Consider the following 255,329-nt stretch of genomic DNA (forward strand, 5'->3'; position numbering starts at 1 on the left):
ACCTACACCTAAAATAGCCCAGAAATTCAGACCAAGTTTTCATTCCAAAATTTTTTATTTTGTAGAAAATAGAAAGCATATCCTTTGTTCAAAGAGACAGCAAAGGAACAACACAGGACTTCAATGAAAAACATGTTGTTTATGTGTATAGTTACTAGTCAGTACGCCCCACCTAGCCACAAATTAGTGTGGTTACTCTAAATTGCTAACATGAAAATCTTAACCTCCTACTTCTGAAGTTATTTGGTTTTAGCTACTCAATTTTTTTTTTCTAGGCTTCCAAGGTTGCTGTTTTGGGCATGATTTTAGAAGTATAATTATAAGTTTGATTTCAAACTTTTGGACCATGTAATCAAACACCGGCTGGTCATAGTGGAAGATATACAATTTTTAGCTCTGCCTACATTGACAAAAAAAAAAAAAGTGGCTGGATCCACATCAATTGAACTTGAGTGCCATGTGTTTACAGTGACAGCTTTTCCCCAAAAACACCAAAAAAAAAAAAAAAAAAAAAAGAGAAAAGAAAAAAAGAGAAGATCCATAGGCGTGTTTGAAGCCAGCCCCTCCAGCAGCACCTCACCAACCATGCCTGGGCTTTTACTTATCCAATAAAATGACTTAAATATCTAACTCTTTTTCCTGGTAAATTTTTTATTATGTGCAACGCACTGTTAAACAGGTGAAGAATGAACAAGTTTAGAAAAACAAACAAAAAGCCTAACATGAAAAATTATCCGCATGGTGTCCACTTTTCCTGCTTGGTTGCAATACCCAATGGATTATTTATTTATTTAGATTTGTGCTGTCCCTGATTCCAAACAGCAGCCTCTTTAGAGTAACATCTGCTCCAGACATTGCTCCAGGAATATAAATCCCGACTAAGGGGTGGGTATTTAAAACTGTAAATGATTTTTTATTTTTACAATAGCTTTGCAAAAGGAATGGAGGTGTCATCATCAGAGTTTTCTTAACAGGATTTAATCTTAATGCCAAACTAAATCCTTTGTCTAAAGCATCAGCAGAGTTGTATTTTATTTTCCCCATAGTATTACAGAGGAGGGCTGGTGCAGGCACAGCCACATGACATTGCCTTATCTGTTTTGTCTGTTTGTTTTCTGGAAGAATCTAGGAACGTGCATAAATGCAATTAAGGACAGTTATCTACAAATTGGAAGAAAGCATTTCTATTCTCTTAAATCTCTGAATCAAAGCACTTAATGTTCTGATTTCCAGCAAGACCTTTCAAGAAATGAAAACCCAACCCTTGGGTTTGTGATTGGACTCTTGATACAGTTATGAAAGATGCATCAGGAGATCGCAAGTGGCTGCCAATACTTCCTTTTGTTCTGGAATATTCTCTAATTCTTGGTGCATCAAGATGGAAACTGGAAGGCTTGGAATAGATGTCCCTTTAAAAGGCTCCAGTAACAATACAAGAATATTTTTTCCATACGCAGTGACGTGGGTGGGTCATGGGTGTCTCAATGACAGTAACGTTCCCCAACCCCAGACCTTAGCTGTCATTTCACCTGCGTCGTCCCGGACGCCATTTGGCTGTTGACGTGGTTCCGAGCCAATAAATAACGCCAGCAGCCCTCCCAAATCCACGCCAGCCCGTCTCGCTCTCCGCCGGCCCCCTCCTCGCAGTGGTTTCTCCTGCAGCTCCCCTGGGCTCCGCGGCCAGTAGTGCAGCCCGCGGAGCCGCGGCTTCGCCCCTCTCCTCTGGGTGGCCCCAGTGCGCGGGCTGACACTCATTCAACCCGGGAAGGTGAGGCGAGTGGAGGCTGGTGAGGAACTTGCCGCCGCCCCCAGCAGCGCCGGCCGGCTAAGCCCAGGTCCGGGCAGACAAAAGAGGCCGCCCGCGTAGGAAGGCACGGCCGGCGGCGGCGGAGCGCAGCGATGGCCGGGCGAGGGGGCCGCGCGCTGCTGGCTCTGTGCGGGGCACTGGCTGCCTGCGGGTGGCTCCTGGGCGCCGAAGCCCAGGAGCCCGGGGCTCCCGCGGCCGGCATGAGGCGGCGCCGGCGGCTGCAGCAGGAGGACGGCATCTCCTTCGAGTACCACCGCTACCCCGAGCTGCGCGAGGCACTCGTGTCCGTGTGGCTGCAGTGCACGGCCATCAGCAGGATTTACACGGTGGGGCGCAGCTTCGAGGGCCGGGAGCTCCTGGTCATCGAGCTATCCGACAACCCTGGCGTCCATGAGCCTGGTAAGGGTGCTGCCCCCTGACAGCCTTGGGGGCATCCCGGAGGGCGGGCGACAGAGGGTGGGACTGCTGGTGGTGGGGGAAGGAGGGAGGGATGGGCCCGGGGGGGCTTCTTGGTAAAAGGTAGCTAAGGTGGAAGGTGGGAAGTGGAGGGAGGGTTGGAAATGGAGAAGAACCCGACTTAGAGTGCCAGGGGCCCAATTTCTGCTTTTCCGTCCCATCCGCTCAACCCCAAGCCCATCTTCCCAGACCTTAGCCCACCCTCTAGTGAGTATAGGCTTTGGGAGGCTGGGGTGGCGGGGGTGGGGGGTAGCAATACGGAAAAAACAAATCCTGACGCACGCAACCCCAGCGGTTGTTCTCACTTTGCTGTGTGAGAAAACCAAAGGAATGATTGCGAGTCCCCAGCAAGGAGGGGTGGTCTTCCGTGCTGACATGAGTAGAAAGATAAGGTGCAGAAGGCAGTGATTTAGAGGCAAGGAGAACGAGTCGTTTATCATTTTTTCTCTAATTTCCAGAGGACCAGTTTATTGGCTCTGTGTACCCATCTCTACCTGTGTGTGCATAAGTATTAGGTAGACTCGCTGCTGTGGATGATCGGGGAATCTTAGGGATATTGCCAGTCTGGAGTGGTGGTGTATGCAGACACGTCGGCCCCCCTCCTCCTACCAGGGTGAAAAGTGGTTTCTGACTGACGTTCAGATTTTGAAACTGCACAAGGCCTTTCCAAGGGAAAAGGAGTATTCTATTTTCTATGCTGTAACCATTTGAGATGAATAGTTTGTGATGGGGTCTTTATTCCAACTGATGTTCCCAAATAACCATCTGTATTCATCTTTCCTAGGAGTATGTTAAAGCACATTTTGATTTATGTTAATTGTGATGCATTTAGTATTAATAAAGAGGTATTTAAAAATGTTGTTGGGACTTTTTTTCATTATGTTTCTGCTTAGGAAATAATTTGGGCCTGGTCTTCTGATAATCAAGGTATGGCTAAAGTAATCTGTGCTAATGATATCAGCATGGGATGCTTAGTTTTTGTTTAATGACAAAGCAAGCAAGAAAAGTAGGCTAAAAATTCTCATTGAAGGGCCAGAGTAGTTTTATAATGATACATAAGAACCAAACTGAGAAAGGATTAAAATAGGCGATCAATAGACATTTTGATCTTCAAATGTATAGTAGATAGGTTGATCAAGAATAAATCTTCAGGAAATATTTCTTACCTTCAAATAATATAAGAAAAAAAGGTTTGTGTCAGTTTGCTGTCAAAATTCTAAGATCAGATCCTAGAAAACATTTAATATTAACTACTCTATCTGGCAGGATTCAGCATGTAGGATTGGACATTTTGAAACTTAGTTTCATACTGTTATCTGAAGATAGGGAAAAATTTTAAATGTGATAACTGATTTTCAGCTAAATCCAATAACCAAAGCCAAGACATCCTAGGCACAGTTAAAGCTAATGTAAGTATTTGTGACTCTCCTGCTGCCTTCTTAATGAAAACCCTTTGTTACTCTATTTTGTAGATTGATCCCAGAGTTTTCTGCATTGTTACTTCAGAGAGATTATATGAAAGCTAATGTTTAACTTTTTGTTGTTTCAAATTTGGAAATAAAATTTTAAAGTGGTATTACTCTTAGAATGCGATATGCTTTAGAAAATGAAAACAATGATTCCTTTGCTTAAGTATCTGGAATATATAGTTCATCAAGGTTTGCAAATCCTTCTTTTAGATTGCAAGCTTTGTGAAGTGGGGACCCTGACTCCAGAACCCAGCTCATGTTTGGCACACAGCGGGCTTGTATCTACATTATGAAATAATCTACATTATGGAAAAATACTGAATATGCAGTATGGAAAAAATGAATCCATCAATAGCTGCATAACACAGTGAATTAAAATAAAATGTTTTATTCCTCATACATACAAAATACATTGATTGAATTCCTCTCACAGAGACAAACTTGGAAGTGTTGTACAATATGTACTTTACAATTCCTTTTTAAATGAAGGAGACTCTAAGTCTACGGTATTACTAATAGAATACAAAATGTCTATGTCCCTTGTATTTTTAAAAGTAGAAATAAACTGTTATAAACCAACGCTAACAAAACTACAAGGGTGATATCCCCCTCCATCACCTTTTATGAGGGTCATATAGATTAGAAATCTTCAGGAAACTAGTAAATGTAGAGATCTGATCAGTGTACAAGTTTGATGGTGCTTGTGTGAATTAACTTCAGGTAAATGTGGATAAAGGAAAATGTTCACCATTTTTAGATGGCCTTTCAGTTTCTTTTAGATTAAACTATTTTAAGAAGTAAAAAGGAATATTATACTTATTCTGAGGTACAAGTAGGTTCATTCGGTGTTCTTTTTTTTTTTTGAGCACCTGTGTACTCAAGGTGGACCAGGCCTCTATGAGTTGTGCCTCTGCACAGCCCATAGAAGATAACACAGAAGATAGTCCCTTGCCCTGAGGGGAATAGAGAATTGGAAGGTTGAAGAACAGCATAAAGGTATGTGAGGCTGCAAGATTGGCTTTAGGAGGACTGGAGAAAAAGACAGTAGGGTCAACAGGTCAGGGAAACTGGATTATTGAAGAATGGATGACAAAAGACAGGAACTGTACAGTTTATTGACATTGACAAATTCCAAAATAGCTGGTATAGATATCTGTCTTCACTAGGACCCCTGCTTTTGAAAAAGGGCCAACTGCCTTAACTATTTTCACCTTTTAAGAACCTTATTTTTTGGTTTGAAATAACATTTCTGATTCAGCTTTAGGAAATAATATTGAATTTAACAAATGTGTTTACTTGACTGAAATTTTGAGGTGAAGTGGCTCACGTTCGTTTTATTTTCCAGCAAGAGAGGTGTCAGATTTGTTGATAAGTTTTCTTAATCTAGATTCTTTTTCTGAACATTAAAAAAAAAATAGTGGATTTCTAAGGATTTAGTTGTCGTAACAGAAGAACTCCAACAAAATAAAACATAACAGAAGAACTCCAACGAAATAAAACACAATACCCACATAAAGCCCTTTCTTGTGGTGGAATCGGCAAGCTAGACGTTTACTTAGTTAGACTAGCAGTTTTTGGACAGAAATGTTTGTTGATACAATTAGCTCTCTTCCTGAGCAGAAAGAAGTGATCTTTATACATGCTTAGTACAGGACATGGGGTGTAGTTGAGCTTATCTTCTGAAAATGGCTCTCTTTGCAAGATGTTCCACATTTGAATTCATCAAATGGCAAAGCAAATTGCATTTTGAATTGGTCATCGAGGAATAGCCAAACCTATTCTGTGATGACATCTTAGGAACCAGCTTGATTGCTGACCAGGTGAATGTTGGATCTCAGTCATCATTTTGTATCACTTCCGAGGTCTGCAAGAATCTGTTGAAAGAGGTTGGCGAGTAGCAGCCGATTTCAATGAGCAGAATCGGGCCAAATGGTCCTGTCATTGGTCTCATCTCCTCAGACATTGTTAAGTCTGGACCCCAGATGGATTTCCTCTACACTGGGAGTTAGTGTTTGTGGCCCATTTGGAACTGGGATGAAGAATGAGCTTAGACTAGGCTAGGGGCTGATTCTAAGTGCTCAGATATGTCCCCATTAGATATCATACCTGCTAGGCATGGTCATTTTCCCATTTTTTCTTTCGTTTTACTTATATTTTATAATTTTTTCTTATTTCCGTGCTTAAGGACTCATGTATTCAAACCCAAACATATGCTTTCCCAGGCATATATATCCATCATCGAAATACAGTACTCATAAAAGAAACCTTTGTTAACTTAAGTCTAAGTAATGGATTCTGTGTTCCCAGACCACTCCACCCAGAGTTAAACATGAGTTAAGATTAATTTGCTTAAAACACTATTTCTTTTACATGTAGTTCAAGATTGCTTTTGGGAAGTAAATCTGATTTATATCTAAAAGGCTATCTCAAAAACATTCTTTAGAGCAGGATTTTCTTTCTCAAAGGCTGGAATGATTATTTTGGACGTATTCCTCTCTGAATCTGTTAAAATTTAAAGTGTATAAATGCCAGTATGCATCTGCCAAATATTGTGATGGAACGTTTAATGCTGGCAAAGTTTCCACACAACTTGAAAAAGAGAAGTGGGGGTTTTTATGATTTGTCTGGCCTCTCTTTATAGCAGATTAGTATGTATTAGTGGCAAATGATTACAACTAAATAACACCTTAAAATTCGTGAAGATACATGTTAGATCCTAGAGAAGAATCTAGACCTACCACACATGGTCAAGAGTTATTTTTAGATCTGAGTGAGTCAACACAGCTTTTGCCAGAAGTGATGTTCTTGATTGACTTGTGATTGGTTAATGGAAGAGAAGGCAAGTTGGGCTTGCCCCTACATGATAGCCTTGGCTCAGACAAAAGAGGCAGCTTTCTATGACAACGGATTTGAGAGGTGGCAGATGACTCATTTGCTAGTAACTCCCTTACCGGCTTGCCATAAGGGTGAAATCCTATTTCTAAATGTTAAGAAATACGAAATAGCTCTTGTAAGGGGTGACACATTAACCCAGCTTTTCTCAAAGTGTATTTCATAGAACATATATTCAGCATGGTTGGATAGGTATTATGTAAACAAAGATAAGCAGGTTTGTTTATTGAAAGACTTAACAGAGCTCTTAATAGGCTAATGTATGTTTCAAATCTCCAAGGTAGATGCGTACTATATAAGATTTCCCAGCCTTTTACCATGGGATTTCCTTCTCTCCTGCTTCTTCTTTTTTTTTTTTTTTTTTGGTAAAAAAAGGAGGTCTGGTATGGTGGCTCACACCTGGTTGAGGTGGGAGGAATGCTTAAGGCTAGGAGTTCGAGTTCTGCCTAGGCAACATCATGAGATCCTGTCTCCACAAAAAAAATAGAATTAGCTGGGCATGGTGGCATTTGCCTGTAGTCCCAGCTACTTGGGAGCCTTGGGAGGGTGACTGAGCCCAGGAGTTTGAGGTTACAGTTAGCCATGATCATACCACTGCACTCCAGCCTGGGCGACAGAACGAGACCCTATCTCAGAAACAAAATAACAACAACGACAACAACAACAACGACAACAACAACGACGACAACAACAACGACAGCAACAATAAAAAAGGCAGCCTATCTTGGAACTAGTGTTACACTAGCATGAGAAACACAGCATTAGCCCATTATCATTCTTTATCATAGTGTTAAAGATTCATTTGTCACATGAGACTGGATGTAGAACAGAGAAAAAAATGATTCATTTGGCAATTCTTCAGCAGAGGGCCTCATACAGGGAGCTCTTCAGGGGTAGGGAACATATGTTTTCCATTTTTTTCCTCCATAAACAGCTAGTATAGTGGTTTATGTAGAGTAGGCTTTTAAGTTATGCTTAGAATCAGAGCATGATTCTGAGGCAATGAGGCAGAGGAGAAATAATTTTGTTTGTTTGCTTTTTTCTCTCCCTGTCTTATGGAGCTGAAAAGGACAAATCATTTTGATGAAAATGATTAAAGTTACACAAATACCTCACAATTCTTTTATTGTTAAATAGCTTCATGCTTTTAACTTTTGTTCACCTCTTTTCCTTGTGTATGAAATGGGAATAGGTTAAGAACTCAGAACTCACAGGATCGCTGTGAGGCCAAAGTAGTGTAGTATATAGAAACACATTTCATGGAGCTGCTTACATCTAGTTATGAAGAAGAAACGCTAATTTGTAAATATTCTTTTTTTACTTTCAGTTGGTCTGGAAACTGTGCTCCATCCTCTTTACAGTCATTTAGAGTAGGCACTCTTGGCTGCGTTGCCATGTGAGATCTGCCTCCACCAATCCTGCCGCATGCTTTCCTGTTAGGATGCTGTTGCACAGGCCTAGTTGATAGCCCTGAAGGACTTTTTCCCTCTTCTCACGGTTTTTTGTGTACAAATGTTTGCTTTTTTTTTTTTGAGATGGAGTCTTGCTGTGTCACCCAGGCTGGAGTGAAGTGGCACGATCATGGCTCATTGCAGCCTTCAACTTTAGGGCTCAAGGTGTGTCCCTTCTCACCCTCCTGAATAGCTGAGACTACAGGTGTGAGCCACTACACCCTGCCTGTTTGCCTTTTATCAATTTTAAAATGTGGGACATTCTTGCTTTTCTTCAGTTTGACATGATGATGAACGATAAGCAAGCTTGAATCAAGCAAGCGTCACTCAATAGGAACAAAGTGTGCGACAGTATTTGAGTGTGTCTTTAAGGTTGTTTCTTTAGGTAGCCAAATAAATCTAGGGCAATATCAACATTTTCATTGGCAATCTGACTTATTTTCCTAAAGAATTTATGATGAAACTGCTCAGGTCCTGACTAACTTAGTCTTTTACAGTCTCAGCAGAAGCAAAAGCTCTTTGAAACCTCCTTTCTCCCGGCTCCCTAACTCTCTTGCCCCTACTGGGGCTCTTTCTTTATGCTTCTATTTTTCTTTGGAGAGCTGTCATGTAAAGAATTACAGTGTGGACTTTGATGTCAGGGGACTTGAGCTCAAATCCCGAGGCTTCTTATTTTTAGCTGAGTGTCCCTGGGCAAGTACATTAACTTCTCTCTACCTCCCAAATTCATCACCTATGAAACGACAATAACGTCATGATTAAATGAGTTGGTAAATATAAAGTTCTTAATTCAATATGTGGCAACAATTATTATTACCTCATTATGGCATTTTCCATTGTTGGTCTACATGGGATAAATATATAGACAAAATACAATCCCGGACTACAAGAAGCTCCTATAGCTCCTGTAGCTTCTTGTGCTCTGGGATTGTATTTTGTTTATATATACATATTTTAATCCCAAGTGTCTAGTATTACGCTTGGGACATAGTGGCCACTCAGTGAATATTTTTGAATAAATGAAGTTTCTCAAATAGGCAAAAATGCATATCATAAAACAAAGCCATGTTGGTCGATGTTGACATCATGCACATTAGCATGCCAGAAGTGTGATAACAAGAAAGGATAGAAATGGTACTTCTCTTTTGCATATGCTTATTTTTTGTGTGCGCTGAATCCAGTTTTGCATAATGGAGAAATACACCAACGTGAATAACATGTCTTTTCAAGTTTCAGTGCTGAACTTGCTGTGTTTGTTGTCTCATGTAACTGGACTAGTAAGGGGCTCTCTTCCTTTTGGAAGAGAAGAGTCTTCAGACATTTTAGAAAGTTAAACTGCTTTTTAAGTGTTAAATAAACATTTTAAAGATAATTGGTAAGCATCGATTTAGTAAAATTTTGACCTTTAAAAACTCTGCATGAGACCCGAGTGTTGCAAACTAAGAACTGTGTGCTTGTTTTTAACACAGAAGATAGGCATCTCCAGGTTTTCATTTTCCTTTTACTCGTGAAATGGTATTCAAATTGTGCACTCTGAAATGCCAAGAGGAGGAGGTTTATCCGAGCTAGTTGATGGTTCAAATGAACTTAAATTTGAAACATATTTAAATTTGCCCTTTTCTTCCCTTCTCATTAATTACTGGGATTGCCATGAATCCATTGCTCTGTGAAGGTTTCTCTTTCTTTGAACATTCAGGGTACGGTGTTTTGTAGGTGATCTAACTGCCAGCTCTTTCTAATAAAACACGGCCCAAGAGAAGAGCCTGTTCGTGTTACTAGTGTCTTTTATGATTTTCAAATGTTTTACTCACCTCTTTAACTGTCCCCAGATGAGTAATCTTTGAAGGGTAGGGTGGCACATGTGGAGTATTAAAGAGATGGCTCTTAAAGATAAATGAATTACTTATGATAATACACCATGGAACAACTTTCCACTACTGGTAAATATTTTGTTTTCTACAGAAATCTATTTACTATCAACCTCATTGCTAAACATCATAGTTCTATAATAAAAAAAATCCCCTCATTTGAAGACATTTCATTTCAAACAAAGGCTGATTATTTTAAAAATGGATGCAAATTGTTTATTTTCTAAATAAGCCTGAATATAACTTTTAAATTCAGGTTACTAAGAAACCTCTTGCTGGCTGGGCGTGGTGTCTCACACCTGTGATCCAAGCACTTTGGGAGGCCAAGGCAGGAGGATCACGAGGTCGGGAGTTCGAGACCAGCCTGACCAATATGGTGAAACCCCGTCTCTACTAAAAATACAAAAATTAGCCAGCTGTGGTGGCGCATGCCTGTAATCCCAGCTACTCAGGAGGCTGAGACAGGAGAATCGCTTGAACCTGGAGGTGGAGGTTGTGGTGAGCTGAGATCGCACCACTGTACTCCAGCCTGGGTGACAAGCGAGACTCTTTCAAAACAAAAAACAAAAAACGAAAAACCTCCATGTTGGTCAGGCTGGTCTTGAACTTCCGACCTCAGGTGATCTGCCCACCCTGGCCTCCCAAAGTCCTGGGATTACAGGCATGAGCCACTGCTCCTGGCCCCCCAAAATTTCTTGCGGTAGTTATGTATGTCAAGGTAATTGGAAGGAACAGTAATTATCGCATTTATTTGCTCAATGCAGGTAACTCCTTATATGTTCAGATCCCAAAGTGATGCTGACTGATTGGACCTATCCAATTTCTCTTCTTATATAGGAGAAAGTATTTAAAATCATAAAATCTTTCCTTCACTATGCAGCTGCTATTCACTACCATTGTGCAATGTTTCTCCAAGAAATAGTTTATTTCTAGAACTCTGCTCAAAACGTGCACAAATCACAACTTTTAGCCTTGAGTTTAGCATAGTGAAACTTCAGTATAAAGATTGTATTGTCACCTTCCTGACCCATGTCCTGAATACCCTTTTTCCTTTTCTTTTTTTAGCCAAGTGGTAATTTCTAAAATAACCTTTCTTCATAACTATTGTAAAATATTACTGTGTGTCATTCCACACTGAAATTAACTTTCCGAGATGAAAATATAGGCCTTTTTAAATAGAACTAATAATTTTAATGTAATTTAGGGAGTATTTAATGAACACCTACTATGTCCATGCCATTTTACTTTACCTGCTGGTCACCCTTTGAGGCAACGCCATTGTATTTCTTGAAATGTGCTATTTCATTTTTTGCTTTGGATTCACTCTTTCACGCACATCGAGCTTTTACTGCATGCTGTCTAACCAGTGGATACATGACTTGATTCTGCAAAATGCCTGCTGCATATGATGCAGGGGTTGAAGGCTTCTCTATTCTATTCTTAATGTAGCAAACACAAAGGCAATATCTGTAGCGGAAACTATTGAAAATGTTAAAGACATTTGCAAAATGCAATACTTTTTGTTCTTTTTATGTTTTAGGTGCAGTGCTGGACATCTGATTTTAAAGTACAACAGTCCTACTCAAACATTTTTACTTGTCTCAGATCTTGACATTGTTCAGTACAGATTTTTTTTCTTTAAGTTTACTAGAGGAAGCCAGTCTTATTCATTGTGGGAACTCAGTAAATGTTAAGCCAGATTTTCAACATAACCAGCATCAGGGGAATTAAGTTAATGCACTTTTGGAAACTGCATTAACTCCACAAAATCAACAAGACCTTTATACAGCTCACACAAAGAGAAATCAGCTGCTGCATGTATTTTCTCAAGAGTCAAATTCAGTTTTGGGAAAATGCTAAAGCCATAACAATATATATGTAGATAAATCTCATGTGAATACTATTACATAGATATATAATGAATGATACTATGTAGCTAAATAGACTAAAATACTATCTAGACATATAGGTTTTATCTAGGGTTTGATGATGGCAAGATAATTGTGAATGTAGAAGTCATCTTTGCTTTAAATTTCAAATTGGTTTAACTATTTATATTTATAGACTTCACTCCTATCTATACAATAGCCCTTGTTTTTCTTGTTTTTACTTCTACTCATAGCTATTTTCAGGAATTGAGAGTTTTTTCTTTAATCTGAGTGGTTGGTTCTTGTAAAAATATCATTTCTGAATAATTTTTTTTTCTGGAACTTTTCTTGGGCTATTGTTGTTCTTTGGGTTTTTAAACAGTTGGGCTGACTTTGCCTTTGCTTTCAACAGAATGCTAACCAGATACCTTCTGAGATAGGTTACAACTTCATGGCTTAAAGTATTGCTTGTGCTGGAGTTGTCTTTCTCCCTGGAGAACAGTCCTTGAGAAATAATTTCATAGCCAAACATGCTAAAACTGTTAGAAGGTTGAGGTGACTTAATGGCCATTTATAAATTAAACTCTGTAAAAGTATTTGGCAAATAAATATTATTAAATGCACTAACATAATAAATGAAGAAGTCCAAACATCTAGTGAAAATTATAATTTCATTTAGATTTAGGACATATTTTATAATGTCAGAGCTTAGTTTTCACAGTTGCCAAATTATAAAGTGAAATGTCTTCTCATTTTCTTAAGGAGACATTTTCAAACTTGTCTGTCTTCTGGAATCAAGATAGTGACCGCACATTTCAGCGTGGACCATCTGCTGCATCTGTCAGGTCTATAGTAGGTTCTCAATGTGTTGTTGAAAGTGATGAGTGAGTGAACACTTCAGAATGAATGACACACATGTTAGATCTAGTTATACACACTTTGCCAAACCATTAACATGCATGCAAGCACACCTGCTTCTCAACCTGCAAGGCAAATAGTTATATCAATACATAATTCTGCCTTCCTTCTAGAACCGTGACCTTGAGGAGAGGTGGCTATCTTTGGCAGATTAATTATTGTATCCACAGTGCTTGGCATGTATATTTTGTCACCAACTGGGTCTTATGTTAATGTTCCATCCTAGGCTGGTCGTGTTTCTTGTTCTGGTTTTTTCTGTATTGAGCCCTGGTTCTGTGTTGCCTTCAATCTCCTCAGTGAGATGCGGGTCCTCATTCTGTTCTTGCATTTAACATTAATTTCTCCATACAATGGGTCAAACTCAGTACTTAAAATAGGGAGGCTTCCTCCTCTGGAAGAATTTTTGCTGCCATTGCTTGATTCCAAATGCATGAGCTGCAGAAAACTTTAGAGGTGTTGAACATGTGCAAAATACCTGATAAAAATGCTTCTATGTGTTAATGCATAGGAAGAATTCTATAAGCTTTCCTCAAATTGGCCTTCTTCAAATTAGAATAACCTCTAGGTTGAATGTTATTAAATACTTAGAATGGTCTCCCCAATGTCCATAACAGGTTAGTTTCAGTATTCCACTGGTCAGTGTAGCATTGGGATTAGTAGCGTTTTTATATTTTCATATGTATGAGTAACACACATTTTTACTGTACTTGTCAAACCTATTTCAATTTCTAATTTCGTCTCCACTAGTTAACTATGGAGTGAACATGAGAAACTTCATTAAAAGAGTATATTCATTTTACTCGTGTGTCTAAATTGTTAGGTTGTCTGTTGAGGACAACTCTAGATTTCTCTCCAGCAGTGAAAAACATGAACTATGTGATATTTTTAATGTTTTTGAGATCCTTTTCTATTGTTTCTAGACTTCTGAGTATGCTTTTTTTAAATAGGAGATTCAGATTACTGGATAGATGGGAGAGCTATTTTAACAAACATTTTCCCTTCTCCTTTGAGTCTATTTCAATTTGCACAAACTGTATCTTAAAAAATTACACCTAATTTTCAGGGACATCAATTCAGTACGAGGTATTTTTCCTGAAAAGTTTTAAAATTCTTATTCTCTTTGCTGTTACTATTTTAACATTGAAGCTGCATTCATTGGATACTATAATTCTGTGACCTCTGTGTACGGGGAAAGTGAATCAATGAGAATGCGTTTCTTAAAGGAATGTACAGAAGATTGAGACTTGTTAATATTTTTTCAAAAATTCACTGGACAAAGGTAACGCATTCATGGACTCCATAAAGACAGTAGTATAAGGAAAACATTCATACCTCTGCCAACATTTCCAAAAGGCCAAGAAGGCTCTCATTCATGGAATACGTTACATTTTCCATAATGTTCTCAGCCCCTCAGACCAAGGTAGTAAGAATGCTTTATTATCAAAAAGGCCCTACTAACAACCTGCAGTATAAATCATCCTAATTGGACAGGTCACCGAGAAAAAATAAAGACATTCATTCACCAGGCATTTGGAAATTCCAGGTAGAAATGCTTTCAAACCAGGTCACATTTGGAAATCAAACTCTGAGTAGTAGAGTGCTGTAAACGAAATACTGCATCTTTCATTTTTTTATGTGTTATTATATTTGTAGCACAACTGTACTTATTTAACAGTAATAACTAAATGCCTCCTATATGAGTGACATTCTGCAAATTGAAGAGATATTTCAAAAGGGAGCAAGAAACAACAGCATTTCACCAAGTACTTGGTATGAAGGTATTGACTCTAATTCTTCAGGGAGTTATAAGAGAGTCGTCTGCAATGGAGGGCTTTCAGAAGGAGGTGGGGATTTGAGCAGGACTTAAAAGATGCATAAGATATGGAAAGACAAAGAGAGGACTTTATTCTAAGCTAGTAAATCGTTCACACTTCTTGTGTCTTTTTCTTCATTGTTCTGAATGTGGTGATATATAAGCATTCAAGATACATTGTGCCAGATAATTATGTTCCATTAACATGTGAAATTTTCATCTACAGAAAATTTTTGTTTAGAGAATGCAGTTTTGTTTAGAGAATGCAGTTTTGGCGGTGCTCTCCTTTGGGGCTGATTTCCCTCATCAAGATGGTAAAACTATTTGGGATGTAGCATATACTAATATACTAATAAATACAGTATATATACTTAGTATACTAAGTATATATACCATTATTCCATATACTAGTATATATGCTAATTATATATACTAATATATAGTATATATACACTAATATATAATATTATATATACTAATATATAGTGTATATATAAGTATACAATATATATTTATATATATTACATATTATAGTATGTATATATAATACAATGTATAATATATAGTAAATATATGATATATTATATACACTGTATTATATATTATATAAAATATGTAATATATCATATATTTACAATATAAAATTATATATTTACAATATATATTTATAATATATGTATATATTATATGAAATATATTACATATGTATATATTATAATGGAGCTTATACTTATATATTATATTTATATTCCATTATTCCATTACTATAGTATAAATATTATACTATTACAGTATTATAAATAGATAATGAAATATTATAAATATTTTATATTTATATATAATATAATAGAGCTTAACCTAGTATAAGCTCCATCCTAAATAGTTTTAATGTCTTAATGAGGGAAATCAGCCTCAAAGGACAACACCCCCAAAATTGCGTTCTCTAAAATGAAAATTTTCTTTAGGTGAAAATTTTGCATGTTAATGGAACATAATTATCTGGCACATATATAGTCTGTTATAATATATCACGTATATAAATAATACATATAAACAAACATATAATACAGTTATATAGTATATAAGTAGAAGTATATTAAGCATATAGTAGATTATACTGTACTTAGCAACAATTGATTACTGATACTTTTCCTCCCTAGGTAGCTATTATTGAGCTCTCTCTAGTAAGCCATGGAGTATAAAGATGCTATGTAATTTTGATCTTGTTAGGCTAATTTCCAGCAATTAAGTATAGCTCAATTAGTGTTCTGTTTTGACTATGTAATTCAAAAACTATGTTTTGTAAAAACCCACAAAAATAAGAACAAGAACAAAAAAAGCAATGCCGTCTGAGTTATTGAAGGAGAATTCAGCCCATAGATTTTCTCCATGCTTTGGCAGCTGTTTTAGAGCATTCATCCAGCTGCATTTGTCTAACACTTGAATAATGATCATGCAGTTTGTCAGATGCTTTTGGGAGAGAAATTCACTTTGCAGAAATATTTAGTATTTAACTAATTTTTCCAATTATAGGTTTTTGATTAGGGTAAATTTATTTTGAATTACTCCTGATGTTAAACCCAATCTTCATTAGTGTTCCATAGAATTGTGAAACATTACAATTATAGTTTTTTCCTAGCTAGAAGGAGCACTCTCATTTTATAGATGATTAAGTTGAGCTTCAGAGAGAGATTAAACAACCTGCCCAACGTTCTGAAGCCCAGGAGGCTTGGAACTCATTTTCTGATACACAGTTGGACACTCTTCTTAAATCATTTCCCATAGCAATGTCCACGGATGGAGAAATAAACATAACTATTTCTTATTGGACATGGAAGGTCATGAGCTGCTTATGTGAACTGAAGTCTGTGAGGGCGTTACTGGAATGTAACTTATCAGTATGTTTTCAAATCCTTAGAGCAGAGCTTCTTGACCTGTGTGCTGTAAATGGGTATGGGTGTGCCGGAGGTGGATGAACAGGGCCTAGGGTGGCAAAAAATCAGGAAAGCATTGAATAAATCATTCCAGCACACTGTAAGTACATACAGAAAATGTTATTTTTCTTGGCAGTAGAATCCACTCTCTAGGAAGAAACAAGCTTTTGTTGGAAGACTGCTCTGATAAACTTTTTGGAGGGCTGGGCCTTCAGGAAGGCTGAGGACCTAAGCTGGATAAGAAGGAGAGGGACATATTCAGAGGGTGTGTAGAGAGTCAGAGAGAGAGAAGAGAAAGACTTAAGGGCTGGTGGCTCAAGAGAAACTTTGGGGAAACAGAAATAACGGATGGGGACATCAGCAGATCTACAGTGCTCCATAATGATTCGTGGAGTAAATTACTTTGGGAGATGGGATGAAGTGCTTAATCTTGCTTTGAGTTAGGGAGTGGTAAAATCCAAGATGGCCCCAGGAAGGACCGTTCCATATAAGTTACAATACAATTATGAAAACTTATTAGCAAAGATCAGATACCTACTATACCACAGTGCTTCTGCGAATAGATTCAAGTAATTTTTTGAATTTAAGGCTGACATCTCCCACATGACTGACATTTAGGAATCCTGGTCCTAAGAGAATATGGTAATTGGGAGTGGGCCTCTGGGAAGGGTGCTGTGGTGTGCAAGGGCAACCCTCGGTTATGTGCACCACGCAGAATGAATCATGTGTTGTGTCGCTGGACGTTGAGGCTGAATGATATAAATAACTAAAACTGGGTGAGGTTTCCTTCTAAAAAATCACACTCGTGTTGATCTGTTCATGTGTCTGCATTAAATTTTAATGTGATTGAGAGGGCAGAATTGCTTGGGCCCAGTAGTTTGAGACCAGCCTGGGCAAAATAGCAAGACTCTGCCCCTATTAAAAATTTTTTTTTAATGTGAAAAATGTTATTTGTGCTGAAGGGGATCACACATTTGTTGAGAATGTTTTCCAAACCCACAATCATCACACAATTTCTCAAAGGACTTTATTTCCATATTTGTGAAAGTTTTATGAAACATATTAAAATAAGAGTCATTGATAATGTATTGTGTGTTTAATGAACGGCCTTTATTAAAAAGAAATATATAGAGGAACTGTATCTGGAATGAAGAGCCTCCTTAAATGATTGGACAGAAAAGAGTGGTATGCATTACTGAATTTAAGAACATATGATATATGTGTGAATGACGTTTTTTTGTTTTGATTTTTGTCCTATGAGAAACTCTACCAAAATGATTAGTTGATGAATTCTGATGGTAGTTTATAGTCAGGATATTAGCAAGCAAAATATTCCAAAGTCTTCTGGCTGATGTTTGTGTGAAAGGGTGTGTTCTCATATTAGCAGGAAATGGGCTAATAATGCAATGAAAAGACTGGAGATAATTTCATGGTTAATTTGGGGTGAAATTTATTTTGATTATAATAATATTTCTGGCGAAAGTATTAAGTCTGAATTATTCAGACAATTGCTTTAATTCTCCATTTGACACTTGACCTGTGCATAGAGCTAACCTTTGGGTGTTAATGAGAGTGGAAGTCCAGAGCCTAGTTAAGTAAGAGATTAGGAAGAAAGGATGGAAAGAAAGTTCTACCTATGCCAAGGGTCAATATACAGTACTGGTAATGATTTGATTGGGCAGTTTTATTAGCAGCCATTTCTTTGACAGACTAATAAAAATGACTTAAGGATTCTTTTCCAAGTTATCTTATATAAATGGATTATGATGAAAAAATTGTGAACCACATTTCATCTCCTTTCTTGCCTTCTGTTAAATATGTATTCTGCTTAGAAATTAAATTGCATAGGATCGAACTTGAAATCATAAATTCCGTGCATTATGTGTAGTTCAAAGGTATTACATGATAATGCACATGTAGAGAATTGTACAGGATGGTTGGGAAATGATTCTTAACCCTCAGAGAGTGCTCACTGGGCACACGCATAACACGTAGACGCCCAAAGCATTTCAGAAGTAGAATTACAAAAAAACCTCCAAAACACTTGTCATGAAAGGTTTGTGAACCTAATCTCACCTGTATGGACTGGGCTAATCCTGATATTAAGAGGAGTTCTCCCTTCTCTTAAGTAAACAAAAACTAGATTGCCTTTCATCCAATCAGTTATTCTAAGACCACTGCAACTTTTTTTCTGTCACAAAAAGGAGTTGCCCTAAAGAAGTTTCATTTGCTTTACCCTCTTTTTTTTTTCTCCCTCCTCGAAAGGAAAAAAGGTATGTGTGTTTTGAAATCTAAAATAGAGCAAAGTTTCCATTTAAAAATACTTTTTAGATAATCAGATTTGCTCTTCGCACAATGAGGTCTGTGGTCCCTGGGAGATATGTTATATCATATTCCTGAATTCGTTCCTGGAGTCATCTTTCACTAGGGCTAGGGAATTTACTGGGCGCTGTAACGACTGTTGGTATGACCCTCTGTTGGTATGACCCTCCGTGCTCTCTCTGTCTCTGTGTAACTCCCACAACTTGACTTTGAGATAGATCTAAAGAAGTGAGCCATCAAATGTTGGAAATATCAGGTAAGAAGTTAAGATAGGCTGGTCATGGTGGCTCACACCTGTAATCCCAGCACTTTGGAAGGCCAAGGCAGGCAGATCACTTGAGACCAGGACCTCAAGACCAGAAGTCTGAGACCAACCTGGCTAACATGGCGAAACCCCATCTCTACTAAAATACAAAAATTAGCAGGGTGTGATGGTGGGCACCTGTAATCCCAGCTACTCTGGAGGCTGAGGCAGGAGAATCGCTTGAACCCGGGAGGTGGAGGTTGCAGTGAGATGAGATTGTGCCACTGAACTCCAGCCTGAGCAACAGAGCCACACTCTGTCTCAAAAAAAAAAAAAAAAAAAAAGGAGATTATTAAAAATAATAAAATAGACAGAAATATAATATTTAAGATTAAAGAAGAAGGCTGGGTGTGGTGGCTCACACCTGTAATCCCAGCACTTTGGGAGGCTGAGGCAGGACAATCACTTGAGCTGGGGAGTTTGAGACCACTCAGACTCACTTGAGACCAGCCTGAGCAACATGGTGAAACCCTGTCTCCACGAAAAAAAAAAAAAGAAAAAAGAAAAAAAATTACAAAATATTAGCCAGGTGTAGTGGTATGCTCCGGTAGTCCCAGCTACTCAGGAGGCTGAGGTGGGAGGGTGGCTTGAGCCCAGGAGGTTGAGGCTGCAGTGACTGGTGATCACATCACTGAACTCCAGCCTGGGTGATAGAATGAGACCTTGTCTCCACAAATAATAAAAATTAAAATAAAAATAAGAAAGTGAAGCCAACTGAAAACAAAAAGCATCAAAACACAGAGAAAGTTAGAAAATAAAGCTTAAAGATGAAATAGAAAGGCTAAGAAAAAATGTTTAAATGTGGTGAAGAGAATATGAACTTAGTTTATATTATTGCTCACACTTAAATAATGCTTGATATATGCCAAGTGATGTTTAAAGGCACAGCTTGCCCACATATCCCTTGTGGGCTTGGTACTATAATTATCCCCATTCTGTAAATTAGGAAACTGAGGCCCAGAGAGATTAAGTGATTTGTTTAACATCACAGGTTTGTAAGTGGCAAAACCAAGGTTAGAATATGTATGTATATATAGCTACATTCTTAAATAAATACACAATTCCGTATATTAGACACCTGTTTATTTTGTCTTCCTCCCTTCTGATATTAGCTCCTCTTTTCCCTTTTTTGGGGAAATGTTCCTTCTTACCGTGTGACTTGAGTGGAAGCTGCAGCCATGTTCTTAGATACTCTTTCCATGCTTTCAAAGTAAGCATCCTTTCTACCATCGTATCTTGATTATACAGTGTATTTCCAAATATTATTTTAGATTCTCTGCATCTTCATCAGATAAAACAGGATTATCTCCCTTTTATAGGACAAATAATCATTTCCACTTAAAAATGGAGCTGTATTAAAAGCAAGCTTTTGGCCAGGCATAGTGGCTCATGCTTGAAATTTCAGCACTTTTGGAGGCCAGCGTGGGAGGATTGCTTGAGGCCAGAAGTTTGAGACCAGTCTGGGTGACATAGCAAGAGCCCATCTCTACCAGAAAAAAAAAAAAAAAAAAGAAAAGAAAAATTAGCTGGGCATGGTGGTGCATGCCTATAGTCCTGGCTCCTCCAGAGGCTGAGGTAGGAGGATTGCTTGAGCCCAGGAGTTGGAGGCTACAGTGGGCTATGATTGCACTACTGTACATAGCCTGAGTGACACAGCAAGTCCCCATTTCTCAAAAAAAAAATAACAACCCCCCACTAAGGTTTTAATAATTTAATAACTAAATAATTTAGAGGCTGGTAGCAAAAAGAATATTATTCTGATCTCAATTAATTAATTATTCTAATTAATACATAAACTTATTTTATTAATTGCTTATTTACATCAGATGCAATTTTTTTTTACTAAGATTGATAAGAGCATGTACCAGTGACAATTTTCTGAAACGTTAAGATTTGTATTTATATTTAGGACTATTCGCCTACAGGTGCATTTATAAACATATATACATATATGTATATATATTGTATAACACAATATATACATATATGTATATATGTGTATAAATACATATATACATATAGGTACATGAATACAAATGTGCATGTGTATACATATGCCTACACACACATTTAAATGGAGTATGTTTATCTAGAAAATTCGGAAAGTTAGAAACTGAGAGTAAATAAACATTTAAAAATGGAAAGGCAAATGGCTTTTCAAGATAGCCCTGATTTTAGGTCAATGGAAAAAATCTAAGCAGTTATTTTAACTAAAGTATCTGGTGATCATAGCTTGGAGGATCTGGAATTTTAAGGTGGGTGGCTCACTTGACTTGAAAATCCAATATTTTTTCTGAAGTAGGTGTTGCCATGGTGACAGAACGGCTTAGCAACTGAAGACTGATTTCATTGGCTGGCTGTCTGCAGACTTGCTTGTTGAGTGGCATTAATATGTTGCCTCCTGCTGTTTTTTTTATTGAGGAGACCATCTGGCATTAGCTGTATTTAAAGGTACAGTTGTGTTAAACAAAGAACAGCAGGTGATATACACTGAGGTGTTAAAAATAGGTTTTGCAGGCATTACTTAGTTTAATCAATCAATGACTAAGAAGTTCCACTTCAAATCACAACCTATTATAATCAATTAATTCACAATTCTAGGCTTTGACAGTAGGCATTAAAGGGTTTTGCTGTTGTACTTACTTATATTATAAAAATTTAATTGCCTAAATATACTCTACTAAATGATCATATTAATCTTGATGTGCCTAAAAATTAATCGACTTGATAAACTGTTCTGTCAAATTATATGTTCATAAACCAGAGATATAGTTTTAAAATAATGACTACTGAGGATGTTTAATATATCAGAGCATAAATAGCTGTCAGTTTTTCTTTTACTTTTGAGGGTGATTAAAATAATGGATTTTCAAGTAAGATGTATTAAGATGTCAAATGCATCTATTCTACTAATTATAACTATCGATTCTAAACAGTAAATACCTGTTGTACATCTGTGAAAAGACATACTCTCTTTTTTTTTTTTTTTTGTTTTTTGTTTTGAGAAAGAGTCTCACTCTTTCACCCAGGCTGGAGTACAGTGGCACGATCCCAGTTCACTGCAACCTCCGCCTCCCAAGTTCAAGCGATTCCCCTGCCTCAGCCTCCTGAGTAGCTGGGGTTACAGGTGCATGCCACCACACCCAGCTAATTTTTGTATTTTTAGTAGAGACGGGGTTTCACCATATTGGCTAGGCTGGTCTCGAACTCTTGACCTCAGGTGATCCACACGCCTTGGCCTCCCAAAGTTCTGGATTACAGGCATGAACCACTGTGCCTGGTCACATATCCTCTTTTAAAGGAGTTCCCAATATACTAGGGAGGATAAGACACATGCACATGTTATGATAAGACAGAAAATGACAAGTACCTTAAGAGTAATACAAAGCAAAATTTGAGACTGAAGAATGGAGGACACATTTAATAAGGATGCTCACCAAGATTTCTGATTAGCTTAATCTTGACCAGTGTAGAGGAGAGAAGAGAATTCTAGGAGAAACAGTAGCATTCATTGGTGTTATAATCCCAGCCTCTCTAAGAGTGGGTTCCAAGGTAATGTTCAGAGGATAATAACAGAGCACTTTGTGCTTAGACCTTGCTGTACATGTAGAGGAAGCAAAATCTTTACAAGTAGTCTTTTGGTCATATCATGAATATCCTTAAATGCTAGGCTGAGGATTTAGACTTCATTTTTTCAGGAGTTAATAGAAATAGACCATTTGTGAGCTGCTAATTTAAGAAAAAGATATTATATGCTTTTGACATATTTAGGGAGGTGTTGTGGCCCCACTACCTGGAGAGCGATATATGGTCATCAGTTTGAAATGAAAATCATTTCATTGCAGAATTTGAGGACAGAGAAAAAGATTTAGGTGTCATTTGCATGACTGGTGAGGGTGAAAACGGTGATTATGGATGAGATAACTGAGGGAGGGAGAATAGACAAAGGAGAGAAAGTGTATCAGGCAGAAACTTAGAACACACCAACATTTTTAAGATTAAATGAGCAAGAAGAGAGCAGAGAGATGGAGAGAAAGTGTATCAGGCCGAAACTTAGAACACACCAACATTTTTAAGATTAAATGAGCAAAAGAGAGCAGAGAGATGTAGTCAGAGAAAGAGAGACAGTGGGTATGATTCAGAGCTGTAGTCTCAAGATAGGACTGGGGGCATATGACGATGCCAAATGCTGTGGAAGTTAATGAAGCAGAGGATACAGTAAAGGTCACTCACTCCCAGCACTGGTTGGAAGTCATTGGGGACATTTGGGGAAGTAGTTTCAGTAGAGTCAAGAGGAAGAAGTCAAACAAATGGATAAGGAGTAAGTGAAGGGCAGTTTCACCTCTAACACTCACCTTTTCTCTCACCCATTCATCACACCAAGCCTTTCTTTTTCTAAAGGCTAGTCAAGTGAAGCAGTGGGAGTAAAGAAGGAATAAACTAAGTTTTTTGAAAGATTACATGCTATTTTCAACACACATTCATTCCTGAACTCACATCATTGTGGCAGTCACTGCATGACTCTCTTCATATGGTTCTCACAAAGGGCCACTACTGACTTCTTAATAGGGTGACCTTATGTCTTGGTTTCCACCATATTCAGTGTTGCTGTGGTATTTGTTAATAGAGCCCTCTTTCACCCTCAAAACTGTCCTGGTTTGGATAATAAGTTATGAGTTATCCCAGCTCTTCACCACCAGTTCTAATGAGCAGTTTTCAATCTTTATCTTACTTGACCTTATTTGATTTTTTTTTCTTTATACAGCTGACTACTCCCCTTTATTGTGACTTGAAACCCCACTTTTGATTTGTACTGGATAGCTCTTCTGGTTCTCCTGACACCTTCTCAGTCTTTTCTGGGGCCTTCTCTTCTGTCCACCCTGAAAGTGGTGCCATTGTTTAGAGTTCTGTTCTTGGTTTCTTCTCTTCGTTACACACCTTTTCTGTAGACAAGCTCACTCATAACAACAGGTGCAGTTACCTAGAAGCCAGTGATGGAAAAATATAACTCTTGTTTCTCCCACTGAGCTTCAGATTTGCACATCCACCTGCCTAATACACCTTTATTATAAGTGCTGCTCAACATGTGGACAAGAACTTGAGCACTGGAGTGAGACATAAGGCTGCCGGCTCTGCCATTTAATAGCTTAACGGCCTTAAAGAAGAAAGTCTCCGTGTGGCTCAGCTTCCACTCCGTAAAATCATGAAACCTGTCACGTAAGGTTTATGTGTGGGTAAAATGAAATAGCACATGTAATGTGCTAGGCACAATTCATGGCACACAACATACACTTAATGAATAACAGAAAGTATTATTATTTCCCAAACCATATTCTCCTCCCATTATTTCTTGTCTTGTGGAACATCTGCCTTCCTGAGTGGAGGAGGGTTTATGTGCGGGGGAACATGAAATACTTTTGGAAAGATTGGGTGATACCATAATATATGAGGCCCTGAAAGCTGGACAGAGGAATTTAGACACAATGGTGGGTTACAGGGCTTCTGCAGTCTTGTAAGCGTAGAATGATTCTGTGGAAAGTGGTGTTGTAGTAAAATTAGTTATTTTAATATTAAGCCAGATGTTTTCAAAGTAGGGGCTGGGAGCCTGGGCAAAAGGCTGATAGAGTAATACTGGCGTAATTTGATAAGGACCTGGAAGAGTGTGGTGACAATGGAATGAAGAGGAAAGGCTAATTAGGGAAAGGTGATAAATGGACAGATTATTTTATTTTTATGTCAGTTCTTTCTTGAGAAGGTTATAAAATATTTCCATCAAAAGATAGATTTAATAAAGATGTAATAACGCTTCTTTGTGGATCAAGAAGCCACTACTGTTTTGTACGATTTTTATTTGTGAAAGAGAAGGAAAATGTGCTAATAATAATAGTGGCCAACATTTTCAGCCTGATTCTCTCAGTATTTGCTTAGATGATCATTTACCTCTTCAGATCTTTGAATGAATTTTGTAAATGACTGGTCCCATTTATAACCTATATTATTCTTATAGTTACATAGACTTATTGAGATGCATAATTCAGTCTTAAAGGATGTTGGTGTTTCTAGAGATTCTGGCGTGTTACATGACACCTTGTGAAATAGTTTGGATATCTGTCCCTGAACAAATCTCATGTTAACATGTAATGCCCAGTGTTGGAGATGGGTCCTGTTGGGAGGTGTGTGGATCATGGGGGCAGATTCCTCATGAATGACTTGATGCCATTCCCTGGTGTGAGTTCTCACGAGATCTGATTAAGTGTGTGGCACCTCCCCCGCCTTACTACCTTTCTCTCCATGTAACGTGCATGCTCCAGCTTCCACCATGAGTGAGAGCTCCCTGAGGCCTCCCCAGAAGCCGAGTAGGTGCCAGCATCGTTCTTGTACAGCCTGCAGAACCGTGAGCCAATTAAACTTCTTTTCTTTGTAAATTACTCAGTCGCTGATATTTCTTTATAGTAATGTAAAAATGGCCTAATGCACCATGTAAATTAAAATATACACTTTTTGTGACAAATATGTCACAAATATGTCACAAAAAGATTTACTCTCCCCTTAAGAGGAGTCAATACGAAAACCTGAAGAATGTGGCAAGTAGAAAAACAGAAGTGAGAAAACTACCTTTGTTTTTAAAAAATATTTTAAGATATTTTTTCTTTGGAAATAGTTGTTTTGAAATATGGAATGTAAAATGCCAGACTCTTCTTCTCTTTTTCTGAATTTGAAACAATCGAACCCTGGGAAATATCTGGCCCTGAATTAAAATGCAGGCACACCAAATTTGAACTCAGATTGAAAAAGTTAACACTGGGAATCAACTAGAAATTAATGATGATTATGAAGAATATTTTGATTGCTATTTGATTCTTTCATAGCTCTGTAAAACTTATGTAAGCAAGCTATTAAAAAACAAAAGCTGAAGGCGACTGTTTTATGATGTGTGTATCACAAAGGAAAGCATCACTACCTCTCATTGAAACAAAGAAAGGCTCATGTTAACTAAATGTGAAAAGACAGTGTAAGAAACTTTTTAAAAAATCATATTTTTGAGGCTGAAACACATGTTCCAGAAAACAGTTTATTAGAATTACGTTAAGCAAAAATTAACGTCTGCACACTGATGGGGAAGCTGTGTGGTGTTGTATGAAAAATGTTAGAGCAGTCTATTTTTGTAAAATCTGGAAGTTGGAATAGATAATCATTGGGGCCCCAGCTCTAAAATCCTACTACCACTATTAATATGACAATGATTTAATTCTTGAACGAAATTTAAATTGTAACATATGCCATGGGGAATGTGTTTTCTGGCTTGCTAACAACATAAAAAGAGGATGTTGAAAGCCTCTTGTAATTCATGTTTTTAATTTCATTCTTTTTTTTTTTTTTTTTTTTTTTTTAACAGAGTTTGGTTTTTATTGTTATATGTTTGGCTGGGTACAGAATTGCCCTCACCACCCCTGGCCACCCTGGCTTCCTGGGAGGAACAGGGAGACAGATGGCTCCAGACGGCTCTTGGCTGCCACTCTAGGCCTCAGGGCTTATACAATGAGCATGGGGGCTTCCACCTTCCAATAGGAAGTGCTAACTCTAATTCACAGTCAGACTTCACCAGGAGGGAGAGATGATCTTGGCTGAAGGCACTTTAATCAGGGAGCAAACCCAATGCTGGAGTTTGTCTTCTTTCTCGTAACTCTGATAAATCTAGACGCCACTCTGTTGGAGAACCAGCACTGCCGGCAGCTGGGGTTAGTGCACTGACTGAGTGAGGCATGAGGCCTGCTCACTGGTAACACTTCTTGTTAGGGCTGTTAGTGTGGTCAACGAGCAGCTGGCATGGGGTGAACTCTTTTCCATAGGCAGCTTCATACCTCTTGAGCCCGTCCACTATCTTCTGGGTGCCATACAGATGCACAAAGCGGAAAGGCCCTCCAAGACAAGGTGGCAAACTGAGCCCAAAGATGGCTCCAGTGTCTCCCTCTGCAGGTGTGGCCAAGGTCCCCTCTTGCAGGCACATGACTGCCTCACTCACTAATCTTGTCACTAGGCAGAACTGGATGTCTTCATCTGAGGAGACTTCAGACTTAGGAGGCATCTTCAGACTTGCTAAAATACTGTCCATGTCAGAATTCAAATTCTTACTCTTCACACCCTCCTGACAGATGGAAAAGCCCTACCCAGACTTGTGACCTAGAAAGCCCTTGGACACCATCTGTGTCAGCAGTTCTGGGTTTCCACCTCCAGATTGCTCCCCAAAGGCTTTGCCCAGATCTTTTGCCACACGTTTTGCTACATCCACACCAACTTCATCCACCAGTGTGGCGGCACCCATAGGAAAGCCAAGGTTTGTGGTCAGGGAATCCAGCTTCTTCGGGTCAACTCCTTCCTGGAGGATTCGGATGACTTCAGACATCATGGGTGCAAGACACCTGGTGGTATAGAAGCCAGGTCCATCCTTAACCACAATGATGACCTTCCCCTGCTTGAGACGGACTGCTACAGCTGAGGCACTGGTGTCTTTGGAAGTCTTCTCAGTTGTGATCATCTCCAGCAGCAGCTGCCTCTTGTCCACAGGAGAGAAGTAGTGCCTGCCAATCACCTTCTCAGGTCTTTTGCTGATAGCGGTAATTTCACTGATTGGGAGAGCAGATATGTTACTGGCAAAGACACAGTGATCTAGAGTCACCGCTTCTACTTCCTGTAGCACTCTGTGCTTAAAACTAAGGTCCTCAAACACAGTGTCCATCACCGTGTTGGTCTTTTTAAAACCCGTGGTAATCAAACTGCCCAGTCAAGTTGCTGAAGATGGAATCCCTTTCAAATGATGTTAGAGCTTTCTTCTTCACTTTGTCAGTCAGTCCTTTGAACACTTGTTGCTGTCCTCGGCCTAGCCCAGTGAGTGTGGCATCTTTAAGTATAGTCTTTAGCCCCTTATCCATGGAGACTTGGGTGATGCCTGCTTCCATCATCCCTACACCAAGAATAGCCAGATGCTTAACTTCCTTCTGTGGAGCTCCAGATGTATTCTTCTTGCACAGGACCTGACCATGGTAGAGTCCCATCAAGGCCTTTGATTCTTTGGTCATTACAAGCTCTCCAAATTTCTGAGATTCAGAGAGATAACCAGCATCACTTCCTTGCTCAATTCTAGTCTTTACCATATCAATTATTTTCAGAGGTGCAGGATAAAGCCCTTTAGTCTGCTTTCACACGTTTTCTTCCACTTGTTTTGTAAATTTGCTGCCTGACAAATGGAATAGTTATGGCATACACTGTCAATTTTTCCACCAATCCTTTGTCTCTCTTTGGAGAGATCTTATCAGCTAGTCCTTTGGCAAAAGTAATTGTGACTTCTTCTAGGTGTTTGATTTTCTGTTCCTCTGGAAGTTTTAGTCCTGGTCCCAGGGATTCCACCAATTGGTCAACAAGTCCCATTTTCTTTGCCTTGTCTGCATGAATGTTTCTACCAGTCAGCATCATGTCAAAAGCAGCAGGCACACCCACCATTTTGGGCAGCCTTTGTGCACCTCCTGCTCCTGGTAAGATCCCCAGCAAGACTTCAGGAGCACCTAATACTGTTTTTCTGTCTTTTGTTGCTATTCTGTATTGGCATAAAATGGCAAACTCAAGTCCTCCTCCCAGGCAGGATCCACTGATGGCAGTCACAACAGGCTTTGTGGACTTTTCAATTTCTCAAATGTTCTCGGTACTTCTTGTGATATCTGTGTTACTTCTTGAGGGGTCTTGCAAGAGGCTAACATGTCGATATCAGCACCTACAGTAAAGCAGCCTGGCTTTGATGAGATAAGGATGACACTTCTGATTTGATCACTAGCCCAGATTTCATCCATAACTTCTGTGAACTCTGAATGCAGCTCTTTGTTTATTCAGTGTTTTTACCTTTGAATGGGGAGAGTTAATTCAAATAACTGCCACATCCCCTTTGACTCCATAGTTAATATGGATTGTGGTCATCAAAGCAGAGGACCCTGTAAAATTGCAGCATACATAACCTCGGGAGCGGGGGATCCTGAAGGCAGAGAAGCGGCTAAGGCTGCCAGTCGCCTAGTAGGCCACCATGTTGAGCTGAAGAGAACAGCAGTGGAGAGCGCTTCTCTTTAATTTCATTCTTACCTTCTGTATTGGCTTTTTTGATTTATCATAACCAAGGAGAATACAAATGAACTGACTTCAGAGTTTTTTCCTCAGATTTCAGGGTTGTACTGTTCTTAAGCTCCCTCCTAAAACTTGCCTTTTTAATTAAATATTTTAATATTTAATGGCTGAAAATCTTTGTGGTCATTTTATTTTGTTGCAGCTTTATTGAGACAGAATTCACATACCAAATAGTTCACACAATTAAAAGTAAAATTCAATGGTTTATAGTATATCCACAGTGTTGTGCAGCCATCACCACAATTGTAGAACATTTATATCATCACCTCAAAAAGAACCCCATACCCGTTAGCAGTTACTCCTCATTTTCCCATTTCCTCCCAATCCTGCTCCAACCACTCTAGGCAACCAGACTAATCTACTTTTTGTCTCCATAGATTTGCTTATTCTAGACATTTCATATACATCAAATTGTGCAGTATGTGGTCTTTTGTGGCTGACTCCTTTAACTTAGCATAGTGTTTTCAAGGTTCACCTATGTTGTAGCATGTATTAGTACTCCTTTATGTGGATTTACCATATTTTGTTTTTCCATTCATCCGTTGATAGCCATCTGGGTTGTTTCCATTTTTTTTTGTTGTTGTTGGGATATGACCTTTATTGAGCTTATCCACCAGAGTGGAAATAATGTCTGTACAAAACCAAACGTTTGTTACTATAACTTCTGCATCACAATTAAAATCCAAACAGTTTTTTAAAAACAGTCAACTCAATCAAAACCCACTACTTCAGAATCAATAGCTTCTTTGAAGCCACAGTAACACTTAAATATGGTTAAGACTCGAATGAAGAAATTTGGTTGGTTGGAAAGCTAATTAAACTTCCAACTTGCTCACATAGAATTACAAAAAGGCAAAATTGTGTTTTTCACAGAGATCCAGTCCACTGGAATCAGCAACACTGGACAGCTGTTAGAGTATTTAGAGTCCTGAGATAACACGGAATCCAGGCATCCTTTAGACAGTCTTCTGTTGTCCTTTCTTCCCAATCAGAGATTTGTGGATGTGTGGAATGACACCACCACCAGCAATTGTAGCCTTGATGAGCGAATCCAATTCTTCATCTCCAGGAATAGCAAGTTGCAAGTGACCAGGGGTAATACGCTTTACCTTTAAGTCTTTTGATGCATTTCCTGCCAGTTCAAGTACCTCTGCGGTGAGGTACTCCAGGATGGCTGCGCTGTACACAGCGGCAGTCGCGCCCACACGTCCATGACTGGTCGTCCTAGATTTCAGGTGTCAATGAATACGGCCCACTGGGAACTGCAAGCCGGCTCTCTGCGAGCGGGAAACCGCCTTTGTCTTGGCCTTTCCGGAGTCCTTTCTAGCCTTACCGCCAGCCATTTCGAATTCTGCTGAAGCTCAAGCAAGCAAGGCAGAGAAAAGGCTAATCGGACCCACGGTGAGATCCCACCACCTACTCCTTCGTCGCACCGCGATTCAAACTGCTGTTTCCATTTTTTTTGACTATCATGAACAAGGCTGCTATGGCACTCATGTGCAAGTTTTTGTGTGGATATGTGTTTTTATTTCTTTTGGGTATGTACCTAGCAGTGGAATTGCTGGGTCATATTGCAATTCTTTGTTTAATATTTTCAGGGACTGCCAGACTGTTTTCCAGAATGGCTGCACCATTTACATTCCCATCGGCAGTGTACAAAGGCTCCAATTTCTCTATATCCTCGCCAACTTGTTTTTTGCTGTCGTTTTGATTATAGCCATTCTACTGGGTGTGAGGTGATATTTTAATGTTGTTTTGATTTGCATTTCCCTGATGGCTAATGATATTAAGCATCTTTTCATGTGCTTATTGACCATATGTATATCTTCTTTAGAGAAACTTCCAGTCTTTTTTTTTTTTTTTGAGATGGGGTCTGGCTATGTTGCCCAGGCTGGTCTCAAATTCCCAGGCTCAAGGGATTCTCCCACTTCAGCCTCCCAAGTAACTCAAGTGGATTGCTGGGATTACAAGCATCATGCCAGGCTCCAATTTTTTCTTTTCTTTTTTTTTTTTTTTTGAGATGGAGTCTCACTCTGTTGCCCAGGCTGGAGTGCAGTGGCGTGATCTTGGCTCACTGCAACCTCCACCTCTCAGTTTCAAGCAGTTCTCTGCCTCAGCCTCCTGAGTAGCTGGGATTACAGGTACCTGCCACCATGCCTGGCTAATTTTTTATTTTTAAATTTTTTAGTAGAGATGGGGTTTTGCCATGTTGGCCAGCCTGGTCTTGAACTCCTGACCTCAGGTGATCCACCCGCCTCAGCCTCCCAAAATGTTGGGATTACAGGCGTGAGCCACTGTGCCCAACCCAACTTTTTTTAATATTTAAGAGACAGAGTTCTGCTGTGTCTCAAACTCCTGGGCTCCGGGGATCTTCTCACCTCAGCCTCCCAAGTAGCTGAGACAACAGGCATGTGGCACTGCACCTGGGGCTGTCTATTCATTTTAAATTGGGCAATTTGTCTTATTATTGTTGAGGTGTAAGAGCTCCCTATGTATCCTGGAACCAGGTCCCTTATCAGATATACGATTTGCAAAAATGTTCTCCCATTCTGTGGATTGTCTTCTTACTTTCTTGATAGTATCCTTTCAAGTACAGAAGTTTTACATTTTAATGTGGTCCAATTTATGTATTTTTCTTGTGTTTCTTGTGCTCTTTGTGTCATATCTAAAAAAACGTTGCCTAATTTAAGGTCACAAAGATTTACACCTACATTTTCTTCTAAGAGTGTTATAACTTTAACTCTCACATTTAAATCTTTGATCCATTTTGAGTTAACTTTTTTATTGGATAGGTAGAGTTATCCAATATCCACTTTCCTTCTTTTGCAGGTGGATATCCCGTTGCCCCAGCACAACTTATTGAAAAGACTATTATTTAAAAAAGCATCCACCCCTCAGCATATTTTCACAAGTCATGAATTTCATAAGTGAGTAGAGGCAACTCAAAGATAGCAAACTACTTGATTAATGTCATTGGCTAATAAGGGGCACAGTAGGAATTTAAAAGCCTTAGGTTATCTGCTTCCAAAACCCGTACTTATTTCAGTATACCAGTGGTTCTCAATTTTGAGCTTGTGTCGGGATCACCTGTAGGGCTTGTTAAAACACTGGTTGCTGGGGTCCCACCCCTAGAGTTTAATTCAGTAGGTCTGAGGCAGGGCCTGAAATTTTGGTTTTCTGACAAGTTTTCAGGGATTCTGATGCCACTGGTTCAGGGGCCACACTTTGAGAGCCATCGTAATGCACTGTGATGGTTCCCCTATGTTCCTGATACTCGAAGAGTCTTCATTTGGGGTGGGGGGAGACAGAGAGAGAATAATATAAAGTCAATAGTAGTGACAAAGGGCTAAGTGTGCATAGAGGAAGACAACAGTAATTCTGATTAGAATATTGAAAAAAGTTTCTGCAGGAGACATTATGGAATGGATTCGTTTATGGATAATCTCAAGCATTTACCTCTGTCTGGTGAAATCAGACAGCAACTGTCTCTCTTAACATTTGTTTGGTCACAAGTATGCCTAGAGCAGCTAAGCTCTCGAGCACATAAGCAAGTATATAGTGGAGTGGGTGGTGGTTCCAGAATGGTTGATGTGGGACATGCAGAGGGAGCATTTAAGTGTCGGATTATGACACTGAATGCAGGAAAGTAATGGGAGTGAGGCTGGTTAAAATTTTTCACCCACGCAGTCTCCCTGTGTTGCCCAGCTGGAGTGCAATGGTGCGATCTCGGCTCACTGCAAGCTCTGCCTCCAGGGTTCAAGTGATTCTTGTGTCTCAGTCTCCCCAGTAGCTAGGATTATAGGTGTGCGCTACTATGCCTGGCTAACTTTTGTATTTAGCCAGGGTTTCACCATGTTGGCCTGGCTGGTCTCGAACTCTTGGCCTCAAGTGATCCACCCGCCTCAGCCTCCTGAAGTGCTGGGATTACAGGCTGAGCCACGGCGCCTGTTCTCCACTCATGCTTATATCCCACAGTCAGGGTTCAGTAAATCGATGCCACTTGTGAGAGAGACTAAAATAAATAATGGATTTAACTTGATGACTTTTTTTTTAAAACTCTGAATCTTTCAGTGTACAAATGAAATCTTGATAAAGAAAAGATCAATAATAGCAGTATATCAACGCTTTTCTAAGAAACTGTGAAATACTGTGGTGACCTTATCCTGGAACAAACTAGGATGAGCCAGTCTTTATTAAATTATTTTATACTATACTTTATTTATACTTACATTGTGTTCATTCAGGAGGACCCTTCATCTTGTTGAATTCTGTAACATTTCCTTGCAGGCCTAGTGTTGACGGGGTTTGCAGGCTCTCAGGATTGTGTGCCAGTCGCCCTCTTTCTGAAGTAGTTTTATTTATAAACCATACAGGTTTAAAAAAAAAAAAAAAAAACCACAAACAAACAAACAAAAAAACAGAGGCCAGGTGCAGTGGCTCACACCTATGATCCCAGCACTTTGGGAGGCCAAGGTGGGTGGATCACCTGAGGTCAAGAGTTTGAGACCAGCATGGCCAACGTGGTGAAACCCCTTTCTCTACTAAAAATACAAAAATTAGCTGGGTGTGGTAGCAGGTGCCTGTAGTCCCAGCTACTTGGGAGGCTGAGGCAGGAGAATCGATGGAACCCGGGAGGCACAGTTTGCAGTGAGTCAAGATCAGGCCACTGCCCTGTAACCTGGGTGACAGAGGGAGACTGAAAAAAAATCAGAGATTTTAATAGGTCAATCTTCAGCTATGTGAACAACTCACTCAGAACAACTTCGATTTGTAAAAGGTTAAAAAAATGATTGAATTACAGAGCTATGAACTGACTCCTTTTGATGAAGCCTGATTATTAATAGTCTTGTTCACAGCTGTGCCCAAAGTAGAAAATCACACTGGCACTGGGTAAGTAAACAAAACAGGCCAGTAACTCTGCCAAAGACCTAGCTATTAATGGCAATTTATTTTTATTACATATTTGGAATCTTGTCATCCCAGAAGGTGCCGAAATAGAAATTTAGTAATACTTGATTTAAAAGGCAGAAGTCCTGTAAGTTTGCAGCTATTAAAAAATGGAAAGAAAAGAAAGGTTACAAAGGGAAGGGGACCATATTTGTGTTTACATTTGTTGCTTTCCTCAAATGGAAGGTAGAGTAATGTATTCGGAGATATTTTAAATATTAATATCTAACTGAAACCTGATATTAGATTAGAGAATGAGAAAATTTTGCTCAAAATTAATTTTCTTTTCTTTTAATTTATGGTGCTGCTATACCTTTTAGATTTAGGAAGGCAGAAAGGCTGTGTGTGTGTGTGTGGGGGGTGTGTGTGTATTTGTGTGTGTGTGGGTGTGTTTGTGTGTGCGTGGGTGTGTGTGCACTTGCACTTTGGGGTTCCCTTTCTATGGATGTTTCAGGATCTGAGGATGAAGGATGACAATCTAGCAGAAAGCCAGGTTTCAGGGGATGTCAAAGGTAATTTCATGACTATATTAGTAGATAAATCCAAGACCAGAGAGCATGCTGAATGGAGGACATTTACATAGTCTTTCCAGTGCTAAAGGAAATAGGGAAGTGATTATTTCAAAATTATCTAGAGGGTCTTGAGCACAGTATGACTTAAGATAAAAATCTAGCTCATTGTTTCTGATAGTTGGCCTCCTTCTCCTCTCCAGAGGGAATATTTTTTCCTTTTTTTCTCCTCTGTGGAAAGATTAATTAAAACAAAAAGGCATTGTTGGAAAGGGAGCTTTTTTAGTCGCATAAGAGAGGTGCTATTAGTACTTGTTTATTTAGAAATTGACTTTTGGTCAAACTAAGCTATACAACTTTTTCTTTTCCAATCCTCCTGCCCTCCATCCCTCTTCCTTTCTTTCTCCCTCCTACTCGTTGCCCTTCCTCCTTCCCTGATCCCTTGTTTTGTTTAGTTTATGTCATTCTACAGAGCTCACAGTTACCACCTGGTAGGTACACTTGACATTCTAGACAGTTGGTAAATCAGTGTCATACCAGTTGCTAAATAATTGGCCAGGAATAGCCTTTATCAATGAATGCTCCTTCTCCTTTTCACTCTCCATTGAATAAAGATGGAAACCAGCTTTGCCTCCTTTTTAAGTATGGCCACTTGATTTCTAATTTGTCATAGCTCACATGGAAACCCTGTGATGCGCTTGAGGGAGTTTTCTCATGGAGACCTCAATACCTGTAGAATGTAGGGCACATGGCAAACAGATCTGCTTTATCTGATCAAATGATTAATGCAATAAAAAAATATAAAAATTCAAAGGTGAAAAGTATGCTTTTGTTACTGTGTATGGTAAGTCGTTCAGTGGATTCTGGTTCTGCCCATTGAAGCACTGCGCCTGCGGCTGGTGATGGAGGAGAAAACCTTTTGCTGGAAGGAATGGGGAGAAGGGTAGTGGGGGCCAGAGAGTCTCTACATTCCTCCAGGAGGAGGAAACCATCTCTTTAAAATGACAGTGTTTTCCTTCCACGAGAGAACCATAATTTTTGTAACCATTGGTAACTATTTTGGTCTTTCAAATGTGCCAAGCTATACCCAAGCACAACTTGTACACTGGAACAGCCTCTGTCTACGGGCAGAGCAGGATTCAGTGATGTTTAGAAGGCATTTGGGCCCCAGCCAGCCTGAAAGTTGGGGTTTACAAATGTGTTAAACAGAAGAGGTTTTGTTTGAAAGGATAAAGCACATCATGGAAAAGTTGAGGAAGAAACAAAAGAGAAAGTTGCAAACTTACCTTCATGTTTATAAGAACAGATATGTTCTTGAGGGATTGTGGATTTTTAAAAATATGATTTTTTTTTTGGTGGTGGGAAAATTGTAGACGTTAAATACCTTTTTTAGTTATGTTGACACCTTACAATTACATAATCCTTTATACTTTTCAAATAAATACTAATATTAGTAAGCATTTACTACATACCAAGAAAAATTCTAGATGCTGGAAATAAGACAATAAATAAAACAGGCATTATTTTATTAAGTCCTCTCAATAAAGACTATGAATCAGCTACCATTATTATCTCTATTTTACAGATTAGGAAACTGAGGCACAGAAGAGTTGTGTTACTTGCTCAGAGTTTTCATGGTCAGGAATGGGGGAGTAAGGTTTGAAATCCAGACTCTCATTCCAGAGCCTGTGCTCTTAGCACCACACAGTCCTGTCTCAGACAGGCGGCATTGCCACTGTGCACCTTATCTTAGAAGCTAACCCTCTGAGGGAGGTGGGAAAGGTATGTTTATTCACATTTAAAAAATATGAACATGTTCAAAAATTAAACAGTGACCTATTTAAATTCGTATGCTGGGAAGAAGTTCTAGAGTCATAGTCTTCACCTCTTCAATGCTTCAATCATTGGCTTCCCAGCCTCTAATCAGCCATGCACTCCATTTCTTTTTGCACCGTTGTAACCAGTGATTTTCTCAAACACAAGGTCTGTAATGTTCCTCTGCTTAACTCGGTGCAGTTGCTCACTGTTCCACCTAGGATCAAACCTAGACTTCTCAGCATGCGCTGCAGGTTCTTCTGGCCGGGTCCCTGCATACCTCTGCAGCATCACGCTTGCACTCTCTGAGCCCTAGCTCTACAGGCTTTTCTCATTTTAACAAAACATGCTCTTTCTTGTCTCTCACATGTTGTATATGCCGGTTCACCGGCCTCAACATTCTTTTCTTCCCCTCTTTCCTCTTACTCTAACCTTCTTAAGTGGCTATTCTTGTCCCTTCTTTTTAATCTCTACCTTGATGCCATGTCTCTACAGTGTGTTGTAATTGCATGTCCACCACCACTTTCCCTGAGTCCACGGGCCTGGAAACCATGTGATGCTGGGTCTGAAGCGAAGAATTGGGAAAGAGAGAACGGGAATCTTGTTCGCACAGTTCTCTCCAGTACCCAGCATGGTGACCCAGAACATGTACATGTAAGGCATTCGTACATGTAAGGCATTCACGCATGTAGTCAATTAGCAGGCATGTTTTGGACACCAGCTTCATTAGGAGTGATGCCATATTTGAGGCAGAAACATAGTATGATGGAGAATTCGAGGGGCTTTGGACTCAGATAGCTCTTAGTTGAATTCTGGCTTTATCACGTACTACCTTTGAGGCTTCAGGCAAGTTACTTAACTTTTCTGAGCTTACTTTCTCAAATAAAAAGTAAGGATCACTAAAGTGCTTTGGAAACTTTTGTGTGAGAAACTGATGTGTAAATAGATAATTAAGGCACATGCTAGGAGTTATGTTACAGGCATGAACAGGAACACAGAGGAGGGGACAACCAACACAGCTCAAGAGGTCACAAAAGATGTCACGTAAGCCTTTTCTTTTTCTCAGAGCCTCTGGCATCGACGTACCTGGAGATACCTGATAATTGGGCAGCTGTTTATCTTTCTGGAAATGCTTAGTCAAAGGTCTTCTGAGCATGGGGATAGAGGAAGTGATCTTCCATTCATGCATATTTATGATTCTATTCTAAGTTAAATTATTAATAGCATTTGAGAAGTATTCTATTTTAATATGGACAAGAAAAATCGTTCACTTTGAAACATTTACTGAGCTCACTTATAGCATACTGGGGAAAAAAGTCTTGGTTTTGTCATTTTTCTCAAAAGATTTATATGTATTTTCCTGCAATAATATACCAAAAATAAAATCCATGAAGGGTCTAGAACTTTTAAGGCTTTTAAGCCTTTACTGTTTCATAAATTATTTAAATAATTTGAGGAATAACTATTGAAAAGAGTCTTAATCTGTCAGATTGATCAGATTGGATTTATCTTGAAAACAGTTCTGCCTCTTTGAATAAAAATCTATTTTATTCCAAAGAAAGATTTTTTATGACATATAAAAACAAAGGTATACATTTTTAATAATCTTATGATGAATAGGATGGTCTGCTTTAAAGAAGGGTAAGTTTATAGAGTCGGAGTATACTTGTACACATCTTAAATTCAAATGTTTGAAAAATAAAATTTGTTAGGATTTCTAAGCATGTAAGAAAAAATTAAAACAGTGATGCAATCAGGAAGCTTAGAATATTCTCTTGCATAAATTGTATGTGTTAACAGCCTTAGCAGTATTCTCTTGTAGGCCACTTGGCTCCATCTTTAAGGTAGTTTGATGAATATTCACTGGCCTACACAATTTGACTTAAGAAATGTTGTGCCAAAGTATCCTGGATAATGTAGATATAGAGATAAAGTAATATATACACACACACACACACACACACATATATTTACATATATACATATATGTACTTATTTACAGAATATATATAAAATAATTTAGAGGAATGCATCCAGAAACCAAATTGAGCTTGAGAAGTACCACCTCACATGACTGCAGGGGCAGCTGGTTATTGTCTTAGGATATATTTGCATTTTGAAGTGAACTTTAGTGATATTACAAAATGCCAGATTGGAAAAACAGCCATTATTTTTTTTTAAAAAAATATAATTAGCACTAGATGAATGAGTTTTCTCATAATCACCTCATTATTATAAATTAATTCCAAATGAGTAAGTTTGAATAAGACATTGGTTTTGAATCTTTAATTTATCTCATCCTTAGCCTTGCTGCTGACAAATCATAAATAGTTATAATTAATGAAAATGTTAATAGTGCCGGTCCCCAAAATATCTCTAGATCACTGACCTTCTGATTGGTGGAAAAGCCTTTGGAGAATGATCTTTACAGGATTCCATGGCATTGAGTTCATCTGTTTCTCTCTATATGGGGGCAGCAGATGAGGTGAGTTTCTTCCTCTGTCATTTGTAAGATCTACTGTTATTCTCTGGAGAGCTACTGTGTCAGAACGGATTTGGTTTGTTTTTTAAAACTACTGCTACCTAGAGGGTAATTTTATTAAATTTTTATCATTTGAATTAAATACAACAAAATGAAAGCAGCTCCTCCTGCTCAGAGGAGGTGCCACCACAATCTTTAATATTTTCTTAGTATTATTTTCCTTTAAAATATGCTTTGGGACAATTAATAATGACTAATACTTAAATTTTCACTATGAGTAAAAGCTTTTTGGTAAACACTTATTATATATTCCATGTCTCCCTTTTATTCTCTAATTATTTCACCTATTCACCTAATTATTTCGTAGCTCAAGTGTATAATTTAAATGATGTAGAAATATAGAGATCAAAATTAATACAAATACATTTATATAGTGAAGTGTTACGTTATGTTTGTCACATATATAGCATATATTTATGTTTGTCTAGTACATATATAGTATATACAGTACATATCTTACATACATACATACAGTACATATTTGTGTAGTACACAGTTATAGTGCATATATATATTTGTCACATATATATAGAAGTCCTGTGTCTTCTTTTTAGGTAATACGGGAGAATGAATGTATGTTTTTGTGTGCAGTCCAAGAATGACACAGATTTTTTTGTTTGTTTAGTTTAGTTTTCTTTAGGATCTAGATCCCCCAGAGGTAAACACTAACTATAAAACAGGGAATTAGAAGCTGGCCTTGGGTTCTGCAGTTCTAGGCATGGCATTAACTTTTTTTTAAAAACTTAAGACCCAGACTACACAAGTAATCTTCCCACCTGCACTCCCCTGCCAGCTCAGCTACTTCCCTACTCCTGTGCCAACTCAACCCTAACAGTAACCGAGACAAAGGCATTGCCCTGAAGTAAGGTGTAGGGAAGCTTTGTGGCCTCCTTAATAAAGTTACGCCCGATCTTCTAAGCTTGGCGATGGAGGGAGAAGGCACATGGGAGGGTCTTCACCGAGCCTCTGGTCCTGTTTCTGCCTACCCTTAATTCATTCACCCGCCCCTCTAGGGGTTCTGGGCGGTGACCACTGCCACTATTGGGCTAGCTAAGGGTGGGGGCACTGCTCCCCTTAATGCTCTGGCCCCTAGGGGAGACACAAAATATTGTTTTAAATTTCCAGTAGTGTAGCTCATGGCAGGCTGAGGCACTTACACAAAAGGGTGCTGAAGGCTTTAGGATAATGCAGTAGAAATCAGCAAAGGGAGAATATGCAGTAGACAGTTCAGGCTCTTCAACATGACTTGCTTGATCTCCAGAGCCCCCAAACTCTGCTCATGCCAGGTTTTGCACGTGCCGTTTCCTCTGCTTGGACTGGTTATCTTGGCAATCCCCTTCATTGCCTGGTTATCTTCTTCTCAATTACTAGATTTCACAGTAGGGGCTCCGCCTTCTTGATTCACCCGGCCTGGGTTATATAGATTTGTCCTAGATGGTACAGTGGCCCCACATATGCCTCCTCATCAACCTGTTTTGCAGTTGTTTATCCTGTTATGCCATAAGCTCAGTGGCAACAGGGACCTTCTCTGTCTCTCTCAGCTCTGTATTCTCATCAGCTTGGACGGTGCCTGGCACACAGTGGGGACTCAGAAAATATTTTCGAATGTGTGAATGAGTCCGTGAATGAATGGAATTCAGAAAAAAAGAGAATTCTGACCTCCAGCTTCTCTTTATCCTATGAGATACTTTCTTCACTGTAATCTCGCAGGACTGGGGTTAGGTTTTATTTAGAAAGCTGGAAGGTTTGTTTACAAAAGATGCAAATAAACCACTGGGCTTAGGGGAAGAAAGAAAGAGCCATTTTCTTAGACTAGAAAATAATATGGAAAGGATTAGGGGGCGGAAGAAGGAATGGGTGAGTGGGGTGGAGGAATGCCAGCAGACAGGATGGTGATGGTTATAAAAATTGGAAAACTGTCCAATTATCCTTATTTTAGACTTAAAAAAATGAGTAAATTTCCTAGAAGTCCAGTGTAGCCATGTAAAAATATTTGGACTAAGTTAAATATAATTCCCTTGATATTATTGAATTGCCTTTGACTTGGAGACAGAGCTATTCATTATAGAGCAGTTTCTAAGAGTCCAGGCTTCACAGAGATGATCTCTTTTCATTCAACAATGTAATGAAGTAGGAATTATACTTCTATTTTACAGATGAGGAAATAGGCTCAGAGAGTTATAATTGACTTTAGGATTGTAAAACTACAAACAGTAGAACTGGCAGCCATTCATTCATTCATTCATTCATTCTACAAATATTTATTAGTAGTAAATTTTTGTTATCATTAACTTTGTCTTTTTTGATGGTAAAGAATGCATTTCATTTAGAATCATGATTTTAGCCCAGAGAAAGCGATGTAGAAAAAAGCACTTAAGTTAACTAGATCATATCAGAATAAATGTGAAGCCTTACCATTTTACTCATCCAAAGTGTCTAGGGCCTTAAGTTCAGTTCCTTTTATTACAACTTTAATATTTTGTCTGTCTTAAAAAAAGAAAAAAAAAACATTAAATCTCCAGCCCCTGGAATCATGCCTGGAACATGGTGGGTACTTAATAAATAATTCACAGTGAATGAGAAAATTGAGAATCATTAGTCATTTTCTGTTCAGTATTAACAAAGTCTGACTTACTTTTTTTGTTTTTGTTCTGTGTGGGCGCATTTCACTGAGTGCAACTTATGAAGGACCTCAAGATCAAATTCATGTCGTACTCTTGGAATTGATTTCTGACAGGAGGACTGAGAGTTTTTTGTCCTGTAAGTCTTTATTCTAAGACAGATGACACGAATGTAGGTAGTTATTCAGAATAATGGACTCAGGAATTTAATTAGGGTGTTGTTTAAAACGCAAATGTCACCAGCCAGTGGTAAAGCAAACACATTCTGGGTGAATGAGAACGGCCCACTGATTGACATTCAAGACCCATTGGAAAAATCAGGAGACACAAGAGTGGGAAGAGTGCAGATTGGAGCAGCTATCCAAAAATACAGAAGGCCGGAAGGTGGTGAGAAAAATGTCAGACAACAGATTGTGGAGAAAAATAAACAAGCCAAGAAAAGTCCTATTTGGCCTTAAAAGAGGCAGATGGTGACAGGAAGTGTTCAGTGAGGAGTGATTATGCTAAAAATCACAAAGTCTATAAAATTATCCATCTGTAGTTTGAGGTTTTGGGGGAAAATTAAAACTCTTCACTAGTATTACAGGGAAGGGTGATCGTACAGAAACAGAATATTAAGTAAGTGTGTATTTGTGTCAGGATAATAGAAATGAGAGATGCGTTATTCCATTAGAAGAGAAGTTTTGTTTACTTAGAGATTGTGACCAAAATTATAAAAAGTGTTTTGTTTTGCATAAAGGCAGTTGAATTTGTATTAAATCTGTTCTTTCCACATTTTTGATGTAAGAAAGAATTCTCCCAAGGATGTTAATAGGTTGCTAAGGTAGCAATGATAATTTTCTAACTGAATGAATGTGCTAAACATTTTTTTCCATTGGAGAGTTTTTTTGGAATGGGATATAGAAAATGACAAATCACAATGCTAACTTTAAAGCAAAGAATTTTAATTTGAAAGTTGAGAAAATATAGCAGAGAAAACTAATCATTTGGAATGGTATGAGAGAATTTGAAAAAAAAATTATAAATATTTTAAAATAGATGTGGTTGAACATTTAGAATTGGGAATCATTTTTTGATAGTTTGGGACCTAGTTTTCTGTGCTTAAATTTTAATTCAGAACTACTTACTCCGTGGTCTTCTGGTGGTGTGCCACTTGAGTAATCAAATAAGCCAGGGTTTTTACAACCCTTTTCTAGGTCACTAAAGCATTTCTTCTATGTGCCTGAATATGTCTTGATTTCATGCATAAGAAATATTCGATGCTCCATTCTCCTTCTTTGGAAGAAATAGTGACTGAATATGTTGGATTCTTCTCTATTTTTTTGTTTCTCTCTTAGGTTTTTAGCCACACTTGCTCAAGACTAAGTTTTGCATTTTAAGTTTAAATATGTAAAGTAAAAGGCTGGGAGCTGAGTGTGTGGTGTTGCTTCCTCCTTTTCCCTTGAGAACTGAAGACAAAAAATTAAATTTATTATAGAAGTTTGTTTTACTTTTAAAGATGTGATTTTCCAGACAGGGAAACAAACTCATGTATCGGTGTATTTTTTAATGAATTAAAATCATGAAATCTAGGTACTTTATGTAAGTCATTTTATTTAATCCTCAAAATAACATTTTAAAATAGTTATTATTTTCATTCTCATAATTGGGAAAATGTAAGATCATCAAAACTAAGTTTCAGTTTCCTAAAGTCACACACCTAATAGCAGAGTCAGGATTTGAACTCAATTCTGTGTCTTTCAGTGGCAGAAGGGGTTTTGCACATTGTCCATTAGACTCCTATTCTTTTCACTTGTCCAAGAATGGTCCCCAGGCACATACATGCACCTGAAGAAAGCTCTAGAGGAGATTCTGATTCAAATCTCCAGTTGGGAACTACTACATCAAACATTTCAAAAATCAATCAACCAACCAGTCAACCCAATCTTTATTGTATGGTGGTAGTTAAAAATCTAAACACTATTTTCTGCAAGTTGCTAGCCAATTGTTTTGTTTTTTGAGAGGGAATCTCTCTCTGTCACCCAGGCTGGAGTGCAGTGGTGCGCTCTCCGCTCACTGCAAGCTCCGCCTTCTGGGTTCACGTCATTCTCCTGCCTCAGCCTCCCGAGTAGCTGGCACTACAGGCACCCGCCACCATGCCCAGCTAATTTTTTTGCGTTTTTAGTAGAGACGGGGTTTCACCGTGTTAGCCAGGATGGTCTCGATCTGCTGACCTCTTGATCCACCCGCCTCGGCCTCCCAAAGTGCTGGGATTACAGGCGTGAGCCACCGTGCCCAGCGTTGCTAGCCAACTGAACCAAACTTCTTCACTGGGTAATATTTTTAAACATAGATTTAGAATGTCTTTTCATCAAATATGAAAATAAAAAATATAATAACTTATTTCTGGGATATATGCATACATAATTGTTTGCCACCTAATTTTTTTTTCAGTTTTGTAGCCTTATATGTGTGATTACGTCTTAATATCTCAAAGGGCTAGCGTTATCCTCACCCTTATTCTTAGATTTTATCTCTTTAATGATTTTCTTTGCTTTGTTATTCCCACCAGTTTGTCTTCTAGATGGTCTTCATATCATGTTATCACTTAATAAACATTCTCTTTTTTATTCTGAATGAAAATGCACCAAAGTACAAATCTGAAAAAAAGTGAATATTTTATATCTTTTGTTTCTCAGGAAATTATAGCAGTTATGTTAATATTGGTGATATATTTCTCATTATAGTCATTCCTATGCAAACAACATTTTATTGCACCTGTGGATAAATTATTTCATTATATTTTTAACTTGTTATTGTTGGAGTAAAACAACTATTTATTTTTCATGTAAGTGTTTTGTTTTTGGCCTTTTAGCTGAACTCTGATTTTTAATGACTGTCCAGTTTGTTTGTTTATTTATTTATTTATTTATTTTATCATCTCCATTTTACTGGTGATGTCTAGTTTATTTTTTCATTTTTTTTTCTGAGTGTACTATATAATTTGTATATAGTGTTAGTACTTTACATTTTTAAGTTTGTATATCATAGTTTATTCATATGCAGAATTGAATAGTACAGAATTTCTGGTGCACTGTTACATAGTATGTCTTTTTCCCTGATTTTAATGAGAATGACACTTCTGTGACCATATGCATATTCAAGCATTCAAATAACCATTCTTCTGAAGTTGCAGATTAGGTACTTTAAGCATTTGGAATAATTAGTTTTATTAAATGTCATTTTGATTTAAGATAATTTTTTGTTTATAGGATACTAAAAGTAAACTTTTGGAGCAGATTTTTAAAAAATACATTTCTATTTTCTGACATTTTATTTAGGTTTTCATATGTATATTCATAAGGGAAATTGGCCTGTACTTCTCTATTTTATATAATTTTTATCACACTTAGAGTTGTAATTTATTTTTAGGAAATAATTTCATTATGATCTACATATTTGTTAACGTCGTGAGAAAACCCAATTTGGGTCTGCATTATAGCGGAAAATTATACTTCTTAACGCTCTGCCTAATTATTAGTTACTTCCTTTTAACTACCTAAGGCTGATCCAATTAGCAAGGCACAAACCTACTGAGTGTGCAGTAGTAAGTTTCTCATCTTCTGTAGTAGGATTTGGAGTCTTCATTGCTGTGCTCTATAGGTAAAAAATAGCACATGTATTGAAAGGTATACTTTTAGGACCTACATGCGGCCATAGCCTGGTCATAGCTCCTGGTCCTCCAGTGGGCAGAGAAGGGGCCACATCTTGGTATCTCTCCTACGTTTGGTCAGCACATAACCTCTGCCTCTATTCCACCTCCTGAACTTGACATTTGTCACTTTTGTCTTCTGTGTCTTACTGACAGAGATAGGGCTCACTCCCAGATTGGTGAATTGCTTGTTCTCCTCCAAGTTTGTCCAAAAAATCCCTCACATTTGCCTCACAACCCCCCATCCTTCCTACTCCTACAGTAAGGATGTTTCCTTGCCACCTTCGCATAGTATACATTTTCACCCGGGAGAGGACAATTGGAATTGTAGTTATAGAATGCTTACTTAAAGTTTGATTTAGGTTAAACAGGGTGCTTACAATTTCGTCCATCTTATAATGCTACTTAATATCATATCCTGATTTAGAACACAAATTGCACAAACAGAAAGGCATATCTGGATAGCTCGTGCTCTTATATGATGTTCTTCCATTTTTAAACTAATGTTAATGGTGCATAGCATTCCATTTTAATGCCTTTTCCTCTATTGTTTCAATTTTATTGTTTTTAACCTAATTAATTATTTCAGTTTTTTAAAAATAGTTTTGTAAGAAGTTAGTCTAGGTCAGCATTTTGCAAGCTGTTCTCAGAACACTAAAAAAGGGCAAATAAGCTTGGGAAATTGTACTAATACTCTCCTTGAGGATTCAAAGTACATATTAACATAAGAAAAGATCTGAGAAGTTTTAAAATAACAGGGAAAACTTTTGAAGTTTATTCAATGATTAAAAGAACTTAAAAATAAAGAACTTATTTGTGTAGAGGAAGGCTTTTTTCTTGGCACAGTTATTAAAATTCTCTGGAATAGATTTTAATTTTTTTCTTAATACCAATTTAAGAAGTGCTAGTCTATTTCATCATGATCATTGTTACTTTAAATAAGGAGCTCTGGAATTTACTTACTCAATTCATAGTTTTTTCTTTCATCTCATTATTTTTTACGTATATTTTAATTATTATTTTTTATCTATTTAAGGAATCTTCTCTTTACAATAAAAATTGTTTGGTTCATTTATTTTTATATTTAAACAGGAAAGCAGGAAAAGAATTAAAATTATGGCATTATCTCTGAGTATATCTTTGAACAATCCTAAAGGTTTTTATATTTAGCAATCTCATTATTGCTATTGTAAACCAGAGTATCTGAGATAAGTCTCAGTTAATTTAGGAAGTTTATTTTGCCAAGGTTAAGGATGTATCTGTGACACAGCCTTAGGGGGTCCCAATGACATGTGCACAAAGTGGTCAGGGCACAGCTTGGCTTTATGCATTTTGGGAAGAAATGAGACGTCAATCAGTATGTATAAGATGTACACTGGGTTGGTCCAGAATGGTGGGACAACTGGAAGAAGGGAGGGGTGTTCCAGATAAGAGACAAACAAACATTCTTTTGAGTTTCTGGTAAGTCTTTCCAAAGGAAGCAATCAAATGTGCATTTCTCTCAGTGAGCAGAGGGATCACTTTGAGTTCTGTTTGTCCTTTGTCCACAAGAAATGTCCTTGTGGACAAATTGTGAGGGAGCTATGTAGCTTTTTTATCTTAGTAGCTATCGTTTTTAGGAATAGAATGGGAAGCAAGTTTGCCCTAAGCAGTTCCCAGGTTGACTTTTCCTTTTAGCTTAGTGATTTTGGGGTCCTTTAGCAATGTTTTATAAATAAACTATTTTTAATTTTCTTCTTTGATCTCATTTATTTTTTAAAAAAGTTTTATACCTCTTTACAAAGTATTATAATTCCCAGCTTCATCATATGGTTATTAGAGAATGTGATCTATAGTCTTTCTTATTTATAAATGTATAAAATTTATAAATTTTGTTTCTAAAATTTATCAGAATTTCCCTATGACAAATTATGTAATTAACCATTGTATTTCATGGATATGCCAGAAGGTGAATTCCCTGTTACTAGATTACCAAGATAAATACATGTAATTCATTTTATTTTTAAAAAAAATCTCTACTGTCCTTATTATGTCCACTTGACCTGTTGTTAGCAGGTGGAGGTGGGTTGCTCTTTTCTGTAATTGTATTTATTTCCTACTTAGACTTCCAAAGGTTTTTGCAGTATATATTTTCTTGCTGCATTATTTTTAGTTATTTACTCACTAGACATTTTGCCTTTTCAAATTGTGAAGTGGTCCTTTCACCTAAACACTGCTTTAAAAAATATTAAAGTCAATTTTGCATAATTAGTTTACCTTACTTGGTTTTTATTTTGGGGTTTGTTTGATATGCATGTATTTACTCTAGTTTCTTTTTTAAAAGTCTTTCCGTGTCATTTTATTTTAAGTATATTTATCAGACGTTGTAGAATTAGTTATTTTCTCATAATGTCTTAGGCTTTTTTCTTTTGATAGGAAAATATAAATGATTTGTATTGATTACCATAATATCATGTTTGATCTTATTTTTATGTCTTTATTTTTTATCAGTTTGTTTTCTATTCTGTATTTTGCAATAAAGTCCATTTTTTAAAACTTTATTTATTTTTAATTATTTATTTTATTTTGTATTTATTTATTTGGGCTGCAGAGTCTGGCTCTGTCGCCCAGGCTGGAGTGCAGTGGCGCGATCTCGGCTCACTGCAAGCTCCGCCTCCTGGGTCACGCCATTCTCCTGCTTCAGCCTTCCGAGTAGCTGCGACTACAGGCACACGCCACCATGCCTGGCTAATTTTTTTGTATTTTTAGTAGAGACGGGGTATCACCGTGTTAGCCAGGATGGTCTTGATCTCCTGACCTCGTGATCCGCCTGCCTCGGCCTCCCAAAGTGCTGGGATTACAGGCGTGAGCCACCGCGCCTGGCCCATGTTTTTTACTTTGAGTTTCTGTAACGATTTAAAAGGTAGAAACTTTTTTTTTTTTTTTTTTTTTGAGACGGAATCTAGCTCTGTCGCCCAGGCTAGCGTACAGTGCTGCGATCTTGGCTCACTGCAACCTCCACCTCCCGGGTTCAAGTGATTCTCCCACCTCAGGAGAGATTAATCCTAGAGGGATTACAGATGTGCGCCACCATGCCTAGCTAATTTTTGTATTTTTAGTAGAGATGGGTGTCATCATGTTGGCCAGGGTGATCTGGAGCTCCTAACCTCAAGTGATCTGCCTGCCTTGACCTACCAAAGTGTTGAGATTACCAGTGGGAGCCACTGTGCCAGGCCGAAACTTCTTTTTAATTCCACTGTTGCTTACTATAAAGATAATATAGACTTAAAACCTCTTTATTATTATGAAAATGTAAATATTCTTTTAATATTTGTTGTTTTTTTTATCTAAATAGAAGTTTTTACTCTGACTTTTAAGCTAGAATATTTTTATCTTGTTAAAAAAACACTACTATTTCTTCTTCGCTACATCTTCTAGTTTCTTGAATTAATTTCTTGAGTCTAATGAATTTATAGAACTTTGCTCAAGCAATATTTTGGACCAGTATTTCCATTATATGCTTACAGTTAGAAGACAGGATGAAACCAGCTTTGCCTGCTTCCTGTTTAGGAAAACAGAAGATTCTACCTGCCCAATTTTTAGTTGGATAAAAGGGGCAAGAAGTAAAAAAACAGTTTGCCAGATTTACTAGATAATCACAATAAAGTCAAATCATCCAAAGATTGATTAAAATCAAATATTTAAAAGCAAATGTTTCCTCAAAAAAACACTTAATTCCAATAGAGGCTGAGAAGAAGTTTTAGAAGTAGTTTTCAAATAGGTGAGGTCTTGCTAGGTAGGGGACATTTGCCTTGTCTGGAAACATTTTTGGTAGTCACAGCTCTGAGGAGAGTAGGGATAGAAGGGCAGGGAGGAGGTGGGTGATCCTGACATCTGGTGGAGGCCATAGATGCTGCTAAATATCCTACAGTGCACCAGGCAGCCTCTCACAGCAAAGAATGATCTGATCCCACATGTCAATCGTGCCATGGTTATACCTGTGTAGCTTATGTGATACCTATTGGTGCCTGAGTGAATTACTTACTTAAAGACTTCAGCTATACAGTTTTCTATATTGCTTTCTCTATTTTGAATTTCAGGGCTCTCACAAGCTATGATCAAGAATCTTCAGCCAAATTAAAATAATGGATCATTTTCCCACACTGAAAAAATTCTCTAGGGGAATGTCTTTCGACTCTAGAATTTTAAGCTCTATTCTTAGTGGTTTCATATCTATAAATACTGTTCCTTCAAGAAGGATATGAAGCAAGCTTTATTTCTGTATTTCTAAAAAGTAAAATTGAAGGTTAGATTACTGGAACAATTATTTTTACTGAATTATACTTTAAGGTTAGCCTTTGTTATATATAATGATTTATTCTGTTTAAACAGGAAAAATGTTAAGTCCAGCCTCCAGCCGTGGTGATTAAGTCATCTCAGTCGCTGTGTGACATCTACTTCTAGTTTCTTTCCTTGCTATTTAATACTTAAAGTGTGGTGCCCTACTCGTTTGCCAGGAGCAGTATCACATCAGAATCTGCTGTTAACAAGGTCCCCAGGTGATTCATATGCACATTAAAGTTTGATATGCACCTCTTTTGGTGTTGACTTTACTTTCAGTTTCAGTGGCCTAGTTTATGTAATGTAAAATTGTGTAGGCTGCCTCAAATTCTTTTAGAAGTAGGAAAAGGCAAATGTCTTTTGTGTCTGTCTGAAGTAGGCTATTTCTGGATTTATTAAAGAAATACACATACACACTCATAGATTTGAGAAAATTCAGAAAAGCACAAATAACACAGTTAACCTTTTGTTACAGTCTCACCAATGCACTACAATGTAGTAGTCTCTTGTGAGGTATCAGCCAGAGTTCTTTGTCTCACAACCGAGAGAATTAAGGAGCATGGACACAAAGGTTGCAGTTGGAGCAAAAGTTTAATAAGCAAAAGAAGAAAGCTCTCTGAGGCAGAGAGGGGGCCTGGAAGAGAGTTGCTGTTTTTACAGTTGAATGCAAAGGCTTTTATAGTAAACAAATGAGGGCTGGGAGTCTCATTTGCATAAGGTACACATTTCTGGTTGCTCCACCCGTCATCCTAGTGTGCATGCAGGCCCTTAGCTTGAGTTACTCCATATTGCTTTCTTCCCTTTACTGTGCACGTGTCAGGGGATGGAATTGTGGGCATATCTGGGAAGTCACTTGTGTAGGCTTTCTTATCTGTGTGGCTGCGGGCATGTCTTAGGCAAGCGCCCCTGTACAAGTTCCTTTATCTGTGCCTGCAGCTTGATTTCTCAGGCTGTTCTTTTGTTTGAAAGAATTCAACTGAGGACCTATCCTAATTGGCTGCCTGACCAGTTTCTTCCTTTCTCTTCTCTCGCTTTGGCAATTACCTTTTTGTTTTTTTCCTGTGCATATGTCTTTGTATAAATAATAGTGTTGTCCAATCTTTTTTAAACATTTTGTCATAAACATTTTCTCAACCATTTTCTATAGGTATTTGTAGATAGTATCAATGGTTGCATTATACTGCATTTTATGGACATGGCATAATTTGTTAGAGCATTTTGTAGGGTTTAATTTCTGAATTAAAAAGAAAATTAATATGGGCATTGGGTAAGAAGCTACACATATTTTGTGTTTTTTTCCTAAATATTAGATCCTCTAAAGGAGATTGTCTTCCATAGCAAGCACAAAACTCCCTGTCTATGATGCTTTATCCCCCAAGGCTCTGACAGAAGTATTCCATTGTACCAGTCACACAAAACAAAAGTGGATATAAAATACTCCTCAATGTTTTCCATTGGATCTCCTCTAGCAATAGGGAAGGGTGATTTAGAATCTTTGTGAATCTCAGGGTGTAGTCCAAAGCACCCATACATTCCACATTTGATATTTAATTTAGATGTAATTTTCTTCTTGAAAAAAATGTGAATTTGTATTGCATTCTATAATATATAAATAATGCTGTTTATTACTTATGAGTTAAATGGACACTATCTTTAAGTTCTATTTCAGATTATGCATTTTATGCTATATTTTTATCTCTCTCTTTCTCTCTCTTTCTTCTTTTATTTCTTTTTTATAGACAAGGTTTCACTCTGTCACCCAGTCTGGAGTGGAGTGTTGAGAGCATAGCTCACTGCAGCCTGAAACTCCTAGGCTCAAGCCATCCGCCTGCCTTAGCCTCCTGAGTAGCTGGGACTATATAGGCACATGCTGCTATGCCTGGCTAATTTTATTTTTTTAAATGTTAGTTTTTAAATGTTTTTCATTTTTTGTAGGCATCTCACTTTGCTGACTGGTATCAAACTCCTAGGCTCAAGCAATCCTCCACATCCCAAAGTGTTGGGATTACAGGCATAAGCCATTGTGCCTGGCTATCCTGTATTTTCTTAAACTCCTTGTCAAGGTTTAAGTACTCCAATAGAGAAGCAACCAAAGAATCGAATTGTTGCTCAAAGAAAAAAGACTTATCTGTAATGGGAGATAATTTTCCCTTTGACATCACAGCATAAAGACAACTTGGTCTTCCATATACGTGTATTACCCATGGTATTAGTTTCCTGTGGATTCTGTAACAAATTACCATAACTTTGTTGTTTAAAACAACGGAAATTTATTCTCTACAATTCTAGAGGCTGGAAGTTTGAAATTAGTATCACTGGACTGAAATAAAAGAGTTGTCAGGGCTGCTGTTCCATCAGAGTCTCTAAGGGAGAATTCCTTCCTTTCCTCTTCCAGCTTCTGGTGGTGCCAGCATTCCTTGACTTGTGGCTCCTTCGCTCCAATTTATGCCTTTGTGGACACATTGTATTCTCTTTTTCTGTGTGTGTAATCTCCCTCTTACAAGGATAGGTGTGATTGCATTTAGAGCTCACCCAGATAATCCAGAATAACCTCCCTATTGCAAGATCATTCATTTAATCACATCTGCGAAGATTCTATTGTTTCTGCCATATCAGGTAACATTCACAGGATTCAGGGATTAGGGCATGGATATCTGTTGAGAGGCCATTTTTCAGCCTAACACACTCATCATTACTCTTTCTCTTAATCAATTCTGTCATTCTCCTGTCCTATGTTACTTATCTATTGCCACATATTTAACCACCCCTGCAACTCAGCAGCTTAATAACAATCATCATTTGATTTTTTTCATAATTCTGTTGGTTAGCAATTTGGGTTGGGCTCAGCTGGAAAGTTCTTCAGCAAGTCTTTTCTGAGTTCACTTAGAAGCTGCCTGGTTCAAGCAGGAGCTTCACTTATGCCTGACTGTTGGTGCTAGTTGTCAGCCAGGCCTTGTGGACTCAGGGAGTTATGATTCTTTGGGTGCAATTAGGTTAACAATTTTCTGTGTCTCCTATTTTTAATAATTTTGGACATCCAAGTTTATGCAAAAACATTCCCACTTATTGGAAACATTCTTTGCTTTTATAAACATACTTTAAAAATTATTTCTGGGTGCAGTGGCTCACACCTGTGATCCCAGCACTTTGGGAGGCCAACACAAGTAGATCGCTTGAGCCCAGGAGTTTGAGACCAGCATAGGCACCATAGCAAAACCCTGTCTCTACAAAAATACAAAAATTAGGCAGGCATGGTGGCAGGCACCTGTAGTCCCAACGACTCCAGAGGCTGAAATGGGAGAATTGCTTGAGCCCGGGAAGTGGAGGTTGCAATGAATCAAGATTGTGCTACTGCACTCCAGCTTGGGTGACAGAGTGAGACCCACTCTGTCTTTTAAAAGTAAAAGAATAACTTAAAAAAAAAAGTTATTAAGCTTCTGTCATGTTACAAACACTTCACGTTTATAGGAAAGATGAATTACACATGTACATACGTAAAAATAGTAATAAGCAACCAAGACTGATTATAAGAAATTATGTTATTGTTTATGCTGTGTTTGTGCTTTTGGGTTTTTAAAAATGCCGTATAGATGACTAACAGTTAGGTAAGAAACATCTTATTCTTAATACCTAATCCCTAAGGAAATCATAACCTCATTTGGCACGAGGCCAGCCCTAATCATATTGGAAGAAATTCTGCAGGTAATTTTCATGTACCTAGAGAATTTCTGATTATTTGAAAGCTGAATGGAGATATCAAAAAATAAAAATAAAAAGGATGCCCTTATTATTATTGTGCTCTTTAAAATGAATTGATTATAGTCTTTTTGAAAATCAGTTTTTAGTAGCTGCAGAAATCATATAGCCTAGAGGCAGTTTTCATTTTTAAAAAAATATTGCTTGTAAGTAACCATATGTGGCCAAATTGATTGCATGTGTTGACTCAATTTTTGGAAGAAGCAATCTTAGTCATACGTACTACAAGACCTTCTTGTTCTCTGAGGAAAATGTCACTTTGGGAAATTTGCACAAAAAATTTTCAAAGTAGTGCAAAACAACATGTGACAAAATAACATAACATTTTTGGGTTGAGTTTCCAAATGTAAGTGCTTGTGTGGGATTTCAGAATGATGTTTATACATATATTCTGCAAGATCCCATTTCACTGACATTTTGAAGGTAATAGATGAAAATTTGAGTTTTACCATATCTGACATGAATCCCAAAAAGAAGATAATAAGAACTTTCAAAAATTATAATATAATTGATTGTTAAAACTGTGTGGTGGTAAAATATAGTTTGCACTTCATGTTGGAATTTGAAAAAATATAAATATGAAATTGATTTTTATTATGCTTAATATATGCCTCATAAAAGAAATGTAAAAAGAGAATTATTTAAGGGTATACATTTCAGACCTACTAAAAGAGAGTGAAATTTAGGGTGACGAAGTTGTATTTCAGAAAAAGAAAAAAAAATGAGAAAATGATTTAAGTTAAATGTTTGGATTTAGTCTGAAGACACCAAGGTTGAAGAATGCTGACACAGTCCAAAGGAAATTAATGATGGGATGGGACTCTGGACAAGGCCTGTACCACCACCTCAGTATTACTGACCTTACCTTTCCAGGAGAAGCTCTGACCTCGGTGGTTGCTCATGACCAGATTTCTGCTCTTGCCTTTTCCAATAAACTCGTCTCACCTGGATGGAGACTTTGTGATCATACCGAAGACAGCTCTTCAGCAGCCTGAGCCCCATTCCTAGGGACTTTCCAATGTGTCCTCTGCCTTTTGCCTTTCTTATCGTAGATCTCCTGATACTGACCTATAAGCTGCATTTTACTAAGGTTCAGGAGCTGTGTGGTTTGACTTACCTTCACACCTATCACTTCCTGTGCTGGTAAGGCTTCCCGTCTTAATGTGATACCTCCATTTTCCACTGTCCACACGTACGTGATGCCACCTGGGTTAGCCTGGCATTTGTTTTTACATCTGATTTCTCCCACTCCAGCTATAGGTTAGGTGTGTTAGTACAAAATTGATCTTGCAAAAAAGGTGAAAGGGCCAATAGAACTGACGTCCTTTTGTGCATGAGAGGAAAGGAGAAAGGGAGAGAGGGCAGAATCTATGTTTAGGGCACTAGGCCAGGTAGTTTCCACTCTCACTTTAACTTCTGTAACTCTCTAGGAAGCAGGTGTGAACAGCTCCCTTAAGGACACATAGTTAATAATAGGGGGAGATTTTCTGAAAAAGACCAGGCGTTTTCCACCACAACATGCTGCTTCCTGACGAGTTTGGAACATCTGAAGTGGACAGATTCTGTTTTTTTTCTGTACATATTATATAATCATGGTAATTGAAATTAAGTGCGGAGAACTTTTGGAAATTTTTGGCAAAGATATTTGAAAGCTGATTCGATTTTTGTTGGAGTATGATGACAGTAAAATATGGTAAAGTGTGATAAGGAGCCATAGAGTAATAAAAATAGCTAAATGTATGAGAAAAGATCTGAAGGCAAGGAAAAATATTAAAGGCTTTACAGAATAAAGCAGGCATTCTTATGTGTGTTAATAGAGAACATAGGTAAAAAGACAAGAGAGATGAGTGTACTAGATGGGAAAACAAAAACATCTCTTTCTTTTCCTCTTAACCCCACCCTACACCCCAATTAAAAAAAAAAAAAAACAACACCACCAAATGAAACAATCCGTGTAAGACAAGCAACATTAAGACTATCAGTATGATGCCAGAGAAAAAGAAGGTCGGGGAAGACAAAGACACTCCCAAAACATATTCAAGTACTCAGAAAATGAAAAGCTGACTGGTGAAGCAAGACCTATTCACCCTTGTCTCTCTTTATACCATGTTTTGTGAACATAGCTACATTCTAATCATTGTGTTGGGCACTGATGACAGATGTGCTAGGCAGGAAGACACCACACAAAGAGCTGAAAAGAATTGCAGAATTTTTAAATCATTTGTGTGTGTGTGTGAGAGAGACAGGACAGGGTCTTGCTCTGTTGCCCAGGCTGGAGTGCAGTGGCACAAATCTTGGCTCACTGCAGCCTCCACCTCCCAGGCTCAAGTGATCCTCCCACCTCAGCCTCCCTAGTAGCTGGGACTACAGGTGTGCACCACCACACCTGGCTAAGTTTTTTAATTTTTTTGTAGAGATGGGGTTTCGCTATTGCCCGGGCTGGTCTCAAACTCCTGGGCTCAAGCAATTCTCCTGCCTTGGCCTCCCAATGTGCTGGGATTATAGGCATGAGCCACCATGCCTGGTGAATTGAAGAATTTTTAATAAAACTTTTCAATAGAACAATTTCAGAGAGTAGGATAAGAATGTGAGTATCCTCCTTCCCCCCCAGTAATTCATATGTTTCAGATGGATTATTCATATTCATCTCAAAGTTCAGGACCCATTCCTGATCTGTCCCCACTCTCCCTGTTCATCTTTGTTTCTATGCTGCCTAAGTGGCACAACCCGCCCCCAGCTACTCCTACCAGAAACCTGGGAGTTATTCCAGGTGCCTCCTTATCCTTCCCTCCAGCACTCACCAAGCACTGTCAATTCCACGCCTTCATTGTTCTCGAATCTGTCCACTGCTTACCATGACCTCCACCGCCAGCCTAGTCCAAGCCAATAGCCTCTCTTGGATTTGTCCAAAGACAAAATTACCTGGATTTTTGCCTCTGGATTTGTCCAAAGACAAAATTACAACAAATTTGGTTTAAAGCTCTCAATTGGCTTTATTGCAATTCTAGAATCAGGTAACACTTCATCCCATAAAATAGAATAGGTGTTTCAGTGACTCAAGCAGAGGAGGCTGGCTCTAGAGACAGAAAAAGGGCTGAAGAAAGAAAAAAAGTGAACTGGTTATTTCAAAGTTACTTTCCTTGTTAGGCAGGGACAGGGAGACAGAGGAATAGAAAGATAATGGATTGGTTAAGGATTAAAAGTGAGGGAACTTCATTTTCGTGGTTACTGGCCTGATTGGAAAATTGGCTGTTATCTCTCTCCTGATTTCTGGGAAGGTCAGATGAGTTAGTTTTAGTCTGGTGACCTGGAACTCAGAACAAATGACTCCATTTTGAATTTTAGCCTGGTCTCTTGGAGCTCAATGCAGGAACTTAGTCCAAAATAATGTCTTCCTATAGTGATTATTTAACAGACTACCACAATATCCTCTGACTTCTTTTTCTTATTATCCTCTCAGCCCCTCCAATTCATTCTTCACACCAGACATGGGCAAACTTTTTCAGTCATACAGCCATACAGTCTCTGTGTCAACTACTCAATGCTGCCATTTATAGGAGAAAGCAGTCATAGCCAGTGCATAAACAAACAAGTGTGGCGGTGTGCCTGTAAAACCTTATTTATCCGGCAGACCACAGCAGGATTTGGTGTTCCCATCACAGTTTGCTGAGGGTCCTTTTTCTACACTGAAGCTAGGGATCCTTCTTAAATGTGAAGGATATCCTGTCAGGCCATTCCTGATGTTATTTAATTGACTTGCTGCTGCTCAAGGACATGCATTCACAATGTCTTGCTTCTTAACCTTGCTTATTTTGAGACCCTTCCTTCTTGCTCATTTTGTACCTGTTCTTTGGCTTTCTTGCATTCAGATCCTTGAAAGTTCCTTCCTGAGCTAGGACCTTTGCACAAACTGTTTTACTACTCCCTGTAAATCTTGACTGTCCTAACCCCTGCTCAACCTTCTGTCTTTAGCGTAATGTTACCTTCTCAGGGAAACCTTCCTTGTCTTTCCAGACTGATTTAGGTTTTTTTCTACTAGATTCATGCTTTTTTTTCATAACATTTATCTCAATTTTTAAAAATTAAATAAAAATCTTTGTGTGACTATCTAGCATTTAGCTCCTTGCTAAACTGTCAGCTCTCAGGGTCAGAGAACATGTGGGAGTTTTCAACTCCGAATTCTCAATATTTTGTCTAGTGTTTTGAATAGTGGGCACTTAGCAAATATTTGCTAAATAAATCCATTTAAATCTATAAGTTTCATCTATAATGTGAACATTGATATTGGAGAAATGGGTCCAAGTTGACAAGCCAAGGTGAAATAGAGATGTTATAGTGTTCATCTATCAGCTACAGAGAGCACACAGATTTTGCAAGAAAAGCTTTTAGGTTGAACCATATGAAACTACCTGTATGTGACTACTCTTGACCTATAAAAAAGGTCGTTTCATGTGCCTTAATGTAATACTAAATATTACATACACTCTTTCTTTTGGCATCTTACTTTCAGCACCTAAATAATTCAGTGGAACGATGAGCACTAATATGGCACCTGGCACATGTTGCATTGAGCACTGTATTTAATAAGCATTTGATGGAGATGAGGTTCTGGAAGTAAGAAAGAAGGAACCTGCCAGTGTGAAGGGTATATGCAGGAAGAGGAGCTACCACAATACTTGGTAGTTGAGTGCATGATGACACAACATCTGCCATAGCTTGGTTTGTTTGACCCCTCCAAATCTCATGTTGAAATTTGATCCTCAGTGTTGGAGATGGGGCCTAATGGGAGGTGTTTATATCATGGGGGCAGATCCCTCGTGAATGTCTTAGTGCCATCCTCACTGTAATGAGTGTCTTAGTGCCGTCCTCACTGTAATGAGTGAGTTTTGCTCAATTAGTCCCCTCAAAACCGGTTGTTTAAAAAAAGCCTGGCACCTCCCTTCTTTGGCTCTTGCTTTCTCTCTCACCATGTGATCTCTGCACACGCTGGCTCCCCTCACCTTCTGCCACGAGTGGAAGCAGCCTGAAGCCCTCACCAGAAGCAGATGCTGGTGGCATGCTTCTTGAACAGCCTGCAAAACCATGAGCCAAATAAACCTCTTGTCTTTATGAATTACCCAGCCTTGAGTATTCCTTTATAGCAACACAAATGGACTAAGACAACATCTTTGAAGCCAGTTTGCCAAAGTTATAGGAAAAAAGATGGAAAGGCAAGAGTCTCAAATACTTCATACAGCCTCAATGAAATGAAAAAGGACCATGACTTTGCATATAATGGCCTTCTGAGAAAGTTGAAATGCTAATGCCTTTCAGGCTACAGGAAAAGAAAAACTGACTTTGGAAAAGAATTCAGAGTAGCAAGAGAAGAAAACATGAAAGCTTGAGTTTGTGTTTATAAGTTTGTGTAACTAATTTATTAGTGGAACATATTATGGGTTAATATAGCATAGGATTATAAATATGATGTAAAATATTAATCCCTGAAAGTTTAGGAAAGTAAAATAGATTTTTTTCTGTTTAATAACTTAGTATATAAATTCTTAGCCAGGGTATGAGGACTATGATCTCTTATGTGCTTGTGTAGTTCTGTGATTTCTGTAAAAGATGTAGAAGAGAAGCAAAAAACAATATTACACATAAATTTGAACATGTTTTGTATACATATATAGTAATATGTGTGCTGACATTTATTCACTTTGTTTCTTATACATTTTAAATATCAATCCATGCCATTTTACAGCAAAATCTTTGTCTTTGATTCTTCATTTCCTGTTGTGAATCAATTCCACGAAGGCTTTACCCTATCACTCCATTTAAGACTGTAATCTTCATCACTGTTTAGATCACCAGTGGCCACCTTCTGGCTAAATACTATAGTAATTGAACAAACAGTTGAACCTACTGATCATGCTTTCCTTCATAGAACACTTTTTAACCTGGTTGCCAGGACTTGTTTCTTGGTTCTCTTCCTACCTCTGGACTGATTCTTCTTTGCCATCTTTGATAGTTTCTCCTCAATTTCCCAATCTCAAATATTTAGAGACCTTAACACTCTGTTCTTGACCTTCCTCTCTTCTTTGCATACATTTATTAGGCTTATGACTTTCAAATGTATTTTCATCCCTCCATGTAAAATATATATTTTGCAGCATTTCCCAGCACACACACACACACACACACACACACACACACACACACACACGCACGTGCACAGAATCCAAGTTCTCTTTTCTATATCATTAAAAATTCCTCTTTATACCCACTAACTTGATTTTACTACCCACTTAGTGAATCATGACTTGCAGTTGGAAAAACATTTTTCTAGGTGATGTCATACACTCTCATGGCTTTAGATGCCACATTTATGCTGATGGTACTAAATATATAGGCATGACAGTGTGGGATTGTAAAAATGACTGTGCATTGCATAAAAACCATACAGAATGATATATGTAATCAATGGGGAAAATTATGATTTTTTCTTGATCTTTACAACTAGAAAAAATATTAAAAACTCATACTATTGAATGGCTGTGTTTCAATAAAACTTTATTTACAAAAAAAACAGGTGGCCAGCCCATACACTGCAGTTTGTTGAACCATGATCTTGACTATTCCAAAGACTTTTTGGAAGAATCATTTCTGGATCATCTTAGACAGAAAAATCTTATTTATTTATTTAGAGATGGGGTCTTGCTTTATTGCCCATGTTTGTCTTAAACTCCTGGGCTCAAGTGATACTCCTGCCTCAGCCTCCTGAGTAGCTGGGACTATAGGCATGTGCCAACGTACCTAACTGAGAAAAAATAGTTTTAAAATAAATCTTAGCATTAAGGAAAAAGCTTTTGTAGAGTTGAAGAGGAAAAGCTTCTACTTTGCCCTCTAAAGGTTTACTGAAAATCACTTAACAAAAGGCAGATTACTAAGAAAAAAAGGCATGCAAAATGTATTTAATGTGCATAAGTACAGGAGACTTGGAGGAGGAGGATTACCCAGTGAAGTCTAGGTGCTTATATATCCTTCTTCATAGGGAAGTGTGAAAGTGAGATCCTGGGGACTTGGTCATGAGGACTGCTGTTCTCTATGTTGTCTCCTTTCTCAGACAGGTCCTTCTCTCAGAAGGATAAATTCCCACAAAAGTCCTTAACTGAGTGTTATTTGTCTGGATAGGGTCACATGCTATCTGAAACAGTTGCTGAGGTCAGAGATGAAGAATAGTGATTCTAAGCCTTGGGTCAGATGGACTGAGAGTGAAGAAAATCATGGTGCTGTGCCTCAACACAAGGAGAAATTAATTCTGGTCCAGCAAAAACTTCACATGTCCCCTCTGGACACCATTTAAGTGATATTTTCAGTATATTTTTTCAGAGCCTGCATCCTGTATTAAATCAGCTCTGTTCTGTCATTGTCCCAGATCCTGTATCTGCACCTGAGTTTCTTGTTGTCTAAGGTAACGGAAGTTGAAAGTGAAACCCTTTGGGTCAAACACTTATAAAACAGCAGCTCAGGCAGTCTGCCAGATCCTGAAGATATAAAGAAGAAGAGGGAAGTCACAGTTGTGGCTCTTGAGATCATTATATCTAATGACCTCAATTAGAGATAATGAAATGAGGTCATATAAATATGCAAATTAGGACAATATAATATTTGCTATGATATCCTCATGCATTGGGTATGATGGGAGGAAAGACAGTCAGCCAATCTGGGAGCAATCTGGGAGCAATCTGGGAGCAGAGCGTGGGGTATGGAGAGAATTCAGGGAAGGTGTTCTAGAGGAGCTAACATCTGAGCTGAATCTGGAAGTATGAGTAAGAGTTTTTGGATGTAGAAGGAGAGGTATCTAGGCAGAAGGAACAGAACGAGCGCACATATGGAGAGGAGACAGAGCATGGTGTGTGATGAGCTGCTGATAATTTAACATTGCTTCAGGGTGAGGTGTGAATCAGAAAGTGGCTGGAGGGGTGGATGAGACTAGATGTTGGCACTCAACATAAGCTGCCTAGTGTTTATATTAAGTTCAGATACAAAAGAATTTAGACTTCATCCTGTGTGAAGTAAGGAGATCTTGAAGGGGCTTACTTAGGGGAAGCACATCTACGGATGAGTATTTTAGAAAAATCACTCTGGCGATTGTGTGGAGGAGGCAGGATCAGTTCTGGAGGTGGGAGGACAGACAGGTTAGGAGACCCTTTTAACAGACCCAGTGGGAGATGATGAGGGTAGTGGATGGGAGGATGTTCAGAAGGGAATGAGTATGAGAAATATTGGCAAAGTTTAATAAATGGAGTTATGTGAGGGAGTTGTTTTGCAGCACAGGGCTTTCCTAGATATGAGTCCTCAGGTTAGGAAGGCCATTTTGGTCTAGAGAAAGTGACAGGTGTATTTTGGTAGTACAAAAAAGCCTTTGAGGAAGGAGTAGGGGAAACAATTGGTCATCTGTCCTTCTTTATTTGAGGCACAATTTCCCCCTCCATTGGTGTATTTTATCAACATGTATTCATTGAGAATCTTCTATGTGATTGTCACTGTGCTGAGATTCTAACTATGAACAAAGCGATCATAACCCCTGCTCCTGCATCCTACAGTTTAGTGGGGAAGACAAATGGATAATTTGAATGAGTCATTTCAAACATGATAAATGTTACAAAGTCACTAAAATTAACATGGTTTTAAAAAGATGAAATAGGTCTAATGCAGTGGAAGAGTTCATCGTGACTTCCAGGCTAGTGGGTAGTAAGGATTGTAAAGGCTAATGTCAGCTGCTTTGACTGGGGCAATACTTTATATGGACTGATTTTGGATTTCTTGGCACTTATGGACTATAGAGTTTGTAGTAGTTTCTAGAGTGCTTGCTCAAAGGATGTGCATGGATGGCAAAAAAATCAGAGGTAGAGATGCATAGTTCACCTCTAGTTCTAAGGCTGGCCTCTTTAATGTTGGGCAGGCCAGCAGAAATGCAGATTTGGGGGAAAGCTCCATATCTGTCCTGGTGTTTTAAAAGAGTAAGTGTTTCCAAAGGTGTCTGATTTGCAGTCAGGAAGAAGCTTAAACCTTCAGAGAATCTGTCTCTTTTAATTCTGACTTAGAAAAAAGGGAATGATGAGAAACACTTCATTTGCCTCGTTCATTGAAGATGCTTTTGGATAAATGATCTAGCATCATGTTTGAGAAACCGACCAACCAACCAACCAACCAACCAACCAACCCAATGTTAACAAGAATAATAGCAAAACAAGAATAACGTAAAAAACAGTTGTCTAATAATTCCCAAAAGGTGGCCTTGGATTGAGCCAACTTTAAAATTTAGTAAGGCAGCAAAAAGATCATGTGAAAGAGAAGTGGATAAGGTAGAAGATTGGGGGGAGGGAAGTAGAATTAACTGTGAAAGGAGAGTAGACTGTCTTTGTTGTTTGTCATTCTGATTTATAAGTCAACAGGAATTCTTTTCCTAGTTAAATTGTTAGAAATGGAAGAGCCATCTGTGTTCTCTATTGCCAATTTCTCCACATAAAATGAACAATGTGTTGTGGCAGAAGTCAGCTGAAGCTTTTTTTTTTTTTTTTTAATGTGACTCATATCACTTTCAAGATTTACTTTACTTTCAAACTTATATCTCAGTTCTCAGTGTGACAGGAGGTTCATGTTACATTTCTTCCTCTTACAAAAAATCCAGAGAGACTTCTAATCAAAGAAGGATATTGACACTAATGAGAGAACATATATTTACATTTGCTGCTAGACATTTCTATATATAAAAGCTAGGGGCAGCAGTCTGATTGAAAGAAGGGAGCAGTTTACAACAAGTAGAGCAAATGTCAACGTTCTGGATAAAATGTTGAGGCAATCAAAGAACCGATGGCAAAATGAGAGGGCTAAAGCACTCCCCAGATCAGCTCATGAGCCCATTAAATGAACAAAATGCAATTCCCTTGTTTATGAAGTTTATTTCTCTGCTTTCTATAATTTTTTGTTTAGCTTTTAATACCTTATCTCAAAGACCATCATTTGCATAATACAATTTTATTGTTACATAGCTTTGCATTAGATGTCCACATCAGCCTTTCTTGCCTTCTTCAATTTTTCCTGCTATAAACATTGTGGATGTGTGTGTGTTTTTCTGTTTTTACTCTCTGTGTATCCTTTCCAGGTTCCCAACATGCCACTCCTGTATGAAGGCTTCAACCAGAAAAACTCCTAGTGTTCTTCTGCCAGGGATAAATCAGTGGGAGGCAGGAAGAATGGTGGTTTTAAAGTTAATCTTCATTATGATAGAAAATAACATTGTCTCTTTACTTATGTAGAAGTCAGATCAGTTTGAACTGAGCCCCTTGTAATATAGATGTTGGCAATATGGAAGTGTACCAAAGTATTCATTTGCAGCAGAAATTAATCAAAGATAAGTTTCAGAATCCCCTCAGCTGCTGTCACAACCCCCCCACCCCCCGCCACCCGCCCCAAGCTATGGTTTCTGGAACAGTGGACTGGTTTGCAAGATTTGGAAAAATGCCACTGATTTCATGATTCATATGCATACCATGGAAATAAACAAGAGCAAACTTCTGTCATAATTTATGTTCTTTAAGCCTTATCCACTTTGTGGGATTTTTTTCCTCGTACCTTCCCAACTGAGTTCCTGTAGCCCTTTATAAACATTAGCATCATTGCTGAGAGAATTCCAAGGAGTGAGTCAGAAAATGCCACCTCTGCCCCTGTGTCACCGATTTGGAAATATTTGCCTTGAGGGGTTGTCCTCAGTGACTTCTGAGTCCTTGATAGACACTAACTAATTAGCACTTGAAAATTGGCTCCGAGACCTGGAACTTGTTGGTTGCCAGAGAGGCTGGTGTGCTCCTTCTTTCATGTGAGGAATTAGCAAATGCCGGTGTGGTATAAATCTTAAAAATTCCACTCTGACAATCTAATCTCAATCATAAAAGTATAAAAATGCTGTTGCATCAATGGAAATGCAGATGTCGCTGGATGGCAAATGCATCAGTACAAAGACACATCCAAAGGGAGGCAAAGTCGGGGAGGCACAGGTGCTGAGTTAGATATCTTGACTGCACACCTGGACCTTTACAGCAGTATTCCCAGGGGGTGACCACATATTTGGGTTTGCTCAGGATGGCCCCATTTATGACTGTTTCCCTGGCAGAATTAATCGTCGAGACCCCGTTCACTCTTGAGAATCCTGATTTGATTGTTAATCTGATGAATATTGAAAGTGTTTTCTATGACTCAAATAGCATAAAGAAACCCAGAGTATTTGGAGAATCGAAGCGATTTGAGGAGGTGGCTCCTATAGATCCTGAACTCCTTAACAGGCCAGATTAGTAGCACTTGGTGCACTTCAGCTTTCCTGTGACACAGTATGTCCCAGTGACTCAATTTGCTACAGAGTGGAGCCATCATTTGAATTTCCATGACAGCCTGTCTCTGGAGCAGACCACTGTGGTACTGGAGTTTTTGGGGATCTCTCAAGCCAGCTTCATAGACTTGCTAACCTTATTTTCCAAGTAGCATTCTGGAACCAGTAATTATAACTTTCAGGGTGGGCATTTTCCATGAGAATGAGATCCTGGTTCCAATTACTCCTAATTATTTGTTATGTCCTATTTGGGCTTTCTTTTTACAGATCTTTAAAAAGTTTTCCTTTGGCTCTGAGTTGAGTCAAAATGTTGAGTTCAACTTTCATCCTAAGCAAGATAGAGGGCATGAATTATGGTTGAGGACATATGCATATTTTGACCAAATGAGAATGACCACTGTTGCTCCAGCCCAATTGCTGCTACTCTAGATTGTGAATGCAGATACAATCAGAGTGACTTTTGTAAATGCTTCTAATCATGACTGATCATATTTTTGACTGGTAGAGGAAGTAGGAATGCATTCATATTTTGTATGAAAGATAGCATTCTTTTTGTAAATTCTTGCTATTTAAATAGCTTTTCTGGTTTGTCGAAACCTTTTCAAATTTTTCCAGTTAAAGTTTCTTCCTACAGCAAGACAGTGAGTTTGCTTTTTTGTTTTGTGTTTGGTTTTGGTTTTTTTTTTTGAGACAGTGTCTCGCTCTGTCACCCAGGCTGGAGTGTAGGAGTGTGATCATGGCACACTGCAGCCTCGAACTGCTGGGCTCAAGGCCTTCTGAGTAGCTGGGACTACAGGTGGATGCTACCACACCCAGCTAATTTTTTAATTCTTTTGTAGAGACAGAGTCTTGCGATGTTGCCCAGGCTAGTCTTGAACTCCTCAGCTCAAGTGATCCTCCTGCCTCAGTCTCTCAAAGTGTTGGGATTATAGGCGTGAACCACTGCACTCAGCCTAGCAAAACATTGAGTTTTCATACAAAAAGTATACAGCAGCTCATGCTAGTGTATCAACAGTATTGCTTCCATATTTCCTTCTGATATTCCTCAAGCTTATCTTCTTGAGATGGAAATAAACTCAACATACAGGGAGTTCATACAAAAGTGCTAAATTCAGTTTTCAGATTGTCACAAAGCCCCATAAACATCAGAACATCAGAGGTTGCTCTGTGCTGTTCAATATGCTACCCACATATTGCTATTTAAATGTAAATTAATTAAAATTAAGTATAAATAAAAATCCAGTTCCTCAGTTGCACTAGCCACATTTCAGGCGCTCGAAGGTTGTTTCCCATGACAGTACAGAGAGAGAAAATTGCCATCACTGCAGAAAGTTCTACTGGAGAGTGATGGTGTAGGAATAGACAGACCTTATAAAAAACAATCCTTTTATTTTCTGGTGAAAATGGAATTGAGCCAACCTTTTGTGCATTCTTAGTTCTGATTCTGTGCTATTAAGTCAGAGCACTATGAGAATCCCTGTATTACCTTGAGGAAGAACAGTGAAAATTTATAGTGGTGCAACTGTCCCAGAATTCAGAACCCATGACCTAGGAGACTTTAGGTTTCATGAAAGTAAGGTCTAAGCCTACTTTGTTTTTCACTGCAATCCCTGGGTCTGGCACATAGTAGAACTTCAATAAACACTTGTGTAATGAATAGTTGAGGGAACCCAGCAAGGACCCATTAAAAGGGCCTACCTACAAAAACATGGGCATCTCTTGGGGTTTGGATCATTTTTGAGGGTTCCCTGGGAATCATGAGAAGGGGCAGGCAGTAGCCATTGGAGATGTCTACTATGCAGAAGCCACAGCACAGGATAGGGCAAATGGCATTCGCTGAGTGGCTTCTCCTTTTTCTTCTCTTCCTTCTGTCTCCTCTCCTTCTCATCTCCCTACTTCAGCATCATATCAAGTTGCTAATTCTGTGGAGCATTTATTAAATGCCAGCCACTGTTCTAAGGTCTTTTAATAGATTATTTCATCTTCCCAGTGATTCTATTATATTACTTTGCTAAGGCTACCATAACAAAATACCACAGACTGGGTAGCTTCAACCACAAACATTTATTTTTTTTCACAGTTCTGGAGACTGGAAGTCTGAGATCAAAGGCAGGCAGGTTTGTTTTCTCCTGAAGCCTCTCCTCGGCTTGCAGATGGCCACCTCCTCACCGTGTCCTCACATGGCCCTTTCTCTGTGCATCTGCATCACTCGTGTCTCTTTCTGTGTCCAATTTTCTCTTATCAGGACACCAGTCAGGTTGGATTAGGATGCATCCCAACAGCCTCATTTTAACTTAACCGCCTGTGTAAAGGCCTTGTCTTTGAATCCAGTCACATGCTGAGGCAATGGGGTGTAAGGCTTTGCTATGGTCTGAATGTTTCTGTTCTCCCAAAAGTAATTTGTTGAAAACCTAATTGCCAATGTGATGGCAAGAGGGGAAGAGCCTTTGGGAGGTGACTGGTTCATGATGGCAGAATCTTTAAGAATGGGATTAGTGCCCTTACAATGAGATCCCAGAGTTACCTTTTCCATCACATAAGGACACAGCCAGAAGGTGTCATCTGTGAACCAGAAAGGGGGCCTTTAGCAAACGCCGGCTCTACCAGTGCCTTGACTTTGGACATCCTAACATTCTGAACTGTGAGAAATTCATTTCTCTTATTTAGAAGTTACCCAGTTTATGGTGTTTATTATAACAGCCTGAACGGACCAAGACAGGCATCAACATATGAATTTTAAGGAGGTACAATTTAGCCCGTAACACCTATAAAGTCGGTATTATGATTAGTCCCACATTATATAGTAGAGGCAACTGAGGCACAGAGTAACTTGCCCAAAGTTTAACAGCTGGTAAATGATGTAACACAGATAGGCATCTCACCAGTCTGACTTCAAAGCTTGCATTTTTAGCCACTAGAAGGGGTACTGCAATTTCTTAAATTGGGAACACATTTGGGTTTGAAACTAATTAGAGAAAGATATCATCGACTAGGCGCAGTGGCTCACGCCTGTAATCCTAACACTTTGGGAGGCCAAGGCAGGCGAATTGCCTGAGCTCAGGCATTTGAGACCACCCTGGGCAACATGATGAAACCACGTCTCTACTGGAAAAAAAAAAAAAAAAAAAAATTAAAAAAGAAAAGAAAAAGATACCACCATGGAGTGGTAGATCATTGCAGCATTGGAGGTGATCTGCCTCCCCAGGTGGGGAGACTGGGTACAGCTATTGCTGCCCCCAGCTTCTGCCGTTCTTCATATGCTTGTCAACTGCAGTGTCTCCAAAGTTCATACCAGCTCAGCCGTATTCTTCCTTCCTGCCCTCATTGCGTCTTCCTCAGTTTTATCTGCGAGGGAAACTTGTGGTGGGTCCAGAGATTCATCTTGGGCTGTGGCAATCTTCAGTTGCACAAACCACGTGAATTACAGGATGGCTAGAGCAACTGAAGGGCCAGATCCTTAGTCATTGCAAGTCGGATAGCTTTCTCTCTACTTTGTTTTGTAATACTAATAAGAATAAAAATTATTTTAACTTCTTCCATATGTATTGTTCCATTCTCTTTCTTTTTTTTTTTTTTTTAACTTTTTTTTGAGATAGAGTCTTGCTCTGTCACCCAAGCTGGAGTGCAGTGGCATCATCTCGGCTCACTGCAACCTCTGCCTCCTGGGTTCAAGCCATTCTCCCGCCTCAGCCTCCCAGGTAGCTGCGATTACAGGCATGTACCACCATGCTTGGCTAATTTTTGTATTTTTAGTAGAGACGAGGTTTTGCCCTGTTGGACATGCTGGTCTCGAACTCCTGACGTCACGTGATCTGCCCGCCTGGAACTTCCAAAGTGCTGGGTGTACATGTGTGAGCTATTCTCTTTCTTCTAAGAATATGTAAATTTATTTTCCCTTTCTTTTTTTCCTCTTAGGCACAAAAGAAGTTATTCTACTTTATTGGTATTTTTTGTTTTATTGGTGACATTTATCCTTTATACTGCATCTTGAATTGTTTTTGAAAATACTGATTTTGCTTTTAGCTTTTAAAGTCTCTACTCCTACCTTCTTTTGGCTGGTTTTGGTATTTTCTTTGGATTTGAGAAAATGAAAGAAATGACAAACAAAGTTAACAGCTTTTAAAAATAATGGCAATAACAAGTTAGATACAGAAGTAGAAAAATGTTCATTTCACAATTTTATAGCCAGGAATAGATTTAACAAAAAAGGTACAACTCCCACATGAAGAAAGATGTACATATTGACAGGACTTGAATAAATACAAATTGAATTCACAAGAAGATATAAAATCATGAAAATTACAGTTCTTCCAAAATTAATATTTGATTTAATAAAATTCCAACCAGAATTTTATTTTTTTAAGTAAAAAAATTATTTTCAGGTTCATTTGAAATAATAAATGTATTCAAATTCCAGAAAATATTTTAGAAAAGAGACTTATATTGGAGCAGTAGTCCTACTGCCTATTAATACATGGTTCTAAGATTTCTTTAGAAAAACAGCTTGATATAAAATCTGGAAAAAAGGAGCTATTATAATAGAATAAGGTCCAGCATAGATTAAAGTATAGATGGAAACCTGATTTATGATAAAGGTAGAATTTAAATTCAGAGGGAAAACGATATTGGCGTAATTGGCGTCTAGCTAGAATAAGGTAAAATGAAACCACAACTTCACACCATATATATATAAAATATACGTGTGAGGTGGAATAAATATTGAAATGTCAAAATCAGAATGTAAAATAATAGAAGTAAAAGTTTGATTATATTTAGCTTTTCTTTAAAAACAGGAAAAATCCATAAGCCATTTAGAAAAGAGTTGGATAGTTTTCCCTAACAAAACTATGAATTTCTGTGTTGAAAAATGCACAACATAAAGTAAGAAATACACTTTTGTTTGTAATGCAAGTTTACAATGAGACTTAACAAAGCATTAAGAAACATAGAAACAATAGGCAAAGCATAAGATTCGGCAAGTTACATTGAATGGAATGCAGGTGGCCAATAAATGTATGAAAAAATGTTTAACATTTTAAATAAAAGAAATACAAATTAGAGTTTTTGTTTTGCTTTGTTTTGTTTGTTTTGAGACAGGGTCTTGCTCTGTCACCCAGGCTGGAGGGCAGTGGTGTGATTGCAACTTATTGCAGCCTTGCCCTTGTGGGCTCAGGTGACCCTCCCCTCAACCTCCCAGGTAGCTGGGACCACAGGTGCCCACCACCACACCCGGCTAATTTTTGTATTTTTTGTAGAGGTGGGGATTCACCATGTTGCCCAGGCTGGTCTGGATCTCCTGAGCTCAAGTGATCCACCTGCTTCAGCCTCCCAAAGTGCTGGGATTACAGGCATGAGCCACTGTGCCCAACCTAGAGTTATTTTCTAATAGTTTGGAAAAAATAATAATCTTTGTCACTGGCCTTAGAATGAGTAAACAAACCCCTTCACACATTACTAATGGGGTGTGTGAATTGCTACAACTCTTTTGGGAGAAGCTATTGAAATATAAAAAGGATATTCTCCTCAAATCAACAACACTGCTGTTAGAAATCTTACCTACTGAAATGAAAGCACAAGTATGTATTGATAAACAAATTATGCAACACTTAACAATGGAGATATGTTTTGAGAAATTAGTTGTTAGATGATTTTGGTCACTAAATAAACATCAGACTATATGGTAGAGCCTACTACACACGTAGGTTATGTGGTAGAGCCTATTGCTCCCAGGCTACAAACCTGTGTGGCGTATTACTGTACTGAACACTGTAATACACTGGGAAGCATTTGTATCTCTAACTATAGAAAAGGTACAATAAAAATACAGTGTGAAAGATTAAAAATGGCACACCTGTATAGGGCACTTACCATGAGTGGAACTGTAGGACCAAAAGTTGGTCTGGGTGAGTGAGTGAGTGCTGAATGAATGTGACGACCTGGGACATGACCATATAAAACTGTAAACCTTGTTAGCACTGGATACTTTGGTTACACAAAATTTATTAAGAAATATTTTTATGGCAGCAGTGGTGGCTCACGCCTGTAATTCCAGCACTTTGGGAGACCGAGGTGGGTGGATTACCTAAGGTCGGGATTTCGAGACCAGCCTGGCCAACATGGCGAAACCCCATCTCTACTAAAAATACAAAAATTAGCCGGGCGTGGTGGCGGGCGCCTGTAATCCCAGCTACTTGGGAGGCTGAGGCAGGAGAATCGCTTGAACCCAGGAGGCAGAGGTTGTAGTGAGCTGAGATCACGCCACTGCACTCCAGCCTGGGCGACAGAGCAAGACTCTGTCTCAAAAAAAAGAAAAATTTTTATTTTTTCAGTAACAAATTAATCTTAGCTTACAGTAACTTTTTTTACATTATAAACTTAAAAATTTTTAAAAATCTTTTTGACTCTTTTGTAATAACACAGCTTAAAACAGAGAACCATTGTATAGCTGTACAAAAATCGTTTCTATCTCTTATATCCTATTGTATAAGCCTTTTTGTATTTTAAAAATTTTTATATTTTTCTACTTTTTAAATTCTTTGTTTTTAAAAAACAAGGACACAAACACACACATTAGCCTAGGCCTACACAGGGTCAGGAACACCAAAACACAAGCCCTAGGCAATGGGAAATCTTCAGATCCATTATAATCTTATGGGATTGCAGTCATATATGGGGTTAATCATTGACCAAAATGTATGGCCTATGACTGTATGTTCATTTTGTTGAATATATGCATGTATATATTCATATATACATATGCATGCACAAGGATGTTTATTGCCTTTTCAGAAGGTTCATCTATAGGACAGAGGTAAAAATTATTGTGTATTTATAAAAGGAATTGTTACCTACTATTATAAAGAATAAGATCTAAATGTATTGACCTGTAGAGGGATAGAGAGAGGAAAGGAGATTATTAACTTTTCAAAAATAAAACTTCAGATGATTTTATTTGTCACAGGAGAATGCATTACTTTTGATATTAATTATAATAATGGTTACCATTTATTGACCCTTACTATGGATCAAGTGTAGCGGGAATTTACATATATTATTTATAATTCTCACAACAACATGCAAGAACAATGTCTTCAGTTTCCTGTGGGGAATTGAGGCTCAGATTGGCGGTCAGTGGTGGAGCCGGGATTCAGCCCCTAGCCCATCTGCTGAGAAAGTCTTTGATTTTGCTTCCAGTTCCTCCATGGCTGCATCGTCTTCTGTGTGGGCCCTAAAGGGGAGCAGGAAATGCCTCACTTGTCTCTGGGCAAGGGAGCCATAAGAAGGAGGTCCCTAGCATGTACAACCAGTGCTGGTTTTGGTTCTATTGAGAACTAATAAAGAATAAAGAAAAAAAAAAAAAAGAAAAAGAAAGAAAGAAAAAATAAAGCCGCCTTTTATCATTGGATGCATTGTCACCAGTCCTAACTGACCACTCCACTCTACCACACCCATAGCAATGGGCTGCTTTACTGAGTCATTTTTGATCATCAGTCCACTATCCAGTGAATTATTGCATATTCATAAGCTAGAATGTGGACAGTCCGGGAAGGACAGCATGGAAGAGGTAAGTACCTGAAACCTGATTAGGGAGACGGAGTCAGAGGGTAGTGATGTTCTTTGGTTGTGGTGCTACATCATGGGTTTTTGAGTTCCAGTCCTGCTGTGAATAAGCTCTGTGGTATAGGGGAAGGTATTTAAACTCTGAGTGCCCTAGGTTTTCTCATCTGTAAAATGTAGATGAAAATAGTTCATACTTCTTAGTGTGTGTACATGAGTGTGTATTAAATGAATTAATACACAGAGAGCCCTTGGCAAAGTCCCCACCACAGGGTAAGCCCAAAGTACATGCAGGCCATTATTATTATTATCAAGACCAATCCTTGGATTCTAGGTCTAATAAGATAGTTTACTTTTGGCGTGATTAGCCTATGGTTATCAATGTCATAATGCTAATGCCTACATTTATAGCATGAGTTTAAAGAAGGATAAGATCAGATAGAGGTTAATAACCATTTGAATCCTGAAATGTTTGTGACACAATAATGATCACGGGTGACACCAAAAATGTTGACTTATCATTTGCTTTCTTGAATACTAGTTTATTTTAGGAGAGGCCTAATTTTTTGTGTGGCTCCTGTTAATTTTCATGACTGTCCTTGTTGCTTTATTGTCTGTGTCTTTTCCTCTCTTGGATGTTGGGGAAATGAGCAATACGTAGATAGGAGAGGTGGGTGTGAAAGCAGAAGTGTGGTTGGTGAGTGTTGAAAAGAGAGTAAGAGACCCATATAGAAAACCACAGTATTTCCTATCCTCGACGCTGAGATATGTGATGAATATATCTATCTGTTGATAGAGCTGTTTAGGTTTTTGTTTATTTGTTTGGGTTTCATGCAATTTCATATAACATTTTTCTGTTAATTTTTTGTTATTTAATTATCTTCCCAGAAAAGAAATTCTTTTTTTTCTGTGCTGGGAGCACATTTATTTATCTTTTTCTGAATTGTTAAGCAGTTAGAAAATTATTTTAAGTATATATTTTTTGATACACAGGATGATTTTTATCAGTAAACTTGAAAACAGCTGTTTATTTTGGTCGCAAAAAAAATTTTAATAATGCTTTTGACAAGATATCTCAAACCATCCGAATAGAGAATCTTAAATCGTTGTAAAAGAATCATGAACTTATTAGCAAAAATAATGAAGTTCAATATAACATTTGACATTTTGAGATGGTAGATAATGTTTACTTGGGGCACACATGAAATTAAAGGTGATTCACTAGTATTTAGTAACTGTCTTTATTTCTTCATTTAAGCCAGATGTTTTATATTTTATTTAGCAAAACATCTTAATATTATTTTTAGTTTGGAGTGTTTGTAGAATATTTAAATTAACATTAAAAAATTCCTAAGGGAAGGGACAGGTGAAATACTAATACAAACAAAAACTGTTATAAAATCAGAAATGTCAAGATTTTGGGGGGGCTACTGTGTATGTGTTTAATTATCTACTTGATCTTATCTGCAATTTTGTCTTTGGTTTTATTACTCCTCTTCATTGGGAAGAAAAAAATTCTCTAAAAGTCCTATCTCAGTCCCTGAAGAAATAAATATGAAAGAGTAGCAGAAGATGGATGAGATTGAGTGGGAGATAAAATTAGAACAGTTGCAATCAGTAAAAATCTTGAAAGTACTTTAGTGAGAGAACCATAAGCAAAATATGATAGTGCATATCCTATAAGATCCATGATTACTCATAATTTATTTACAAGTACATTAAAAATGTAAAACCATGCATAATTATTTAATGCATAATTAAAATTTAAATATTGAATTTGAAACTGGGACAAGCAATACACTTTCCTGCCATCTGAACAGTTCTGGAGTATCGTAGGATTATTTCAGGTCTGATAATATTCCATCGTCTTCCTGTGTCTAACATCAGATTTAATACACACAGTAGATACTTTTTGATCATACAGTTTAGTATTTATAATGAGTCTTAGAGCTGAAGCCACATAGCAGCCTTGAAAATTATGCTGTATGCCTTTGAATGGGTGGGCACTCAAGTAGGTTGGAGTAAGAAAAAGCACTCAAGTTTTTGTTGTTGTTGTTGTTTTTAATTACTTTAAAAGTCAGTCTCATTTGCTCTCTCTTTCTTTCCCTTATTCTTGATTTTGGAGGTTCCAAATGGCCTTTCTCCACTCAAAGAGTGGTTCCTAGGCCTGCAGGATAGCATGGTCCACTGACTAGCCGCATGGCATCCCTGGGGAGCTTATTACAGCTACAGGCTCTCAGGCCCCACTCCAGATCTGCCCAATTGGAATCTGCATTTTAATAGGATCTTCAGTTGCTTCACATGACATCCAAGTTTGAGAAGCCCTGCCATATGGGATAGGTCTGAATCAGGCCGATATTATTGTGTATATTCCCGGAAAGGATTGCTTAATTTTTCAAACTTGTTTGGGTTCTGTAGTTTTTTGAATGATCCCAGGGGCTCCTGATATTCCTGTTGGAAGTTTCTAGGTCTCCAACAGGGAAGATCATCTATATTATTGTTACCAGTATGAGTAACAATAATGGGTGATATGATTTCCATTTATTAGCTACCCACTAGTGGGGCATGATGTAAAATGTCTCATCTGTGTATTTCACCCATAATCCTCTCAACAACTCAACAGAAGAGGTTTTACTTATTTATTTATTTATTTACTTGATATGGAGTCTTGCTCTGTCACCCAGGGCTGGAGTGCAGTGGTGCGATCTCTGCTCACTGCAACCTCCACCTCCCAGGTTCAAGTGATTCTCCTGCCTCAGCCTCTTGAGTAGCTGGGATTACAGGCACATGCCACCACACCTGGCCAATTTTTGAATTTTTAGTAGAGATGGGGTTTTGCCATGTTGGTCAGGCTGGTCTTGAACTCCTGACCTCTCCCAAAGTGCTGGGATTACAGGCGTGAGCCACCATGCCCAGCCCAGAAGAGGTTTTAATAAGACAGTTTACAGAAAAGAAAACTGAGGCTAGGGGTTATTTGTTCAAGGTTAAATATACAATGTTAGTTCTGAAATGAAACCTAAGTTTGTCTCCCCTAAGCCACGTACCGCCCCCCAGCCCCTGTTTTTGTTTTTTTTAAACAATACTATATTGCTGCCATGTCACTTTGGTCCTCTTGCAGTAAGGAAGGGCATATAAAAGTGCCCTGTTTGTCTGGGATCAGAAAACAAGTCTGTGTAGGCCCAGAGAGACAAATATGGCATGTTCTCACATGTATGCAAGAGCTAAAGTGGATCTCACAGGAGAGAGCAGAATGATAGATACTAGAGGTTGGGAAGGGAAGGCGGCAATGAGGAGAAGTTAGTCAATGAACACAGTTAGCTAGAAGAAATAAGTTCTAATATTCAACACTACCGTAGGTAAATTATTTTTAATAATTTATTGTGCATTTCAAAATAGCTAGAAGAGAAGAATTACAACGTTTCCAGCACAAAGAAAAGATAAATGTTTGAGGTGATGAATATCCTGGTTACCCAAATTCGATCATTGCATATTGTATACATGTATCAAAATATCACATGTATGTATAATTATATATTTATATACAACTATGATATACTAATAAAAAAGAAAAGAAACCTGTGTATAGACATATGCTGATATTTATTGTGGCTCTTATTTCTGTTTTCAGATTCTGACTTATAAATGTCTAGAATAAGGCTCCTTAAATTTGTAAAATCTTTGTACATTTTTGTGATTTGTTTCTTGTGTTTTTTTTCTTTTCCCCCAAATGTGGGGGAAGACCATTCATTGTTTTGTTTAAATTGAATTTTCAAAAAAGGCCATGACCCACAAATTGTTAAGAGCCATCCCCCAACACCCTGTACCTTCACGACCCTCAGCTGTTGAAATTCCCACCAGTCTGCTGGCATCATTGCATCCCTCCCAATTACTAGATTTTCCCAGTGCCTTCTTCCCAAATCATTCCTTCTCAATCCTGCCCCTGGCATCAGAATCACCTCTAGACCCTGTACAGAATACAGCTGCTCAGGCCCCTTCTCAAACCTTCTGAAGTATGACCTTGGGAATGGGGCTCAGAAAGCTGTATGTTTAAGAAGCTCCACAAATGATTCTGACCCAGAGTGCTATAAGTCAGCACAACTTCCTTTCTTCCTTCCTTCCTTCTTTGCTTCCTTCCTTCCTTCCTTTCTCTTTTCCTTCCTTCCTTCCTCTTTTCCTTCCTTCCTTCCTCTCTCTTTTCCTTCCTTCCTTCCTTCCTCTCTCTTTTCTTTCCTTCCTTCCTTCCTCTCTCTTTCCTTCCTTCTTCCTTCCTTCCTTCCTTCCTTCCTTCCTTCCTTCCTTCCTCTCTTTCTTTTCCTTCCCTTTCTCCCCTTCCTCTCTCTTTTCCTTCCTTCTTTCCTCTCTCTTTTCCTTCCTTCCTTCCTTCCTCTCTCTTTTCTTTCCTTCCTTCCTTCCTTCCTTCCTCTCTTCCTTCCCTTCCTCCTTCCTTCCCTTCCTCCCTCCATCCCTCCCTCTTTTCCTTCCTTCCTTCCTTCCTTCCTTCCTTCCTTCCTTCCTTCCTTCCTTCCTTCCTTCCTTCCTTCCTTCCTTCCTTCTTTCCTTCTTCCTCTCTTCTTCTCTTTCTTTCTTTGTTTTTTGATGGAGTCTCACTCTGTCACCCAGGCTGGAGTGCAGTGGCTCCATCTCAGCTCACCACAACCTCCACCTCCTGGGTTCAAGTGGTTCTCCTGCCTCAGCCTCCTGAGTAGCTGGGACTACAAGCATGTGCCACCACACCTGGCTAATTTTTTGTATTTTTAGTAGACACAGGATTTCACCATGTTAGTCAGGAGACCAGCATGACCTTGTGATCTGCCCACCTCGGCCTCCCAAAGTGCTAGGATTACAGGCATGAGCCACCGCGCCTGGCCAATTTTCTTTCCTTCCTTCCTTCCTTCCTTCCTTCCTTCCTTCCTTCCTTCCTTCCTTCCTTCCTTCCTTCCTTCCTTCCTTCTTTCTCTCTCTCTCTCTCTCTCTCTCTCTCTCTCTCTCTCTCTCTCTCTCTCTCTCTCTTTCTCTCTTTCTTTCCTGTCACTCTGTAACCCAGGCTGACTGCAGTGGCATCATCATGTCTCACTACAGTCTCAACCTCCCAGGCTCAAGTGATCCTCCCACCTCAGGCTGTTGAGTAGTTGGAACCACAGGCATGCACCACTATGCCCAGCTAATTTTTAAATTTTTTGTAGAGACAAGGTTTCACCATGTTGCCCAGGTTGGTCTCAAACTCCTAGGTTCAAGTGATCCTCCCACCTTGGTTTCCCAAAGTGCTGAGATTACAGGCATGAGCCACCACACTCAGTTTCAATTTTCTTTACAAACTTTGAACAAAAGGAGATTCTTCATGAATGTCTTCTTGTGGCATGATCTCCTGGAGGGAGACCCAGAGTAGCCCAGTCCTCCCATAAGGGACTCATCATCATCTAGATCTGGCTTTCCTGGTAAGATCCTAATTAAAGAAAGAGAGGTGAGCAAAGGAAAAGAAGGTATTTCCACCTTCACTAGTTTATAAAAAATAATATCAGAGTTTCAATATTTATAGAAATCCCCTCACTTTTTGAAATGTAAGTAGTTGATGCCTTCACAAAAGTAAGCTAGAAATTTTATACAAATACCCCATACATAGTGGTGGTGCTGGTAAATGTTTTACAATCAGCTCTGATTTGTAGCGTTGCCTATTTCCATGGTGTAAATACTCCCACCCTGGTTAATCTGAAGCTTCTAACTTGGCTCACAAATTTCCTGAAAATTGAAAAAGAATCTCATAAGCCAGTAGAAGCCTACTCCATCCCACCACTGCATATGGAGAGTGATTATCTGGGAGAGATGGCTTCTGGATTTCTCCATAGGCTCAGGCATGCAGAATGATTCAGAGAGCTCCATTTGCTTCTTTATTCTCCTTCAAACGATTCTATTGTGTGGCCTACTCCTTCTGAAATCAGTGTTCAACACCACAAGTCTTTCATGATGATGTTGAAAAAAATAACATCCTGAAGATGTTTTGACAAATTAATTTGACTTTTGAATTATTTTCCTTTTGAGAGAATAGTAAAATGTTCCAAAGGTCTCCTGGGAAGAGATTGTTCAAATAAGTTTTTATATTGTTGATTTAGTTTTAGGTAGTTAATGCTACTACCTCTTTATCTGAGGGTTAGTAAATTGGCGTTTTCCTCCTTCATTTATCTGTGTCTGCTAGAACTGTTTGACATTCTCCACCTACACGGGTTCTGATGACATTACTTTTACTCATTGCGTATTTACCTTTGAAAGGATGAGCTATTCATTCATGGGCATAAAGAGCAATGACTGCGGAAATGGACTAGTGTTTTTCCATTGATTTTTGTAATCATGTCTTAGTTCACTATGATGATCTACAGTTTTCTCTTTGTTCCAGAGAACTATCAGAATTGTCACTGACATTTATTGACAACCGTGATTTGTATAGGAGAGTTTTAGAAACTTGAATACCAGTAGTTTGTCAAGCAAGATACAGCTCCTGCTTCTCTAGAATCAGGGGATGTTTAAGCAGTTATCTAGTCCAGCCATCACAGCTTGTCTCTGAGGTATCTTTCTGCTTCTGTGGGAATTAATGACTTCTACGACTGTAGATTTGTCTGGAGTTTTGCAGAACAAACCAAATCCTTCCCCACATAAGAACCTTGGAAAACGTGGAGAACTTTCAATCTTTGGAAACTTGATGCTGCCCCCTAAACTTTTCTTCTCAACCTATGAAATGAACTTCTCATGGAAATTATTTTCCAAAGTAGATATACAAAGCACAATAAAATGCATTAATGAGAGAATCAGCTAAATTGATTCACTTGAATCATAGTCGCTGCCACAAGCCAGGTACATTCCTGTTTTCTTTCCACTGCTTCTAGGGTCACTTCATTTACCTCTGTTTTGTGCTTAACTTCTTAGACAAATTTATCTTCCCAATTTATCTTATTTTATTTGATAAGAATATTAGTGAAAGACAGCAGAATCTTTTAAGAGAGTTATCTAAGATAACTAGAAGCTAATAGTTCTAAAAGATGCTTCAAGGTCCAAAAGCCCTCTTCAGTAAATAAATGCGCAAAGGCATTTTGATAAGCATTTGCTGTAGCCAATAACTATTATAGCACTTTAAAAAATAATTACTGATCTTTTTGGTGATTAATATCTACAGAAAGATTTCAAATCATGAAACTAAATCGTTAAAACGATCTCTACCTCATCTGATTTGTATATTAAAACTTCTCTGTGCTCACTTAACAATGTTCTTAAACAAGTCAAAGGTTTTTATTTTTTCATTTTTTTTTTGAGACGGAGTCTTGCTCTGTTACCCAGGCTGGAGTGGAGTGGCATGATCTCAGCTCACTGCAACCTCTGCCTCCTCGTTTCAAGCGATTCTCCTGCCTCAGCCTCTCAAGTAGCTGGGATTACAGGCACCTGCCACCACACCTAGCTAATTTTTGTATTTTTAGTAGAGACGGGGTTTCGCTATGTTGGCCAGGCTGGTCTGGAACTCCTGACCTCAGGTGATCCACCTGCTTTGGCCTCCCAAAGTGCTGGGATTACAGGCATGAGCCAACGTGCCTGGCCACAAGTCAAAGGTTTTTCTGCATCTGAAGGTTTTCATAGGTAGCTTCTTCTTGGATGGTAATAGTAAGGTGTTTTGTGATACTAATTTTAAATTATTAATTTTTGTGAATTTTAAGTGATGAATTTCTATTAATGGGAATGGAAATTAATTGCCTTTTTTATTGTGAAGGTAGTCTTGTAGGATAGGACTGTAGAGAGAGCAGAAGGAATTTTGAATATCTGATATTATTGCTGACAAATATTTTAGAAAAACTATGTAATAGGTTAAAGTAACTTTTCTTCATTGATTTATTATGGCTAACATTTAGGGCAAAGGGTGATATACTCTTGTGAGTCAGTAACTGCTAGGATAACTTATTCAGTCAAAAAAATTTCCCTAGGCCCCTTTTCCTTTCCTTCCCCCTAAGTTGAATTCATAATAATGCAGTGCTTTGGGAAACAGTTCTATATTAATACATGCTAAAAAAGCCCCCACAAAATAAAAGCTTCTTTTAATTATCCTAGCATGAAATGAAACAAAAAGAAAAGTAACAGGATAGATGCTAATTTATTCCTTCTTCTCTCTCTCTCTTTCTCTCTCTCTCTTTTTTCCTTCCTTCCTTCCTTCCTTCCTTCCTTCCTTCCTTCCTTCCTTCCTTCCTTCCTTCCTTCCTTCTTCCCTCCCTCCTTCTCTTCTCTTCTCTTCTCTTCTCTTCTCTTCTCTTCTCTTCTCTTCTCTTCTCTTCTCTTCTCTTCTCTTCTCTTCTCTTCCTCTTCTTCTTATTTTTATTTTTATTTCTTTTTTGACGGAGTCTTACTCTGTCGCCCAGGCTGGAGTGCAGTGGTGCGATCTCGGCTCACTGCATGCTCCGCCTCCCAGGTTCAAGGGATTTTCCTGTCTCAGCCTCCCCAGTAGCCGGGACTACAGGCGCGGACCACCACGCCCAGCAACTTTTTTCTTTTTCTTTCTTTCTTTTTTTTTTTTTTTGAGACGGAGTCTCACTCTGTCGCCCAGGCTGGAGTGCAGTGGTGCGATCTCGGCTCACTGCAACCTCCACCTCCCGGGTTTAAGCAATTCTCTGCCTCAGCCTCCCGAGTAGCTGGGATTACAGGCACCCACCACCATGCCCGGCTAATCTTTGTATTTTTAATAGAGACAGGGTTTCACCATCTTGACCATGCAACCCTTGAACTCCTGACCTCATGATCCACCCGCCACGGCCTCCCAAAGTACTGGGATTGCAGGCGTGAGCCACTGTTCCAGGCTGTAGCTTCTTATAATGTGTTTCAAAATTCTTCAGATTTCTTAGACCTCAGTTTCCCCTTTTGGAGAATCTTTGGAGAAACCAAAAGCCATCTGTCCCAAATAATTGCTTTCCACATGCAATGGTGGGCTGGAGTAGGCTTTTACTGGCATATGGGAGCCTTTTTTAATTTTCAGGAAATTTGTGAGCCAAGTTGGTAACTTCAAATTGGCCAGGGTGGGAGTATTTACACCATGGAAATAGGCAATGCTACAAATTAGAGCTGAGTGTGAGACATTTATCAGCACACCACTGTGTATGGGGTATTTGTAAAAAGTTTGTAGCTTTCTTTTGTGAAGGCATCAAATACTTTCATTTCAGAAAGTTAAGGCATTGCTGCTAATATTTTAACTCTGACATTATTTTATAAACTTGTGAAACTGGAAATACCTTCTGTTCTTTTGCTCACCTCTCTTTCTTCAATTAGAATCTTAGTAGGAATATTTTAGATGTCATATGTAAGATAACTTTAAAATCATATTAATAGCAAATGCATAATTAATATTACAAAATGATTCTCTAATATGTCTCTGCAGAATAATTCTGTAATATATTCCATCTTGACTGCCCATTAAAAACCAGATGAAATGAGATTTAACTTTTTTCTTTTTTTTTCTTGAGACAGAGTCTCGCTCTGCCACCCAGGCTGGAGTGCAGTGGCGGGATCTCGGCTCACTGCAAGCTCCACCTCCTGGGTTCACGCCTTTCTCCTGCCTCGGCTTCCCGAGTAGCTGGGACTACAGGCGTCCATCACCTCGCCCGGCTAGTTTTTTTGTATTTTTGTGGTAGAGACGGCGTTTCACTGTGTTAGCCAGGATGGTCTCGATCTCCTGACCTCGTGATCCGCCCGTCTCAGCCTCCCAAAGTGCTGGAATTACAGGGTTGAGCCACCGCGCCCGGCCGAGATTTAACTTTTAAGATATCATGTTGATTTGATTGTTTTCTAAATTTCACTCTGAAGGAAGGAAGAAGCAAGAGAGAATATAACGCTTCTATACTCTGTCATTTCTTTTGCAATCATTTTTTGTTCCTTTGCCTTTTCTTGGTTTCGTTTCCCCCCTTCTTTCTTTACTTTTTCCTCATTTCTTCTGTAAAGGAGTAATCTGTTTTTATAACCATACTACCCCCTTGTGTTGTTTATTGGACCCCTGGAGACTTGCATTTCCGTTAGGAATATGCCCAGCATTTTCAGGCTGCTAAAATGTGCTAAAACATGAGCTAATTAATGATGTTCTTATTGACCAGGTCTAGGAAACTTCTAGGATCCAGTTTCTGCAAGAATGATTTACTGGCTATAATAGGTTAGAATGTCAAACAAGGGGAAACAATTAGTAGCACTAATGTTTTAACCCCAGGTTTATCACTAAGGGAGGATCATTGATGAAATGGCCCATCTGTTCCAAAGATGTTTCCAACTTGGTTGCATAGCAGTTTGTAAATCAAATCAGTGCAGTGATTGTGAGGCTTATATAGCCATTTGTTTGTCTGTTTTTCAAAATCACTGCTTTTGTGTACATTTTATCATGATATCTTTGAAAAATGGGGTTTTACCTGTGGAAATTACACTATCGTTATTCAGCATTATGTTCAGTTTATTACATGTACCAGGAACACATATTTTGAAATTGTCACCAGCTCCAAGAATTATGTAATCAGTGAGTTAAATATGTAACTTCCAAATGAATTAGTGGACCTATATTTTGGCAAAAATTTGTTGTTGGAGGAAGAATAGATTCATCCCAGAGTGAGTTTCTTCTCTATTTTCAGGGTAAAAGATGGAGAATTCTGTTACTATAATCAGCTTCTTTCTTAAAATACCCTTAACCTACTTTTTTTCCCTCTAAATAATGATGCTCCACTTCTTACGTAAATTTCACAATTTACAACCCACATTCACATTTGTTATTTCATTTCCCATTGGGTATTTTCCCTCTGCTGTTTCCTTCCTGTAGAAAGGCCATTGAATAATTGGCTCTAAGATTTGAAAGGGGTCTTCAGATTATCTGTTCAATGACTGTGCCTAGTGATCAGCCTGTTATTTCCAAAAGGAGAAGAAAACATTAGATAGGTAGACAGACTGATCATGGGGTCAAATAACATAGTGAAAGTAAATTTTCTTTTCGTAGGAATGGAAGACAATATTATTTTTTACTTTTGTCTTTGTATTTGATCATTTATTTCATGCTCACCCTACTGACCTGTGGTCTTCTGTTTCAGTGGCTCTCTGGTCACTTTAAGGCGTAAATTCCTTTTACCATTTGGGAACATTGCTAACTTGCCTCCAGCTTCAAATTTCACCCACATCGATATAGTTTCTGGGGTGTAAAAGAGTAACATTTTATTGTTGAGGCAAGAGACTTCTTTAAAGCTGCCTTTTTGCTGATTTAGTTATTTCAAATCATATTAATACAAATTGGGGCAAATTAAGAGTTACAAGTCTGGACTTCAAATCATCTGCCTGCTCTGGTTTGGAAATTTATGCAGCTATTTCTGCCTTAATTAAAACTGTGGATATTTTTAAAGCTTAGAATTTATTCTTATCTTATTCTGACGACAATGCAAATCCAACCAGGTACATTAATTGTTCTGTGATACAGATGGAAAAAGATAGAAACTCGGCCTAGCCAGGCTGGATTTGGTTTGTGAGTTGATCGTCTTTTAATAATGGCTTGATTGATGATTGTGTGCCGTGTGAAGTAACTGGAATGCTGGATGGTTACATGAAATTGTGGGAAAACTGGCACAATGGGGAAAAGGTGCTTGCTGAGCCTATGAACTGCAACCTGTGCAAATATGATGATTCCTCAATTGCAACTTCAGGAACTCAGGATTACTGTGTAAAAAGGAAAATGAATTAGTGAAGAAAGTAAGATGAATGTAAAAACTACCATCCCCAATGTCCTGAGGGTAGTGCTTCTCCCCGTCTTCTCCGCTCCCCTACCCCGTTGCTAGGAGAAAGATGAGTTAACTCACAGGGACGTGTACATTACCAGCCGGATCCACGTACCTGGCAGCTGCAACGTGTTAAACCTGTAGTTTGTTCTTCTGTGTATACACTATAAACAGGAAGGCAAACGTCATCCATTTACACAGAAAAGAAAATTGATGATGAAAAACTCACTGCTTTGCTTAAAAAAACGTCTAAGGTAAAGAATGTGTTGGCTCAGAGAGGGCCATTCAAAATTGAAAGTCTTCAATTTTATTGTTATTTCTGTATTAAGGATTCTGAAAGCAAAATTTCCTCAGAATCTGTTGTTTAGACTTTACCACAAAAATAGCCTTGGGGAGCTGCTCGCCTGGAGACATTTTGTGGTGACCATGGAGATTAATCTTCTTGATGGGAAATCGGCTGTTCACAATACTGCTTCCTTCATTCCCAAAGAAGAGTTTCCATTCCTACCAGGGGATGTTGGCTAGAGCAACGAGCCATTGAGGCCTCCTGATATTCCACCCTCCACCTTGAAGCCTCCTTGAAGCTGCCTCAAGCCCCCTTCAGTTACTCCTTTATCCCCTTCACTGTTCCAGAGGGTTTTCAAGCGTCTGCAGCTGCACCTCTGTCTCGAGGGCCAGGTCTACTGTCAGCCGCGCTGCTGCAAGGATGGGATTGAAAAGCAAGACCATTCATTTACACATTCGTTCACAAATTTATTGAACTGATATTTAAGCTTAGAATTTATTCTTACCTCATTCTCACAAGAATGCAAATCCCTACTATGTTCCAGACTCTAGGTGGGGGCACAAGTGACACACTAGTGAGCTGAAATAGATCCCATCCCAGGACTAATAGACCTTACAGTCTGGGCGAGAGAGGGGTTAATCAAATAACTACATTGATGAATGTATATTTTCAAACTGAGGTATTAAAAATAACAAACCCAACCTGGGCAACATGACAAAACCTCATCTCTACAAAACAATTAGTTGGGCATGGTGGTGCACACCCATAGTCCTAGCTACTCCGGACGCTGATGTGGGAGGATCACCTGAGCCTGGGGGTTCAAGGCTGCAGTGAGCCATGATTGTGCCACTGCACTCTAGCCTGTTTGACAGAGTGAGTCTCTGCCTCAAAAAAAAAAAAAAAAAAAAAAAAAAAAAAAAAAAAAAAAAGAAAAATAACAAAGGAACTGGACCTAGACTAAAGATACTCCAAGGAAGCCGTATTTAGCCATACTTAGAAGGCTTTGCAGATAAAATGTGTGAATATGTGAAGCAGAGAGCATTATAGGCATGAGTCCCGTGGCTGAAAGAAGGATGGCTGAAACACAGGAGGGAAAGGCTGGTGCCTCAGGAGGCGAGAGGCACCACGCCAAACCACGTGGAGGTTCAAGATCTTGTAAAGAATTTCGGTCTTTATCATGAAAGCAAAGGGTAAGTTACTGATGCGTTCTTAGGTGGAGGTGACCTGAGGAGGGTTGTGTTTTAAAAAGACAGCTTTGGCTTTGGTAGGGAAAAGAGCTGGAGAGAGGCCAGAGGAGTGGGAGGAACATCCCGGTTTGGAACCTCGAAGCAGTTTAGTTACATATCCAGCATTCCTTCACCGTTGCCTCACTCCTGAACATTGTCCATTGCATGTCTGAGTCTTCCTCCAGACTCTACATTCCTTCAGTTTAGGAATGCTGACATATTTGCTTTTGGATCCCATGTAGTGTCTGACCCTGGGATTTGCACGTATGTCCAGCAAATGCTGTATTTAAACAATGCGGCTCTTTGCCATCTCACAAGTCATGTCAGTTGGCGTAAAGCAACATAGCTCTTCTGTATTCCAGTGATAACGTTATATAGTGATCTAATTTATTCCTGAGGACAGACGGGGTTAGAGATACACTTGCCTTTTCTTTTGCTGTCATCTGTGTCTTGCATTTTATTTCCATACATTAATATCTTCAATATAATGATCTTTGTTGTCCTGTCTTCATGTCAACCTAAAGCATTGTTATTGTCATTATCGTTACTACTTCCTCACAAATGTATAGATATATTGGGGGAGGTTTTTGCTGAGAGAAATCTGCAGATTTGAAAAGAAACCATGTCGTACATTTCTGAGTCTGAAAATCAGGAGTTGCAAAGTAAAGCAGCAGTAGGGAATGGCGCGGCCTGTGGCAGAACTAGGGGGAGCATGCTCTATCCCAAAGCATTCACATTCGAACACAAATATACTGTGATAGCTAAACCAGACATCTGGGGGCAAATGTGGCTTAGTAACTATGGGTTTGTTGTTTCTTCTTTAATTGATTAAAAAAAAGATTTAAATACAGAGAATTTATAAAAATTTTCAGTGTAATTAGGGGTTGTGGGCCAAGCTTTATTGAGTGACGTGAAGCTTCAAAGTTGTTTTGGGGAAGGGAGCAGGACCAAAATGCCTCCTTAGTGCAACTTTTTCAAAAAACCTTGTGAAGCCAGCTTCTAATATTCCTCTGGCTACTTGCTCTCTCTCTCTCTAATGGGCTGCTGCAGTTTCTCCTGTGCCTCAATCAAATGAATACATCGCATAAATGAAAGTATAGACTGCATAAGTTTACAGAAAGGAAGAAGGTTATTATTACCTTTGAAATCAGAAGCCAAGAAAACATCTCTTCTCACATATTCTCATCGCTTCTCTTACTTTCTGGGCAAGTCCCTAGGGGTAATTTTATTAGAGACTCTCTCTCAAAGTAAAAACTGAGGGGGTATAAATAGCCCTGATCCTGCTCCCACCTGATCCTTAGATTAAGATTAGTGGAAGCTCAGGCTGAGAGGTCACCATAAGGATGTAGTTTTCTGGGGTGAACAGTCACTTAAATCAGACACTCAGGAATCTCATGGAAAGAATGTTTAGTTAACATATTTCCAAGAGAAAAATAATTCCAACTTCTTATACCAAGAACCAACAGCCTTAGTGATTTTGTAGAAGGGAGAATCCTTTCCACTGCAGAAATTGGGCCCGTGGGATGGATGAAGCAGAAATGAGCAGAACAACAGGATTAATTGAGATCACTTTGCTGCTACGTTCGGCAATTTTATTACTCCTCCTAAAATGCAATGGAGAGTCTCTCAAACTGGCAACGGTGACTTTTGTTAGTATTCTGAGCCCTTCAGCAAAATATATCCTCTTTGGGCTGATTTATACCATGAGGATAATAAAAATATATGCCTTATACATTTTAGTGGGCTGTTGTGAAAAGAAAATTAGATTATGTATGGCAAGGAACTGCACAATGACAAGATAATGTGTTGTAATAATAATATTAAAGATAATTATAGGAAACACATAGCACTTGCTATTTGCCAGGCACTGTTCTAAGCATTTACATTCATTATTTTATTTAGTTCTGATAATAACCTTCCATTTGGGCTAGAATCTATTGTTATCTCTAATTTTTAGATGGAAAAACAGAGCCACAGAGAACTGAAGTAACTTGCCCAATCCCAGACAGTAAGAATTGGTGCTAGGATTTGCACCCATGCAGTCTGGCTCCTCTTAACCACTATGATTTAGGAATAAAAACAAAAAAACAAAAACATAGACTGTTAAGTAAACCAGAAGACTAGCATTTGAATCCTGGCTTCACAGGCCATAGAACTATGGAGACAGTCTTCTTAAGCAGTCTGAACTTCAGGTTGTTCATCTGCAAAATGAAGTTGGATAATAATACTTATTTTTAGATGTTTGGTCAGGATTAAATGAGAAAACATGCAAAGCACAGTGTTTAATAGGAGGCACATAGTGTATTATTATTATTAGTTATTGTGGGTGAGATGGTATATTAGTCTTGTCAGACTGCCATAGCAAAATATCCACAGACTGACTGGCTTAAACAACAGAAATTTATTTTCTCACAGTCCTGTAGGCTAGAAGTTCAAGACCAAGGTGGCAGCAGGGTTGGTTTCTGGTGAGGCCTCTCTTCCTGACTTGCAGACGGCAGCCTTCTTACTGTGCTCTCATATGGTCTTTCCTCTGTGCAGAGGAGAGAAAGAGGGTTCTGATGTCTCTTCCTCTTTTTATAAAGATGACAGTCCTATTGGATTAGAGCTCCACCCTTATAACTTAATTTAACCCTAATTACCTCCTTAATACAGTCACATTGGATGTTAGACCTTCAACATATTATTAATTTTGGATGAATACAATTCAGTCCATAACAGGTGGGTAGCTGGGAGGAGAGGAATAGAAGGATAGAAGGGGTATTTTAATGTCTAAGGTAGATTTTTTTTTTTTAAAGGCATCGCTGCTGGAGGAAAAAAACCATCTGGTATTCATAATACATTTGTAGGTATACAATGTATTTGGCACTGTATGTCATAGAAAACATCTCCAAACTATCTATTGTTAATCTTTTAGGTGAGCCTGAATTTAAATACATTGGGAATATGCATGGGAATGAGGCTGTTGGACGGGAACTGCTCATTTTCTTGGCACAGTACCTATGCAATGAATACCAGAAGGGGAACGAGACAATTGTCAACCTGATCCACAGTACCCGCATTCACATCATGCCTTCCCTGAACCCAGATGGCTTTGAGAAGGCAGCGTCTCAGGTGAGTGCCAGGCAGCTCAGATCAGGCGTGCTTTCTTCATTTTCTGTATGTTTGTACATACATGTTTATCTAAAAATTATGCCCTCGCACAAAGCTTAAGGATGGTGCAGTGGAGGGCATAAGTGATGCATTCATTATTCAACTCACTGGTAAGAAAACAACTCAGAATGAAAGGGGTGATGGGCGAGTTTTTCCAGTAAAGACTGCAAATCAGAAATTGTGTTAAGAAGTTAATGTTCAAATAGTGTTCTGTTTTATGTTTTTCAATAAATTATTCATCCAATTTTGTGACTAAGTTTTCTTTTAAAAATCTACAAATATGAAAAATACTGCGGTTTGTTGAGTAACGCCATGGGTGTATGTGGGTGAGCTAGTGTCACAGCGCCCTCTACTGAATTTAAGTAAGAAATACTTTTGACCAGAATAATGTTTTACTGATGTTTACTTGGTTTTTACATATGCTCAGTAAAGTTAAAAAACAAACAAGCGAAAACCCTACCTCTTAACTAAAAATAATTTAATATATCTTCGCTGTTAGATGAACTGGAAAGTAATGCCTTTTTAAGAGAAGATATATGGTATTTGTTCCTATTTTATTGGACAGGGGTGGGGAACATTATATATCCTGTTTTTTACAGTTTAAAATACTCTTCTTAGTCTATGGGAACATGAGAACACATTCAAGTTAATATTTAGTATGTTTATCTACAGTTAAAAATATCCAATGACATAGTTTGACATTGTAAGAAACCCAGCGAATTTCTGTAAATAGATATAAAATTGATATGATTTCTAAAGTTATGAGAGAAAAATTCTAGTAATATATAAAATTAAATTATTTAGTATTTTAAGGTAATATTCAGAAGTTTTAGACATATAGGCAACAGATTATCATTGCTATTTTCTGTCTTATAGATTTTTATTCCTCGCAGTCTAAGATATCTAAGCTTCCATGACTTAAAAAATGTGGAAATGTGTCTGTATCATGTGATATAATTTAACAATAAAACAAGAAAATTCACATTATAAAATAAAACAAATATTTTGGAATAATTTTCCAGATTGTACCATTAGATAAATGAAGGGTTTAAACTGAAGAGAAATTCCTCAAACCATAAAGCCCTGGAACTTTTGCTCTAGGCTCATATTTTTTCATGAAGACTATAAGAGGGAGACATGTTATTAGTCCATAATGCATGTTAAATTCATTTTAAGCTTCTAATCTTTAGTTATTTATTCTTCTAAATATTTAAAAAATAGGTTGCTGTGATTTACAGAGGCAATGAATATTTTACTTAAATCTAATTATAGAATGATGTGCTTTGAAATAGGTCATTTATAACTAGTGAATATATATTGTGAAATTTGATGATAAATATCTCTTTATTATTATTAACATTTAAAATATTATTCATCGAACATATTTTCAAAATACCTATAACAAGTACAGTGATGCATCTCTCAGTAATGGGGAAGTGTTCTGAGAAATGCAATGTTAGGTGATTTTGTCGTTTTGTGAACATTCTAGAGTGCATCTACGTAAACCTGCATGGTGTAGCCTACTACACACCTAGGCTATGTGATATAGCCCACAGTTCCTAGGCTACAAGTCTGTACAGCATGTTACTGTACTGAATACTGTAGACAACCGCAACACACTAGTAACTATTTGTATATCTAAACATAGAAAAGGTACAGTGAAAGTACGGCATAAAAGATAAAAACAGTACCCTTGGATAGGGCTCTTACCATAAATGGAGCTGGAAGTTGCTCTGGGTGAGTCAGTGAGTGAGTGGTGAGTGAATGTGAAGGCCTAGGACATTACTGTACACTACTATAGAATTTATAAACACTGTACACTCAGGCTACACTAAATTTATAAAAAATATTTTTCTTCCTTCAATGATAAATTAAACTTATCTTACTGTAACTTTTATTTTGTTTGTTTTTTTTGAGATGGAGTCTCACTCTGTCACCAGGTTGGAGTGCAATGGCATGATCTCGGCTCACTGCGCCCTCCGACTCCCTGGTTCAAGCTATTCTCCTGCCTCAGCATTGTATTTTTAGTAGAGACGGGGTTTCACCATGTTGGCCAGGATGGTCTTAATCTCCTGACCTCGTGATCCACCCGCCTTGGCCTCCCAAAGTGCTGGTATTACAGCCATGAGCCACCGCGCCTGGCCACCTTACTGAAACTTTTTTACTTTATAAACTTTTAAACTTTAAAAACCTTTTGGACTCTTTGTAATAACACTTAGCTTGAAACACACAACACATTGCAGAGCTGTCCAAAAATCTTTTCTGTCTTTGTATTCTTGTTCTACAAGCTTTTTTTCTATTTTAAAAACTTTTAATGGTTTCTTAGTTTTTCAACTGTTTTGTTAAAAATAAGACACAGGCTGTGTGCAGTGGCTTCTATCTGTAATCCCAGTGCTTTGGGAGGCCCAGAGGAGAGGATTGCTTAAGGCCAGGAGTTTGAGACTATCCTGAGCAACATAGCGAGACCCTGTCTTTAGCAAAAATAAAAAATAAAAACTTAGCCTAGCATGGTTGTGCACACCTGTAGTCCCAGTGCTTTGGGAGGCCAACGAAGGAGGATCACTTGAACCCAGGAGTTTGAGGTTACAGTTAGCTGTGATTATGCCACTGCACCCAAGCCTGGGCAACAGAGTGAGACCCTGTCTCTTGGGGAAAAAAAAAAAGAAACGAAGACACAAACACGCATATCAGACTAGGCCTACATACAGGGTCAGGATCATTAAAATGTCACTAGGCAATAGGAATTTTTCACCTCCATTATAATCTTATGGGATCACTGTTATAGTCTGTCAGTCATGGTAAGAAATGTCATGATGCGGCCCATCACTGTACTTTAAATTTGATATCTTCATGTTTATATAAGTAAAGTAGTAAAAATGCTGATATGGGGGGGCATTGTTGAAATAAATAATCTTAACAGTTATTTTAAAGAGCATTGATAGAGACCTTAAATAGAAAGTGACAATAATAATAAGCAACTGATGATTTTTTCTCTTTGACTTTTTTTTTAGCCTGGTGAACTCAAAGACTGGTTTGTGGGTCGAAGCAATGCCCAGGGAATAGATCTGAACCGGAACTTTCCAGACCTGGATAGGATAGTGTACGTGAATGAGAAAGAAGGTGGTCCAAATAATCATCTGTTGAAAAATATGAAGAAAATTGTGGATCAAAACACAAAGGTAGTGACCACGGGATAGTCTTCTTGGGTTCATCTCTAGCCTAAGGAAATATGTTCCAATATCTTCATCATCATGAAGGACAGAGGAGTAACATCACAGCTCGTATGGAGTGGTTAACTGTGGCTTTGAAAGTCAAGGCTGGAAGGGTTGGTGCCATGAGACTAGTCCTGGCCCCTAGAATTGGGCCATAGGTGGAGAGGAGTTGGAGGTGCAGATATAGGGAGGAACCCAGTTGTAGGTTTCTTAGAAAGTCACCATGGCCTTCTCAGAGACCCTTTATTAGCTCATCTGATCAGCTCCTCCTGCCAAATTTACCCTGTTGCTCTTTTTCTCTTTTCCAGAACTTTCTCCTCCCTTGCTTTACAAAACTCTACTTTCTCCTACCTCTTCTACTGCCTTTCAAATCACTACTCAGCTTTTTTCCCTCCTTCTTCTACCTGGGCTTAAATGCTGGCCATCCTCTTTGGGGTCTCATCTGATACCTTTATCTGCTTCCCTGGGCTTCCCTCCTTACCTGAACTTTCAGCGTCGTCTGTTACACAAGGTCTCCCAGATCCGTGCCTGTAACTCCAGACTTTCCACAGAGCTTTATGTCTCTGTTTTAGTAGCTAACTTGGGTTCCTTTAACTGGTGGAACTTGAAACCTCAAGCTCAGGTTGTCCAGAAACAAATATTTTCCCTCGGAACCACTTTTCTTTCATTTATCCCAATCATCAAAGCTTTTGATTTTTCCATCTCTGTCACTCCTCACCAGTTACCACCGCTCAGTGGTTTGATCTCTCTGATACCTCTTCCATTTCCCTTCCTCTGCAAACTCATTCCCCTGCCTCAGCTCAGGCCCCCATGGTCTCCTGCTGTGACTGGCTCAGTGGCCTGGTACTCGTGTTTCATGTCCAGCCTCTCCCAACTCTATTCTGTCTTCTCAAATTCTCAATCTTCCAGAGTGACGTTCACACACAAATTATTGCTCTTTTGCTTGAAAAACCTTACCAGCTCTCCACTGCCCAGAAGATAAAGTGAAAACTCTAGAGGTAGCCGCTCTAGAGGTAAATCATGGCTTCATTCTTGTTGTGTGAACTTTGTAAAGTTATTTGACTTCTCTGTGCTTCAAATTCTTCATCTGTAATATGGAAGTGATAATATCTACTTAATAGGATAAGGATTGAATGAGTTAATACATATAAAATACTTGAGGCCAGGACCTGGAACTTTTATTAACATTTCAGTGTAATTTTTTGGTACTCTCTGTTATGTAGCTCAGGGCTAGATGGACACATTTACATATGCACTCAACATTTGGTGCATCTTTGAACCAATATTGTTGTTAATTACTTGGAGGAGAAATCGAGCCCATCTTGGAGGAAAGGTGAAGAACTGCTGTCAGCAGCCCTCTGTTCCTTCTCTATTGTTCTGGGTATTTCTGCTTTCATGTGTCCACGACGTCTAGTGTCTTTCCTAAGTCAGAGCTCACAAAGTACAATTTCTCCACTTTATTCTAGTTGCTGGGTCATTCCAGCGCACCTTGGTCCCTGGAAGCTGCCAGCTGGTTTATTCCTTAACCTGGCTTCGATTCCCTGTAGACTTCACTCACACCAACTCTTTTGTGCTCCTAAACATACCATTTTCTAACAATTTTATGTCTTCAGATGAGTTGCTCCTCCAACTATCTAGAATTCTCTTCTCTTTCCTCCCATGCCAATCCCTCTGTGAAGTCATCCTCTACTCTTCAAGACAGATTCCTTTTTTTAATATGTTCTTTATCTATACTTCCAGTATGGGCTTATTGTTACATCCAGCTTTATATATGTTATTAGTTTATACAGCTGTTTTCTCCTTTGATTCTAGACTTTGATCACTTGATTGTAAGAATTATGATTAATATTTGATTATGACATGCAGTAGGCTAGGGCCTGTTGTGAATAAACACAATCCAGCTCAGCAAACAAATCATAATATTTGAAAAAGAGGGCCACTGCAAGTAAGCAGCTAGGGATCCAGACAAGTGTTCATCATGGGATTGGGATGATGGATAAAGGATCCAGGAGACAGGGAGTCTTAGATTATTGGTCTAAACTTTTAAAAACTCCCCAGTCTATATATAGAATTCATTCCAGAAACATGGGCTGAGCCTACAGGTGGGGGCTGGCCTTCTTAGTGGTGGCAAATTCATACAGGTCTGCAGCAACCTCAATTCTTGCCTCCTCAGAAGAATTCGACCAAGAAGCATAAGGCAGAGTGAGAGACTAAAGCAAGTTTTAGAGCAGGAGTGAAAGTTTACTAAAAAGTTAACAGCATGAATGAAAGGAGGTACACTTGGAAAAGGGCCAAGCAAGGCAACTTGAGAGATCAAGTGCACTGTTTCTTGTTTGGTTTTTTTTTTTTTTTTTTTTTTGCTTTATTAAAATACTGAGTTTTATTTCACATGTATATTTTTGTCTCCCCACCATTTCCATGTCTGACCACTGCTACTACTGTGTCCTATCATAACATTCCATACATACTTAAAACCAAGCAAAGGGTTAAGTTCCATCTTTAAAAACTAAACAGGCATTTTGGACAACACATTCTTGGCAATGGAACCTGGACAACATTTATCAAACACGGTAGGGAAAGTTCTCACTCTGCATTATAAAAAGGACAGCCAGATATCAACTGTTACAGAAATGAAATAAGACGGAAAATTTTTAACAAATTGTTTAAACTATTTTCTTAAAGAGACTTCCTCCACTGCCAGAGATCTTGAATAGCCTCTTGGTCAGTCATCCGGAAGCAATTCTTCACATAATTGATGAACTTAGCTTACACTTTGGGAAGACAACCACCTTTTTCTATACTTGCTTATATTTTTGCTTTAATGTCTTCTAAGAACTAGGTCCTTTTGGTGTTTTAGGAGTCCTTTCCTGTTTTTTGAAGGATTCTTGTCCTTTTCATCTTGGTGTTGATGATGGTTTTGAGTCTTTTCCATTCTGATTTGACTTTTGTGCATTTTTGGCTGGAGTATCTCGTATAGATTTCTTCACTGGTGCTTTTTCTTCAGCTTCCTCATCATCTTCATCATCATCATCATCATCTTCATCATCATCATCATCATCATCTTCATCAGCAGCAAGTTTTACTTTTTTCTGTGGAACCTTGCTACCATCTCAAAGGGCAGACCGCTTTCCAGATATACTTAAGAGTTTCACATCCTCCTCCTCTTCATCTTCTGACTCCTCATCTTCCTCCACAGCTACTAAATGCTGTCCACTGATATGCACTGGCCCTGAACCACACTTCAACCTTAAGACCACTGGTGGTGTTATTTCAAAGCCCCCAAGGGAAACCGTTGGCTGTACAGACATTTTCAAAGTTGCCAGTGTTACTTTAATTGGACTGCCTTTGTAATTCATTGCCTCTGCTTCAACAATGTGCAATTCATCGTTTGCACCAGCCCCTAAACTGACCACTCTTAAAGATAACTGGTGCTCATTTGCATCATTATCCACCTTAAAGTGATCATCTTTGTCGGCCTTTAGTTCACAACCGAAAAGATAGTTCTGGGGCCTCAAGGGGGTCATGTCCATGTCCATCGAATCTCCCATCAGGTGGCGGCACACTCTTAGGTGGGAGAGAAGGCGGGCGGAGATAAACGAATGCTGCTCCAGAAAACAGCCACGCAGGATGGAATCACACCAGGGCTCAAGTGCACTGTTTGACCTTTGACTTGGGATTTTATACATTGGCATGTTTCCAGGGGAGTGGGGGGTTGTGTCTCTTTCCCTCTGATTCTCCTCTTGGGCTGGGCTGTTCACATGCATGGTGGCCTCCCAGCACTTGGTAGGCAGTATATTCACAGTGTGATTACTGAAGTTGTATGCATGCCCACTTGAGTTGTTCTTCCCTTACCAGTTGAGTGTTCCTACAAAGTCACATACCAGTTAATTCCTGCCATTTTGCCTCTTAGTATGCTTGAGCCCACTTGCCCAATTCCCGCCATCTTATCAGGAAGCTGATCACCAGTTTTAGGCTTTTCTGTCTGTTGGGGCACTGCCTTTCCCTGGCACCTGCTGCAACCAATTATTATGTTACAGAGGCAGTTTAACAACTGCCTGACCATCACCTGATGGTTGACTGACATTCCTGGTGGTCAGAGGGCCCTCTCTTGCCCTGCTCATGTCTGACTACCTACCTACCACAACACTTCCCCCCTCAAGAGTCCAAGTCCTCAATTACTTGGGGAGAATGGATAAACATCAGTCTTCTGTAACTGCTTCCTGCTGATGGAGGGGTGGTGGTGGTTGTTTTGTGGTTCTTCACCTCTTGCTAGCTGTCAGGGTAGGATGACTCCATGGATTGGTGAAAACAGTATCCAGCCAGGCCTGAGGGAGACAGGGGTGGGATGTTGCCTCTGTCATGTCTCATTGATGGGAAGTCTAGGGGCCTTCTGTAGAAGGGTGACTCTTGAATACTGACAGGATGGTATCTTTCACTGAGGATCATCTGGAGCTTGATGGCCTGAAGGCAAGAGGAGACAAATCAGTTTATTAGATTTAGAAGAATGTCAAAATGAGATAAGGGGGTGAGGACAACTCCAAAAAATCCCAAGGCTGCCAACATGCTCAGGTAACTGGTGGCTGTTGTCATGCCTGCTAAGACTTGAGTGGATGGGCTTACTAGCCAATTCCAATGTGTTCCTAGAATTAGAATATTTATCCAGAGTTTTACATTACCTATTCCTCTTGTTTCTTCTGAGCTGCGGCCAGAGATCACTGGTTGGTTCACAGGAATAAGCAGGATTAGTCTAAATTGCAGATAAAAACTCAAAAACAACTGCTGAGAATATAATCTAATACCAAGTTATTAGATTATAATCTGTTATGTTCTTGAAATATAACTTTTCTCTCTCCGGTCCTCATTTTTATTAAAAACAAATCATGATAGGACCGATTTGTTTGCAAAATAAGCTTTGGTCTTATCATACTTGATCTGATTATTTGCATAAAGCACAGCAAGAATAATTATTTGCCATATAAGCTCCTTTTAAAATTGGCTTTGATGAAACTTCATTCCATAAGGAATCTCAGATAAGACTTCTTAAATGCCTTGAGCCCAGCCATGGGTTTCTGCCATCAAATACCGGGATGAGTTGGGTAAATTCTTCTCCTCTTGAGGTCCCAAGATAACCTAGGGCTCCTAGGCCTTTCAGAAAGTGACATTCTTTACTCCCCATGGATCAGGAACACTGTACAGGGACTGTGTAGACAAGGTATGAGGCCAGTTTTCCCAAGGGGTTTTTATTGGCTCTATAAGTCAAATTTGATTCCTTAAAGTAGAGCATGCCTTTCCAGTCATACCCTTGGTAAAATAACCAGTTTCTCCAATTGTGCCCTTTTGCAAAAGAAAACAGATTACTATTGTATTTATGCAAATAACTGTATTGCCAAAAGTTAAGAATACTCACAAATAGTTTCCAAATTCTAGAGAAATCAGGTGGAGAGAAATAGGCTCCAAATTTTGTTTACAGGAGTACTTATTTTTAAAAGCTGTAAATAGCTCAAAAGAAAGTTTTCTTGACTGAAAAACAAAGGATCAGCAATGTTTTAAGCAAAAAGTCACAAAAGGATTATTTTAGTCTTCTTAATTAGTTCACTCCATGCAGTTAACTCCTGTTCTGCTTGATATTCATGAACACTTCAGCCCTCTATGAGAGTCCTGAAAGTTCTTTCTATATTCTTTAAAGTTATCAGCAACCTACATTCAAGAGTGCCTGTCAGAGTCCTATAGCTGATTATAAAGGCCACCTTTTAAAGAGGATTAAAACAAGACAACAATTGTCTGTGAATGAGAAAAAGTCTTAGGGCAGCCATAGTCAAAGACACAGATGCCAAGAAAATTTGTTATCTCTGTGGCACACAATTGTGTAGCATAACAATTATAATTATTACTGTTAATATATTCTAAGTTATATCAGAATTATAGGAGTTTTGCATAATTTTGGAACACATATAAATAACACATTTATGAAGAGTAGATCAATGCTTTACTAAAACTCTTGTGCTTTTCAATTTGTGGAAAAATGGAATAATATTCTTTTAACTTAGCCAATGTGATTATGCACAGACTTTCTTTACAAGATTAATCTTTCACAAACTTTCCACAACTTGCTCAAACCTTCAGTTTTATCCTGTCTAACTTAAAAAAATCCTTTAACTCTCTAAACTGGGCCAAAACAATCCACATTTCCGTGCCTTCTTATAATCTTTTACTAAAACCACATTCTACTTTCCTTACATACCTTGCATGTAAAACTTTTCCAGTATTCTCAAGAATATGCTACACTGTTAACTCTTAGCAACTTTTACTTTTTGTGAAAAACCTACTAAGTAAGTGATTCTGACTATGTACTAGGTTTGGAGCTTAGGACGCTAGACAGAAATGCAGAAAAGGTTTGACCCTTTCCAGCATCTAGGGGACATGGCTAACTCTGTATGTCCCCAGGCCTTATGTAGCTTTAAAGGCAGCAAGTTGTTCAGTTAAGAGTCAGAGTAGCAGTTTATGAAGCATTTAGTAGGCCTAATAACCTTTAAAACTGTATAACTTTTTAAAAATAAATTCCCTTTCACAAATCTTTTCACAACTCACACAGACTATCTATGACATGCTTGGACTTTCGGATTTGTCCTAAACATCCCTCTTGTTAACAACCAGTCATTTTACTTTAGGACAAGAATTTACTGTACAAGATCCTTTCTCATATAAAACTTCTGTTCTTTATAATCTTCCTTACCAAAAATACCTTTTTCTCTTTATAACCTTTGAATTAGATTGAAGTCATTTTCCTTCTGTTAGGAAGTTAAGGTCTGTACTGCATGTTGCTGTGTGAGGATTGTGAAGGAGGAGCAGAGAAGAAGGAGGTTATCTGCATATTGTAGAAGTTATCCCCCGTCAAGAGATTGCTCAGTTAGATTTTTGCTGGGGCTTGTCTGAGTAAATGTGGGTTAGTTCTTTATCTTTGAGGTAGGACTGGCTAGGGTGAAGTTATTTAAGATTTAGGTAGCTTTCTAGGAGAAATAGAGTTATTAGAGGAAAAGATGAATTTAGAGGTTGGGTAAATATTAATCAGGCACCCATCTTGGAAGGCATATTTTTGCCCAGAAGGGAGTGAATCTTTTCTTTTGGAGGGAGGAGGTGCCATTTGCCCCCATTACCTGGCAGAATTTGGAGGAGAGTTGCTCACATAAGGAGATTAGCATAGAGTAGGCAGCTCTTAAACCCCAAAGGGAAATTTATAATTTTACTCCTCCAGGAGTTACTCTTGGCTTTGTCTTGTCGATGACTTGGAAGCCAGCCAGAGCAGAGAACCCCTTCAGCTCAAGGCCATTAGGTGTTGGGATCTTGTCCCAGAACCTTTGGCCCTCAGGGCATCCAATTTCCAGTAGCTAAGCTTGTGACAGAGGGGGCAAGCTATGCTTGGCTTCTTCTCATTTGTCCCATTGGGGCAGTTTGCCTTTCAGTGGCCTGGCTCCCCACTCCAATGGCAGTTACCTGAAGGAGTGTTTTTAGGGCAACCTGGATGGGGGTTGGAGAGCTTATAAAAAGCAGCCAATAGTTGAGCATCCCTCTTGTTTCTACATTTTTCCTTCTCCTTATCTCTATCCTTCTTATTCTGCTCTCAGCTATAAAATACTGAGGAGGCTGATTTGAGGATTTCCTGCACAAAGGCACTGGGTTCCAAGGCTGACTTTTGTATTTTCTCCCAGTTCAATTTTAGGCCAAGCCATATGACAAAGGAAAAATAGTGTTTGTTTTGTTGTGTTGTGTTTTGTTTTATTTAAAGGTTTGGGGGAGTCACATGTTTCCCAGGTTTTGGGAATGCATCTGAGGGGCATATCCCGTGGTATAGAGACATGGTTGCCCACCTGCAAAGAGCGAACAGAGGAGAAAAATAGGAAAAAGGAAAACAAAGGCATCCCCTCTTACTTTCCTGTTATCCTGAATAGGCATCTCCCATTTGTCGTTAGGGTTCTGGAATGAACCAGTCTTACTATGTACCCATTACCTTGGTTCCATCTCATACAATTACCCACTTGAGAACAGAAGAGATGCTGGAGTAAACAGTCTCCATCATCTTATGGTGACTCTTGTAGCAACAATGTTCTTTAAGTAGATAAGAAGCCTGTTTTTCAGCTAACTGCCACAAGGTGGCTGGATTTCCCTCCCTTCCAATATGACCTTGAAAGTCTTGATGCATGTTAAGAAGGGTGTGGAAATGATTAGAGAAATGGAGGCAATGGGAGGAAGTGAGATAAAACTCACTGAAAGCCTTCAGATGCTAGTGAAACGTCAATGTTTATTTGCCCTCTTGACATAAAGTAGTAACCTCTGGAGGACTTGGGGCTTGAGGTAAGAACTCACAAATGGCAAAGGAAGAATTTTCCCTCCTTTCAAAGGGGCACTAACTCAAAAAAAGCAAGGAAGTGAGACCCTTAAAGGGCTACAGTGAGGCCCTATGCAGGCAGACAAAGTGCTTCAAAAGCCACTGGAAAACCTAGCCCTGGAGCCTAACAGGAACAAAAAGTATATGGTAAGTCATAAGGACTGGGATTCTAATTTGTATCTATCCTGGCAATATGCCACCAGACAGGGGATGAGTTGGAGGTCATCTGAGCTGGTAGGGTAAGAACAAGTATAAATCTCAGGGGATATCTGCAAGGGAGCCTATGTCTTTGCTGCTGCACAAATGCAGCAAGAGCCGTGGGCACACAAATAACAATGATTGTGTGTTTAAGAAGTTATATGGCATGTGACATGAAAGCAAACAAGAAGCAGACTTGCCTCTGAGGCAGATGGTCTAGCTGGTGCACAATGTCATTTGAGAATACAAAGGTGAATAGGAAGTGAATAGGTGGAGAAAAAAGGAGAATAGGTTGTGGTTTTGGGGAAACAGCCAACTTTAGTTGAAAAACCAGAGGAAACCCCAAACATTGCACAGTAGGCTTTAGTTCTACCACTCTTGTGAGCCTCCTGTCCAGGAGGGCCATTAGTGTCTCAGTTCTACTTGATGTGAACTCCAAGTTCCTTCCACCCTTACGAGCCACCCATTAGTGTGAACTGAGTGATCAGCTTGTGGGGAGCAGAGCCACTGTGGCTGAGAAGAATTGTTCTAGGGGTTGGTCAGTAAGCAGGAGGCAAAAAGAGAGAAGGAAACTGCATACAGGGGTTGAACGCCTCCAGCCAAAGGACGGTGAGGCATAGAGGTCTTTTACCACTGGGAAACATATCCAAGTCATGTGGCACCAAAGTATGTTACCAGTGATGAATCCATATGGGTTTGCAGCAACCTCAATTCTTGCTTCCTCAGAAGAAAGAATTAAACTGAGAAACATAAGGCAGAGCGAGAGACTGAGGCAGGTTTTAGAGCAGGAGTGAAAGTTTATTAAAAAGCTTTAGAGCAGGAATAAAAGGAAGTAAAGTACACTTGGAAGTGGGCCAAGTGGGCAACTTGAGAGATCAAGTGCCCTGTTTGACTTTTTGACTTGGGGCTTTATAGGTTGGTATGCTTATTCTTCTTGGGGGGGTTGTGTCCCTTTTCCCCTAATTCCTCCGTTGGGTGGGCTGTCTGCATGTGCAGTGGCCTGGCAACACTTGGGAGGGGCGCATGCACAGTGTGTTTACTGAAGTTGTGCACATGCTCACTTGAGGCGCTCGTCCCTTACCAGTCCAGTGTTCCTAGAGGAAGGTCGTATACCAGTTGAACTCTGCCGTTTTGCCTCTCAGTGCACATGCATGAGCCCATTTGCCCAGCTCCTGAGATCTTATTGGGAAGCTGCTGATCACTAGTTTCAGGTTTTTTAATCTGTTGGGAGACTGCCTTTCCCTGGCGCCTGCTGCAACCAATTATTATTTTAGAAAGGCAGTTTAACAACCTCCTGCTCATTACCTAATGTTTGCCTGACATTCCTGGTGTTGGGGGAGGGCCCTCTCCTGCCCTGCTCATGTCTGACTAGCTACCTACTGCAACAGTCTGAGACAAAGGCTACCAAAGGCTGAGGACCCTGGCAGAACCTGATAAGTGAGTGACTTAGGCTTTCCTGCTTCTGAGTCATGGATACACATCACTGTCTCAGCCTGAAAATTGTCTTTCATGGGAGAGAGAGTGCCGGAAAGGCGGCAGACTGGGGTAACCCCAGGTGAAAGAGGGCAGTCCTGTGTAATAAACCATGGGGGCTGAGACAGAAATGGAAAACTTCTGGAAGCGGAGGCCCCATATTAGCCTACAAGCTTTCCCCATTGCTTGCATTGACTTGCCTGTGCTGTCTCTGTTAAATCTGAGAAATGAAGAAAATAATTCCTTCCACCTATCATAGAAAAATGGTGAAATCAACTCATGTTGACAGGATATTTGATTGTCAACTTTGTGCAAGCACCGTTACTTCTAGCCAGCACTACCTTCTCCTTCCCCAGCTGAACCTGAATATTTGCATAATCCCTATATTAGATGTTTTTGTATTTCTAGCCTAAGCAACACTTGTTTAAAAGAGGCATGTTCATGGTACTATCTTTTAATAAGAGCTTTTATTTAAAACAAACTCAATGTGACTTCTTTTCATAAAGGTAAATTAAAGAGAAATACATGAAAATTAAGGACTAGTCCCTTTTTGTAACATAAGCAAGGTTAGTTTACACTAAGTCTTTAGTAAACTTACTTCATCATCATGGGGTGATATTGCCTGTGTCTGGTTCATCACCTTTTTCCATTTTTGTCCATAAGTGTGAGACAGTGTTTTGATCCAGCATGGTACAAAAGATATAGTAGGCATTTCATTACTGTTATTATACATTCCTCTACCCTCTTCCCCTTCTCAGCCTATTATCTGTATTTGTATCCCTTATAGAGGTTCTTAAATGTCAAGATATATTCTTCTGTTTGGTGGAACAGGGAATCAGCGCTTAGAAATGCAGATTCCTCCTCCTTTGTATAGTTGTGAGAAAAAAAAAGAAATTCATATTTCCATGTGAGCTGATCCAGGCCTGGGGTGTGTGTGCTTCAGGAGGTGGTGGTGGGAAGGAACTTCATTCTTATAAAGCCCTCTAGATGCTGGAGGTACCTGAGACACGTCCACTTGCTCGAGATCCGTGCTCTCCTGGTTCTTCTGAACCTCTCTGAATAAAAGCTCTCTCTTGCTCTCCCAGAATTCTTTCTCTAAGTCGTTTGTCATCTGCTCTTGAGCCCTTCAGCCTGGCCACCTCCAGTGTTATCTGGGCTCAGCATATGAGCCTTGGCCTGAAAGCAGAGTCAATTAAAATATACCCAGCCATTTATTGTTTACTCTGACTTTAATAGCTAGAGTTGTGAAGAAAACTGAATAGCGCTTCATCATAATTTAAGAACCAAAGACATCTAATTATAGAGCATCATATTTGAGCTGTATTTATAATCTTTGAATGGAAAGTTTAAAGAAAGGCCACAGTTGTTTCTAGCTTCTATTAAAGACTCAATTTTATTTTTTATTTTTTAAATTTATTTATTATTATTAAACTTCAAGTTGTAGGGTACATGTGCACAATGTGCAGGTTTGCTACATATGTATATTTGTGCCATGTTGGTGTGCTGCACCCATCAACTCGTCATTTACATCAGGTATAACTCCCAGTGCAATCCCTCCCCCCTCCCCCCTCCCCATAATAGGCCCCGGTGTGTGATGTTCCCCTTCCCGAGTCCAAGTGATCCCATTGTTCAGTTCCCGCCTATGAGTGAGAACATGCGGTGTTTGGTTTTCCGTTCTTGTGATAGTTTGCTGAGAATGATGGTTTCCAGCTGTATCCATGTCCCTACAAAGGACACAAACTCATCCTTTTTTATGGCTGCATAGTATTCCATGGTGTATATGTGCCACATTTTCTTAATCCAATCTGTCACTGATGGACATTTGGGTTGATTCCAAGTCTTTGCTATTGTGAATAGTGCTGCAATAAACATACGTGTGCATGTGTCTTTATAGCAGCATAATTTATAATCCTTTGGGTATATACCTAGTAATGGGATGGCTGGGTCATATGGTACATCTAGTTCTAGATCCTTGAGGAATCGCCAGACTGTTTTCCATAATGGTTGAACTAGTTTACAATCCCACCAACAGTGTAAAAGTGTTCCTATTTCTCCACATCCTCTCCAGCACCTGTTGTTTCCTGACTTTTTAATGATCGCCATTCTAACTGGTGTGAGATGGTATCTCATTGTGGTTTTGATTTGCATTTCTCTGACGGCCAGTGATGATGAGCATTTTTTCATGTGTCTGTTGGCTGTATGAATGTAAAGACTCAATTTTAAAGGTACTCCGAAGTCTTCTCTGTGGGTCAGTTAAATATATAATTGTAGTACACAGGGGTCTCAGGATTTAGTCAGCCTAAAAGATTCTGTTAATAGTCAAAGGGAAACTTAGTTGAATTTATCAAATTGTAGAAGTTACTTGCTTGCTTTTGAATATACTGGTAACATGCATATAAGCAATAGTGTATGATGTAGGAACTAGTAATAGGCTAAACCTGATAGCTTCACACAATTTTGTGTATTTAGGACTGTATCTTTCAATTTGTTTCAAGAACAGTTTCTTTTAAAAGGTTTTTATTGCAAAATTCATTTTTATTACAAAAATTAAAATATACAAATAAGCAGAAAGAAGAATCCATTACCCTACAATCTTCAGTGAGCACCATTAACATTTTGATATTTATTTTTCAATACTATTTTTATGGCTGTATCAACCTGTAAATATATGGTGCACACTGTGCAAGCCATTCTGAACACTTTTAGGTGGATAATAAACACAGGAATACAGTCTGCCTTGGCATGGCTTTGCCTCCTAACTCCCAGTAAAACCAACCCTCCCTCCCAAAGAGTATTTTCCTTACCCCCAACAGATGGGCCACGGGTACTCCCAACTTCTTTATTTTTACGAATCATTTCTCTCTATTCGTCCCTAGACTTGGTGAGGTTCCACCTCCTTCCTGAAGTCCTCAGTGATTCTCCAAACCACACCTTGCCCCTTCTGAACTTATTGAAATATGAATATCTCTCAATATCTGTCATTGGGTTAAAGAAAATAGAGGGAATGAGAGATGTACAAAGAAGAAGAGGACTGAAAATAAATTTAGTAGTAAAAGAAAAACTTTTGTACAGAATAATATTATATGTTAAACTCATCTCATTTAATATTAATGTCATCTTAGCAATTGGGTGTAAAAACATAAATTCGCTTAAAATGTATATGCATTATAGAATATTTTGATGTCATCTCCCATATTATTTTTAGGTTGATTTAAATCAACATATAATAAGAGTGTATTTCAGATCCCTGTGGAAAGAATGCATTATTGAATAAATGGAATCGAGACAAATCCATCTCATAAATATCAGCATAGATCAAAATAAATTCTAGACACTACAATTTAAGTTTAAAAAGTATGAAACTAGAAAACTTTGGTATATAATATTTAGAGGGGGATAGAACTTTCTAAATTTTTTGTATAGACACTAGTACATAGTGGACACTTAATATTTATTGAATGAATGAATGAAATGAAAAAGCAAAGAGACCATAAAGAAAAGATCAATAGGTTTGCCATTATGTGCTTAACATAAATATCTTAATGTTCTGTATTTTAATTACAAAATTTGAAAGGCACATGACACACTTGGAAAATATTTATAGTGTGTAATAGAGAGCTAATTTTTTTTCTAAACAACTCTTGCAAGTCACTAAGAAAAGCTATGCATTTCAATAGAAACATTAGTTAAACCGTACAAATATGTCACAGAAGAATAAATAGAAATAATCACTAAACATAAAAGACTGTTCTAGTTTTATTAGTTAATTAAAATAATGCAAACTTAAAAAATTCCATTTGTCATTAATCAAAGTGACACACTTTAAAACACGTAATAATTCCATTGTTCTTAAAACAATTAGAAATGGAAAGTTTATGATACTGTTGCTGGTTATATTCCTGTACCTTACAGGAATGCAGTTTGGAATACATTTTTAAATGTAGACAGTTTTAGCTAATACAAATTTTAACTTAAACATTTTTAGCTAAAAATGTGCTTAACTTGTGGTCAAGTCATTCAGCTTCTAGAGATTTCTCTAAGGAACGTACAGATTTGCACAAATGGTAGCTACAAAGGTGTCCACAGTATTTTTACTTTTTAAAATATAAATGACCAAGTATCACCACTTGGAGATTACTGGTACTAGTGTAGTGGCTGTGGAGCTGGCCTGGCTGGGCTTGAGTCCAGCCTCTGACACTCCCAGCTGAGTGGCCTCATGCTGTTCTCTAACTTCTCTACATCTCAGTTTATTCATCTGTAAGATGGGGGAAAATGTAGTCCCTATTTCATAGAGTGAATGGGAGAATTCTATGCCTGACACAGAAAGTGTTCAATAAGTATTAGCTATCATTTTATTAGTATTTAAAAATGTTACATCCAGACATTGGCTACCACTCAGCCATTAAAATATCATTTTAGAAGGGTATTTAATAACATGAAAAGGTGTTCATTATCTGTTGTCAAGCAAAAAAAGCAGTACATAAAATGGTATATAAATGATCACATTTAAAAATTATATAAATACATTGGGAAAAGAATGGAAAAGAGATCTATACAAATGTTAGTAGCAGGTGTCTTTAGGTGGTAAAATGAAGGGTAATTTAAATTTTCTTCTTTGTTCTTGTCTGTCTCCTCTACATTTTCTACAATGAATTTTTTTTAAGCAAAAATAAGATCTACCAACCAAATGAAAAATAATAAAAACAACCTCCTACTCTAAATCACACTTTTACGCAGTTAAGAGTAGCTTATGTGAAAATAGGATAATTTTAATAGACTAAAGCTGATACACTAAAAACAGCATGAGCCTTATGGTTTCACTGACTGGATGTGAACTCCTAGCTGTGTGAACTTAGATATGCTATTTAACACGCCCAGCTCTCAGATTCCTCCTTGTGAAATGGGTATGAATATCTTTGCATATCCAATGCAAATGTTGAAATGCAGTAAAATAGTTCATGTGAGAGCTATTCATAAACTGAGCACAGCTATACAAATATGAGATCTTATAACCATCAAACCCTACTGATGTCATTAGATTTTCTGTCCCAAAGAACAGCATGGATCATGTCGCCAGTAAAATCTTTTCTTTTCATTAGAGAAGCACTCGGGGTTTGAGAGTCTTCCTAGTTGCTATTAAAAACTCATTGCATAAAAGTATCAAGCTTTTGGCTCCACATTATTTCTTTGGTATACATTTCTTTTTTCCTTTGTTTTGCTTCCAAGATACGAGGGGCAGTGAATCATTCTAAAGACTTAACATGAATTCTTGAAACTTGCCTTTATTTAAAAATTTAAGATGACCATTCCAAAGTAAACATATTTTACAGTCCACTCTGAAGGAGACTCAACCTAATATTCTTTGATAGGAAAAATGTTTGAAGTAGTTGAGGGAAGTTGGGAAAATAATAAGCAAAATTTGGAAATAAACTTTACCACATGTTTGAACCACCACTGAGGACAGATCTTGTTCTGCAGTTCAACTATTTTCTTTTCTCCTTGTATTATCCTCAACTATTCATAATAACAATGTGTGAACCACTATAGATCAGATAGCGATGTCCCAAAATTTGTGAGTTGCATGCTGGTTTTCAAGTTACAAAGAGAGGAAAACTGGCAGCCCACAAAAATAAGACTTTGAAAGAAATTTAAACACTTTTGAAATATTTTTATTATAAATCTGAGAAAGTTAGACATGAGGAATGCTGCTCTTGTAGGTACCTTTATTTTTTCTGTGAGGACAACCGCAAAGTAGTTAAAATATGACCAGCTTTCAATGTTTTCCTTTACCTTTCCTATGTCTTTTCTGTCAAGTGCTCATATCAATGATTATTAAATTTATAATCCTTTTAATGTCTCATCTGAACAGCTTGCTCCTGAGACCAAGGCTGTCATTCATTGGATTATGGATATTCCTTTTGTGCTCTCTGCCAATCTCCATGGAGGAGACCTTGTGGCCAATTATCCATATGATGAGACACGGAGTGGTAGGTATTCTTTCTGCTTCTCTAATTGGTTCAAAGTTTATAATACTGTACAAGGGTTTACAGGATGATTTCCGTAATATTTTTTTTTTAAAGAAGTGGACATTAAGTGATTTTTGCCTGAAGAAAGAACTATGTTTAACAGGAAGCTCTCCTAATCATTTCATGCGGTGTTGGCATATCTATTTGGCAGAAAAGGACTCACTTTTTCAATAGTTTAGGTGAAGAGGAACATGATCTTGACAGAGTACCTAGACAACAGAGAGGGAGAAAATATACGTCATAAACTTGGGTCACTCCTGGACACGGATAAAGTGGAGAGATTACGGAAGTTGTGTAGATTCATGTAGAAGATGGCTTGAACATGGGGCAGTCTCTTGGTGCTTGATCAGGTCCCCAGTGGATCTCTACATGTGTCTGATTGTGTTCACACAGTTTTGCATTTGGAACTATTTCTGGTGGTGTCAGGGAAGGGGAGTGGTGCTTTGGCTTTCTCTAACTAGTTTTAGTTAAGCTTCAGACAAAGCAACCTTTGGCCAGATAGATATTTTCTTTTTTTTTTTTTTGAGACGGAGTCTCGCTCTGTTGCCCAGGCTAGGGTGCAGTGGCCGGATCTCAGCTCACTGCAAGCTCTGCCTCCCCGGTTCACGCCATTCTCCTGCCTCAGCCTCCCAAGTAGGTAGCTGGGACTACAGGCGCCCGCCACCTCACCCGGCTAGTTTTTTGCACTTTTTAGTGGAGACGGGGTTTCACCATGTTAGCCAGGATGGTCTCAATCTCCTGACCTCGTGATCCGCCCGTCTCGGCCTCCCAAAGTGCTGGGATTACAGGCTTGAGCCACCGCGCCCGGCCCAGATAGATATTTTCAACTTGATTTTTGTTGCTCCAGGAAATTTCCTGCTTTGGATCTATTTTCAGGGGCCTTTGAAGAGTTAGCTCTTTGTAAAAACAGGATGATTATTTTATTTTATTTTTTAAAATTTTAGATTCAGGGTACCTGTGTAGGTTTGCTACATGGATATATTACATAATGGTGAGGTTGGGTTTCTAGTGTACCCATCACCGAAAGAGTGAAACCAATAGGTAATTTTTCACCCCTCACCTCCTCCCATCCTCCCCACTTTTGGACCCCCCAGGGTGTATTATTTCCACCTTTATGTCAATGTACAGGCATTGTTTAGCTTCCACTTATAAGTGAGAGTATATGGTATTTGATTTCTGAATTATTTCACTTTGGATAATGGCTCCCAGCTCCATCCATGTCGTTGCAAAATACATGATTTCATTCTTTTTTATGGCTGCTTCGTATTGCATAGTTTATCCAATCAACCCCTGATGGACAATTAGGTTGGAATCAGAATCCATGACTCTGCTTTTGTGAATAGTGCTGCCATAAACATATGGGTGCACATGTCTTCTTTATATAATAATTTATTTTCCTTTGGATACATGCTCAGTAGTGGGATTATTACATTGAATGGTAGTTCTATTTTTAGGTCTTTGAGAAATCTCTGTACTGTTTCCCACAGAAGTTACATTAATTTACAATTCCACCAACACTGGTGGGAATCCATGCCAACATCTGTTGTTTTTTGACTTTTTAATAATAGCCATTTTGAGTCATGTATTATGATATTGTGGTTTTAATTTGCATTTCTCTGATTAATGATGTTGAGCATTTTTTTCAATTATTTTGACTGCTTGTATGTCTTCTTTTGAAAAAAGTCTGTTCTGGTCCTTTGCCCACTTTTTAATGGGGTTGTTGGGATGATAATTTCAGATACTGGAAACTGAGTGTTAAAGAACATCTTTGGGGAAATAACATTGTTAAATAAATTTAAAGATTTTGTGGCTTGTTGGTAATTGGGAAACTTGTAGGCCTGCATAATTTATAATGCATTAATAAGAATACAGTGTATCAAAATGTGTTATTTATTTCTATAATACATATAGGAGATTTAAAAAATCTAAGACTGATATTGAATGGTATATATGAGAATGATTCATAGTGGGTATGAGATTAGTATAGGTACATTTTTTAAATTAATGATTTTAACAATAAAAATCTTCCTCCTATTCTCCCAGGCCTAGTTTCCTATGATTTTATTACCTTTCCTTGCAAAGCTTTCAACTCATAAGTAGAATGTACATTCTACCCAATTTCTACTTTGTAGCATTAGGAATGGAAGTTTTGTAACTTAAAAACTAAGTGTAAATATTTAGTATTTAAACTTTTACCTCCTTCCCATAGTTATGTAGCTAAAAAAATACATCAACAATACAATTACTCAACACTGAATCACTCTTTAGAAAATATGCGGTGCTGCTTGGTCTGTGCCCGTTTCTTTAATCTTGTGGATTTGTTTTCTAGGTAGTGCTCATGAATACAGCTCCTCCCCAGATGACGCCATTTTCCAAAGCTTGGCCCGGGCATACTCTTCTTTCAACCCAGCCATGTCTAACCCCAATCGGCCACCATGTCGCAAGAATGATGATGACAGCAGCTTTGTAGATGGAACCACCAATGGTGGTGCTTGGTACAGCGTACCTGGAGGTGAGTTTCCGTTGTGCTGTCTGATTATGTGATTGTAGCTTATTTACAATGACCGTTTAGGTTTAGAGAGTGATATAGATTTAGAGAATCTTCTACCATCCTCCATCATTAAAAAGTAGACTGAATCTATAGTTCTTCCATTAAAGTCAACTTTTTGCATGAATGATTACTATGTATAATTTTGTTTTTGTGGATTTTAAAAATTGTGATGCTAATTGAAGAGACACAGGAAATGAACTGAAGACATTCATTGGGAAAATAATAAATTGAATATTGTTAACTACGCTACTTTTCAAGTTCAAGCCTTAGGGAATGAGATGGCATCCTTAGTATATGCCAGTCATGCTCGTTCACTGTAGGTAAATATACATTTTAGAGGGCTTGCTTTGGCTTTTAGCATAACCTGGTGCACAGTACTTTTTTATTAAATGATGGGATAATGGGGAGTATGTGACATGGAATATTTAGTTTATGTTCACTACTCTAATAATCCCTATGAGATCAGGTAGCTTTTCGCTGTTTAGTTTGAAAAGGAAGCAGTTGCCATGTGGGACAGTAGCTGGGGGAAGCCCCTTCCTAGGTAGCCAAGGCAGCTCTCTTGGCTTCCTTGTCCCAAGGCGGACTTTACAGAGCTCTTATTTTCACTAACACTCAAGGATGAAGATTGAAATGTGAAGATATTTATATATTTTTTTACTTTTCTCTTTGCCTGAGAAAAATATTGTATGGCCCACCTGGAGGAAGAAAATTTGTTAGGGTAATAAGCAGCATTAGCTAATTGTAGGGTATAGGTGTATTTAATATGCTTAATTTTGTTGAATTATGTGCTGAGAAAAATATTCTTTCTGATTTTTTTCTTTCTGATACAGTTAATTCTGTTTTTATTTATATTTTGCATTTTATCCAGATCAGACTTAGTACTCTTCCCCCAATAGCTTCAGAAATATGATCTATGTCCAATTTAGGATTTAGAGGATGTCTAGTAAATCAGATGGGAAGTAATTTTATACTTTAGTTTTTACAAAAACTTTAATGATCCCTTGGAATTCCTTTTTGAACAAATAGTGTATTGTCAACAAAATATAAAGTAATCTATATCAGTAAAATACTGATAATAACATTATTAACGATAATAATAATATTAGTTAACGATTATGTCTCATTTAGCTAAACAGTCAAAAGAAGCTCCGTTAGTCTTCAGTTCTGTATATAGTGAATAACATTCATGTCTTTAGTCTTCAGTTCTATATATAGTGAATAACATTCATGTCTTAGGTCAGGTTTTCTAGAAGCAGAGCCTGGACAGGGATTTGGATGCTTGTAATTTATCAAGGGAGCACTTTTTAGGAAACACCCTGTAGGGAAGAGAGGGAAGCAGAGCAAGGAAGGGGATACAGCTAAACAGGGGTGTGGTCTCAGGCAAAGTCCAGCCTTGGCCTGAGCCATTGGAAGAAGCCTGGAGCATAAATTAGGGGCAGGTTTTTCTTCCCTTGAGGGAAAGGGATGAGCCTTTGGTGGCTCTATATTGGTCAGCCATTGGTTGTGGGGTGCCAGAAGGAATTGGGGGGAGAGATAGGAGGATGTAACTCCCAAGCCAGGTGGAGATTTCGGCTCCCACCAGCAATTCTCTGGAAAAGGGCTGGGGGATAGCTGTGAGATCTAACAGCCAACACCTGTAGCAGTTTGAGTCTGGATGCCCTGGCTCCATAAAAGCAATCTGGTGGACACTAACAGCATCCACTACTAATTTGAGACAGATTTAAATTAAAATTGCTCTGGATGCAGAATATTCTCTTTGGTGCTATTTGAAGTATTGTTATCATTATATCTTGTATGTAGTAGATACTCAGGGATTGTTGAATTAATATATAGTGTGAAAGGAAATTAAATTCTGGGACCCCAAACTCATTTAGCTAAAGGGAAAAGTCAAGCTGGGAACTGGGTCACACAAACCTGCCACCCCATTTTGGTTCCTAAATAAGATAACTACAAGATGAAAGGATACACACCTCCCTCATATTTTGCCCACAAGGAAATTCCTGGTGAGCTGTTAAAACTTCACCTTGGCCATGTAAATTGATAGCTTATCTTTACAGGTGCAGTCACCCCAGCCCGCCAGACACAAATGCATATCCGATTGCTCCCCTACCCCATTTTGTCTGTGTTATCTTATGTAAAATGCACATTCCCCACATTTTTCCTCTGCCCCCTTTTGTTTATGTGAAAACTGTGTGCTTATCAATATCCCACCCTCTCCCCTTTAAATTTGGGGTCCTCAAAATCATCTTCAGAGAAAGGCATAGACCTGTCTCTGGGGCACATCCTTAACTTTGGCAAAGAAATCCCCTAAAACGATTGAGACTTGTGTCATCATTTTTCTTGATTGACAATAGTATGTTGCCAAGACTCCCAATCCCTCAGGAACACACTATGATACTGATTGGGCTTAAGGAACAATATAGTATGACAGATCATGTCACATGAAGCTCCAAGTTCTTCTCCAGTAGAAAGGTAGACTTGGAGGGATGTGCATTTCTTTAACAGATCCGTAGGGATGAAGTCTTTTACCCTGTTGTCTTCTCCAAAGCCCGCTCCAGCAGTGTGGAGGGTGGGTGATGTCCGCATTAGCACTCTGAAGCAGCAAGTGCTTTTGCTTGGGAACCTGAGAGTTTCTGCTTTTAAGGTCTAACAAGCCCCCACCTCTGTTGTTCAATCCCTTACAGCAGATGATTCCTGTTAAGGTTTCCCACAGGCTCCCCAAATGCCCTGGTTTGTGTACCTTTTACTTGGTTCTTGATTCAGAAGACTAGCCTGTGTAGAGTTTTAGGCTCCTTGTGCATATTTTGACTTTCCATTTGGCGTTTTGGCAGGGATGCAAGACTTCAATTACCTTAGCAGCAACTGTTTTGAGATCACCGTGGAGCTTAGCTGTGAGAAGTTCCCACCTGAAGAGACTCTGAAGACCTACTGGGAGGATAACAAAAACTCCCTCATTAGCTACCTTGAGCAGGTAAACACAGTCCCCAGCATCAAATGCAAGGTTTAGAAGCATTCAAACCTGGCATACAATGGTCGTGTAAGAGGAGTCCAGTGGAGTCCATCTGGTGCAGAATGAGGACACCATATTTGGAAGGCAGGTGTCAGCAGTGTTTCAGTTAGGCTTTTATTTGTCATTTTGGGGCTCATGACTATTCACCAAGAACTGACTAAACTGGAGAGTATAGAGAAAAGATGTAGAATCTTGTTTTTGTTTGTATTATTCTAAGCAAGGGCAATCTTAGGACTCCACCCTGATCACCGTGAGGCATCCCAGGCAGAGTCAGAACAAAAGTAAGGCAAGCGAGGTACCTAGAATGGAAAATTTAAGGAGGATTTTAATCTTAGGGACATGCAAGTACAGGATTAGCACTTGAGAGTGAGTATCTCCTTAAGTTTTGAGCTGTACAGGCATCATCTTTCTCACCCTAGACTCAACTGTATCACAGGTAATAATAATAATAATGAGTTACGTTTATTGGTCATTTACTATTTTCCAGGCATTATACTAAATGCCTTTTATGTAATAATTAGTGCATTTAATCCCCACAACAACCTTATGAGGGAAGTTATCATCATCATCATCATCATCATCATCATCATTATAATCATCACGAAATTAAAGATGAGGAATCAGAGACACAGAGAGACTAGACAGCTCACCTGAAGTTGCTTAGTAAGAATCCAAATCCAGGCTATTTCCAGAATGACCATGCTATGCTGACTTTCAGAACAGAAGCCTGGATCTTTACCAGAGAGCCATTTATGTAGCCATTCCAATGGGATCCATATAGAATTTTGGCGGATCTCACCATCTGCCAGAATAAAATCCTTCATCTACTCAGGCCAGTCGCCTGCCAACCCCACCCCCTGCATAGTATGTAGACACTGGCACCAGGGGCAGTGGCGGTGGGAAGACCTAAAGACTCTGTTCATTCCTGCAGTGCTTTGCCAGTCTTCAAATTTTATTCTAAATGTGGCCATTTACACCTAAAGTCAAGTAGAGTGATGTTAGTTTCCTGTGCCAACAAATAGTCCAGACCGATCTGTTAAACTAATTTGACATAAACAAATGCTGTTAAATAAACATTTAAGTATTTATATGTATATATGTACATATAAACATATATATACATAACATCAACACTTTTTTTTAAAGTAAAACCAGGAGTTAAATCCAGTTTCTTTCTCCACCATTGCACGGCCCTGTTGCAGTGGTCTCTATATCTTGGTACGGCCTCCTTTGAATAAAGGCTGCTCTACAAAAAAAAAAAAAAAAAAAAAAAAAAGATGCAAAATTAGCATAGGAATTCTTTTACACATGTCAAATATCCATATATTGTCATACATTACGAGGGACTATCATGGAATACATCCACTGATGTCAAACGGTGATTAAAGAACACATTCCACAGGATTCTTTTTGAATCAATGGATTCTTGCTGCATGTTAGCTTAAAAAGGTATTTTCCAACACAAAAACTAAGGATAAGTAGTCCCCGATGACTCAGAACAACCGTGGTGGGAACCCCTACAGAACGTCTCCTTTGAGGAGAGCTGTATTTGGATGGATCTTCTAAGAGCAAAGTTAACTGAAAAGCATGTTTTTGGATAGAGGAAGTAAGATGAGACTGACTGGGGTGTTCTCCATTTAGATATCAAATATAGTGCTTTTAATTTTAATAAATATTTAATAATATTTAAATTTTTAATAATATTTGTATTTATACTCCTTAATACAGTGCTTTTAATTTTACATACGTATTTTTTCAACAAAAATGTATTGACTAGTTTCACATCCCAGGCATTCAGTGAGGCACTGTGGATAGTGACCATCCTCAGAAAGGCTTCACACGAGTGCTGTCAGAAACAAGAATACCTAATCACAAGAGAGGAGGAGAGCTGGCTGGAAAACAAAAAAAGCTTAGCTACAAGGAGCAATGGCAGTACACAGAAGGGGACCTAACCCAATCACGGGAGTTTGGAAAAGGCTTCTTGGAGCTGTACTGTAAGATTTACTAAAGTTGATGCCAATAAGATCATCACTCTGATCAACAATTTAGAAACATCCTTAGCTGGTGTTTAAATCATCTCTTAGTTCTTGAGAAAAAAAATATAATACAAAACAAATAAAACACGTCTTCTTACCATTTTGAAAAAGGAGATTTGTCATATTTATGGTGGCAGGGGGGCATGCATCCAATTCATTTGACAGCAATATCAATTTATATATAAATAAGCTAAAAAGGAGGAGGATACAATTATACAATCCTATTTTATGCCACTCGGAATAAGAATTTGCTCTGTCCACAGATCCATGTGATCTACCTTGATATGGCATTGTCATTGTGATGCTAACTGTGTCTAAGCAGTGAGTGGTACTTATAACCAGCTCATCTAGCTTGCATCATACAACACTTCAGTTTAGAAAAACAAAGGCTGATGAAAAATCAGTGAGGGCTGCCAGAAGTTCTGTGTTGTAATTGTTGTCTTGACAATGGTGGTGATTAGTAATTGAACACCTGGGCCTAAAATCTAAGCTTTGACTACTTTACAACTCATAGAAAATAGGTGATTAGGAGATCTATTTCTGTAATTGTTGGAGAGGAAATCCCTTGCAGAGTTTTAAAGAGATGTTTGCAGGGACTAGAATTGTGAAGCTAATTAAAGAGTTTGCTAAGGAGAAGAACCTCCCTTCCACTCAGTAGCTTTGGAACAGTCTAGTTCTCAAAATTCTCAAAGAATTTCTTAAAGAATGGTTCATGGGCACCTGCATTAGAATCATCTAGAGTTCTTATTAAAAATGTGTTTCTTCTCCTACAATTAAATCACACTCTCTGCAGGGAAGAACCCAAGAATCTTCAGTTGCAGCAAGCTCTCTGCGTGACACTGAGTACACGAGGGTTTAGGGGGTGTAAACAGTCCTAGCAACAATGGAGAATCTTCTGGATGCTTTTTCAGCCTTCACTGAAACTGAGAAGTCCTGGAATCTGGGGAGTGATCATCGCAGGCAGCACCAGTGTAGTAAAACAGCTTCTTCCAGGCATGAGTGAAATTTGGACTTTCGTGATTTCTTTTGCAAAAGCCATACAATCTGAATTTTCCAGTCTGAATTCATGGGGAGTTGACACAGTCCATACACTTCTACTGAGATTTATTACTACACTGGAATTTTTCAAACAGAAAAGTTGACATATCACAGACAGACATTTACTTCTTTAACTATTTGTTAAACTGCATACTGAGATATAAGTCTTGGATTGCAGAGGCAGAAAAAAATAAAGCCATGAATATTAACCGAATAGATTTGTGTCGAATACAGGCAAATAATGTGTTCTTGTAGTGATTGATTTACTTACTTTACAATGATGTGGAAATTAGAAACTTTCTTTAAGGCTTATAATATTGATAGTTTTAGGATTATAGTGCCTCAAGAGGAATAAAGTACTTGGGTAAATCCTCTTTTATCAGCTAGTATCTTTCTAAGTTTTATTGAATGGGGCCTCATTTTAAGAAATTTAGAGTTTGGGTCTCTACATATAGCCTTTTTCTTCTTCTCTACACTTTTTCTGATTTTTCATCTTTTAATTCAGAAAGTTAAGTTTTCATGTTTCATGTTTTTCAATGGCTAAATTTCAAACTCTTCAATTTTGGTTGTCTAATTCATAAATAAGTTATGGAGAAAAGTTAGAATTGAATAAATCTTAAACTTTAAAAAAATATGTTTACTCTCTTTACTATACTGGTTGCCAATAAAATGATCATTATTACTGACAACAGGGATAGCCTTTTCCTATTTGCAACATCAAAAAAACTACACGTTATTTTTATAGGGTGTGAGAGGTTTCTTTTTTAAAGAAAAATGGCACACACAAAAAATATTGCTGGTAACATGGGACATCTTTTTGATAAAACAGTGTACCACTGCTGAATTTATTCTTTGATGACAAAGGGTTACAGGAGACTTATCTCTCTGCTGTAGGGAAGTAGTCAAATATCATGAGTAGTGAAAGACAATTTATTTTCTATAGGCCAATTGGGTGAGGCACAACCCGAGCATTTGGGAGGTTGGTGCATATTTTGTTAAGTAGTCAAGTTTAATGAATTACCATTTGATACTCTAGATGCAGTACTTTCTTAAAGACCTGAAGCAACTCTGTCACTTCAAACACATATTGACTTCGATGAATTGTCTTTCCAGAATAAAGAGAAAAGCAGTTTTTGTAGTTTGCAGTGTATTAAATAATAGCCAGTTGATGACTACAACTTAATTTAGGGGGATTATTCTCAGTGGCAGCTCTCCCATCTTCTTCCTAATTCAACATCCTATTTTCTGTTATAAGGTTCCCTATTCTATTTTCAGCCAAAATAATGTTAATAGATTTAATGCAAAAGCAGTCACAGTATATATCTTTTAATCTAGAATGAGCTAATATTAAATGGCTTTTATTATGATATCCTTGTTAATTGACAGTAGCCATGTAACAGATACATAGATGACCAAAATTAAAAGAGAGTAAGTTATGAAATATGCTAAGACTAGAACTTTACACATATTGTAGCAGGATGAGCTGCAGACAAACCCCTCAGACATGGAGTTAAAGAAGGAAGGGCTTTATTTGGTCGGGAGCATTGGCAAGACTCATGTCTCAAAAACCAAGCTCCCCGAGTAAGCAATTCCCGTCCCTCTTAAGAGCTCACAACTCTGAGGGGGTCTGGGTGAGAGGGTCATGATCAAGTAAGCAAGCAGGAGGTACGTGACTGGGGGCTGCATGCACCGGTAATTAAAACAGAACAGAACAGGACAGGGATTTTCACAGTGCTTTTCCATACGGTGTCCGTAATGTATAGATAACATAACCAATTAGGTCAGGGGTCGATCTTTAACTACCAGGCCCAGGGTGTGGCGCCGGGCTATCTGCCTGTGGATTTCATTTCTGCCTTTGAATTTTTACTTCTTTCTTTGGAGGCAGAAATTGGGCATAAGACAATATGAGGGTTGTCTCCTCCCTTAATATGACACTTTTTTTATGATTTGGAAGGTACTAAAGTCTTTTTTTTTTTTTTTTTTTGGACACAAATAAGATATTAATTTTCATTTCTCTATTTATGGAAAAGCAGAATAAAATGCACAAAAAATTCAGTGGCCTTTTGTGCGTGTCTTGAATAAACAATGGGGATCTACGGTATTTGCTGGAAAATAAGGAGATGCTTGATATGAAACATATTTAAGGCCATTTTTATAATTTATAGGTCATATTAACTTTTGGTTGTTTTTGACCTTCACAGATACACCGAGGAGTCAAAGGATTTGTCCGAGATCTTCAAGGTAACCCAATTGCCAATGCCACCATTTCCGTGGAAGGAATAGACCACGATGTTACATCCGGTGGGTCTTTGCCACAGTCTGGAGGCTCTACGTTATGTACAACAGCATAATTACTAATTATCATAATTATAAGTCTTATACTCTTCTGAGCAAAACAAATAGCTCGTATCTGTGCAGCGTTTCTGAGCTTTGATCTAGTGAAGTTTCATTTGTGGGCTCAGGTCAGGCGGAGTGGAGCCCAGGGCGGCTGCTGCGTTAGAAATCCGGGTGCAGCAGGTGGCGCCCTTTCCTCAGCTGTCTCGCCCCAGAGCTGGGAGGTGGTGCCATAGGCTGCAGATTCTTCGCGGTTCTTCAGGCAAAGGAAAAGGAGCTGCTGGGGTTAAAATACTAGTGACTTTCTGGTCTGTGTTAAGAAGTGCTAACGAGCTGCTAACGGGGAGACCGAAGGAGGGAGCGGAAAGAGGAGGAAGGAAGAAAACTGCTGCGGGTTTTGTGTCTAAAAATTCTCACACAGTTTTTCATTTAATCCATAAAATAAATCCGCAGGGATTCAAGGTTAAACAGGAATTTATAGGATTGAGGTGCGATGTTAGTGACTTCTCGGTTTTGAGCTCAATTTCCATTTTCCCAGTTTGAGGAAAATGATGATTTTTCTGGCAAATCTACCTACTCCCATTAATAAACATTGATCCAGGTCATTTTAATTGTCATTTGTTGGGATCTTTTCAGTAATGACAGCTTTTTCTTTTTAGTTATAAACTCTTTACAATTTTTTTTAGACCTTGTGGCAATTAATCTTTAACTTATGTCCCAAACCACTCTGTATCATCAGCTCTTTCTTAACCTTCACTTTTATAGCTTGGATTAAAAAAAAAAAACTTTAACATTTGTCCTCTAAAACTCCATTCATTCTTCATTTATCAGCAGCCCACTAGGTGCCAGCCAGTATGCCAGAATCTGTGCCAAGATGTTACCCCATGTTGCCCCTTAGCCCTTAGCTGGGAGGGTGAAACCCAGCGTTAGTATCCCTGCCACAAGAAACCTGTTAGCCCTAATGTGTCATACAAATATTTTATTTTCTCTGCATTCCATGATGTGAACTGTTTAGGAAAATCTAACCAGGGAATAAACAGGTGGAAAGAAATTAAACCGGAGGAGGGGCTCTAGAACACTCCAGCTTTTCAATGGCAAGGTGATAATAAGAAGGAACCAGCAATAGAACTGAAGGTAGCAAGAAAATGCAATGTGTTTTCCTGGAGGCCTTGAAGTGCTTCAGGAAGGAGGGAGTGAAAAAGCGTCAATTAAGATGAACCTTGAGAATGAATCCTTGGATTTAGCAGTTCAGAGGATCTTATCAAAATCTGTTCAATGGAGTGAGTGGTGGGATCCTGATTGGACTGGGTCCAAGGGAGAATAAGAGAAGAATCATTCTGAGATTGAGACATGAACAAACCTTTCCGGAAATTTTGCTATAAAGCAGAGAAGACAATGGAGGCAATAGCTGCAAGGAGATGTGGATTTCGAGGTAGATTTGATGATATGGTGATGGGGGCTTAATTTTTTTGACTGTACCTATTTTTGCAATGAAATAAGATGTAAAGTATCAACTGGGAGGATGAACGGGATGTGTAGGGGTGTTAGGAAAAAGAAGAAGGTGTGAAGTGTCTACGAAAACCTTGCTCTTCAAAGTGTGGCCTCTGCTCACAACCTTAGCATTGCCCTGGGGCTGGTCAGGAATGCAGAACTCGGGAGCTGGAATCAGATTTTGCTTTTTACCGAGTTTCCCAGGTTTGCACCCAAGTTTGAAAATCACTGACTTAGGCAAATGGGAGATTGAATGGACTAGGGTGCCCAATGTATTCTAAGTCTTTAGAAATCTAAGTTTCTAACCAGGGCCTCAGAGATCCTACAGGGGCTACCTTTGGCCTACACTCTGTGAAGATTCTCTGACTATCAGGTCGTCACCTGGCAAGAGTCAAAACATGATGGCTATATGTTCTGACGCCGCTGCTTGGGGACTTCATCTGTCTTTTCCCCTGTGTTGCTCCTGATTAGAAGGTCTATGATCTATGAGGTTTATTAGACAATTTAGCATTGATATCTGTAAAGTAGCTATAAGAAATGAAGACTGTAAAGAGAGTTTCATGTCCTATTCAATAAAATTTCATTAAATTCCCTACATATTTACTTTAAAAATCGAGAATCAAAAAAGTTGAACTGAGCTAGACTAGGTATTCCTTAGATGGCATAATTATGCATTTTGTAATTCTGCATATGTCATGTGCTTTGTGATTTGATATTCTGCTTTCCTACAGCAAAGGATGGTGATTACTGGAGATTGCTTATACCTGGAAACTATAAACTTACAGCCTCAGCTCCAGGCTATCTGGCAATAACAAAGAAAGTGGCAGTTCCTTACAGCCCTGCTGTTGGGGTAAGTAATCATAATAATAGCCAAATGCTATAATAATAATTAAGCATTTACCATTGTCAGGCATACTTAAGTGACTTATATTTAATCTTCATACTAGCCCTATGAGGTAGGTAGCATTGTTATCTCCACTCAACAGATGAGAAAACTGAGGCTTAGCAAAGTTAATATGAAGCTCTATTACCATTTCTCAGTTTTTGAAGAGATTTACAAGAAAATGAAATAAAACTTTAAAAAATTAAATTTTTATTTGCTAACCTTGATTTCCATCTAAATGGGATTATATTTCATTTGCCTTTTTATCTTTAGCACCTAGCACATGCCTTTCTCAATAAGTATCTGAAAAAAAATGATACATAAAAGAAAATTCTAGGTGCTAACCAAACATTTATTTAGCGTATTCTATGTGCAAGGCTGTCTGTGCTAAGTACTATCAAAAACCATATCTTATTTAAGTAGATCTTGTTTGTTTGTTAGGAAGGTGATGGTGATAAGACCAAAATTTCTCTTAGAGAAGAATTTTACTACTACCTTTGTATTATATGCCTGGGCCCGTGGGAATATCTGTAGGATTTCTTGAAAGTCTACAAGGCTTACTTGAAAAGAATTTATTATATTTTTGTTTATGCACCCAAAACTTGGAGTATAAATTCTTGGTTTTTGCAAACAAAGTATCTTGAGTTGTTAACTGGTACATGGCTTTGATTGTGTGCATGTCTACACTGGGCTGTATATGTATTAAAATCAAGAGGTATATTTGGGTAACTGAAACCCAGAAAAAATGGCCCCGGGAACAAGTTGTAAAGGTTCAACTATTTTGAACCTTTCTGGCATGTGTTAGTGCAAGGATATAGTGAATGGAATCACGATCCAAAATAATCAGGCATTTAAGTGGCCAAATCAAGAAACTTGTAGTTCCATCTGGGATGGGGCCTGAGAGGATTGGGGTTGGGGGCTGCCTACTTTGAACAGCCTTTTACGCGGAGTGTGTGGCTTCTCCATAGACCTGATGAAGATTCCTGTTCACAAAGAGAGTGGCTTGGACACATACTTGCTTTTGTCAGTTTCTTTAACAGATTCAAGATTCTGGAAAGCAGAACCTTATAGTTTGGGATACCAGCATGCCGAACTGTACTCTTCCACATTCCCTCCCACATTAGGAGAAGATTCAAGGCTGACAGGAGATGCTCACTAAATAGCCAAAGGCAGAAAATTAGCTATAAGTTAATTTTTTTTCTTTTCTTTTTTTGAGACAGAGTCTCGCTCTGTCGCCCAGGCTGGAGTGCAGTGGCGCGATCTTGGCTCACTGCAACCTCTGCCTCCCGGGTTCAAGAGATTCTCCTTTGTCAGCCTCTCGAGTAGCTGGAATTACAGGCTTGTGCCACCATGCCCAGCTAATTTTTGTATTTTTAGCAGAGACGAGGTTTCACCATGTTGGTCAGGCTGGCTTTGAACTCCTGACCTTGTGATCTGCCTGCCGGGACCTCCCAAAGTGCTGGCATTACAGACATGAGTCACCGCGCCCTACCAGTTACATCTTTTTATGAGGAGAAGAGACTGGGGCAAGAATTTTGTTGAATTATATCTGTCTTCAAAGCCATTAAATCAAAGGACATTTCAAACATAAGGCTTTTGAATTTTTTCCCCCTGAAAATATCTATTATTTATCACAAGAGATTTTTATTTCAGGATTTGCTTTAATTCAGGTGACTGGATTGAGTGTATACTGAAACTGCCCTTATGTTTTTTATTTCAATTAAAAGAACACATGCAGTTTGATAGTAATATGCTCTTGATTTTCTCTTTTAGGTTGATTTTGAACTGGAGTCATTTTCTGAAAGGAAAGAAGAAGAGAAGGAAGAATTGATGGAATGGTGGAAAATGATGTCAGAAACTTTAAATTTTTAAAAAGGCTTCTAGCTAGCTGCTTTAAATCTATCTATATAATGTAGTATGATGTAATGTGGTCTTTTTTTTAGATTTTGTGCAGTTAATACTTAACATTGATTTATTTTTTAATCATTTAAATATTAATCAACATTACTTAAAATAAATAGCCTCTTAGGTAAAAATATAAGAACTTGATATATTTCATTCTCTTATATAGTATTCATTTTCCTACCTATATTACACAAAAAATATAGAAAAGATTTAAGTAATTTTGCCACCCTAGGCTTAAATGCAATATTCCTGGTATTATTTTCAATGCAGAACTTTTTGGGTAATTCTAGCTTTTAAAAATTAGTGAAGTTCTTTTACTGTAACTGGTGACAATGTCACATAATGGATGCTATTGAAAAGGTTAACAGATACAGCTCGGAGTTGTGAGCACTCTACTGCAAGGCTTAAACAATTCAGTATAAATTGTCGTTTTTTTCTTGTGCTGACTAACTATAAGCATGATCTTGTTAATGCATTTTTGATGGGAAGAAAAGGTACATGTTTACAAAGAGGTTTTATGAAAGGAATAAAAATGGACTTCTTGCTTGTACATATAGGAGCAATACTATTATATTATTTAGTCCGTTAACACCACTTAAAAGTTTAGGGTTTTCTCTTGGTTGTGGAGTGGCCCAGAAATGCATTCTGAATGAATAAAGGTTAAAAAAAAAAAATCCCCAGGGTGTGTATTTTAATTCTCTAAGATTTTTGGTCTAGCACTGTGGTCTCGTGATGAAAACATGTATCCTCTTAATAGTGGCTTCTCATGTGTTCATCCTGTACATTTTAAAATTTGTTAGGCGACTGCTGTGTGCCAAGCACTGCATAGCCTCTATGTATGTTATTGTGGCAGGCGAAAGGTTCTGATTTTGGACACAACCTTTAAATAAATAACACACAACTCAATGGACACAAACTCTGAATCAGTAATGCACAGGTTAATATGTAATTATGCGTTGTGATAAGTAAAATGACAAGAAAGAGCAGGGTACAGAGAGAAAGAATGACAGAGCAACTTCAATTAGACTGGATGAGAGGAGTCAGGGATGCATCTTAATGCACAGACCTAGAATATTGAGTAGGTGTGAGCAATGCAGAGTGAGTGTAGGGGTGTGTGTGTGTGCATGGTGGTGGTGGTATGATTAATGCTGCACGTGTAAGTTTTGGTTACAATCGTGCTGTTATAATAGTAGGCCCCCACATATATCCTGGGTTAAACACAGTGGAAGTGTATGTTTTGCTCGGATACCTATACTGGAAAGAAGACAGAAAGATGGGGTGACTTTTCTTCACACAGTCTGGGACCACGTTCTGGGATCCATTCTGACAAGATCTGCCATCTTCTGCACATGTCCAACAATGCTGCATTGGCGGTCGTCTCCACTGCAGCCAGTGGGAAAGGGGAAAGAGCAAGGGGGAGAATGCAGAGGGTGTTCTTGTGGGCAGGCCTGGGAGTGGTATACATTACTTCTGTTCATATCACACTGCCTGGAATTGTACATTCTTTGGCCACAGTAACTGCAAGGAAGTCTGGGAAATGTAGTCTACAAGTGCACCCAGGTAGGTGAGGAGACGTGGACTTTGGGACAGAATAGCAGATGCAAAAGCATTCGGGTAGGAAACACATGGCTTGATGGAGACTGAAGAAGGACAGATGTTCAGTTACCTAAGAGAAGCTCACAGAGTGAGAAGAAAATTGAGATTGAAACTGAGCTCCGAAGAGCTTCGAAATTTTGCTTCTCGAGGTTTAGATAAGAGAGGATAGACTGCAGTATGCTGCCGTAAGAAACAACTCCAAATCTTAGTGTTCTAACTTAATAGTAATTTATTTTTCATGCAAGGTCTGTAGGTCTACATAACTCTCCAGGAACTTTGCCCCGCATGCTGTGACACAGTTATGTAGAATGTTTCCACCTGCGGCTCTGCCATCTCAGCAGAAGGTTTCTTCAGTCTCCTATGTTGGTCACAGAAGAAGGTAACTGGGGCCACTTCTGCCCACAGCTCACAGGTCAGAGCTAGTTACATGGCCTTGCCTAACCACAATGTTTGGTGAGCACTGTCACTGCCGTAGTCCTCTCTCTGGTGCCAACGCAACTTTGCTCTCCTTTTTCCAAATATAGGACTCACCTTGCAAGGGAGACAACTTAAAGTCACATCAAATCATGGCTTTGAGCTTCGATTTCAGGATCTCTGAGTGATCTCACAATAGTCTCTATGTCAGGTCTGTATATGGCCAATCCTGTTTCAAGGACAAGTAAACTAAGAAGACAGGTAAAATGCATCCCTCACCCCCAGTGTGCAGTGGTAGAACCGGATCAAGACAATGTGAGGATACACTTCCATTTGAAGTGGTGAGCAATGAGAGGTGCCCAGCATTCAGGCCTGCAGCAACTCAGGACTCTCGCCGAGCAGACACTTATGGGCCTTCTATTTTGGGGGTAGAAAGTGTTTCTGGTTTCAGAATTCATTCTACACTTTGGCAAGAGCTTTCTTTCTTTTCTTTTTTTTTGAGACAGAATCTCACTCTGTCACCCAGGCTGGAGCGCAGTAGCACCATCTCGGCTCACTGCAAGCTCCACCTCCCGGGTTCACGCCATTCTCCTGCCTCAGCCTCCTGAGTAGCTGGGACTACAGGTGCCCGCCACCACACCCAGCTAATTTTTTTGTATTTTTAGTAGAGATGGGTTTTCACCGTGTTAGCCAGGATGGTCTTGACGTCCTGACCCTGTGATCCACCCACCTTGGCCTCCCAAAGTGCTAGGATTACAGGCGTGAGCCCCGTGCCTGGCCAAGAGCTTTCTTTTCCTATTGTTCTCCATGGCCTTGACTTTGCTCTCTTAAACTTCTCTCTGTTCACTCGGGACCTAAGTTGGTGGAGGTTCTGACCTGCATAGCTATATCATCTGGAATGTGGGACCTCCCCACTTACTGCAGAGGGTGGGGAGGAGAGACTGGAACGGAGGAGTGGACCCTCCCATTGGCTTAGCCTGGAGGTGACACATGTCACTTCTACTCACATTTTGTTGTCCGGGACTAGTCACCTGACTTTGCCTACCTGAACAGAATGCAGGAAATGTAGGGGAGGACACTGGTTATATGGCTCCACTATAGGGCCATACAGGCCAAATGGACTACCCATTCGACTATTGGAAGGAAAGTGTTAGTTCTATGTGGTCTTGTCCTCGCACCCAGTTTTCTTGATAGAGGGCTTTAAATCTCCCTGTCCTGGTCATGCTGTTAACATGCTCCAATTTTATCTAATGGCATGGGGGACATAGAATTGAGCACTGTTGGGAGGGAAAGTCCTTTCCCTGGTCTTATGTTTTTGTGTTGAAGGACCTCCATTGAAATACAACTCTTGGCCTGTAGTCTCACCCCTCACACACTCCTTCCAGCAGAGAAATCAATTACCTAATTGCAAGGTGGTGACGGGGTACTAATTGGGTAGAACAACTCTATCAAAGGACCGTAAACTTCCCATTTTCCTCCCTGGAGACAGCTCCAAACTTTCCTTTGGGTGCAGAGGGAGGCTTTGGATGTGTATTTGGACAGAGGAGAGAGTTGGCAGTCACGGAGTATTAACAGGATCTTTGGTTCACAAACCTAGTGTCATTTTCTCCAATTAGTTTATCAATAATAAAGCTGACAGTTTAACCTCTGTCTGTCTACTGATCTGTGTTTTATTTTTCAACTGCTTCTGAACTCAGGAGTAGAAGAAATAGGCAACTTATACTGAATGCCTAAAATTTTTAAGAGGCATACATGTGTAGTATTTTAGATTTGTGGCTTTTTTTTTTTTTTTTTTTTTTTTTTGGTGAAAGTAAAGTGGGGCCAGGAGTGGTGGCTCATGCCTGTGATCCCAGCACTTTGGGAGGCCAAGGAAGATGGATTGACTGAGTTTAGGAGTTTGAGACCACCCTGGGTAACATGGTGAAACTCTGTCTCTACTAAAAAAATATAAAAATTAGCTGGGTGTGGTGGCAGGTGCCCAGCTACTCAGGAGGCTGAGGCAGGAGAATTGCTTGAACTCGGGAGGCAGAGATTGCAGTGAGCCAAGATTGCGCCCCTGCACTCCAGCCTGGGTGACAGATGAGACTGTCTCAAAAAAAAAAAAAAAAAAAAAAAAAAAAGGTGAAGTGGGCAGCACCTTTCTCTTTTGACTACTCTCCTTCCCCTTCTTCCTCTCCTCCTCCTCCTCCTCTTCGTCCTTGTCTTCGTCGTCGTCTTCTTTTTCTTCTTTCTTGGGATTTCCTCTGTTGTCCAGACTAAATTTCAGTGGCTCCATCATGGCTCACTGAAGCCTTAACCTCCCAGGCACAGGCGATCCTTCCTCCTCAGCCTCCTGTAGCTGGGACTATAGGCACACACCACCACACCCAGCTAATTTTTTATATTTTGTAGAGACAGGGTTTCACCATGTTGCCCAGGTTGGTCTCAAATTCCTTGGCTCAAACAATCCATCTGCCTTGGCTTGCCAAAGTGCTGGGATTACAGGCATGAGCCACCACACTGGGCCTATACTTCTCTTAATTCAGTCTAAGATGATACTGACATTTATTTGAAGTTAAGTCACATTGTTATGTCTATAAACTTAGCATAAATGAAAACTCTGAACTAAGATTTTTCGATCTGGTTTGGAAGTGAAGGTTAGAGCAGTCAAGGATATGGAAGATACATGAGCTGAGGGTTAAACAGATCTGGATTATGCACAAGAGGGTCAAATAGCTCTAGGTAAGAAAAATAAGAACAGAAGGGGACTGAGTCATTGATTTTAATGAAATAATGAACGCATTTTGAACTTTGCTTTTTTTCTCTGTCATTGACAATGAATATCAGACACGTTACTATGGGAAAATAGCTAATCTTAACTCTTTTTAATTTCCAATTTTTCACATAAACAAAGGTATACATGACTTGCAGAAAGGGAAATATGAACTTTGATATTCATATTTTATTTATACAGGCAACGTCTGAAATCTTTCCATGATTTGGTGTTGTGGGAGGCTGAAAAACCATCATTTGTTCCAACATATTGCTCAACTTGTCTTTTCAAAATTCCCATGACGATTGTCTTCTGTGGTTAGGACTGGATGACATTTGGAGTTTCTGCCTCAAAAATGTCAAAATAGAGTATACCTAAGCTTTTACATCTCACCTTGTAAATACACTACATCCTGGTTTTACTGTTCTTAAGTAAACATCTTTCTAGGCACTTACAAATGGTCTGATTCTTTGCTCTTTCATTTCTTTCTCCTAGACAGTCAGCCTATGAATCAACTCAATCATGACTTGGATTTCTAGGGTAGTACATAATTCTAGTTTTAATTTAAATCATTGCAAAATTCCCTGAAGATCAGTGTTTTTAAAAACAAGTCAAAGATTTGGCTTAGATGGGTTAAGGGTCATCAGTGTGACCCAAGCTGATACTGACTATGGTCTGTACTGATGACTCAGAAAAGAAAAATCCCCTTGATGAAGCTTACTGAAAATTTCCATGATGCTAGGGGCCACAAAAGCTGTAATCTTTTGGAGGGTGCTATAGTTTCTTCGACCTCTTATACATATTATCCTGTTTTAGCTCTTTTAGTATTCTACCTCCTTCCCTTTCCTTTCTCCATTCTTTCCTTTTGAAGATTCATTCAGCAATTACTAAGTGCTCACCCTGTGTTCTCTACCAGGGATTCCAGTAGCACTTTGCTATGGTCTATGGTCACCACCGCCATCACTGTTATCATCGTCACCATCACTACCATCCTCACCATGACTGAGTGTATGTCGTATGCTGCACTCAGCGCTAGGCACTTGAAACGCAGTGTTGTGAAACCCAGCTACAATATTTTAAGGTGAGAAGTGATGCAGCTTTCCTATTTAACAGATGAAGAAAGAGATTCAGAATTGAAGTTAAATTCCGCACTTCATACAGCTGAAATGTGGCAGAGCACGATTCCAGCCTATGTCTGCCTTACTTCTAGTCCGTCCTGTTTCCACCTTACCTCACTTCTTTAGCACGGCCTGGAAAGAATTGTGTACTTCTTCATTAAATGTATCTTTGTTTTATATTCTTTTGACTTTTCACATAGGCCGATTGCTATACTTTGGGCTTCAAGGGAGTATTTATTACCTATTTTGAAAGAAGGCCCTTTAAAGATGATTTTAAAACATTTTTCAAGTAAATGCAATAGCTCTTGTTTATTGCTTCTTGCCATGTGGAATTACTGTAAATCCAATTAGTTTGATCAAGTTCCCTGTAGACATGGTGTTGTTTGGCACAGATGTTATGCTTGGTCCTGACGTTATGCAGTAGAGAGACACGTTTCAGGATTTGCCAGGGAGGTCAGCAGAATAGGGCAGCTGAGGACAGGGACGCCTGGCATCACAACTGCCTCCTAGTCTCCCACCTTCCCTAAGAGGGAAAGGATTTCCTGGGAAGCCCACCCAGCCGCAGGGTTTGGTTGCTGATGTTCTGTCTGTTTTGAAGTTATAGTCAGGGCAGGCAGCAGCAGGGGTGGAGTTGGAGTGTACAGAATGGAATATCAACAGTCCTGAAGTCAGCAAAAAAATGAATGTAGACAACACTTGAAAACAAAGGAACATAGACCCTTAGCAGGCATAGTGAGGCTTCCTCTCCTGGGCAAAGGTTCCCTGTTAGTGTACAATCTGGAAGGAAGGCTGCAAGGACGGTCCCGTGGTGCACATATTAAATGAGTCAAAGCACTTAGAAAACTGCCTGGCATGTAGCAAGGGCTCAACAAACGCAATCACTATTTGTTGTTATTACTCAAAGATGGGTTACCACTGTTGCTCAAAATGTGTTTTTATTTTTATTGTTACTGCTCTTATTCCAAGGTAAGTTGTGAGACTTGGTACTCAGAAACTAGAATCATGGAAGAAACCCAGGTTAAAGACCCACCGGTAAGGCCAGTGCTTGGACATGAGGTGAAAACCTAGTTATCAGAAGAGCGATAGTGTAATACCGCGTTAGAGATAAGAATCTTAGAGCTGATAAATATCCCTATGTTAGAGTGAGATGGGTCTAGGGACCTACAGCTGGCTGGAGCTTGCTGATGGGATTCAGTGCAGAGCAAACAGGTAAGGAAACTGGCTTCTCTTTATACAAAGAGCTATTTTTTGTTTTGTTTTTTTATTTTATTTTGATTTGTTTTGAGACAGAGTCTCGCTCTGTGGCCCAGTCTGGAGTGCAGTGGCACTATCTTGGCTCACTGCAACCTCCGCCTCCTAGGTTCAAGCAGTTATCCTGCCTCAGTCTCCCGAGTAGCTGGGATTACAGGCACCTGCCATCATGCCTGGCTAATTTTTTTGCAGAAGCAGGGTTTCACCATGTTGGCCAGGCTGGTTTTGAACTCCTGACCTCAAGTGATCCGCCCGCCTCAGCCTCCAAAAGTGCTAGGGTTACAGGCATGAGCCACTGTGCCCAGCTAAAGCTATTGTTTAGTAATAGTTTTAATATCAACTATAGAAGTATTTGAATAAGTTACAATCATTTAAATAATTATTTATATTTTATCTCATGGCTATTTAATTGACAACTATTTAATATTAAGGCCAGAATGATAAGATGAGAAAAGAGAGAAAAAAACCACAATGCATTTATATTTCAAGAATTGTGAGCTTAGTGTCTACCCTGCATTGTTAGAAGCTGCTTGGGACAGTTGGTGTCCCTGAAATGTTATCACCTAAAGTTCCATGTGGAGATGACAGTGATAGAAGATGAAGAAACTTTGTCCAGATGTTCTGGGTAACTGGAACGTGAATATCCACAGGTATTTGTTGAAAGAATGAATGCATGCCAAGAGAAGGGGAGGCACAGTGGGAGGTGAGTGGCACATACCTGAACAAAGATGGCCCAACGTTCAGAGCCTCAGCAGCATGCAATCAGACACTTACTGGGCAAAAAACACTTGCTGATGAAATAGCCATAACATTTTACTTTATAAACACTTAAAATATCCCTGTTGCGATTGCTACAAAACTGGGAGAAATGTGTTTTTTTCCTCATATTTATTTTTTATATAATTTTTCAGAATTACACAATGACTAGCACTTTGTCTTGAAACTGATGTGGCTGAAATTCTTCTCATGAACTTAGGAACCAACTGACTAAGGAATAGGATATGTAATGAATGATTGAGAAATCACTAGTTGATTGTCATAAACCAAAACTCAATACATGCACAAAGTATGTAAACCGGAAAATGATCCAATGTCTTTTTCTTTTTTTTTTGAACAGTTGAATCAGTGGTTGAGTTTGTCAAGTTGCATGAATTTGACTGTCATCTCAGTGCAGCGTTCGCATAGTCCTGATTACATGACTTACAGTTTTCCAGCGAACCCTCTGGCCAAAACTGCTCTTTCTTCCTACCCACATTTACACTAATATTTATTCCAGAAATTCCTGAAAATTCAGCCCTGACACTACCAGGGCGACTTCTGTTCTCTGCCTTGTCATGGAGCTATCTAAAAGCAGCTGGCCATAGTCATTCACCTATAGTTATCCTTTCCTCCAGAAACTCCACCGCAGCTTCCCCTGTGTTTATTTTAAACCTTAAATTTGAAGAGCAAAATGATGAGAAAAATAGCATTGAGTCTAACCAGGGCTTCATAAATGTGTTGCCACGGCTTATCTCGCTACATGAACCACTGCTGTGGGATTTGGGGTCTGGTTAGGAAAGATTAAAGCGGTGGGTGGTGCAGCATTCTTTGCTTAAAACCTAAAATACACCTCCTTGTGCATTAAATACACAGAGGTATTTCAAAGCCAAGTATGTGTGTAATTAAAGTAAGAAAGTGCCAGCTTTCTGCGTGCACCTTGAGCTTCAGGCCGCCACATGTGCTCTCTGTCGAGCCTTGGGAAGGCCAACAAATACACTGAGCTGCCAGGCAGATGTGAAAAGCAGCATTAGATGCTGGAGTTCCAGTTGAATCCTTTGGCAGTGAACAGTCCTGCAGGCTCATGCCCGCACAAACTTGGTTATGTATCTCCTTCCTTTTATGCACAGACACGGAGTGAGGATACAGCTCCTGCTAATTTCAGCACAAGGCTCTCACTTCTTCAATGGGGCAGCGGGGAGCCGGTATCTGCATAAGCTGGATATGGCTTATTTGAGTGAATGGATCGCATGCCCGGTATCGACATCCCAGATTCTTCAGGGTTGTACCTAAACAAAAAGATTGAAAAGGGGAAAGTAATTTTTTTTTCCATGCAGGACTCACTTTAAAACCCAGTGTCATTATTCATGAATTTTCGCAATGTAAGCATGGCGCCGCTTTCGCTTGCGTTTCTGCTTTCTGTTTTCCTCTTCACCTGTCTCTTGGGTACATTTTATTTGTCCCAAGGATCCTTTCCTTCCCTTTGCCTGTCTTCTTTCCTTCTCTTCTGTCTCCCGTGTCTCTACTTCTTGGCACGCTCTCTGTCTGCCTCTCTGGATCTCTCTGGGTCACGAAGGCATTTAGCGAGGAGAGCGTCTGAGGCCAACCCGCACAGATTTTCTCTTCCTCCTCCTCCCCACAGGTTCTTCCTCTGGAAAGGGGCTTCAGAGGAGAGATCTTCTTTAGCTCCACCCTCTTGCTGGGCAGCTTGCTCTCCAGACAACTTCCTTGACCTTGTCCACAGCCCTAGCCTTCATAACTCCCCAGTCCCAGCCCTGACCCCAAGATTCCAGGTCCTAACTCTGGGCTCTGCCCTGGCCTGTCTGAAATCAGGTGTCCTGGATGAAACACAAAGTCAGTCAAGAGTTAGGCTGCTTCCCTCACCACTGACAGATACGTGAAATTTCAACCAACTAATTGGAACTCAGAAGATCAGGCAGTATGGTAGGATCGAAAGAGCCAGGGACTGGGCTCGGAAGATCTGAGCAGTGGCTGCAGTTTGTCTAATAAAGGAGCTTGGCACCTGTTGGAATCTCAGTCTCCTCATATTGAACTAGCAGACAGTGGAGCTGCTATTCAAATATTGATTAAAGTTGTTTTCCTAATAACCTCATAGGTCTACAAAGGAAATTTCCTATGGAATGTAAGAGAGAGTCAAAAGGGGAGGCAAACTAAAATCTTTATGTTGTGACATTGAGTATGTTTTGTTTAAAATGTGTCATGACTCAGAAATAGCTTTGTACTGCTCAGCAAAGCCTGGCCATAAAAGAGTTGTGACTCCTAAATATTAGTGATGTTGACTCCTTGAGCGAGACAAGCAATCAAGTTCTTGGACGTGTCCCCTCCACCGCCACACTCCTGCAGAGTGGATCTTAGAAATGCAAAGAAGCCTCTAGGTTTGATGCAACAGCTATGGGCAGAGGAATCAGTGAAAACTGGCACTGATATTGGAGGGTGGGAGCAAGGTAGTGGGGGCAGGGAGGTGACAGGCTGCCCTTGGTGTCAAATCCAAACTGTGGGGTGACGCTCTGAGTCCTTTAGATATAGGAGGTATACCTATACCTGTCTATATCTATGTCTGTGTCTGTGGCTAGCCCTAAATCTTTATCTATCTATCTATCTATCTATCTATCTATCTATCTATCTATCTATATCTATATCTATTTCTGTGTCTGCATCTGTGTCTGTGTCTAGCCCTAAACTGAAATCTATATCTACACCTTTATTATCTATCTATCCATCCATCTATCTATCTATCTATCTATCTATCTATCTATCTATCTATCTCCATCCATGCAGCTATATCCAGGACCTGTTAGCACCTTAGTCATTAGCAACCACATCGACTGGGGACTGGGGAGTGCCAGAACGCTGAGGGGACCCTGTTCTGGAATCAGAGGTGTGAGAGAAGAGGATGGGTAGGCAGATGGTGCTGCTCTACTTTTAAAATTATCTATGTTGAACAGACTTGCTTTTCATTTGTAATAACCTCAAGTTAAGAGTGTCTGGTTCTTAGAGTGAGCTGGAATAAGCTATCTTTAAAACTTCACACCATTTAGGAGGCATTTTGAAATAGTTTTTCTGCTTACTGATCAGAATAGTGTCAAAGAACAAATGAGAGTATGTGAAAATGCTACTGCACCATTGACATCTGTGAGATTATGAGGGTGCATATTTCTGTATATTTATGTGTGCCAAGTAATAGCAAAACAGTTAAGAGGCTATTGGGGGAAAACTGTGTATACTTTCTTGGGAAAACAGTTTTCCTGAATTTTAAAAGGATAATTTTCTTTTCTTGTAGTGGGTTGTTTTGCCCAGTGCCAAAAACAAGTATGTAACAGTGTCCAGGCAGGGAAAAGCCAGTCTGCCTCAGGCTGTTCTGTCCTAACATGTAACCACAAATATTTCTCATGTTGTAAATACCCTTTGTAGAATTCAGATCATGTAACCTTTTAGTTTTGAAATATTGCCACTTATGTGAACTTCTGATAATCTTTGAATGTCAGATTTTGTCTTGGCCTTGCAAATCTTTTCTCCCTGCTTTTTAAAAAGACCATCATTTAGGAGACAAGAACTCAGCCTAGGGATGCTGGTTAGCCAGTGACTAAATACTCCAGGATGCCAACATAAACCTCAACCAACAGCAGGCCTCTGCTAATGTTAGGCAGCTTTTGACTCTTCACATTTACTGAAAGTCAGACTCCAAAAGGAATGTGTTTCATTCTTCTTTTTCTTTCCTTGTGTTTGTATACTGATGGACAGAAAGAATTTAGCACAGGGTCATAGTAAAAGCTACCTTTTAAGTCTGTCTCTTGTTTATTACAGGCATTGGCATCCTTTTAACAGTGAAGTACTGTATCTGTGAAAGTATTACAGAATGGTAGGAAACTAAACTTTGGCTGTATATCCAAGGCTTAGAAGAAATTATAACGGGACAGACAGAACTCAGGTTGCTGCCATCTGAGAGCAGAAGGGAAAGAAGAGGAACATTCCCCTGTTCTTCCCCATCCTGCTTGGGTTTGGTTTGGCTCGATTTCCTTTGGAATCTGCATTTGCCCCAGCAGGCATTTAAGCCCTCTGAGTCCTAAGACACACAGTAATGGGATTAAGGTGCATGACATACGAAAGAAAAGGGCAAAAGCATTTTAGATTTGGTACCAGGGCAAGGATTGGGGCACTTCAGAGTTTCTTTTTAAAGCTGTTAGAGATAGAGACTTTTGTGCGAGAGAAACAACAGCTCTTCGTTGGATTTTAGCTACAGAAGTGCTAGGCAAAATCACCCTTGCAAGAACGCACAGTGCAATGGGTAATGCTCAGTACAATTACCTTTCAGAGAGCACTGAAGCGGTGTCTTGACGCCCCCCTCCACACTGAGAGTGAGGTGCCAGAGGGCAGACTGCTGGCTAGTGGCACAAGGAGTCATGGGAAGGTCATGGGCTTTGGGGTGGGACATACCTGGCTTCAAATCCACTTATAAACTGTGTGATGTTTGACAAGTTAATGTCTCAGAAACTCAGTTTTATAGCCCCGAGCCAAAAACAAAAACACCTTCCTTGCCTGGTGGTTATGAGAATTCTTTGCGATAAGGTACACAAAACCCCGGATAGGCACCAACCAGTGCCGTTTTCCTGGACAGATTCATGATTTAGGGAAAGCAGTCTTTTGCCTTTTAAAAAGACCCACCATAAGCTAAACAGACTTAAATATGTTTACGGAGCCATGCAACCAGCTTAATTTGCATAAAATAGAAACATTTCTCAGATACACAGCTGGATACTGAAAACTTCAGAACTGTCCTGGCCAAACCCAGAGAAAACCGAATATAGGGTAGGGTTTTGTTTTTTTTTTCTTTTTTGTCACTAAATTAGGAAATGGAGAACAGAAGCCTGTCCATCCTGGCAATAATGTTTCATAATTCAAGGAAAATAAGACTTCCATTTTGCATTTAGTTCCAGTTTGATACACTTTTGTAGCAGTAGATTTTGGGTAGGTTTTAGAATTGTTGTCCAAGACCAGCAATTCATTTTTCCAGAGGTTTCATGGAATCAGGTAATGTCAAAACAGAGAAAACTCAGAAATAAGATGAGAAAGTTATTTTGAGGCAAAGTAGTGGTGGGATGAATCCCGCCCCCCACCATGACCCACTCCCAAGACTCAGCTGGTAGTAATCATAGTAATAAGTATGATGATAATAGTGAGGACAACAACAGTTAACATTACTGGAGAAGTTACTGTGCAAGAGGGAATGTGTTAAGTGCATTTTCTATATTTTCTTTTATCTCTCTTTCTTTTTTGCCACAATTACACTTTTATTTTTAATTTTTTAAAATTATACTTTAAGTTCTGGGGTACATGTGCAGAACTTGCGGTTTTGTTACATAGGTATACTTGAGACAAGAATCTTGCTCTGTTGCCCAGGCTGGAGCATAGTGGCGCGATCTCAGCTCACTGCATCCTCCGCCGCCCGGGTTCAAGTGATTCTCCTGCCTTAGCCTCCCAAGTAGCTGGGACTACAGGCACCCACCCACATCTGGCTAATTTTTGTATTTTAGTAGAGACAGGGATCTTGCCATGTTGGCCAGGCTGGTCTTGAACTCCTGACCTCAAGTGATCTGCCCGCCTCAGCCTCCCAAAGTGCTGGAATTACAGGTGTGAGCCACCGCACCTGGCCCATTTCCTATATTTTTCCATTTACTCTCCCTAACAAATCTATGCACTATTTTTAATCCCTGTTCCAAAGTTGGGGAAACCAAAGCATGCTTAAAAACACTGTTAATTAACTAGTGAGATGCAGACCATGAGGCCTAAGTTTGCAGTCCCTTGTGAGAAACAGGCACCTAGCATCTCTGAGAAGTGCCCATGTAAGCCTTCTATGAATAACCTTTTTTAGAATTAATATGAATTTGCTAATTATTTCTACCATTGCAAATTATTTTCCCAACCCACATTGCTGGCGTATTCTTTTAGATTGGGATTTTTCAACCTTGATCCAATTGACATTTTGGGATTGATCAATTTTTCTTGTATAGGCTGTATCGTATTGCCTGGGGTCAGGCTCTGCTGTTACCAGTCTCAGCACCACACTTTCTTTGTTGGCATCCCTCAGGCCTATCCATCCGTTTGTGGCCCTGTCCTCATTAGCCGGATGGAAGGTGCCCTCTGCTCTCTGCCAAGCCCTGACTGATTACAATACTAAACAAAGCAATAGTTTGTTTGGAAATAATGTCTGTGCCTGCCTCTTTAAATTACAGACCCAAGCTCTATTCCAAAGCCATATTTTTCCTACCTCTTAAATGAGCAGATGAAGTTTCCGACAGGTTGGCTCTGGGCCACATCAGATGAAGACATGCAGTCACCTCCTGTTTAGTCTTCTGGATTGATCCTGGTAAAGCAGCACCGGCCTTCAGGAAGAACAGCCTTCCTGTTCAGGAAAAAACCACGTTTGCCTCTGTCCCCTCTTTTTGGCTTATGAAATCTCGTTTGCCCTCCTCCACAGCACAGCACAGGTGAGGAAAATCAACCTCTTTGTAATTTGGGGCCAAACCATTCAGAACATATAAAATCATTCATTAAAATAGAAATAATTCACATTTCTTGATTGGTCTATAGCAGTTTGAAGCAAATTAGGTTGTCATGAAGCAGCTGTCTTGGAGGTTTATGCCAGGGCTCTGAGGCTCCCTTTGTCCCCCTGAGAATGTGAAGGACTTCTTGAGTACCAGGGCCAGGCTACATCCGACTTCACTCATTGGAGCCTCTCAGGGGGAAGTACTGGGGAGCATGAAAAAATGCCAGCCCTATTGATGGTAAAGGCAGCACATAATAAATATTCACTTTCATCTTCCTTCCTTCCCTCTCTAACTTCCCTAATATGAAAGGTAAAAAATGGGGCTAGGGGAAAGGAACTCTCAAAGGAAGAGAGAAACAGTATAGATCTTGGAGACTGGAGGTGAAGTGGTGGAGTTTGTGGAGTCTCTGTAGCTCCGTTGGCCTTTTTGGCCGTGTTTGGGTTCTGGGTGCCTTTGAGTGCACCCTTCCCCTCTCTCTGCCTTCTCATGTCTGTTTGGCTGTGTGGAGGTAGTGAGGTGGTGGTTAGCGCCTGGTGGAAAAGAAGCAGAAGCTGCTGTGAAGCTCAAGGGAAGTCATTTCTTCCTTTCTGCCAAGACAGATCATGAGTGCAGGGAAGGAAGCTGCACCCGAGGGCGCTGCCCACTGGCTGGGGCTAGGCTGTTCCTCTCAACGGGTGAGGAAAGGGAGAGGAGGCCCACTTCAGGCTTCATAAACAAGGAGTGTCTGAGTTCCTGAGAATACGAAAGGCACATGGGAGGATGGAACCTCAATCTTAGCAAGGTATTGCATATTCTAAAAAAATCCTTGATATCCCCACCTCCCAACTGGGTGTATTGATGACTGAATAAATGCTAAAGAAAGACTATAGGACTAAAGTATCTTAAATGTTCCTTAACCAAAAAATGGAAAACGCTTCAAAGTATGTGGGGAGATGAAGGAGAAAATTTAATAATCCATTGTCTTAGTCCTTTTGGGCTGCTAAAACAAAATACCATGGACTGTGTGGCTTATAAACAACAGAAATTTATTTCTGACAATTCTAGGCACTGAAAAGTCCAAGATCAAAGCACCAGTAGACTCAGTGTCTGGTGAGTGCCTGTGTTCCCATACACAGTGCCTCTTTGCTATGTCCTCGCTCAGCGGAAAGGTGAGGGTGTCTCTGGGGCCTCTTTTATGAGGTCACTAATCCCAATCATGAGGGCTCTGCCTTTATGATCTTATCACCAGCCCAAAGGCCCCATCTCTTAATGGGATCACCTTGGGGGTTAGGATTTCAAAATCTGAACTTTAGGGGACAGAAACATTCAGACCATAGGATTTATTTAGAAACGGTTTCATTTACTTAAATGTGACCCATAGGACACTTTATATTGGCATGTCAGCCACTTTCTTTAGCACTTTACAGAAGTCCACTCTCCTGGGGTGCAGAAGTTCCGGCACCTGGCCAGTTGCTGTGGTTCATGCCTGTAATCCCAGCACTTTGGGAGGCCGAGGCAGGCGGATCACTTGAGGTCGGGAGTTCAAGACCAGCCTGGCCAACATGGTGAAACCCATTCTCCACAAAAACAAAAAACAAAAACAAAAATTAGCCGGGTGTGGTGGCACACACCTACAATCCCAGTTACCGAGGTGGCACGCACCTGTAATCCCAGCTACAGGAGAATATCTTGAACCCAGGAGGCAGAGGTTATAGTAAGCCAAGATGGTGCCACTGTACTCCAGCTTGTGTAACAGAGAGGGACTCTGTCTCCAAAAAATTACAGCATTGGGGGCTTAACCGTTGCATTATCTTCAATAATGATTGATTAATGAGCATTTTCATATAAATATATACATTCATTTTGATTTTAAGAGTCAGTAAAAGTCATTTGAATTTACAACAATGTTGTGATAACATATATGGCAAGTATGTTATCTCCGTAAGGAAACTGGTGCTTCGAGAAGTTAATGACTTCTTAGTTAATTATACAGCCAATAAGTGCTAGAAGCCGGCTCCTCTGCCACTGGTTGGTCCTGTGCACTTCCCCCCATTGTGTACTATTTCCCCTGAAAACGGGAGAATGTGTCTGCTCCTAAGGACATCGTGCAATCAGAATTATCTTTGAAAAGTGGGGTTTGGAGGTAGGAGCCACTGGACAATATTTGAGTCTGACACAGAAACTACAGAAACTACTTTATTTTAGCAGGAATCTCAACGTTTCTTTTATTAGCTGAAATGTTCTCAATCCAGAGAATTGTTGCATCTCTTCATGAGCTTGAGAGCCATGGGGCATGTGTGATTATCCTTATTTTATCAATGAAAACCTTGAGGCTCAGAGAAATTAAGTGATGAGTAGTGATAAATTTGGCATTGTCCAAAGAGAGGGCTGGACTTGGCCCTCAGCTTCTGGAAGGTAATCTATGTCATACCTAATAGGAAGGAGAGTCTTTGGGGAGGGGTCCGACCATCCATGCCTGACTGTCTGAGGCTGATCGTACCAGAAGGACCAACCACGCGATTTAAGGGCTGAGCCTTCGGAGAAGTTAACCTGGAGGCTGAGTGTCAACTCTGTAGACAGTCAATCCATGAAGCAATCAGTCATGCCTACCTAATGAAGCCCCAGTAAAACCTCTGCTCATGGAGACTTGGGTCATCTTCTCTGGTTAGCAGTACTCCATGTATGTTGTCCTACACCAAGGCTGAGAACGTAACATGTTCTGGGGACAGCAGAAGCTTCACAGGTGCAGTCCTTTGTATGCTTTCCTTATAATAAACCATAACCCCATGAGTATAACAAACAGCCTTCAGCGAGCATCCTTTTAGTGAATTATCAAATGTAAGGGTGATTTGGGGAACCTCTTGACCTTGGGGTTAGTGTCAGAAGTGTGGGAGATTTTGTGTTGACTTTCTTTTTAGCTTTGTAGTTGGGCTGTAACTCCTTGCAGTTGGTGTCAGAAAGTCTTGAGTGGACTTGGCAGTCTGAAGCACCATGTCCTCCAACTTTGCAGTTTGGCTAACTGTAAGTCAGTCACCTGTTCACAATCACCGGAGCCTGAGCCAAGAATAGAACTCATATGATTGTGACACAAATACATGTAAGTACATTTGTAACACAAAATACTCTCACCAGGCATGTCCCAACCAGTACTCCAACCTGCTGGAGCATCTCTCAGTGCAAACAATGGCAATCAGAGCATCTGGAAAGTGGGATGCCCGCGGTGGGAGGAAATATGGAAGGGGCCGCCAGTGGGATGAAGAGCAGGTGGGAGTAATTGGGAGGTCTTGGGATTGGATCAGTTGGCATGTGGCGGGACGGAGATCTGTAACCTTTATACATCTGCAGGGAAGCCCTCAGCTCTACTGAAGTAGTGCTTCCATCCATCAAAAGCACAGGTGACGAGGCTCTCTCTAGCATTTCATCCAAGAGCTCTTGGGCTGACATATGGCAGTCCAAGACTTCAGCTTGGATTCAGTCCCATTTCCGTAGGTTTTCTGGCCTATGCCAACCCAGTAGGATGAGCTAAGAGATTACAGGATCATACCTACCTTTGCTCCACAGATCTGAAATTGTTGTTTTCCTCTTGAAATTTCAAAATTCCAGGAAAAGGAGTACAGCTGTAAAAATAATAGAGCGCTCACCTTGAAGCTGATGGCAGATGTATTATAACACAGTGAAGCAATCACCCAACACGTTTCATATTGCAAAGTGCCCAGGAGCACCAAGAGGATTTGTGTTCAGTCACGCCATCCATTCTCTTCAAAGAGAACAACAGAAGCAGTCTTAATCCTCCATAAAATCTGCTATAATGTTCTGTTTGACATTAAGGCATTTTCATAAAATTGTCAGTTTAACTGTTTCAACTAACTTGAAGAGTCAATTTAGTGTAGCAGACTGGCTCCATGAAAAGCAATTGAAATTAGTTATTTGGGTACGTTATCAGGTCAAGGGCATCTTGAAACTATCAAGTTGGTTGTGTATATAGTTAGGGGGCTTGGGGAAAGCATGGAGAAAAGTGGATAATTAGGCACCCACTATATACCAGGTACTTTTTCTACTTCATTTAATCTGCACAACAACATACTGTATAATCTCAATTTTATAGATGACAAAACTGAGGCTCAGGGAGATTAAGTAATTCTCTCAAGGTTATAAAAATGGCAGAGACAGCAGTGAAACCCAGACCTTTCTGCTACCAAGTCTCTCTCTCTCTCTCTCTCTATCTTTTTTTTGTAGGGCAATAATTTATTAAAGCAAGAAATTGAAACCTTTGCATTCTGCAATGAAGATCAGGGTATCACTGAAAGACAGTGGAAACCAGGATAAAAGAGTTTTTACATCTCAGAGATTAAATTTCACCAATATTTTCCCCAATATTTTTTAAATTAAGAGTCTGTTCCCAAGGGACATCTTGTCTGTGCATTTCTTCACTGCCATCTTGGTGGCAATAGCTTCTAGAGGTGCGTTAAGATTGGCAAGTTGTAACTTGAACAAAGGATCCTGAGTGAATAAGAAGCCTGTGATTTTAGTAGCAAGGGCCGGACAGAGCACTGCATTGGCCTCTTAGCAGCTAAAGGCCAGAGTGAGTAGTAGGAGGCACACTGACAGCCTCGTGGCGTCTTATTTAGCTTTGTCTGTTACCAAGCCTTGATCTGCCCGATATTCCACACTATCTGCTTGTTAGAAATACAATTCAGAGGCCAGATGCGGTGGCTTACACCTGTAATCCCAGCACTTTGGGAAGCTGAGATGGGTGGATCACCTGAGGTCAGGAGTTCGAGACTAGCTTGGCCAACCTGGTGAAACCCCGTCTCTACTAAATATGCAAAAATTAGCTGGGCATGATGGTGGACACCTGTAATCCCAGCTACTTGGGAGGCTGAGGTGGGAGAATTGCTTGAACCCAGGAGACGGAGGTTGCAGTGAGCTGAGATAGCACCACTGCACTCCAGCCCGGATGGCAGAGAGAGAGTCTCCGGGAAAAAAAAAAAAAAAAAAAAAAAAAAAAGAAATGTAATTCAGAAATATATTACACCATCACATTATCCTAGGAGAATATTAGCTTAAGAATCTAAGTACGAAATTCTGAGGTATGACCTACACTGTAGCTCTGATTTATGGTGAGGAGTATGTGTATTTTTTTTCTAACGGGTCGGTTAATTTTTCCCTGATCTTGTTGAAATGGCTAAGACTCAAATAAGTTTAACAAATATTCATGAAACACAGTTTGTCTAACCATTCTCCTTTTCATGGGAACAGATTGATTTGTGTGTTGTGTGTGTGTGTGTCTGTGTGTGTGAGACAGGATCTTACCCTGTTGCCCAGGCTGGAGTACAATGGTCTGATCACAGCTCACTGCACCCTTCTACTCCTGGGCTTGAGGGCTCCTTTCACCTCAGCCTCTCCAGTAGCTAGAACTACAAGCACACACCACCATGCCCAGCTAATTAATTTTTTGTGTGTGTGTGGAGATGGAGTCTCATTATGGTGGCCAGTCTGGTCTCAAACTCCTGGCTTCAAGCCATCCTCTCACCTTGGCCTCTCAAAGCACTGGGATTACAGGTATTAGCCATGGAAACTGGCCTGGAAAGACTGATTTTACAACCAGTGTTTTTGTAATCAACATATTTTTCTCTTTGTAGGAAAGATTCCAATTTATAAACTGCAATGAAAGTCATCAATTAGTTTACTCATATTTCCTTTATCTCTTATACAGTTACACCCAGAATTATGTTGTACTATCTCTTAAATATGTACACATTATATTATAATATGCTCAGTATTGTACTTTGAAATGGCCTCTGCTATATGATGTTTGTGTTGTGTATTATTAATTGTCAACTAGAGTGGCATGCTAGATTTGGCACCAATTAATTCTACTACTTAGACCTCAAGTTAGATTTTACCTTTTCATCTCTGTTTCTCATCCTCACCTAACTCTTTCTCTTGCCTAATTGGCACCTAATGCCTAATACCTTCATACTATCCTTTGCCCTTCCCTCAAGTGATTGAGACTTCAGACACCCAACTACTGCATGTCCCAGGAATGGCTCCAGGTGCTGAAGATACAACAGTGAACAAACAGTCCCAAATCCTGTCTTTGGAGAGTTTCTGTTCTAGAAAGAACATTCCTCATCAAAATTCCAACCCTTCAGTATCTTAGCTGGGTATGAGGCAATCTGATTATCATGTTACAGTATGCCAGGGCATGGTGTGATTGATTTATAAGGAGTCTTCGTGGTTTTTTTTTTTTTTTTTTTTTTTTTTTGAGACGGAGTCTTGCTCTGTCACCCAGGCTGGAGTGCAGTGGCCGGATCTCAGCTCACTGCACGCTCAGGCTCCCAGGTTCACGCCGTTCTCCTGCCTCAGCCTCCCGAGTAGCTGGGACTACAGGTGCCTGCCACCACGCCCGGCTAATTTTTTGTATTTTTAGTAGAGACGGGGTTTCACCGTGTTAGCCAGGATAGTCTCGTTCCCCTGACCTCGTGATCCGCCTGCCTCGGCCTCCCAAAGTGTGTGTGTGTGTTTTTTTAAATCAACATTAATTTATACATCCTTCTGATTGAGATGTGAGATCTAAGGATCCATCTCACATCTCTTCTTGTGAGATCATTCTTTTCACAAACTTATAAATAACGAATTCTGGGAAAAGTTTTTACATGTTTAAATGTTGAAAGCTAAGTGATCATATGTATATTCTAAAATTAATGATCATTTTCAAGAACATTTTTCATTTTCCTTTTTAAAATTTCTATATGTTTCATGTGGATACCACTGGGATAAAGATAATTGCTCGAGTTCTCATAGCCAACACGTGAGAGAATAGAATTTAAACTAGTATTCAATTCTCTAAACTCTCTCTGCCTCTCCACACAACTGTGCATAGTTTTAACACAGCAATGACTATTGATATACAAACCTGAAATGTAGTGCTATCTTTCTTGAAACTTGAAATGGCAAGAAAGGAGAATACAAAAGACAGATTTCAATGTCACTGTCAGCCTAAAATAGAGACAACCTGATGGGATTTACGTACATTTAAAATATATCCCTGTGGTTTACATTAAGACCTTCGATACTCATTGCCAGTTAGGTATTAACAGTTCTCAAGTCAAAGAGCAAGTCAGACAGGCCTGATGCTGTTACTTAGAAAAGAGGGAGGGTTTCCTTTGAAAACAACTCTTTTCTGGTTATGTCAGCATTTGGCATAAAAACCATCTGTGCTACTTAAACTTTTTACTGAATTGGATAATCAGAGATCGCTTGGCATGCAGATCTTATGATTCCAGATACAAATCTTTGCAGAGCTGTAAGATTTCAAAGAAAAGTTAAAGCCTTTGGGACAACAATAAATTTCCATCAATTTGTCCCTGTAAGTATCTGATCTCTAATCTTATTAAGAAGTGAAACAGACTCTGGAAAATTAGTGTTGGCAAATTTGCACAATCAATGGAACATATTAAGTGAGCACAGGTATATTTCCTCCTGCTGAAGTGGTATTAAACTCTCTGATTGTTCCTTTATTGAGTTTAGATGTTTTTAGCAGATCATGGTCAATCATATGATCTATTTCTAAATATTTTAATTAGAGGATCACTCTGTCTCAACTTGCCTAAACAATTATAAATTGAAAAAAGAAGCGTGGCAACATATCCTATATTTCTTAGGCAAGAATTACTCATACAGGTGTTCACATAAAGAGAATTTGGCATGGTTATCAAATGGCCATGGGTGAAACAAGCCAGAATTTCAACTGCAGCCTAGGATTTCCATCTTACATTACTGCTTTTACACTGAATACCACGTGGGTTGACAACATGATTCTCTAGTTTTTGTTAGCACTATAAACTAATGGTTTTATTGGATAGACCCACTGCTATGAGGTCTGAACATAGTTGTATCGTTTAATGTGAAAATCAAATGAAACCTATGATTAAAATATTATGTTTATGATTTATAATTAAGCTGTGTAATAATTATTACTAGTTACCAATGTTTAGAAATGATAAAATTTGTGTTAACTTACTGAGACCAACTCCATTCCCACTCTTTTTACTTTTTATGTTTTAAGATTCACTGTATTTATAATTACTGTCATACTTTCTATTTGGTCTGTTTGGTAATATTTTGCATCATTATGATCCTTAATCATAATTTTCATCACCCTCAAAACACGTAGTTGACATACACATGAGAAGAAAGATATTTTGAATTTTACATGTGGAAAGGCAGAAGAAATTGGTTGATGTTATGCGATGGGGTCGGTAAGGACTCTCTGTGGTGCCCCTTAGTGTTTCCATATCCCTTTGTAAAAGTGAATGGATCACTACAGCACCTAGAGCAGAATACTGAGGATTGCGATCCTACAGGCATGGTGGTTTGGTCACTCTGTCAGTTACCTCAAACTTCTAAGGTTCAATGTTTGTGTCACCCCCAAATTCATATGCTGATATTTGAATTTATAAGGTAAGGGTATTAGGAGGTTGGACCTTTAGGAGGTGATTAGATCATGAGAGTGGAACCCTTTTTAAAAATTTTTTTGAGATGGAGTCCTGTTCTTGTCACCCAGGCTGAAGTGCAATGGCACGATCTTGGCTCACTGCAATCTCTGCCTCTCAGGCTAAAGTGATTCTCCTGTCTCAGCCTCCCAAGTAGCTAGGATTACAGGTGTCCACCACCACACCCAGCTAATTTTTGTATTTTTAGTAGAGACAGGGTTTCGCCATGTTGGCCAGGCTGGCCTCGGACTCCTGACTCGTGATCTGCCTGCCTTGGCCTCCCAAAGTGCTGGGATTATAGGTGTGAGCCACTGTGCCTGGCCAGGGTGGAACCCTTATACATGCGATTTATGACTTCATAAAGAGGCCCCACAGAGCTGCCTTGCTCCTTCCACCACTTAAGGACATAATAAGAAGGCAGTACCATCTGTAAACAGGGAAACAGGTTGATATGGTTTGGATTTGTGTCCCCATCCAAATGTCATATTCAATTGTGTATTAGGATTCTTTAGAGGGACAGAACTAATGGAATATATATATACACACACATGTATACATATATATACACACACATATATATACACACACACACATATATATACACATACACATATATATACACACACATATATATATACACACACACACATATATACACACACACACACATATATACACACACACATATATACACACACACACACACACACACGCAAAGGGGAGTTTATTAAGTATTAACTCACATGATCACGAGGTCCCATGATAGGCCATCTGCAGGTTGGGGAGCAAGGATAGCCAGTCCGAGTTCCAAAACTGAAGAACTTGGAGTCTGATGTTTGAGGGCAGGAAGCATCCAGCACCAGAGAAAGATGTAGGCTGGGAGGTTAGGCCAGTCCCTCTTTTGGCGTTTTTCTGCCTGGTTATATTCCAGCTGTGCTGACAGCTGATTAGATTGTGTCCACCCAGATCAAGGGTGGGTCTGCCTTTCCCAGCCCACTGACTCACATGTTAATCTCCTTTGGCAACACCCTCACAGACACACCCAGGATCAATATTTTGTATCCGTCAATCCAATGAAGTTGACACTCAGTATTAACCATCACAAATTGTAATCCCCAATGTTGGAGGTGGGGCCTAGTGATTGGATCACGGGGGCAGATTTCCCCGTTGGTGCTATTCTCCTGACAGTCAGTGAGTTCTTCAGAGATCTGGTTGTTTGAAAGTATGTAGCACCTCCCCCTTCTCTGTCTTCCTCCCGCTCTGGCCATGTGATGTTCCAGTTCCCCATTCACCTTCCACCATGATTGGAGGTTTCCTGAGACCTTCCCAGAAGCGGAAGTGGCTATGCTTCCTGTACAGTTAGTGGAACCGTGAGCCAATTCAACCTCTTTTCTTTATGAATTATCCAGTATCAGCAGTCTTGGGTATTTATTTATTTATTTATTTATTATTTTATTTTTTGAGACAGAGTCTCACTCTGCTGCTCAGGCTGGAGTGCAATGGTGTGATCTTGGCTCACTGCAACATCCACCTCCCAGGTTCAAGCAATTCTCCTGTCTCAGCCACCTGAGTAGCTAGGATTACAGGCATGCACCACCATGTCTGGCTAATTTTTTTTTATATTTTTAGTAGAGATGGCGTTTTGCCATGTTGGTCAAGCTGGTCTGGAACTCCTGACCTCAGGTGATGTGCCCGCCTTGGCCTCCCAAAGTGTTGGGATTACAGGTGTGAGCCACCACGCCTGGCCAGTCTCAGGTATTTATAGTAGTTGGGGACATACTAATACACGGACCCCCGTGCAGACACTGAATCTGCCAGCACCTTGATCTTGGGCTTCCCAGCCTCCAGAACTGTGAGAAATAAATTTCTGTTGTTTATAAGCTACTCTGACTATGATATTTTGTTATAGCTTCCCAAACAGATGAAGATACAAACCAACTGAGGTTCTGGTTAAGGCAAAAAAAATCATGGAATGAGAAATGGAGGAAGCAAATTGTGACCATCAACCATAGGGCCAGTCTCTCCTTTAAGTTTGAATAATTTCAATTTTTCCCTTTGTTCCCTCAGTCTTAGGGAGAGTGACTGTTTCCTGTGGTTGCTTCTTCGATATCCGTTTTTACTCTTTTCATTATCTATTTAACAACTTTATATCTAGCTATCTATTTTTTGTGTTAAATTATCTCTGTTCCAACTTGCAGTATAGTTTCTGCCTGCCTTCTGACTGGCCCGTGACTGATGGAGTTCTCTCACACAATACTTGCCAAATGTTATTCCATGGGCCTCAATCTTGCAATTCTTTCCTGTTTATTGAAACTTGAGGAGGCCTTGAGCATTGATTTCCCATCTTGCTAGCTATCTTGCTAGGTCTCACGGTACTGTTTCACAGATCAGCCTATCTTCATTTGTGCCTTCAACATCAGGATGTAGGACTTCGGGAGCTATCAGATATTCTTGCACAAGAGGTGGCATGAGAAAAGCAGAGTTTAAGAAAGACTTATCAAAGGATTTCCTTTATTGAGACAGAGCCTCACTCTGTTGTCCAGTCTGGGTGATCCCCCTGCCTCAGCCTCCCGAATAGCTGGAACTACAGGTATGTGCCATCAAGCCTGGCTAATTTTTGTATTTTTTGTAGAGACAAGGTTCCTCCATCTTGCCCAGGCTGGTTTTGAACTCCCAGGCTTAAGTCATCCACCTGCCTTGGCCTCCTAAAGTGCTAGGATTATAGGCATGAGCCCCTGAGCCCAGTCAATAAAATGTTCTATGGAAGCAAGAAGTAAGAAGAGGGAAATATCACAAATAGTCAGACTTGTTAGGAGTCTGCTGAAAGTTAGGTACAATGTGATTACCATTTGTACTGGGGTAGTAGCAGTGAGAATAAAAATCAAGAACCATTGTGGGCCGAGCGTGGTGGCTTATGCCTGTAATCCCAGCACTTTGGAAGGTCGAGGTGGGCAGATCACTTGAGGTCAGGAGTCCCAGACCAGTCTGGCCAACATGGTGAAACCCCATCTCTACTAAAAATACAAAAAATAAAAAATAAAAAAATAAAAAATTAGAAGGGTGTGGTGGCAGGCACCTGTAAACCCAGCTACTTGGGAGGCCGAGGCAGGAATGTCGCTTGAACACAGGAGGTGGAGGTTGCAGTGCACTGAGATCATCCTGCCACTGCACTCCAGCCTGGGCAACAGAGTAAGACACTATCTTAAAAAAAATTAAAAAGAGCCATTGTGAAGGGAGAATCTCTGTGACAGGGACGTTAGGACAGGGCCCTGGGTCCCACCTGTCAACCTGCTACAGCAGGGTAAATGAAAGTCAGGTCCAGTCCCGGCTCAAACATACCCCTACTACTGTCTGCACACAGGAATATCTCCTGAATAGAGTGCAAAATTCAGTAAAGTCAGAACTAGAGTCAAATTTCTAGGTTCTCATGGGAAATCAATTCATGAGATTTCATACTGTAGGCTGTGGCATGGGTAGCCCACTAAAAGCACGAATAGACATTCAGTTGAATTAATTTAGCTGGGAGGCTAAAGTCAAGACCCAAGGAGGCAGGAAGGATAAGAAAAGTATCAGAGTGAAGGCACATACATCAGAACACTCAGGCCTGCAAAGACATCTCATTTGTTTGGTGTCAAATACTTGGGAGTATTCATTAATGCTTGGAGTACTTAACAGTATTTTCTGCCCCTTTCTCTACCTAAGTAGGTTATAGGTTAAGGGAGTTAAAGTTAAGGCCCTTCAGAGTGTGTTTAAATGACAGCTTGCATTCCTCCCTCAAGAGCATGAGTTTGTGGTAATAAATGCCCTCCGTAGATGTGTATCTGCCTCCAATCATTAGCCTCCTTCTTGTCTTTGCCTTGTAGGCTTCATTATCACCTTACTGATAAATACAGGAAAAACAGAGATAAAGACGACCTTTATTACATCATTTGTGCTCAATATTGGAAGCAGAGTCCTCTGGTTACATAACTTCTGGTCAGGGGTATGTTGGGGGTGGAGGTCTTGACATCATGCTCAGGGAGCTGAGTGGGGCTGTAAAGTCCCCTCTACCCATGACTTATTAAGTCAAGCATTTTATTCACTCAGATTTGGAGGCTTCTCAGCGTATTCCTGTTGTCAGAACTTAGATTTCAGCAGCCTCGCATGATATGTCACAGTGGAGGAAAGAGCCTAGAGCTCTGCAAAGCAGCCGTTCTTTTCAGGAGCTCTCACATGCGTAAGGAATACGGAAGTGCTGTGAAGAATGCAAAGCTCTAAAAGTGTCAGTAGTTACCCCAGAGACATGGGCAGAAGCTAGGGAGTCAGGAGGATCTGTCCTCAAGTTGCTGCTTAATAACTTGTTTTGTTCCACAAGGCACTGGTGATCCTCTGCAGGGCCAGGCCTCCTAGTCAGTCATTCTTCTCCTGGCTTGCTGCATTGAAGCCATTCTTTCTCCTGTTCATTGGAGGACATTTGGGATTCATTCCTTTGACTGGAAACCAGGCTGTCCCTTTCCCCACTAGCCACTTTTGTCTTCACATGGTGGTTTTTCCTTGTCCTCTAGCTTTCAGTTTTATGTTACTTTCTCAGAGATGCCATGCCTGGCACGAAAAGTAGGCATTTGATAAATATTTATAGGATGAATAAATGATTTGTGGTGGTTGAAAGAGGTGAGTATATGAAGAATGTGGCAGAATGTCTGGTAAACCATAGGGGTTCCTGAATTATTAGTTTTCTTACTCTAATGTTCAGAGTGATTCTGAAATGGTCTTTAACCACAGGTGAAAAGTCAGCTTTGGTTGTACCCCCAATGATATGCACAGCCATTTAAAAGTTTTTGAATATGTTAAAAAATATTATTATGCTTTAAGACAAACCACACATACAGACACACACACACACACACCACACCACAGAGAGAGAGAGAGAGAGAGAGAGAGAGAGAGAGAGAGTCTTTTCTATATTTTTAAATGGAGATTTTTTTTTGTATTATCCTGCGTGGAGTTCTCTGAGCTTCCTCTGTGGCCTGTTTGTTTTTATTAATATTGAAAACTTATTAGCCATTATCTTTTCAAATAATTATTCTACCCTGATTTTCTCTCTTCCTCTTCAGGGGCTCCAATTACGTGCTTCCCCCCCCCAAATATTTAATATCGTTTCACAGACCTTAGATACTCTTTTCATTTCAATTTTTTCCCTCCTCTTTGTGTTTTGGTACGTGCAATTTTTATGACCTATCTTCAAGTTCGTTTCTTTTTTTCTCTGCTATGTCTGGCCCATCGAAGGAATTGTTCATCTTTGATACGGTGTTTTTCACCTGTTGCTTTTTCCTTTGGTTCTTTTTAAAAGAGTTTCAGTCTCTTTACTGAAATTCTTCATCTGCTTACACATATTGTACAACTTTTCTACTAGATCATTTAACATATTAATCACAGTTATTTTAAAGTCTGGGTCTGATAATGCCAACAACTTAGGCCATTTTTGGGTGTGATTCTGTTGGCTCTTTTACCTTTTGACTATATATCATTATTTTATATCTTAACAATGGGTCCGTTTTTTTTCGTGTTCTTTTGGAAGTTATATAATTTTTTTATTATGCTGGTCATATGTGTAACAGAACAGCAGAGATGGAGGTAAATAATTTTTATGTCCAGAAATGAGTATGCCTTTTCTCCTATAAAGCCGTGTGTGTGCGTGTGCGTGTGTTTGGTGGGGAGAGGAAGAGAGTGATTCAGTCTAGACTGCAGGTGAGCTGGGTTCGGGCTTTATTGTTGCTTTAGTGCAATGAAGTCTTTAAATTCTTTAGTACGGTACTGCTACTGCCCTGTGCTTAGTACGAGACATGGAGCAACAGAATTTCTCTCAGTAATTTTGTCCTACCTCAGATTTCAGTAGCACCTGCATGACTCCGCTATGGAGGGAGTCTTTCTTCATGCCCTTCTGTTAATAGCAGATGTCTGTTCTTCGGTATTTGGGGTAAGACTTTCAGTGAGGAGAAAAAAGTTTCTTGGTTTTCCTGTCCCAGTTTCAGTCTTAGGGAGGTCCTATGTACCTAAATCTTAGGGATAGGACTTTTTTCCAAAATTCTTGATTCTCTCCAATAGCAAACATCCTCTGCTTCCTTCTTGGTATAGGGTCTGGAATACAACTGGGTTTCCTGTGTCTTCTCAGGGGCAGAGAAACACTGTCTGGTAGCAGTGCAGAGTCTTGGACAAGTGGATTTCTTGCCTATATTCCTCCCGTAACAGCAGCAGATGGCTTCTGCCAGCTGTCAGTGAAGTACGTAGGACAGGTGGATTTTGTGCCCTTCCTTCATTGGCAGATGGATTTTACTTGTGATAATATTAGTAATTTGTAGTGACAAATTGTTGTTGTTTTTTCATAAACTTGTGCGTACTCTCCCAAGAGTTCCTCAAAGTAAATACTAAGATTTGTGGACGGATTTCAAACTTTTGGAAAAGCAAACAATTCTTCCAGATCTTCCCCACAGCTGTCAACAACTAGATTGTCTTTGTAGAATAGTTATAGTTTATTTCATCTCTAGTTCTCATGGTTCCGGTTTATCTTAATCTTGCCCTATGCTACCAGGTGCAAAGAGTCTTAACCAACTTTTCACTTAAAAGGGGTGAAAATTACTCAAAGGATGTATGAATGGATGGTATTATTCTTCATTTATGGGCATCGGAAAGTTGGATTATATATTGGGTACATTTAAGGCAATACAAAAATAATCGATTTAATATTTTTGTAGTTTCAAAATTAGATTTGTGGAATAGGAAGAAGTAGGGAACACGGGAGATTTTTCGAAGTGTAGTGGTTGGTTGTTCTGGGGAAGTTAGGTAGATGAGGATAAAAAATTCTTCTGTGCTTCTTAGAAGGGCAAGGCAGTTCTTCTGTCATGAAGGAAGACACATGAAAAATTGCTTTACCACTGGCTCAACTCCACGTGATGCAGACAAATTCACATTTGCATATTTCTGGGGCAACCAAGGTTAAGATTTTTAAGATCATTTAAGATTTTAACTGACACAATCTTGTTTTTTATGGCTGCATAGTACTCCATAGTGTATGCATACCAAATTTTCTTTATCTACTCTACTGTTTTTAACTGATTTCCTTATGAAAGGCAAACTGAGTCCAATGGTGCACTTGCATTCTGTTATCCTTTCTCACTCTCCATAATTTGTCTTTATAAGGATGTGCATTTTCCAAGGGTAGGCACGCACATAAGTAGCCAACAGCCAGGCCATTCCTCCAAGCCATCCCTGCTCTCCTCTTCCTGAATTACTCCAAATTTTTGTATTCTCACAACCTTGTAACTGTCTCATTGAACATATCACACTTCATTACATTTTTTAAAACATTTTTACATCTTCAATCTAAGCTCGATGGCAGAGACCATGCCCTATTCTTTTTTACTGACAAAGCCTAGCATAGTGGTTTCTCAAGAAATGTTTGATTTACTTAAGCACGTATAGAGGGCATTATCTGTTGGAGGTAGTAGTGTAGGGGTTAAGAAATCACAGATTTCTTGGGCACTCTACTATCAGTTCCGGATCTTTCATTTACTGTGTTTCCTTTTCTAAATCTGATATGTAAAACAGCAATTTGTTACCTGCAGAGCAAAGAGTTAGAGCAGTTGACATATAACCCATTTCTACTCCTGACTGTGAGAGAAACACACCCAGAGAAACAAGAGAAGGCTGGCCATCTAGTTCCATCTCCTTAGAAACAAGGTATTTGAGGTTGGGCATGGTTGCTCATGCCTGTAATTCCTGTACTTTGGGAGGTCGAGGCAGGCGGATCACCTGCGGTCAGAAGTTCAAGACCAACCTGGCCAACATGGTGAAACCCTGTCTCTACTAAAAATACAAAAATTAGCTGGGCATGGTGGTGTGCACCTGTAATCCCAACTACTCGGGAGGCTGAGGCAGGGGAATTGCTTGAATCTGGGAGGCAGAGGTTGCAGTGAGCTGAGATCATACCACTGCACTCCAGCCTGGGTGGGTGACAGAGCAAGAGTGTCTCAAAAAAAAAAAAAAAAAAAAAAAAAAAAAAAGGAAACAAGGTATTTGATGTTTCAGTCAGTTTGGGCTGCTGTCATAGATGACCACAGACTGGGCGGCTTAAGCGACAAACTTTATCTTTCAGTTTTGGAAGCTAGGAAGTCCAAAATCTAGGCATAGGAAGATTCAGCGTCTGTGAGGGCCGCTTTCTGTCTCATAGATGGCTATCTTTTTGCTGTGTCTTTGGATGGCAGAAAGAGGGCGAGAGAGTTCTCCGGGGTGTCTTTTATAAGAGCACTAATCCTATTTATGTGGGTTCCACCTTCATGACTTAATTATTTCTCAATGAATAGCAGCCCAGACTCACTGAAACATCTAGACACCTTGTTCCAAAGACTCCACTTCCTAATGCGATCAAATTGAAGTTTAGATTTTCAATGTATATATTTGGGGGAACACAAAAACTTTCATTCCATATCTCCAGACCTGCAGGCAAATAGACTAGTGATACTTGCTAAGAAAAAGATCTTTTGTCTATGACGTGCATTGAGCAGAATGTCTCTGGTTTAGGGCTGCTTAGGGTAAACCATCTTATATACAATCTATACATTTATGAGGCATAACTCATAACTCATAACTCATGAATAATGTTGCACAAGTTGCAAAAACACTCTGGGTTAAAATGAAGATGTTTCATAGCTTAAATTCTCCCTACAATGTGAGGTGACCTGCAAACTTCATTAGACAACTCATTTATTACTCTGGGCCTGAAAGTGTAGACCACTATGAAAAAGAAAGAGCTGGGACATGTGGGATGTCTCGTACCTGTCACTGCTTTGCTTGCACCTTGATTGCTTGTATCCATGAAATTATTAATAAAGTTTGACATTGGATAAGTTCTTTGAGTCACATGATTCTGATTCAATAGTAGGACCTTTTGTGTCAGCTCACTACCTAGTGGAATTCCTGTGAGGATTGACTTATTTCATGCAGATCAAGTTCTTAGTACAATATCTGGCACATATTAAGTGCTTACAGGTTTGCTATTATTATGGGCACTCATTAGTAAGAGCAGTAGTAATAGTATAGGTAGTAGTAGTTGCAGCAGTAGTAGCAATGGCAATAGGCATGAGCTGAAATGACTGCTGGTTCTTTATACTGTACACACATATACAACTATTCTATATCAGCAACGGTAGCTGCTAGCTGTAACTCAATGCTTATCAGCTCAAAGCTATACCTCAGCATCATTTAGTGGCTCAATTATTATTTATTACAAGCTTATGGTTTGTCAGACACTGTTCTAAGCTCTTGAGGCCACATACTGGAGGGGGAAAAATGAAAATTTAAAAATGAACATATAATATACCTTTTCAGGTAGTGATAGGTGATATGAAGAAAATAATGCGTAGCAAAGATATAGAAGATGAGGGGAGAGTTTGGAGCTAGGGAGGGGCGTGATCTAAGCTGTGGGTAGAAATGATGGCTCTGATTGTATCTAATATTCCACCCTTAATATATATTTTCAAGTGTCTGTCTTACTATCCTGAATCCTTACCATATCTTATTATTTAACAGCCAGTAAAAGACCCAACAGTCACCCATTCTTCAGCTACAAGTTAAATCATGCTTCTATATGCCTTATTTCTAAGGTCTCACAATAACAGCATCTCAGGTCTTTTTTTGTTATTATTTTTGATACACATAGAGGAGGAACTTCTGAAGAAATGAAACATTACATACATACTCTCTGATGCATTTTGTTTCTTTTCTTTCTTCTTTCTTTCTTTCTTTCTTTCTTTCTTTCTTTCTTTCTTTCTTTCTTTCTGTCTGTCTGTCTGTCTGTCTGTCTGTCTCACTCTGTCACCCAGACTGGAGTACAGTGATGCGATCTCTGCTCACTGCAACCTCCACCTCCTGGGTTCAAGCAATTCTCCCGTATCAGCCTCCTGAATAGCTAGGATTACAAGTGTGCACCACCACATCTGGTTAACTTTTGTATTTTTAGTAGAGATGCGGTTTCACCACTTTGACCAGGCTGGTCTTGAACTCCTGACTCCAGGGGTTCCGCCTGCCTCGGCCTCCCAAAGTGCTGGGATTACAGGCGTGAACCATCGGGCCTGACCTGATGCATTTTATTTCGAAGGCTCATTGATTCGAAGGTTCAGGTTCATTCTGTGGAGTCTTTCATCAGTTGCTTTTCCAGTTATACGATCCAGGCTTCCTGCATCACAATTGCACTGTCTCACTAGGCTGGCATTATCTGTTTTAACAGTCTTCTTTCTTGGACTGATCCTCTTTAGGTAAAAACTAAGTCATTTCAGTTGATTTTAATCTCTCTCTCTTTATTGTTTCAGATTTTAGATTCGGGGGTAGATGTGTTTGTTTGTTACATGGGTATTACATGAGTAACGGTGGGCTTTGGGCTTTTAGTGTATCCATCCCCCAAATATTGGACATTGTACCCAGTAGTAAGTTTTCAACCCTCACTCCCCTCCCACCCTCCTCTGTGTGGAGTTCCCAGAGTCTATTTTCCCCATCTTTTTGTCCATGTGTACCATTTATTTAGCTCCCACTTATAAGTGAGGACATGAGATATTTGATTTTCTGCTTCTGTGCAGTTTATACTAGAAACATTGATTAGCTATTCACCCAGTGCTAGGTACAGTGCTAGGCAACAGACTCCCTAGGAGATCATGGGGCACACGGGCCCCAAATTATAGTCCCAGATAATACAAGATAGTAGTTTCTGTAACTGAGATTTGTGCAAAGTGCTATGGGAGCCCAGAGGAGTGGGTTGTTAACCAGGCTGGGGAATAGCAGAAGCCCCGAAGGAAGTAATTACGCTCAGGCTGCAGGACAACCACTGCTCTCTTGAAAGTGGAGACAGAGCTATTATGTTCTCCACTGTCAGAGGCGAAGTGATTAGGTTTCTATGGGTGGGGAAGCTAGTCATCTGCTTGCTTCTCATCTATCCTAGTTTTTTATACCCATGGGAACTTTTAACATGGCTGTAAAGATATGGTTAGAAAAAAGCTCTATACTATATTGTGCTCAGTGCAATAATGGGATTAATCCTTGCTTGTATTTGGACCTGAAGAAACAAAGTAAAATGCCTAATCTTTGATTGTATCTTTGCTTTTTACAATCCTCTCTTGTTTCTGTGGAAACAGTTGTAGAGCAGTGTTTTTGGAGATGCATATTGAAAACACACATTTAACACTTTAAGACAGTGTTTCCCAAACTTATTTGATCTTGTACCTATTTTTTTTTGCCCAACTGATTAACATCCACAGCACCATTTGAGGAGCGCTGATCTGGAGTAATAAACGGACTTTTCCCTTTGGGATCAGGACACTTCCTTTTGTGTGTCTATGTCTGCGTGTATCCAGGTGCACATACTGAATAGTGATGATTCGGTGTGTGCTTCGTTGCTTTAGTGGGTGTGTGCATGTGGGTCCAAGCATCTATCTTTTATCACTAGAGGCCATATATTTAGGTGTGCAAACATGTCAAGACAGACGTGCTCATTCACACTGGTGACTGTGTGTATGCACATGTGCATGTAGCATGTACATGTGGCCATTTTTGCAACTACCACAGCATGTTTACCAAAGATTCCAGGAACCAATACGTGATAGGAGCTAAATATGATAAATGAGCCTTGAAGACTCCATTTTCCTACGAAATGGAAAACTTCTTTTAGAGAAACAGTTCCATTCAAGGTTCTTGGAAATAGCTAATAAGTTATTGGTAAGTTTAGGGTTACAAAATTTATCTCTGAAGATTTACCAGTTCCTGAAGTTATTTCTTTTAAGAGGTATTTCTGCTGTTTTCCACAATCAGTATGGTTCGTTTTTGTGTATTATGTATTTAATTCAGCAACAGATATTATTGGATACTATAGTAGTTATCTATTGTGGGATAATAAATTATCCCCACACTTAGTGGCTTAAAACAATACACATTTATTATCTCATAGTTTTTATGGGTCAGGATTTGGCCACAGCTTACCTGTGTCTTCTGCTTCAAGAACTCTTACAAGGCTGTAGTCAAGGCATCAGCGGGGCTGTGGTCTTATCTGAATGCACAGCTGGAAGGATCTGCTTCTGAGCTTGAGTAGTAATTCTTAGCAGGATTTAGTTTCTCAGCTCAGGAGGTGTGTCGAGAGTCTCAGTTCCTCACAGGCGATTGGTGAGACCCCATCACTCTTTCTGCATTCTGTTCATGAGAAGCAAGTTACTAGGCCCAATCCTAACACACACACACACACACACACACACACACACACACACACACACAGGATTATACAACGCATGATGAACAGGAGGTGGGGGTCATTGGAGGTCATTTTGGAAACTACCTAATACTACAGATACTTACTATGTGCTGGCTTCTGTAAATGCCTCATATAGCATAGTGTTTATCAAGAAAACGCACCTTTAAAAAAAAAAAATCAATTCTGGCCTGGTGTGGTAGCTCATGCCTGTAATCTCAGCACTTTGGGAGGCCAAGGAGGATGGATCACAAAGTCAGGAGATGGAGACCAACCTGGCCAACATGGTGAAATCCTATCTCTACTACAAATACAAAAATTAGTTAGGCGTGGTGGTGCATGCCTGTAATTCCAGCTACTCGGGAGCCTAAGGCAGAAGAATTGCTTGAACCAGGGAGACGGAGGTTGCAGTGAGCTAAGATGGTGCCACTGGACTCCAGCCTGGCAACAGAGCAAGACTCTGTCTCAAAAAAAAAAAAAAAAAAAGAAAGTCAAGTCTTAAAAAACATCTCCAATTGCTTCCATTTAATCACCACCACTCAGGCCTGGCCCTTTTGCCTTTTGTATCTGAACTTTGTCAGTGGCCCCTTAATTAGACTCCCTCACTGCAGCCTGTCTTTCTTATTGCTGCCAAAGTAATTTTCCTAAGACCTGCCCTTTTCAACCTTAAGTGGCTGCCTCTTTCTGAGTATGCACTGTTTTTCAACTTAAAAAATCATGTACTCTTTGACAAATATAAAAACTGCATCTTGGCCGGGCGCGGTGGCTCAAGCCTGTAATCCCAGCACTTTGGGAGCCCGAGACGGGCGGATCACGAGGTCAGGAGATCGAGACCATCCTGGCTAATACGGTGAAACCCCGTCTCTACTAAAAAAAAATACAAAAGACTAGCCGGGCGAGGTGGCAGGCGCCTGTAGTCCCAGCTACTCGGGAGGCTGAGGCAGGAGAATGGGGTAAACTCGGGAGGCGGAGCTTGCAGTGAGCTGAGATCGTGCCACTGCACTCCAGCCTGGGCGACAGAGCGAGACTCCGCCTCAAAAAAAAAAAAAAAAAAAAAAAAAAATTGCATCTTTTCCTTTATTATGAATTGAAATTTCAAAATAAATATCATGAGAAAAAGAAATAAAAACAATGATATTTTGCTCCAATTAAGCTGTTACATTGAATTTCACTCATTTTGAGCTTCAAGTCCCTGCTATTTAGCCTGGTTTGCAAAGTCCACCACAATCTCCATCAGTCCTTCCTTCTTAATACAAGCCTTCCATTCTAGTCCACTGGTTTTTCATTATTTTGAGGATATGTTTTTGGTATTTTGTGCTTTTGAACTTCTATTCCTTTATTGTAAAATATTTAAAGTTATACATAGAAATGGAAAAGAAAAACCCTCATGTTAGTTCCATCTGATTAGGGTGACTTTTTGGAGGTAATCTATGGTTAAAGGATACACAACGGATGGAGAAAAGATGCTCTGAAATGCACACAAAGGCTGTAGGTATTTAGAAATCTCCTTATTGCTTTATGCTTAGAACAGGGTGAAACACAAAGGAAACCATTTTAAAGCAATCTTTCCCTCAAACACTGTAAAAAAAAGACATAGTATGTAATGACACATGTAATGATAATCTCTTTAGCTAACATTTAAGATCAATTGTATTTTAAAATTTTGCAACAAAGACAAAGTAAAATAAAATTAGTATGACTTATTACTTACTAAAGAATTATGTAAGTAGTGAACGTTCAGTCTCTGATTTTGGAATTTCTATGCCCACTTTGCCTACTGTTCCTTCTTGGAAATCTATGTTATCAACATGCACTACTCATAATTCTAGTTATCCTACTCATGAGAAGCACTGATTTTATTCCCTTGAATAAAAGAAGAAGAGGAGTTCTTGCTTCTTTGATGGGAACAGATTTCTAGATGATAAGACCCGCACTGCCATTCTGCGTTTGCTCTTGTAAACGTGCATCCATTCTTCTGAAGAGGTTTCCTTTGGAAGTTGGAGCACTCCTTGTATTTCAGATCTGTCCATTTCAGATGTTAGCCAGACAAAGTAATCTTACAATTCCACACCACCATTTCCTCTGTGTTTATATAAGAGGCAAGTAAGGGAATGTATCCCAATTCCTGTATCATATGGTGTTTTTCTTTCTATGTTATCCTTAGAAATAAATGTGGAAATTATTGAGGAAAAGATAAAACCAACCAACCAGACAAGTCACTTTTTAAAAATCACAAATGAAGTGTGATGAGAAATGAAGGCAAATAAACTAGACGTTTGTGCTTATTTGGCAGGAAGGGTTTAGTTCATTTTAGATTTTATTGGCTTGCTGGGTGTGCTAGAGTATACTGTAATCCTGAAGACGTTTTTTTTTTCATTTTCCACAAAAGGTAAATAGCCATTTCCAGGGACTTAAGGGTCAGTTGAGTGTAATCATATATATTTATTAGAATATGAATAATTTTATAAAACACAGTCATTTTATGATTATAGTCAATATCAGGAAATAGCAGAAGTATTTGTGTTCACATACATCTGGATGGAAAGAAGTTGTTCTATGCCTCCCTTTTACTACGGTGTTCTCACAGCTCCTCTGCATTGAAGAAAATGGGGAAGTTTTTGAGGTCCATCTGACCTGAGAGATCCCCTGATCACTATGAAGTCAGAAGTAGTGGAGAGATGAATGGTTTATGACTCCCAATAAGGCATTTCCTTCATAAGTCTGATTAAAGTGATTTATTAGCAAAAACTTGCTTATAAAAGTTGCGCGTTTGATAGACAAACACAAAAATTCAGTTTTTCATGCTGAGACATGTCAAGAACAAACATTCATCTGTTAGGGTGACCGTCTCAACTCAGGGAAAGGACCCTGACAGGCCAGATCAGCTACTTGGGGATTTTTGCCTTGACAGCCTGTGTTTGTCTTCCAGCTGTGCAGGTAAGTCATACATTTTGCCGTCACTAGATGGCAGTATAACACCAATGAAAAATCTAGGAAACCTATTTTTCCCAATTTCAAAGCAAGTTTAATGTATTTTTATGCTAAGGCAGTTTTAAAAAGACTCTCCAGCGTATGCTAGGAGTGAAAATATATAAACCTATTTTTTAAAGTATCAAACCAAATTATTCTTAAGAGTGAAAAATTGTCTTAGTTCTCTTTTAGCCTTCAGACAATTCAGATTTGTAACTTGGTTTATGTATTTGGAGTATTCTGAGATAATCTTGTAACATTCTTCCTTGTTATTCCTTGAAGAAGTTTTGATACCTCCCAGATGCAAACAAGTAAGTGAAGAAAGATGGTACTATTGTAGTCACACGAAAGAAAAAAGAAAAGAAAAAACACACCTCAAAACCCAAACAAATCACGCCTTCGCATAAACGACCCTGCTCACCTATACTCAGGCATAACCATCTACATATTTGCTTTAAGTACCTTGTCACTTCTGTGGTTCTTATTTAGGTTTTCTGTCTCTTTCTAATGTATCTAGCAACGTTTTATTGTCTCATCAGGGTACTTCTTCCAGAATATGATCTCTTTGTAATACTGTCAGAAATATGGAGCCTGCACTAGAATCCAGTGCTCACTGCTTCTTGGTGCAGTTTATTCATTCAACAAATATTAGCAAGCATCTTCTGAGTAATTGCACTGGCATGGTTAGACTTTGTGTCTCCACCCAAATCTCATCTTGAATTGCGATCTCCAGGTATTGTGGGAAAGACCTGGTGGGAAGTGATTGAATTATGAGGGCAGTTTCCTCCATGCTACTTTTGTGTGAGTGAGTGAATTCTCACAAGATTTGATGGCTTTATAAAGGTCTCGTCCCTCTTCTTTTGCTACGCACACTCTTTCCAGCCTGCTGCCGTGTAAGACATACCTCTTCCCTTTCTGCCATGATTGTAAGTTTCCTGAGGCCTCCCAAACCATGTGGAACTGTAAGTCAATTAAATATATTTTCTTTATAAATTACCCAGCCTTGGATATGCCTGTATAGCAGTGTGAAAACAGACTAATACAGGCACTATGCAAGTTGCTAGGGATTTAGTGGTATGATGACTCAGTCTCAGTTCTTGTGTTACTTATAATCTAGCAGAAGAGAGACATTAAGTAATCTCTTAATTAAACAAAATTGATCAATTACAATGATGAGAAAGGCTACAAAGAGATATGTTAAGTGATTTTATAATGGGTGGTCTGATTTGATTCATTCGACAAATACTTATTGACTGTCTACTCTGTGCTTGGTACTATTCTAGGTGCTAGGGATTCACCAGTGAGCTAAACAGATAATGATCCCTGTCCATGTGGAAATGTATTTGAGTTGGGGGACACGGACAACCTGCAAAATAAGTGCTATGGAAAAACATGAAGAAGGGATGTGAGAGAAGTGGCCTTGAGGAGGAGCCTGGGACTTTGACCAGTGTAGTCACAGAGGGTCTTACTGAGAGGATGTTATATGGCTTAAAGCTTTAAATAAATGAGGGAAAGAGCCACGTGGATATTGGAGGAAGAGCCACTCCAGTCAGAGAACAGTAAATGCAAAGACCCTAGAGCAGAAACATATCTGGTGTGTTCAAGGAACTGCAAGGAGGTTAGCATAACTGAAAGAACGAATACAGGTCTAGGGGACTTGGCCAAATCCCCTAGAGCCTAGACTTTTAACCGAAGTCCCAGGCTCCTCCTCAATGCCACTTCTCTCACGTCCCTTCTTCACATTTTTCCATCGCACTTATTTTGAGGGTTGCCTGTGTCCCCCGAGGCAGTGGGAGGCAGATCATGTAGGACCTTATGGCCATTGAAACGTCTGCTTGGACTGAGCCAGAGTCATGGAAGGTTTAGAGCAGAGATGTAACACCGTTTTATTTATGGCAGAATCACTCTGAGTCTTGCGATTAAAAAAAATATTTTAGGGGTCAAAGAGGGAAACCAGCAGATCAAGATTCCAGGAGAAAGCAGTTAGTAGCTTGGACCTCGTGGCAGCTATCGGGCTGAGAAGTGGTAGAATTCAGTATGTCTTTTGAAGCCATCCTGAAGGATCTCCTGATGGGCTGGACAGGGCTTAGGAGACAGAGAGAGGAGGCATAAGTGACTGCCAAACATTTGTCCTGACCAACAGAAGGCTGAAACAACCATTAATAGGAATGAAGAAGACTGAGGGTAGAGCAGGTTTTTGGGACAAAAATCAGGAGTTCAGTGTCGGGAATGATAAGTTTAAATTATGTGTTATCATCAGGCCAGGCGCAGTGGCTCATGCCTGTAATCCCAGCACTTTGGGACGCTGAGGCAGGTGGATCACAAGGTCCGGAGTTCGAGACCAGACCGATCAAGATGGTGAAACCCTGTCTCTACTAAAAATACAAAAAGAAAAAAAAGAAAGAAAATTAGCCCGGTGCGGCGGCAGGAGCCTGTAGTCCCAGCTACTAGGGAGGCTGAGGCAGGAGAATCATTTGAACCCGGATGGCAGAGGTGGCAGTGAGCTGAGATCATGCCACTGGACTCCAGCCTGGGTGACAGAGTGAGACTCCACCTTAAAAAAAAAAATTATGTGTTATCTGTTCAAACAAAACGATCTCATTTCAAGTGCAGGAGAGAGGTCTGGGTCGAAGGTATACATTTGGGAACTGGCATCATTTAGATGGTATTGAAAACTACAAAGCTAGACAAGTGAGTGACTTTGGGGTATGTGAGGGGGAGCAGGAAGTCTTCTCAGAAACGACGTTCCAGCAGGATCTGAAGGATGAGTAAGTTCACTAGGTGGAGAGTGCAACGAAGAGCTCTCTTCTCTCCTGGCACTGTGAGAAATGCTCCATGTTCCACGGACACAGTGAAGCATGGAGGAGCAGTCTAACCACAGAGATTCTTTGTTAGTTTCCTGGAGTAACAAAGTAGCTTCCCTAGAATAAGAAAGTTTGAAAGCTCTACAAACTTTCAAATACAGTATCAATGTAGGTGGCAGCCTGGAATATGTCCCTATAGTTCCTAAGGAATTTCATATAAAAATAAGGTGTCATTTTTATCTTTGAAAATGACTTTGTGATACCCATATGTTGAAGCAGTAGAGGCCTCAGGGCAGTTGTCCCCAAGTGGTGACATACCTGTCTCTGCCCCTCAGCAGGAGCGGAAGCATTTTGGGAACTTGCTGTGTGCTCCTCACGGTAGCTGAACAGCGACACAATTGTATCTGAGAGCTGTCAGGCAGGGCTTTGAGCCCCATGGCTGCCACTTACCACCTGTGTAACTTTGGGCAGGTTGTTTAAACTTTCTGTGTGTCCATTTGTTTCTTAGCAAAATAAGCATAAAGCTAGTTTTGCCGTGAGGAACAAGCAAGGATATGATTTTACTAAAATTGCTTATAACGTAGGAAGGCTTCAGTCAATAGCAGGCATTACTCTCTTTTATTGCTGTGAATCACCATGGACTTTGTTTTTAAGACGGAGAATACAAAAGAAGTCAGATGTATTTCTAGCTGAGAAAAAAAGACCAGATTGGACAATAAAATACTGATTTTTCCATTTATCACAGTTTTATCTAGAATCTCAAACAGCAAAACTGAAAAATAATAATAGATATGGACCTTGTAGTACTAGAAAAGCACTGTACATGTATTCTGTTACTGTATCTTTAGCGCTCTGTGTGGCCAGTAGAATTTCCCCTGTTTCGTAGATCAGGAATCTGAGGCTTGCAGTCTTGATTGAGGGTACAAAGCTAGTCAGTGGCAGATCCAGGATTTCAAAGAAGTTGTCCTCTTTCAAGTTCTTCAAACCAATGTTCCAACTTTCTCCTAATACAGAACCTATTTATTTTAGCAGGTCACATCTGAGATATGCTGCTTATAATGGAAGCATTTAACATAACAATGTACTTTTTAGGAGTGTGGAGAAGAAAACCAGGAGAATATCCCTGATATTTCAAATGCTTATATATATATATATTTTATATGATATATAAATACATATATTATATTTAAATATATAAATATATGTATCATATTTTTAAAATATATATATTTTTTGGAAGAAAACAAGGTAATTGTATTTTCATACAGGTATTGGATCCTATAAAAATTTTGAAACTTGGGCAATATCCACCTGGACTTCTCAACATGGCCAAACTTCTAAGACACGTGAGCTTAGCTGACAACATGCAACTTGGCTGTAGCCATTGATTATCCCACTGATTGCTGGAGAAGCCGAGCCAAGTTGCTCCTTCTTTGCTTCACGTATCCAATCAGTTCAGTCATCCTTAGGCTACGAGGACTGCATAACGGCAATAAGACCCCTTCAATGCCCTTATCTTCCAGAAAAATCGGCTTAGGATCCCATCTATAGAGCTCCATTGGACTTTTATGTTATCATTTTCCACAAATGTCATTAGCTCCCATCTGAAAGCCACATCTTCCAGGCGTTGCTGGAAACTGCCTTAAGCTAGGCTCTGCTGATGTCACCATCATGTGGAAGCAAAGTGTAGTCTGTATACTATGTAGCTGTTTCTCTTTGCTTTAGATGTGTGCCGAATGCTTAAAGCTTATAGAGCTTAGAGAGGTACGAGTTTTTGGTAGAATATGTCGGTGTTCTATTGTAAAGGCAAAGTATCAAACTGTTTATTGACTGTGAGATTAGAAATTCTGGGTGGATATTTAGTTAACTCTGTGTGTTCTCCAGACAGGTTTCCAAGAACTAGATCTAGGGCAAAGGAGGGCATTATTCTCTTCACATTTTTCATGTAGAATTACATGTTTTGGGGGTCCCAAAAGGCCATATTTTGGAATATATCCAAATCACTGTGTGCATGTTCCTTTCTTGACCACAATTCCTCCAACACAAATCAAATTTAGAAGCTTCCTATAGTTCCAGATGGTCAGAATCTGAACATATCTAATTACCATTTCCCATTGGGATTAATGCCAACGAGGGGCTGAGCTTCTGTCCAAATGACATCTACTTTCTCCTTAGTTACTTCTGATTCTTGCATCTTGCCTATTGCCAATTATGAAAATGAAATAAAAATGTTCAGTTTGTTTACAGAATTCCTGTCTTCGTTTAGTTTATGCAATTCAAAATGAGAAGCAGCAAAGTTTCTTTTAATTTAAACCATCCAAAATGGAGGAATCTTTAAATAAAGAGAAAACAGTTGGAGCTTTAAAATATCTATTATTTTTAAATTTCTTCTTCATCTTTTCTTTCTTCTATTTTGAATCAAAGTTGCTGTGGGCACAGATCTTGTACAGTTAATTACTTCCCCCACATTTATTTAGCATGTACTATGTTTATCGAACTTTGTTAGCTATGATGAGAGATGTAAAAAGGACAAGATTTCATTCTGCCTTCTAGGAATTTAGGGTCTTGTAGAAAAACAGATGTGTTAAAAATGCTCTGTGTCACACAAGGAATTAAACAATGCTTTTAGGGAAGAGATGAAGATCAGTGGTGGACAAGAGACTCTCTCTAACTTGAATGTGCTTTTCATCTTAGGTAGTTGCAAATTATCCAAGTAAATTATTTTTGAAACCTAGAAATAAAAGCTCATAACACAAGAAAGAATGTCGTGTGTTTTCTTAGAATTTTAAAACCCTCAGGGGAGCAGGGATGGGAAAATTAATTCTACCTGGGAGAATCTGGGTGGCCTTTGTAGAGGCAGTGCCATGTGAGCTGGGTTTGATGGGTGGAGAGGGGAGGAAAATCCCTGCAGGGGTATATGGCACAGAGCTCATGGAAATATTAGGGTTAAACTGGGAGGTAGCAGAGTTTGAAGTTTGCCCAAAGACATTTCAGTGAATGAAAGCAGGAGACTGTGAGACTGATGGGTGGGTAGTAGAAGCCCTTCAAAAACAAGCGAAGGAGTTTAGATTTCATCATCTAGCTCAGCATTTCCCTAAGACCAATCTTCAAAGTACTGGCCCCATGAGAGGCACTGAATGTGAGATCCACATGCTTGAAGATTCATCATAGACTTTAGAATATTAAAAGCTCTGATCAGTCCTGCAGTTAAAGATTCTTGCCAGCTGGGAATGCCGGCTCATGCCTGTAATCCCAGCACTTTGGGAGGCCGAGGCAGGGGGATCACGAGGTCGATATCGAAACCATCCTGGCCAACATGGTGAAACTCCGTCTCTACTAAAAATACAAAAATTAGCTGGGCGTGGTGGCATGTGCCTGTAGTCCCAGCTACTTGGGAGGCTGAGGAAAAAGGAGAATCATTTGAACCCGGGAGGCAGAGGTTGCAGTGAGCCGAGATGGCGCCACTGCACTCCAGCCTGGTGAAAGAGCCAGACTCCGTCTAAAAAACAAAGAAACAAACAAACAAACAAAGAAAAAAATGGTTCCAGCCTTTCTTTATTTAACCCAACATTTCCTAAAGGTGTCTGACTACAGAATTCTTTAAAAAATAATACTGTGGAAAGAAGTACTTTGAGTCTGCACAGAGCTAACACATAGCATAACTATGTGTTAGACACTGTTTTATGTGTGTTATGTGTATTTGCTCATTTATTTATATTTATTTATTTATTTATTTATTTATTTATATTTTTGAGAAGGAATCTCGCTCTGTTGCCCAGGTTGGAGTGCAGTGTCATGATCTCGGCTCACTGCAACCTCCACCTCCTGTGTTCAAGGGATTCTCCTGCCTCAGTCTCCTGAGTAGCTGGGACTACAGGTGCGCACCACCACGCCTGGCTAATTTTTTGTATTTTTAGTAGAGACGGGGTTTCACCGTGTTAGCCAGGATGGTCTCGATCTCCTGACTTGTGTGATCTGCCAGCGTCAGCCTCCCAAAGAGCTGGGATTGCAGGTGTGAGGCGCCACACCCAGCCTGTTTGCTCATTTAATCCTTACCACACTTTGTGAAGTAGGTACCATTATTATCCTCATTCACATATGTGGAAACTGAGGTGCAGGGGGGCTAAGAAACCTTCCTGAGTCCAAGGTCACAAGCTAATACGTGATAACTCTGGGGTTTGAACCCAAGTGGTCTGACTGCAAGGTCTATTTTTTAATCCACATAATACACAGCTCCCTAAATGCTGTTTCTGAACCGAAGAGTAATATGATCATCATTAGGTTTGAGAAAGATAATGTTGATGGCTTTACAAAAACTTAGAGGATGAATCGGTTGACTCCATTCAGCGGTTCTTTTTCCTTGTTTTATTGTGAAAAATTTCAAACACACAGAAGAGACAAAAGAACAATATGATGAATACCTGTATACTCAGAACCTAGATTCGATTGTTAACATTGTGCCATATTTGTTTTACATACATTTTTGTTTTTTACCTCCTGAGCCAGTTGAGAGTAAATTTCAGGCTTCATGACTTGTCACTGCTAAATACTCCAGTATGTGTATCTTAAACATAAGAACAGTTTAGAACTTTATGCTAACATCCAAGTGAGAGGTAATGAGTGCCTCAGCTAGGGCTGCAGCAATTCAAAGAAGGAGGTGAAGTGGGAGAAGCGTGGATTACTCATGTGTCAGCTATTTTCAGAAGATATTCTCTTAAGGTGGTTTTTCGTATATCGTGATAAGGGCCTGGCACACTTTGCTTCATACTGGTCAATGTGAACCCCAAGAAGGAGCCTAATTTATAATGGGCTTAAGCAAAATATAACTTGGGTGTAAAGTTAGTGTCAAAATATAAGCACATACTCTAGGTTCTTGTCTGATAAAACTTACACTGATATTGATGCTTCTTTTTATTAACAAGAATAATGTATAGTTTTCAGTTACTGGACACATATAATGTCTTGAGTATTGTTGTAGACACATTATACATATCAGTACCACTACTGATAATAATAATAAAGGGAGAATTCATTGTTAATTTTATTGCTTCAGAAATTTGGACCAGTCATCACCGTCTTTTAAATTTCGACACTTTTCGAACTGCTGGTGGAGAGAATTATCTTTTGTGTTTTCAGTTCAAATTAGACATCTCCTAAGTGTGAGCATATCCAGTGCCCATTACCACCCAGATGAATTAGCCTTGTTTGGAGAAATGGCTGGTTCCAGATTTTGAGGAAGAAAAGTCTCGGTTTAACCTGAAATATTTTATTGACTAGGTAACTATGAAAATGCTCAAATAATGATAGAGCTCTCAAAAAACCAAGGAGCTGACTGAAAAGGACTCCTATTAACCTAATTAGGTATAATTTGAACTTCAAAAACAATAGTAATTATACTGAAATATAACAAATATAAACATTTCTTGATTGCAAAGTGATATTAGGAAGAAAGAAAGAGAGGGAGGAAGATAAAGGAGAAAAGAAAAGCTTTTCTTTAAAGCAGAATGCCAGCTAATAAGTACAGAAAGAATTATAGAATTAGAAAATCTGTTTTGCAAACTTCCCGGTAGAATAATTGATTTAGGTGAGAACCATCTCTGAATGCTAAAAACCATTCAGAGGTTTTTAGCAAGATTGTTGAAGGATGGGGTATTCACACAGTTTTGAAAAATCACACCATGTATTATTTATTAATTACGATGTGATAGAGTATGCCTTTGCAATGGAGAGATCTGGCAGTCACCATTGTCCCAAATCGTCAAACTCCCCATTGCGACAATGGGTCAGGCTATTAGGTGCCTCTGGATGTGATGGAGTGGGAGGTACACAGCATAACCTAAGTGGAGTCCTTGCCAGAAATGTCTTGTCTAAATCCAATCATGAGGAAACTGTCAAATAAATTCAGGAGATGGAACATTCTGTAGAACAATTGGCTTGGACTTGTCAAAGGATTTGGTGTCAGGAAGATCAGAGGGTCGCAGTGGAAGACTAAAGAAATACAGCATCCAAACGTAATGTGTGAACTTGGCTGGATGCTGAATTTTAAACAGCTGTAAGAGACATTTTGAGGACAAGTGGGGCAATTTGAGTATGGCTAAGATGTTTAATGATGTTATTGAATTCACTTTTTTTTCCTTTTTAAGAAGCTGAATTTAACTTTCTGAAGTAATTACTTAGGAAGAAATGCAGAGGAGTTCCACAGAAAAAGGTGACAACCAGAATGATATTCCATCAGCCAGATTTTTAAAATTCCTCCACTCTGAAATTTCTTTTTTGTCAGCTAAAACTATTTTCCGGGTCCGTTTCCTTAGGTGAGCCTTGTTCACATTCGGCATCATACTCAATGCTGATATTTATTATTTTGGTTTCATTTTCCTTTTTGCATCTTTATGTTTCTTCCGACAATCCATACACAGGTTGTCTGTTCCGGCGTCCCAAGAGTTCCTGCTAATATTACTTCACGCTCCTCTCTAGGATAAATCAGAACCTGCTTGAAGTCCTTCATTATTCTTAGAGAAAAAGAAAAATCTAGTGGTCTCTTTCTCAGGTAATGATGCTTCTCCAGGACTGGACTTTCTGTGATCTGTTCCTTCAGTAACATCTTCCTCTTCGGAACTGCTGTCTTGGAAACACGGGTCTTTCTCATCTCCAGAACCCGTCTGTTTCACCTCTGTGAGTCTCTTCCTTTATGTCTTTAGTGTCTGAATCAAAAAAGGAGAATGTGAACCTGCTGGACTGCTCAGCCCCACTGCTCAGAGCTTCAGGGTCCTGGATTTCCTCAGGTTTCTCTTTGCCACACTCCTCATTCCAGGGTGTGTCCTCTTCCTTTTCACTGGTATATTTTGAAGTTCGAAATATTTCTTTCAGATCCATAGCAATGTTATGATACCTTTCTTTGGACACCTCAGATAGCTTTTCAGCTTCCTCCCTTTTCTTTTTTTGTTTTTCTTTACCTTCTTTTGGTTTATCGTGTCTTTTTCTTTCGTAAGTGGCACGGTCTTGCTTCGTTGGATCATAATGTATGCTGTCCTTAAATTTCTTAGCAGCTACTGATTCTTTGTAGAATTGCTTAAGTTGATTTGCAAAACACTTTGCACAACATTCAGGGCTTTCTTTTCTTCTTCAGCAGGCTCTCTTCTTCCTAGTAGTTTTCTTTTCATTTAACTCTTCCTGTTCCTCTTCACTGTCACTTTCTTGAAATCAAGAGTTCATGCAGAATCTGTCATCAGTGCCAAAGTGCGACTGTAAATCCATGAGCTTCTGTCCAGCTCTGCCCTCAAACTGAGGTTTAATTTTGAGCCTGTTACTGTTATCTTCAGAATCAGATTCCTCATCATCACTGCTATCAGGCAGCTTCCTCGATGTTTCAGCCATAGACTCTTTCACCCATTCCTCTCCTGGACGGCTGTCCTCCTGAGTAGATATCTCCTCTGTTTCACATTCACTATCAGAACTGAAGATGATGTGCGTTAGCTTATCCTCTGGACGACCATCCACATTTGTGAGAGCATTGTGCACCAGCTTCTTCGGCACTTCTTTTGCTTTTTGCCTCGTTTCCAAGGCTGCCAAGCGCTTCTCATCATCTTCAGCATGCTTATCCTTACCACTCAGATCAGACGAATTACTAATAGAAAGTGAGAAATCAGTTTTGATTTCCTCGGGGTCCTTGGATAAGACCTTTGGTGATTTCTCAAGAGATGTGAGGCTGCTTGAGTCAGACCTCTCTTCCTCTGAAGCTTCTGTCTTTGTGGCACTACGGCAGCTGTCTTTGTCAAAGCCTATGTTGTGAGTCTTTGCACTAAGACTTAAGGACTTCTTACCTTCTAATGGCAATAAACTAGAAATAGAATTCTTACTTCCCTTTTCAGAACTGCTAGTGGATGCTGCCTTGCGATCCTGGCTCTCAAAAGTGTTCTTTTTTTTTTTTGAGATGGAGTCTCGCTCTGTCACCCAGGCTGGAGTGCAGTGGTGCGACCTCAGCTCACTGCAAGGTCCACCTCCTGGGTTCACGCCATTCTCCTGCCTCAGCTTCCCGAGTAGCTGGGACTACAGGCGCCCACCACCACGCCCGGCTAATTTTTTTGTATTTTTAGTAGAGACGGGGTTTCACTGTGTTAGCCAGGATAGTCTCGATCTCCTGACCTCGTGATCCCCCTGCCTTGGCCTCCCAAAGTGTTGGGATTACAGTGTTCTGTCTTTTTTGAGGCTGAATATAGTTTGGGCCATTCGCCTTCTTTGCATGTTGGCATGGAGGCAGTTCACCTGATGAGCCATTAACATATGGGGACCCATCTTCCGTGGATATGATACTGGGATTCACATGTTTCATGGAATTCTGATCTTTATTAATATTGTTAGAGGCAACATTGTCTTTCAATGATTTTTTTTTATTGACTCCTTTTCATATAAATGGCCTCCTCCCTTGAAAACCTGGAATTTTGGCTTTAAGTTGTTTTCCTTTGGTTTCTGTTTGCCACAGGTGCTCTCCTCTCCTTCTAACAGGGAAGCCACAATGTCCTCAGGACAAATACACTGTCGGCGTCTGTGGAGGCCAGTGGGAGTGTTGGGGCTCTTGAAGCCTCTGTCAGACTTGCATTGCGTCATGGTTTCTGGTCCATCACTCTCAGTATCTTCATTTGGAACTTTCTGATCAGTGCCAGCCAATTGTTCCAAATCAGCTAAAGTAAGATTCACACGAAGGCAGTTTTTTTTTTTTTTTTTTTTTTTTAAATCATGGCATTATACTCCCTGTCTCCTTCAGAGTCAGCTAATTCTGATGCAGAATCAGCATCTTCACCGCTACCGCACTGAAAGGGAGATTTGAGATTAAGAGGCTTTAATCCATGACCGAGGGCTGACTCTACATTGCTTTTTCTTTTTTGTACTTTAATACAGTGATCAGAAAGCTCACAGATTTCTCTATTTTTGAAGGAAGTTTTCTTGTCTGTAGATTTTTCCATTTGTGAAAATGCTGTACTGTTTTTGACCTTAGCAACATTTTTTTCATCGCAATGATTTCATCTGTATCTCCTGAGTCATACTCACAATCATTTCTAATAATATCATCACTGTCATGGTAAAAGACATTAGTTTTGATACTTAAACCTATTGAAGAATGCAATTTGTGAACTCCTGATTTGAAATCATCCCTTACAACTCCAAAGGGATCATTTTCAGATTCATTTATTGAGGGCTGTATGGTTCTCTATAAGTTTTCCTCTTTTGCAATCATCATTCTTAATTCATCTTCAGAATCAATATCATCATTAGAAATGCTATTTCTCTTCTTGGCAGTTTCCAAGCCAGAAGTCTTAAAAGGTAGATTTTTAAGTTTTTGAGTATCAGAAACAGGTACAGGAGGTGATTTAGAAGAAGTAAAGCAATCACAAGTTCTTTTCTGTGCAGCCTGTTGCTGTGTTAAGGGTGGTCTCTCTATTACCCACTTGGGCCTTGGACTCATGGTCAGAGACCCAGTGGAACTCTCATCCCTCTGCACTTTTATCATCTTCTTGGGAGGGCTGTGGAAGTCAGAGAAGTCTCCTCACCGTTTCTTACTCATAGGGTCATTCCCTCCTTCCAATTCCCAAGTCAAGCTGGATATAGGAACGGTGTTTGTGAAATCCTCCCCTATCTTCTTTAGGTTGTGGCAGGATTTTGAGGGATCATATTTTATAATTTTATATTTATGATAATTTTTAAGGTGAAGAACAAGTAACACTCTTCCGAATTTGCTCACAACCCAATTCTTATACCCTGGCACTTCTGTCCCTGGCACAGCTTTCATATGGAATTCCACTCCTATCTTTTCTAACAAGTTGGTGTTACCTGTTGTTGATTTTCCTTTCTTAGCTTTTGCTTCTTCTTTCTCTTGGGCCAATCTGTGCAAAAAGCTTTCTTTTGCTAGTTGAATTTGTAATGCTCCACCTTTCCATTTTGTTTTATTTAGAACAGACATACATTTTTTCAGGTCTGCTTCTGCTACACTGATGTTGATATATACAAAGATTTTCTGTGGGTTTCCTTGGTCATCTTTCCATGTAATCTCCACATCCGAAACCTCTGCAAATCTGCTGAACTGATTTTGTAGGTCTGTCTCAGAAATTTCCTGGCCAAGGCCACCCACATAAAGGTGCTTCATTTCTCTGTTCACTTTCATGAAGGCTGGGCATACACTTGGTGTGTTTTAGTGGGAAAAGTAATTTTCTCAGCCTTGTTTCTCCGAGAAGACCCAGAGACGTAAAGAGAGAGGCTTGGAGACTGCCTTGTGATTCTCATGCCCCAAACCCACTCCTCACCATGTCATCACCTACAGCCAGCACTGCAGCAGCCCCTGAGTTCACTTTTTAAAAGGCCTGGTAGGCCGGGTGTGGTGGCTCATGCGTGTAATCCCAGCACTTTTGGAGGCCAAGGCGGGTGAATCACCTGAGGTCAGGAGTCTGAGAGCAGCCTGACCAACGTGGTGAAGCCCTGTTTTTACTAAAAATACAAAAATTAGTCAGGTGTGGTCGTGGGCGCCTGTAATCCCAGCTACTCAGGAGGCTGAGGCAGGAGAATTGCTTGAACCCAGGAGGCGGAGGTTGCAGTGAGCCGAGATCACACCACTGCACCCCAGCCTGAGCGATAAGAGTGAAACTCCGTCTCAAACAAACAAACAAACAAACAAACAAACAAACAAACAAATGCCTGGTAATGGTGTTAGGTTGTGTGAGAGAATGTCCTTGTTTGTGAGAGTTATGTGCTAAAATATTTAGGGATAAACTGTCATGTTGTTTCCAACATACTTTAGGATGGCTTGACAGAAAGAGGTGTGTGTAGGTTTCCGTATTAGTCCTTTTGGGATGTTATAACAAAATACCATAGATTGGAGTGCTTATAAACAGCAGAAATCTATTTCTCACAGTTCAAGGGTCTGGGAAGTCCAAGATCAAGGCATCAGCAGATTTGGTATCTGGTGAGAACCTACCTTCTGGTTCATAGATGCCACCTTTTCACTGTGTCCCTATGGGGTAAAAGAGATGAAGGGTCTTTTTCAGACCTCTTTTATAAGGGCAATAATTCCATTCATGTGGGTTCTACCTCCCCAAAGTTCTAACTACTAATATCATCATGCTGGGGGTTAGATATTTCAACGTATGAATTTCAGGGGGACACAAACATTCCGACCATAGCAATACCTATATAGAGAGATGAAGCAGGGCCACAAGATTATTAATAGTTGGTGTATGTAAGCAAGCGTATACCAATATTCACTTGACATTTCTTTAATTTTTGTGTAGATTTGAAATTTTTCAAAGTAAGAAAAATAGTATCTATGGGAATCAAGAGAAAATATTTTTCCCCCCACTTTTTATGCCTGTTGTCCTCTACACTTAGTAATTATTTCATGACGTGAAAGCCCTGCTCTGATTTGTTAGTTTTGTCTGACGAATGGAGTTTAGTTCTGAGGACTTAGACTCACCCTGTATCTCTGCGGGTGATCAGGATGTTGTAGAAACAGTGAATTTAGATTTCTTGGACACATTTTCTTTTGGGACTTTTCTTTGATTAATATGTGAAATGACAGCAAGGGACCTTGTGAGGGTCTTGGTTCTTGTTATTCCCTGCAGCTGCAAGAGCGGGTTCCAGAAGGCCAGTGAAGAAATGTGGTAAATACATGGTACATTCCTTATGGTTCAGCAGAAGGCTTGAAAGATCCCTGGAACGATTTGGAAAGAAATACCTTGAGACTTTTTATATGCAAGTCTGTAAAAGCCATCATGTCAGTGCATTTTATAGCATTTTGTCTGCCTCCTTTCAGTGACAGATGTTGGAAGTCTTGGCATGGTAGTCATGCATTTTGAACTACCTGCATGGGGCATCTTGAGTTCCACATAAGAAAAGATGGTAGAGAGAAAAAAACTGGGGGGCGGGAGCAGGGGAGGGGAGGACCATTTTCTTATAAATTTTATTTCTCCAAAGATAGGATAAAACTCAAATCATAACTTTGCAGTTATATACCTTTTGAAAAACTGATCGGTAACAATTTTATTAAACAATTGTTGAATAAAAGAGGAGAAGATGTGGTGCTATAAGATTCTTTGCTAAATGGAGTTTTTATATTAAAATTACAGATACAAATATTAGGGGATTTTTACTAATTGAATTCCTGCTATGTGCTTCCTTTTAATATAATAACTTGACATTAAGAAACTTCTGTCCTTAAGAAACTCAAGAATACATTAGTGACTATCTTAATCATTTTAATGTTTCTATAAAGGGAGAATATCTGACTTTTATGTTTTTACTGAGTTTGAGAAGTATTTGGGGGATTCTAATTCTCATAAGGGTCTTTGACTTCCAGTTTTCCTTCTCCTAAGAGCAATGACACAGCAGATTGAAGATTAATGATGGTCTGGAGGGAGCTGGGATATGCAGATTGTATTCAATGTCATTGAAGAAATGTGCTTTGAGTATCCACCATGTACCAGGCATGGTGCCAATGCAGATAAAAATGCAAGAGAGACCATTTCACAGAATCTATTTGTTGACTGTCAATGACACAAGAACATGTGTTTGGAGGCGCTTGGCTATTTTTGCTGGGATGGTCTTCATGGATGGACATTACTATTCTCTTTCTGTTTTAAATCCATAGACAAGAAAGCCCTTCTTGGACTATTCCAATTTTGTCTCACATAATTTATTGGGGAAAATGAGTTCCATATGTTTAGTAAAGTTGTTCCAGAACTACCTCCTTTCTGGCTCATGTTTAGTATTTTGGGATTTGGTGGCTGTGTTTACGGTCAACAAAAGCATGATCTTCATCACTTTTATGTCTTCTTTAAAACACACCTCTTCAACTATTCTGTCTTTCAGATGTAAAAATCTTTGCCTTCTTACTTCATCATCATTTTCTCTTTAAACTTATATGAGAAGGGTAGACAATCCTGAATACCATTAGGATTTACCCTAACCCTGTTTTTCATAGAAAAGAATATGTAAACTTCCATTAGGAAGTATGTGAAAGAAACTTTCCTTTAAATAAAAATGTGTAAGTCTTTAGAATTGCCCTTGCAAAGTTCTAAATCAATCAGCCAGGGCTAATACATCACTTGAGGAGATGGGCTAGTGGCATTCTCATGAACGATCACCTGTGATTACAGAGCTCCGGCTGGCCCAAGATTTTACTTTCCTGTGGGATTTGACACCACTGATCATTTTAGTTTCCTGCATCAGCCATGCACAGAAAGTCTTAATGGGACAGTATGCAAAATGCATTCTCATTACATTTGTTCTCTTTTTGTAAAATGACCTTTAAAAATATTAAAGGTCATTTTAATATTTTTAATCTTTTCTGTCTGAAGAGTATACTTTTAGAGACACATGGCTTATCTTTCATAAAATATGATTCAGAACAAGAAGATAGGTTTTGAGATATTTAGACAAGGATGGACTTAGGCAATTGTGGAAGCTTTCACACTTCTTTGTCAGCAGGTTTCACATCCATTTTTCCTTCCCACTCCCTCCTTTGAAACCTTTATTTCAAGTCAACAATAGAGTTTTATTTATGAAGTTTAAAAATTATTTTACCATTTAACATATTTTAATTTTTTGATGTTACTTTCTGTTTTTTTGCTATCGTTTATTCCATTCAATAAATGTGCCCTCATTTAATCCTGTGTGGTTGGACATTACTTTTCACTGTTCACTTCTATAATAGCATTGAAATGAACATTCCTGTAGTGAAAACTTTCAAGATATTAATGATAATTTCCTTAGGTCAAATTCTTGGATATGAAATTATTATGTCAAAAATAGGCACATCATTAAGTCTTCTTATACAAGTTATGAAGCATTATGATGTGAGAATGTACATTTTCTCTCACCCTCTGCAAAATTAGATATTATAATAATCTGCTTGAATATGATGTATTGAAGTCTCATTGATTATATCCATATTTCTTTGATTATTGTAAGTTTGGAATTTTTAATAGATTTTTGGTTTCTAGTGTTTTATCTTGAAAAATACCCAATACGGTGATGAATCAGGGCCTGAAGTGTCATAATTTATAAGCTTACTTGCTGGTGTCCAAGGAATAGCTTTTTTCAGTGCATAGAGTTATAAGGACGTAAAATGTTCAAATAAATGCTTTCTAGGAGCACACTAATTCCTATCTCCCTCCCAGGGTGAGATTGATTGATATGCTGAAGTTAATATCAATGTAAATGCATCTATTTAAACCCATGCTTTGATATCTTTGAATTTTCTTTTTCATTTGATGTCAAATGAATATATTCCTTAATTATTGATGAATAGTGACTGAGGTGGCTAAAGTTAAGGTAGAAATCAATCATTTGATGGTCATTGGGCACACAGGATAGTTGGGTGTATATTAGACCTCTCCCAGCAGGCAATGACAGTGGACCATATCCAAGAGTCTAGAGCCATAAAGTGAATTATTTTCTGCATTTCATAGATAAACCATGCAGTGTACTCAGAAAAACACGGGCTAATCTTTCTTTCTTCTGTCTCTCTCTGGTGTCACTTTATCTCCAACTCTATCTTTCATTTCTACTCTTTTCCTCTTACCTTATCAATTTTTTTTCTCCTCAATCATATTTCCTTCCTCTGCCATTGCATAATATGTTTCAAAAAGAGTGGATTTTAAACGTTCTCATCACCAAGGAATGATAAATATGTGAGGTCATGTGGAGTGTGATCATTCTCCAATGTATACATGTACCAAAACATCACATTGTATCCTGTAAGTATATACAATTATTATTTGTCAATTAAAAAGAAAAGATAATAAAAATAAGTATTCATTAATCTTTCCTCCATATTTTGTTTTGTTTTGTTTTTTTCCTATCTTAATTTATGGACAAGATCACACCAAATCACTTCTACAGGGAAGGGTGTGATAAGAAAGAAGTCTCCTGCTGGCTTTGATTTTCTTTCTTTCTTTTTTTTTTACTTTTTTTTTTGTTATTATACTTTAAGTTCTAGGGTACATGTGCACAATGTACAGATTTGTTACATATGTATACTTGTGCCATGTTGGTGTGCTGCACCCATCACCTCGTCAGCACCCATCAACTCATCATTTACATCAAGTATAACTCCCAATGCCACGCCTCCCCCCTCTCCTCTCCCCCCTCCCCATGATAGGCCCCGGTGTGTGATGTTCCCCTTCCCTAGTCCAAGTGATCTCATTGTTCAGTTCCCACCTATGAGTGAGAACATGCGGTGTTTGGTTTTCTGTTCTTTCGATAGTTTGCTGAGAATGATGGTTTCCAGCTGCATCCATGTCCCTACAAAGGACACAAATTCATCCCTTTTTATGGCTGCATAGTATTCCATGGTGTATATGCTGGCTTTGATTTTCAAAGAGTAGAAGAGTTGCTGCATACCCTTACCAACATTTGGTGTTGTTTTACCAATCCTGTGGGTGTGAAATGAGATATTTTTATTTTCAACTGTATTTATTTGATTATAAGTGAGTCTATTTACATAGTATAGATATTTTATTAATCCTTTCTTAGTTACTATTATAGACTGCACGTTTGTGTTAAGGACAAATCTTGCTTAAATCTGAGAGCAAAGTAGATGATAAAGAGAAAAGCATATATGACAATAGCATGAAGTGTGTTCACATACTATATACATATATATATATCCAGTGCATAGGTAAAGATTAAATAATTATAATAAACTGAACAACCATATGCCCATCATTCAGTCTAAGAAATAAAATAATTCTGGTAATTTGAAAATTATTAAATTGTCCTCCCCCTCAGTTGCACTCAGAGGAATAATCTTCTGTAAATGATTCCCATAGTTTTCTTCATATCATAATGAACATGTATGTGTGTATTCCCAAATACAGTGCTTGGTTATGCCAATTTTTGAATATGCCTCACTTCACCCAATGGACTCTGTATTCAAATTTTCTGGGCTTGAGATCCCACTTCATCACCTCGGTGGGAAGCTGTATCAACTTGGGAAAGTTATTTCATCTGTTCAGTCATAATTTCCACATCCGTAAAATGCTAACAGTAACTGTACATGCCTCATAGCATTCTTGTGAGATTAAATTATATATATGGCACTTAGCCAAGAGTTTGGTAATAGTAAGCAATTTACATATTCACTGTTATCATTATCATTACTATTATGATTACATTCTTCAGTGACTCATGTCTCATATTATGGTGATGTATGTGACTACAGTTTGTCACTGCCATATAATACTTCACTATATGTATATGCCATAGTTGATGTATTCATTTTAATGCTGATGGGCATTTGGACTGTTTCCAGAATTTGGCTATTATAAATATTACTGGTAAGAATATTTTTGTACAGGTCTTGTCACACAAGGATGAGAGTTGCTCTAAGATTTTAGGTTATATGCCCAAGAGTAGACCTGCTGGGTCACAATATGTGCACGTTCATCTTTACTAGGTAGTGCCAAATAATTTTCTAAAGCAATTATACCAATTTATCTCCCAACTGGCATGTAGAAAAGTTGCTCCATAGTTTTACCAACACTTGATGTTGTCTTACTAATCTTTTTGAAATGGCCACCTTGTCTGGGGTATATACCCTGGAGTTTGCTGTCTCGTGCCGAGAAAGAATTTAGGACATGGACACATGTGGGTGGGTTAAGGAGTGGAAAGTTTAATAGACAGAAGAAAGGAGAGAGGAGAGCAACCCTTTGCAATAGAAAGAGAGAGAGACAGAGAGAGAGAGGTTGGAAAAACGGGGAAGGTGGCAGATCACAGCAGATTTTATATGCAAGCTGAAGGCAGTGTCTGATTTATGTACATTGGTTCTATCAACTATGACATTTACGTGGTATGTGGGGAAGGCTGGTTGCCTCATCCTAATCTTATTATGCAAATGGGCTTTCCAGTTGATCAGGCCATCTTGTGTGCTTTTTACTCTACAGGTGGCTGACAAAGAGAAGGGAAGATGGAGCCTCCATCTTGAATATGTCTAGTCCCTAGTTCCTGTCAGCACTTACCTGTGCAAGCTCCCAGCTTGCTTATCAATGTTGCTCGACTTTACAGGCTGCTCTTTGTTAGAAAATGATTTGGGGCTGTTTTTCATTAAGAGAAAAGCCTTACCGAGGACTCCCATGCCCTTACTATATGCCTAAGTGATTTCTTCTTAACTCCTATATCATTTTGGGTGTGAAATGTGATCTCTTTTTTATTTTAATCTTATTTCTTTGATTATAAATCAGGTTGATTTATAGGAGCTGTTTACACAGTCTAGATATTAATCCTTTCTTAGTTACTGTTACAAACTGCGTGTTCATGTCTCCCTAAAATTTTATGTGTTGAAGCCCTAGCTGCCAGTGGGATGGTATTCGGAAGTGGGGACTAGGTGTAGGTGAGACCATGAGAGTCAAGCCCCCATGATGGATTAGCGTCTTTATAGAAAGAGAAAGAGACTAGAGCACATTCTTTTCATCATGTGCAGACACAAGAGTAAGAATAAGGTGCCTGTTTGAAAACCAAGATGGGGGCCCTCATTGGAGACTGAATCTGCTGGCACCTTGCTCTTGGGAACTGCGTGAAATCAGTATTTGTGGATGAGGCCACTCATTCTATGGTATTCTACTGTAGTAGCCCACACTGACTAAGACAGTTACTTATGTTGCAGTTGTTCTTTCCTCCTTTGCGGCTTGCTTTTAAATTGTCAGTGGTAACTTTGGATGAACAGAAGTTCTTAATTTCAATGTGGTTGAACTTATCAAATATTTCCCTTATGGTGAGTGTCATGGCTAATTTTGTATGTCAATGTGAGGGTCACAAAGTGCCCAGACATTTGGTCAAGTATTCCGGGTGTGTCTGTGAGGGTGTTTCTGGATGAGGTTAGCATTTGAATTGGAAGATCAGCAAAACAACTGTCCTCTCTAATGTGGATGGGACTCATCCAGTCAGTTGAGAGTCTGAACTGAACTAAAAGGCTGATCCTCCCTTGAATAAGAGAGAATTCCTCCAGCCTACCTGCCATGAGCTGGGACATTGGCTCTTTCCTTCCCTGGACTTGAACTGAAACATGAGCTCTTTCTGAGTTCTAAGCCTGCTGGAATTTGGACTGAAACTACACCATTAGCTCTTCTGAGACTTCAGTGTGTAGATTGCAGATATTGGGATATTTCGGTTTCCATAATTGTGTGAGGCAATTCCTTATATCATTTTCCATATATACATACATTCTATTGCTTCTGTTTCTCTGGAGAATCCTAACAGTTAGCCTTTGTTTGGTCTTCTTTAGGAAATCATTTACTCTCCTAGGGTCCTACAGATGGTTTTCTATATTACCTTCTAAAAGTTTTGCAGTTTTACCTTTCAAATAAAAGATTTTAGTCTACCATAAATTAACTTTTGTACATGTTGAGAAGTGTAGATTAAATTTTATTCTTTTCTCTGTAATAACCAATTAATCTAGAACTTTTATTGAACGTTCCATCCTTTCTACACTAATCTGAAGTGTATGATCTTCCATAAATTAAGTATATTTCTCTTTATGGGACTGTTTCTGCTTTCCATATTCCTTTAACCCGGTCTGTTTGCCTATCCTTGAACTATCTTAATTATTACAGTTTTATAACAGAACTTGATATCTAGCAGGGCAAGTCCACCTACCTTCTTGTTATTTAACAAGTGTTTTGGCTTTTCCTGTTCCTTTACTATTTGAGATAAATTTTAGAATCAGCTTGCTTAACTTGCTGGAAAACTCTCTTGCGTATCACATGAAATCTACAGATGAATTTAGGTAAAATTTACTTTATTCGAATATTGAATCTTCTTATTAAAAATTGTTGTATTGCTCCCTATCTATCTATTTAGGTTTTCTTTAATATCTTTCAACAACATTTTCTAATTTCCTCTATAATGGGCATATGTGTGCTTTGTGAGGTTTGTTCTCAGGTACTTAATATTTTTTCTTGAAGTTGTAAATTATATCATTAAAATTATATTTTCTAACCAATTTTTGCTAGTATATTAAAACCAGTTATATTTTCAATACAATTTTCTATCCTAAAATCTTGGTAAATTTAAAACAATTCTAATAATCAATTAAATATTACTTTGTCTTCTTCCATACCGTCTCCAAATAAAGGCAGTATTTTGTTCAGATTTTTAAGAACTTTTTCTTGCCTTACTGTACTGGTTGACACTCCAGTAAAATGATGAATAGGAATGGTGAGAGCTGGCATCCTTATCTTTACCTGACATTAAAGGAAATGTTTTCAGCGTTTCACCATGGATTTTAGGATTTTTGGAGCTGTTTTTATTAGGAAAACATTCTTCTATCTTGGTATAGCAGATTCAAAAGGACTGAAAGTTCTTTGACAGTCCTCCCACAAAGAGATGGGGTCGGTTTCTCCTACCCTAGAATCCGGGTTGTTCTGTGACTGATCAACAGAGCACAAGAAAGGTGACCCAAAGCTGGTTCTGGGCTTTTCCTTTAAGAAGGCTGGAAAACTTCCCCCCAGGTCCCGTGGAGTTTTGACCTTCCATGTAGAAATCCACATATCCTGCTTGAAAGACCAAATGAGAGAGAAGAGAGCTCCAGCTGAGTCCAGCCTCCAGGTCATTTCTGCCAAGTGAGTGAAGCTGTCTTGTATCCTCTGGCTCTGCTCACTGGCATCACCAGCTGAAGACCACTGAGTGACTCCAGTCAATGCCACATGGAGTAGAAGAGTCATACAGTTGAGTTCTGTCTGAATTCCTGATGTACAAAAATGTGAGATGTAATGAAGTGGTTGTTTATTAAGCCATCAATTTTTGGGGGAGTTTATATAGCAGAAAAAAGCTGGCTGAGAATTTGGTAATGGGAAGGGCATATCCCCATAAAAAGAAGTTAAAGCATGGCCTTTGCATGTAGGTGGTAAGTAAAAGCAGGAAAAAGCCTCCATGAAACTGTAAAACTGGAAAGGCCTCAAAGAGATTATTGTGAGGACTTGAAGGACAGTGAGAAAAATATGAGAAGCTAGGGGTCTTATTTTGTAATGGTGGAAAGTTGGGTAACATTGTCACCTGCCACAGGATGGAAGTAGAAGGAGTTCCCAATGAACTCCTAGATCTTTCTGGGGAGATTTGCATGAAAAATATAAAAAGTGGCAACTTGGGGTTTTATTTGCCACTGATGAGGTAGGAGAAGAGGGAGGTAAACCAAAGAATGAACTGTTCATATTCTAAAGTTTTTTGGATGTGTCTCATAGACCCTCTCTGATAAACAATAGGATTTTTAATTGTCTTGACAGCATTGACCCAAGATAGAGAGTAGCATGTCTCAAAAAGATCGTGAGTGCTCTGTTATCTAACAGGTGAATCCCAATGATATTCATAGAAAATCCACAAAGTTTTTAATGGAGATTATATTGATGGAACTGACGAAGAGGACTAGAAGAGACAGAGTTAGTGCAAAGTAAAAACAGACCTTTGGTTCCCCAACTTTCTATGTGCAGGAAGTAGACTCTCAGTCTGCTTCTTAAGTTGCAAACTCAGGCCATTTCTTACGGGAAAGAAAGGGTGACTCAGAGGGCAGAACCCAGCACTTAGCTCAGAGGACAGAGCCAAAGGAAACATTCTGAAGGAGAAGGGTTGATGGAAGTGGTGAATAACTGGTCCTTTTAGTTTACAGGTCTTTAGGTCCAGAGGAACTATATTGAAAAAATGTACTGAAGAAGTCTCATCTATTGATTTAGCTCTATCATTTTGTTATTTATTCCTATTTGTTTGCTTTGTTTTTTGCCTCTGTTTCCCTTTGGCTGTTTATCATCTTCATTATTCTGTTTGGATCACCTTGTGAATGCTTTAATATAGATATTTTAAATTTAATTTAGGTCTATTATTTCCATTTGCTTACTTTTTATATTTTCTACTTTTTTACTGAGATTTCCTTTATTTTATTTCATTGTGAGCATATTTTCTTTATTTTAGTTTTTATTTTTATTTCAATAGTTTTTGGGATAAAGGTGGTTTCGGTTACATGGAAAAGTGTTTTAGTGGTGATTTCTGGGATTTTGGTGCACTCAACACCTGAGCAGTGTACACTATACCCAAATATGTAGTCTTTTGTCCCTCACCTCTCTTTTCCCCCAAGTACCCAAAGTCACTTGTATCACTCTTATACGTTTGCATCCTCATAGCTTTCTTTCCACTTATAAATGAGAACATATGAAATTTTGTTTTCCATTCCTGAATTACTTGACCTAGAATAATGGCCTCTAGCTCCTTTCAAGTTGCTTCAGAAGACTTTATTTCATTCCTTTTTATGGCTGAGTAGTATTCCATAGTGTATATATACCACATTTTCTTTATTCACTTGTTGGTTGATGAGCACTTAGGTTGGTTCCATACTTTTGCAATTGTGAATTGCACTGCTATAAACATGTGTGTGCATGTGTTTTCTTCATATAATGACTTCTCTTCTTCTGGGTGGATACCCAGTAGTGGAATTGCTGGATCGGATGGTAGACCTTCTTTTAGTTCTTTAAGGAAAATCTCCGCACTGCTTTCCATAGTGCTAGTACCAGTTTACATTCCCACCAGCAGTGTAAAAGTGTTGCCTTTTCACCACACCCATGCCAGCATCTATTGTTTTTTAATTTAATTATGGCTATCCTTGCAGGAAAAAGATGGTATCTCATTGTGGTTTTGATTTGCATTTCCCTGATCACTAGTGATGTTGAGCTTTTTTTCATATGTTTGCTGGTTGTTTGTATGTCTTCTTTTGAGAATTGTCTATTCATGTCCTTAGCCCACTTTTTGATGGGATTGTTTGCTTTTTTTTCTTGCTGATTTGTTTGAGTTTCTTATAGTTTCTGGATATTAATTCTTTGTTGGTTGCATAGTTTGTGAATATTTTGTCCCATCCTTGGGTTGTCTGTTTACTTTGCTGATTATTATTATTATTATTTTGCTGTGCAGAAGCTTTTTTGTTTAATTGGGTCATTATGAGTACATTTTCTTTTGCCTCATTGAGATAGTTACGGTAGTTGCTTAAAACACTTATTTATTAAATCCTATATTTGGATCTTATGTCTCAGAATTGGTCTCCATTGATTGCCTTTTCCCTTGATACTGAGTCACATTTTACTGTTTTTGAAATAATATTTTGAATAATTTTGGATTATATCCTGGAAAATTTGAAAATGATGAAGTGAAGATTGTTAATTTTTTTGTCATGTTCCTTTAAAGAAGAGAGTAAATATATATATTTTTGGTAGGCAATTAATTTGTTTAGACTAAAATTGCATACTGTGTTATTTGGAAGCAACTAAAATATCATTTTAATTTTTTCCCCTATTAGCTGGAATGTTCACAGTCTTCCCTACACACACGGTACAAGGGGTAGACAGATACTTGAACAGAAAGTTTATACACAGAATTTGGAATTCCTAATCCTTGGCTTTCATCTTTTCTGTCTTTCTACATTATTTTTCAGTGACTTTGTTTCCCTTCACTCTTTTTTCTGGATCTTCCTGTTGTATATAATGCAGGATTTCATCATTTTAGCTGCCCAGTGACTGTATCTTTCCACAGGCTGAAAGAAAAATACATCAGTAATCTCATGCTATTCTGATCCCTTCTATCCTCCAGAATATTCTTGCTTCTGTTTATTCTCCAAATACTTCAGGTCATTGATTTGTTTGTTTGTTTGTTTGTTTTTGACAGAGTCTTGCTCTGTGGCCCAGGGTGGAGTGCAGTGGTGCAATCTCAGGTTACTGAAGCCTCTGCCTGTTGGGTTCAAGCAATTCTAGTGCCTCAGCCTTCTGAGTAGCTGGGACTACAGGTATGTGCCACCATACCCGGCTAATTTTTGTATTTTTAGTAGAGATGGGATTTCACCAGGCTGGTCTCAATTGCTGGCCTCACATGATCTGTCCGCCTCAGTCTCCTAAAGTACTGGGATTACAGAAATGAGCCACCATTCCCAGCCAGGTCGTTGAGTATTATATTTTGTCCAGGATATATAAGTGCTATCTGTAGGAGGTCAATTTGTTAACAGTTTATTCAGTTATACTAGAAGCAGAACTCCCAAAAGTACTTTTTTTTCTACTGGTTAATCAATGTAGTTGCCAATTTTAATTTTAATTACTCTCTTCTTTTCTTCATTTCTAGAAATTCTAGTTGGTTCATTTTTTGAATCTGCTTTTTCCTTGATAGTATTTTTTAAGGTTCAATTTCATTTTTTTCAAAAAATGTTGTTTAAAATATTTTATAATTTATCAATAATTCTTTAAATATAATCAAATATGAAGAATGATTAATAAAAATTAAGTACAAGCATAAACCAAGTTATGGAAAAAGGCGATATTATTAATGAGAATTGAAAATTCCCCAAAGAGATTTAATGGAACAAAATTCCTGCACTATTTACTGACTTTAGTTTCCTGGAGAGCTTGCAAAAATATCTCCTGGGGAAATTAGTGAACAAGGCTTTGGGAATAGGGCCTACCAAAATTGGGGCATTTGGTAGGGATGTGGTATGAGTCAGGTGTTGTTCATCCAGCAAGAATATAGTTAAGGAACTGGGCTGCTCTGAAGTTTCTCTTTTAAGTTCACATTGGTCAACCTTCAGCTCTTAGAAGTAGCTCAAAGTAGAATATTTCTATGGGATGAAATAAGTGTGGTCAGCTGAATCAACATCTCACTATAAAGAGGAGCATAAACCTTTCATCAGGACATGGTCCGGGCAAGTCATAGGCAGATAAAAATTGGGCAGGCTCACCTAATTATTGTCCATTTAAAGAAGGTTCAACAAGAGGCCGTCTTGTTGATGGCAACCCTCAACATTTCTGTCTTTTGAAGTCAATGGGGACAGATCACCTCTGGAGTGGTGCATAGTTTTTATCCTGGCAATCTCCTCCACCTCTTATTCTCATCTAGTTTCTGGAAGATTGCTTCAGTTTAAGCTTCCAAACTTTCTACTGATTTTTAAAAAATGTCTATCATGTTACAGTATCTAACAGCTCTCTTTTTAATCTCTGAATGACACTTTTTATAATATCTCTTTTGTTAGCGTTCAGAGAATATTAATGGTAGGTTTCTGTCTTTGAAATTTTATTCTCCTTGCATGGTCTTTATTTGTCTTAATCGTCTTTTTCTGTTTGGTTGTTTATTTGCTTATTTGTTGTGGTCTCTGTCATTTGCATCAGAAGATTAGCATGCCCTTCTCTGCCCTCCCCTACTCAAACACTGTACTTGCCAATTTCTCTCTTTAGCTTTTCCAGTCAATATCCGCAGATTTCTATTCATATGTGCCCTTTAGATTAGGCTTTTCCAGATGGCCCTTTGTAAAATTTTCACTCCTCCTCCCCTACTGCATCGGCCTGCACTCCTCACTCCTCCTCTTTATTTTTCTCCATTTTATTTACTCCATTGAACACATTCCATATTTTATTATTTATCTGTTAATCGCTCATCTCTTTCATTAGAATTTAAGCTCAGTGAGGGCAGTAGTCAAGCAGAAAGTCTATGCTTTATTGATTTTTGTGTTCCCATAACCTAGAAGAGTACCTGAAACATAATAGGAACTCCCTAAATATTTGTTGAATTCTGTCAGACACTGTGCTAAAGACTTGACATATATTTTATCACTTAATTTTCTTAAAAGTGCTTTATTTATTTATTCAGTTAAAATTAATTATTGTTATACCCATCTCTCATCCAGAAAATGTGAGCATTGGAGATACTAAATAATTTATCTAAAGTCAATAAACTAGTAGAATAATATACTTGAATATATCTTACATCAGAGAGTTACTACTAAATATTTGACATATTGTCATCTCATGGAAATAAACTTTTATAATGGTTAATTTATAAAGCTGAGTGTTTCCGCTTTACAGGTGCTCACTCAAGTTCATTGGAATGGGAAGATCTCTCAAAGTTATGCATAGTTTATATTCAGAAACTATCAAATGGGTTGAAGAATACAGCTTGCCAGAGAAGGACCTGAAATATAACCAGAGAAACACAAAATATAAGAGCTGGAGAAAGTCTAAGGGATCTTCCAGTCCAATTCCCATTGCAAGTTTTTAAGTTTGTCCTTACATAGGGAGGGTTTACTGGTATAGCACGAATTCTGCTAGGATGTTGAATTTCTTTGCAGGATGTACAATGGAGTAAACAATATGAAGAGTAAGCTTTTGAGAAAAGTAATAGATTGTGATAATGGTTAAGAGAAACAGAAAAATGGAGGCAGGTGGATCACTTGAGGTCAGGAATTTGAGATCAGTGTGGCCAACATGGTGAAACCCCATCTCTACTAAAAATACAACAATTTAGCTGGGTGTGGTGGCATGGGCTTATAGTCTCAGCTATTCGGGAGAATTGCTTTAACTCCGAAGGCAAAGGTTGCAGTGAGCCAAGATCACACCACTGCATTCCAGCACTCCAGCCTGGGCGACAGAGCTCTTTCAAAAAAAAAAAAAAAAAAAGAAACACAAAAATGTTCCCATACCAGTGGTGGAGTAGTAGCAGAGTATAGTAAATGCCAAATGCAAATGAAGTATTATTGATGCTGAAAGGAACATAATATCACTTCTGGTAGGAGTGATTAGAAAAGGCACAATGACAGTCGATTCACAAAAGAAGAAATAAACATGTCAAACACACATATAGAAAGATTTTTGAACATTAAAAATGAGTTAAAATGAGATGCCATTTTTCATCTATCAAAATATCAGCTATTTTAACAGGTAAAGAAAGCAATGTGTTGGTGAGAGCATAGAGGATAGAGGAATATACATCCTCATTCATGGTTGGTGGAGTTTAAATTGTCATAACTTCTCAGAAAGAAAATTTGATATCCCAAACTTAAAAAAAACTTTCATCTTTTAGCCTCATAATTTCACTTCTAAGAATTCATTCTAAGGAAGAAGCTGAGATGTGGGCAAACATTTGCATATATGGATGTTTATCATGGGATTATATGTAATAGCAAAATGTTCGAAATAACCAAGATGGCGGACTGAATAAATTATGGTGCATACATACAATAGAAGAAGATTTAGTTATTAAAAATTTAGATGATTACAAACATGTTTGTTATAACCCAATATATGCATTTTTGAGGAACCTGTGTTCAACAATATCTTCCACTAAAATAAGAGATCTTAGGGAAAAAATGGCAGTAGGGCAGACTATTTAAAATGTATTGCAGTGGCCAGAGTCAAGTCATGAATATGGAAACTACATCAATTATATTTCAGAAGAAAATTAATATAAGAAATTGATTAAACAAGTATTGGAGTACTTGTATGTTTTACTGAAAAAGTAAAAAAGAAACACTGAGATAATCCAAACGGAGTAACAAAAGAACATTGTTCCCAACCTAGGTTTTGGGGAAAAAGGAACAAAAATGGGGTTATTAGAAACTAGAAGGGACCAAATGAAGTGCTTGGAGATGTCTCAGAGAACACGGTTTTAGAACTTTGAGGGGACATAATGAGGTTATTTCGGGGATTGTCAAAAAACTACAGACTGAAACCAACCACTCTTACCAGAGGGAAGGGTTGTTGCTGAAGCAGTGCTGATAGGAACAGCATAACCAGGAAGGAATGACCCTTCTCTTCTCCAGTCTTTCCACCTCCCTTTATGCCCAACACTGACAGAACCTCCAAGGAAGCTGGTGGTCAAGAAGAAACATGGTTAGCCGAGTTTCAGCCCCAACATCATAAAGCAGAGTCCAGAGGGCAATGTGGCAGGTAGAATTCTAAGATGACCTTAGAGATTTTCACTTCCTGGGGTACCTGCCTTGGAGACAACTGCTACCCTTGAGTGTGGGCGGAACCTGTGAATATGATAGGACGGTCACTTCTTTAATTAGGTTACATAATACAGCAAATAGTGCTGGGATAGTCACTCTAGTGGTTATGTCACAATTATCTAAGCCTCAGTCACAGCCAACAGGAGAGGGACTGGAAGTCAGCCAGGCACTCTCCTGTTGACATAGAAGAAAGCAAGCAACAATGTTGCAAACTGCCTAAAGGGGCCACATAGCAGGGAACTGCAGGCAGCCTACAGGAGCTGAGTGGTCCCTGCCTAAAAAATTAGAGAAAAAATTAGAGACCTCAGTTCTGCAGCTGCCACCTGCCAACAACATGAATGAACTCTGAAGACTCTTGAGCTCCAAATAAGAACAACGGTATTCTTATACCAAGATTGCAGCCCTGCGAGATCCTGAGCAGAGAATTCACCTAAGCCCTGTCCAAACTCCTGACCCATGGAAAATGTGAAATAATCAAAGGATGACATTTTATACCACAGAATTTGTGGTCATTTGTTACATAGCATTAGGAAACCAATGCAGGCCAGTTTGGAGCTGAAAGACAATAGCTTAATAAACCTGCATACCTATTCAATTTGTAACCATAGAACCAAAAAAATTGGTATCTCAACCTGAACAGAGAGGTCAATTCAGTGTGATTGGAAACTGCTATAGGGATATTCAAAATGCAAAAACCAGTGGAGTGTAAATGTGAATTGTGGGTGCCAACATGTTAGAGATAGAAGTGGAGTTCAAGGGAGTCGATTTGCTGTACGGGTGGACCCAGGAGGAAGAATAAATCTGCCTTAAATGTGGAGGGCAAAGATAGGGTGAGCCTCTTTGGGGAGGAACTTTGCATATAGTTATCTCATTTTTAGTTTTCTTAAAGTAGAGCTGTAAAAGGCTTTGAGTACTAGCAGAGCTGAGGGATCCAACTGAAGATTATCCAGTCTACTAGAAAAAATGGTGTGTAAATCACTGTTTATAAATGATGTCCACGTAACCAACCTCATTGCCCAATTTACAAAGTGCTTATGAGCCGATCAGTGCTATAGGATGAAGGGAAGAGGAGCAGGAGGAGGAGGACAGGAAGACTTCAGACCATTATGCTGCTGTGACACCTGTGATAGAAGAGAAGGAAGGAAAGAGGCTTGGGTAGGCTGAGTTTCATACTGCATTGAGGCTCTGAGAAAGTCTTGACTAGGCTGTTGGCAAGCAAAAGTTGTCAGAGGAGTCTTGAATTGAGTAGTGCCCCAGTGCTCAATCACTGCTCTCCACTCCACCTGTGGAGAGCATGGCCTCAGGTGAATATTCCTGCAGATTGGAAGGGGCGGCACCTGGAAGCTGCTTGCCCAAGTGCCTGTATCATAGCAGGTAGGGAGATCAGAGCAGAGGATCTCTATGGCTAACACAAATACCATTTCTATCTTTGTGAAAATAACTTAACATCAATTTCCTGTAAAAGGGAAGGAGAGCTGAGCAACCACAATTCCTGAAACTAATGCCCATAATTTGAGACAAAGGATCATATAGAAAAGAAATATAGCACTGACTTTGGTGGAATTTTCTGGAAAGAAGAGCAGGTAGATTCCATATTGATGATTCAAACCATGCAGTGGGAGCAACAGAACAGGAATCCTAATCCTCCTGATAAAAGCAAATTAAAAATTAGAGCCAAGAGTAAGTGTATGTTTTTAGTTAGGTCGAATAAATAGAAATGCTTTTGATACTGCTTGGGTCTCTAACAAGCTGAAGCAGAAGAGCATGCTGATACAGTACATTTTCATCACCAAGCTAAAATGCAATTTCCCTGAGCCAGAAATTATAGTCCTTTCTGACCTTAAGAAGAAAGACACAACACTTCTTAGATTGGTGAACTAGTCGGAGGAAAATTAAGCAATGATCGAGAATAGCTATAGTGTAGAGTGAGTCATTGTAAATCTCCAAAATGGAAATAATTACCATTTCTCAAATTTTACCTTTATCAAAATAATTTTCTATGCAGTCTCTAACCTTGCAAAGTGCTTGAAAATGTCTGTTTTTTTCTCGTAACTTCAAATGGACTTTCCCCTTAGTTATCCTAATCTACGGTGTTTATTCAGTAAGTGACTTTAGATGATGTGTGGGTGCATGCATATGCAGGGGTGTGTGTAGGTCAGCCCGTCAAATTCATTGCAACAGTGTTATAAATTTTCTTTAATATTTTCCCTTATTCATACAATACAGAAGTATACATCTAAGATGTTAAGGCTTCCTTCCCAATCCCTACCTCCAGTACTTTTCAAGACATGAAGTTTAAAACGTAAACAAAACTGTTAAGGAAAATCTGGGTATAGTTTTACATCTTTAAATCTAATTCTATGTTGTTTATTTAGTTTGTAAAACAAAGGTAAAAACTTTAAAAATTATTATTATTCTAAAATAATGTGTTACATTTTCACAAATCAATTGTTACCTGTATAGATGCCTTATTTCACACGTTAATGTTATCCTTACCTGACTATACTGCAGTCTTGGAATCAACTATAAACCAAGGTACCCTAATTTATATGACAAAGCTATATAATGAGCTCATATGTTATATTCAAGAAATAGTGAAAAAGCCAGGGTGGTTGGATGGGATAACAAGAATAGTAGGAGGAGATGATGTTGAGGAGGTAGTGAGGGTTAAATGCTGTAGGAATCTACAGGTCACGATAAGATACTGGCTTTTACTCTAAGATGCAAGGCCATGAAGGATTTTGAGTGGAGGAGTTACATGATCTGATTCACATTTTCCAGGATTTTCATGGGTTCCTTTTTTTTTTTTTGAGACAGAGTCTCGCTCTGTCGCCCAGGCTGGAGTGCAGTGGCCGGATCTCAGCTCACTGCAAGCTCCGCCTCCCGGGTTCCCGCCATTCTCCTGCCTCAGCCTCCCGAGTAGCTGGGACTACAGGCGCCCGCCACCTCGCCTGGCTAGTTTTTTGTATTTTTTAGTAGAGACAGGGTTTCACCATGTTAGCCAGGATAGTCTCGATCTCCTGACCTCGTGATCCGCCTGTCTCGGCCTCCCAAAGTGCTGGAATTACAGGCTTGAGCCACTGCGCCCGGCCGGGTTCCTTGTGCAGAATATACTTTAGGGTGTCAAAGGCTGAAGCAGGGAGACCAATCACATTGTTACAATAATCCAGATGTAAATAAAGAAAAAAGACTCCTATGTGGATCTTCCAGTTAAGTATGATGGGCTGTTTGTATTCATTTATCTCTGCTTCCTTCTGAAAGCCCATTAAAATGACAGCAGAGCAAAATAAGTAGAAATTCGCCAAAGGAAAAAAAGAACCACACACAACATATGAGAGATATCAACCAGATTCAGGAAGTTGCAAAGCAGGTGCGGCAACATCAAGATTGGAGAGGATGAAGAACACTAAGAAGTGAATATATTTTGGGGGAATGTAAATTGGTACAATCCCTGGACAACAATTTGGAATTGCCTAGTCAAGCTGAAGGTACAAATTCACACAGTCCGGTAATATTATGTCAAATTCTTCAGAAAAATAATTGCAAGTGTGAAACAGAAGACATGCCAGCAAATAATGGGTCGACTAAATTCTGCATCAACAGTCAAAAGAACAAATAAAATTGTGGGATATTTATATAAGGAAAATTATATAGCAATATTAAAAATAAATAGCCTAGATCTAAAAGCAACAAAATGAAAATATTAAAAATATAAAACTCCATTTATATATAAATAACATTAATTCCATGTATGTACATATATTTATATATTAGTAACATAATTCCATTTTTATATATATGAATAACAGACTTTTTTTTTTTTGAGACAAAGTTTAGCTCTTGTTGCCCAGGCTGGAGTGCAACAGTGTCATTTCAGCTCACTGCAACCTCTGCCTCCTAGGCTCAAGAGATTCTCCTGCCTCAGCCCCACCTAGTACCTGGGATTACAGGCATGTGCCACCATGCCTGGCTAATATTTGTAATTTCAGTAGAGATAGAGTTTCACCATGTTGGCCAGGCTAGTCTCGAACTCCTCATCTCAGGCGACTGCCTTGGCCTCCCAAAGTGCAGGGATTACAGGCATGAGCCACCATGCCTGGCCAACGCTATACATATAATATTATACATATAAGCACAGTATGTATAATATTATATATAAACACTATGATATTATATATAAACACTATATAATGTTTATATATATATATATACTGTTAAAAATCAAGTAAAGTAAAAAAGTATGTTATTTAGCAGTAACATATATAGTGTATGCAGAGACACTATATGAAGAAGTAAGGTCATGATAAGCACAAGCCATTGACATGATGGTTATACTCAGAACAGAAGAAGGGGATGTGACTGGGGAGGGACACTCCAAGGAAAGCTTCAAAAAGCAGCAGGAATGCTCTGTTTATTAGGCTGAGAGGCAGGTACATGTTTATTTTTTAAAAAAATAATAGTTCCTATATCCATAATTTTCTGTGTGTGTGCTGTATTCACCCTGCCTGCTCCAAGAAAGTTGTGTGGTAAATGGCTTGGGGCAGCCAACAAGAAACAGAATGATTTACACATCAGGACCCCAGAAGAAGCTCTGGAATTTCAGGGAACAGATTCCTCTGAAAGCATGGGTTTGATAGGTAAGAAGGAAAATGAGAAGATTAAGAGTCTATATAAAGAATAAGTAAATCTGGGTTTTTAAAAATGCTTTTTAATTTTTGCAGGTACATAGTAGGTGTATACATCTATGGGGTACGTGAGATCTAAATCTGAAAATTTTCCCCAGTATCTGGCACAACCAGCAATGATCATGCCCAACGAACCTCCACTTGCCCCCTGACCTTTCCACATACATATATTTTTCTGGCAGGAGAACAGAGATTTATTTTCCAGAAAAATAATGAGTAAGACAGGGTCTAGAATGAGAAGACACTAGGCATAGCTGAGGACAATTGTGAGCGTGGAAAGGGCCAGCAGAAAAAAAAAAAAAAGAATTAGAAAAACATTACACAGAGCCACCTGCCAACCCTTTACCCACTCCAATCCCATCCCTTAGGCAGGAGATGGGGTAATATTTCCCTGGAGAGTTAGATTAACCTAAGGAAAAAGACTTGATGATACTGATATTTCAGAGTCCCTACTGAGAGTGAGATTTTAATCTGATAACACTTTTGTGAAACCTACTTATTGACAAGCCAAAGAACTTTCAATTGAATTTTATCATCTCACTATGAAATGCAAATTGTGAATAGTCAGTGAAACCAGGAATCTGGGGAGAGACTCTTATTGGAAAACTGGGAATCAGAACAATCAGAAAGATGAGCCTTAAGAAGAGGAAGGATAATACAAGTAGCAGAATGAAACTAAAAGTGAAAGCAAAAAAAAAGGTGATTTTTAAAGCGATAAAAGATATTGCATTCATGTATGAGAACAATGAAGAGAAAGTCTGAAAGCAAAAGTTGAGAAAATCTTCTATAATATAGACTATAAAGGCAAGGAGTTGAAAAACAGGAGGAGGAAGAGAAGAATATTAGAGAATGAGCCTATAAGGCTGAATGTTTAAATGGGAACACTTTTAAATGAAAGAATGAACACAATGGAAAGGAGAGAAATTATCCAGGAAATACTATAAGAAAACTTCCTAGAATTGAAGAACATGTTTTTCATTTTGAAATGGTCTGTGGAGTGCCGTTTCAAAAAGACCCACACAGAGTGACATCTTCGTAAAGTTTAAAAATCTTGGGGAAAAAAGGAATATCAAAAAAAACTTTCATAGAACAAGGGAGAGAGAGAGAGAGAAAGACAGTAAGAAAGAGATACGGAAAAGAAAAATATGAAACCTCAGAAGTGAGAATGGTATTGAACTTCTCAATAGCAATACTGGAAGTTCACAAATCATGAGACGTGTTTTACATGGTAGAAAATCAGTAGATGATGTCAGGAATAGAATAAAGTGATACAATAGCATTAGAAACATAGAAATAGTGCAAAAACAGAACAATTAAATGATTTTCAAGTGGTCACCTGAGTGGTCTCAGAGGTAAGAAAGGAGAAGGCAGCTCTAAGAATTGTCTTGTTTCTTACATCATTGTTCAAATTATAGTTATCTATTGTTTTGCTAAATGTCAAAATATAAAAAAAGAAAAACTTCTTTCCAAATTGGTTTCTTTTAAAAAATATCTTACTAAGTTTAATTTTAAAATTAAATTTCAATTTAAACTATTTTAAATGAAATAAACGGACATATTTAAAATATTTTCTCCCATATATCTCCTTATTAATCAAACATTGAACCATCCATCCAAGCATCTATTAAAATGCTGCAAAATTATTACATAATAATAATATGGATAACTTAAAAACTATTGATTTCGAAAATCACTCTTTTTCTCGAAATCACTTCTTTTTCTTTTAGGGCATTATAACATAGTGGTTGGGTGGGAACACTGGACTCAGACCGGCTAGGTGAGATTCTTACTCAGCTACACGTTAACTACGTGACTTGAACAAGCTACCTCATCTCCTATACTTTTGTTTCTTCGTTGGTAAAGATCTGAAAGGCACTTAATTCATAAGGTTTTTATAGCAGGATGAGTTAATAAATGTAATACTTTTTTTTGGTAGCTTTAGAATACTACCAGGTATGTTCTAAACTCATAAATGCAAGTTTTGATTGTTATTAGCAGGCTACTTTTTAATTCAAGCTTAATAGTGATTTCTGTGTCTTCATGAAACATAGGCATATATTTAAAGTAGCAATACTAATCACACATACTCTCACAAACATACACACAGCTCTGAAATGTATTTATTAGAAACATAATGTAATTTTCTTGGCATAAATAATCTTTTGCTTAGGTAATACAGATGTACAAACTTTTCGCTTTTACGATCTAATTTTAATACTGTTTGTATCACTGGCAGGATTCTTTATGCCCCATTACAAATCTTCTTAGTTTTGCTTTGGGGTTTAGTGTTAAAATATTTGAAATAGTCTGGCATCCTTTTGATTTAAAAACCATTTCCTTTTATGCCAAGATTCAAAATGAAGGTGTAAAGATATCTGTTATTCTCAGTGCTTTTCTATCCTTTCTGGCTAGAAAACTGGTTTCCAACTTTAGGCTCTGAATAAAATCTATTATGGTTATCTCATATGTCTTTTCAACCAATAATAATTCATTTATTGCTTGTTGTTTGTAAGAAATTTTATTATGCACATGAGAAATATAAAGACTGAGTTGATGGTCTAACAGAAGAGAGACAAATACATCAAATTATAAGCAATTATAGGTCTGCCATAGAAGGATTGTGCTTCAATGTTAGTTGAAAAGTTAGACAGAAATGAGATAGAAATCTAGTTCTGTACTGCCAATTTATAGTTATGTCAAAGAAAAAAGCACTCAGTATATAAGATCATACCTTAAGATGGAGGATTTAAAAAATGTTTAGTATCTTGCAAAACTTTAGAATGACTGGATTTTGGAAAGTTGGAAAATCTTGTGCATGTTGGTGGTGGCTGGGGGTGGGCAGAGGAAGCCAGTATCGTGGAGTCTGCCAATAATGCATTGCTTTAGAAACTGAACTTCAATTTAACCAAGGTTTCCTTACCTGCTGTCCGGTGGGATGTAACACATCAAAGAATTAAAAAGACGCATTTCTCCAGCGGAGCCTGAGGGGATGTGCATCAGGATAATGCCAAAACAAGGCTCCAGAGTGGGTGTATACAGCAGTTGACTTTATTTTATTTATTTTTTTAAGACATATTTTCACTCTATCGCCCAGGCTGGAGTGACGTGATCTTGGCTCACTGCAATCTCCACCTCCCGGGTTCAAGCGATTCTCCTGCCTCAACCTCCTGAGTAGCTGGGATTACAGGAGCCCACCAACACATCTGGCTAATCTTTTGTGTTTTTTAGTAGAGATGGGGTTTCACCATGTTGGCTAGGCTGGCCTCAAACTCCTGACCTCAAGTGATCTGCCTGCCTTGGCCTCCCAAAGTGCTGGGATTACAGGCCTGAGCCAGCGTGGCTGGTGGGCCATGATTTTAGCCATGAATATTCAGACTAAATCCAAATTATAACAGTTATACATACTGTCCCCTCTCCGCTATATAATTGACCATTATAATTAGTGGACATTTTTCAACCCTATTTGAGAAACTTGTTCATATCTGGCTCAAAACACAGTCTTTTAGGCCTCTAGGCATGGCATGGGCCTTCTTTTTCCTGACATTTTCACCCTTACTGTCCTCTTTATCTTGTAGTCTTGAGTTAGACATCACTTCCTTTAAATAGTGTTTACTAACTTATCTATCTCCTAGCCATAACTCCCATAGCACCTTTTACTTACCTCTCTGTTAGGACACTTGACACACTCTCTTTTAGTTGCTGCTTTACCTTGCCAGTGTGCTCTCTCCAGACTCATTTAAGTCAGGTACCATTTAAGTCAGACATTTGGAGACATTTGAGAAACATTGCTATTACTAAATAACAAAGGACCTGTTTGTCATACAATAGTTGACCCACTAGGCTCTACAATAATTTTCTTGAAGGAAATTATTGTCATAAGCTCTATATGTGCATTTTCAACCTATAGATTGTGTTAGTTTAATAAATATTCAGAATCTTCCCATTTTCTTCTTTCTTTACTCTCTCATCACATATCTGGCAAAAGATACGCTGCCTTGACTGAAGCTGTGAGAAGACAGAAAATCAACTGTCAACCCTGACAAGTTGGAGACATACTTATGAAGAAAAAATTACTAGTCAGCAACATTTAGGTGTTGTTTGGACTACCACTTTCTGAGTTGGTTATGTTTAGTACTCTTTAATAGACATGATGAATTAACGTAATGGGTTGGTTGCAAGTCCAGGCACAAATCTCAAGGGGCCACACATTTGGTAGATATGGCAGGTCTTCTCCCTGACTCACAACTAGCACAAGGCAATCATTCTGACATCAGGTATAACGGCTTTGCAACTGATTTCCCCCAATTTTTACAGCTCATTTAGAGCCCACGTGTGTGTGTGTGTGTGTGTGTGTGTGTGTGTCTCAATGGTCCTTGTTGAGTTGTCTATGAATGTGCCTGGACATTTGCAGCCTCTGAGTCATGTCTGAAGACCCAGGAACATCTGACTGTAATGCCCATGCAGTAAGAAGTAAATGCAGCAATTTACCAGTGGAGTTTTATTAGCCATCTGACTAACCTACTGTTTTTCCTAGAACAGTCTGCTGTGCATGTTGAAACAAGACAATGATTAAAAATATGATTAATTAAGTTTTGGTGGAAAATGCTCACGATGTTCTGTTCAAAAAGTGAAATGACTCAAAGCTGACTTTTTGGTGTTGATAAAATCAATGACATTGCCCTAATCATGTGCTGAACCAGAGGCAGACTCACAGCCAGGGCTTTATCAAGCTGTTAAGAAGTGAAGCCTGGGATTAGTGACAGCAGCCTGAGCTATGATTAGCTTCAAGATGACGTGTTTCACAAACTCTTGTTCCAAAACAGGGTGACATTGTTTATGGGTATTTGTAACAGTGAAATTTTAAGAGCACAGGAAAAGTTATTAACAGCTATTGTCCAAGTTAATGTAATGCAAACCCACTGCACATAAACTAGCTTTAACAAGCTTGTGCAGCTCACATTTAATTAAGGAAATGAGAGAGACAAGTGTGGAAGGGAATGGTCAGTTTTTCTTGATTGGGAGTCTCAAAGGCAACAAACAATTTTAGAACTGTTAAAAACACAAGAATTGACTTTCCTTTGAATTCTCTATAATTAATAAATGTAACTCTTTAATTTTTTTGCTGCATTAAAATATATTTTGAAAAATGATTGTTGACATTTATTATTCTAAGAATAAGAAAAAAATCATTAAAATAACCGATCTTTCCCACTTAATTTTGTTCCTCAGTGTACGTCATAAGCTTCTAAAAGTCAATACCATTTACTTTGTAAAAGTACCATTTTACTTTATCTGATCTTATTCTTCTATCTTTTGTATAATGATGTGTGGTATAACATAAACACTTTATCCATTATTTAATAAGCAGTTACTAAACCCCCACGACACGTCAGCCTGATGATAAGTAATAGGTATTTACTGCTCAACACAACATAGTGCCTGACTAAATGAGCCTGGAGGGAGCATCTAGGTAAGGTAAAGAGGCAAGGGAAAGAAGGTTCAGGAAATGTCCTCATCGAGCCCAGTAGAGTGTGCAGGGAGATGTGTTGGGGGATGGAAGAGTGAGGAAAGTCTCTTCAAAGGAAGTGATGTCTGACTTGAGACCAGCAGGTTAAGAGGATAATGAGGCTGAAGCTTTCACGGGACAGGAACAGCCATACAACATCCGAGGCCCAAGCCATTGTTTTGAGCCCGGCGAGCCCCACATTGAAGATTGTGTGGCATGAGACTGGAGAGGTGACCCACTGGACTTCTTTTCACAGACAATAGAGAAGTTAATATTGATGTGCTATAAAGGAAGGTATTGCTCAACAGGCTTATTTGATTTAGCCACGGTTACTTTTAAATTATTCAAATTATTTGAATATGTATTTGAAGTACTCAAAGGTTTTTATTCACATTAGGTAAGATGGAATCTTTAGTCATGGTAAAATTAATTTTTTCTTGATCACATAAATTATTTTTTGTGCTTCAACCTCCAAATAAGCCCCTTGAATGAATCTTAGCACTCTCGTAAAAGTGTAGTGTGGCCAAGACATAGGACATGCTAGTAGTGGAGGAGACTGGTCATGAGGATCAGGATGGAGAGTTAGACAGGACACACATAATGGAAGCTGCTACCCTGAGAAGTTCAGACTTTACCCACAAGGGATGTGACACGGGTTTTTGTTGTTGTTGTTTTAGAATGATAACCCCAATAGCAGTTGGAGAATGAGAAGACGGGGAAAAGTTGTTGATAGGGCAAAAGTACGGGAGGTTGTTAGGCCTGAGCTCTGAAGAGAGACCACAAATAGGACATAGAAAGGTAAATGGGAGAGAACAGGAAGAATACAGAGCATATAAGGGAGATAGAACTGAACGTGTGAGTTGAACAAAAGAAATATGTCAAGGAAAGCTCTTGGGTTTTGGCTTCGGAGACAAGATGAAAGGCAAAGTCACTGAGGCTGGGAATAAAGAGGATCATAGTTGGAACAAAGACGTATGTTCAGTTTTGGACAGTGTTTGAGATACCAGGACAGGTCTGCCCCAGAAGTGGATATGCAGGTGTGTCATTGAATGAGAGAGGGAATTTGAGGAGGCAGATTGCGCAGGCAGAAGCAAGGATAGTATTGGGGTAGGGTACATGTGCATGCTGAGGTCCTAGAAGGTCAGTGTGAAACACTCCTCTTCCCCTGCAAAGTTTGTAACCAGTGTGGAACTAGATACAAGAGTCAAAGTTGGAAATATTACTTTTTCTACTGGTAAAGCTAAATGGAAAACATGGCTCTATTTATTTTTTTTTCCCTTTATGGACTTCTACAATGACTTGAAAATGGCTCTATTTCTGAGGCTAAAAAATAATATTAACCTTTTACCCAGTAATTAGACATATTTATTTGCCCCTGGCTTAGAGGGAGAATGAATCAGAGCATAAGTTGCTGGCATACATGCAGTTTAGAAAAAAGAGGTTCTCTCTTCCAAGCTTGCCAATGAAATAACCACTCTTCCCTCCCTGGGGGAGAGAAACTAGAAGTGTTGCTCTAAGTAAAGTGCCTTCACATGGAAACATGAGGCCAGAATCAATAGTCTTCTAGTAGCCTACATTTGAAAGGAGGGCAAAGGAAAAGAACACAGAGCAGCAACTCGATGATGACGATATAGACCGTGATGAAAATTGCTAACATACTGAACACTTACCATGTGCCAGGTATGCTTCCCAGTCCTTTATAATCATGGGCCTCTTTCATCCTCATAGCAAGCATGAGCTATAGGTAGAGAAATGGAAGCACAACAAAGTGGCAGAAGCAGGATTTGAATACAAGTAGTGTGGTTCAGAAACTGTCTCTTGAGAAATAATATTCAGAGAAGCAGGAGAAGAATAATAAAGAAGAGCATGGTGACACAAGACTGAGAAAGGAGGGAGTCACCCGGTCAACACAAAGCATAAATAAAGATGTAACTACAGATCTCCAGCTCCATGCTGTGACTTAATATATTGTTGACACTATGAGTCACAAAGTATAAAGAAAAAAAAAGCAGTTGTTTACCCTAACTTTTTAACATGGAGACCAAATTAATGGAAATTATTTTAATTACTTAATAATTAGTAGAATTAATTCATGGAAAATTAAGGTAAACATCTTAAGATCATGAATCAATGAAATTTCTATGTTTTAATTTTTTTATTATTAAGGTTTAAGTACAGTGGCTTTTTATTGCATAAATATAGTCTTTAACCATTAATTCAACATAAGGTGTGCTAAATAGACGGAATGAGCAAAAAACAAAATTATTAGTTGTCTACAAAGATCAAATTAATTATATAACCTTAATATTTCCATTGCACTTTGCACAACCAATGTGAGTTGAGCCTTAGATATCAAGAGATTTGGATTTGGGTATTGCCTTTGCCTTAAAGAATTAAATTAATCTTTCTAACCCCACCACTATATATATATATATATATATAGAATAACATATATATTCTACACATAGTATCCTACAGTGATAGTTACAAAACACTATCAATCACGAATCTTTGAACTTGGATTGGAGGCTCACTGAGTTTCATTTTTACTATCATTGTCAACTACAGATGCCAGGAAAAACACCATCATAGAAACTAGGTTTCTTGGATCTTTCTGCTGTGAAAAATGGGAAATCAGTCAGACGTCCCTATTGCTTTTGTGAAATATCTGTTTCGAGGAACCCTGCAGCTTAAATTACATGACTTCAGTGCAAGACAGAGAATCTTCACATTGAACTGTATGCTAGAGCAAACATATTTAAACCTTTTGACTTATTGAAAAACACAGCTCCAAATGGTATTCCGTGAGGTAATATTTTCCTTAATTGCAAAGCAGCATATACAGCTCTTTAGGGTGCTGCACGTGGGCCATCTGTCTGCAGTTTCCTCGGCTATTCTCAGCTGGAAATATCAAGATGGTATATATCTCCTTAATTGTGTCCTGACAGACAAGTTAAGAATACCACAGCAGGCTGTTGTCTTCCAGAACAAGCAAAAATGGTTTTGTAAGCATTTGTAGTTTACAGCATCCTGTGTCTCTGAAGATCTTTGGTACAAATATCTGTAAATTTTGAAATGTCTTACCTGCTAGATTTTAATTTACAAACAGTAGGTGCTTCTGACTGTATAGAAAACTAGCAATAGTATAAAATCTAGGTTTTCAAAAATGTATTTGAAAAAGTGTTGATAGTAATAAAATCTGGCAACAAAACCAAAGTTAAAAACTGCTTGTTCACTTGTTTTATGTGGTCTATGCAACTCTGTGCTCTCAAGTAAACACAACAGAGCACTCAGCTTTTATTAGATACATTTGGTTTGCCATTAAGTGCATGGTGTCATTAAACATTCACTCACTAGACAATCCAATCCAATCCAATCCAATCCAATCCAATCCAATCCAATCCAATCCAATCCAATCCAATCCAAAATGCAATAGCCCTCATGAACAAGCAATAGTGTTTGACCATATGTACATTTACAAAACTACATTGCTTCTGAATATGAAGACCCCTTAAACTATAGCAGTGTCAAATCTTAAATGATTAACTGTAAACAAAATGCTAATTATCATTATGATAATGATGAGCTTGATTCTGGCTCTTAAGCCTGGTAGAATATTCATATGCACATACATCTCTCTCCTCCACCACTTCCACAGATCACATAAGTTGGTTCATAGGCAGAGTCTCTGGACAGAAAAGCCAGAAGTACAGAGCTTTGTCCCTCTCACATTTCTTACCATGGAGGAGAATAAGGAGGAGCTGGAGAGAAACTGGAACAATTTCTCTAGGTGAAGTACCTTTTCATAGAAAAGAGAGACCAGAACAAGTGTTTCCCCCAAAATAACCAACATTTCAGAGCAGGTCAGAGGAAGACAAGACAGAGCAAGATGATAATGATGATGATGGTGATGATGATGATGATGATATGTTCTGTAGCTAACTCTGTCCAAATAGAGGAGCAACCAGGACTTTTTCTTAGTGTCTCCATTCTCCCCTTTGTGGGCCTACCCCTCTCTTGGTAGTTGATATAGGGCAATTTCCTCTCAAATCTTCTGACATGAGATGCACAAACCCATTTGAGAGTCTCTATCTATTCTTTGAAATTTTAATCCCGATTTGGAGGAAGGGAACAGGCTCTGTACTAATGTCTCAATCCTTTCTAGCTCCTCCCCAGCATCTTTCCCTAATCCAAGAAGGGCTTTTTCTCCTCCAAGCTGGGTGGTGAAATTCTATTTTGTCCTATCTGGCATTCTACCATGTGCTCTTGTTATATTTTGTAGTCTCTATGTTCTAGTTCTTCACATTGGCTCCTCAGGCTACATCAATTCTTTCATTTTGGAACAAAGATGGACTCTCCCAAGTGAAAGTCTATCTTTGAGATGGACTTTTAGAGCTTCTTTTGTAACTCTAAAGATGAACATTTCTCTTTTGGTTCTGGGTCCTGTCCTCCTCTTAAAGGATGGATGACCCAGCCCTATTAGGAGACTAGGTATTAGCAAGAATTACCAGGTATGAAATCATCAGGTGATATTTCACAGTGTATGACTGACAGAGCCATGTGAAAAACAATATCCCCTTCTTCGCATCCCCTATATAGAAAACATTGACTCTTACTTGCTGATTGTACTTACTTGCTTTCTCCAAGCTCTAACCCCTTCTCTAGTCCCCACCAAGCATGTAGTGCATAGTGCTTGGTAATACATGTATACAGAACTGTGGAGCTGCAGGAAGAACAGATTATCTTGTCCACAGTAGGACAAGGGAATACATCTGCAGGTGATACATCCCAAGACTCCCAGTGGATGCCTGAAGACACAGATAGTATTGAACCCTACTATATATTAATACTATGTTGTTTTCCTATACCTATGATAAAGCTTAATCTAAAAGCAAAGTTAAAAATTAGCAACAATTAATAATAAAATAAAAATAACTATAACAACATATTATAAGAAAAGTTATGTGAATGTGGTCTCTTGCTCTCTCTCCCCCCCAAAATACTGCAATAGCTTTCTATTGCAGTTGACTGTGGTTAACTGTGGATAACTGATGCCACGGAAAGCAAAACCGAAAATAAGTGGGAACTATTGTGCAAAACTAAAGGAAGTCCAGTAGCCTCATGTCTATTGGTAATTTCTGTTCTAGTTCCTCCATCTCAACCATATTATATAAGACTCTTGACACATCTTCAGAAAGATAAAGGAATATTCTTTATTTAGGCTTATCTTCTTCAGTGCCTTTTGGGACTAAATAGAATGGGCCTGAGACCTGACCACTTGGCAAAGCCCAAAAGCCCACTAGTAAAATTATTACAAATTAAACTCTTTAATGGTTCAAGGAGGACTTTAGAGACTCTCTTTGATTTTCAGAAACTTTCAAGATCACATACTGGCTATGTGATCAAGAGGAGTTAATAGAGACAGTGATTATGCACCTGAAAGCTGCATTAGGAAAGGAATTTCAGGAGTGAAGTGTGAATCTCAAGCCGAACAGGACTTCCCCTCGTTCTTCTGAACACACACCTGTCAGCTGTAAGCCTGGGCTCCGTGCCAGTTTAAAATGCTGGATCACACATCTGTGGTACCCAGACAGGGGCATTCCAGATCCAAAGGCCACCCCCTCATTCTCCTATTCAGCCTTCCCTGAAGAGCTGAGGAGACGAAAGCTATTTCTGTTTAGTTGAAGGAAAGTTTTGATCTTTTTAATATTATGTCCTCACGTCCCTCTTTGCCTTTGATAATCTCATTCCTTCATAATCTTTCTCCAAAATCCCCAGAATACAGACCCCAGCTATGTGCTCTTATAGCATCATGTATATGTCTTCACAGATTTTGGTTACTTTTAAGTACTTGTTTCATGTTTGTCTTCTCCCCCAGCTCAAGCTCCTCAGTCCTCAGACTAGTGTTGGGCACCATTTGCAGATGGAGCTGAGAAGATAACAGGCTTTCCTCTGTTTACCCTCCCTAACACCCTTGGAAATGGCCTACTGTCATAACTCACAATAATTGGATATTAAAATGTCACCTCTCTCTCCAACTAGCTATGACCTTGGATTGCCATCTATCCTTTGTTTATTAACCTACAATATATTTAAGATACCTTCTGGCTTTAAAAGCCTAATAGACTAAGCTTCTAATACATCCTTTCATATGTTTTGATACCAGTCAAATGGAACTGTTCTCCAGTTGGTTTAATAGGCAAAAAATACACCGCTCTTCATAATCCTTCAGGAAGACATAAATGAACATTCTCTCTGGTACTTACGCCCTTAGGAAACAAAAGAAGTGATTTTACTCTGTGGGATTAGCAGCTTATAATTATTAAGGATACTAATGACTACTACAAGAACACTCTCAACAGTCCTTTAGTAAAGGATTTTCATCTAGAAATCTCTCAACTGGTGTCTCAGAGAATTATCCACATAACTGTGGAGTGTCGATCTTATTTTGCTGAATTCCTTCCTAGATAGGCATCCCTTCTTGGCATTATCTTCATCTTTTTCTCCTTTCCCCTTTTCCTCTCTATTTTTCCCCTCCTGTCTCTTATTATCACTAAATATGAGAGCCCGTATTTCCTCAATTCATTGCAAAGTCACACTTCAGTTACTTCTTGGCACACCTGTGCACAGCACCCGTGGGCTGCTTGCAGCCTTGCTCATGTTTCCATTTTTCCCTTTGTAAGCAATAGTATCCCTTGTCCTTTACAGAGGGCTTCATTGCTTGCAGAAACCTCATCCCGGTAATTCTAGGAGCCTTCGACTTCCCTGGGTATTTCTGACCTGAATTTTGGCCAACTGTGTCTTACCAAGTCAGCAGGTTTCCTCCAAATATTATCATTAAGTGTTTCCTGTGTAAAATCCTGTCCTTTTCAATGTACTTGGAAGAAGGAAATAGAAAAAACAACGTGAGTATTTATATAGGATCTTTTCTTTTTACAGCCAACTGCTTGTGAATTCTTAGACAATTTCAAGGAGAGTAAAAGAGTTGATAGGAGCTGGGCAAACAGAGGTTAAAATGGGTTGGAGTCTTTTCCAATATTCCATAGGGAGTGATCAGGCTTGTGTGACCTTCACAAAGCTGTTAGAGTTAATTCCCTCGATGTCAGGGAATCAGATTAAGTTTCTAGAATTCAAGGCATTGCTGTGCCCTTTGCACAGCGGAGAAATACAAAGCATGCAGACTACCCCTAAGTCTTTGGGCAGGGAGCCAGTAGTTCTGTAGAGCTTAGTCCTGGAAACACTGAGATGGGGATGAAACTGACAACTGATACTTTACAGATCGTAGGCATCTGAAATGGGGTGGGTGGGGTAGTTCCTGGAGATGGAACAATACTTTTTAAGTTGGCATGATGGGTAAGAAAGGGCCAGGAAAAATTCAAAATGAAATTTTGAATTCAAACTATAATTAGAAAATAAGAAATGTTGAACATGGGACACAAAAGTAATGTCGAGTCTTGTTGAAATTTAACTCTCAGAAGCCTCAAGAAAAAAAGTCTTTGGGTTCATTGTATTTCTACAAAGAGGTTATATAATTTTCTTTCATTTTCTAAAAATTTTATATAAGTTGAGAGGATATATTTATAAGGTATATTTATTAGTTTTTTTGCCTTATCTCTGAAAGTTTATTTATATTGGAAATAATTTTGAAAACTATTAATTTTGAAATTGTTTTCGGTCTGAGGACACGATTTTTGCCATAATATCTTCAAATAGCTATTTTCCTAAGTGGAAATTAGGATTTGTTATGGAACAAATGTAAACAGAAAGAATGTGAAATCATTAAGCTTTTGATATGCAAAATAGCATTCTATACTAAGGTAATTTTCTTTCCAATTAGATCATTTTCTTAAGAAAATTTTCTGAACTTCTTTATTTTCTCCTTTTCTAGAATCAACATCTAGTCATGGAAGAATTACTTTATAGAGTTCTCTAACTGTGTAGAGAAAATCCCTCTTTGGGCTAGGAGGTTAGATTCAAGAAGAGGAGAATATAACGAGTGGAAAGCTCATCTCTTTCAGACCATGGGCATGATAAAAATAGGAGGGGAGGAGGGAAGGAATAATATATAGTTTTAAGGTATGTGTGTCTAGATTTTCCTTCCCCTGCTTAGCAACATTAACAGAAAAGTCAAACTCTGGAAAGTATTTTTGAAAGGTTTATTCTGAGCCAGTACGAGTGACCATGGCTCAGGGAACAGTCTAAAGAGGTCCTGAGAAAGTGTACCCCAGGTGGTGAGGTTATAATTTGGTTTTATACATTTTAGGGAGACAGGAGTTACAGGCAAAGACATAAACCAATACATGGAAGGTATATATTGGATTGGACCCAAAAGGTGTGACATATCTAAGGGGGGGCTTACAAGTCATAGGTAGGTTTTAGGGATTATTTAGTGGACAACTGGTTGAGAGAGTTAAGCTACTATCTGCTGTCTTAAGACTTGAAAACAGTAGAAAGGAATGCTTCAGTTAAGATAAGGAAGTTGTGGAAGCCAAAGTTCTTATTACATAAGATGAAGCCTTATAGGTAGCAGTCCTTTGAGAGAATAGATGGTAAATGTCACTTTTCAGACCTTAAAGATGTCAGGCTCTCAATTAACCTCTCCCATATAAGGGAAGGTTTGACGACATTCATAGAGATTTTCTACAGGTGCAAATTTCCCCCACAAGAGATGACTTTGTAGAGCCATTTCAATCCATTGGCCTGCAGCAACTATTTCAAAATATGTCAAGGAAATACATCTTATGGTAAAATATTTTGATTTCCTTTAGAGTCTGCTATCTATCATGTGATGCTAAACCAGAGTCAGATTAGAAAGTAAGCCACATTATACTGGGTTAAAACAACTTGTTTAACCAGATTTTATGGTTCATAGGGTGTGACTTAATCTTTGCCTTGCATAGCTTTAGGTCTTGTTTATAATTTGGTGTTTTATTGCCACAAAGAGCCTGTTTTGTCAGTCTTAGGATCCCTATTTTAACATCAATGCTGGCCAGTTGTATCTAAACTCCAAAAGGCAGGGGTATAATGAGGTGTGTCTAACCTCCCTTCCCATGATGGCTGGGATTTCAGTTTTTCAGGTTTCTTTGGAATCCTCTTGGCCAAGAGGGTGTCCATTCAGTTGGTTGTGGGGCTTAGGATTTTATTTTTGGTTTACAGTATTGTGTTAGTTCGTTTTCACACTGCTGATAAAGACATACCTGAGACTGGGCAATTTACAAAGAAAGAGGTTTAATTGGACTTACAGTTCCATGTGGCTGGGAAGTCTCACAATCATGGTGGAAGGCAAGGAGGAGCAAGTCCTATCTTATATGGATGGCAGCAGGCAAAGAGAGAATGAGGAAGAGGCAAAAGTGGAAAGCCCGGATAAAACCTTTAGATCTCGTGAGACTTATTCACTACCATGAGAACAGTATGGGGGAGATTGCCCCCATGATTCAAATTATCTCCCATTGGGTCCCTCCCACAACACATGGGAATTATGGGAGTACAATTCAAGATGAGATTTGGGTGGGGACACAGCCAAACCATATCATGCATGTTATGAGAAATTCAAAGGAAAAGAAGTGGCTGTGGTCATCTTTCATGAGGACTCTGAAGAAGAGACTGCTTCCTGTGAGATATCCATCCACCTACATCGTGATTCCTGAGTGACATACATGGGCCTTAGAAGTAGCTGAAGGTATGGATGTGAAGCTTTTCATGGGGGTTGTTCTTGGGTGAAGTAGTTCCAAATTAGGGCTGCAAAGCAGACTGTGCTTCCCTGGTCTGAATGCAAGACTCTCCTAAATGAGTGAAAGCCCAGATGCGTGTTAGTGCAGGAGCTCTTCCGGAGCAGTTCATGAGCAAAAAGACCGACTCTCATGATGGCTGTGACTGAAGACCAGCTGATGCCAGGGAATATTGCTGTGGAGACCAGTGAAGCCAGAGGATGCTAGTGTCCAAAGACTCTGAAGGACACTGGTTACTTGAGAGACACAGAGAGACAGCGAGAGAGAGAGAGAGAGAGACAGAGACGGAGACAGAGACAGAGAAAGTGTGTGTGTGTGTGTGTGTGTGTGTGTTCGTTCCCAAGAGACAATGAAAACTACCAAAAGTTCTAATACAATTATTAGGTTGAATTTAGTTGAAATTATATTGGATCTTTTCCCCTTCTTTCCTCCCTCTTTCTCTTTGTTCATTCCCTTCATCCCTCCATTCCTTCTCTCCTCCCTTTCTCCCTTGAATTAACCAATGGTGGGGGCTTTCGAGGAAGACTGGGTTGATTTTTTGCAGTTCCTTTTTCCCCTTTCTGGGCCAGCACTTCTACTGTCCCTTTTCAGTCATAAAGTACTCTCCCCTAAGGCACCCTAATGCAGCCTCTATACCTTCTGTCCATGAAAACATCTGATAAACTAGCAATAATGTGTTATTCACAACATTTTACTTTCCTCAGAAATATTTACATTTAGCATAAGCCCAGGAAGGGCTCAATGCTAAAATCAAAGAAAGGGAGGCAATAGTAGATTTTCAGGCTTCTCCAGTCAATAGAACAAAGATTTTAGGAAGTGGTTTTCCTCTCAAAGTTCAGCACATACGCATATGCTAGGATGGGGAATACAAAATTACTGTTATTTGTGCCAGACCACAGGAATCCCCATTATTTGAAAAGTTTTCTCTTTCCAGAAAATGGAAGGTATTTGTCCGGGCAATTGCATTCAGGAGTGTATCAGCGTTAGCCAACTGTCAAGGAACAGTTGCCAAATGTGAAGCAGGGAAGAAAAGGATCTGATCAGAAGGGACAGAACTGGCCCTGATCTTCACCATGGTGGTTTTCAGTGCATCCCAGATGGAGTGTCAGCAAGATTGTCTATTGCTGCCTCCCTGCTGAGAAGCAAACATCAATGTCATCAATCTGGCAGTGAGTAAAGGGAGGTGAGGGGATTGAAATATTTTGGGGACACATCTTTAGATGTCTTTAGCCCAAATAAAGTCTGGAGAAATTTATGAGGGTATGAATCATAGTTCATTCTCATAGTGAGCAAATCTGTGTCTAAGATAAATTTGAGCCTAAATTAATATAATGAAATTATGAGTATTTTCAATGAAAAGAGTCAAATTCTGTAAAATATTTGAAGAGATTTACTCTGAGCCAAGTATGAGTGACCATGGCCCACGACACAGCCCTTAGGAGGTCCTGAGAACATGTGTCCAAGGTGGTTTGGGTGCAGGTTGGTCTTATATATTTTATGGAGACATGAGACATCAATCAAATACAGTTAAGAAATACATTGGTTTTGTCCAGAAAGGCAGGAAAACTCAAAGTAGGGCAGGGGAGGGGGCTTCCGGGCTATAGATAGATTTAAATTTTTCTGGTTGACAACTGGTTGAGTTTGTCCAAAGACCTGGGATGGATAGAAAGAAAGAAAATATTCAGGTTAAGATAAAAGATTGTGGAGACCAAGATTCTTTTGAAGTCTTATAGTGGCTGCCCTCAGAGACAACAGACGACAAATGTTTCATATTCAGATCTTTAAAAGGTGCTAGACTTTTAGTTAATTTCTTTAGGATTTGGAGGGCCTGGAAGAAAAAGATCTAGCTATGTTAATAAAGATTCTTTACAGACACAAATTTTCCCCTACAAAGAACAGCTTTGCAGGGCCATTTCAAGATAATAAACACGTTTTGGGGTACAATATTTTGATTTTCTTCCTTGTCTCATAATGTTATGCCAGACACAGGTTGGAAAGTAAGTCACGATATACAAGGTTAAATAAAACCCATCTGATGACAATTTATGGTTTGTAGGGCATGACTCTCCAGACCCTTTAGATAGGAATTTGGGCAAGATAAAAAAAATCAGAGCTTAGTCCTCAGTATAATGAACAGAGTAAAAACAGTAATGTGAGACGTTAAGATAAATACATATTTGTTGTACTGACTATATGTAAAAAGCTTTTCTCTCTAGAATGGAGGAAATTTTCAGGTTATGATCACAAAGAATTACACACGAAAAAAGGACAAAGAGATTATAACATGTATTTAAGAAGTGTTAAGTAAACTTACTTTTCAGCAATTAGTATATTACAAAAGAAAGTGCCTTTCTGTGAACTACCATATCACATACTTAACATGGCTTTAGGGCAGAGCAGTCTAGAAAAGTGACTACATGTAGGAGCTTTGGGGCCATGAAGTCCTGGATTTAAATTCTGGCTCAGGCTTTTTTACTGGTTGCATAACCTTAGGCAAGTCACCTAAAGTCTCTGTGAGACATTCTCATCTTCGAAAATTGTGATAGCAATGATTATTACCAAAAGGCATTGCTTAGAATCTCAGATTGTAATTTATGACATTGACTAGGAAACCATAGAAGATCTACTGTAGTCTGTCTGGATTTAGATTAGAGACCCAGGTCTCTCATGGTCTGCTCCCTTAAAATACACACACACACACACACACACACACGTGCACACAGACTGAAGAAATTCCAGAGAAGCTAATTTTGAAATGACTAAAGTTGGTAAGTGCTACGGAGAAAAACAGTGCAGAAAAAAGGTATAGGAAGTGTTGGTGTGGGCAAGGAGTTTATAATTTTAAATAGTGGCACTTAAGAACATTCCTGAAAGAGATAAAGGATTGAGTCACATGAATAGTTAGGGAAAGTGTGATATAGGAAGGGGAATTGCAAGTATGGAAGTCCTACGATGGGCATATGCTTGACGTGTTCCAGGAGCAGTAAGACCCAGGTATTGGAATGGAGCGGAAAAGGTGAACATTGGATGTAGTAGGATATGAGGTCAGTAGAGGAGGCCAGATCATTTAGGGCCTTGCAGATCATTCTAAGGAGTTTGCTTTTTATTTCTATTACAAAAATGTGAAGATATTAGAGGGTTTTAATAGGATAATTTATGTTTTAACAGGGTTACTTTGCTGCATTGAGAAAAGACTATAAAGAGACAAATATAAAGACAAGGAGACCTGTCAGGAGACTATTACGATAATCAATACAGGAGGTGATGGTGATTTGTAGAGAAACAGGAAGCCTAGTTTGTACTAGGGTGGTAGCAGTGCGGTGTGCTGACAGACTGGATGTGTGGTATGATAAGAGAGATTTCAGTCCAGATCTCTGGGAAGATGGAGTTGATATGTACTGAAATAGGGAAGACTAGGAGAAGGATTGAGAGGGAAAAATCAAGAGCTCAGGTTTGGACATGTTAAGTTTTAAATGCCTACTAGATATCCAAGTGAAGTTATAGAGTAGGTGTTTGGGTATATGAACTTGTAGTTCAGGGGAGATGTCCAGGCTAGGATCATTAATTTGGGAATTATCAGCGTATAGATGATACATAAGACTGTGATGCTGAATGAGGTCATCGAGGGAGCAAGTGTAGAAAGAGAAGAGAAATTGTCTGAAGACTCAGCCCCAGAGAACATCAATATTAGCAAGTTGATTAGGAGGAACCAGTGATGGAGACTGAAAACGAGTGGCCTCTGAGATAAGAGGAGAAGCAGTAGAGTGTAGTTTGCTGGACATTAAGTGAATAAAATGTTAATTAGGAAGGAGTAAGAAATTGTCTCAACTTCTACTGGATGTCACGTGAAAGACAGCTGGGGATGGAGCATTGGTTTTAATAATTTGGAAGCAATTTGTCACCTAGGTAAGGGTAGTTTTGCATTAAGGATAGTTATAAAGGTTGATAAAGTGGACTCAAGAAAATGAAAAGTAATATTGAAGACAAAATACTTTTTAGACATGTTGTAAAAAGTAGAGAAATGGAGCAGTAGCTAGAGTAGTATGTGAGATCAAGTAAAATTTTTTGTTTAAAATGACGAAGTGATAATATATTTATGTGCGATAGGAAAAGGGCTAGTACAGAAGAAAAATTTAATGATACAGGGATGAAATAGAATAATGATGAAGAAATGCTTTCAAGTAGAAGAGGGAAAGTAGGAACTAATGCATACAATGGTTTGGGTTTTTCTAGGATAATGGACAGCTTATTCACAGTTTCAAGAGTAGCAGGGTATATGGGCACAGAGGTGGGTTGCTTGGTAGATATAATGGAGGTTTATGAAGATTCTCTTCTAATTGCTTCTGTGCTCTCAGAGGAATATGAAACCTGGTTCTGTGTTGAGAGATTAGAATACTGGGAAAGACAATGGGCCAGAGAAACACAGAAGGATTCCCAGACAGCACTATGGCACCCTTGATACTAGAGGAACCCTCAGTATCAGTGCGTGCTTTTTTTCTGGCTATTTCATGTATGTGGATGCAGGCATGGTACACAGTTGAATTGGGTTTAACCAAGATTAGAAGTTTGTCAAGTAAGTATGAAGTAGTAAGGGAGGAGCAAGGGATTTAAAGATACATGGATAGGACTGATTACACTTATTGACATGGATTTCAAACTCTCCAAGGATGTGAATGAGGAGGTGATGGAGGTGAGGGACAGTGAGAGATGGTAGGATCTATGGATTGTAGACCATAGTGGCTCAAAAATTTGCCAGCTGGAAAGTAGAGAAGGTTAGTTAGAAATAGAGTGGTGAAAGTGATTTTAATGCCTGCTATGAGAGTCAGAGTAAGGAGTTTAGATTTTATACTTAATTGAATGGAAGGCTTTTGGAAGGTTTAAAGAGGGAAATGGCAAGATCTGATTTTTAAAAAATGTATTCTACCTGGTCTATGGAGAATGAGTTACAGTGGAGTTGGGGAACAAGAGGAACAGTGGGAGGTAATGAAAACTGGAGAGATTTGGGGTATATTTTAGAATGAAGTTGACGGAACTGGCTAATGAATCGGGTGTGGGGGAAGGCAACAATGGAGAATCTATTGTTGCTAATTTTTTTGGTCAGGCCACTGGGTGAGCTGTGATTTCCTTTAGGAGAAAAACAAGAGACCTCTTTTGAAGATACAAAGTTTGAGATAGGTATTAGATGCCCAGAAGGAAATATCAAATACTGTGTATTCAAGGATAGAGCATAAGAGAAAGGGAAGAGCTGTTGTCTGAGACTGAGTGAAAGGACGGTGTTTAAGTTAGTGGGTCTGCATGGGCTCACTAGAGGAGTGAGATTAGAAAGAGGGAAAAAGTGCCACATGTTCATTAGTGAGTACAGGGATGAACATAAGGAAGAAGAACGAATACCTTTGAATACATAAAAAGCAAAGTTAACAAGCACTGAAGTGGACTCTTAAAGAAGACCGCTGATTTCTCCTTTAATTCCCACAGGAAGAGAAAACAAATCTGTCTTCCTGGATGTGGGGTTGCGGGAACAAAAAAACTACCTTTCTAGTTCTACGCACTTCTTGAGTCTTCTATGCAACACCCTCCTTAGCCAGCTCAAGCCATGATCAAAGTCACTCAGGAAGCTGTTTTTTTCCCCATAGTTTTAATAATACAACAGTCAGTGAATGCTCCCAACATATTCTAATATTTGATTAGTCTGTTGACATTTGTTCTCATATTGGTGTGTTTAATATTTAGGGCAACTACATCAAACCATGAAGACAAGGGTCAAAGTGTTAGATTATCAAAAGAGGTAAATAATATATAAATAATGTATAAGTAGTGCTGTAGGGTAATAAATCTATTTTGAATTTTTATTTATGATTGAAGAATATCTTCATGAATGAAAACTTTAGCTTGTCTAGAATTTTTTCTTGGCCCCAAATTTTTTTATTTAAATGTGTTGCTTCTTTTCCACACAGCAAGTTTATAGCTAAAAATTTTTTTTGATCTTCCTTTAGCAACAGCCTGTAAGTATAGCAATCAAATATTCTTTTGTGGTTAGATAATATTTTTACCCCAAGGATCTCTAAGTATTTTAGTGATCGATCAGCATTTAATCCCCTATTTGGTGCAAAACAGAGAGATACTGAGAGGCCAGATGGATTTTGCAATATTCCAAAGTAAATTAAATGCAGAACAAAGAAAAAAAATCTCAGGGCTTCTGAATCACAGAGACTAAGCGGTTCAGGACACCAAATCATAGCTAAAGACAGTGAAAAATGATAGTTTCTAAAAAAGTGGGAATAGAAAAAAATGTGCATTTACTGTAGCTATTTACTTTGAGAAATCCTTCCTTCCTTCCTTCCTTCCTTCCTTCCTTCCTTCCTTCCTTCCTTCCTTCCTTCCTTCCTTCCTTCCTTCCCTTTTTTTCTTTCTTCCTCCCCCTCACTTTCTCTCTCCCTCCCTTCCTTCCCTTTGTATTTTTTTGCCCCAAACCTTACTTGCCCAGAAACATCATCTACTTGTGGATTCAATAGAAGTTATCCCCTCTGTTCTTTTACAAGAGCTTCCCTTTTATTTCATGGTTTTAGCTATACAGAGAATTCAATTCAACAAATAACTGCTTTGCACTTACTATATATGTTAAGTCTTGTGTATGTGCTGTTACAGAAGGGAACACATAGAAATGCAAATCCTTCTTAGTATGGTAAGTTCTGTAACAGAGAAAGGAAGGGATTATAGTATAACGGTTAAGAGCATGGGCTTCAGAGTCAGACTGTATGGCACTAGTGTATGATGTTGAACGAGTTACTTAACTCTGTGTGTCTCAGTTTACTCATTGATAAAAAAGTAATAATAGTAGTATTTATTTCATAGGAGTTTAGTGAAGTTTAAATAAGATATATATTAGAACCGTACCTGGCGTATAGTAGGCATTATATAGGTATAAGTATTGTTTATAATTATGTAAATATGAAAATTTACACAATTATAATTGTAGTGTTTCCTAGATTTATCATTTATCATATCATATATCATCCTAGATTCTCATTTATCAGCATATTGGAAATGGCAACAGTCATGAAAATCCTTCCTTCCTCAGTTTCCCCGTCTTCCTTCATTTGTTCTCTGCCTGATTGTCCCTTCCCATTGGCCTGTGTCTCCTCAACCAGTGTCTCCTGTGCTCCGTGTCTAGTTGTTGGCGTCCTCCATTTTGGCTTTCTCTTTTTCTCATTCTACATACTTTGCCTGAGCAATCTTGCCACTCCTGGGGCTTATGTAATCACCTGCACACGAATGACTGCAATTCTACATCTAAAGTATAGCTGTCTGCTCTAAGCACTAGTCCGCATCTCTATCTATGGGACTAAGAAAAATGTTTGGTGGACTAAGGAACCCTAAAAGCAACATGTTTAGAGTGTTTCTTGTCACTGTTTGCCTACACTCCAACCTGATTCCTGCCTTGACTTTCCATTGTAATTAAAGGTACCACTGTTATATCATAATCTGCGTTTGAAACCTGGAAGTCACCTATGACCACATTCAACCAGGTAATCAACTCTGTCAGTTACACCTCTTACATTTCTCTTGACTCCTCCCATCCCGTCTCTACTTTGTTGCTGCTATTGAATTCAGGTTTTCTTCTCAGTCACCTGATCTATAGTAACAGTCTCTTATCTGGTCTGTCTGCTTCCAATTTCAACATCTCTTCCTTAAGATCAACCTTTACATTGCCAGCAGACATTTTCTATAGTGAAAATTAGATCACATTTCTTTTCTGCAGAGTTTCTACAAGTATAGCATTGATACTTTCACTAAACTCACCTGGGATTGTTTTTTTTTTAAGTGAAAATTTCTGGAGCTAAACTCAGATTTGAGAATTAGAATTCTCACAAGAGAATTCACATTCACACAAGGCCCAGGAATTTATGCTTTAGTTCATTTTACCCAAACGAGAGTCTGAGAAGTGTTGGCCTATAGTGTGAATTCTAAACACTTGCCCTTTCATGAGGCTTCTTCATCCCGCACTGCTCCTTCTTTGCAATCTCTGCTCTAGGCTCATAGAATTATTGGATTCTCCAAACGCAAAACAGTATTTCATACTTTCTTGATCTTCTATACTTCAAAAATTTCCCTGATTGTTCTTTTCCTCCTTTCTGTAACTAACTTGGCATATCACAAATAACATCTCCTTTCTCACCAGTTCCTGGAGATTTACTATAAAAATATCACTAAATCACAAAAGGAGGAGGTTTCATCTTCTCCTTGCTCCTTCATACCCCTTGTTTACAATCTAAATAAAGACTGGCATCCTAGATATGACCTCTAGGGTGTGCATGAGCTGGGCTCATGTACCTCGTTGTATTTCAACCTTCTCCTCACTTGTGTTGCTTCACATTCTGCCTTCTTTCCATTCATGTGAGCCATGTTACTAACTCAAGGTTTCCACACTGGCTGTTATCTCTGCGTAGAATTCCATTTCTACACTGCCTCGCCCAGTAAATTAGTACAAATGTTTCAGAAGTTGGTTCAAGGGATCTTTCCATGACCTTACAGATCAGCGTTTCTACAGGTCACAGTTTCTCAACAGTGGCAAGATGGCATTTTGGACCAAAGAGCTGTTTGTTGTGGAGAGCTGTCCTGTGCATTGTAGGATGTTTAGCGGATGCTGGCAGTACTTCTAATTTGTGACAATAAAAAATGTCTTCAGACACTGCCATATGTCTCCTGTAGCAACATTACCTCCAGTCTTGAGAACCGCTGGACTGCGGTAAGTACCTCTGTTAAATGCTCTTCATACTTTTTGTTTTCCAAGTTGTGCTTGTAATTATTCAGGTGTGATTGCTGTTTGCCTGCTAGAATGTAAGTGCCATGGTAGCGGGGACCACGACTGTCCCATGTACTGTTCCATCCCTGGTGCCTCACACCGTGCCAGGTACTAAGCATTTCAGACTGAACTTTGACCCGCCTGAAATCCATGTATTGCACTCCTAAACTTTAGTACCTCAGAATGTGACTATCTGGACATGTGGCTTTAAAAAGGTAATTGAGTAGAATGTGGTCATACAGATGAGCACAATCCAGCGTGACGATTATCCTTGTAAGAAGGACAACATGTGTGCACAAAGAAGGAAGACCCTGTGCAGACACCAGAAGAAGATGGCCATCCGCAAGTTAGGAGACTCCTCAAAATAAACCAACCTTGCCAACACCTTGTTGTTGAACTTCCAGCTTCCAGAACTGCAAGAAAACAAATCTGCTTTTTAAGCCACCCAGTCTGTGGTATTTCATAATGGCAGTCCTAGCAAACAGATACACTAAGTAAGAACTCAACAAATATTTACTTGACTAAGTCTGTTTTGCACAGTCTATACCATGTGAGTCATTCCTTTCTTTCGTCTGACCTTCCAGATATTCTCTTAACACATTGATTTTTTTCCTTCACTGAACTGATGGGTTTCATGTCTACATTGATGAATAATATCATACCTCAATCTTGGAGTTTCTTCTACAAATTTAATCTACTGCATGCAATAGCCACAATTTAGCCCATTATCTGTTTGAACATCTGCACCATCACTGCTCCAGTTACTCTGCTTGTGGCTTGTCTTACGTGTCTATGCCTTTGATTCTCCCATATTTTCTCAAGTTGACAGTCCAGAGCTTTTACCGTCTCCATTCAACCAGATCACTGTATCCTGCTTTCTTCACTTGCCTCTTTATTCATGCAGGCTTCCTGACAAGTTATCTTGATGTTACTCTTTCTAGCCTCCCGAATCATTGAGCCCCTTGAATTTTCTCTCAGCTTTTTATGCCAATCTTCAATTCTGTCACTCCTAGCTGTGAAACATTTATAGATGAGTCATAAAAACCTCATAATGGAGTCAGATGATCTAGTTTCAATGGGCCTGTCACTCTTCCTGAACTACCCACTTTAGTCTCATGAACTCCATGTTATACTTTCTATAACAAGGAATTAACACTTTTTACATACTCCTAAAGTCTCAGTCACATTCCTTCTCCTATTTTTCCCAAGAGATAACTTTGCCTCCTACTTAATTTGATAGAGTGTTTACTAAATACTAGTCCCATGAGTTGCCCAGAGTAAACAGAATATGGTATCAAATATGACTGGGAAATGCTGGGCTAAACAAAGGTAAACAAAGGTCTTTGACATCAATATACTGATGCACATTCAGAATATCCAGGAAGGAGATCATAGTGGACATCTTTAATTTTTTGGTCCATATTCTTGACTCTTCATTCTTGTACTGGTACTCAAATTTCCTTTGAGGAAACCACTTCCTGTCTTGTCTGTTTGACATAATTTTAGTGAATATTCCTAGCCACAGGGATGGATTCAAGGTAGTCACATGACGTAAGTGTGATCAGGTACTGTAATTTCATTTTCCTGGACAATGTTTTGCTCAAGAACGGGCATATAATTGCAGGTTGGAGAGTGAATCCATTCTTTTCCTCCACATTTAATCTAGGAGGCTTTAGGCTTAGGTATCTGGTTGCTATCCTGAAGCCACGTGGAACCTGAGCAAGGAAGCTATTATGGAGGGAATCAGAGCAGAGGAGAGCCTGAATACTGGTAACATTGCTTGAACTCCTGGGTCAACTCCTCTGAATCCATACATCCTTTGACTTTTCTGTTACTTGAGTCAATATGTTCTGTTTTTGCTAGGTCAGTTTAGGTAGGGTTTTCTGACACAACAGAAAGAGTCCCAGTTGATCTAGAAATTGATACAAGAATAGGGATGACAAGTGAATATGGGCTTGTGAGATTGATAGAGTTCCAGGGTTGAGTGAAATCTCCCTGAGGACTGCTCTACTCAAGATTGACGTTAGAAATCTTTGTTATACCTCATGTAAGGTAAAACATACATTATGTAACAATATAAATATCTCACGTATACCTCAGTAAGCCTTTATAAAAGATAAGCTAGTCTGAATCTATGGCTAAAATAAAAGTTGTAAAATAATGAATTTTTACTAAAAGACAAATTTCTTTCTGCTTTTCATAATCCAATAAGCTGAAAGCCCAACAACATGGAGTCATAGGGTTGGAAAAGTTGAATTCTCTTTTCAATGAAAGATTAGTGCAAGTATTGGTGAGGACACAGGAAATACAATAGGAGACAACATAGCTTTATCTCACTAGTCCTCCTAAGTGCTTCCTGTTCTATACTTACTATCCAACAATGGGTGTGGTTGTGTTTGTTGTATAGGTTGCCAGATCACAAGGATCCATGTCCAGACAAAACTTGGAAAGATGCATGTCACCCAGAGATCCTGGAGTTAGCATGAATGTAATGTAATGTAATGTAATGTAATGTAATGTAATGTAATGTAATGACTTGATGACCTTTGGGTTGTCTTCTTCTGGAAAGCATATGTGGGCTTTTGGGTAGTCAGAATGAAAATTTCATGTTTTTGCCTGCCCGACACCCATTACTCCTTCTTCAGTAAACAGTTCCATGCATTTCTTCTAGGTAATTACTCCTGCAGCCCCTCCATCTGTTCCATCTTAGTCATTACATTCTGTTATGGTTCCACTCCTGACTCCAGGTGTGGTCATATAAAACAGTGGTCCCCAACCTTTTGGCACCAGGGACTGGTTTCGTGGAAGACAATTTTTCCATGCACAGTGGGGTGGGGGGGGGGGGGTGGGAGGATGCTTTTGGCATGAAACTGTTCCACCTCAGACCATCAGACATTAGAATCTCATAAGGAGCATGCAGCCTACATCCCTCATATGCACAGTTGACAATAGGGTTAGTGCTCCTGTGAGAACCTAACGCGGCAGCTGATCTGACAGGAGGTGGAACTCAGGCAGTGATGCTCACTCACCCGCCGCTCACCTCCTGCTATATGGTCAGTTTCCTAACAGGCTATGGACTGGTACCAGTCCCTGGCCTGGGGGTTGGGGACCCCTGACATAAGCAAGCTGTACTATAATTCCATTCCTCCGGCCACAGCTCAGGTATGAGCAATCACAAGTATGTGCACGTAAAGTGAATTCAGGGATTTATGTCAGAGGTGCTAAGAAAAACAACCCCTAAAAATGTAGCCTTGGAACTGCTGGCAGCTGTCTTGACACCATGTGGAGCCTGAGGAGGAGGCTAACGTGGACAAGAGCTGAGACATGAAGGCTGTGTATCATTTTAGCCTGGGCTAAGCCATGTCTGAAGCCAGAACTATCTCTTCAATTTAATATGAAAGGAAATAAATGTTCTTTTAAAATTTCTGTTATTTGCCAATAACAGATTTCCAAATGGTATAAAAATATTTTACACATGATATTCCACAATTTTGACCATGAACTATTTTTCATGTCATACTTTTTAACCTACTATGTAGTTGGTATTTTTAATAAGTCAATGAGTATGTCATTAACTGCAAATTAAAAGACAAACTCAATAACAAAATATTATGAGGTAAGTGTTTACAGGTTTGGTTAATTCTACACTATTTCTGCTTTTCCGTTCTGCCATCCCAAGTTAACTGGGTCCTTCGACTAGCCTCTCTCAAAGTCATAAGATGTCCTCGTTACAGGTATTGCACCCTGACACAGCAAGACTGAACAGAAACAGAAAGTGCTGTATTCTTGTGTGCTAGTTTAAGAATGAGAAAACGTCTCTCAGGCTGTCTTCTACTCCCGAGATTCCGAGATTCCACTTATGTCTGTCTTGTTGCCTCAAACTGGGTTATATGCCTGTTGCTAAGCCACCCATTGTCAAGATAATAGGATAACCACAATTGGTGGAGACTAACCAGGATTAACCTGTGGTTTGTGGATAGGACTTCTTTCCCTGGAGGCTGGAAACCTGAATACAATTGGTGTTCTGGTTGTAAGGAAGAAGGGGAGAACAGGTGTTGAAAGGGTAATTAAGAGAGTCTACCAGACCATGGAATACATGGGATAAAATCAGGTAGGAGATTAAGTTACTCAGGTTCCAGCATTTGAATTCCCACTTGTCTTCAGTTTCTTTTCAGTGATTCAAAATGTCTTTTTGTATAAACCATGTTGTATATACAGTCCATTCCTGTCTTAGAGGAAAAGATGGCTCTCCCATGTTCCTAGCTCTAAATCCTCTGTGCTACCCTTAATCATAACAGTTTTTGCCTGTGTTTGATTTGGTTATTTTATCTTGTCATTCCTTGTCTGTATTCCAAATGTAAGCCTTTCTAGTTAACAGTTCTTGTAATGGAATTCAAATATTGCCATGCAATTCTCTCCCTAAATACATCTTCCGCTGGTCTCATTCTTCTTCTTCCACCTAACAATTTCCTCTGTTCCTGTGGGAATTCATTCTCCTTGGCATGTTCATATGCTTTTCAAACACTCTGTCTAGGTCTGTGCCTTACCTGATGCCTACCGTTGGCTTCTGTACGAAGCCGTCTTTCACAGAAGATGCTCCTGCTCCATTTCCAGTACATCATGGGTCAGGAGTGGGAGTTGGCATTTTCTCAGCACTGTTTCTAAGCCATTATACTTGACTCTTGTTCTAAACCACTCCTCTTTAAGACTTAAGTATTCCAACTAGATAAACTTCTAACTTCCTTTCCAAAAACTGGACAATGACATATTTATTAAGAACATTAGCAGGCATATCATATTCTTCCTTTCCATCGTTATTCTTTCCATGGTCTTGGGGACTTCATCATCATAAATGATTGTTCTTACAGCTACCCTTAAAGTTTCTTCTTTTGCCCATCCCCCTTTTCTGTCTGTCTCCCTCCTTCCCTCTAGTCAACTCTTTCTCCATCTCTGCCTCACACTTCCTTCCCTCTCTCTTTTCCTCCTTCTCCTCTCCCTTCTTTTCTTTCTTTCTTTACAGCTTTATCGAAGCTTATGTGATGTGAAAGACACTTTGTAGGTATATTATCTATTGCCTCATTAAAAAAATCGTCCGAAACTTGGTGGCTTAAAACAACAAACATTTTTCTCTCTCACCATGTCTGTGAATTGGGAATCTGGGCTTAGCTGAGTACTCTGGCTCATGGTCTCTCACAAGGCTGAAGCCATAGTGCTGGCTAGAGTCACAGTATTTCCATGTGCAATTGAGGGTGGATCCACGTTGAAACTCAATCACATGGCTGTTGGCAGGCCTCAGAGATCCACTTCCAAGCTCACTCATGAGGGCCCTCCTTGCCTTATGAACCTCTCCAGGACAGCTTGCTTCCCCTAGACCAATATTTTCATGAAAAAGAAACAGAATAGGGAGAAAGAGGAAGGGAGTACAGGAAGGAAGAAGACAGAAAGAGGGAGAGAAGGATGAATTCAAGGTGAAAGCATACATCATTTCTGTAACCTAATCCTGGAAGTGACATCATTCCTTCTACTACATTATTTTCACTATAAGGAAGTCACTAAATGCAGCCAATACTTAAAAAAAGGTTCTACAAGGGCTTGAATACCAGGAAGTGGGGATCACTGGGGGTCATTTTACAGGCTGCCTACCACAATGTATTATGACACGTGTGTACATGACACTGTCACCACAATCAAAGTAACTGACATTACCATCATCTTCCAAAATATTTTCATGCTCCTTTAGAACTCATTCCTCCTTCCACCTCCTCTCTCTGGTAAGCACTGCTCTCCTTCTGTCACATAGATGTGTTTGAATATTCTCAAATTTCATTTAAATGGAACAATACATATTTTTTTGTTTGGTTTTTCACTGATCATAACAATTTTGAGATCCATCTATGTTGCTTGTATCAATAGCTTGTCCTTGTTATTACTGAGACATACTTCATTGCATGGATCTATCATAATTTGTTTATCCATTTAACTGCTGATGGACATTTGAAATATTTCCTGTTTAGGGTTATTATGAATAAGGCTGATATAAACATTTGTGTTCAAGTCTTTGTGTGGAGGTGATAGTTTTATGTGTCAACTTGGCAAGTTTATGTTTGAACAGCAGCCTAGATGTTGCTGTGAAGGTGTTTTTAGATGTAATTACCATTTAAATCAGTAGACTTTGAGTAAGCAGATTGCCCCAGTTCAGACTAAAGACTGCAATGTCAACTCTTGCCTGCATTTCCAGCCTGCCAGACTGCCATGCAGATTGCAGATTTGCCAACTTTTACAGTTGTGTGAGACAATTTCTTAAAATACATCTCTCTCTCCTTTTCTGTTTGTTCTGTTTCTCTGGAGAGCCTTGACTGGTACAGATTTTGGCATTGAGAGTGGTTCTAGAGGAATGGAGTCTTTTTTTTTTCTTTTAACTTTTAGGTTCAGGGGTACATATGCAGGACGTGCAGGTTTGTTAAATAGGTAAACATGTGCCATGGTGGTTTACTGCACAGATAGTCCCATCACCCAGGTGTTAAGCCCAGCATCCATTAGCTATTCTTCCTGCCCTCACTCTCCCCCTCCCAACAGGTGCCCAGAGTGTGTTGTTTCCTGCCATGTGTCCATGTGTGCTCATCAATCAGCTCTCACTTATAAGTGAGAACATTTAGTGTTTGTTTTTCTGTTCCTGTGTTACTTTCCTGAGAATAATGGCTCCAATTCCATCCATGTCCTTGCAAAGGACACGATCTCACTTCTTTTTATGGCTGCATAATATTCCATAGTGTATATGTATCATAGTTTCTTTATCTGGTCTATTATTGGTGGGCATTTGAGTTGATGCCATGTCTTTGCTATAGTGAATAGTGCAGCAATGAACATACGTTTGTATGTATCTTTGTAATAGAATGATTTATAATCCTTTGGGTGTATACCCAGTGATGGGATTGCTGGGTCAAGTGGTATTTCTGGTTCTAGATCTTTGAGGAATTTCCACACTGTCTTCCACAATGATTACACTAATTTACACTCCCACCAACACAGTAAAAGTGTTACTTTTTCTCCACAACCTTGTCAGCATCTGCTGTTTTTTGACTTTATAGTAATAGCCGTTCTGATTGGCATGAGATGGGATCTCATTGTGGTTTTGATTTGCATTTCTCTAATGTTCAGTGATGTTGAGTTTTTTCTTATATTTTTTTGGCTGCATGAATATCTTCTTTTGATAAGTCTCTGTTCAAGTCTTTTGCCCACTTTTTAATGGGGTTGCTTTTCTCTTGTAAAGTTGTTCAAGTTCCTTGTAGGCTCTGGATATTAAACCTTTGTTAGATGGATAGATTGCAAAAATTTTCTTCCATTTTGTAGGTTGTCTGTTCACTCTGATGATAGTTTTTTTTTTCTGTGTAGAAGCTCTTTAGTTTAATGAGATCCCACTGGTCAATTTTTGTTTTTGTTGCAATTGCTTTTGGTGTTTTTGTAATGAAATCTTTGCCCACATCTATATTCTGAATAGTATTGCCTAGATTTTCTTCTAGGGTTTTATAGTTTTGGTTTTTACATTTAAGCCTTTAATGTATCTTGAGTTAATTTTTGTATATGGTATAAGGAAGGGGTCCAGTTTCAGTTTTTCTGCATATGGCTAGTCGGTTCTCTTGCACCATTTGTTAAATAGGGAATCCTTTCTCCATTGCTTGTTTTTTGTCAGGTTTGTCTAAGGTCAGATGGCTGCAGGTGTGCAGTCTTAGTTTTGGGTTCTCTATTCAGAACAGAATCTTAAGGATAAGTTTTCCTGATTGGTTCTGGGGTTTCCGGAATTGGTTCTTTAATTTTACTAGATCTAAAGGTGCCAATGACTATTTCCATTAGGAAAGAGAGCACTGATTTCCATGGCATAATGTGGCAATAGTACCACATAAATAATACCATTAGGTACTGCTAATCAAATACTTGTAAGAGGCAAGTTTCTGAAGGATCATGTGTTTGGCATATTTTTTTATCAGACTAATGTTTATAATGGCATGGGCTGGTTGCCTCTGGTTATGCTGAACAAAGTCTTAGGATGTCTTAGAAATATTAAAAATGTTGTTGGAAGTCTGTCTTTTAAATTATATTTCTTCCTCTTCTTTTGTCTACTCTTTATTCCTCTTGGATGACTTTGTTATCAGGCAGGCTCTGTCTTTATGTTGGCAAAGGGACTGTAATAGCCAAGGCTTGCTTGGCTCTGGTATATTATCTTTAAAAGAGAGAGTGGCTCTTTCCTGATAGTTGAGAGTTAAAAGTTTCAGGGAGGATTTCATTTGGCCTAGCCTGGGTCTCATGTCCATCCTTGGATGTCCCTGAAGGATGCGTTACTCTGATTGGGTGGCCCAGGGCTAGGTGCCTATCCTGATGCTGGAGATCATGGTCAATTGTACCAAACCATGCAGACTTGGTAGAGTGGGGATGATTCTGCAAAAACAATGTAATAATTCAATTAACAGGAAAAAAGAATTCTTGGTACCTTCTATAACTTCCCCAGGCACTCTTTGGCTTTTCCTTTGCTCTTACTACAGTTGGTACACACCTTAAATAAAGCCAGTATTGCATTATATTTGTGTGTTCATCTTATCTGATTCTCCCTGTGATTATAAATTCTGTGAGGGCAGAAATCATTTATTTTCATCTTCATATTTCCATTGCTTAGCATACTTCCCAGTTTATAATAGTGCTTAACAAACATTCATTCCTGGATTTTTTCTATTTAATTTTATCTAATTAATTGCTCTCTTGCTGGAGCCTTTGTTGTCCCTGAACACTGGGTTTTCTCCCATCACCTAAGTCTTTCTCAGGTATGTGTCTTTTTTGAAATACAAAGCTCTTTTTAAAAATTTGTTATTTACCTTTTACCAAAGAGTGTCTTTTTTTCTTGCCTTTCTCCTTCAAGTTTCTTAAAATAGCAGTCAAGTCTTCTGCCTCTCCTCTTCCTTCAACCCACTGACTAACTCCTTCCTTTTTTCTTCATTGTCTCTAGTGATCTTCTTGTAAAATTCACTGGCCATCTACCAGCTTGGTTCTTCTTAGCCATGTCACAGCACCTGGCGCTGATTATCCCTTGGCTTTCATTTTTTCCGTGGATGCTCCTGATCCCTCTCCTAACTCTCTGATTACCAGTTAGCAAAACACTGAGTCTTCACAGAACTTGTTAGGCACCGTGGATGCAAAAAGTAATGCTCTTGCCATCAGCAACTTTTAAAGTAGTTGTGTGCTTCTTGTTTCCAATAAAACTTGATATCTGAATTGCTAGAATGGTCCAATAACTGAATTTTGTACCTACAGATGTCCTTGTCAGTCCATTCAAAATACTGTTTAAAAAGTATCCTACTAAAGTCACTCCTTTGCTCAGGAGCTTTCACTGGCTCTCCATCACCTGCTAAATAAAATTCAAACTGTTGAGAGGGGCTTGATCTCTTTTGTTAACCACTCCCCGATGCCCACCCCCATGTTGTGTCTCTTCTGCTTTCCCCACAGTGTCCTTCTTTCTAGGCAACCTTGAATGACTCCTACCTAAACACTTACTTTCTAAACTTTGCACTTCTGATTATTACATTATTTCAGCATGTAATACACAAACATTAGTCCATGCCTTTTGAGACACTTCCAACCAATTCCACCTCTGTTTCTTCCATGATGCCTTCCTAGACTTCCCATTTAGAAGCGATTACATCTTCCTCTGAATGTCATTAGCATATAGATTATGTTAATCTGTAGTTTTAGGAACCTTACAGGAGCTGCATTTAGAATATGAGCCCAGATCCTGGGTGGGCAGAAAATACTGCTCAGTATCTGCCAGATCCTAGGTTTTAACTCAATAAATATGAGAGGAGTGACTAAATAAATACCTGTTGTAAAACCAGCCCCACACAAATATAAAATATTTTCCCAATAATACTTTCGTTGGCCATAAAGAACTCAATGGAACTTTTCCATGTTCTGTGGTGTGCCAGAAATAATATACATGTTGTCAGTCACTGCTAAGCAATTTCTGACTCTAATCAACAAGATAAGGAAAATCTGGAGCAGGGTAATGTGGGGGTAAGTAAATCAGTTCAGTTTCTCTGACTGCTTGAGGACTTATCACCTTCCATAGAAGGGAGGTTATCAAGTTAAAAACAATTTCGTGTAACCATTTTGGGTTGCTATGTATTTAATCTGTCCTTTTTAATAGATAGCTAAGAGTGTAAACAAAATCAATCAAAGTAGCACCATTATCTGTCATCACTGGTATCACTTATTCAAAGGAGTCCACTCAAGTACTTCTACCTTAGATGCTAAACGAATTAGAGATTCAGATGGCAACTTTAATGAAAATGGATAATTTGACAATAATCAAATTGACTGCAATAATGAAACTGGTAAGAACATCACTTAAATAGAAGAATACATTAGAAGTATATTATAGAGGTTTCAGTTTCGTTTGACATCATTAATCCCTTCACATCAGGGAGTTTATAGTAGTTCCGTATCTACTATTATTAAGGGAATAACCCTGTTGGTGATGCCAGCATTTCAAAGCTGCTTTTATGACCTGTGTATCTTTACCCATTGTTGTTGTCTTTTCTGTGTTAGAGAGGGCGCTCCGACCCCTTTTCAGGTTCATTCAATCTCTATTCGATTCCAATTCCTCTAACGAGGCTTTGCTGCCTTTGCTGTGAACCCTCAGACATTCACGAGCTCTTTGTCCTGTACTTTTATTTCTGGTTGACTTTCTTCTTTGGAGCTGTCCTTTTCTTGCAGCCTGTTCATGCTCTGTGTCCTGCACGACAATAAAATCTTTGTATATTTCTTTTCTCTGCAGGCTGCCCTTTCCAAGCTTTACACTACGAACTGTTGTCTTTTTATTCTCTCATTCTCTTTTCAGTTCTAAGCCTGCACATAACTCTTTCTGGTGCTACTGCTCTTTCTCTATTCCTAACCACACCTAATTTATGCTGACAGCATTTATATGAAAGCTTATACACTCCATGCATCTCTGTCATCCTTTAGTTTACTTCTCACTCTGTGATGGTGAAAGGATTTACTTATTTTCCCTGAGGAAACACTGTTTTTTTGGGAATAAGACTGGTGTATTTGACAGGAGTCCCGAGGAGCTCATGCTCCCAAGAGACAAGCAAACAAATAAGTAAACAGCAGACACATACAAACGTTTTTCTAGGTAGCACTTAAAATTTCTTCTTTTCTTTTATTTACAGCATTTCAAAGCTGCAGTGAAAGCGCTATAAAAAATATACCAAACAAAAAGACTTGGACCTCCTACCTCTGGGAGTTGAAAACTTTCTTCATTCCATTTACGCTTGTTGCATGGCTTATAAAATCCTTCCAACAGCATAATATTCAACTAAAAATGTGACATGAGGTCATAATATCTTGAGTTAATGCAACAGTTTTGTTGTATATAATACAGGTGTTTGCTCTTTAATTTTAAAAATGTACCCAACTTCTTTTGTCTGCAATAAATTATTAACCTGTAACCTTGAAGAGTTTAAATATTAAACTCTTCAACTTAGAGTTATTGTTAATTAGGTCAATGGCTCTAAAACATTTATGTGGAAGAAAATGGTCCCCTTTCATAGGCAGCAGGAGCTGTTGACAGATTCCTCTCAGTCAAATATATTATAAAATTGTAGGGTAAATAAATGAGTAAACGCTAACAGCATGGAAGAAACTTGTCGATGCATTTTATTCTGATCTGCGGGTTATTTAGGACCCGATCTTTTTTCTTTTTTAAGAAAAACTGTCCATCAGATTCAAATATACAATGGCCAATGTGGATAAAAGACCATCAGGCATTTATATGAAACCACATGACATCTTTTCGCCAGTCATCTCAATTTGAAATTTGAATCTAAACTCATCAAAGGAAAAAAAAAAAAAAACCCTATTAACACTTTACACGTTATCTAAAGAAAGATTCAGTAGTTAACTTTTTCTGACAGTGGAACAAAAACATTTAAATATGTGTCAGATGGATTTGGAGTATTTCAAAAGGACGAACAAAAGCTTTAGTCCCTTTATGAACTAGGAAGGCAGATACACTATACGAGGAAGACTGCACAGGAGACCAGGAGAGGGACCACCAAATATGTGGTCTCAATTCAGCCTGTTAGAACATAGTGGGCAGCTTGTCTGTTAATTTCTTTTCTCTGAGCCTGGGTCACCTCCCACAAGGTTTACAATAACAGGAAATCCAAAACCAGCTTCTGAACAGTTACTTTCTCAGACCCATGTTAATTTATTACAGAGGATTTAGAAGTTATTTCATGGAAGGAGTGATATGTTACTTTAAATTACAAAACTGAAACAGAATAATGAACGTCACCTTAGTTAAATAAACAGGGTGTAGTAAGCAAACGGGCATGACACTGGCAGAAGAATCACTTTTTGTAGCATATGGCATCTCACATTGCCATTGTTCATGACATTTAAGTGAATATATATTTTAATAAATGTCTTTTTATGTGCACACGAAATATAGCAGGCACTCAACTATTTGTTGAATGAAAACAGCAATTCATTATGTATAAAGAAAAAATTGGTCTGATATCATCAGAAACTGAGTTTATCAATGAGTACTTTGCTGTGAGGGGCTGATTTGTGCCTTGTAGGTTGTGTAACAGCAACCCTGGCCTCTAGACCCACCAGTTGCTAGTAGCAACTCCCCCTGCTGTGACAACCAATAATGTCTCCAGACTTTGCCAAATATCCCCTGGGTGGCCTATCTCCTCTGGCTGAGAACCACTGATGAGAAAGGAAGCTACAATTAGCATAATTGAGTTTTGCCTACATAGCTTTCTGTTTTCTAGTCTAGTTTAGGGACTGAATGAGAAGGATGGGTTCAATTTCATTTTAACTATAGTAAATAAATACATGTGTATTAGTTTTCGAGGGCTGCTGGAATAGAGTATTAATACCACAATTTGGGTGACTTAAAGAACAGAAATTTATTGACTCACAGTTCTAGGGGAAACAAGTCCAAAATCAAGGTGTTTGCAGCATTGGTTCCTTTGAAAGCTGCAAGAAAGAATCTGCTCCAGATTTCTTTCCTAGCTTCTGGTGGCTTCAGGAATCCTTGGCTTGTAAGTTATGTTCTCCCTGGTTCTTTGTATCCTCTTCCCTCTATGTGTGTCTGTCTTATGTCCACATTCCCGCTTTTATAAAGACATGAATTATTTTGGATAAGGGCCCCCTCCAATCTCCTCATTTTAACTTGATTACTCTGTAAAGATCCACGATCTCCAATTAAGGTCACATTCTGAGGTCCCCGGGGGTTATGACTCCAGCACAACTTTTTTTTTGAGGGAGTAGACACAGTTCAACCCATAAGACTGTGATTCTAACAATTCTGCACTGAGTGCCAAAGAGAGACTCTGGCATTTAACCATTAACTGCTTTATGTTCTACTCATTTGTTCATGCGCCTGTCACATCTCTGCTTCCTGGAGGCCAAAAATGGAAACATAGTGTTCATTAGAATCTTCATAGCACTCAGAAGAGTATTTGGCAAGGATTTATTTGAATGAAGAAATGCTCCTTGCTGAAGAAGAGCTTGTCACTTTAGCCCTAGTTAACATAGATGTGCATCAGTGAACTTGTCTAGTCTCCTCTTAAATCAAACAACACTGGACTCCTTTTGATTATTCAATATTTTAAAATTTCATTTTCATTTTAATGGAAAAAATTAAATATACAAATATTTATTAAATAAATGAATAGAACACATTCAAATAGAATGAGTATATAAAAAAGAATAACTTTTCTTTAAAAAGAATAATTTTTAAATTATCTGGCATTCCTCTCCAAAGGCAACAATTATTTGCAGTTTTTTATATATTTTCCCATAGTTTTGTGCATAGAAAAATACACTTATGTTATTTTTTTTGTGTCCTCTGACATTGGGTATGGATTGCACATCCCAAGACAGAGATTCAGAATCTGTGATTTGTATAGGTGTAGAATAAAAGACATGTACTTAGGATTACCACAGAACCAAACAGCAGGAGCAATCTAAACTCAATTTTGGGATCTGCCACCACCCAAAGAGCTACAGATATTAAAGAATGCTGAGAATAGAGTGAAAGCAGTCAAACTGGCTGCATAAACCCTCAGGAGGCCTGGATAGGGCTGGATACTGCTGGAGAAGCCTGGACACTGTTGAGAAGTTCCTGAAGAGCCAAGAACAGTGCCAGCAAGCCAAGTCCTTCATGGAGCTGTGGCCAGCAACATCTCTGGCTCTTGAGTCCCTACAGACTTTGCATGGAATGAGATGATTGATGGTGAAAGATTCCATGGTACAAAAAAGCCTCCCAAACCTAAGCAGACAAGGAGAAAAACTGCCAGAATTCTCAGCTATAACCGAATTGGTACAAATTGCACAAACTAGACAATACCAATAAAAACCTGCAGCATTTTACTTAAGGTTGAAATATGAAGATGATCCTTTATTTTCAAAGATAAAGCTACTGCTCCAGTATCTATTGATTAGATGCACTGAGTCATTTCTTCATAGTACTTGGGTGGGTTTTTGTTGAATCATCATATTCCTACTGAGTTCCCTGAGCAAATAATGGTAGGCATGGATTGGCAGCGGTAGAAAGAGAATTTGCATCAGTACGCTGGGGAAGGCTGATGACCATTTAACAGTATACAATCTCACAACCTAGGGAGGTATTAGCTTGCTGCTTTAATTGATTTAGCTGGCACTGTTTAAATCACACATATTGAAACCTCAAAACACACATATTGTGGGAAGAAAATGTCTTTTATTCTAGTACAGTTTGTGGAAAGTTTTATCCAATAGCATAAAGAAATTAAACAACAACAAAACATGCTGCATTTTACTTAATGTGACCCTAGCACTGCAAATTGGATATGTTTCCCTGGCTTTTTTTTTTTCTTTTTCTTTTTTTTTTTTTTTTTTTTGACAGAGTCTTGCTTTGTCACCTAGGCTGGAGTGCAGTGGTGCAATCTCAACTCACTGCAACCTCTGCCTCCCAGGTTCAAGCAATTCTCATGCCTCAGCTTCCTGAGTAGCTGGGATTACAGGCGCCTGCCACCAGGTCTGGCTAATTTTTGTAGTTTTAGTAGAGGTAGGGTTTCACCATGTTGCCCAGGCTGGTCTTGAACTCCTGACCTCAGGTGATCCACCATGTTGGCCTCCCAAAATGCTGGGATTACAGGTGTGAGCCACTGTACCTGGTCTCTCTGGAATATTTTAATCATTTTTTCTCTATGTATGCAATGCACACACAGAGTAGTTGTAAGCTTTGCTAGCCTGAACTTTTAAATACCAATGAGGAGGACTATTAGGATTTTGCTCTCTTTCAAACACCACCATTTTTCAGGCTTAGCCTAAAATTTTAGTAGAGAAAAGTTTATGATAAGCTGTTGTTACTTCATGACTCAAAGAGCCTTAAAAGTGATAGACTATTTGGAGGATTATCTTTTGAATTTTCTCCTCAAAGCTTAGCTAGAACTACCAGCAAAAAGAATCTCCCTTGCCCAAAAACTTTAAGGCAATTGTTTTTTCAATCCTTATCAGGTTTAGGCCAAAAATGAAAATATTTGGTGCCCATTCATAAATTATTGTATTTTCTTTCTCTCGAAGACTTTCAAAATAGCATTCAGTTTACGAACAACAGTTCCTACAGGCCTCTCATGACCAATTTGAATATCCCATGAGGCTCACAGTGTTGGAAAAATGTCCACTGATAAAAGCGATTGCTGCATTTGTGGTTTGCTTAATCTAATTAATTGTCCACTGTGATAACCTTAGAAAAATGGATGACTTGTGTCTCTTCTGGAAGAAACTTCTGCCCAATGGTTCCATTGAGGTAGGTAGAATTCTGAGACGGTCCCTGAGGCATTACCTCTTCCCACCAAGTGTACCTGTCCTGTACAATCCCCTCTGCTTGATTACTGGTGGGACCTGTGCTTCTGATAAACTTGTCAGTCCTATGATTACATTATGGTATAGAAGACCTCATCTTAGCGGGATAGAGGGAGAGACAGCAAGAGAATTGCTGTCCTTGTGGCCTTGAAGAGGCAACGAGCCATGCTGTAGAGGCCATGCAGGAAACCATGAGTGGGCTCCAGGAAATCAAAAGCAGGTTCCAGGTGACGCCAGCAAGAAAGAGAGTACCTCAGTCCTTTAGCCAAAGGAACCAAATTCTGCCAACAACCCAAGAGCCTGGAAGAAGAACTTAAGCCTTAGAACTTTAAGCCAAACTTAAAGTGCAGTCCTGGCTGACATTTTGATCGCAGCTTTGTGAGACTGTGAGTAGAGGACTCGGCAGAAATGTGCTGGAATCCTGACCCACAGAATCTGTGATAACATAATACATTTGTCTTGTTTTAAGCTACTAGGCTTGTGATAATTTGCTGGGCAGCAATAGAAAACTAATCAAAGTGTTCTTACCTAGGAATTTGTGTTCTATCACGGGTCCTAAAGCTTGCCCAAGTTATGTCTGGACATTGTGGGACATTGTCAGATAGAATATCTGAGACTTGTTTAAGAAACATGCCATTGACTGCCACTCATCATTTTATCTGAGGGAGTGTGAAGTTGAATATCTAAAGCAGAGCAACGAAAGGCACGGCTTAGTACTTTGAAAGCCGGACACCGAAACTCTCTCCACCTACAGGCACATCTCACTTTATTGTGCTTCACAGATACTGTGTTTTTACAAATTGAAGGTTTGTGGCAACCCTGTGTCGAGCAAGTCTACCTGCACCATTTTTCTAATGGTGTGCTCACTTCATGTCTCTGTATCACGTTTTGGTAATTATTACAATATTTCAAATTTTTCATCATTATTATTTATGTTACAGTGATCTGCCATCTGTGACCTTTGATGTTACTATTTAATTGTTCTGGGGCACTGAGAACCACACCCACATAAGATGGCAAACCTAACTGATAAATGTGTGTGTTCTGGCTACTCCATCAAGTAGCCCCTCTGCCATCTTTTTCCCTGTACTCAGGCCTTCCTGTTGCCTAAGACACAGCATTGGTGAAACTAAACCACATAATAAATAATAATTCTGCAATGGCCTCTATGTGTTTGAGTGAAAGGAAGAGTTGCATGTCTCCCACTTTAAATCAAAAACTTGAAATGACTAAATGAGGAAGAAAGGTCAAAAGCTGAAATAGGTTGAAAGTTGGGCCTCTTGTGCCAACAGTTAGCCAAACTGTGATTGCATAGAAAACGTTCTTGAAGGAAATTAAGAATGCACCTCTAGAGAACACACAAATAATAAGAAAGTAAAGCAGGCTTCTTGTTGATATGGAAAAAGCTCAGGGGTCTGCGTGAAAGATCAAGCCAGCCACAACATTCTCTTAAGCCAAAGCCTAATCCAGAGCAAGTCCCTAACTCTTCAATTCTATGAAGGCTGAGAGAAGTGAGGAAGTTGCAGAAGTAAAGTTGGAAGCTAGCAGAAGTTGGTTCGTGTGATTTAAGGAAACAAGGTGTCTCCATAACATAAAAGTACAAAGTGAAGCAGCAAGTGCTGATGGAGAAGCTGCAGCAAGCTATCTAAAAGATCTAGTGAAGCTCATTGATGAAGATGGCTACACTGAACAACAGATTTTCAATGTAGATAAAATGGCCTTCTATTGGAAGAAGATGCCATCTAGGATTTCATAGCTAGAGAGAAGAAATCAACAACTAGCTTCAAAGCTTCAAAGCTTCAAAGGACAGGTTGACTCTCTTGTTAGGTGATAATGCAGCTGGTGACTTCAAGTTGAATGAATTATGCTGAACTACTTTGTGCTCTATAAATGAAATAATGAAGCCCAGATGAAAGCAAGTCTGTTTACAGCATACTTACTGAATATTTTAAGCTCACTGTTGAGACCTACTGCTTAGAAAAAAAGATTCTTTTCAAAATATTACTGCTCATTGACAGCGCACCTGGTCACCCAAGAGCTCTTATGGATATATAAAAAAAGATTAACGTTGTTTTCACATTTGCTAACACAACATCCATTCTGCAGCCCACAGATCAAGCAGTAATTTCAAATTTCATGTCTTATTAGTTAAGAAATACATTTTGTAAGTCTATAGCTGCCATAGATAATGATTCCTTTGTTGAATCTGGGCAAAGTAAATTGATGATCTTCTGGAAAAAATTCACCATTCTAGATGCCCTTAAGAACATTTGAGATTCATGGGAGGAGATCAAAATATGAACATTAACAGGAATTTGGGAGACATTGATCCCATCATCCATAGATGACTTTAAGAGGTTCAATACTGGTGGATGAAGTGACTGTGGATGTGGTTTTAATAGCAAAAGAGCTAGAATTAGAAGTGGAGCAAATGAATTAAGAGTTGTTTCTTATGACTGAGCAAAGGAAGTGTTCTTTTGAGATGGAACCTACTTTCTGTGAAGATGCTGCCGGCATTGTTGAAATGACAACAAAGAGTTCAGAATATTACATAAACTAGTTGATAAAGCAATGACAAGGTTTGAGAAGATTAACTTCAAGTTTGAAAGAAATTCTATTGTGCTCTCGTTCACAATTGCTACAAAGAGAATAAAATGCCTAGGAATATATCTCACAAGGGCAGCGAAGGACCTCTTCAAGGAGAACTATAAACCACTTCTCAAGGAAAAAATGGAGGACACAAACAAATGGAAAAACATTCCATGCTTGTGGATAGGAATAATCAATATCATGATTCAATGCTATTCCCATTAAACTACCATCGACATTCTTCACAGAATTAGAAAAAACTACTTTAAAATTAAAATGGAACCAATAAAAGAGCCCATATAGCCAAAACAATCCTACGCAAAAAGAATAAAGCTGGAAGCATCATGCTACCTGACTTCAAACTATACCACAAGGCACAATAACCAAAACAGTATGGTACTGGTACAAAAACAGACACATAGACCAATGGAACAGAATAGAGATCTCAGAAATAAGACCACACATCTACAGCCATCTGATCTTCAACAAACCTGACAAAAGCAAGCAATGGGAAAAGTATTCCCTATTTAATAAATAGTGCTGGGAAAACTGGCCAGCCATAAGCAGAAAATTGAAACCAGACCCCTTCCTTATACCTTATACAAGAATTAAGATGGATTAAAGACTTAAATGTAAAACCCAAAACTATAAATACCCTAGAAGAAAATCTAGGCAATACCCTTCAGGACATAGGTACAGGCAAAGATTTCATGAAAAAAAAAATTGCAACAAAAGAAAAAATTGACAAATGGGATCTAGTTAAACTAAAGAGCTTCTGTACAGCAAAAGGAACTATCACCAGAGTGAACAGAATGGGGGAAAATTTTTGCAATCTATCCATCTGACGAAGGTCTAATATCCAGAATCTATAAGGAACTTAAACAAATTTACAAGAAAAAAAACCCCATTAAAAAGTCGGCAAAGGACATGAACAACACTTCTCAAAAGAAAACATTTAGGCAGCCAAGAAACATATGAAAAAAAGCTCAACATCACTGATCATTAGAGAAATGTGAATCAAAACAATGAGATACCATCTCACACCAGTCAAAATGACGATTATTAAAAAGTCAAGAAACAACAGATACTGGCAAGGTTGTGGAGAAAAAGGAACACTTTTACACTTTTGTGGGGGTGTAAATTAGTTCAACCATTGTGGAAGACAGGGGGTGATTCTTCAAAGACCTAGTGGCAGAAATACTATTTGACCCAGCAATCCCATTACTGGATCAAAGGAATATAAACCATTTTGTTAATGGAGATACATGCACACGCATGTTTATTATAGCACTGTTCACAATAGCAAAGACATGGAATCAACCCAAATGTCCATCAATGGTAGACTGAATAAAGAAAATGTGGTATGTATATAACATGGAATACTATGCAGCCATAAAAAAGAACAAGATCATGCTCTTTGCAGGGATATGATGGAGCTAGAAGTCATTATCCTCAGCAATCTAACATGGGAACAGGAAACTAAACACCATATGTTCTGACTTTTAAGTGGGAGCTGAACAATGAGAACACATGGACACAGGGAGGGAAACAACATACACCAGGGCCTTTTGGGGGGATGGGAGGAGGAGAGCATGAGGATAAATAGCTAATGCATGCAGGGCTTAATCCCTAGGTGATGGGTTAGTAGGTGCAGCAAACCACCGTGGCACATGTTTAGCTATGTAACAAACCCGCACATCCTACACATGTATCCTGGAAGTTTAAAATAAAAGAAAGAAGTTCTACTGTGCATAAAATGCTATCAAACAGCATTACATGCTACAAGATAAATCTTTCATGAAAGGGAAACTCTGCCAATGTGGCAAACTTTATTATTGCTTTATTTTAAGAAATTGCCACAGCCACCTCAACCCTCAGCAACCCTGATCAGTCAGCAGCCATTGACATTGAGGCAAGACCCTCCGCTAACAAAAAGATTATGACTCTCTGAAGGCTCAGATGATCCTTAGCATTTTTTAGCAATGATGTAATTTTTAATTAAGGCATATACATTGTTTTTTTTTTAGACCTAGTGCTATTGCACACTTAATACAATACAACATAGTATAATTGTAGCTTTTATATGCACTGGGAAACAAAAATATTTATATGACTCACTTTATTGTGATACTTTATTGCAGAAGTCTGGAACCGAACACACAGTATCTCTGAGGTATGCCAGAATTTGAGATATCTCTAAATGAAATACTAGGCTTCATTCCTCACTTTGCTGCAAGTTGTTTTATTAGAAAAGAGAGAATTGGACATTAAGCTGAGGAAACCTGTTGAGGATGAAATAATGAGGAAGATGCGTCTGTCAAGCAGCTCTAAGAAATATGATTCTTCTCACTCACCAAGACCTTGGGGCAGGCTGGATGTTTGAATTCTAGGAGAGAAGGCCTGAGGGAGCCAAGCAAATGTGCCATTGAGTTTTATCATGCTCTGGTCTGCACCCTTTGGAATGGGACCAATGCTGTATACACTTCTGAACTCAGGTGGGGCAGGAGTAGTAGAGAATCAGCCAAGTGTTCGCTGTTCGCTGTTCACCTAAAGTCTTAATAAAACATGTTCACAAGAGGTTGTCCAACAGTTTTTGTTTCCAAAACATCAATGCTACTTTAATGACTGCAGGGAGTCACTACCACCCTACCACCTAGAGTATATTAACACTTGACTGGTCTATAATTTAACTACCTTGTCAGGGTGGTTTTTTTGTGTATGTGTGTGTGGAGTCTCCCTGTGTTGCCCAAGATGGAGTGCTGGAGTGCATTGGCATGATCTTGGCTCACCGCAACCTCTGCCTCCTGAGTTCGAGCAGCTCTCCTGCCTCAGCCTCCCAAGAAGCTGGGATTACAGGCACCCACCACCACGCCCAGCTAATTTTTGTATTTTTAGTAGAGGTTGGGTTTCACTAGGTTGGCCAGGCTAGTCTCAAACTCCTGACCTCAGGTAATCTGCCCTCCTCAGCCTCCCAAAGTGCTGGGATTACAGAAGTGAGCCACTGCACCTGGCCCAGGGTGTCTATTTTTTTAACTGGAAAGTTTGGGACAGTCATGCTTCCTTATGTAGCTCCCAGGTAACTGTAGAAAATAGGAAAGGAGTAAGTAAGTAGGTGGAGAAAGAATGTGGATGAGATAAATGGCCAGTGAGAATTTGAAAGAAGGGCCCATGATGTAAAAGGTGAGATTCAGTTTTGGCTAAGGAAGCCTTGAAGAGCTGCATGAGGATACGCACTGTATGTAGTATGTGGCGCAAAAAGTGAAAAAAAAAAGAGTTGGATGATCATAGCAGGGTAATGGCTAGATGTGACTCAGCAAACTGCAGACAGGAAACCAGTTTCCTCCAGGTAACAATGACTTTATCTGGTGGAAGATAGTGTTGGCGGGGGAAAGAAGTCTCACTGGGAACTTGAAGAGGAAGGAATTGTGGCTGCCATCTGTAAATATTTGGATGACAGGCCTTCATGTGAGTGTTTGTGAGTAAGGAAAGGTAACAAAGCCTGGGCCACAGCCTCGTCATTAATGAAGTGCTCATTGTTTTAGAAAAAGAAAAATGATAATGAAAAATAGAGAACTGCAAAGAGGATTCGAGGATTAGAAACAGGCAGAAAAAAAAAAAGTGCTAGGATAAATTTGAGACCCCAGTGCTGGACCAGTTTTCCAAAGAGAAGATAGAGGCTGGACATGGTGGCTCACATCTGTAATTCTAACACTTAGGGGGGCCGAGGCAGGCGGATTACCCACAGTCAAGATTTCGACACCAGCCTGGCCAACATGTTGAAACCCCGTCTCTACTAAAAATGCAAAATTAGCCGGGCATGGTGGTGTATGCCTGTAATCCTAGCTGCTTGGGAGGCTGAGGCAGGAGAATCACTCGAACAGAGGAGGTGGAGGTTGCTGTGAGCCAAGATCGTGCCACTGCACTCCAGCCTGGGCAAAAAGAGAGAAACCCCATCTCAAAAAACAAACAAACAAACAAAACTAAACAAAAAACAGAGAAGATGGAGATAATTTAATGAGAATATTAAGAATGTAAATGAAAATAACTTGGTGAGTGTGCTGAAGGCTGCTTGATTAATCGTGCCAGTTGACATTCTGAAGGAAAAGAAAGTGGATGGAACTTTCTCAGGAGGGAAGAGAGTAGCACACAGGAGAGCCCAGTGGACTCTGTCACTGAACATAGGATAGACTCTGTGGCAGAATATCCACACTTAGCCCTTACCTAGCCCTGATTGCCTGCTTTTCTGGGAATCAAATGAGACTGAAAACCAAATAAGTTTGCTCCTGCTGGGAAGTCTGGTAAATATCTGTCAAAGAGAACCTTCAAACTATTGACTATAATGAGGTTTGTGTATCTAATTTATCCATACTAGTCTCATCTTCCATTATCATTGATTATTGAGAATATGCTGTACTTCCTTTGGTAAAAAAGCTATATGAAAATGTTTAAAAAGCTGAGTTATACATGCCAAGCATACAGGATAATATGCAACAACCCAATTTTAGTCATTTTCATGACACTCATTGAAACCTGAATAAAAAATAGAGAACATTTTCCAAATACAGAATTATTCTAAAGCAGAATAAGGGTTAAGATGCCTCAAAGAAGAATAAGATTTTAGAAATAATTATAATACACAAGCATTTAAGATACTTTGAGAGTCAGCACTGATTATAAAGAGGAAAGGAGTAAAGAACAGACATACATCATAGGCATCCATCAGTGTAAATAGTTGGAGGGCATATTCTAGCTTCCTGCCATGTATGTTATTGTTGAAATAAAATGTTCATTTACTCTCCCTGTCTCATTTCTCTCAAGCTGACTAATTCATTAATCTATTTCTGGCTGTACTTTCTCTCTCAAGATGTACCCATGGCCAGAATACCACTCTCATGGTTATGTTAGAACCTCATGGCCTTTGCTTTGCCCAGCCTCAGGCTTGAGTCACTTGCATGATATGCTCTCTGCCCTCTCCTCCTGGTCCAGATAGCATCAGCAAACACCCCAAATTGTAAAATGTTGGTCTACTCCAATTCTGTACCTCTAAACGGATTCTCCATGGATGCTTAATATTTTCTTTATCATTATTATTGCTATTATTATTATTATCTTTCAAGTTCCTCATGCAGTTCCAGAGCTTTTATGTCCCTCAGATCATCAGCCAGCTCTTCATCTCCAATCTCAGCAGAATACTGTGTCCCTTATGGGATGACCTATTCACTAGGTGGACGTTGGTTATAAACATAATTTCAAAGCTGTAAGAAAATTTGAAGATAATCTTGTCTATCTCCTCAATTTACAGATAAAGAAACTAGGGTTAGATGTTAATTCCCTGTGTAAAATGGAAAACAGTTGTCAAGAAAAAGTTAACATTGAGGTTCTTTTTTCAATATGTTGAAATTTATATTACTCTGTCCAAGAGCTGTAGTATTGGGTTAGCAATTCATTTTCCCTTTATAACATTCTTTAAATAAGAGAAAGAGCAACAGTCTGGATTCCTTCCCTGTTGCCCAGTTCCATCTTCTAACCCCAGATTATAGCACTTTCTCTAACATCTGTAAGCCCCTACTCTTGATCCCTAACTTCACTTCTCTGGTTGTTTGCTTTGATGTGAAAAAACCATATTTTAATATCATACTCCTGAAATGCTCTCTACTGCCTGATGTATGATTGATAGTTCTGAAAGAAAAGGGTTTGAAAGCTGTTTACAAATATTTGGGTGTTGGCTGTTCTGTGGAAGAATGTTCACTCTCATGTGATTCTAAAAAGCAGAACTTGGATCAGTGGATGAAAGTTACAGGATTGCACCTTTCAGCTCAACATTCCGTCAGTCAGCAAATATTCCTGGTATTCCCTATATACCAGGCATTTCTGGGGGCTGGGGATACAATGATGACAGAACTCAGCTCCTGCTCTCTTAGAGCTTCAACTTATATTCTCTGTGGCAACTAGTAATTGGCTAATAATATGATACACTATGACATGATATAATATAATGAATATGATAATAATTAGTAGACCTAGAGTATAATGTCAGGTAATAGTATTATAAAGAAAAATTAAGATAGGTAAGAGAATAGAGAATAACTGGCAAGTCTCTCTGATAAAGTGACATGTAAGCCAATAACTGAATGTATCTAGAGACCAAGCCATGCAGAGACCTGGAGTAAGGCTGCTCTCATCAGGCATAGGGAATCGCACATAATAAGTCTTGCTTTGGGAATATAAGAAATTGGCTTCGTTGTGATTTAGTGAGTTCTCTGTTCTGGAGCTGTTCATAGTCTGGATTACCTGCCAGGGAATTGTAAAAGGTATCCCTACATTTGTTAGGAGGTCAAACTGGTCAACCTATCCTGAGGTTCCTCTCCGGGTTTAAGATGGCTTAGAAGACAAAAAACCAGAAATTTAGCAGAAGAAAAGAGGCAAAACTTTATTTGAGGAAGTAAACAATAAAGCTATAGTTTAAAGACTTTTCATGAGTATCCTTGCTCTATGTTGACTTTGAAACTTGGGAAGAAAATAGACCTAAATATAAAAATGAAATAGGGTCGTGTTGAATCAGAAGTTAAAGTAATTTAGGTCACTCAGTTATGCACAGATGCATAACTATTCATCAAATGATTCAGAAATCATAGGAAATGACTTATAAGAGCTGATACTAAACTTTGTACGGGAAGTAATTTTATAAGAAACAATTGTTTGTCAGTCTTGCATGATGGGACATTTTAAATTAGAATACCAGAAATGGTTGAAGGAGTATTTATAGATTTCTTTGAGCTCGCTGAAGAAAAGCATTGCCACAGATTTTTGTTTTAATTTTATTATTTTTTTCGTTTTTAAAAAACCAGGCAGCAAATGAAGGTAATTAAAATCAGAATTTATTTACTGTTGGAACTAAAAAAAGTCTACTGATTTATGTTTTTGTGTCTTTATTCTTAGCATAGGAAATTTATTTTAAAATTTCAATTGAAGAATGTAGATATTTCCTAGCAAAACTTCTAGCATTATAAGATGGTATTTTATCTTTTGGAGTATACAGTAAATGCCATGAGTGATGGGTAAAAATGTGGGCATATTTCAGCATTAGATTTTGGCAATCAAAATTGGCTTACATGGACAATGTATGTACCTCATATCCTGATTTTTATCAAGTAGTTTTATAAATCAAAAAGAGCTGTGCTTTTTCCTCATGTACATGTACTTCCTTCCTCTCTCTAAATTGAACACCTATCAAAATCAGTGTAAAGTATACACAGAAATTGGGAAGTAAACACAATGTGAGAATGGAGACCAGGAAGCCATTATTGCTACTTAAGAGAGGAAGACAATTGAGTGCCAAAAAAGGATAAAATATTTGTGAAACATAATGTTGCAAGTCAAAAGAAAGTGCCAAGAATTGAACATACAAGAGTTTCTAGTCTCTGGACCAACTCCAAGCTCATTCTCCTGCTTAACTGACATTTATGGAGACCAAATATGGTGCCACTCTGGTATATGTGAAATCAGTTCTGCCTACTTATTTTCTGAACATATATGTGTATTACACATGTATATTTAGCCAAAGAAGGGCCACATTTTGCCAAGTTCTCCTCCAACATATTTTTCCAGTAGCATAGGGGATGTCTAGAGGAACTTGAGACAAGGCCAAGGTATGACAAATGAGAAGGGTCAGGCCAATATGGAGGTGGGGAAATGTCATGTTTTAGCATGCATGGTTGATAACATTGTTTCTGCTTTACTTCTGTATTTTGAAGGAGGATATTGTCAGGGAGACCAATGAAGCTGAGCTGTATGAAATATAAAAAGTTACAGAAGAGAAACAGCTGTTCAAAGCTAAGTTTGCATTCAGGACTGGTCATTTATGGAGATCACAGGTTTTCAATCTAATGAAGAGTGAGAACAATTTGAAAAGTGAGTGAAATAAAACAATTAACAGAGCCATGTAGGCCCAGGCATTATTGTTTAGGGAAGAATATTGTACTTGGGGCATAGCAATTCACAAAATAGTACCTACAGCATTCCAGTCTTACATCTGTAGGCGTGTTTCTTGTTTTCGTAAAACTGGTTTGAGCATAGGAAACTGACGAAACTTAAGAGAACCTACAGGGGAGAACACTCATATTGAGAACTCACTTTAAATTCACCCACGTTAACTGGCACTTAGAAACCATGGACAAATTAAACTGGATAAACTAAAGAATGCCTGTGATATTTATAAGGAACTTCCGATGGCCAAGAATTTGTACAGGCTGTTTTCTATGTAAAGAATACTTGTCCACACAACCTCAATCGCCTAACCCTTGGTTATTGTTCAGATGTTGCTATAGATGTTTTCCCTACAAAGCCTTCTACTACTCCAAGACTAGGTTAGGTGTCCTGTGCCTCTGTATAGGGATGGTTATTGTATTTATAAGTCTTCTTACTTTCCTGAAGGCAAGAATGGTGTGTGGTCAACTGCTGTAATCTTACACTTAGCACAGTTCTTCCTAATATGAAAGAGCTTCAGGTTTGCTGGAGCCAGAAGTCAAGGGGAGGAGTTGGGAAAGAATTAAAGCTGTAAGAAGGGGTCATATTATGAAAGATCTTAAACACCACATTAAGGAGTTTGGTTATAGTTCAAACTTCTACTCAGTATAAAGTAGAGCTCATAAACATCCTAAAATGCAGTAATAATTTACATTGCTAACCAGTCACAGAAGAAGGAAAATCAAGTGATTAAGATATATTTTATACTAGGTGTCAGGAACCCATGGGGTGCCGTTTAATTCTGCTGATATTTCATCTTTCCAGGCACATACTTTGACATCTTACGGGACAGGAACCAACTGTTGTTCTTATAAAACGGATCCTTAGATGCTGGGAGATATGAGTGTAGTGAGGAAGAGAGCACTCATTCTGCATGGCGTGCTGTGCTCTTGTTTTTGTTCTGCACCGCATGTTCCAGGAGCCGAAGGGAGGGGCTGCCTTTTTTTTTTTTTTTTCAAATGTTTCCTTGGACTTGCCTCCGTCAACACGTTAATTTGATCTCATCCACCTGAACTCAGAGGCTCACTGATAAGAAACCCTACTCCTGTGGAATGAGGATCACACTCTCTGTCCTCATGAGATTGAAGAAAGTATTACTGAGAAGTTCCCTGTTTTAGACCTTCATGCTAGATTAACGATATGAGTGCCTTCTCAAAACTTAAGACATGTCTCCATTTTAAAGAACAAAGCATTTGTTTGACTTCAAGTATTCTAATACATGATTGGTAAGGAGTATCACTTTGATTTTATTTTAATAGGACCTGTAATCTGGCCTGGTAGCTTTTGTAGGCAGCAACTTATAATCAGCCCTATGATTTTTTTTTTTTCTTTTTTTTTGAGATGGAGCCTCACCCTGTTGCCTAGGCTGGAGTGCAGTGGCACAATCTTGGCTCACTGCAACCTCCGCCTCCCAGGTTCAAGGGATTCTCCTGCCTCAATCTCCTGAGTAGCTGGGATTACAGGTGCACACCACCACGCTCGGTTAATTTTTGTATTTTTATTAGAGATGAGGTTTCCCCATGCTGGTCAGTCTGGTCTCGAACTCCTGACCTTGTGATCTGCCCGCCTTGGCCTCCGAAAGTGCTGGGATTACAGGCGTGAGCCACCATGCCTGGCCAACCAGCCCTATGATTTTAAAAGACATATTCTCTTAAAGGCTCCTGCAACTGCGGCTTAGAACCACTGAATTAGCTGTAAGTCTCACGTGCCCATTAAGTGAGAACCTAAAAGAATAATATAGTTAGTAGGAACAAGATCCCATAAAGGGTAAGTGATACTGAACTCCTGCTGGCCTTGACACTCTGATAGGCAAGAGACCTGGAGGAAGCCCAGATGGAAAGCCAGACTTCACCGGTTCCTGGGCAAGAAACAAACGCTGGAATGGCAAAGCCTGAATGAGTCATTTTCTACACCACAGGAAATATTAGGGAGGATTAAATAAAGTCCCCCTCAGGTACAACCTGTAAAGTGACAGTTGAGATCACCTTGCCTATGGCAAGTGTAGAACTTGCTCTTTATTCTTTGATAGTTTTCAAGAGATGAAATATCATTTACATAAAAAACAATTTGATTACTGCATCTTGTAAAATGTAAAGACTAAGCTGAGATGAACAAACATAGTATATTGAAAAATATTAATTCATTAAGTCTGCCACTTTAAAATTAACTTTAAAAGTATTTAAAGGGGAGGAAACATGAAGAATACCAGTAAGTAACGAGATCTATGATATATCTTATTAGTAAACTAACTTTTCCTCAAATTAAGGACCTTTGGAAGAAGAATTGATTCTTAAGCACCATTGTTACACATTATTTACAACCAATTCAGTAACGTGTTAAATTGAGATCTAATAGTAAAGGGAACAGATTTGTCTGCTTACAGGCTAAACTTACACCAAAAAAAGACTTCGACACTGGAATGGATTATGCCCATTGCATTCATTCCCTATGGCTACCATAACAAATTGGGATAACCATGCCTTAAAACAACAGGAACTTATTCTCTCACAGTTCTAGAAGCCAGAAAGCCACTTTTCCTTTGAAAGCTGTAGGGAAGAGTCCTTCTTTGCCTCTTCCAGCTCTTGATGGCTACTAGTGTTCTTTGGCTTGTGGCAGTATAACTCCAATCTCTTCCTCCCTCTTCATATGGCCTTCTCGCTCTGTCTGTGTGTCCTTTTTCTGTTTCTTAGAAAGACACTTCATTGCATTTGGGGCCCACTCTAATTTAGTATAATCTCATGTCAATCCTTAACTAATTACATCTACAAAGACCCTATTTCCAAATAAGCTTACTTTCTGAAGTTCTCAATAGACAAGAAGTTTTGGGGAGACATTATTCAACCCACTACAGTAATTATAAATTAAATCAATCAAAAGGTTACTGAGAATCTTTTGGAGTGCTCTAGACTTTTAGTACTCTAGGTCTCTGCTAAATAAACATTTACCCTATCATACTTAAAGGATCCTAGTGATTGGGGGAAAATATTTCATAGTGTAGAAATTAAAAACAAACATTCCCTAAAGTAATACACTCTCCATCTAAAATTAGATGAAAATTTGTTTCTAAAGAAATCACATATACATATTTTCCTTTCTATCCATTTTTTACTGAATCTTCACATAAATTTTTAATTTTAGGGAGAATTAGAAGCAGGCATTTGTCTCCTTTTCCTGTATTAAAACAGTAACAATAAAAGAGTTACCAAGTGGGAATTTTAGCTGCTTCTTATATCTATGTCGGACTACCTGAATGTTTTCACACAATTATCAAAGTAGACAAGACTATTTGTACATTTCATATATACTATGTTTTCTTCATTATTACAGTTTGATATCATGTCAACATTTCCTTATGTTGATATTTGAAAAAATATTTAGAATTCTTTATTGTTAATGTGATGCACAGTGTTCAAAGCCATAGGTTTAGTTTTCAAGGAGGACTGTTGGTAATTTCAGCATTGTCATTTGTCAATGCCAGTCTGTCCTTGCCATTTGAACCTTTATTAGGTAAAGGATGCCTGATCTAAGGGTTTGCTTTTTCATTCATGTATAATTTTTATCTCTTCACTTACCTGTTGCTCACACTTGTTTTCATTGAACTAGTACTGACCCACATGAATGGTCTTAAAAAATTGATAATTACTCAAAAAAAAAAAAGCCAAAAAAAATTAAAAATTCTATTTTGATGGATATTGATAGATTTTTTTTTGTTTGGAAAAGAATGTGCATAAGGATGGATCATTATATTGTGTTTCTCAGATTGTCAGAATATTTCTCTTAGATCAGAATTCAGTACATTAATTATTCTTAAGTATTGACTTCTTTAGACCTCTACCTAAAACAAATTTGTATAAACCCTTCAAACTGCTTTGCTAACTATTCTTATATCTATGACTAGAAGGAGATGGTAAGCTCTGTGTCCTGCCTAGATTCTGGTGTCTGCACAGAGCCTAGCATCAGCAGAAATTTGTGCCAGGTGCGCATTCTTTTAGTACGTGATGAATGAATGATTCCAGGACTACTGATTAGACATAGTATTTTAGACAGACAGTTCAAGATCTCTGATAGCAGCATCCAGATTCCCATCATCAGGGAGAAATCACCACTTGTGGGGGATGTGCATCAGCTGCCTCTAAGGCATCTCAGGCATCAAAGGGCAGTGACAATTTTCAAATCTCTGAGAAAGGAAGCCTCTCAGTCAGTTTCCTAAATTGAAACAGTGAGGAAAAAGCCAATTGCCTGGTCAGAGCCCTGTTTTAGGGGTATGGTTGTTATTAGGATCTACGTCTAGCCTGAGGACAATATTTTGGACTTTCACAAAAAGCACCTAATAATCTGGGTTGGGCGATTTCTGGCCACAGACGAACTTTCTCTTGACATTCTCTCTGGGGAGAGAGACCACTTTGGGGGACATGCAGCCCACTCCTGCTATTGAGGCTTGTCAGGACAGCCCTCTTGTACTCACCAAAAACCTGAACATGACACACAGTCCTTGGTATTTCTAGAGTGTAGCAGATCATGCTGTTCCCTGGGTGCAGCCAAAACTTTTTACACATACTGGGGAAAGTGATGATGACTCTTAGATGCTAGCTATGTTCCTAGGAAAAGACATAAAGGTTGGGGCCTTGCTCATCAGGGTATTGTTTGGAGGTAGAGGCATGAGTGTGGGCGTAGCATGATGGGAGCCAGGGGTCAGGTAACTTGTCCCACAGCCACTACCAGAGGGGCTCAAGGAAGGTATATTTACAAGGTAAGGCACACTCTTAAAAGCCCTGGCCAGGGTATTGGAAGACCTATGACTGCTACTGCTCTGATCCTTCTATTTAGTAGCTGTGATTTTTGACAAGTTATGCTTAAACATTCTGGGTTTCAGGTTTCTGCTCTGAAAGTCAAGTATTTCTGCCCTGGGTTTCTTCTAGGCTTAAGAGATGGGTTCTGCATGTCTGAGATTCTACATTCAGAATATTAAAGCACCTATGTTGCCTCAAAAGAGATGGATTTGCCCACCTGGCAAGAAATAGCTAATTATTTCTTAATGACAGGCTCTCTTGTGTAATAAAAATAGAAACAGGCCTTGTTCAAATTACATTCTCTTGGCAAGAGATTTGCTTGCCTGATCTCTGATAGCAGACTCCAGATCCTAATCACCAGAGACAATTCACCACTTGAAAAGGATTTGTTTCAGCTGCCTTTTTTGCACCACTTGGCGTCCTTTGACCTTCTCTGTCTCTGGAGCCTTTGACTGGTAGTTTTGTTCTAGCCACAACCATGGCAACCAGCTCTGTGTGGGCTTGTAGGACTTCGCGCAACCCAGGTAATATCATCCTCTTGCTACCTGCTGAGGTTCAGCTGTTGCAGACCCATGGATGTATGGGACTAGTTTATATCCATTCGAGCACAGCATATTAAAGGATTATAAGTAGCAATGACAAAGCTGAATTCCCTAGACATCATGATCTTAAGCCATGGAGAAACAAAGATTCTAACCTCACCATTTCTAATAGCGTAGTATTTTAGCTTTATTTAGTAACATGTTCTCTTGATTACAGCATTTATTTATATATACTTAGAATAATGGCAGGGTCAGCAACCTGATTCCACTTTAAGTTTGTGTACTTGAGGTTAATATTGTTATCTGTTATGTTATTAAAACTAATATCATAATTTTATTTAACTAGTTGTGTTCGTAAATGGTTCCTTTGGGCTTTGTATGCAGTTGGAGGAAGTTGGAATAGCTGAAGACAAGGCTTGGTAGTGACTGTTGAAGCAGGTTGGTGAACACAGCCATCATTGCCACAAGACACAGTATCAACATGTAGATACAGGACAAATACAAATCTAGAGAGAGAGAGAAATGATGATAGCAAGGGGACAGATATTTATGAAGAGACAGAAACGAAAATAATGTATTATATTGAAATAAACTTGTGCTTAACATCAAAAAATTAAAAATTATATGACAATTTTTGTCTTTAATCTATACTACATACTGTCTTAGGACAAGGATTATTACTAAACTAATAAAACAGAGTAAATAAAAAATACCTAAAGACTTAGAAAAGGCTAGGTGAGGCTGTCTGAGACCAGGTCCCTACCAACTCATGATTCAGCATAATTCAAGAAATACTTAATGAGCTTCTACTTTATGCTACATTACGTTGTCTTAGGCAAAAAGGGAATGCAGATTAAAGAAATAATTTCACACCATGAAGAATTTACACACTGAAGATAAGACAAGCACAGAAATATTTTAAATAGTAAGTCAAGTATGACAAGTGTCAAAAGAGGTACAAATAAAACTCTATTTAACTTCCAAGTAAATTAAATCACTTTTCATTGGGGATCGAAAAATACTTCATGATAGACGATTCACACACACACACATACACATAAATGATAATGGCCAATAAATATGTGGAAACATATTTAGCCTCAATAATAATTGAAAGAATTTGAATTAAAATAAATGCATCTGGAAGAAGCAATAATTCTGTCTATGTCAGTGTTGTATCTCTTTATAACTCCTTCTTAGCTCTTCTTTCTTAAAAGAAAAAAGTGGCTAAACTTATTGGTCAAATCCAAAGAAACTGATTAGAATATATTGACAAGTAAGAAGAACAACTATAAAATAGCATGTGATCTGCCAGCTCCTGTAAAATTGTAATATTCTGCTCAGGAAGGTTTTCCTTTATCGCAACACCTAAGAAAGCTTTTCATATCACTTTCAATTATTTTATTTGAATTACTTTGCCTAAAACCTTGAGATGGTAGGAAATTGCATTTTATATGAGGAGGCTTAAAAAAATTAATGGAAAATCGAATTAAAGAATTAAACTAAATTAAATTAAAATTAAAATATGAATTTTATTTCTCAACATAAGCTTCATCAAGTTAAAGAGCCATTTACTCCATCCCTAAATAACTGAATCCTGGGAATTTAACTATGTCAATGTACTCATATATATATATACAGACACACATATATATACATGAATGACTTCTACCTTTGTTTGTATGTATATATAAAAGACTACAGCTCTGACTTCAGAGCTCAAAGACAAGCCTTTCTAAAAACCCAATATTTAAGTTCAGAACTCAAAGACCAAGCTTTCTAAATAACACAATATATTATTATTATATATTGGCACCTTTTACAGATGTTTTAAAATTAAGAAAGAAAACAAAGGTAGAAACAGCCAAATCAGAATTGTAAGGTGGATGCTTAATGATTTCTTGTCAGAACTCTCATAGAAACAGATAGCATAAATAAAAAATAATCACAACTCCTGGAAATGAAGGACACACTTAGAGAAACACAAAATACACTCAGAAGTCTTAGCAAAAGAATCAAACAAGTAGAAGAAAGAACTTCAGAGCTCAAAGACAAGGCTTTCTAAACCCAAATTATTTATGTGTATATATATATACACACACACATATATGTATATGTGTGTATATATACACAAATACATATATACACATACTGTTATATATACATATATATACATACTGTATATATGTATGTGTATATATATACACATATATACACATACTGTTAACTAAAAAAATGGGCACCTTTTACAGATGTTTTAAAATTAGGAAAGAAAACAAAGGTAGAAGGAGCCAAGCCAAATCAGGATCGTAAGGTGGATGCTTAATGATTTCTCATCAGAACTCTCATAACATTGTCCTGGCATGATGAGGGAATGAGCAGGAACACTGTCATGGTGGAGAAAGACTCCTGGTGAAGTTTCCTGGTTTTTTTTTGGCTAAAACTTTGATTAACTTTCTCAAAACACTTTCATAATAAGCAAATGTTGTTGTCCTTTGGCTCTCTGGAAAGTCAATAAGCAAAATACCTGAAGTATTTGAAAAGCTGTTGCCATTATCTTTGCTCCTGACTGATCTGCTTTTGGTTGGACAGGACTATTTTCATCTCTTCGTAGCCATTGCTTTGATTGTGCTTTGTCTTCAGGATCATACTGGTAAAACCATGTTGCAGTTCTTCATCTCCTGTTACAATTATTTGAGGAAATGCTTTAGTATCTTGATCCCACTTGTTTAAAATTTCCATTGCAATGGCAGCTATTGTTGGCAGTTGATCCGGATGCAATGGTTTTGGCACCTGTTGAGTGGAAAGTTTGTTCAAATTTAATTTTTAGTCAGAATTGTGTAAGCTGAACAATTGAGATGTCTGTAGTGTTGGCTATTGTTTGTGCTGTTAAATGTTGGTCTTCTTCAATTAGCGGACAAATAAGACTAACTTTTTCCTCCCAAATTTAATGTGTATGGTCTGGTGCTGCAGGCTTCATTTTCAACAACATCTTGTTCTATCTTAAAATGGGTCAATTTGTTGGAAAGACCACTGGTAGATGAGAACTTCCAGCTGAACTTTGTAACAGTTTTTACCATACATGAAGCTTCCTGGACAGAATCCAGGAGAGGCAGCAAACAGGGAATGCAGATACAAGCACAGAAGCTGTGGCAGATGGGGAGGTACGAAACTTGAAAGCCCTCCTTGCTTTCTCAGTGGGGAGGCTGGTAGCCTGGGGCAAGTTCTCAACCCTGTTCACTGACTGCCTGGAAATAAACTTGGTGCTGTTATGGGGACATGGCGGGAGTGAGACTGGCCTTTCTGGCTGTGTGGAAGCTGGGTGAGGCCTGCCACTGGTGGCTTTCCCCAACTTCCCTGGAGCCATGTACAACACAACAAAGGCAGCCATAATCCCCCTGGGAATATAACTCCATTGGCCTGAGAGCCACACCCTAATCTCCCACAGCAGCTGCAGCAAGCCCTACACAAGGAGAGTCTGAGCTCAGACATGCCTAACCCTCCCCCACCTTATGGTTTTTCACTACCCACCCTGGCAGCCAAAGACAAAGGACATAATCTCTTGGGAGTTCCATGTCACTGCCCACCATCTGAGAAACCCTAATACTTATCCAGGTAACCCTAGGGCAAGCTTACATCCACCCTATACTATGGCAGCTGATG

The 255,329-nt window shown here is 38.9% G+C and overlaps 1 protein-coding gene and 4 pseudogenes across 1 annotated transcript; 1 reads left to right on the forward strand and 4 right to left on the reverse strand.

Annotated features, from left to right (window-relative positions):
• The first annotated feature begins 1,626 nt into the window (after window positions 1-1,626).
• CPE (carboxypeptidase E) lies at window positions 1,627-123,900 on the forward strand. The gene is made up of 9 exons (XM_008000209.3): window positions 1,627-2,206; window positions 88,575-88,771; window positions 91,822-91,989; window positions 107,946-108,063; window positions 110,432-110,614; window positions 113,485-113,624; window positions 118,939-119,038; window positions 121,294-121,412; window positions 123,219-123,900. The coding sequence occupies exons 1-9, from the start codon at window positions 1,900-1,902 to the stop codon at window positions 123,315-123,317; spliced, it is 1,431 nt and encodes a 476-aa protein (XP_007998400.1). The 5' UTR covers window positions 1,627-1,899; the 3' UTR covers window positions 123,318-123,900.
• On the reverse strand, window positions 26,482-29,310 carry LOC103236489 (trifunctional enzyme subunit alpha, mitochondrial pseudogene; annotated as a pseudogene).
• On the reverse strand, window positions 30,135-30,711 carry LOC119622152 (histone H2A.Z pseudogene; annotated as a pseudogene).
• LOC119622151 (nucleophosmin pseudogene) lies at window positions 94,685-95,865 on the reverse strand (annotated as a pseudogene).
• Window positions 123,901-170,242: 46,342 nt separating the features above from the next.
• On the reverse strand, window positions 170,243-174,472 carry LOC103236493 (nucleolar protein 8-like; annotated as a pseudogene).
• Between the last annotated feature and the right edge of the window lie 80,857 nt (window positions 174,473-255,329).

The sequence above is a fragment of the Chlorocebus sabaeus genome, chromosome 7 (assembly GCF_047675955.1).
Source record: "Chlorocebus sabaeus isolate Y175 chromosome 7, mChlSab1.0.hap1, whole genome shotgun sequence".
Lineage (NCBI taxonomy): Eukaryota > Metazoa > Chordata > Mammalia > Primates > Cercopithecidae > Chlorocebus > Chlorocebus sabaeus.

Coding starts and splice junctions, on each gene's coding strand:
- CPE (XM_008000209.3), top strand. CDS start 1,900: ATGGCCGGGCGAGGGGGCCGCGCGCTGCTGGCTCTGTGCGGGGCACTG. Junction 119,039..121,293: donor AGACCACGATGTTACATCCG/GTGGGTCTTTGC, acceptor GCTTTCCTACAG/CAAAGGATGGTGATTACTGG. Junction 121,413..123,218: donor CTTACAGCCCTGCTGTTGGG/GTAAGTAATCAT, acceptor TTTCTCTTTTAG/GTTGATTTTGAACTGGAGTC.